At 41.7% G+C, this 213684-nt stretch overlaps 1 protein-coding gene and 2 long non-coding RNA genes across 8 annotated transcripts; all 3 read left to right on the forward strand.

The window, feature by feature from the left end:
* Nucleotides 1–980: 980 nt before the first annotated feature.
* HIVEP2 (HIVEP zinc finger 2) lies at nucleotides 981–137529 on the forward strand. 6 transcript variants are annotated; one of them, XM_064413492.1, is made up of 11 exons: nucleotides 981–1354; nucleotides 32868–32973; nucleotides 62055–62116; nucleotides 85210–85307; nucleotides 110956–111000; nucleotides 112267–117886; nucleotides 118636–118790; nucleotides 123928–124103; nucleotides 126693–126794; nucleotides 127315–128225; nucleotides 134986–137529. In XM_064413492.1, the coding sequence occupies exons 6-11, from the start codon at nucleotides 112478–112480 to the stop codon at nucleotides 135802–135804; spliced, it is 7572 nt and encodes a 2523-aa protein (XP_064269562.1). In that variant the 5' UTR covers nucleotides 981–1354; nucleotides 32868–32973; nucleotides 62055–62116; nucleotides 85210–85307; nucleotides 110956–111000; nucleotides 112267–112477; the 3' UTR covers nucleotides 135805–137529. The 6 variants fall into 6 exon arrangements, with proteins under 6 accessions (XP_064269562.1, XP_064269561.1, XP_064269565.1 ...); XM_064413491.1 differs by lacking the exon at nucleotides 62055–62116; XM_064413495.1 differs by lacking the exon at nucleotides 62055–62116 and having other exon boundaries at nucleotides 112271–117886.
* Nucleotides 137530–138684: 1155 nt separating this feature from the next.
* Nucleotides 138685–153560, forward strand: LOC135296754 (uncharacterized). The gene is made up of 3 exons (XR_010358761.1): nucleotides 138685–139549; nucleotides 145591–145772; nucleotides 147201–153560. It is a non-coding gene; the product is annotated as an uncharacterized LOC135296754 (long non-coding RNA).
* Nucleotides 153561–176202: 22642 nt separating this feature from the next.
* Nucleotides 176203–186418, forward strand: LOC135298116 (uncharacterized). Its single transcript, XR_010360095.1, has 3 exons — nucleotides 176203–176348; nucleotides 183740–183867; nucleotides 184341–186418. It is a non-coding gene; the product is annotated as an uncharacterized LOC135298116 (long non-coding RNA).
* Nucleotides 186419–213684: the final 27266 nt, after the last annotated feature.

Genomic DNA, 213684 nt, shown 5'->3' on the forward strand with positions numbered 1-213684 from the left:
GAGCGGCAGGACCCGGGGCGTGTGTCGGTGCTGGACCAAGGCCGGGTCCCGCTTCGGCGAAGGTTCCGAAAACCCGTGGTGTGTTCCCGACCACCGCGGAAGGGCGGTGGGATGTCTCAAGGAAGCACGGGCACCGCCTCGCCCGGCCGGGAGGGCATTTCCCCTGCAGCGCCGCCCTGCCCCGGGGCCGGGCGCTGCTGCGGGAGCGGGGCCCCGGCCCGGCCGATCCCCGGGCGCTGCGGGCAGCCCCGTGAGCGGCGGCGGGGGTGCGAGCCCCGTTACCCGGCGCGGGTCGCTCCCGGGGCCGGCGCTCCGCTCCGCTCGGCCGCGGCGCGGGCGGCGAGCGGGTGTTGCAATAAATGCGTCTGTCTGCGGCACAGCCCGGGGCGGCGCGGCGGGCTCCCTGCCCTCCGGGGCCCCGCGCTGAGGGGTGAGCGAGGGTCGGGGTGGTCCCCGCCCCGGGGAGACCCGGCTTCGGCTGCGAATCCGGGGCCGGCGGCCGGCACGGGGAGCCCCGGCGGTGTATTGTTCTCCTTGACAGATAACGTGATCTCGGCCAGGCGAGAGCGAGGGGGTGGAGGGGCCGGGGGAGGGAGAGAAAGGAAGCGGAGGGAGGGGAGGGGGCAGGAGGATCCCGCGTCCTCGGAGGAAATTCTCAGGCCGGGAGGACGCGCGGCTTGCGCACGGCAAGTCGGGACTGGCTCTCCTGGGAGTTCCCTCGGCGGGGAGGGGGAGGGGAGCGGCGATCTCCGCCGGCGGGGAGAGGCCGCGGCTTCGCCCTGCGAGGCCCTGCCTCCCCGGCGCGGAGCTCCCGCGGCTCCCGCCCCGCGCAGCTCCCAGGGCGGGCAGCGCCCAGCACCGCGCCCGGGAGCGCTCCCGCCGCCGCGCGGGGGGACCCGGTGACGTCACGGGCGGCGCGCTCCCCGCGCTCGCTGCGCGCTCGCCGCCCCGTAACTTCTGTTCTGGGAAGTGGTGCCAGGAATAGCCCGGCGGAGCCGCCTGCAGCGCGGAGCGCTCCCTCCCGCCGCGGCCAGGGCGGGCTGCGGCTCCCGGGCCTCCGCCTCTCCCCCGTGCAACACCAGCCCCTCCGCCACTGTCAGGGAGATGGTGATGAGCCTTTCCAAAAAGAGGGAGAGGAATGACCTGCCTTAAGATAAACGCGTGAAGCGGGCGCCCCTTGGCCGCTGGAATATCTCTGTCTGTCTTTATATATAAAGAAGCACCGCGAGCCGCCTCACTCCGGGCGAGCCCTTAGCAAAGGAGCAACACGAGCGCCCGGCGGGATCAGCAGCAGCAACAACAACAACAAGGGCACCGGGAGGGCTTCCCTCCTTCCTCCTCGGTGATTTCCCAGGTGAGCAGCACCGGCTGCTGCGGGCAGCCCCCTCCTCCCTGCCCGCCGCTCGTTCCCTGTCACCGGCACCAGCTGACAGCCGCGGCGGGGCTCGGGCTCGGGGCTGGGCTCGGGCCGCGGCGGGCAGGGCGCTCCGCGGAGCGCGGGGTCTGTGCCGGCGCTCCGAGCGCCGCCCGGGGCTGCGGGGGTAAATGGAGGGCAAGGCGGCGGGAGGGCGCCGGCGGGGGAAGCCGGCGGGGCTGTAAAACCGCCGGACCGGTAAGTCACCTCTGTGGCGGCGGCTCCGGGCGCTGGCAGGCACCGGCACCGTCCCCGGGGCACCACGGCCGGCGGCCCTTCCCGCTGAGCCGGCGCAGGAGGGGGACACGGCGGGGACAGGCCTTTGTCGGTGACACGCCGTTAGGAAATGTGGGGAATACCCGGCTTGTAAGTGTATGCAGATGAGGAGAAGGCTGCCTTGCGTAATCCCCTCCTGCGGCGGGGAATGGGCATGGTCACCGCCGGGGAGAGGCGCCCGCGGGGGGGCCGACCCGACGGGGCACTCATCGCGGCCTCCGGCGCCCCGGGAGCCGATGGGGGGGCACCGAGGCAGGGGGGGCGCCCGGGGCCACCCGGCGCGGCGGAGGGCAGGGCGCCGGAGTAGCGCAGGGAGGGGATGTGCCCCGGCTGCCAGCGCGGCCCCGCGGGGGTGCCGGACGCGGGGGAAGCGCGCGTGTGTGTGCGGGGACACCGCACCGCGCCGGGGTGCGTGTGCGGGAGTGCGTGTGCGCGCTGCGCCGCGGTGACTGTTCCCTGAAGTGGGTGGGACGTTGGCCCGTTCCGGGAATGTTCCATGACGTGTAAACGCCACAGGAAGGGGGTTAACGAGGGGCTCGGCCGGGGCCGCCGCCGGGTCCCTCCCTTTCTCCCTCCCTCGGTCCCCCCGCCCGCCGGCGGGGCTGCCGCGGGGGCCGGCGGGGGCACGATCCCTTATGTAATGCGGGGTACGTGTGCGGCCGGCGGGGATTATGTAAGCGGCACATCCGCGCCTGTCGCATAGGCTGTGGCATAGGATAGAGCACCGCACGCCGGGAGGCGGGCAGGGGCGGCGAGCTGCCCCGCCGCGTCCCCGCCGTGTCCCCGCCGCCGGGGTCAAGCGGCGCGGGGGAGGCGGGGGAAAGCCCCGGGTTATCCCGGGTCATGCCCCGCAGCCCGCCCCGACCTTCCTGCCCGGGGCTGGCGCGCCGCACGGCCTTCCCCTCGTGAGAGGGAGCCCGGGGCGGAGGGGACGGAGCCTGGCGGTGTCCCCAAGAACTCCGGCCGCGGGTGGGGAAGCCGATGGGAGGCCCCGCCGCCCCAGCACGCCTGGCCCGGGGTCCCGGCCGGCCGCCGGCCAGCACATCTTGTCTCCGTGGGCAGGCGGCCGGGGCTCGCCCCGGGACAACGATAAACCTCCTCAGAGCTTAATTTCCCGGAAAAGGGTTCTGTTTTTCGTATTAGTTGGCACTAATGGTCAAACTTTTATTTTTTTTAGGTTTTTTTTTTTTTAATATGATAGTTGCAGAAATGAAACTTCTGCTGAAACACTAAAGTGTTTCGGTTTTTAAAGCAATAATTCTTAAAAACCTTTTTGAACTAAAGTAATCGAAATACTAATGAGTTTCAGCAGAAATATTTAGCTAAATAGTTTCTCTTGAGTCTCATTTTAAAGCGAAGCCTACTTTAATATTGAATCTGTCTGGGTTTGTATTATTAAATAATAGAGGGGGCACTAAACGTTTTTTGCTGACTTAGTCAAGGGTGTCACTTTATTTTTTTTTCTTCTAATGAATTTATACTGAGAGCTATTACGAAAGAAGTAAACAAAGTGGTCAGGGTGGCAGAGGAGAAGCATTGCTGGCGAGGTCTGTATTCCTCTGCTTCCCGGAGCTGTGTTCGTGCAGCTCCCAGCGCAAGGGGGCTCCGGTCGTCATCGGCAGGAGTTCTGGGGACACCGGCTAATTGGAGTAATTACTAGATTAAAGAACTGCTGGTCTAACGAGGTACAAATTCAGTGGGCCCAGGTTTAAGTTCTGTTGTTGTTGTGGATTACCACTGACTACCAGAGGAATTTGATCCTCAGGTTATCAGGACACGGTGTGGAATCCTCAATATTTTGATAGTGAAGATGATATACAGACGTGCTGAAAAAGTGCATCTGTTTTTCAAAGATAGGAGAGTCTCTGCCTGTTGGATTTGCAGCACGTGGGCATATTTAGATAGATGCAGTGTATCCTGGGGTTTATATTTATTTATACTTAGATGTTAAATCTATCTTGATCCTTCCACTCAGGAGATGTTTCTGAAACTTCAGGTATGGATTATCTGAAACTTCTTTTTTTTTTTTTGCTTTGTCTCATTTCTCAAAAAATTAAGTGTTATAGAATAGGCTGAGAGGGTTTTTCATGTGATTTTTAAGAAGTCACTACTGTCATCTACAAAAGTATTGAAGATTCCAGTGGTTTTCAGCTGTGCAAAGGCAGCAGTGATACGGTACGAAATCAGTGTGTTATTACTTTTGTTGATTGAATAATCCGCATTTTTAATGTTTTGTATCTGTTGTGTTGATGTTATTTCCCAGTGGCTGTTGGGCATAGCAGTTCTATGTGTCCTGACTGAAGTGACTTCTTAAAACCTCACTGCTATGGGTTAGGATAGAATCGAGCAGCACTTGTCCCAAAGCACAAATGTAGAGGACTTTTAATTGTGTATCTAAGTCCAATTGTGTGGCAACAGTGCAGAATGCTTCTTTATAAAGGCAGATTATTAGATTCTCAAGTGACTAGATTGCCTCATATGTGAGATCTGTTTACAAACCTTCTTGTTACTATGAAGACAAAACAGAGAGCCATATGCATTCATGTGGTCCTTGCTGAATAATGGTACATGTGTCTACTTGAGTGTTTGGCAGTATATCATGTTTAGTTTATGTGGTGGCACCCTACAAGGCTATTCTTTTTTGACTTTTAACTATTTCTAATACCATTGGCTGTATTCAGTTGTGTGAGCAAATTTATGACCCTGGTCTGCATGTTTGTAACTAAGCTGGACGTTTCTAAAGCAGGACATTTCTCGTGGAGCATTTTACCAAATTTCTTTGCTTATTTATTTAGGAGCTTTTTAAAAAAGAATAAAGGTGAATTGGATTTAAACAGAAGTGAAAGTAGCGAGTACCATTTTGTATGTCCCTCTGCTCATCATTTTTGGTCAACAGCAGGGGCAGTTACTGTTACTGCTTTTGTAATTTAACCGTATTGGGTAAGGTAGTGGGAATATAGGAGCTGTGTGCCTGGCAGAAGTGGTTTACTTAGTGAAATACTGCAATACTTACCCATCAAAGAGAAGAATGCTTGCTATTTAAGAGTATTCCTGTATACAAGTCATAGTGATGTATAAGTCACAGTAATATGACTTGGGTTATGAAATATGGCTTGCCATCCTTCAAATTTGAGTGTGGTGGGGTTTATAATAAGCTGTGGTTGGTTATATTGATAGTTATCTGTACAGCTCAGCAAGTACTACCTGCTTGTAGTTGATTCTGCCTAAGGATTGCAGGTAAATCACCAGAGCTGAGTACTGACTTCCTCGGTCCCATCACAAATCAGGCCCATGAAAAGTTGGTTCTTCATGTCAGTGGTCTTCACACAGGGTAAAGAGAAAATGTTTTATCTGTTTTACCTCAGACTGTCAGTATGTGGTTTTAAATTATTGGTCCTCCAAGCAGGAGGAGTGCATAATTATTATTATTCTTACGGGTTAAAGGCTTCAGGAAGAGTTAATTGTTAATACTTTTGGGAGTTGAACAGGAGTGTTGAGTGCAGAGGCTGCATACCTTTGGTATTTGAAAAAGGTCTGATAAGTTACGAGGAAACTGCTTTAAAAATTCTTTTTTTTAAAGAGGCAGGTTATTTTTTCTCAAGATTTCTTAAACAGCATCTCTGAAGTAGTATGCTACAGATTACATATTTTTGAAGTTATTTGTCTTTCTTCTGTAGTTTAACCATTTGTTTGTTGGAATTTTTTTTGTTTGGTTGGGTATTTTTGTTTCCCTTCAATAGACTAGCTAGCAGTTGCTAAAGAAGTGAAGAAACAGCAAGGGGAAGTGTAAGCTAGATGGAAAATAGAGAATGGTATTTTTCACATATTCAGTCATCAATTTGGGATGCTACATTTAAATAAAGCAGCACAGAATTATGATAGAACAATGAAAGTTTCAAGCTGGTTGTGCGGCTTGAATGTGCCATTCTGATACGAAATAGCAGCTTTGTACAGCCTTCTTTCTCTACTGGGTGCTTAAAAATTTTTGTAAGACTTGTAATGACTCCCCTATTTCAGCAGAAAATATTAAAAAGCAGTTCATTGCAGCCATATTTTTAATTCTCAAGTGAAATTAGGACTTGTGAAAATGCTGGTCTGTCAGCCTGAGAGAAAAAATCCACTGTAAATAGAAATATTAGAAGATTTTCCATGACAACCAAGTAGCAAACCCCTGTTTAGACTTCAAGAAATCATTAGTGAAATTAAAGAATATGTTAATGTCTGGAAAAATCTGGGGTTTTTAAAACTTTTTTTCTTTTTACAGAAATAGCAAGTGGGAGGTACCATGGATGTTTTATTTCACCATTCTGCTTTGTTCACAGATTAAACAATTGGCTTTACCCTCCCTACTGATTTGTAGTAGGTTGTCCTCAGTAAGGTTTGTCCCTGAGAACTCTCTTTCCAAAGCTATGAGTGTGGAAAAGGTGGGGGAGGATGTAGGTAGGGGGAACAATCTTATACAGTGTTTCAAAATCCCCAGTGTAGAATAAGACATTCAAGTACCATATGCAATTTTATTTGTCAGGAATTGCTTGCCTTTTTTTATTGTCTTGTGATTAAATTCTTACCGTCATTGATATGGTCTAAACATAAAAGCTTCTTCTTGCTCCAAGGCAGTATTGTGGATTTTGGGTGCTTGTTTTCATTTGTCTTTCAGGGACATTCTGTGCATCTGCAGAATGGTCACTCTGTTTCCTGTGTGCCAGGGTAACAGCAGCGGGGTGTGGACCACCCTGGTTTGGTCACAGTGTTGCTTATGTTTCTGTATTTCCTTGTTCTGCCCTAGATGTGTCTCTTTTACTGTTTTTTGAACCTGGATATCGCCTTTTACTTGAATAAGCAAAAACCTGTGCATGCTTTTTCCCCCCCTTCACTTTCTCTGGATGGGAGTCTCAGGGCATACCTACCCAAAAGTGTACCTGCCACTTGAGTGGTTTTCTGGAAGTAATGCAGTGCATAAATATGGATTTAATTATCTGATGTAAATTCCCCTGGTACATGGTTATACTGATATGGCCAGTTTGTATAGTGATAATATCCCCTTTTTCTGGGTTTGTTTATGCACATTCTATTGCTGTCAGTTGGTCTCAGCAGAAAAGTTCCTTCTAAGTATGACATGGTAACCACAGGTAATGTAATAATGTAGTAGGTAGTGAGTTTATGGCCACTTCTTGTATACATGGGTTTGTTTTGTTGCATCTCAATTTGTCTTTTACAGAAAATTATTTTCTTGTTTTTTTTTTTTTCTTTTTCTGATAGTCGATAGTTCTGCCCTAATGCACTTAGAGTCTGAAAAATGCAACTCATGTACAAGAAATTTGATCCTGCACACTCAAAAAAAGAATAGTAAAGAATACATCTGTTTTTAAATTAGAAAGTTCACTTAATTGCAACTGAAGTAACTTGTAATAAACTGCTGTAGCTCTGGCTAAAATCTTTGATTTATGTAAGGTGCAAAAAAGGCGGGGAAAAGAATGTGCAGTCTTTTTTGAAAGGCTTAGCTAAACTCTTGTTGTGTCGTACAGGAGAAATTCAAGGTTTCACTGCTACAGAAAGTTTCTCTTTCAGGTAGTTATTGGAAATTCCTTACAAAGAAAAGCAGTTAGGTAATTTGCATGTATAGTTCAGTTTAATAGAACAGTGAAAACTAGAGGAGCGAATGGGAATTGATATTACAGTGTCAGGTGACATTTTAAAAGCAATAAAATAGGGTTTGACCCTCTTCATAAGAAAATACTCAAAAAATGAGCAGAAAAATTCCAAGTTGTTTTCTGTAATTTATGGTGAAGTTTAGACTTTTGTGGCTACGGAGAATAGTATTGCTAAAGAAGTGTCAAAAACAGAAAGAAAATTGTAACTGCACAGTGTATAATATGATACATCAGAGGATTTAGTTGAAATAATATTATTTATTGAGCAAGTTTTCCACAGACCAACATCTGTGCTTAGGCAGAAAGGAGCTCTAAGTTTAAAAAAATCTAATGGCACAGGATCAGGGTTATCAAAATTAGTCTTATTAGACAGTAGGGTTTTTTTACATGTTGGCATGGTTTTTTTGTCATTTTTGTTTTTTAAGTAAGATAAATGTCCCAGTTCTCTGTATTTATGTATTTTGTGTTTGTGGCTTGCATTAAAACAAAACATGTGTAGTGTCAAGAAAGAATAGTATGAAATAATAACCGAGGTTACCCTTCCTTGACAACAAGACTTGACGCTATTTAGTTAGAGCAGAAACTATTCAGTTGAGACTAAAGTCAGTATTCAACAGAGACGTAAGATGCTGGCATCTATTACCAGTCTTCACAGGTCAGTGTAGCTCATTTTGTGTGCAGTGTGCTTACAAAAGTTCTAGAAGTATATGGAGTTTTATGTTGCTTGTCTCTCAAAGACAGCTAAAATAAATAGTTCAGTTAGCTGAAAAATAATATTCTTATTTGCTCTTAACTGTTGTCAGTTTTTCTGAGGACTGGATGTGATTTTCTTTCTTTCTGCACAAGCCTGAGCAATGAAAGAGGTGCCCTAGAGCATCGTGCAGGCCCGTGGCTCACTGACACCTCTGCACGCTGACAGTGTTCAGCTGAGTCCTGTGTGACACCTGTGAAACACTGATTCATCTTGAGAGCTGAATTTCTGAAACTGCTTTGTTAGTGTTTTAGAAAAGAAAATCAAGTACAATGCATGGTCTTCTGTAACAATAGAAATGGACAACTTTTTACTTTTTCCCATTGAAAATCAGTTATGTTTATGAATGCAATTTCTGAAACTGTTTATGAAAAGCCTTTTAAGTGCATTTGTCTGAAGTAAAATAGTTCTTTAGTGAAAAAGGCATTTATCTTTGGCAGAACATTCATAGACTCCTACAGCCAAATTCCCCGTCCTGTGTAAGTCAATGAAAGTTTCTACAGTCTGGTAAAAATAGGATTAAACTGTCAACTATGAGACTATAAAGTTGGACATCTTCCTGCTGCCTTGATATGATAATCTGTTTTGATCACCAGGTGAGGCTGTAATACTAGGCTCTTTGAGTAAAGAGATTTTGCTTTAAAATCTCTTCAAAGCTATGTGAATTTAATTTCTTCCAACATTCATAGTAAATTTATGTCAAACAAAACTTGCAGTCTGTTCCATTATTTTATGCTTGGTCCTGCAATAGTAGCAAAATCCCTTTAAAAGTTAGTGAATATTTTCACAGAGCTGCTTGGCTAGAATATTTGATTTCTTAAGGTTTAAATAATGGATAAGCTACATGTATTTAATTTGTGAGGTACAGTTGAATTTTGATACAGGCTTAGCAAGATGTTACTGATACATCTGAAGAAATTTGTGGTAAGTGTAAGGGTAGGAGTCGTTTATATAATATGCTTAGGAGGAAATGATGTTAGTGAAATAAAAACTGACTGAAAGGTATTTGTTTTAGACTGATACCACATACAGTGTTGCTACCTCTGCAGTTGGTGGAAAATATTGGGATCAAGAGGACGGTGAAGTTGGTCCAGTCATGTTTGATATGTCATATTTTTAATCTCTGATTTACCTAATTACTAATTAAATACACAGATTGTGCTCATCTTTGACCCAATTTATTGTAGTGAGTAATGTTAATTATTGGTGAAGAACTTTATAGTCAGCCATGCATTAGTAAAACTACTACATGATTTGGAGTAATTAGTAGGGCAATTTTGAGTCAGCTATTTTTTTTCTAAACAAGTAAGGCTGTAAATTGGGGCTGATACACAGTAGTATGATAGCACCTTTCTTTGGTCTGACAGGACTTTGGTCTGTGAAATGTAGGGTGGCAAAAGGATGACATACATTCATTTTCTCTCCTTTGTTTTTTAGCTCAGCTCATATAGTTGTTCTTTGATTCTATTAAATTAGTGATCTCTTAATGGAAAAAAATTAACCACTCTGTTCATTACCTATGAGCAGGCTTGAAGGAGAGGTGAGAAATTAATAGAGAAGTGAATGGAAACATATCAGGTCTTCCAAATTTTTCTTTTGGAGCAAGGACAAGATTTACATGTCACCTTGGAAATGCTTGTTTTGCTTCTGGGTTGTGCAGATTTCCTTGTGCAAGGCTGATAGACCCAAACCCTCCATGACGGGAGGCTGGACTGGACACATTCACTTGTAAAAGATGAGTGTACAGGAAGAACCTTTGCTTCAGTTTTGGTGTATGTCTTCTGTGTGATGCTTTATGTGGTGTGTCTGGGGTCTTTGCTCATTCTTCTGTAGGAACAGTGAGGTAGCCCAGATCACCCTGTGCATGGCAGGAAATGGAAAGACACATGGAATGATGGAGTTCCTTTATGCACACCTCTTCAAAACTTCAGTGTAGCTTATTTTCCACAAATGGAGTGAATATGAGAGAAACCTTTTAATTTCATTTCTCTTTCTCACTTGCAACCTTGTTAATTATAGAAGAAACCAGGGATGCTAAATATGCAATTTTGGATGTATGCTGGTTAAGGATGAGGCTTTGAGGGGAAGATCAATAAAATGGGGATGGGAGGTTTGAATGTGATTGACAGTGGATTATAATTGTCTACTGGAAGTTATTTTTATCAGGTCAAGTTCCCTCTAACCTACAGAATTTTAGTAATGCAGTCTTTAGAATCCCTGTCCCATCTCAAGCCATACAAGCTTGTGTCGCTGAGTAACTAAGATCCTATGGAAGGCACATTCAAGGATGCGGTGGTAACATCCTCTAACTTCCAAATTTGACATCTCCACAGGTAGCTTGCACACATAATATGATGCTTCTTATCTTGCTCAGTGCTTGAAGGTATTTATTTTTGCATTTGTTTATGCATGGTTTTGATTTAATTTCTTTGCAATATCATTTAATCCCCATCAGTAGTTCAACCTACTTAACTAGCAAGCAGAGGAATAAATGAAACTAATTTTGACTTTCTTTTTTTCAGTCATGTGGGTTGTCTGATGAGCCAAGAGTGTAATAAATACATTTGATGGCTGTTTACAGATTCACACAGCCGTGTTTTAGTTTCCTTGCCTAATTCAGATGGTGTCACATGCAGGTGATGGGATTATACTTGTCTTTTTATCTCAGACAAAAAGGCATTTTTTTGGCTCCTGCTTTGATGCTTTCCCATAAAAATGAACATATTACAGCAGAAAATGGAGAGGGTTTGCCACATAGTGTGAAGAAATATTTAAGAATGCATGTCTAGGTATATACATCTAGACTCATGTACGTATATGTGATCATAGCTTTTACCTCTAGTCAAGTCCTGTCTCCTTCATAGAACACTATACTTGCAGTAATTTCATGAGAGCTCATGGTTGGAGGTCTGGCTTGTTTGTCACTGGGAGGAAGATTTGTCCTGGATTCCATGTAGGTTCAACTTCGGCTGTTGGTCGACTATCAAAGAAATTCTTTTAAATAAATACATTTATTTGAGTTATTTATGTATGACTGTTAGCATTTTTTTCACAAATGTCTATGCAGATGCATTTCTAAAATGTTATCCACTGTTCCCGGTGCTCTGCTGCTAGGAGGATGCAGCAGGGTCAGTGAGTGAGCATGGCCCATTTAGCTGCCTGTGACTGGCTCAAGGTCGTGTCTTCTTGGACCCCATAAAGATGTTTGCCTTTAAGCCAAAGCACTTTGAATTCCTTTTACATCCTGGTGTTTCTGAAGGACGTGGTCACATCCCTCTGTCTGCTCAGAAGGTGGAAGGGTCATTCCCAGGCCCTGTCATCGCTGCTGCCTGACGCTTGCCTTGAGCAGGGTGCGCCCTGAGCCTTGCTGCTCTGGTGGGACACCCAGCTCCACACTGCGCCTGAGCTGGAGCTGCCAGCTCTCACGGCTGTAGGAGGGTGACCAGAGTCAACCATGCAAATACATGATGGAAATCAAAGCTAGCCTAAAAAGCACTTGCATCGTGCCAACACGGATCTTGTTGCTGGAGCTTCACTTTCTCTGGAGCCAACACAAAACCGTCTTGCCCTCATCTCACGGTTTTCTAATCAGTGCCCCACATCTGAGAAGATGACACCAAACTGTGCCTGGCACAGCTTGTGACACCATGTGAACTACCTTGTCTCTTGTGAATGTAATGAAAATTCTGTCATTCGGGATTGTGTCCTGACCAATAAAAGTGCAGAATGGGAAGTTATTGATTTTGATTTTTTTTTTTCATGAGGTCAGGATTTTTCATCAGCTGTAGATAGGACTTGTTCTGCTGAAATAGTACTCCTCATGACTGTCCCAGCCTATAAATGGAAACCTTCAGCATGCAAGGTTTGCTTTTCATTTAATATAGTAACACTAGGTGAGACTGTGGAAAAACTGTCTACACGGAATCAGCCTCTGGATACTGCAGGCAGAGAAGACCTACAACAAAAGGCACTCTCAGCAGAAATGATCTTTACATTGCCAGATGGTATAAGGTATTTTAGAAAAAAAAATCATGCATTATGTACCCCAAGATGCTTTCACTGTGATTTGAATATAAAGTACATGAAGTTGGAGGTGAAAGTGCTGCAACTGACTGGCTTAGAGCTGTGGTTTTAGCTTTTTTTGGTTATTATTTGTAGTTATAACCCAGCTGAAAAAGAAACTTGCTTGGAGCCAGGGCCATATCTTGTCCTGTGTGCTTCTCTCCCCAGTGAAATCCCATTATTTGGTTTTGGAATGATTAAGACATGAGAAACTTGCATTTAATTTCAGTTTGTGTATGATGACCTGTTTTATTTTTATTTTTTTAATGAGGTCTCATGCCTGCTTATTTCAAGTGGCATAATTTCAAAGTTTTTTTTTTTTTTTTTTTTGTCTGTTTCTGGTATGGTTCAGCTTACAAAGAAAGATAAAGCAATACATACAAAAGGTTTGCATGGTTCTAGTGTCATATTTCATTTTGATGTATTTCACCTGCCCTATGTATCTGCTTCTCCATCTGTAGCCCAGTAGTGCCAAACTGAATTAGGTTATCCTTGATAATGGAGTTTTTCTTTGCAGTTCCCCATTTTTGGATGTAATTAAAAATAAAATCTTGCACCTCATCTGATGGGTGGATTAGAGGGGAGATGAGTTTGGTGTTTTTTTTAAACAGTACAAACAAAATAAAAAAGGAAGAGGAAAAAGCCTAGTTCAACGAAAGCTTATGACATGGCTCTAGAATGCATAACCCTGGGCAAAAAGGGCCAGTTATTGGAGTAGTTCTTGAGTAACCTAATTGTTTGATAAGGATCCTTGCCTTGATCTGTTTAAGTTGTTGTTGGTTGTTGGAAATATTCCATTTCTAAATTTGTGCCTTATTGCATACCCTAAGGTATGTGTACAACCCACTGTAATTGCACAGTTTATTATTTTATTAATGAGAGCTGTGATAATGTGTTGGCTCGCAAATTCCCTCCAGTCTGGGTACAGTCTCCTAATTGCCCAGGGTTCTGCCATTCCGTTTGTTCTGGGGCTGGTGACAGGGAACACAAGCAGATTTGCTGTAAGCACGGTTTACAAAACTCAGACCCTGCCCTAAAGCCTGGGTTTGGTGTGATAATGCAACCAAAGTCTGGAAAGGCCGGATGCGTTTTTTAACACACACATAATGAATAACAATAGAAGCGGCAGAAGGAAATTCTTACTACATAATCCTGAGTACCTGAGACTTTGCCAGCTGGAAGGAGAGGGCTGCACACCTTACTTGGCCTTCTTAACCATAACAGAGCACCCCTTAGCACTTCTTTGATCTGGGTCTCTCCTGCCTGCCTCTTTGCCCCAGCGGCTGGAAGACGCTCGCTGTATTTGCTGTAAGGCACACAACAGTGAGCAAGCACCTGGCGTGCAGCAGCAGCTCCTGCTTTTCGTGTGCCTCGGGGGCAGCAGGCGTGCTGGGGTGCCTGTTCCCATGTTCTGGAAGCTGTTTCTGTTTGCTGATCCTAGATCCACAGCACAAGAGAAGGGAGCAGCAGCAGTGGAGGTGTGGTCTGTGGAGCAGACGGGGAAATCCAGTTTACTGTGTCTGTAACTCTGGAGACAAAACTTTCCCGTAAAAGCCCATAGCAAAACACCACATCCTCAAACAGCTCCGCAGCACGGCCCAGCTTTCCTGGCACGCTGTGAACCTCTGACCCTGGCTTTGCAACATTTGGGGAGCTCTCTGAGGACCTTGTGGCAGCTGGGGTAACCCGCAGCGCGGGGGGATGGCGATTCCCACTGAGCGTATCGCAGGCTGCCTCCTTACTGTGGCGGCTGGGACAGTTTTCCACAGCTTCTGAAACTGCTCATTACAGAACTTGGCTCTTCTACAAGGGCTTTTCTTAGCTGTAGCCCCTGTGGCTTGATGCAGCATGCTTTTCTGGAGGAACAGATGGTATATTGCGTAGAAAGTTACTGTATTTTTGTATCACTGGTTTGTATTTATTTATATTGCTCTTCATCTTCCTCTCTTTTTTTTTAAGGTGTGCATATAGGCCAAGTGCAGAACTTGGAATCAGTACTGGGTTTGTCTTGGGTATACTCAACTTTATATTTGTGTAGGGTGTGCTCTCTGAAGTTTTAGGGAACAGATTTTCATCATTTGGATTGAAATTAGCTCGAAATACTGCAAGGGGAAAAAAGCATTTTCCCTTTAGAAGTAAGAAGACCTTTAAAAGAAAAAGTCAGTATCTTCTTAAACAAGCTTTGTACTCACTGAAGTACGGTTTACTTTTTTAAGTCAGTAGATGTGTTTTCTGTATCTAATCTTTGTTTTTTTAATTGATATCATCTGGTCAATTTGAGTGAAAATGCTATTCCCATAAGAAAAATATTTATTCTAAATATTATTGTTGCCTAGGATCTTGTTGAATTAATGGGATACAGAAGCAGTCAAGTTGATTTGATATTTGATTTTTAAAGTGTATTCTCTTTGTTTCCATGAAAGCAGTTTAAATAAGTATTTTAGCAATTGCTTTTGGTTTCTGGAAATTAGGTTACTTATTGTTGAAAACTTTGGGTTCTTAAACATGGGTTTCAGGTCTGCTTTGTCTTGATTAGACATTTGAAATAAAATATAAATACTTGGTACCACAAAATAAGGGCTTGCCTTTTCCCCCACTTAGCTTCCAGGACTTAATGTGTTTTTTCCCAAAGAATCTCCATAAGCCATTGCTTATCAAAGATAGTTACAATCACAGGGTTTTGGTACCACTTAGCCAAATCACTTTATGTATTAACTTCTAATGTGAATATATATATATATAAAATTATATATGTAGATGTCTACATATTGTTTTGTATCTAAACACGCAAATGTGCACAAATTTGTAGGTAAATGTATACAGACACACCACAGACAAAAATACATTCCCACACTTTGTCTCTGTGGACACACAAACACATCTGCACTATCTGGGATCATCCAATTTCAAGTTTAATATTTTCATCCTAAACCAAATCCTTACCATAGAATTGGAATGTTTGTCTTGGCAATGTAGCATTTTCCCAGTAGCTTTTGGATGGGGGAGAGGCTGTGCCTGAAGACCCCCTCAGGTACCTGGCATGAGGGACCAGTGCTGGTGGCAGTGTCCTGCTGGGGCAGGAGAGCATGGCATGGGGCAGCTGAGTGCAGTAAATGAGGAGACAAAATGCTGGGGAATACTCTGGGAATTTCTAGTTGCTGCCACTGCCGTGGTGGTTGGATCGTGCCCTTCAGCAATGGGCAGACTCTCCTGCATTCTGTACTGCTGTATTTAGGCTGAATACTGGGTTACAGTGAAAAACAAGCCCTCCCTGCCCCCACTTCTGTTTTTTGTCACACATATTTTGAAGACAAATAATGACCTGCTATCAGGTGTTTTGGCAGCTTGGACTTTGTCATCTTTGTTGCCTTGTTTTCATTATAAAATTTGTGTGCAGAATATTTTAATCATCTGCTTATAGGATCATTTGAGAGAATTCCCTTAGTGATGTGACAATTCAACAACAAAAAAATTCAAGATAATGGCTTTTCCACTTGCACTTCTCTTCAAATGGAAGTGAAAGAATTATAAAACCTTGTACATAATTTGAATTCCCAAGTGATACACGATAGTGGCTTTGTTAAAAGTATTTACTGGATGGGTTGCAAAGGGTAAAAGTGTAACTGAGTTGGTGGGGATCACTAAAGGTGTTAGATACTTTGTAAGTAGCCAACTTTAAGAGTTGTTTTCCCCCGTATTTGTACCGACCGCAACCAGTATCTGTTCTGAAGTGAAAAAGCAAGTGTTTTGTTTTCATCAGGGTAGCCAGGGCACTGTCAGTGAGACCAGGTTGCAGTTTGCATCTGTCTCTGTTTCTCACCTCAAACAATGGCAGAGATGGCTTAATACTCTTTGTCAGCTAATGGGACAGTGAGACGTAATTGCATGAAAATTAACTCTCAGGACATGGATGGGTGTGTGAATCCAGTGCTATTCCTTATGTTCTGTGTCTTTAGCAGACACTCTTGCAACAGGCAGCCGTAGGTGTGTGGCAAAGCCTGTTGTGATACGGCACGGCGGTGCCTGCTGGTTACTCAGCCTGGCCCTGTGGTGCTGCTGTGCCACGCGCCAGCTGTCTCAGTATGGTCAGAAGTACAAATCGTTGGTGCATTTCCTTCATTCTTGGATGTGGGTCTAAAAATAGTTGGCCAAGTTTGTTCTGAGTGAGCATGGTACCAAGTGGTTGGATTTCAGAAAGTCGAATGGCTCTTATATGTGTTGTTTAGGATGCTGTGCACAGTGGGAACTTTCTTATGGTACTTTTGAAGGTTCACCCCCTTTTTCCTTCTCTCAGGAGATTGTCACTACTTACACCCACTACTCTGTGTAATACAGGCTGGATTCTGTTCCAGCAACCACAGTTTTAAGGGTGACATTCTGATCACTTTTCTCTGACTGGGCTAATCCAAACTGTCTTCGCTGCAGTTGATGCCTGTGTACTGCAAATCACTGTCAACACCAAAGACTTATTTCTCTGCTCATTTTTTTTTTTTTATATTGAAAAGAGTCCTGATTATTAGTGCCAGATTGACAACCTTCGGGATTAGGTTTTCAAGCTAATGTTAGAACAAGAAGCAGTAGATATTTTTTCATGCTACCTGGCAATGAATCCTAGAGATAAGTTACCTTTGAAAAGTTTACCTTTAAAGGAAAGGGTAGAAAACAACCAAACCAGCTCGTGTCCTTGTAGAATAATGTGTTTGAAAATATACCCAAAATGTTTAGTTTATAAATTATGAAAGTACTATATCTGACCTTATTTTAGGAAAAATGATCAGGTTTGGTTAGCTAGTGACACTGCTTATGTCCCATGAAAGATACAGTATATCCAAGATGTACTGGTGATTCCCTAGTTTCAGCTCTATTATGCTGAATTACTAGGGCTGAAAACTGGCTTCAGTTCCCAGTGTGACCACATGGTGGTTATTGCAGAAATAAGGCAAAAATACTCTCTTCAGCTAGTGATGATGGTATGAGAATTCAGAAGAGCATTTTCCAAACATCTCGTAACCCTTTTCACTGAGGTTTGTTGAGTACCTCTATTTGAAAAAACAACTTCTATCAAGTGGAGCAGTGCTACCCAATCTGTCACATTTGATGTATGCTGGAATGGTGGAATGACTGCATTTATCACTGTGTTTTACGATGTTGTTCAGAGACTATCAAAAATGGGTTGAGAATGTGTCTCATGAGTGAGAGTGTACTGTAAGCCTGTGCATCCCTCTGCCCCAGGAGAGGATCAGCTATAACTGAAGTATTTCCTACAGGTAGTTGTTCAGACTGCACTTTAAAGCTTCCAGTGGCTGGTGGAGACTCTGAAACCTCCTGAAATTCTGACAAGAATTTCATTTAGATTCTTGTCAATGCTTTCCATTTAAAAAGTATTTCTAATATTTAGCTTAAGAAGGTAGTAATGGTGGGTAGGACTGCAATCCAGATTCCCTCTGTGCTTGCCAGCTATACTGATTTTCTTACATTTAGATGGACAGCCTGGCTGGCAATCAGTTACCAAATGTTGGACATCCACGTGCCACTATCCAACTCCTGCATCCTCACTGTTTTCCTTAAGGTGGGACCTTACCTGCTTCAGAAAGACAGAGGCAAATTTGAAAAGAAACCTCTGTATTCACTCTGCCAGGATGCTGGCCATGTCTGACAAGGGAATCTGGAGTTCTTCCCACTGGTTGTGCCTCTGATGCATTTACAAAACATACTTTACTTCATGGGATCCAAAGCAATGTAAGGCTTGATTTTCAGATGCTTGCAAAAGTATGGGCTGCAGAAAAAAGCTTAGTACATTTTGATATTGTAGTAATATTTCATTCTGCTTCTATATTGCAGTAATATTCTTACACAAGCTGTACAAGAAAAACAAGAGCAGCACGGCTCCTGAGCAAATATTGTTTCTAGTCACATACGATACTTTGCAGCTGACTGCTTAGCTGTTTTGCTATGCAAGTGCAGAGAACACTGTTAGCAATAAAGGCACTGCTGGTTTCTCCTCCCAAACCTCCCTCCTTGCGGTGCATTGGAAATGACTGAACTTTGGCCCTCAATCTGCTGACACCCTGAGGGAGAGTAAGTGTAATGACGTCTTTGCTTGTTTCAGCTGCACAACAGGAAACGCTCGTGGCCTCCCCTTCTTCCTGCTCTGAGAAAGTGCTGCTGCCTTTTTTTTTTTTTTTTTTTTTTTCCCCCTCCCTTCCCCTGCAGTCGAATGGGCTGAGACCTAGTTTCAGGTCTGGGCTTGGCAGCCAGCTGGTGCTCACACCGGCCCCCACTGCTGCTGCCTCCTCCCCAGGGCAGCCAGTCGCCTCCCTATTGCTCTGCTGGGGTGGTGATGCCAGAAACACGAGCTTTGTAACTTTCTTTTCATTTTTCCTTTTTTTTAACCTCCTGGAGGAGTGACTGAGAAGAGAATACAGTTATGTGGCAATGGCTTGCTCCACGGAGCGTGTCACTGGACACAGCTGAGCTGCAAAGACCAGGATGGTCAGGTGATGATTTGCCTTGGGGACACCATAGCACTGCCTTAATGCAGAGGACACATGCAGGTGGGCATTGAGGGATCCTGGAATATGGTCCCAATAGTGCTGAATAATGCTGAATATGCTGGGCCTGAACAGATTTCATTGCCTTGCTGCAGTACAGAGGCTGGCTTCATGCAGAGCATTGACAGGAAGCCTGTTTAACTCTCTCTGGCTGCTGCTTTTACACTTCATAACCAAAGCCGGGATATGAGTAAAAATGGTTATTTGCAAAACACAAGCATTTTGCTGCTAAATCAGGGAGGAGGATTTTATCTCAGCATAGTCATCCAGAACATTAAAGCAATACAGTACAGCGTTTAAGTGAGTGAAATTGACTGATTCAGTATCCAGCTGTTATTCTCTAATGACTGGGGAGGGGAGTGGGTCACTTTTGAAAAATAAAACACGCATGTACTAGGGAGTTTGCATATAGTGGCATGAGAAGTGGCACTGAGTAGTCCAGAGTACAGGATCCTGAATTTGAAAGATTTAATTAACTTTGAATGTAAACAGTGCTGCTGCAGTGGCTTATTCATTTGTTTAAAGTTGCATAGGTATATTATTTGAGGAGCAGCTTTTGTCTGGGTTCTGTAATAAATGACTTCTGGATTTACCTCATTAATCTTTCGTTCTATCTAGCTGCATAACTCATGTTGTTTTTAACAAACTGGAGTTATGTAACATGAATCATGCCTGGCAAGATGCTTGCTAGCAGGAAAAAGAAGATAGGCAAAGAAGTAACGGCACTCAACCTTTTGCAGAATAGGATATGCCTGAGTTTTGAGATGACATGCTGTGTGCTGGTACTCCCAGCTGTACAGACAAGGTCCAGCTATTCAGGAGGATGTGTCCTGAAACAAAGTCTTGGGATGGGAATGTTTAACAGACAGAAGAGTGAATTTGAACCCTCCAGTTCATGGAGGGTTCTGTATATGTATACACCAAATTCCTCCCACCCCAACCCCTGCCTTCTTTTTCCTCTGGGATAATAAATGGGAAAATTCCCTTAAATAGGCCCAATTTCACATGTAAAGGAAAATATCTTGATGAGCTGCGATTGCCCCGTAAAGTGTTATATAAATCTTTTTCCTTCCCTTTTTTAATATGCCCTTATAGTATCATTAGGGATGTGTGCAATGCAACAGTTCTCCGTCTCAAGAGATTTTACAACCAGTTTATAGAAAGGAGAGGCAAGTGATCATATGAATGCATTAAAATAAGAGCAATTGATTTTAAGCTAATTTTTCCTTTAATAATATTTCCTTGACAATTTTCTTTGCTGTTACTTAGGCTTGATGTTCAAAGTCATGCTGAGTTGTTAAGCGTGGGATGACTTCTTGCTTTAGTGGCATGTATACAGTTGTTAAATAATAATGTCAGGAGATAAAGGTGCAACAATATCAGGCCTTCAGGTAAGGATTAGGAATAGTAACTATTTTGGAATAGAATGGTTTAGTGCTCCTAAATTCCCCTTCAAACTGTCCTGCTCCCTCTCATTTTGACCAAATAACTATGTTTTTTCCTTTGTTTTATCTATGAATGAAACATCTGTAAACTGTAGCATAGGGTTATAAACTCCTGTACTTTTAAACTTTATGGTTATTAACAACAGATGGCCAAAAATGAGTGCTGATGTGGATGGTCTCCTTCACTGCCGTGTGTACAGGAACACAGCGGCTGATGGCGCCTTGGCACAGGTGGCAGCTGAGATGTTACAGTGACAAGCAGCCTCTGTAAGCTGCTGCTGTAGCCAGCCCGGGGCTGATAACCTCAGCACAGAGACAGGGGATGAACAAGCACAGACGGAAATGAGTGTTTTCTCACACTGGAGGCCATCCAGGTCATGGCCAAGGGATGTCGAACAGGCACTATAAGGAAGTGAACCATGTTGCTCTTGGTATGTCCTTGTTTTCCAAACAAATGAAGGATGTCTCGTGGACTGTCAGTGCAACATCCTTCAGAAGAAACTTGCTTTTTTATGAAAACTTAAAAAAATTTCAGTCTTCTGGAGAATTTTTGTTGGATTGACTTGATTTCATATAGTCGCATTGCTGTTAGAGCAGCAGAAGCTTAGAGCTGAGAATTTAAAGAGTGGCACATGAGGGCACCAAGACTTTGTAGGTGGAGAAAGACATTTTCCTGAACCTGCATGATGCAAACCGAAGTGAGAGTTCATCAAATGCTTTCTGTTTCTGTCAACTCCAATGTTTGTTACTTTTTGATTCTGTAGTGGGTTTTGTCTGACTAATGGTCATGTCCTTTCTGTGATTCCATGATTTACTTGATACAGATGAACATTGTGTGGGGACGTAGTATAAAATTGTTGAAATTTTTTTGGTGCACTTTGCTGTTATGGCTACTTGGGAGGGTTTGAGTGTCCTTTACTTGGGCGCACTTCACTTGAGCTTCCCTTACTCTTTTGGATGAGAAGTCCTTGTGGCTTTGTTAAGAGCCATGACTTGTGAAGCCAGGAGGTTCAGAGGGAGCATCACGGGACCCATGGGAGTTTCCACCTGTGTTTTGGCAGGACCCATGAGATGAGCATGGCTGCAGAGGAGGTTGTTGTGGCTCTCTGCTGCCTGATCTTGTCAGGTGAGAGCCTGTGCCTGCTGGCTTTTGCTGGGGGGCAGCCAGGGGTGGGCTGAGGGCTGATGGGGGGTGAGCTGGGGCATGAACTGGGGGTGAGCTGGGCTGTGCAGGCACAGGAGAGCGCCATGGCAGATGAGCACAGCTGGGATCAGTGCCTGTGAGGAGTGAGGGTTGTTCACCATGTGCTGTGGGAGGTGTGGGCTCTTTCTGCTGAAATGGGTGAGTGAGCAGAGCAGGGTAAGCATGTGGCTGCTGGATGGAAGAAAGTAAATTTCCACGAGTGGCACTGATGCACGGACAAGGAGGGGGTGTATCTCTGTGCATGAGCTGGCAGTGGCTTGCTCAGGGGTAAACTCTCACATCCTGGGGTCTTTGAATAGATCTTCAGAGGTTACTACTCCAGGTCATAAGGCTCTGCACAGGGGGATTTCTTGCCCTTCAAGCTGCTGTACACAGCTTCATTTTCCTTGCTTTTGTGCATCTTGTTCTTTCAAACCCTTAAGCGTTGTCAGATTATCAAGTTGTTTCCATGTTGTGGAAAAACTTGAAACAATTACCAACCCAGTTTCGCCATTTTTGCCTGTTAAAAAAGGTGAAATTTAATTTACACTAATTATTTAACCAAATGAGATGCTCAGCATGAAAATGACCAGGTGCAAATTAAGATGAAATAAGTAAAGGAAAAAATATGCTGTGCATTACATTTTTCATATTAAGCATTCTATTTGTATTTCATTACCAGTCCATCTGCAAGAAGATTTTTCTTAGCAGATTGAAGCATTTAAAAAAAATCTCGAACAAATTTACAGTAGTCTGATACAAATAAAGAATAGATTAAGAAGGGAGAGTTTTAAACAAATCTTCTGATTATTGCAGACTTATTTTCTTTTAACTCTGGTTGTACTGTGTGCCTTGGTATGGTGTCTGGAGCCATGCAAAGGCCACCCTTTTTCCACACTGTGTTGCTGCAACACAACCTCTGCAGAGCTGCTGTGTGTGTAAAATTGGACCCTAGGTAGTACTGAAATTTGTTGTAATATGTAATATGTAGCCTAAGTGGGTGTGTGGTCTTAGCTCCTTGTCACAGGAAGGGATGTGAGAGCGTTAGCCTGGTTCTTGTGATTGTGCTTGTTGCAGTCCTGCTGCCCCTCAGCCAGTCCCTTGTGAACCTGCCACTGCCTTGGGAGGGGCAGATCACAAGTCATGATGGTTTCACTGTTTGTGGGGATGAGAAGCAAAAGCTTTTGTTCAGTTGTAGCCGAGGCTGGCCATGAGATTGTGTTGATTACACCATCACTTTTACCAAGGCGAGTTCAACACCCTGGTGGTGTTGCCATGGTGCATGTTTCTTTGGAAGCACCAAACAACACCCTTCTCTAGAAGAGAACAGGTTTCACCCTGCAAAAATATGTGTGCTGTCTTTCTTTACCTCGGCAGGCCCTGGTTTTGAACCTTCCCAAACACTGGAGATGTTTGTTGCAAGGTTTACTTCAAGAGTGGAATTGTTTTTTTTGAATGCATCATGGAAGATTTGGTTTGCATGGAGCATGCTTCCTTGTGCAGTTGCTTTCCACAGTGCAATGCTTGTAGGTTAAAATCCTTTCTGTTGTGCTTGTGCCAGATCAATTCCTCCTGCAGCAAGTCTGTTTTCCTGGCATACTGCATGCAGCAAGGTGCCTGGTTGCAATAGTGAGAAAGAAATTTTTTTGTTTCTGCTGACATGTCATTCTTGCAGATTCAGAATGGTAATTACAGGGTTTTTTTTGTAACCATTTTGCAAAGAAACTCTGAAAACTAGAATAACACTCCCTGCTTCAATGTATACTTTATTCCATAGGAAAAACTGCTTTAAATGCATGTGTTTGCACTTGGAATTTGAATGCTTTGCATCAAAACTGGAAATGACAACGTCATATGCAGGGAGTAGACCTTTGAGTTTATGGTGGTGGCATGTTTTACTGTGTGTGACGTGTGATCACACAAGCTCAGCAGTACACAGCTGACTTGATGTATTTACTGTAATCCTCTACCCAAGGAAGTACGGTCTAGTGGCTGGCAGGCTGGGTGGGGACAGTACCCACAGCTTCAATTCCTGGTTCTGCTACACAGTTCACGAGTTTGGGGCAAGATTCACACCACCTCACAGTGATTTTCATATGAGTTATATTCATCCATGTGAGTGAGGCACAGCAGTGTCACTGTTGTGCAGTGTTCTCTTCATGTCAGTTCCACTTCCTTATCTTACAGACGTGTCCTGTAGGCAGATGCTGTGCTCTGCCATTGATCCAATAGGGTTTTGTGCTAAAATTGACTGCGGGGTTTGAACCTTAATTTTTGTTTTTGTCTGTTTTTAAGTGACCATTCTCAGAGTGACCCATAGTTGTGCCATTTACTGTGGGCACCTCTGCTCATACTATTTATGGTATTAAGCATAGAAGTCATTGCAAAAGTCAAGCTATATGTGGCTTTGGAGTCCAGTTCCATCTCCTTTACTTAAGAGGAAAAATAGCCTAACTAAGGTGCAGTCAGCAGCCAAGGCATGAGAGAAATGCAGCACAAATATCTGCCAGATGAATCTGGTGTTTCATTAGCAAAGCCGCTAAGAGAAACTTTAATTTCAGGCAGATTCCTAAGCTGTGGTGAAATCATTGGGCCCTACACACCCTCCTGAAGTTAAGTATATGGTTATATACTTTGTGAATAGGAATGGCTTATTGAGCTGGAGCCGGCATGGGGAATTTTGGGACTCCTGCTGTTCTGCTTACAGTATTTTGCAGGAGAATTTAAGGGTGTAGAATGACACCAACTGGATTCACAGAACAATCTGCTCCTGTTCCCGTGAACTCCAAATTATTTTCCTTCTCACATGCAAAGTTGTATCGAGAGCTGCATTTAAAAACCCATCTGTTGTCCATATTATATCAATACGAAGAAAAATTTTAGACTTCTAAAATATTCTGGTTTTGTGTTCCATCCTGCTGTCGTTTGTCTTTCAACTACAAGCCATTTCTTGTAGTTGCACTTACTCAAATCTTTTCCCTCACACCAGCAGATGAAACTCCGAGTTACTAAACTGCAGAGATGGAAGCAGGATGCTACAAACTGGTAGTGGAAAGAAATGACCACTTTCAGAACATGATGCTCTTGATAGCCTAAAATAAATAAAGAAGTATAATATTTGTTTTCTTATCAAGTATGGGAATGAGTAATAAATTACTTCAAAAGTTGTTTCATCATATTTTTCATTACACAGTATATTTGAAGTATCATCAACATCTAGATGTGTTTTGATATAATTCATGACACAAATACATATAGCAATATACAGCCTTTTAAGTTTGGGTTTTTTTGTTTAGTTTTTACAGCAAAACAAGATTACAATTTCAGTGCTACTGGTTATAATTTTGTAATTCACCTGCTGCTGATGTGACTTTCCTGTGTTGCAGTGGCAGTAGCATGAATGCAATGATTGACAGACACTGCTTTTTGAGAGGACAGCAGTGAAGTTCATCAGTGGTGTTTATTTTGGTTTTGTTGTTACATTTTGCTGAAACAGCCAATTGTGACAGAAGAGGAGAGACAATATTATATTTTTGCAGGTTTGGAATTTTGTCTTTGCAACTGTAATGCATACTCAGGGGTGTGTGTACGTATGTGTATTTTCTTCTGCAAAAGCTACCAGGCTTTCCTCTCACCATTTTAAAGCAGTATCTTCACACTGAGAGCTTCAGGATTTTTCAAATGCTGCAGTGTGTCCTCCCTGGAAATTCCATGGGAGACACTTGGGTCATGGGAGTTTTGTAGGCTTTTCCTAGTGAGATACAGACCACAGATACAAACTGTCTGTCTCACGATGGTTGCGTAGCTGGGCCAGTGTACTCCAGTGGGTGAATTTGCTTCCTTTCCCACTTTTATTTAGCCATATGGATGCACCTGTAGTTGTGAACTTCGGCTTTTGACACCATTTTGCATCTCAGTACATCTGTTTTATCTGCAAGCTCTGCTCTCTCTGACTCAACATGGAAGATTTTCCCCTTAGCATGAATGCTGACCATCTCTCTCCTATCTAAGCATAAGTTCAACTAAGTAATTTTGAGACTGCTACCTTTTTGTTGAATGTCTTTAGAGGAATTACTCAGAGGAGGCGGATAGACATAGGCATGACATCACACACAGTTTGTGATTGCAGGGCTTTTTTTAACATAGGAAACAAGGTTACAAAAGAGATGTTGGGAGGAAGGTTGAATTAATTCCTTTGCGAATACTTTCTGGATAGGAAGCTATATGGAAGTAGTAAAGTGTTAGAATTGTGTAATGTAAGTGATTTTTTTATTACCATGACTTCTGTTGTCCGTGTGGTAATATCTAAAGTCGTCTATGAAGATGTAGCCTTCCTTGTCTTTACATCTTCAAACTCTCTGAATTTCCAGCATAAATAGCTGACAGATGAGGAGAGGAAAGAAATGTTATCACAGGGATCAAAGATGGAGACAGATTGTGTGGTGCCCTCCATGGTCAGATAAGAAATCAGTGGTGGCTAAGAACTCAGTCTGTTTCTCAAGTCCTATGATTTGGTGGCACTCCCAGCACCATATATCACTTTGCATCACAGAGGTAAATCTGTGTCCTTTGTGCACTGTGTTAAACCATGTTAAACCATGTTAAACCTTCAGCAACCCTTTTGCTCCTGAAGCTTTTGACATACTTAGTTTATTACATGTATCTTTGCATTGCAATTCAGTCCTAAACTTGTTTTATTCTTAAGTTTAAAGGTCCCATCTGACATAAAGCACATTGATTTTGTGGATGATTTATGGAATAATGTCAGATGCCACTGTTTAAAAAAAAAATTACTGCCTTGCAAAAGTGAATGTCTTGTTTTCTTTGTTTAGTAACATATTCAAAACACTTGAAAGGAAGTTTTGGAATAAGGAGATTTCTACCCTGGGGGAGTAGTATCCTGTGCTTTCGTTAGGTCATGTCAGGCCATTGTTTTGCTTTTCTTATCATAAAGATCTTGTGTCTTTATTTGTGCTCAGCTGTGGACTTGAGTTTCCTGGAAGAGAGTGAAATAATTAAGAAATAATACTACAAAATCATATGTTCTCTGTAGCTATGCTTGTTTAGTTGAAGGGAGTTCTGGTCTGTAGCTATGCAGAATAATAGGTGGTGTAGATACTTCCCAGTAATAAGTGGTATCTTGTATTTGTGCTTCTCATTGTAGCTGAAAAGAAATAGGATTCTTCCATGTGAAAAAAAAACCAGAGAAATTCAGGGTCACCTGTCAAATGGCTAGTAAAACTGGGGTCTCTTGACTGGTGAAACTGGGGTCTCTTGACTGGTGAAACTGGGGTTTTCACCCATGACTGCCAGCTGAGACTCAGTGGCTTTTTCTCTACTGGTGGATGACACAGTGGCAGGGTTTGGGAAAGGGTGTGTTGAATTTATTGCTGTAGATGCAGGCACTGGGGAGGATGGCTGGGTGCACAGGGTGGTTTATCAGCAGAAGTCATTAAAGTAGGGTGATTAATGTGGTGCCAGAGAAGGGCATGCAGTGTGTTGTGCTTGCACTTAAAATCTGTGAGCTGCCACACAAGGTCACACAGCCTAAATGCAGTCCTGGTGAGAGGAGTCACGGGAGGAAGAAGGGCACTGCCAGCCTAAATTAAGATCTCATATTGCTGTGCACTTTTGTCAGGGGATGGAAGAACACCTCCTTAATGACTTGGTAATGGGATGGATGAAGCTTGTTTGGTACATCTGTCTTGCTTGGTAAATCTGGCTTGGTTCTGGTGTGACAGAGCTGAGATATACTAGAATAAGTGATGTGAGCAATAGCTTTCCTGGTCACACCCTGGGATGCATGTGCCTGCTTTGACAATAAGCAGAATTTCTAGCACTGACAGTGAGATGCCTATCTCCAGAACTAAATTTATCAATACAAGGAGGCATGAGAAGGCAAGGCTTGTTACGTCCCATATTCATGGGACTTTTCCTTTGAAATGTATTGTTCCATTTCCTCCAAGTGTTCCTTAGGGAAACAATTTGGATTTAGTATGCATTTTACCATTGATTCTTCATTCATCACTATGTGCTGCTAGATTTTTGCCATAGCTTGTGTTTACTTTTATTTGCTGTTAAACACCACCACTCTGCTTGCAGGCCACACTGTGATGTGCAGGTTCCAGTACATGTGGAGAAATCCTGGTAGAGCAGAGCAGGGGTGCTGTGGGTGACCCCATAAAACCCACACCAGCAGCCAGCAGATGTGTCAGTCTGCATGGTGAGCACAGAAACTACCCCCTGCACAGGCCTCGTTCTTCCAACCAGGGACCAACATGGTCTCTTATAAACAAAAATAAATAAATTGCACCTAGGGTATCGTAGTCTTTCCAGGGAGCAGCTCTGACTGAGAGAACTGGAGAAAAAGCTCCTGGCAGAGGTTACACACCCAGGTTCTCTTCTTTATGTAAGTGGCAACAGCAGAAGGAGGATGAGGCTGCACAGCCATGTGAATAAATGTGCAGAATCTGAAACTGGCACTTCTGGCTCGTCTATCACATACCATCCTTTTATAGTGTGAGATGAAATGTCCAGCACCAAGTTTCAGCTGCCCTCAGCAGACATGCCATTACCTTCTGTCTCAGTGCACAGCCATAATCTCATCCTGAAAAATAAGATTTTACCTTCCACTTACCCTTCTGGAGACAGCTTGTCAGAGCAACATGGTACTGCAAACTTATCCTGCTTAATGTCAGCTAATTAAATTCGTTTTTGAATATAGTACTAAGCCAATTTAATTCTGTCTTTCAGAGCCTGCAGAGACAGTTGTGACTTTCAGATGGGTTTCTGTCTCTGATTAGTGATCAAATCTCTTTGTGCTTTTCTAGACTGACTCTGTCTGTCTTTTTCTGCATGTCTCTCACCAGTACTTGGATGTTATATCTCAGTGGTATATGGGGTGGAATGGGGTGTTTTTCCCTGTGCTTTCATATCCCCAGCATCTTCTGTCTAATTTGTCAACATTCTCTGTTCAATGACTTTTGATCTCTGAAATGAGTTTCATTACTGTGGTTGGAATAGAAATAGGAATTCCTGTGAAATTCTCCTGGTGTTAGGTCTCCTTATTTTAGAGGTTGTTTTTCAAAAGTGTTGATCTTTGTAGGGATGATCATTGGAGTGACCTTCTAACTCTGAGGTCATACACCCGCCTCTGGATGATCATTCACATCACAGTCCAAGTCACAGTCCAAGTGCAACAGCCTCCAGTAATGTTTACTGTCTGTCACTCTCAATATATTTTGTTATCACAAACATTCATGAAAATAAGGGGCAGAATTTAAAAAATAAAAAAAAAAGATTAGTCTAAAAGAGAGAAAGGTCAAAGCAAGTCACAGAGTGACAAAGTGACAAAGAATAATGTACTTGATTAATTGAGTGGTGCTGGTGGAATATATCATGCCAGGGACAGTCCAACAAGTATTTTTTAATTTTAGAGGCTTTCTCTGCAGGTTTTCAAAGTCAAAGAAAAAGTAATTTGTCTGGAGATTTTCATGCTTTATTTTCTGTACAGCTCTGGCACACCCCTCACTCCTTTTGTGCAGCTTTGTGCCAGGGACCGCTTCCAATTTCCGGTTCCTGAATTCCCCAGTGCTGTTGGGCAGCAGATTGCTGTGCATCACCGTGGAACTCCCTACTGCAGTTTAGCCCCTGTCTGCAGCTGCATCTCCTTTCTCTCATTCCCTTCCTGCTTGCCCTCCCACTTGTTGATGTGACCCGTTTGTGTTCGCACAGACGTGACAAAGGCAGAAGGGAACAGTTGCTATCAGCAGTGTAATTCCCGGTTACTGAGAAACCACTGCTCCTGTTTTCCTGCCAGAGTGCAGCTGCAGTGTGTGTGGAGACATGGACTGGGGAAAAGCCTGTGTCATTGTCAAGCACTGTGCCTCTTCTGTATGCAGAAGAGGGCTTCAGTCTGCATGGATGTCAGTCTGATATATTTTACTGTCACTTCATCCATCCATCCATCCATCCATCCATCCATCCATCCATCCATCCATCCGTCCGTCCGTCCGTCCGTCCATCCATCCATCCAGTTTTTGCATTGCATAGTAAAGCAGACAGGTGCAGTTGTGTCTGTAATGCGGCTTCTGATGACAGAGAGAACAAAATACCAACTTTCTCACCTTTACTGAAATCATGCTGAAGTTGTAAAACAGAAAACAGGTGCCAGGAAAGTAATACCAGAGTCTTAGATTTATTGAGAGGAAAGGACAGAAAAATTTTTTTCAGATAATTAATTACATATTTTTATTTAACTTTAAACTAAATTTTTCTGAAAGGCTATTAAGAGGTGTATTTATTTGAAATTAGAAGCTATGGTTTTAAATTAAATTAATAATAAAATATATTCTATTATATGTATCCGGAAAGTTTTTGAGGCTTGATATCTCCTGACCTGGGTTTAGTAAAGAATTTGATGCTTCTATATAACCAATCTAAGCATTTGGTTTAGCTGCTTTGTCTATTTCTTAAGTCCTCATTCATTTTTGAAATTAACATGGGGAGAAAGAATTCCTAAAAACCTGGTAAGTCCTAGAGCACAACAGTGTGTTTATAGGGACTTTCTAAATACTTGTAGTTGTTAGACCTCTGTAGCTCTGTGTGACTTCAGTGTGTGCATTGATATGAATATTTGTAATACGAAAGATTGCATATTTGCTTCTTCAGTGCTGTACTTTGTTGTAAGAAAGGTGTCACTTTGGGGCAATGGAGTAACTTACGTAGTTTAGTAAGGATAAATGCAGTTTTAGGATAGTCTTAAGACCTGTAGACTCAGTTTTAAGAAGTGATGGCACATGTGTGGAATTAAATTGGAAGCAAAAATTTAATTTCAGCTTCCATTAATTTTTCTAACTGCACTATTACATTTTCTTAAAACATTGCTTGTGCAAATGAAGGTTTTAATTGATAGCACTAGAGATTATCAGTGTCTAGCTATAGAAAAGAAACAGTTTGGAGAAGAACTGTATTCATTTTCATACCAGTTTCTCTTTCTTTAGAGTCTGTATTGATTTGTATGTTTAGTTGCCAGTCTTTTTCCCATTGAGATTTTAAGCACTGGGTCCCCAATGTATTTCTGTCAACACTATTTCCATAAATCCTAGAACCACCTACTTAAATATCTCCCATATAATTTCAATTTCCATATCATTTTACAATGGCTTCCATGCTTCGCTTCACCTAGAAAGACTTTGCTTTTGCCTTAAAAAAGATCTTCTAAGACTTGCAATTTTTAGATGAATTTTTGGGACTTTGGTGCTTGTTTCTCACCACAGGTAAGGAATTAGGAGGCCTCTGACAGAAAGATCTTTGTAAAAGATCTTGAAAGTTGTCACGATCATTAGTAGTTACGTCAGTTCTTAGCTGTTGCTCATTAGTGCCTCTGGCTCCACTAGAAGTGGTTTGTTTTGAGCAGTTTTGGCTTTCTTCTATGCAGTCTCTGAGATCCCTCCCATCTCAACTATGAACAGAGAGACAGCAGCTCTGAAATGAAACATAACTGGTGGCCTTGAAAATATGGACCTGGCCGAGGAAGAGCATAAAGACTCAGTGAATAAATCTGAGCAAAAGGGATATGGATAATTACAAAATATGGATAATTACAAACTCATTTCCTACGGGACACTGGAGAGCAGAAAGCGAAAGGTAGCTGGTGACAGCTACCAACTTGAGTTAGGTTTGAACTGATTCACTAGAGATGATAGACTGTGTTTCACTTGGTTCCATGTGTGCTGTATATTTCTGTTCATGATGTAGCTATCTGGTGATCATTCTTTTCAATTCATATGGTGATTTAGAACTCTGAAATGAAAGTATTCGTGAGAGTTTTCACTTTCTAACGCTACTGTTAACAGACAAAGAAAAAGAAAGAAAAATGTTTAAATTATTCACCTGAAAAGTCCTGGTAGTTTCAAGGTAAATGACTAGGTGCATTCATTAGGGACAGATTATTAAATGACTCCAAATAAATCTGCAAGCAGAAGAAGAAAGTGTTGCATGTCTTACTGTGTTTTTCTGTTGAAGGCAGTTTGCTGTGTTTATCCTTCTGTGGGGGGTATGTCACGAATTACTTCTCTGGGAAGGAAGATTGTTTTTAAGGCTTCAACAGGTAGAGAAATTTTGCTTTTGTAGGTAATTATTGGGAGAATTCTTGGGAAAGAAAATTGCAGCAGTTCCATAGGACAGATCTGTCTGAGACTCAGATAGGTCTCTGCACCATCTGCCAGGCAGTGCTGCCTCGGGGCAGTCACTGCTCCCCTGTTTTCCTCACTGCTGCTGGGTCCATGCTGTGGCTCAGCATCTCACCTCAGCATCTGGCATTCAAGTGTGCCTGTGCCCACAAATAGGTGCACTGCTCTCTTGGTGTTAATACTGTTTCAGAGCAGGCAAACTTTAGATATTGCATTGTAGCATTGTACCCATGGGCAGTACACAGCCCTTCACCCATAATTTTTTGTTGTTGTTTTAGACCCATGGATTATGTTCTTTGCAACTTAGTCTTTACATGGTTTTACACTTGTTATTGAAAACCAAATGCAGGGTATAGGAGACACTGACTTGCTTAGGTGGCAGCAAATGAAGGTGCACATGATCCTAGTGAACTGTGAGGTGTTGAGGCTTCTCACTGAAGTGTAATAAAGGCAAGAGCCAAGCCACTTTGGAGGCATGAAGACTCAAAGAAGCATTAGAGTAATTTATAAAATATAAATTATGCCTAAAATCTAAATTCTTGAAAATTCTTTGTTATTTACCAGGCTTTCTTCTTGAAAACCACTTACTCTAGGATGAGATACAGCTTGTAGAGTAGGAGAAAGATCAGCCTCTGTTTGGGGAAGCTTGATTAAGTAATTGGGTAGTTTGTTTGTTGCAGAGTGTCTTGTCATTGCAGATAGCACTGCTAATGCAAGCTCATTTTCCATCTCTTCATTGGCTACCTACCAAAATATTTAAAAACAGACTCACCCATCAGGTGGTTTTAAATTATCAACTTATTATAAAGAAGGTGATTGTAGTGACCAGTGGGAAGTAAATGCTTTCTTAAGATCCCTTAAACTCAAGAAAACAGGTTACAAGAGAACTCCAGTGCTGCTTCTACTGCCAAACCACCAGTTTACAATGTTAGGGGGAAAAAAAAAAGGGAAGATAAAGCCAAACTGGCAATGCACTGGTGTACTGGTGGAAGGAATGGAAGGAATTACATGCTTTTCAAGGACCTGACAAATGGGAAATCTGAAGTTCTGTATCTGTCCACCCAACAGTAACAGCTTCTGCTTTAATATTGAAAACTAGTTTTCAGTGCTTTGATAGTATGCCTAAAATATGGTCTGGAGAAGTGGGCCAAAACAGTTTGGCTACAGCAGGGCACTTTTGCTTGCCACTGTGAATGGCAAAATGTTTTCTGTGAGGCTGGAAAAAGCACAGACCCTGTTAATGCACAGGATGAATGTGTGAAATGCACAAATGCATTGGCAGAGCTTGCTGGAAACCTGTGAATGTGATGAACTTAGTATCTGGATTTGTTATACTTTCAGGTGGGACCCTCTTCTGACATGTGATCTACCCTGAGCTACTTTGACTCCTACGATGACAATGTTATCACTGCCACATCTCTGGGAACCAGTTATTCACAAGTACACGGTATGTGAATGTCTGCATCTTACATTAACCACTGCTTGTTGGAACAGCACAGAAACAATAACAAGAAGGTGCTAAAAGTCATTGAATTGAATGTTAAGCCACATGTACAACCAGTTACACGGACCTGTTCCAGCAGATGTTTATCTGCTAGGCCTGGCCTGTATGCAGAGTAGTGAACTGTTTTAACTTGAACATGTATTTATTCACAGATATTGGTGGAAGCATTCTACCAATGTTTCCTTTGGACGAGATTATACTGGTACAGTGATGATGATTATTCTCTCTCTCAAAAAGGAGGGAGTGATAGCAGTAGCCTGAAGGGTTCTGTACTTTAACTGTATTGTTCTGTACTTTAACTGTATTGCTGCACTTTTTTAAATGCATTTAGGAAAGGTTTTTAATTGCTTTCTTTATTAATTCCATTTTCAATTTCTGGTCAGTCTAAATTAGATTAATTTCACACACCGGTGAGTCCCTAAAGAAGTGTAAATTAACTCCATTTTACCAAACCCAACCAGATGATGGCAGTTATTCCCTTGATGTTTGTCTTTACATCACCCACCATCTTTGACCAAGACTTCATAGGAAGTAAATTCATATTTTAGCCTGTTTTCCTCAGCCTGCATAAGGAAATGGAGACTGAGATCCACATCTAGTGAAGGGAGGCTATTCAATTTATGGCCTACAAGGCAAAAATTCTAAGGTCACTCATAGCTAACATGTTTTTCTTTTCTATGATTCTGGCTTGATATTTTTAACACACACTCAGGTCCTGTAAGACTATGGCAAAATGGTTTTCTGAGAGTGATTACATTGTTGTTTTAGGTTATAAAGCAGTTCAGAGCACACCACATAGCTCTTGGCATGGAATATCTTCATCTGACTTATGGCCCCAATGCAACTTCCATCAAAGCTGGCTGAAAAAATTTCTTTATGCTGATGGGAGTGGAATAGCACCACATTTAACACCTTCTGTTAAAGTAATGTTCCCTGCTTGGATTTTTTTTTTTTTACTTCTTAGCCATTTATTAGAGATTAAGTATTAAAGATACAAATGTAAAACCAAATTACAAGAAAATGGATGGACAAAATAATGAGAACTCAATTAGTGAAATGCTTGCTATATGTGATAAGGAGAGATGACTGTTTGCTCTAAAAGTATATATCTGGGTTTAATGCTCTGTGCTTTTATGTGTCATTTTGAAGACACTGTCAGAAACATGGATGGTTCACTGCTACAGCAGTGATGCAAAAGAGGGAAAGCAAGACACAAGTCTTACGGGGAGCAGGAAGAGAAAGATCGTTCTTCATGGATCAATGCAGGATGTTTTGGGAAAGCAGTTCACAACTTGGGTAGCCTGTGTGTTGGTTGGTGAAGGTTTCCACAACTGGCTGGACAGTTCAAAGAGAAGCTCTCAGAGGTGACATCTACCACTGAAGTGAGAGGGCCTTGCAGCTGGTTCTGCTGGCAGGGCTTCTAGCAACCCTCTTTAGCCACTCTCAGTAGTCTCTGCTGGCCAAACACCATTAACATGACCATTTGTAGACTGTATTTGTTCAGATGTCTCTTCTGTTGTCCACACCTAAGCACCTTTTCATGAGGGATACAGGATTAAGAATTTATGTTGCTTATGTTTCTTGTGAGTTGATTAATTTTCAAACATTCAGAATAATTTGTTGGTATGTGTTCTTGTAAATAAGTTTTGGTGCCTGTGTAAGAATTAGTAATGGAAAGCTGGTTTGAAGAAGATGAGTTTCATGTCCTGCAGGGGCAGAGGTCTGGAAAGGACCCAGCAGACCAGCTGGTCTGCTTTCCTGCCATCACAGCTATCTCATCACGAAAAGCATGAATGCGTCTTGGTTGACATTTTCACTTTTCTGGTGGAGTGTGGCTTTTTGGGGACCTCTCGGAGTGCCAAGGGCAGGTGGTGGGGAGAGGCAGCTGTTGGAGTGGAGACCGCTCGCAGATCCCTGTGTTCCCCAGCACAGAGGGCGAGCAGCCATCTCACAGCTGTACTTGTAATGAGCTGCAGGGCAAGGGAGACTGTGTCTCACACCTCGTGAAGCTTCTGGTACACGGCAATAACCTTCACGGATTTGCCATCTACACACATCAAAATGAAATTTCCTTTGACCGGTGAACCGGGGAGTCAGAAGGAAGTGAAGGTTTTCATGTTTATTTTTCCTTTTGGCTGTTATTTTGGTTCTCCTTTTTTGCCAGTTCTCATATAGCATTGCAAACATTTCAGGAAGCTAATCTGCAGGAGCACAGCTCATAAAAGACTGATCTGCCAGAGGACGAGGCTCTGCTTATTACAGAAAAGCTTCTGAGACAGTGACAGCTGAAAAGATTGCACACTTCCACAGGAAATTAAATTTGATGTAATATAGTGAAAGAATGACAAAATGGAAAGGGTATATATAACATATTTGTGATTATTAAGCAGTAGAAAAATGAAAACTTGAGATCCAATAAAGTGCATGTAATTTAGATATGGATAGAAAAATCCCAATAGTTTTTTTAAACTTTGGACCTCCACTTTGATTTGCCTTGTCTCAGTGTTGTTATTTCAATGTAGAAAATCATTAACTTCTTAGAATCAGAAATAACTTCAGTTGGAAAGGGCTTTTAAAGACCATCTAGTTCCAACACCCCTGCCATGGGCAGGGACACTTTCCACTAGACCAGGTTGCTCAGGCTTAGAGCCTGGTCTGGAACATTTCCAGGGATGGGACATCCACAGCTGCTTTGGGCAACCAGTGTCTTGTAAAATTATGTTAACTTTTAGGCACATTAGATTATAAAACATTTAAATCAAGTTTCAGAGCAGTCCTGTTGTATCCAGGTAGATTGCATTCTTCAGCAGAAGGTGAATATGTGACACCAGACTGGGAGAGGCAAGAGCTTCCTTCTTTGCTTTGTCCTTTTCCCTTGTGGATGTGAAGTGCCAGCAGAGGGAGAAGCTTTTCTTCCCTGTCTGCCAAGGCTTGTTGCTGAGGTGTGGTGTGGTGCTCCATGGTCTGTGGAAGCCCTAGCTCTGTCCCAGCTACTACCTGTGGAGTGGCAGGTGCCAGGGGGACCCACTGGGGCTGTTCAGGTGACATACATGCTTGGTACTGAGGTCCTTGGTGCTAACCCAGGGCACAGGGCAGGTGATGTATCTCCTTTTCCTCTCTTCCTTGGGGTCAGTGTAGGTGCTGCAGTGAGCCTGACTCTCTCCTGGCCAGGTGCTTCGCAGCAACACATAGGTTTTCTTTCAGGGGGGATGGTAATACCCTTAATAATTTTACACCTTAATAATTTTTCCTTTAAGATCTGATTACCTGCAGTTGGAAAGAATAAGCAGGACTCTGGCAGGTTTAACTTTATTAACCATCATAAATCCTTTCCTTTTTGACTCTAATCAGTCTCTGGAGTCCTTTTAATTCTCTTGACATTGCGCTGGCCTTTCATCACAGCTCAATATACATTTTCCTGTAACTGGAAAAGTGATGGTGAGAGCCTTGCGTAAGCTGGCGGTAATGGACGCAGCGATGGGGACACGACTGTCAGACGTGTGCTGACCATGGAAGGAGGAGAGGGAGCTTCTGCTGCCAGCCCAGCTCTGCCTCTGCGGAGGGCAGAAGGGGGTACCCGAAAACACAGGCACTCACAGGGTCTGGTGTGCGCCGCTAGCACCTGGGGACGGGGAATCAGCTGCCTTGACAGACACACACACAGAGACAGCAGTGCTTTTGTGCCTTATTTTGGCAAGTGGGCGCCAGGAGCCAAGCCTGGCTCAGAAAGCCCCTCTGTGAGCAGCCCCCAGCCCTTGTCCCTGGGGCAGTGAGTGGCCGGAGCCTGCCAGGGGCCGGCATGCTGGCCCAGCTGCCAGAAATGGGGAGCCGGGAGCGGCACAGGGACCGGTCAGACCTGCCCGGGTGGGGGTGCTGGGTGAATGGGGCTTTTCTGAGCTGGGCACAGTGCTAAAAGGAAGGAGTGTTACCAGGTGGTCGGGGGGCAGGCACCAAAGCAACAAATGGTGCCTTCATAAAGTCACTGCTTGGGTTATTGCCTCTCTGTCCAGCCTGTGCACAAAATCCTTCGGAAACCAAGAGGGGAATTCCCCGGTCGGTAGCCTGTCTGTCTCTCTGCTGTCCAGGAATTCATGGGAAGGAGAAGGCATCCCAAGAATCTGCCCCAGTGTGCAGGGACAGTAAATTCCCTCTTGTTTTTCCATATACACAAGTCAGCAAGTTTCTTCAGCAAATGCTTTAATTTTAAGCTTAATACTATGCAAATATTTAACTTGGGACAAAAAAAGCCTCAAGCTGGCTTCAGACCATGGACTGGCTTCCAGTTGTTTCTGCAGGTAAAGATCCAATGTTTACATACATGAATGGCTATTTGTTTGTTTGTTTATTTATTTACTATGGTAATCTTTTTTATAATCAAGTTGGATATTTTTGTACTCTGCTTTTGCTTTCAACATAAAAATCTGTGTATTTGCAATTCGTGGACAGGCATTTTCAGAAGCTTTGGCAAAAGGCTCAGATCTGCTGAAGATAATCACTGTAGGCTGAATCTTTACTATGACACAGAATTGTACTGACTTTGTTTTTTCTCTAACTGAAGTGTCCACAGCTGTGCTCACCACTGATATCCCACCAACCTAGGTTGTTAAAGAAAGGCATTGAAAGATTTGGTCCCTACTGCAGGATCTTTATACTGTAATTTGTTTACTCAGACAAATGGGTACAAAAGAATATTCAGGAGCATCAAGAGCATTAGCAACACATAGGTTTATTAGGTTTTAAATGTCTGCTTAAATGACACCTTGAAAGATAATACTTTTCTGTATCCATGCGTATTTCATACATTTGTGCTTTCTGCAGCCCTGCAGGCCTGACAGCAGCCTCCTGTTAAAGAGGGAAAGACCATAGTCTTGTGGCCCTTCTGTAATGTGCTCAGCCCGTGAGCTATTGAGTTCACGAAGACGAGAATAGCTATGTCAAATGTGTTTCATTTGCATGTGGCAAGATAGAAGAAGCAAACTCTGTGTGAAGACGAGCAGGCAAGGAAGACATTGAATGCCTTAAATACGAAGGGAGTTAATGCTATGCAGTGATTTTGCTTCTGTTATAGGAAGTGTAAGAACAGTATGCTTCCAAAGCATAAATACAGCATAAGTACATCGCCATCCAAACTGCAAGGGTTTCAGTTCCATGGCAACACGGAGGGCCCAACTGTGCTGAAGGTGGATGTATTAATGCATTCAGAGTGAGGGGCTGGGACTGAGCTGGGCAAAAATAAAATGCACCTACATTTTTCCCGTTAACTTATTTGTATATAAAGTAAAGCCTTTGTTCTTAGAAAATCAAAGTAATATGAATACACCTGCTCCCCCCCCGCCCCCCATTCTGTCTGATTCTTCTTTACAGACATTTTTCTCAGGAAAAAGGCAAATGAAGAGGCTGGGTTTTTTGAGGTGTTTTTGTCGTACTGTAAGTGCAGCAGCACTTGACTGTTGCAAGAAAATTATATTAATCCCTGAGGTGGTTGTATATCCCTAGAGAGAAAGACTTGGGATGGGGGTGGAGGGACATATTGTTTCCAAGATGTACTGCTTTACAGTGCAGAGTGAAGCAGTGAGTGGTTGGTTGGTTTTTGTTTGTTTGGTGGGTTTTTAATTATTAATATTATTTTCCTTGATCCTTTTGATCTGCCCTCTTTCTGCCTTTCTCTGCATCTACTTCCAGTTTCCCCTACCTCCCCTGGCTGAGGAGCAGGAAACAAGACTTAGCTCTGTTTCCTGACATCCAAAGAAATATAAAAGTACAAAGAAATTGTGTATTTTGTTTTCCCAGCTGACTTGGATTCACAGACCTGCACTAGAAAGGCACCTGCTCCCAGAGAGGGTCAGGAGTCACCCTCCAGAACAACTGGGCAATTGTCCAGGGAATAACTGAGAGCTGATTGTTATGTGAATTTTGTTTGATCTGCTTGGTTGACTGCAGGAATGTAGGATGGGAGATTGTGATAAATTGATTTTTCTCAGAGTGAAGAACTACCTCGGGCTGATCCTGCCAGCTGTGCTGATGGGTGGATGAATTGCAGATTTGCAAGGTTTAAAGTCAGACTGGGCAGTAGGAGAACCTCCAGATGTTGATATTTGTGAGGCTAACAGCAGTGCTAATCTGGCATGGAAAAGCTGACAGAAGTGGCAAGTTAAACTGGATTTACAGCTGCTCTGTATTGCTAAAACAGGCAAAGCAGCCCGAACATCCCAGTGCATCTAGCCTAGAGATTTCAGGAAGGTTTCTCTGTCTAACTGGGGGATGAATATAGCTCTGCAGCTGGAAGTTGCTGTGCAAGAAGAAAGCAGTTGACCGACTTCCAACTGTGGCTATACTGTGCAAAAGGAGAGGAGGAATAAAATTAATCTCTCTTTTAATCTGTATTCTTACTCTTTTTTTTTTTAGATTTTTTTGCTTTTGTTTTTGTTTTGTTTTTTTTTGGTTTGTTTGTTGTTAAATAGCAGCAGGAATATATTTTTTCTTAAAAACAAGCCTTGCTTGCATTGCAGTGGGAACCTTGAGTTTGAGATTCTGCTTGGAGGAAATTTCACCCTCTTCAGGAGACCAGTGCAATGTGGGTAAATCTTTCCTAAGGGAATAAATAGCACTGAAGTGATCCTGTCTCAGCATTCCACAAAGGGGTGGATTTCACCCTCCAGGCAGTAGAGCTGCAAAGTAAGAAGGTGTCATTTTAAAATGTTCTCTTTCTTAGGGAGAGCAGCACTGGTAAGACCAGGTCCCTTGCTAATGCTGAACTTGACATTTTTGACATCCTCACAATTTTGTTGTTGTTGTTGTGGCTTCTGATTTCTGTACAGCCCCCAAAACAAGGAAGCTCATTAAAACAAGATGTAGTTCATTAAATACTGGCATATGCTTCCCAATTTATGTCACACCTTCATTTTCCTGAGTTTTGACAAAGGAACTGTGTATGCAGCCCTAAAACGAAGAGGAGGAATCACTCCAGTCAACAAGGTAGCAAGAGAGCCGGAGGATTCCTTTGTAGGTGTCCCTACCTGATATAAGCCTGCAAACAGCCCAGCTGCTATTTGTCAGCACCTTCCCAGGGGAGTGCCTCAGTCAGCTTGGCAGGAAGGATGAGGAGAAAGCACCAAGAGGAACATCAAGGAAAGAGGAAAAGGAGGAGAGAAATCAAGGATGGGAAGAGTAAGGAAACAGAGCAAAGGCAGACGGGTGATCAGAGAAGAAACGGAGCTGGGAAGAGCACAGCAAAGGAAAGAGATGCTCCTCTGGTGCCTGTGAGGGAAAAACTGGTTTTCAGGTGTAATGTAGACAAAGCCAAACCAAACAAAAAACTGAGCAAGAAAATTAAAATGCACCAAGTGGGAGAAGGTACCAGAGGGAGGAGAATTCAGATTGACGTGAAGAGGAGAAAATGCATAAAATACATGTAGGAATTTCATACCATGGTCCAGCCTATTTTAAATGGTAGTTGCTAAGTTTGTAGCACCAGGAGCTTGTGACCTTCTTCTTATAGAGGTTTTGGGGGCTGGTGAGGAGCAGTAGGGCCATATTGGGAGGCTGCTGCAGGCACCAGAAAGGGTAGTTGGAGGCAGATCTCTTCTGTACACCATGTCTGGAAGCCTAAAGCCAGTATGAATATCCCCAAGGAAAACTGCTCATCCTGCATCTGAAGTCTCAAAGTCATAAAAGTGTGCCTGCTTCTCTCTGAAGGTATCTGAGGAATGGCTGTTGCCATGCAGGCAGGAGTAAGGGCTCCCTCTAGATCCCTTTTCCAGTTGTTCAAGCTATCTAGGCTACCAGAAATAAAGAGCTGAATGGAAATTTTAGTCCTGGCTGTGCAAAAGAAGCTTCTGAATGAATTCTGCATCAAATAATGAATGTCTTCTTTCCTCCTCCTCTCCACCTACCTTGTTCCTAAACATTAACATTTCATGTCAGTTGAGCTAAGTTCCGTGTCAGACTCAGAGGATCCTGCTGAAAAATACACCCCTGTTTTGTGGCAAGCCAGAGAAGATGAGAGGCTTGTGGTGTTTTTCCTTCTTAAGCTCAAGCTCTGCTGGGAAAAACAGCTAAGGCTGTGTGAAGCTGTCTTCTTCCCACTCTCCTAAACTTCGCTCCTAAAAATGCTGCTCTCTCAACAGCTTTGCTCTGAAGGAGGCATGGCTTGGCCCACTTCGTGCCATCGCTTGCCAGGAGATGTTTTCTGAGATTGTGGTGACTTCCATCTTGATAGGAGGCTGAAGAAGATTGCTGTGGAACCACTCATTGGCATCACTAGCTGTGTCATTTGAAAATGGTTACTTAAGCACAAAAGGGAGGAAAGAGATCAGAAATTATGAGATTTAAACCCTGTCCAAAGCTCCAAACCTCCAAATAATTTCTGCCATTTCTGCTTCTTTATTTTTAAAGACTAAGGTGGTATTTGCTTTATATTTTTAAACTTTTCTCCAGAACCACCAAGGTGAGAAACATCCTCTCTCTGAAATCGGTTGTTTTGTGGGCAGTGGTACCAGTGTGTGCCAGGCTGAGGCTCAAACCCTGGCTGACCACCACAGTGGCCATGCAACACCTGAGGGCTGAGCTTGGGGCTTCAGTCTAGAATTCCTCCTCAGAGCCAGCTACCAATTTTTTCCAGACTTTTTGGAATGTCAGTACTGAAATGCAAGAAGATAACAAATGTTTGCAGAGGTGGAGAAATATTCATTCAAAACAGTAGGTTTGTTGTACAGGAAGAGGAATGGTTCTCTGGGCACTCGTCTCTGAGATACTCTGCTGTATGTTGTAGTATTTCATGTTAAAAGCATGGGGACAGGAGAGACCTGGAGACCTTAGTAATTTTTCCTATTATAGAGAAAGCAAGTGGTGAAAGGTACAAGAAGGAGATGTTGGTGAAAACAGACCTTTTGACTGTTGTTGACAGGGAGTGCTGTCTTGCTGCTTTTGGTGGAGTGAGTGGGGAAGTTCCTGTATCTCACTGTAGTGATGCAGAGATGTGCTGATACTTGCTTGTTTTGATCAGGGCTGAAAAGCAGAGACAAAAAAAATCGCATGTGGCTTTGGAGTGCTGTAATACACCTGAAATCAAAGCTGGTGTGATGGGGAAATTATGATGGCTGAAGTTTGTGTAACCCCAAATCTCTCAACCTGTACCTGAATAAACTTCTCAGTTGTTAGAGGAACACCATCCTTCCCGCAGATGCCATGTGAACAGAACAACCATTTCTGCACAACATGAGGAGTTTTTTTCCCTTCTCTCACCTTGTTGTCCAGTCTAGCAATTAGGAATCAAATTTAACCCCCAGTGTTTGTTTCAGGCCCTCTGAATCTTTAATTCTTTGCCAGCAGCAAAACAATTATTTTTGATAGGCACGCTAGTTGTTTTTTAATTTGTTTATAATCAGTTTTCTAGGAGGTTGCTTTGATGTGGGAGGAACTGAATTCTTTGGGTGCAAATATTTGCTCTTGACTCTCTTAGTCATTAAAAGATGTTTTCCACATTAATGTGCCTTTACTTTTGAGGGCAAATGTCAATACCAGAAACATGAAATGTGTGGCTGCTTAAAGAGGAACTGTTTGCTAAGCTGCATCATATGAGGGTAGGAGGGATCAAGACCAGCCCAAACTTTCTCCAGCTTCCTGGGGAGAGGCCAAACAACCCCTGGGCCCCTCTGGCTGCCCACACCAGCCCCAGGACCTGAGACCCCACGGGTGCTGGTTTCAGCTATTGACCTACATCCCTGCCGAAATGGCTTCAAGCTAAAAGATGTCACTGTTCTTTTCCAAAAAGAGCGTGTCTCTTTTTTCTTGGACTTTTTTCTTTTAAATAAATTCCCTTGCCACCTTTTTGTATTTTCCAACTGCAGCTCTTTTAAGGCTCCCTGCCTCTGCAGTTTTTGCCTTTGTATAGGTTATTTTTGGAAACTGGGGAACCAGGAGGAGGGAAGAAATTTAGGGGAGTTAACTGCGGTAGAAGAAGAAAGCGCTTGCTCTTGGTGTGCTCTTTCTTCCCTGTCCTTTCTTCTCATGACCTCTGTGGTCTGACTCCCGTTGCATTGCTCATTCCAGGGCAAGTGTGGCTGACCCTCTTTGTGCCCAGCGAGCAGCTCCTTCCCACGCGCTGCTGCTTTGCAAGCTGTGCTTGTTTCTTCCTCCCTGCAGTGGCTGCTGCTTCTCTGCTGCTTTTCTGGGTCAGCCAGTTGGCCAAAAAGTGGGTAGGTGGTCGAGCAGAGTTCTGGGAGCTGTGAAACACTGGAGGCACTTGGGAAGTTATGTGCCTTAGGGTAAAGTGTATGCAGAGAAGAATGTGTTCCCTTCATTTTTTCCTCAGGGGAGCAGCCCCATCAAGGTGGTTGGCTTTTTCTTGAAATGCCAGTGGGTTTTTTATATTAGAAGTGTCACATGCTGACTGCCAAAATTTGCAAGAAAAAAACCCCCAAATTCTCTGAAAGGCTGGGGAATAGCAACTGAAACCTGACTTGGCAGAGAGACCAGGATCTCACCTTTTGTATCTGGTGCATGGGGCAGGCAGTGGTGAGCACAGGCCCCCCCAGAATGCCTGAACTCTTCTGAACAGGAACAATAAATTCTCCACAAAAATGTATGGAGAAATTTCCATTTTTTGAAGGAGCAACCAAGGACTCTTTTTCCTGTCTAGGTTTTCTGAAATTACTAATGCATAGAAAGTCATTGACCATACGGTAAGTCAGGCTGCCCTTTTGCTGAGACAGTATCTGGATAATTGAGATGCCTGTGATTACCCAGGAAAACTTGCTGATGTTTACACTACTGTCAGGTATTGAAGTCACACCATAATATTTGTTTTGGTATCTTGAAATAGGTTTTAAAATAGATTGACATCACAGCACAAAGTGGGAATTTTCTTAATTTTTTCTGTGGTTATGAAGATGCCTAAATAGCAGTGTAGCACAGTAAATGTTGAACATTAAAAGCAGGGTTTATGAGTTTATAATTAGAGGACATTGGTGGAGAAGGAAATAACTTGGGTTTGATAGGAGTATGGTAGAAATCAAAGCAGGGGATGGTGATAGACTCAGAGCATTAACATGATGACTTAAAGGGATGGATTTGGGTCAGCATCATACCAAGAGCTGGTATGGAGGAAGACTTTGATCCGAAATAAATAAATTTGAAAAAAGATTATTCTGTATAAGAAGCTGCACAACTGATGCAAAAAGCCAGCAAATGTGAAGAGAATGAAATCAAAAGAACATGAAGTACTGTCTTAAAATACATGGAAATGGAGGGGGTTTTACTATCATGCTATTGCAGAGATCAATTAAACTGTGCAGAATAGTTATGCAAAATGTTTGCTGTAGGGAAGTAGCCGTTTTCCACAGATTCTAGGAACGAGTACTGGCATGCTGCCGACAGTGATTTATTTTCACCCAGCCCTGGTGCTTGTGTCTGGCACTCAATGAAATCTTCCAGGGTAAATTATTTATTTAATTAGGAATGGCCACAGTTGCACTGAGAAACTGGCAGCACAGCGGCAGGAAGTCTGTTAGAGATTGCATCTAACTTCTTACAGATAGGCTGCTTATATATGCTTTCATTAATTAATATAATAAATAATTGTATGTTGGCATTTTTGTTAATTAGCAACAGTTCCTAGTCTGACTGTGGTGAGTGTGCTGCTATGCATTGTAGAAATCTAATTTCTTGATTAAATAACCCAGAGGCTTGTGTAGCAAGCTAAGACATCAGATTGTTGCTAACTGAACTTTTGAACTTTTCACAGGAAAAGGAGATGTCAGTAAGAGAAGAGTCATATTAATCAGTGCGTAAGCTGGAGCAACCCAAAAACTTTCATTTCAGTAGGCATTCCCATAAGAGCAAGGAGAGATATCTCCCCTCTTCTTGTGCCAAGTTGGCAAGATAATGCTTTTTTCATAGTTTAGCATATTCCAGAGATAAGAGATAAGAGCTGGTGGTTTGAGGGAGTCCAGGAAGAGAGGAATTTGGGTATAACTAACAAGCAAAACTGCCTTTTGAGGAGAAATCCCTGAAGAGTCTCTATGAGATGTCATACTTCTTTTCTGTGTTGTTTAAGAAATATAAAAGATGAAGCAATGTGATTTGGTAATTTTACTTTTTTCAATAAATCGGATTTTTAAAAATGCTTTATGAGTTTGGTCCTTGCATTCTTTCCTTGATTGTTGAGCAATACGAAAAAACCTCAGAAGAAGAAAAGGAACCACCTCTTTTAGAGGAAACTACATGTGGATTTAATCTGTACAGTTTGCCACAAAGGGGAAAAAATGGACAAAGGTTTTGAAAAATATCACAAATAGGCATTTCTGAAACATCAGGCATACTTGGGTTTCAAGGAGCCTAGTAAGCAGATCAGTGCAGAGCTCAATACACCTTCTGGGCTGATCTCCCCTTTTGGCAGGGACTGGTGGCAGGGACCAGCCAGGAGGCTGCAGCCATGCTGGGTCTCTCTCCTTTCCATAGAGTGCTTTGGACATTCTCCTTTCTTCCCCCTGCAGTTCCTTCAAGGCCCTACTGGCCCTCTGATGCTCCCTGCTGAAGTTGTCTGCATCAGTGTCTGAAGTGCCTCTCAGCTTGGAGAGGTCAGCTTTTCTTTTCCTCAGCCTGGATTCTCCAGTGCTGCCAAAGCTGGAAGCGAGTGGGCAGGTGGTTGGAGATTGAGGAAAGGTTTCCCACTGTCCTGGCTGTGGCATCATGTCCCAGAGGGGCTGCTCCTGCTACCTGCCCTCTGCAGCCCACCCTGGGCTGGTTTGGACGTGTTGGATAGCCAGGGATTTCTGATGGATGAGCACCTTGGATGGCTCCCCATGGGCACAGGCAAACTCTAGAGCTGGCAGGAGCACCCAGCTGGCATTGACAGGAAGAAGCAAAGTGGCATCCTCCCCTCTTAGGTGGCAGCTTACCACTGGACTGACCTCACTGAAGCGTGAAACTTCATCCTCAAGGGCAGGTCAGATCCTGTGCATGTGAGGTCGTTAACACTTGAATACGATCTTACGTTATCACAGTGCTCAGCGTGGAGAAAGTGAAGACAGTAGAGTTTCCTATGCTGCCCTTTTCCACTCCCCAGTTTTGGTGATCTCTAGTCACTCTCTCTGTGTTTCCCTTTCTGGATGGGGTAGGAAATGGGTGTACATTCTGAATTAATTTTTTATTGGGTATACATTCTGAATTAATTTTTTCTTTACCTGTGGATGAAGATTGTTTTTATTGATTTGCAATCAAACATCAAACTGAAATAAATGTAATTTCAGAATAGTCTCTTTGCAGTCACTGTCTTTATTTTCACTTTGCAGTATCTCTGAGGTACTCCTAATTCTGTGCACTGGAATTACAGAGTCACAGAATGGTTTGGATTGAAAGAGACCTATAAAGACCTAACCTTATCTAGTTTCAACCCCCCTGCCATGGGCAGGGGCACCTTCCACTAAACCAGATTGCACAGACCCCCATCCAGTCTGGCTTTGAACACTTCCAGGGATGGGGCATCCACATCTTCCCTGGGAAACCTATTCCTGTGCTTCATCTCCTCACAATAAAGAATTTCTTCTTTATATCTAATCTAAACCTACCCTCTTTCAGTTCAACACTGTTGCCCCTTGTCCTATCACCTCAGGCCCTGGTAAGAAATCCCTCTCTTACAGGTGCCCTGTAGGTACTGGTAGGCTGCTGTAAGGTCTCCCCAGAGCTTTCTCTTTCCTCTTCAGGCTGAATACCCCCAAGTCTCACAGACTGGCTTCACAGGAGAGGTGCTTCAGCTCTCTAATCATCTTTGTGGCGCTTTCTGGATCCACTCCAGCAGGTCTGTGTTTGACTTGTCATTGTCACCAAAGCTGCATATGCTATCCAGTTGGGGTATCACAGGAGCCCAGTAAAGGGACAGAATTATGTCCTTTGACCTGCTGGCCATGCTGCTTTTGCTGCTGCTCAGGATGCAGTTGCCTTTTTGCACTGCAAGTGCACATTGCTGGGTCATATCTGGTTTCTCATCTAACAGTGCATTGGGTTTGTGTAGCAAGGTTTTGGTAGCAGGGAACTGCAGCTGTGGCTTCTGCGAGAAGCTGCCAGAAGCTTCCCCTGTGTTTAATGGAGCCAATGGCAGCTGGCTCCTGGATGGACATGCCACTAGCCAAGGCTGGGCCCATCAGCAACAGAGGTGACACCTCTGGAATAACAGATTTAAGAAGGAAAAAATGTTGGTGCACAACACCAATTGCATCCAGAGAAGAGCAGGGTGAGAATATGTGAGAGCAACAGCCCTGCAGACACCAAGGCCTGTGAGGAAGGAGGGGCAGGAGGTGCTCCAGGCTCCAGAGCACAGATTCTTGGGGTGCACCATGGTGGGGCGGCTGTGTCCCTGCAGCCCATGGAGTCCACTGTGCATCAGGCACCCACCTGCAGCCCGTGGGGGACCCCACACTGGAGCATGGGGATGCCTGAAAGCGGCTGTGACCCCATGGGAAGCTTGTGCTCTCCCTCATGGGAGGGACCCCACATTGCAGCAGGGAAATGAGTGTGAGGAGTCCTCCTGAGGAGGAGGGAGTGGCAGTGAACACAACCTCATTCCCCATTCTCCTGCACTACTGGCAGAGAGGAGGTAGAGAGAGTCTGGAGTGAAGTTAAGCTTGGCAGGAAGGGAAGAGTGAGGGGAAATTTTCTAAGGTTTGGTTTTATTTCTCATTATTCTCCTCTGTTTTTTTTTTTTTGGCAAGAAATTAGACTTCTTTACCCACATTGAGTCTGTTTTGTTTGTAATGATAAGTGGTGAGTGATCTCCTCCATCCTTATCCCTTTTGTTGTGTTTTTGCTCCCCTGTCCATTTGAGGGAGTGACAGAGCAGCTGTGGTGGCCTGTTAAGTCAGCCCACCACACAGTACCTCCAAGTCCTCCACAGGGCTGCTCTCAAACCATTCATTCCCTGTCTGTCCCAATACTGAGGGTTGCCCCAGCCCATGTGCAGGTCCGTGGCCTTGGCTGTGTTGAATTTAATGAGGTTCACACTGGCCCTCTTCTCAAGCCTGTTAAGGTCCCTAGAGGTGGCATCCCTTCCACCAGGTGTATCAGTTGCACTGCAGAGCTTGGTGTCCCCTGCCAGCTTGCTAAGGGTGTACTCAATTCCACTGCTTCATTAATTAAGACATTGAACAGAATTAGTCCCAATAAGGTTCCACGAGGAACACTACTTGATGCAGCTCCATTTGGACATTGAGAGGTTGACTGCAACTCTCTGGGTATGGCCATCCAGCCAGTTCCCTTTCTACTGAGTGGTCCAGCCACCAAATCGTTATCTCCCCAATGTAGTGAGACAGAGATGTTGTGTGAGACTGTATCAGAGACCTTAAAGAAGGCAAGATAATGACATCAGTTTCTCTTTCCTTATCCACCACTGCAGTCAGTGTAGAATAGTAGACAGAATAAATCTGTCATGTTTTGATGATTAATGTTATCCCTTCAGCTCAAGTGCCATACATACGATGTGAATAAACCACTGAGACTAGTGTTGTTTTTCATCGCCATATTCTAGAAATACTTTAAAGGAATTTAGGTAAAGAATAGATCTTGAAGTATTTTTAGTTATTATCTTGAAATAGGGTTGTACACAGACAAGGCTATTGCTATCAAATGTTAGTTTCTTATTTCAAGAAAACTCAGTTTCAGGTGCTCAGGCAATAACTTTCTTTAGTTTTATGGCTTGATTTACTTTAAAACTTTGATATAAACTCTGTAATTTACTGTTAACTATGCTACCAATGTATCTAGCTTAGACTATATCAAAGGTGGTGTTAATTTGAAATTTAACTTCAAGTGTACTTATTTCCACAGATAAAAATGTTGGGTTTTTGTTAAGTATCTAAAATAAGCACAAGTCCCACCGCCATCATCCATTGTTACTCATCTTAGATTTTTTCAGGGGTACTTGAATGCAAGGAGAGGTAAGAGTGTCCTGCTTCCAAATACAGAAAAATCAATATGTAGTCTCAGAAGCCTGTGCTCCCATAATATTTTAATCTTTTTTTTTTCAATTATAATCAATATTACCTGTTTTACTAATGGTAGCAGTGAGAGAAAGGCCCTAAGACATTGATGGGAAGACCAACTGAGAATAGCATGGACTATATTTATGTTTCTGACATCAGTGTCCTGGTTTATCTAATGTTGTATGATATAGTGACTAAATGCACCATACTATCCCATCCTCAGTGAGCCAATATTTTCTAATACTGCCCTTTGTTTCAAAAATCATAGAAATTTCAAATAAAAATTTGCTAATGTGAGGTGTTCTCTTACCATGTTTGGAAATACCACAATCTCTTTACTTCTCATAAAGAATATTCCTACACTACATTAATGTATATTCAGAATTAGATGCTCCTGGGCCAGTAAGGGATAATTCATCGGCTTCCTATTTCGAACATAGGATTTTTAAAACTATAATGAAGTTTTGCGATAATAGGACATCTCTACACTCTTTAAGACTTACTTAAATGGGTATATTTAGTTACCATTGTAACTATGATTCCTGTTCTGTCCTTCACCTGTTTTCATTATATTTTCTCCGTATTGAAAAGTGACACATTTTTTACTATTAGAAAAAGCAAAAGCTGCTCCTACCAGATCCTAATTTTTCCACCATATCTCCTTTTATTCTGGAGATACCACCTTCACTGCCCATCTGTCACATTACCACAGCTGTACCTATTCTCTTCAAGGGTTTGCTGTATTCTTTTATGTTTCAAGAAATCAGGCTTCTGAAAAGTCTGTTGTCTTACAGAAAGGTCTAGTGCCTTGCAGTGCACAAACCAGCCTTGTTCTAGGTCTCCCAGAACTGGCAGAACCAACAGCTGGTTGAAAAAAAAAAAAGGCAACCCAAAAAAAAGAACCAACAAAAAAACCCCAAACCAGTCAAAAAATGAACTGTGCCAAAATTTTCACTTTTCAAATGGTGTAAAATGCCTCTTTTCTGTGAACAAAGGGTTTTGACTGTTCTGTGTTCAAATAAGCCCTTCATCTTTTAATTGATGTAGAGATTTGGATTACAACCGCTTAATGAGTATTGACTGAGTCTGCAGCATCCTTTTCCTAGAGGGGTATGTGAAAGGAACATTAGCTGGAATGTTGTAGTAAGGTGCTAGAGAAATGGAGCCCTAGGACTATTCCAAAATGCCTGGCCACTGTGATTAACCCATTCTGTCTTCCAACAGGCAGATGGCACATGGGAAGTTAACTTTCCAAAGATAGCTGGAAATTACAGGATCAGCCTGATGCTTCCCACACATGTAAGCAGTTTCTGCTTTACAATTGCTGTTCAAAGTCAGAAATACACAGTATATGCTGCAGCTTCTTTTTTCCCAATCAAGGTTTAAATGGACCTTTAGAGGATTATGAAGGCAACCCTAAAAGTTAGTCTGTCTCAGAGTATTTATTTAGAGCTTCAGATCCTGATCTCCCTTCTATGTTTAATTTGATTAATGGTTAATAGGGCCATCCAGAGTTCTCCACAGAGGTTTATGGCTTTAATTAAATGCACAGAGACAGCCAGCTCCAGCCAACCTCTGCCTCTTTCAGCTGGACGAGGAGGAAGAGGACACAGCTTTAGCCCTGCTTTCCACACAGCCTCCTGTTCTCTCGCATCCTTTGGGCAGCCGGTGGCCATGGTGTGGCTTAGAGCAGATGCACTCCCTCAAAGGTGCCAAAGAGCTGTTCCAGCAGCTGCCAGGCAGCTGCCTGCCTCCACAGCATTTCCTGAGACAGCTCTTCCTCAGCAGGGGCTTTCCTCCAGCCAGGAGAGATCTCCTCTTTGGGATTTGGACACTGTTTTGTTGACGTCATCTGTCACACTGGAGACGGTGTTCAAAGTATGTGTTAGCATCCCTGCCTCGTGGCTTTCCCAGCTTGGAGATGAGCTCCAGCTGTGTCCCTGCTGGACAGGGACATGCAGCTGTAAGGGGATGAGGCCCTGTGCCTCAGTGGTACCCGATGCAGCCTCCAGGAGAGGGGCTGGAGGCAGAGGGGATGGTCACAGGGAGGGTGGAATGCGGAGTCTGTCCCTTTGACAGACATCAGAGTGAAAGGAGAGGAAAGCTCCCCCTGCTCGCCAAGGCTTGTGTGATGGCAGAAGGGAGGAGATCCTGGGCTCTGAGCTGTGAAATTGTCTGATCCATCACCAACTAACTTAGAATGTGTGGCAGAACACAATGAAATACTTACGAGCTTTTTGAGGCTCCCGATGGAGGGGAATTGCACTGCTTCTGAAGGGGTGAGGGGCTTCCTGTGTTTCCTGCAGAATTGCAGGCTGTATTTTCCCACGGAATGTGCACACTTGCTACAAAGTATATTTAGGTGCTTCACCGGTGCTTGGTAAGGTGGCATTAAACACAGTTATACTTTATACCTCTCCTGTTTTTCATAGCATTTATGCTATTTAAAGAGCTCCTACAGTTGAGAGCACTAAGGGATTTGGGTGTTTTGATTCCTGTATCTTCTGTAGGAAGTGGCTTGTTTTATTCCAGGGTGCTGCATTTTGGGGTCACCAGTGAAAGACCCGGGAATGTCAGGAGAAAAGAGAGACTGCTGCTCAGTGTCTGCAGGAAATTGGTGAGGAAAATCAGCTAGAGGGCACCAATATTTCTTCTTAGTGCTGCTAAATTAGGACATGTGGACTGGCAGCATATGGATGCATGAGAGAAACATGAGGGCTTTACGAAACAGTTGTGCTAAAAATAATTTTTGGTGTTATTTTTAATAATGTTATCACAGATGAAGAAAGTGAGGTAGAAGTTCATAGCCTGAGACAATTCCTTCTCCTGCTTTACAGCATAAACACTATAAATCCTTGAGTGTTTGTTTGGCTAGGTAATGCTTTCCAAAAGTATGTCAATAAAATAGGCATCAGAGCCATAAAATATTTTCCTATATTTAGAGTCTAAATGTGCAATAAAAAGTCAGTAAACTTTAGACTCCTAAGCACCAAAATTGCTTTCAAAAAGGGGGGTTTGAATGTTAAAATCAAATATTAAAAAAAATAAAGATTTTAATATTGCCAAAAATGCACAAGTCAGTGTTTCGTGCTCAGCGGTGTTAGTAGGCTCAGCTATAGCCTAGGAAGTTTTATTGCAGTCTGGGCATGAGAAGGATCCTGAAACTGTTGAAGGGGGCAGGAGTATTGTAGGATTATCAGTTGATTGGTTAATTTAGAGGATTATGTTTTTAATGCCAAAAAATCCAGCTGCACAGAATTGCAGAATAATTTAGGCTCAAAGGGATTTCTGGGGATCCTCTTTCTAGCCCCTGCTCAAAGCGGGTGCACGGTACGTGGTTTTTGCATGTTGCAATAACTTACCTTTGCATGGTTTTGATTTGTGCAAGAAAGATTAACTGTTTGGGTATTTTTCTTTTTGTGTAGTACAGAGCCAAATACCAAAGAAGGATAAAAATTAAGGCAGGAGTTGATCCAGATAGCATTTAAGCAGCAGCAAAATAGCCCACACGATTTTGCATATATTGTTTTGGGGTTTTTTTTTGGTAAAGAAACATTGCTCTAGGCTAGCACGAAGGGCTTAGTTTAAACATTTGTGAATTAATTTTAAATTGTTCTTTTCATTGCTGGCTAATATGCAGGAGGAATTGGTAAATATTGAGAGCAAAGCCTATACAGCATTTTTTAGCCAGTGGTTCTGTTTAGACTTAATCGCTGTAATGCAGTGTTAAAATTTACAAAACAGCTTGTAATTGCAGTAGCTTATTTAAACCAGCTATTTGTGGTTATGTCTGCTGAGGAAACTTAAACTTCAACGTTCCCCAGCCATCTAATAGCAGCAAATTGACTGCGGGTCTCTTGAAGGAATATCTAAATGTAGGCTGTTGAATAATCCCTTTGGGGGCCCTGTAACTATTTTTGTGCCTGGATATGCGTCATCAGTGGGTATTTTCTCTGGTGACTAGCTTACATCAGTAGGTCTCCTACCATACGCTCTATCGGTGAGTGACTTATGATTGATGGGAGTCACGGCTGCTGTTTAGCTTTTATCTGTGACCTCAAATAATGGACAACAGGAATTTCCAGGCTGTTAAATTCCTTGAATGACTGAAGACACGGGATGGCTCTGCTGATAAACGCAGGTAGTGCCCAGATGCTGGGTGTTCACCGGGGGCTGGGGCGGGGAGGAAGGCGAGGGGGTTCCTCGGCTGCCGGGCGGTGGATCCGGCGCGGAGCCGCACGCCGGGAGCGCCGGGCGATGCTCCCGCTCTGCCGCTCTCCCGCCCGCCCTGGCGCTGGCCTTGCCATGTGTTTAGCCGGCTGATCCTTAGGGCAGTTTCCCCCCTTCCATTGAAACCGGGGAGACGCGCGGTTCGCAGCTCTGTGGAGGGAAACGCTGTGGAATTTTCAGCTGCAGTCTGGTTGGTTTTTAACCCTTTTTATTACCATCAGTGGGTTTATTGGCATGCTTCACCCAGGTGCTGCCTGGGCTAAGTCTGAAGGTGCAGTAGGCTACGTGGTCTTAAGGTTAAGTTGCACCTGCCACAGTGACCCACTGAGCACACTGCCGTAGTTCATTTCCTGGTGTTCAGTACTTCATTTTAAGGAAATAAGGACTGCAGATACTGAGTTATCTCCTCTTTCTATGTACTTCATTTTAAGGAAATAAGGACTGCAGATACTGAGTTATCTCCTCTTTCTATGTCCACTCTGCCTTTCTGTCTGACGTGCGAAATGGGGCTGCAAGACAGCTACAAGATTTTCTGTGTTACCTGTGATGAATTTAGCAGCTTGAGCCAGCCCTACGGCAAGGCACTTTGTCATTTCTTCTTCTTTCCCTCCTGTTCTTCTTGTCTCAATCCCTTTGATAAAGCTATGATAGGAAACAGGAGATTGGCTGTCTGTGAACTTGTGCACAGAAATCTCTCAAGTGCTTCTGGTAACCGGGGAGTAAAAATGACAGATATAGATGCTCCAAGTGTGATTGAGGATTAAAAAAAAATCCTTAGTGCTGTTTATCGTGTGGCATTGTTTGGCTGAGGGAGGATAGCAGCTGGATCCAAATTCCTTCTCACCGCTTCTTCCTGTTGGCAGGTGGCCTTCCGCACAGGCTGGGCTTGCAAACTCTCACGCGGGTCTTACTTATTGGAGTGCCTGCTATTGTTTTCCATTCAGGTGACAGCGGATTGGGTTTTGTGCGAGATTTTGAGACCTGAAAAGTTTCAGAGGAAAACAGGAGCTTTGTTTGAACTCGCCTGTGTGCTCCCTCCTCCGCATGTACTAGCCCAGAGGTCGCAGTTAATGAATGAAACCAGGCTTCCTGCAGAAGCCAGTTAAGCCCTGTCTGTGCCTTTGTTGACACAGTGCTTACAGGTGTGCGCTGCCCTGGCGTGGATGCCCTCGCTCTGAGCCACACGGGCTGTGTGTACCTCTCTGCTGCCTTCAGACAGGTCCAACACATCCTCTGGGTCTGAAGTAAATGTCCTCATCTGCTCTGGCTAGTTGAGTGCTGGTTAAGAATTGCATTCGGCAGAAACAGTAGGAAGAGAAGCTGCAATTAAAAAGAGGCTTGGAAAATCAAGAGGGGGAGAGGAGGGAATGGAAAGGTCTTCATTGAACTGTGATTTATGAGTATACTCTTATTGTTGGGTTTATTTTTTTTTCAGTTGCTTTAGTAACATTTTGGGATTCATGACAAACTGGTTATATAATTCAAAATCTGTAAAAGGTTGAGCACAAAAATGTTTGATGAATCTTGAGTCATTTGCATTAAAAATCAGTGGATTTTCCTAGGGTGTGCTTTGCAAATGTAAAGCTTGCTAACTGGTTGATGCTACTATATGTGTCATTTACCTCAGCTTTCTAGGAATCAAAATGCCTGGCTCCACAGTAATATCTTTTGGCTAATATTGACCTCATTTGCCCCCATTTTTAGGGGTATCATGTTTTAGGGTAGTGATAGTATTTTAGGGTAGCTTTCATTTACAATATTTGTGCAAAAGCTCAGCATTACCACCTTTCCAGAAAGACTCTTCAAACCTTCAGAACATTTCCAGAAAGGGTTGCCGTTTTCTAAGAAAAAGTGTTGGCAAGTTGCCTGCCGTTTCCTGATGCTTGGCGCTGAGGCCAAGGCAGAGGGATGAAATCCAAACTGGCATGTGGCAGGGTGTGTAGGTACCTCCCTGTGTGCTGTGACAGAGATGTCGCGCTGGGGACAAACTTAATTTAGGTGCTGACCCTGCAGCGAAGTCACACCCCGTGGATGCCTGGGTCTCTATGCCTACACCCTGTTGCCTTCAGTGACTAAGTGCAGGCACTGAGTTCTGCTGGCACAGCTTGAATTGAGGAATGATGACCGCAGTAGCTAAAGCCTTGTTTTTCCACAAGAGCCTTCATTTATTCAATGTCCGCCTTTAAAATCTTGAAAGTCTCCCTGCACAGTGGCTAACCAGATATTCATCTGTTTAGTTTAAATAATTAGGTGTTGTGAGCAAGGGATACTGCACACTCACTGAAAGTCAGAGTATTCACTGCTGCATCTTGTAATATCTCCATCGGCAAAGCTCTCCCTCCTCCAGCAAAGTGTGTTGGTGTTTCAGTGTGTTCCAGTTCCCAGTGGGCACAGGACTGTAATTACCATACCTGGGAGGCAAAAACGGAGACTGAATCTGACACAGGAATACTGGGGCTTCATTCTGAAATCTGTTTTAAGATTAAGTGCAATTCTTTTCTCTTCCACCTCTCCCACCTGTTAAATCTATGACTGTACACTCTGTACAGCTGCTCTAGTGCTGGGTATTTGTTGAAGGTCATGTATTGGTATTTAATAGTCTTGTATCAGTTTTACATAAAGTACTCTCAGAGCTTAAATACTCTTGAGTGTAAAGAGGTGCTCTGGGATAGAAAGAAGAGAAAGAAATTAGAAAGCTCACCTTGCCATGGCCCGCTGTTTTGACAGCACTATTTTGTTTGAAGAGTGACTGCATGGAGCAGGCAGTGCTGCTCATTCATTAGTGAAATCATAAACACAAGTAAATATACATTATTAGTGGGAGCTAGCTGTACTCTGTAAAAATACTCTGAAATATGAGGCAAAGTGTGATTTGCCATTTTCAGGGGACATGGTGTATTTTGTTTGTTTTCATTCAAAATCTTCTATTATAGTCACAAATACTTGATCTCTCAAGGTGATCTTTATGTTTCTGTAAAGTCCAGTTGAAATCAGTGAACCAGTTCCTAGATGCTTGGAAATGGCAGTTTTGGTCAGCTTTTGTGAGCAATAGTTTGTATTGTTTCATTGGTTTGTTTGGGGTGTTGCTCCTTTGGGTATCGTGGAAGAAATAAAGGTTAGCCATCACTTCATTTAGGCATTACTTTTCTGTGGGGAAAAATAAGGAGTTACTCATAAACATTGCTCATATTTGTAGTGATGGAATAACAAAAGCAAAGAGGAAGAAAAATAATGCAGTGAAATAATACAAGAAAAATGCAGTGTAAAGAAAAGCTGGAACAGTGAAAAAAGCTACTTCACTTTTGTGAATATAATTTTTTTAATCCACTTGGTCCAGTGAATGAAGAGCCTTCCATGTTTTTGATGTTACTGTATACAGTAATGTGGGTGAATGGAGTGAGAGCACTTTAGCTCTTCCTGTGGGTTCTGTGCTTGATAACTTCGCTCCTGAGACCTTTAGTCATCAGCTCAGTCTTCCCTGCAAGTGGCCAGCGACTTTAATAAGATTGTTGGAGATCTAGGACTAGGTTGTAAGTAATTTCATAGATTTATTAATGTTACCCTGGCATCAAACAGTTAATGTGAATGGAATCCACCTGTTTGTTGGCACGTGGGCAGAAGAGAGGATTATACTGCAGGTGGAGGCAGACAGGAAGGTACCTCCTTTATGTTGGTAGTTTGGCACCAACTCCTCTAAACTGTGGCAAAGTCTTTTCTTGGTCTCGTTTCCTATATCTACATGGAGCAGTAGTTCTTTGCTCTTGGAAGTATTTCTCTTTATTGTCTCAAAGTGAGCATTTTTCCTGCAGGACCTCAAACAGCTCAACAAGTGGTGAGCTGCCAGTGACTTAGCCCAGTGTCCCTGTCCATCTGCTTGCAGCCACCAGCACTCCCTACCAGCTGCCTATTCTCAGATGAAAAGCCAGGCAGGAATCCTGAGACAGGAGTGGCTAATGGACAGGGTTATCCTGGATAAAGAGGTCCCGTACTCCAAGGAGACAGTGAGGGAAGAAGCTTCATTCCAAGCCAAGTTACATTTTTTCTGAGTCACATCCTGGCCTTTTGCACATCCTGGCTTGGAAACTTGCTGTAAAGGAGGCAAGAAAGAGATACCACACACTGACATCCCCAGGAGCCTTGATAATGTCAGGACGCCTGACAGTACAGCGGCACTTCAAAAATGGCACTGTCATGAAGGATTTACATGATACTGCAATAGCTAATAACACAAGGGCAGTACAAGGTACTTACTCAAGATTGCTGAGGAGTTTGCCAAGTGTCTGTAGTTTCATGACATGACTTTATCCCTCTGCAGACAGGCTTTAGCATTGAGGACTTTTCCAAAAACTCAACCAGTCTTTCTCAAGTGCAATTTTCAGTTGCTACCCTGATAGTTAAAAATAATAACAACTAAGTTAAAAAATTAAATTCCTTACCAGGTAGTCATTTTCTTTTCACAAACGTATTCCAGCATCCTCAAGGAAGGACTCTCATTTCTTCTTGCACACTTATTTATCCTTTTGGGTTTTGAAGTGAATGAATGTTTGGGGATTGCTCTGTGTGCTGCTTGGGACCATCTTTGTTCAGGGAGAGAGAAGATATAAAGTCAGTCCATGGTCATGACATCTGTCCCTTGCTTGGGAGGTAGGATAACAATCTGCAGTGTGAAACTCCTTTCTCTCCTTCAAGGAATTCTATTTCTTTATACAAAGGCCAGCTAGACATCCTAATCTGGAAGTTTGCAATTTGGGAATAAAAAGGTGTTATTACAACTAAGAAACAGAAAACTCATTAAACCCCCTTTCACTAATATGCAGGGAAAAGTGATAGGAACCAAAGTAGTGGTTTTCTGCCCTCTTGACCCGGAGCTCAGGTCTCATGCAAGCAGGAGCTTGCCACTGGCTACAGAGGGAACAAGGCTGCATATCAGAAGATCAGTTGCTCTTTTTAGTTTAGCATTTTAAACCTTGATTTCTACTAAATTAGATATTGCAGAGACAAGATCACCTAGAAAGGAATGTCTCAAAGAGGTATGAAGCGGTAAAATGATACAAATAAGCAAAAGGAGCATTAGTTCATCTACTAGGAAAAAGTCATTGTGGTGGAAGTCTGTTCTCTTGATGGAAGATAGAGGACCTGATTAGTTTGAGCAACTAAAAAGTGAACTGGACAAAATGCTGAAAAATATACTTCATAGATTTTTCTTACTTAGATACAATATGATCTAATAGACTTTGGTAATTTCCTTTTGGATGTAATTTCTGGCATTCTAGGGTCACCTTTTAAAAATTGTCATTTTCTTGTCTATCTCATGCAAATCTTCTTTGTGAAATATTTTGTCAGCTTTACCACAGAGGGAGGCATTTGCAGTAATCCAGCATGGTGGTATTTTGAATACTCCAAACATTTCTCATGGCCATATCTTGCTCCATTATAAAATTCTCAGAATACTTGATGGGAGTTTTGCATTAAATTGTAAGGTATTTTTATCCAGCTGCTCTTTAGAGGCCCAAGTCATATCCATGCTCTATTCCCATGGCAGCCTTCTTCCAGTTCCTTAAAGATACAACTTGGCTTTACAGGAAATAATAGTCATGCCTACCACACTGTAACTAAAGTATCCAGACACATGAATCTTTTTCTTGACTTCCTATAAAAATGTCATTTGTAGCTGTATTTTGTTTGTTCTGGTTTGACTATAGTATAAACAAGAGTTTATTAAAACATTAGCTCTAAGTTACAGTTCTTTTTTGAGACTGCCAGATCTTACAAAAAATATTACTGAAACTGCAGGGCAAAGCCACATATTAACAGAAAAATGAATAATGAGTCTGTTTTCATATGGATTTTTTTAAAAGTACAGCTTGTAGTTGAACTAAATGTACTATTTCCTCCACTTCAGTCAGGAAGCTCTCATAGGCTTTTAACAGTGCCGCCAAAAAATTAATGCTTCAGCTGTTTAACAGATATCAAAAGCCAGTTTGACAATTGTAATCTCTTCCAGGAATTCCCTTTCCCATTTTCTCTCCCAATAAAAACAGATAACAAGATGCTTATATAGTAGAAATGGAAAGTCAGAGCTATTTTATGAAGCGTTGTGCATTTCTTCCAGCCTTAGGAGATGAGGCATGACATCTCCACGACAGGGTAGGAAATGCAGGCACTCTGTTGTGTAAGTAGCATTTGCTTCAAGGATTAGCTGCTTGCCAAGATAGCACAGATTTAAATATTTCCTAAGCCATTTCTGAGTTTTTACGTAACATGGCAGTGACGGGAGAGCCGTGGAGATGGCTGGGTAGGGACTCAAAGCAGTGACCAAGGAAAGAGAAAACCAAAGGAAGCAGAGAAATATGCTGCATGTGCCAGGATCAGCTGACATGGCAGAACTGGAGGCAAGGGACAGCAGCACCAGCCAGGCTTCTCTTGGATTTCTGTCCTCACTTTTAACATGCAACAAGATGAGACAAACTGAAAGGAGATGCCACTTGAACTTTTGTTCTGAAGCATCTCAAAAAGGCACTGAAACATAGACTCAAAGGTCAGAAGTGTTCTGTTTTCTGGAACAAATTCCCAGGACAGCTGTTAATACTACTCTGTCTTTTAAGGCTAATCTTTAATAGTATTCAGTGATACCTCTTAAGAAATATATAGTATTACTGTGGCTCTGGTGAGGAATGGTTTGTTCTTCTCTAACGACAGAAAGGAGATTCTGTGCTAGGAAGAGTGAAATAATTAAAGAGGTTGCCAATAAAAAAAGCCACTGTTTGCAGAGGGTGCCCTTGTGTTCAGCAAATGCCAATTAGAGAACTGTCACTTTATGTGTACCATGGGTTATTACTGCACAAACTGTTGTACAATTACGCACTGGGTCAGAAGGGCAAGTTACCTTCACCTCACAGCCATTATTTTAAAGCAAACACAAATATCAGGCACACAAACATCAGGTGCTGTGCCTGTAAAGTAATGACTCTTTGAAAATGCAGGTTAAAGAAAAAAGAGTGCATGTAACAAGCCTTGGCATTGTGGAAAGCAATTTTTACCATATCTGCATTACGTAGATTAGAAACATCGTCTTTATATAATGGAGAAGCACACACTTCCTTCCACCACTTGAAATACAGTTTATATGCTGTTATGTTGTTCTGAAGTTTAGAAATATAGAGACTATACAGAATATACATTTTTTTCAGTTATCTTCTTTAATACTGAAATGTTTGTAGTCCACATGCCCTTGTAAATGAGTTTGTGCACTTCCTTCTATTGTGCTACCAATGGTCTGATGTCACCATCATCAGATGTACTCTGCTTTCAGCTCTTGTGTGGCTGTGACTGACTTTCGTAAATGGAATATAAAGGACAGTTCTGCAAGCCACCTTGTGCAAGACATGTCCTTGGGTGTTTATTACTTGCACTTCTTTGTAGGTGTTTTACTTGGTATTTTATTTTGAATATTTTGCCTGAAGCTTCATTGGATTCAAATTTAAGTAGGCAGAATGAGCCGGGGATGCTGTGGCCATCCTGGGCATAGGATGTGCTGTGCTGTATGTGGATTCATAAGTTTTGCTCTAAGGCTATCAAGTTTGCCTTCTTTTCTAATGTGGTTGCCATCTGTGCTTGTTCTGGCTTCTCCCTGGGTCATAAGAAAGAACACAGTTCAGCAGGGATTGTGTTACCATCAGTGGCCTGAACCTTTGTGCTCGCTTGACCTCATACCTCTAGGAAGCTCAGCTGGCAAACATAGCACAGACCTTTGTGGCAACACCCTCTGGGAGCGTGGGCAGCCGCTAAGGTTACCCTGCTTCCATATATGCCGAGGTATTTTCATTGACATGCTCTTTTCACGGGTTGGAAATCACTGTGCCTTTAAAGTACCAGCTTTCCCTGCAGCGAAAGCACCGCGCTCACCCGAGGACCTGCTCGAACCCAGCATCTGCTGGGGCAGGACGGGGTGGCAGAAGTTAAATGGAGAGCGTTAGTTTGAAAAATGTTATGAGGTCACCATCCTTTTAAATTGGTTTACACAGATGGCTGTCTGGTTTGTTGCTTTGTCCTTGCTTAATAGTAACTGTTTATGGAAAAACGAATTGCTTTGCAGAAGGAGGTCCAAAAGCTCATGCTGTTGTTTCCCTCACTGGAGATCTTCGTGTTTTTATGGGCATACAAAGATTTGGCCTGAAATAGAGATTAATTAGGAAGCATAGTGAATAATTAACTGTTTGACTTATTGCTAAGCTCTGTAGTCACTGGGTTAGAAATGATTTCCCAAGCTGCAGGAGATAAGAGAAGGTTATTCCTGGTTTCACAATGTCCATATTGTTAGGGCTTTGTGCTGTGTGTACTCTGACATCAGCTGATACCTACGCAATCTGGGTCCAGCTTCTCATCCAAACCACTTCCTGGGGTTTTCTCGGGTAATGGCAGTGATTCAGAAGACACCACAGTGCCTCAGAAAGCCATTTTTTACACATTGCACCCAGACTGTGTGACCCTGAAGAAACGGAGTTCTTAGGAAAGAGTTTTGTTCTTAATAATACCCACTTCTTTGTTCTGCATTCAGATTTGGATGGGCGTTGCTTGGCTTGTGTCCTACTGGCCTGTTCACAGACTCACTTTCTGTTTTGTGGAAGATGTAGGGATATGATGTACACATATGCATGAGGCAGAAGCCTGAGGCCAGTCTCCAGGCAAAGATGCTGATTTTGCATCCAAAATTGTTCCTACTTGAAAAATACTTATAAAAAACCCCAACAAAGTAATAGACAGGATTATTTAAAAAAAAACCAAATCAAATCTAAATAATGGTGCTCTGCACTTTTGCAGGACTGTCTACTTAAGAAGCTGAGAGTGAGTTAGGAACATTGATGAAGCCTCTATTCTGTGAGGTGGGTATGTGTTTTTTATTATGATTTTGAAAAAGCATAAAAAATTCAAACCATTTGCTGGAGTCCAGCCACAGAACTATTTAAGAGCTGGGAATAGAGTCCAGAAATTTTCTGCCATGGCACGTGTTCAATCAACAATTGCAAATAAGGTCTTTTGCCCTTCTCTGAAGGAAGTGATGAGTTTTTGCATTCTGTTAGTGTTTCAAGTGGCTCTTTTGATTTTTGATTTCTGACTAATGGAATAAGTGACTCTCACAGATACTTTTGCTCCTCTGCTCTTGCAGTGGCCTTAGATCAAAGTTTGGGGAGATAACAGTCTGTAATAGGGAAGCCAGTGGATATCAGTCATGTCCACTGGATCCAGGCCAAACATAATCTGGGGCTCAGAAATGTTCTGTGTGTTTCATTACTTTTTTCATTTTTTAGCATTCTGTCATGGTCAGATGCACCAGCAGTCTTTTAATAAATCCCCTTCCGTATTCAGACTTGCAGCTCAGGTTTGCAGGCCCATGGGGGCTGGATTATTTGAATAAGTCTGAGAAGTGAAACTGAACATTTGTAGGTGCAGCAATTACAGGCAGCCAGTCTAGTGAATCTTGTAATTTTGATAACCTTTGCTATTACAAGATGCTGCATGCAAACCATCAGCTCTCCTTGACTTCTGCTTCAGCAGCTCAGATGTTGGCCCTCAATGCTTCCTTGTTCCAAAGCTGGTTGCCCACCCCTGCTCGAGCATCCCCATTCCTAGGGAGCTTGTCCTGGGCAGTGACCTGGAGAGTCTCTCTCTTGGGTTCTTGGTTATTTGTACCACTTTCCCTTCTGGCATCTTGAGGTAAGCCCTGTTGAGTGGGATTCTGCCTCCTGCTTCATGCCATTTGATCCTGGATTTGTGGCAAGAAATTAAGTCGGGATTGGAATTTCCTTTAAACTGCAGTTCGTTTTTAAAAGCCGATTTTGGAATAAATTACTCTTGACAATAAGTACCAAAATATGTATTGATAAAATATGAATTTATGCATGCCAGCATTTATCTTTTTTGTATCTATTCACAAATACATACCAAAAATTGAATGTAGCTCCATATGGCTCCCAATCTCTTCCCTCCCCCAGCTGTCAGCTTCTCCTCACCTGGATGACTAAATTGGAGCAGAGTGCTGGGCCATGAACTGAAGGTGGGTGTAGCAGAAAAGCTATATTGAATGTGTTTTCTCTGGGACATCACTGCGGCTCCTCAAGTGCCTCTCAGTTTGGATGGAAAATGCATTAAAAAAGTGATGCAGTTTGGTGCCAATCTTAGTTTCACACTCTGAAAAAGGAATGAAAATTATGTGAGATCTTTGGGAGGGAAAACACCCATTTCTTCTGCCCTAAGGCGTCTGGAGGCGAAAGGCTCAGGTTTCCTGTGCCGCTGCAGGATGGGTGGTGGGATGGCTCGCTGCCTCACCGCTCACATCGGCATTTTGGTGTCAACCAGCTCCTCAAAGCCTCCAAAATGGGAAAGTTATGATCCAGTACTAAGTGTTGTTGCCATTAAACAATGATCCCAAAGTTACAGGGTTCCCTCGGCTTCTGGTGCTGGGTGGGCAGGAGCCCAAGTGGGCTTCTTCTGTTGCTGATGTTTTTTGTAAGGGAGCTGAAATGATCACAGCTGATTTGGAGGTTTTTTCCAAGATTGCTTTCTGCCACGTCCTTTATAAACCAAACATGAGCCCACAGCTTTCTGTCCTCTTGGAACATTGAGTTTTGTTGTCAAATTCAGAGCAGTTAGATGAAATTTTAAAGATATCTAGAGGAATAAAAAAACAAAGAAACAGATAAGGAGAAAAAGAAGACAAAAGTGGTTGAAAGAAAATTTAGATGGCAGAAGGTTCTGAAATACTTTACCTCTCCTCTAAATGGGACAAAACCTTGACAACTCTTAAGCAGTAAGACATCTTACTTCAGAACATTTAAAATGTTGCTTCAGTTTTATTTTGCATATTTTTATGTTATGAAGGTATTCCAACTCATCAAGTAGCAAAATACCGTCAAACTTTAGTACTGAAGTATCTTGTTATATCACAAGGTCTATTATTTTTATCTTCTTTTAAATCAGGGATAAATTTTTTATATTTTATTGAACTTTTAATTTCTATCAAATCAGTATGTTTTTCTTTCAGGAAATGCCAGTATGAAAAGTTTGGATGAGTTACAGTTTTAGAATTTTTTTCAATTCTTACTATTCAGTTTCCCTTTCTAAAATAAGTAAAACGTGCCTTCTTTTATTGTCTGTAAGCCCCCCAAATCCCTAGAATTACGTATTTTTGAAATCATAGGATTTCAGCACAGATAGGACTGACTTTCCATTTCTGTGAGAATGTTTACAGTTGAATGGTCTCAGGAACAAAACTGAAGCTTTTTTACGTGTATGTTTTGTGAATGCAAAACTTGCACACACTCTGAGCTGTGAACCAAAAAGCTTCAGATTGAGCCAGCAGAGAGGAAGGAATTTGTCTGCTATACAGCAAAAGGAAGTATTTGCTGTGTTATTGAAGCACATGGCCTTTTGCCATCTTTGATAAAGTATTTAAGGGCTGTGCACCCAAAGTCTGCTGCCCTCTTGACCCATCATTCATCACTGGCTGTAGATGAGGTAGATGAGATGCAGCTCCATAGGAGAGCCATTGTTTCAGCCCCGCACAGTTCCTCAGAGAACGGAAGCTGCAGACAAAGCAGCTCCCTGTGATTCACCACGCTGCTCAGCCTCCTGGTGTTCTTTCTTTTACCTGTACCTTTTCAGGTCCTGCTCTGTGCTGGCCAAGGTGGACAGGCAGCCACACTGCTGGAGGAAGCTGTGGGATTGATCCGCTTTCCACTCAGCTTCTACTGGGTGCAAATGAGATGAGCGTCTGGGATTTTTTTTATGTATTGAAAAGGAGAACCAGATACAATTATCACATCATTTGCCTTGGCAATGCATTCAAATTTATTCCCCTTTTGACTATTCAACACTGTTGATAGATGATGCTTAAAATGTGGAATTGCCCATAATTTTTCTAGCATACTGTGAATTGCCCAGTCTTTTTTTTTTCCTCTCTGTAAGCAGTTCTGGTTACAGAGATGCCAGCATTCCCAGTAAGTATGCTAAGAATGTAGAGTTATACTTTGTACTGCTAAATTAACAGACAGGAATAGTCACACCAAACCAGATTCAGCTCCCAGATGGGAAAGCATCTCCTCTAGACCAAATTTTAATGACTTTTTTACATGAGAAATTTTCACCAATGTAGCATACTGCATTTTTTAAAACAAATGCTATCATCCCTCTCTGTTGCTGATAGGTAACTTGTAGAAAATACAGCTTTCTTTGTAATGAGCAACCAGGACTTAGGAATGTATGGATATTTAGGAAGGCTAACTAAGCAGGTTAACTGATCTTTTATTATCTTAAACTATTTAAATTAAAAAAGATAATTTTTAGTTTAGCAATTTTTTGGAGCACTAATTTGAAGGATCTGATTCTTACTTGGTTTGTTACATATGCAATCCTCCTGGCTTTTACGTTCCTGTAGGTGACAGGAGAATGAGTCCTAGATGGCATAACAACAATATCTGAAAAGTTAACTTGGTTTGTTGTAGGATGTGGTGCGAAATATTCTCAGACATTTCTGCCTCCTGACTAGGAAGGGTCTGTTCATGAGATGATGGAATCCATGCTCTTTGGCAGTTTGCCTATGTCAGCTGGAATATTGTAGGAGATTTTGGCCCCCTGCAAATTTTAACAATGACTGTTATGATGAAGTGATGCAGAAGTTTTATGATTTGTTTAAAAGAAGAGAAAGGGTCTTCCACTTCTTGTGAATGCTTGACCTAAGAGACACTGCAGTACACAGCCTGGCTTGTCCTTGGAACTCCTTTATGTTTCTGCCATGAAGTCAAGTGAGATGTGCAAATGCTGGAAGGAAAAGTTAAAAGCTGTGTACATGGGCATTTGGACAGAAATATACAGTTTTCTGTACTTGTACCAGACACTTTAAATACCCTACCTCCCAGTCACTGCAGCTGCTCAGCCACTGAGGAGATACTTTAGATGTCATTACCTTGTGCTGTTCTCCAGTTCATGGTATTTCTAATTTTGAGTGCACTGTACTACCCTATTTCTGTTTATAAATCTTTTAAGTGTGCACATTAAAAAAGTAATTAAATTGTCATTATAATTTATAGTATGCCTGAAGTCAATCACCTAATTAAATGGAAAAAGCAGAGAGGTAGTAGGTTCATAAGCATTTATTAAGTACTACAGTATTAATTATGCAGGACTTTTGAACCAAGCAAAAGAGGAAGGAATGGAAACACCAATCTAAAAAGGCTTTCCATTGCTGGCCTTCTCAATTTAATAATGTGAGATACCCCCCAACCCCCAGTTGGCAGGACAACACTAATGCTTTCTTTTTGTTAATTTTTAATGAAATTATGATGGGATTTTTTTATTGCAACCACTTGCAGCATTTTCCTGTAATATTTTTGAAAGCATAATTTGTCCCCATGCAAGGGCCAATAAATACATGAGTAGACTTGAGGATGCATTTAGAGTTATGGTTTGGGGTGGACTGTGCAGGAGCAGACTCTTGGTCATCACTCCTCAGCATCTCAGGCAGGGAGTGGCACCCGTGCTGGTCCCAGTGACTTGGGGTCCACTGGAAGTAGGGGCTGAGCCCAAAGGGGCAGGCTGTGAGTGCCACTGGGAGAGGGCAGGGATATGGAGGGACAGCATGGACTTGACAAGGTTTGCAATTTCTCTGCAGCCGTTCTCTCACCTCCAGCTGCAAATCTGTGTCACCTGTCTGACAGTGGAGGGCATGAAATGCTGGCTCACCCTGCGGGGCTGGGGTCAGGAGGAGGCTCTGTAAGGTGGCAGACTGTGGGCTGAGCCCTAGAAATGGAAGTGCATTTTATTAGCGAGCTTGTGAAACAGGGCTGTCTCACTGTGGCTGATTTGTACTTTGCTGCATTAGATTAACTGCCTGGAGCAGGCAGATGAACTAGATGGAGCAGAAGCCCTAAAGTCAGGATTTCTTCTCTTTGCTAGTTTGTTAAAAAATTAAAAACTCTGGTAACACACACAGCGAAATAAATTTGCCTGCATTCCATGTTGTTCCCAGGATTTTCATTTCATCCTCAGTGACATTTACACCTGAACATTAGTCATGGAAACCTCTCTTTTAGATAGCAGGGGGGTCTAATCCATCCGCCCAGGCCCTGAGCCCTGGCTGCACTGAAGCAGACTGCAGGCTTTAGGGGAGAGAGAGGCTGGTCAGGCAGAGGCAGCTGCTGTGAGCACTGCAGCAGTCCATGATCTCCTGCTGATCCATCGGCCCGCACCGAACAAAGCCCAGCTGGTTCTTGGGAACACCAACGCAGGCAAACGTCAGTAACAAACCAGGACAAGCCCCAGTAAGGGGTTTGACAAAATCCAAAGTATGCTTTGCAACTCAATTGGATGTTGATGGTAAGGGATACAGTGGAATCCTTGGAAAGGAACACCTATACTTTTTTACTGCAAGAACTTGTAAGCAACAAAAGCTGGCTCACTAGAGACGGGGCCTTTAAAAGACCTTTAGATCACAGGTCTTTAAAAGAAAAGATGACCAAAACACTCGCTACTGTACAAATGGACATGTAGAGACTTACCTACTTGCCCTGTCATTATCAAATTGATTTAACACATTTGGACCCTAAGTGCACAGTATCAGTTTGTCTTGCAGTATATTAAATAGGAAGTCGTTGGCAAAACCTAATCATAACATAAGGGCAGCATCTGAAAGTTGGGCTTCACTTACCTGAAAACTGAAGAACCAGGTCAATAGCTCTTTTTCTGAAAGAAATTGAGATTATGTGATTTGAATATAAATCCCTGCTGAAGACCATTTCTTTTCACAGTCTTTAATAGGCTGAACTGAATTGACAGCAAAAATTACCAAAAAAAGGGCTAGACTGAACTATCAGAAAATTTACTTTGTACAGGTATTATATGTTTTATACAAAAAAACATTGAGTCTGTTTGGCTATAAGCACTGCAGGATTGTGAACCATCTTCTTCAGTACAAAGATGAAGAGGATTGTACACTAAGGCCAGGTCCAGCAGCTGAGGTTGCAGCTTCCCTTCTCCTTGTCCCTCACACCCCCTGAGTTACAGGCTTGCATGTCTTGCTGGAGGGGGACCTGTGGTTATGGCTCTTAAACTGTTTATTTCTGGAATTAGTGTTTCAAACAGACATAACTGGGATTCCCTTTTCAACAAAGATAAATTGTTTTACCTTATATGGAGAAAATGAAATTATTGACAGCTCTTCATCTCAGAACTCATAATAACCCTATAATGAGCACAGTCATTATGCTTCAGGTTAGCACTGCAGCAGTGTTATATAAGGAATAACTTGACAGTTTTCTGGGGGAAATAATTATATATATGATATATATAATATATATATCAAAGATAGTGGCCTAACCAAGGTCTCAGATGACATAATAAAAGTTGGGTTATATAATTCATTTTATGGTCAATAAGCCTGTCTTCTGAGCTGCATGTTGGGAAATGTAATGCTTGTCTGTTTGTATCAGAGTTTACAGCCCTCTCTTTAATACAGAAATTGCTTGTGCCATGCTATTGTAATCTGTTTTCAGCTTCTCATGCTGGCACTAGGCAAAGGCAGTCCCAGCAGAGGTGTCCTCTCTTTGTTGAAACATTGAAAAACTAGGAAACCCAAACCTTCCATGTGTTGATTCTGAAAACAAGTTGGATGAGCCTTACATTGCAGTCCTTCAAAGTAACAGTGGAGCAGAGCCATTCAGATGCACTCTGATAATTTTTGTGTCTAAAAAGAGGAAAATAAGTCCCCTCTTCATGTGTTTTTAGCACTTTAGGCATGCATTTTCATTGGGAAAATGGACTTGTTTTATGATTGATTTATAATTGATTTTAAGTCCCAGATATATGATACAACGATACGCCAAATGAATGCTGATTTTTAAATCCACAGTAGTGGAAATTGCATTTTCTCGGGTATCAAAACCAGCATAGGTGTTCTGTCACAGATGGAGAGCTTGACCACCCCAGTCTGTCTTTATGGGATGCTCAGACATTATTCAGAGGCATCTGTGTTAGGCACTGGCAGAGGTGGGAGAGGTGGATGTTTGGTGACATGTGCCTTGCATACACAGGAGTGACTCCAGGCAGCTCAGCCAAAGACTCTCTCTGTAAGCACAAGGATGTCACCAGCTTCTCCTGTGCTCCTGCACCTCCTCTGTGTTGGGAGCACAAATGTGTCACATATATGAGGTGAAGGGTGTTACTGAAAAATCAAAGTTGCTCATGCTGCCACTGGAATTTAGTATGGCCTCAACAGCCTCCAGATGTTCTGTGCAAATGTTCAGGTAATCTTGGTGCTGATCTTGGCTTTACTCTGAGCAATCCCTAATGGAGGTGACACAAGTTTATGAAGAGAGGTAACACTCTTGGTTGGTGTTTGGGTGGAAGTTCTCTGGAATTACAGGACACATACTGAAGAAGAGCGGTATTAAATTCCAGCTATTTAATTAATATGAGTATTGATCTTGTATGTGGGATTTTCTTGAGGTATCTTTTTGGAGGACAATATTAAATTGGAAAGAACAAATGCCACTAGAAAGCAGGGAGTTGTGCAATGACATATTTTCAACTTCAAGCCTCATAAATTAAATTCCTAACTAGACTTGGTGCAAATATTTTAAATCCTCTTCAGTCACAAAATCAAAGAGCCAAAGGGCAACCTCAGTTCACAGGACTCTTCAGGAAGATGGAGAACCCAAAGTCAAGCTGAAAGTGTGTTTGAGAGAACAAATCTAGGTGCCTTGGTTCTGGAGAGAGCCTAAGTGAGAGCTTTGGGTACAAGGACTGGAATGAACAGGGCAAGATCTTTTCATATGTTGCTGAAAAGAAATTGGGGTGAAATACTGTGGTTAAACGACATCAGGGAGTACTTTGCTCTAGACTGTTCAGTACTGGAAAGGGATTACTACTGTACAGCATTTAGGTCAGTGGAACAAAGTGCCATGGGAGGGTGTGGGGTCAGTCACAGCTAGACTAGGTAAGTGACTATTATAGGTGACCTAGGATGACCCATTTAGAGGTGGCTTCCATCCCAAATGTTTCTGTGATTTTTGTTTTCTTCATATTCAACTCTTGTCAGACTGACTTGTTCTTCCAGCTGGTATGTAAATTGTTACAGCCCTATTGACAAAGATGCCCTCTGCATGTAAGATAAAAATATGACAAATATTCCTTTGCATTTATTGCAGATGTAAAATGCCAAATAATTATTACATAAATTATGTATTACAATACATAATACAGTGTGTTTGTGGATAATCTCTGGAAATTGGTATTAAAAATAAAATACCTTATAAATATTTAGGCTATACTTAAAATATTTGGCTTTCTTCCTTAGGATTATACTTTTTTTTTCACATGAATTTCTCCATATTTTAAAGATAGGCAATGTCTATCATTTTAGAGAATAATTTCACACAGGAGGTGAGACACAACCTGTGTCCCCATGACCACATGAGTTATATCTGTCCTGCTGCAAATGTCTGTGGTGGTGCAGGTTTCCAGGGAAGGGTTTAGAGGACTTACAGATCAGTAAGCTGCATGTGTTCGTATGTGTGTGCATACACTTGAGTAATGGTGTGACAGTCTTACCCAACAGTGACGGTACTTAGTGGAATTTTTAAATGAAGACATGGTTCCTCTATGCCAGATTATGTTTTCTTTAATGACACTACAGAGTTCAAAAGCAGGGTCTGGTGTTAGTTAAAATTGGTGCATGGGTAAAGATTGATTTTCATCCACAGGAGCAACATGATGTATAGTTAATCACACCTGGCACAGAAGAGCATTTCTCTCTGGTCTCAATCCAGATTCCATTGACTTTTATGATATTTGGATCAAGTTTTCTAATCATGTTGCTGTGATGATCTGCAAACCCACTGAGGACTTCATTGCTCATTGCCAGGACTAGTTGTAATGAAATGGTATGAAAAGCATTGGAACATAGGTGCCAAAACCTACATCGGCAGTTCAAGTTAAGAATTTCTTTGACTTGTCAGAATGAAAGAAATGAAGTAGCCTCAGCAAAGTTAATTCTGACTCCATTTACTTATCCTCTTTTAATCACATTTGAAACTGCTGTAGGATTGGTGTATTAGTAAGCAATCCTTAGAGAAGTGGTGAGCAGTGTCCTAAGGTCATGCAAGGTTCATCAAGCTCTGCCTGGAGCCTCTTCCTGGGATCTCGTTATTCTGCTTGTGTCCTGTGAAGAGTCCTGAGAGAAAAAAATAGCTTCTTTTCTTTGAGTGCATGCTCTTCTGTCAAGAAGCAGTAAGCAGTGTAAGCAGTTTATAGGGGTCACAAATGTTCTAGAACAGTGCAATAATGGTTTGAGACATAATTGAATTTTAATATATCTGTTGTAACTGCCTGAATCAAAAATGATGGTGGTAATCTCTGGAAATGCTCGAGTGGGAATTTGAATAATTCTTTTGAGATGTAAAATTCAGTAGGGATCTGTTTTGTCCTTTTCCCCACCTTATCACTTTTCTTAACCATTCATTGTATCTGAAATTCTGAGTGATCACTATGGTTTGTTGTGTCTTTTATTCTTCACGAGAACCCTTTAGCTTGATTTCTTATGTTTCTTAGCAGCGACATTATGTTTTCCTGGTAGAAGCATTTTTTGGGCCTTGATTTTGTGTTTATTCTGTTATCCAAAAGCATTTTTGAAGCCCCATGCACTTTTCTTGTCTCCTTTCCTAGGGCAGTTTTTCCTTGGTTGGAACTTCTACAGTCAGAGCGTCCTCTCACCATTTTTCTGGTTTTACTAATTTTTGAGCTGGAGCCCTTGCATAAAATCAGACCCTGAGGGTTTAAGGGTATGGGTCTTGGTGAAATTGCCACCTTACACTCCTTAGTCTTTGCTTGCAGCCACACCAAAGCTCAGCTGAATGCAGCAGAGAAAGCAAAGTAGCCTAAAAACCTGTTTTTCCATTTCTCTGTTTCCTGGGGCAACCAGGCCTTGAAGATATCATATGTTAATATGAAACATCCTCAGAAACCAGGTTTAGCTAATCCCTGCCAGTCTCTTTAAGCCAGGCAGTCTCTTTCTGCCATTTAGTGTTATGGTATCAGTTTGAGCTGGCACCTAGCTTTTGGAATACAGGCATCAAATTTAGTGGAGGCTCTGCTCACCTGCATTATCATTTGTGTTTCAAAGATCAGTAATTTTTTTCTTAAAACATATTGCTTTTTAATGAGTTTTCTGGGCATAGTAAAAATAAGCAATTTAGAGAGGGATGGGTCTAGTACACTATTCAGAGTCTGCATTTTATTCTTTCTTGTCTTGACTATCACAAAATGATATTCAAGGGGGGTACTTTGTCTACAACAACATTCATGAGCTCTGAAAATTCAGGATAAAATCTGTGTGTCTGCCCTGAAGAAATGAGTCTTCTGTCAAGTACCACATCATAGATAATTTTCATTTAGGGTTTTAAGTTCAGTAACATGTCTGGTAAACATATTTCTTCAGCTATTACTTAAGTGATGCAGCAAGTTAAACTTTCCATCTTGCCCTTTCCATAACTCTTCATCTATGCTTCAGATCTCAGACAGTGGACAGGAATTGCAAGGGACTGCAAGGTTAAGGATGACCCTCTGCCCATGGATCATCATTGCTTACAGGCTGGAGATTACTACCCCACCACCCTACTTGTCAGAAGAGCTGTGGAAGTGCTCTGCTTCTTACTCCAGGCGAAGCCATCTGGGTTGGCTTTGGTTGAAGGTCAGTGGAGGGCTCACAGTGAATGAGGTAGAAATGTGAGCCTTCAGCCAGCATGGAACAAGTAGGGACAGAAGGACCTTCAGCTTCCATAGCTAGAGCAAGACGTGCTGTCATAGCTCTTAGCCAACAACATTTTCCTTTAAATGACGTGCTGGGATCGCTTGGATAGCTACAAGCTTTTGTATCATGTTTTCCTACATGACGCTGAGGAAGAAGTCTTGAAACTTTTATGGAAAAGTATACCAGAACCTGCCTTGTAACTGTCCTTGCAGGAGCTTTCCACTGGCCTCCAAAACCTAGCCTTTTATCTGAGATTATTCTCCAGGCTGCTGATTACATTTTTCAGAGCTGCAGTGTTCTCAGTGATGATTGCGTCAGGACTATCACTTGTTATTTCCAGGTCCTCAATTTTCTTTTCAACCTCCTGCTGTTTTAATCCCAAACCTTCAAGCTTCCTGTCTATGGAAACCATAGTAGCCTGGAGTAAGTCCAGCCTTCCAGAAATAGGAAGTTTTGTATCTTTTATTTAAAAAAAATAGATAATACTGGGTGGCCAATGACTGCAGCTGTAGACATTGTCAAACCAAAGGCAGGTGAGCAGGTATGCCCTTTAACTGGCTGAAAACTGTGTATGAGTATGCTGCCAGATCCTTTGCTGGTCCTAATTTCTTCAAAGGCATGTTAAAGTCACTTATGAAAATCACAGACAACAGTCTTAAAATCTTAAATCACTTAAATGATTGTGACCAGTAGGTCATAGCATATAGCGCACCTGGGAAACAACTTTTCACATGGGTCCTGAAAGCCTTCTAATAAAATTATTTTAAAAACATATCTTAAATCAGTTGTTTTCATTATCTTGGTGAATTTGGTTGTTTTCTTAAACTGTCCACATAGTATCAGGCACTTGGTTTGGCATAATTTTCCCCCATGTCTCTGCATATCATGGTCTTCCCTTCTCCATCCTGGGAGAAGGCTGTGCCTACAGCAGGCAGCAGCTCCAAGCCCACTGTCTGCTTCCCCCTTCCCGTGGCTCTGGGAAAGAGTGCTTAGCCCAGGTTCAGCCTCATTGATGGGAGCAGGGCCAGGTGGGTGAGCCTTCTACAGAATGGGGGTGGAGCAGGAGCTGGGGTCAGTCATAGGAGTGCTGGAAACTTCTTTTGCTTGTGGAAATACCATAACCTTTCTGATAAGGGCACATGTGGTGAGACATTTTATCTCTGCATTTCTGCAGAAGTTCATGAGAAGGTAAGATTTCCAATGGAGGCAGAAGCCAGTATTGAAGCCTTTAAAAAGGACTTCTTACTTGAGTCAAATGAAGAACATGCCTGTTTTACAGATTTTTGCTGTCTCTGCTGTCTCGGCCAGAGGTATAAAGAGGCATGGTCCTTGACTTGATCTCTTAACACACACAAAAGCTCTCACTGTGGATACACTTAGAACAAACCTTTACTTTTACTGAAACACTTTCAGTGTGTTGGATGAGGGAAGATGGACCTCAGGAAAAAGCTGTGCCAGCAAATAACATAACTTTGCTGGTACGAACAAAGGCTGTGCTGGGAACACTGTCAGTACAGTGTGCTGGGACAGCTGCACCAGCAGAGTGATCCTATTCTGGATACAGCCTTGTCTTCTGTTCCAGTTTGTCATGCATGATTTATCTTTCTGTCACCTCTTCAGAACCCTAGGCACCTCTCGGCATAAAAAGAAATTAAAACACAATACAGATGAGTCTGCTCTGTATTGGAGTCTTGACCTTTAATATATCAGGTTTTCTTAGTGCGGCTTTCCCAGCAAATAGGTTGTTCTACAAGAACAGAGGTGCTTTAGTGGGCTGCAGAGGTCCTACCTTAGCCATGCTTCAGTTTTATTTGCTCCCACCTACCAGCTCTCAAGCTGCCTGAAATGCCTTTGAGAGGAGATAAGGTTTTCAGATTGCCTGCTAGATCATGACCATGAACTCCAGCAGTCCAGCAAGGCAAAAATATTATCATTAAAAATCAGAGAAAACAGCCTGGCAACCTGACTGTTAGAAGGATTGCTTAATGTTTCATCCTGTTTTGCCAGTTTAATTTTTATCAGCCTTTGGGGTTTATGTTTTTCCCCTTGGTGCTCTCATTACATTTTCCTTCCCTTATTAAAGAAAGTGTTTGCACCTTACTTTGTGTCTGCAGATTCCTCGTGAACAGACTGGTACATTGCTCCAATAGCAGCTTTGCAGTCAAATCCCTTAGATCAATAAACCATCTTAGTTGTTGAGTATACCAGATCTGAATTTTAAAGATTCACAGTCACACTTGAAATACCTGATGTAAATTTGAAGAGGCATCTGAAGAATTGCTGTACGTTGCAGTCATAAAGCTTTGCCAGTGTTACCTTTTTACCAGATCACTGTTTGATTGGGATTCGGTCTCATGTTTTTCTCTGCAACTATTCATGGTGGTGGTGTTCGTTTTTTTTGTTCAAGAGACAGACAACTATGTCTTTAGAGAAACAAAACAACTGTGTCAACAGATGGGAGAGAAAATACTGTGTCTGAAATAGTGCTAGGAATAAACCATGTTAAAAATAGGTAGTCTTGCCACAAGTGTTTCTTTGGCCAATGTGGAAATCCTTCTTTCCCATACTTGCATGTTATCAAAACTGTACTAAAAGCCTGCTAGAAAAGCTGCCAAATAAACCTACAAAAACATTGCTACAACAATAACTACCCTTTTCCTGCCTAATTGTAAGAGTCATGCTAGTAAAAGAGAAAGACTAAGGAAGTAGTGCTACCATGGGAGAGCTCTGAACAGTGCCAGGGACTGACCCCTGGCCAGCAGCAACTAAAACACAGCTCTTTCACTTGTGGCTATAGATTTTATTGATGTGACCTTCCTCTCCCCTCCCAACAGTCCTAGCACAACACCAGAGGGTTGTCAGAATTTTGCCCTTTCTTAGAAGTGTTTCTGCATTCCTAGGCTTGCAGAAAAATAATTTTCCTGTCCCACAAAATACCTGGGGAAAACCCACAGCAGTTCAGCTGACAAGCTGAGGTTTTTTAAAAGAAAACTCTTTTCCTCTCCAAAACTGGAAAGCAAACTGAACTACTCTTAAATGTGACTGTTACCAGCAGAATTACAGCTGCAGTTTAGACTTTGCATTTCTGCTTTCCATCCTTTGTCTCACTTATTTTTGCTGTTTGTCTCCCTGCTTTCAGTTGTCTCTTCTGTGTCTCAATTTACCTAATTTTTGTGGCCAACCAGCCAGTTCAGCATTATCACTGTCCTGATGGCTATAAGGAGGGCAGAGAAGCCCTTCACTAAATGAGTTTTTTTCCACAATGCTTCTGTGCTGTCTTTGGTCCATTTTTGTTCGTGCTTGGTGCTCCATGTTGTGTCATCTGGGAAGAGAGATGATGTTTGCATAATGTGTATTTTTCTGGAGTTAATTTCTGAAAACATTTGTACAGTTGGCAGCACCTTTGGGGCAGGGACAGATTGCAGTCTCAAACACAGAACAAGTCAGTGTGTTGACAGCAGCTGGAGGAGCGGAAGAACAGGTAGAGCCTGGCCCTCAGTGCTCCCTTCCCCACATTCCCCACAGCCTTTTTCTATGGGGACTCGCTTGGCAGAAAGCAGCCTCAGGCAGCAGAGCATAGTTTAGGGCAGCCCCATGGTATTTGTAATTGATTCTGATATCTGCAAAGGTAGATAAGGCTCCTTCAGCTGGAGAGAAGGGCAGAGGCAGGCAAATGGTGCAGCCTGCTGCTGGGCATAAATTCCCCATGACTGCTTCCAGCCCTGCTCTTTGCAGCAGGCTTTTCTTTTCCCACTTGTCTGCAGTCAAGGAATGCTCCTGGGGACCTCTGCTTGACTGGAAGTCGTCTCTGTTAATGATGCTTGCGAAGCCTGAAAGAAATTTAAAGGAAAAGAATAGGTTTCAGATGATGGTAGAGTCTGCCCTGTTACTTCAGTCGATCAAGGGAAGACCCACATTCCTTATCAAAGTAGTGTGTTTATTATCCTCACTCTTTCCTTGTTGCCACGTGAGGAAAATGTAAATGAAGAGATGAAATGCCCATTTTTTTCACTTTTTTTCCAGTAGATAATTTCCCAATTCACTCTGTGTAAAGACTCAGTGAGGCTTATCAACAATTTATGTAGAGAATTTCCTATGGTAGCTTCTTATTATTTTTTTTTTGTGTTGACTCCTGCCTCTGTGGTCCCTGCAATTCATGGGTCGTATGTATATGTATATATATCTATGTCCACTGCAAGGATATGTCCCATTGCCTTTTAAAAATTTGTTTTTGCTTAAGTGATCTATGGATGAGTTAAAAAGACTAGTACTCTACATGCATGAGTGACAGTTTGATTAACAGCTGAATTCTACCTTCTTACAGCCTGATGACCTCCAAAGGTAAATCAAGGGAAGTTTTGTGCCACATCCTCACTCTGTGAAAAACCAACGTTCAAAAAGATGCACTCCACCTATTCACTTTTGGCTTGAGCACATGCTTTGCTTTGCTGAATTAACAATACTGATTAGAGATGGAATTAAGTGACTTGCTTAAATGACTTGCTTAGCTGTGAATGAGGTTGCATAATTTCTCTGCTGGAGCTTTCCAAATCAGTGAGAGTAGGCTCAGGGCACAGTGACAGAGAGGTGATGCAGTTGTAACAGGCAGGATAAGTCAATTAAGAATCATGCCCTTTGTATTGTAAAATGATGTTTTGCTTTTTCATTACTCCTAGTTTCAAATTGTGGTTGTGAATTGTGGTCAAGTGAATATGGTTTCATGGGGCAAGTATAGCAAAATATTTTTGGGTCAGCTATAGGAATATAGCTAAGAGTTCTTGCGTAGCAGTGTCCAAGCTAACTGCTGTTGCACTGCCTTGTTTCTCAGACTCTTTCATTCTTGTGTTGGACACAAAAATCATTAGAAAATATTCACTGGCAGCATTTAATAGCATATATTTAGAATGTGAAATAAAGAAGCCAGACATTAGTGATGCACCATAATCTATTAGTAATTTGTTTAACTCCACTCCTCCACACATGCAAGAAAATAAAATACAAGTTATTCAAATAAAATTGATATAAAAAAAAATCTTCACATTTATGATTATGTGTGTTTTTTTTCCTTAAAACACCACCTATTTTTCTTTTTCTGAGAGTCAGTGGTGATCACAAAATGCAAAAAATTGCAAACAAAACTAAGGAGAAGTTCAAGTTAGCTGTGGAGCCAAAAGTGTGATTCAGTAGCTGAAAATATCTCTGCGCTTCATGCATCAAACTCAAACACTGTGCTTTGGCAACGCCCCCTGGATTAGAAGCGGAGTTTGAGGTCATTCCTCCTCCAGCCTGCCATGTATGGAGAGGGCCCACGCTCATGACAAATTACTGACTTACCGAGCACACCCCAAGAGCAGAGCGACATCAGTGCACAGGGATCTTGCCTCACTGAGGACAACCAAAGTCTTCACTGCTGCCTTTCTCTGGGTAGTCTTAACACCTGGAGGACCAGAGTGGAGAGAGAGAGGACACTTGAAACAGCCCCTCTCTAGATGCGGCAATAACAAGGGATAGTGAGGCAGTTTCCTTGTGAAGAGGTCACATGATGTCCAGCAGAAGTGCTATAAAAGTGTGTGCTCAGAGATGGTTTGGTGGCCCGTTCAGATTTTCAACACAAATTATCAGCTGCCAGTGATGGTGTTGCACTGGGGCTGCCAACCTGAAACAACAGTTGTGTAATCCTGTGCTTTACAAGCTGTCTCTGCAACGGTCCGAGACTGATCTCAGCTTATCTGGTCTGAATTCAGAGTGCCTTGAGTGAGGTCTATACTTTGAATTAACACTAGACTCACTGAGCTCTTAGTTTTATTTCACAGGGAGCCTCGGCTTAGATTTTGCAGGTAACAACCAAAACTCTGTAAACAGACCCTAAATCCCTAGATTATTTCCCTTGCTGACAAAACTCTCTTGCTCACAGACATCCCACTTCCCTCCTCTTATCCTGCATGGCTGACCCAGTTGCCAGTTTCTCAGGGACAAGTTAGCTTTCACCTGCTGCTGAGATGGTCCAGCACTATGGCCATTAGTCTGCCATGGGCTTGATGTTGGTCTTTCCATGGAGATGGAGATAGTTTTGACAGCTGAAGTGATTACCATGGTCTAGTGGGATGCTTGCCATATTGTAGCCTACCTGCTTAGTGGCCTTAATGTCTGCTTAGTGCCTCTGCCTCAGTTTCTTCACTGTGCACCTTGCTGCTTTGGACTTCCCCAATGCTTGGGCGTCGTAGCAGGGTAATCATTCAAAGAGAGAATGGAAGCCAAGGCCACTCAGTGTGGGAGGTTCCTCGTGATGATTTTGCCAAAGTCTGTTTTGCCAAAGAGCATGTTTGGATCCCATAGAGCATGAGCTTTACCTAGAATCCTATCTTGGGCTTGGCTGAGATGTGATGTTTTCATTTTCCCTGCCTACTCTCGGAGGATCGCCAGATGTACTCCCATCTTCCTGCCAGCTGCCTGCACAAACAGCCCTCTTGGCAGCAGCAGGCCAGGCAAATGGGTTGAGCAATGTGTGTTTGAGGACACTGTGTCAATTGTCAGCTTGACCATTGTCTAAAAGCATCAGGCCTGGTTAGTGAGGGTGCTGGTCTCAGCTGGCAGTGTTTAAACTGCTATTTGCAGTGAGGTTATGGACCTATACTTAGGGGGATGTGCTCTTGCTAATTTAGCTCCTGGCTGAAGTGAAAAAAAGTAACCCAAAATCATAATTTCAGAGGCAGCAGCTAAATAGGCTCCTGTGCAGACTGGGGTCTGAAGATAGAGATAACACAGGGAGGCTCTCAGAAGAAATTAGGTTCTTCTTTTTAATAAAGTGAATTACCTATGTGTAAAGTAAATAAAGTTCATAGATGTTCCTTTTAGTTAAATTTTGTTTGGATTGCTGAACCTGAGAGACAATAAAATCAGCTCCACTAACACACATGCATTAGTAAATATGTCTGGTTTTATTTAAATAATACGTAAAAATATGCACATATGTATATATACATATATTTATGTAGATAGACACATATATATGCACATAAATTTATGCATGTACAAATTTGAACAAACTGAAATTTTACAAAGATTTCTTGGTCATCTTTGCATTGAGATCTGTAATATGGTGTTATCAGGATACCAAAATGAAAAAAAGCTGTCTATAAAAAAAATTTAAATGGGCTATCATACTCCTATTGAGAAAATAGTGGAAAACAAAAGAAGCATATATCTGAAAAATAAAGCAGGCTTCAAATCTCTTGCTGTTTTAATAATGAAGACAAAAATGTTTACAGCATAGCAACATTTGATTCAAAAAATGAATTCTATACCTTTTACTTTGGAAGTAGTTCAAGATTTGATCCGTTAATTTTATCTACCTAGTTGTGTGCAGTATTGGGAGCTGCCAGAATGACCTGGAATTAAGAGGGCAAAGGTAGAGTTGCTTTAAGTATTTTAATTCATCTATTCAAAGATGATTTGTGTGAACACCTTAAGAACACCAGTAAACTAACAGGAATAATTTTCTTCCACTTTTTCCAAATTCAATTGCATATGGTGTGATTGCATTTGATCAAGGCATGAACATCATTTCACAGATGATTGTCTTCTGGCATTGATCATATGAAGTCAATTTAAAGTATGACATTGCTTTTACCTTCCTCACATCAGAAGACTTTTTTGCTTCTTGTCTTAGCTGCCATAGCTATCAAATTGGGTGTGTAATAAATTGTGTTTTGTTTAGAGAGCAATAACTTGGAGAAAAAGTGCTGTGATTGAGATTGATGCCTAGAACTTAATGTATCATAGCTGCAATCAAGGAAATTTTAGACTTATTTCTCCCATAACAAATGATAATTCACAGAGTTCTATGGACCTGTGTTTGAAAAGGAGCAAAAAGAGAAAAATGAGAAAATTAAAAAATTGAAAAATTAGAAAATCCACTCTGACTGGCTTCACACTCTACAGATTACAGAAGTTTTTGTGGTAATTTCATTGCATTAAGAAAACATCTATAAAGAGGGAACTCATGCAAGATGGTTTGGAGTGGGAGATTTGCATATAGCCCCACTGCTGTGAGTTACCTGCCATGAATCCAAGTTGTTTGTTGGTGCCATGCTGAAGTCTGCACATTTTTCTACCCATATTACCTAGCTCATCTTTAGTACACTTTATTCTGTATAAATCCTAGAACCTGTTTGCAACTTAATGGTACCTTTATAGACCTGATCAAAGTGAGGCTCTAGGTAAATTCCCAAACCATGGTAAGTTACACACTGTGCTGGAATGCTATCTGCTGCAAACCAGTTAAGGACTAACATGGGCATGGCTTTATTTGCCCTTTGTACTCTTGAAGCAATTTCACCTGTTAACTGTACTATTTCAGAATCTTTGAATAATTAGCAAGAAAATATTATCCAATTGCTTTCAAAAAAATTTTAGTTTCTGATTAAAATACACATGAGATTTCTGACTTTTTTTTGTTTTGCTTTGGAAGGTGCACAAGTATCTCCCTGTCAACCCCCTACCCTCAACTGACCTTACAGTGTCAGTTTAACAAATATATAAGAAGTGATATAAAGCAAAGATTTTGCTGTTGATCTATGACATTACTTAAGTCTTATGGTCAGATGATGTTGATGTCTCTGTTACATTTTTGTGTCACCACTGAAGGTGTGTTTTATGACAAGAAAATGGTTACAGAGGTTGCCAAGGCTGCTAGGAATCTTTCAAAAGCAGATGGTGTAAGAGTCATTATCAGGGCACTTCTGCCTGTGTTTCCAGGTCCTGTGTAAAAGGCTATTCCCAGAGTGTTTGAGAGGCAAAGTTCAAATTGAAAAAGCTCTTCCAAACAGTGAGACATGCTGTGATTTTCATACTCTCATTTCCCTTTTGATGAGCTTGTCTATTCATAGTCCCAACAGCTGTCAAACAACTGCAGAAGAGATTAGGAGAGTCATGACCAGGTGTGACCAAATAGAATCACAGAATCCTTTAGGCTGGAAGTCCAGCTGTTAACCCAGCACTGCCAAGTCCATGACTAAGCCTCGTCCCCAAATGCCACATCTGCATGTCTTTTAAATACCTCCTGGGATGGTGACTCACAACCGCTGCCCTGGGCAGCCTGTTCCAAAGCTTGACAACTCTTTCTGCAAAGTTTTTTCCTAATATCCAATCTAAACCTCCTCTGATGCAACTTGAAGTAATTTCCTTTTGCCCAATAATTTGTTAGTTCTAAGAAGAGACCTAGCAATTTATAAACACCAGAAAATGCTCAGCAGTGGTGACTGCATTGCTGTCTTTGGTGGGCAGGCATTGGAGGCATGCTTGTTTTCTTCTGCAGGAAGGGAACAAAGGATCACTCAAATTGTTACTAATGCAGTGATAAGAACAAAAGTTCCTGCTTTTACTATCCAAACAAGAACTCTCGAGCTTTAATTAGGCAGCAAAATCCTGTTTGATGACACATGCATTATCTGGGCTTGTTAGAGGCTCTGCAGATTGGTTCCTTCAGACCATGTCCTGTTTGCTAGAACCAGTGCTGCTATGAGATGTTAAGTTAGTAAGGAGATTCATTAGCACTGCCAGGACAAAATCCTGCTGTCCTTAAGCAGATCTTGGTTTGGAGAATATTTTGCCTCCTTGTAAGTAATGATTAAGTTTCTTAAATACTCAGAAACTGATCCAGCCTGAATTGAAGGGATCAGATGCCAGAGTATTCTTTGAGGAACCATGTTGAAAACAGAGAAGTTACCACAGCAAGAGGGAAGACATTGGATCCCACCAGTTTTGAGCTAAAATAAGTTAGGACAAAATGGAATATAGTGTTCCTCATGGATTTCAATTTAAATCCTCTCTATGAAGCTAGAGCAGCAGAAGTGTGATTTTGTTCTATAAATGACATCTTTCACTTACGGCTTTATTTTTTTTTCTTGAAAGTCTCCTCTGCTTCTGCCAGGGTGCTATAGAGAGGATTGAGTATAAATGAGAATAAAAACCCTTTTCTTTAGGTTGCAGATAGGATAAACAAGTTCATGATGTATATTAATTAGAAATAACTGCATATGTAGCCAGCATCACTAAAACCACTTCAGCCTGTGAAACTACAGGGGGATCTGCTTTAGGGCTGGAAGGTATCCATGCCACACTAGGAGGAGGAGGCCAGAGTACTCCTAGATCCTACTGAAGAATGGGAGAATAAGGACTCAGGACTTCTTTATTGTTTTGCTTTGTTTTTTTTTGCCTGGGACATTTTTCAGGTCAATTGTAAAAGTAGCGATTGAAATGCTGGCCCTGCTAAGTACAGAGTTTTGCCCTTGAGTAGAGCTGTGCCAAGGTTTCACCAACAGATTAAAACCATATTAGGCCCTTGTCTGTTCAAAGGTTCAAAAGTGGTTCCTGGCTTCACACCCAGATCATTTCCTAGAAAGCTGTAGATTGGTGTGATAAAGTGCCAGCGGCTGCAGCCAGAGCATGTGTTATTTTATATACTCACATGCCTGTATAGACTGCTGTTGATATTGCTGGTCAATAACACATTATCATTTACTATTTGTTTTTGTTGCTGGTAGCAAACATTGCAGGGAAAAGCAGCATAAGCGTGTCCATTTTATTGCCAGCCAGTTCCAGGCCTGCTTTACCTTTCAGCTTTTGGCACGCTGTTTCCACTACCTCACATGTGTGCTCTGCTAGCAGTGGAAGCACCCTGTGTTGCCCACCCCACGGAGGACAGGTTCCCTGCTGGAAACAGAGGGAAGTTTGCTTTGGCTTCAGGGTATGGTATGGTCAGGCCACAGGCACAAATTTGCAAGTTAGGTGGGCTAAGTTTGAGATTTTCCTGTCCAAGTCCTCTGACATGCTCCTCTACCATGATGTATAAGGCCTTGAGGAGAATGTACCATCTGCTGTGGTGATCTGATCACCTGAGACAGCAGCCAGCCAGAGCCCAGTGACACAGCCAGGGCAAAAGAGCAGGAGAAGGGGTGACATGAGCTGCACTTCTTGCTGGGACCCTGTGCACCCCTGGGCTGCTGCCCTGTGCAGGAGCACATCCACCTGGGATAATCACACTTGTTGCCTACCCATCACATCACCTGGGATCTCACATGTGGGTATTCAGGGATGCAGGGAAGCCTGAAAGAAAGAGCCCTGAGCAAAATGCATGCTGTGGTTGTCTGTGTGTTCACAGCAGCCTTTGCAAAATCAGAGCAGCCAGGCCCGTTGGAGTACATTGTTCACTGAACACAAGATCACTGAAGGTTTGTTGCCTGAGTAGTAACAAGGGGGCATTTCAGTCATCTCCTCTGTGTACAAATTAGATCTGAGTCTCCAGTTCCTGGTGCCTTGTCTGTATGCCCCAGTTAGGGGTATTCAATAACCCACTCCCTGCAAGGTGTAAGCAAAGCAGCCTGTGGCTGTCTGACGTGTCTAACACATTAATGAACCTATCTCCTGGTGCTCTGTGCCTTGGATGCACATGCACTCCTGCACACATGCAGGTCTTTTGTATGCAGAAAGTGCTTTCTTTGTGGTCTTTCTCAGAATTCCATCACATGTAAAAAAGAAATTTAAGGGTTATGACTGTTTTTCACAGTGTATGCTAATAACTTTACTTTCTAAAACATACTAGTATCATATGGAAAAGGGAATTCCTAGAGGTGATCTTGCTTTTAAAGCACAGTGCTAAATAGGAAAGAAGCAGAATGAAAGATAATCATATTGCTCTGGTTCAATAACAGGAAAGTGTTTGCATTTAATTAAAAATTATGTGCTCTTAAGTTCAGGATTTGGGCATGATGTTTTCAAAATTAGACATAAATTAGGCAGAACACTTGGAATGACAAGGCCTAAACATAAAGATACTACAAAGACAATTCATGGTTTGTGTTTACCCTGCTTTTTGTACATATCATGTATGAAAATACATCATTGTATGCACCTACTGGCCTATATGTCTATTGTTTTCACTTTGACATGCATTAGTTGATGTGTATTCTAGCCCACAGTAAGTTGGAAACCACAGGAGAGCTACTGATTGCTGGTGCCACATTGCTCTGAAGGCAGCCAGAAGGACTGTGACAATCTCTGAAGTTCTTACATGTATTAATGTAGCCAACACCATAAAGTCATTCAGGTTATAAAATCAAACACCAGGCTGAATTGATCACAGTCATTAAAATTTTTTAATATTTGTTTTCCAAATAGGTGGAAGAGAGAGTCAACAGCCATATTTGCTGGAGTAGTGAACCAAATTGCTTTGACTGGAACCATTACTCACTTGCACCTTTGATGGCAGCAGCCAGGTAGGAGAGCAAAGGAAGGGTGGTGGTTTTGCATGAGCTGAAGGAGCAGGTCTGTGAAAAGGCTTCATGTGGAAGTCACCCACATTTAAATCCTGATTATGTGTCTTTTTGTAACAACTGAGGCCAGCATTTGCCGAAATTAGAGACATTTTTGTTTTGGGGCAGGTTTTTGTTACTTTGGAAGTGATGTCTTTGCTTTGTCCACATATTTGGTTTTCCACTTTCCCTTCTCATATGCAATTCTTGTATCAAGTATCCAGGTCTCCACTTCTTGAACTAAACAAGCAGAAAAGTGTGCTTGTAAAAATACAAGAAGGTACGGTGGGTGAGGTTTTTATATCTGAAATAAAGTCTGGGGGGTTTTATTTACTTTGTCCTAATAAGTTGGTGATTTATGCTTGACAATCTTGCCATTTCAAGTGCACCATGGACAGTACTGTTCAATGTTTAAATTTCCTCTGGGTCTTGAACACTTGGGCATGTAGAAACTGCAGTTATGAAAGTGCTAATGTTGTTGTATGCAATAACACCCAAGCTTAAAGTTAGTGGATCCCCACCAGAGGTTTTACTGTGACAGATAGTTCAAAGAGAATTTATCTTGTCAAGAAAGGGGTCCATTTTCAGCTACTGATTGCAGCACCATGTTTATTAGTCCCAAGTTGGTCAGTTTTCATATTCACAGTCTCAAAAACTGTGCCTGTGTGCAGTACACAAAGTTACTTTTCTTGCTTTAGAGACCTGAAGTACTGAGAAGCTCCTCTTCTCTCATCTTCTCTGTACAGGCACATTCTTGATGGTCAAAGAATTGTTAGCCCTTAGAATTTAATAAGATAAGCTTGAAAGAGAGATGGGTTAAGGAAAGTTTGATCTCTCTCATTGAGGTTTTTTTTTTTAATTATCCAATATTTATTTTCAGCCATAGAAGCTAGGTGTATAAGGAAGACCCTGGAGATTGTCATGTGATATCATGAGCACAGGAGAAGGTGTTCAAAGAAAACACAGCACATATTTTGAAATAACCCCGCCAGATTTTTCAGAATTATGTAAATAGTGTTGGACCTATGTTTCATTCTATATATGAATTCAGTGAAAGAAGGGGTTAAATTGAGAAGGGCAATCCCTTGAACCTTTGCGCAACCCTGGAACTGATCCCAAATATTCTGCAGTCCAGGATGGTGCTATATGGGTTATCTCTTCTTATGGATCCCTCTCAAGGTCCCTGCAGTGGTAGTCGTGCGTATCTGCGTTGTTCTCTTGCCCCTCTGCAGTCTCTGAGAGCAGCAGAGATGTTTCTGCACAGCCTGGGATCAGAGTTGGGTGGGCGAGAGGGTGTGAACTGATGGCTGTCAGCAGGGCTGTTACCCCGCCAGAGGTCCTGTGGAATTTCTGTTTAAAGTTCAGCAGGAAAATAAACTGTCCTCATGCACCCCTGAGCTGTGTTGCCAGTTTGGAAAGCATTAACAGCGTGTGAAATTTATAAGGAGGAGTAATGGAACACTGCTGGAGTATGGAAACCTGGCCATGTCCTGACTCACCAGGCAGGATTTAAGTGGAAAACGGAGAACTTTGGCATACAAGGGTATGGCGGCCATCCTCTGAAATGGAGTTTTAGCATGCAGCTTTCAGGTTTTGTTAGCATGCAATTTAATGGCACTTGTGTGCATTGGGCCCTTTTTGCTGTGGCTCTTGTACACTGAGAACTCTCCCCGAGAATGTGTCAGCTGAATAAGAGCACACTTCACTTTTTTTTTTGGAACAATTAAATTTTAGAGTAGATGCTCTCAATTAATGTGGTTCAAACTGGTGTTATTGTAACTATGATGACATGTACCACTACCTCATGTGCTAAGGATATTGAGGCAAGCACTTAATACTGGTAGGGTAGTAAATACGCTGTGTGAGCTAATAAAAGGCTCCCGTGAAGAAACGGAACCCTATCGCTGCCTACTTTGCAGGTGAAAGCTTGCAGTCTGATTCCACCTCTAGGCACGGGGTGGTAGGAAGGCACATTTTCTCCAAGGACCAGAGCACGCAACACTGCCAAACCAGCAGTCGCAGGCGTCCTTCAGGGAATGTTTCCTGCAGCAAGATTGCAAGCTGTGGTGTGGAGGACTAGCTGCTTCATTTTGGCAAGGAATCCTTTGAAGATACTGGTCCTGATTCTCTACTGCCTAAAACCTTTTGCTATTTATACCTGGGTAAAGTGAATGCCGAGCGAGCATAAAATACCACTATGCTAGTGCTAAAGGAGCTGTTATCCACTTTGCCCAAATATAAATGACTATGCAAAGGGTGAAGCAAGTTCAAGGTCTCTCTTTTTGTTGTGACATTGCCCCTAGATCTTGCTGCTCATTGCTGACAGTGTGAATGGAACAAGACTGAATCTTCCTGTAGATTTGAGCTCGAGATGTGCAAATTGGGATAAGTGAGAGCACTTATCCCAGTAGCCACAAGTAGCCAGAGAGAGGCAGAGAGAGTAGCCAGAGACAGGCAAAACGTGTTTTCTCCTTTTCCGTCCGGGTGGTGGCTGGACAGCAAATCAGTTCCCTGGCAGCCTGTGCCGGGGTGGGGGGGATGAGGCACGACAAGGTCCAGAGGAGGCAGGAATGGGCACGGCGCTCTCCAGCCTCACAGCTGCCGGGCACCACAGGCTGCTCCGGCGCTGCGGCGGGGGCGGGCGGGATGGGGAAGGAAAAAAGGAAAAAAGGAAAAGGCGCGCCCGGCACAGCCTCGGCCCTCAGGCAGCTGCGGCACCTTCTGCCGGCGGCGGGCCGGCGTTTGTCCCCTCCTCGTTTCAGAGCGTCCCCACCCCCAAAAAACCGGAACCAGCCCCCAGAGCCACAAAAATCAGCGCCGGCTTAATGAAATCTAACAGCTCCTTTCCCCCTCCCCACACACAATGTGTGGCCCGTGCGCTGACATCCCGCCGGCTGGAAGGACACGGTCCTTGAAAGGCTCTGGCACGGCGAGCTGCTGCTTTCGAGCTAGGGCACAGACACATAAGGATATTGTGAAGGAGAAATTTGGCGTTGCAATATTACAAAACCGAATCCTTAAAGAACCTGCGTCCTTTTGGCAGTATTTCATGTGTCGTAAATAGAACCCATATATATTCATGTGTATTTTAAGCAGAATATAGTGTACTGCAATTTCTGCCGTCTAAGCAGGTATCTTGGTGAAGTAATTTAAAAACATAGCTGTTTGGTTTATTTTTTTCACAGCCAGCATTGCACCAATTAAATAACAAGGCCAGCATTCTGGGTTAGGCATCCGGGCCCAGGGGCTCCCAGGTGTCCATACCCCGGCTGAGGGCCATGCAGGAGTTCAGGAGCTGACCCAGCACGGGCTGAGGGCATCGGTGGCCGGCTGTCCCTGAGCAGAGCTCAGTGGGGATGGTGTGCTGCAATGCACACTGCTGTGCGAGAGGTACTTTTAAAAAGCAAGACACACAAATGGATTCTTTATAAGACCTAGATAAACCTCTGTATGTTTCATTTCTTTATAATCCTGCAAGTACCTTAATTTTTGCTAGGGATAGGGGGTCATAGCAGCATGAACGCTTGAATCACTGAACCCCCCCCCCCCACTTGATGGCATTAATTTTATTTAACTTCCGAGACACGTATATACCTATTTGCATCAATATTTCCCTCTGTCTAAAAATATCTTAAGGTTATAGATTCGAGGCCTGCAGCTTCAATTAAGACATGGAGTGAACAACTGCAATTTTAAATCTGCCAGTGACATATATGCAGAATTATTGTTACATACGATGCTATAGTAACCCTAAATAATTTCAAAATATAAGCAGGGTGCTATACTATGATGTCAGTCTTTAAAGGTAATCCTGGCTGTGTTCTAAACAAAATCTGAAGAACTTCCATTTTTGAAAAACTACAGTCCAGTGCCCTGTGCAGATCTGTGTGAGTGGAGTTACTTGCTCACTGACGCTTTGCTAAAAAGTTCTGAGACTGCAAAGTTTCAGAAGTTGGGAAGCTCAGATCCACACTAGCAGTTACCTCCAGATGGCTGCACTTTCATTTGGTACTAAGCCTTCTAGCATCTCAGCGTTTGCATGTTTGGGATGGTGATGTGTACTGTTCCACTTGTTTTTGCCAGAAAATGTACAGGGCATTGTATGGTAAGTTTTGACACATAGTATAGCTCAAGAGGTGGGAAAGAGAGCGTGGGGAGAGAGAAGGGACAAGGAAAAGAGGAAGACAGGAAAAGAAAGGAATAAAAAAATGCAGCAAAAGAAGTTTATGTCAGTGTGATGAATTCAGCCTGACTGGCAAATACAATCTGACTGCAAGTTGTGAATTTCATTGAATTTGATCCAAGAAAGACACAGCTGAGCAATCTGCAGGAAGCAATCTTTTCCTAGAAGTATGCAGCTCCAAACTGTACAAATTCTTCCACTGGTCGTAAAATGTCTGTCTGCCACTGAACCTGTGCAATCAGATACTTTTGAGGAGAAAGTGTTGTACTGAAACAGTCAACTGGAGAATAACAAAAAATATCAGTAAATGTAGAGTTTTGAAAGAAGAAAACCTATATAATTTGAAATTGGCCAATGAAGCCTTAGTGATAAGGACAGTTAATCATTCTGGTGCAGCTGTTTCCTGACATTTCTGCAAAATGTTGTGGAAAAATTAATGAAAGTTTGTTCAGTAATGGTTTCAAGCTTGGCTAGTGGAAAATATGACAGTATTTCCATCGTCAATTAAGAACAAGCAAGGCCTTTTTTTTTCCGTAGGGGAAGTGGTATGCAGTTTGTACTGCACAGGAAACTGTAGACTTGAGAGCAGCTGTGTGATAGTAACAGGTATGCAGAGAATATGGAGAAGGGCCCAGGCCCTCTTCTCTTATCACATGTGCTTCAGTGTAGTAGAAGTAGCTCTGTCATATACTGGAAATACGGGATACTTACGCTATCTACCATGTAGGGTATTCCTTCGAGTGTCTGGCTCTGAAAATAAATGCCCTCCTTGTCACTTCAGTAACAAAGCTTGCATTAATAAGGCTTTCATTGCAATTTTATTACTGTGACAGCAGAAAAGACTAATTCCTTCAGGTGGAGAGACACAGGATTTTTTTTGCCCAACTCTGAAATTCAAGTTACTTGCCGATCAGCCTCGGGGTGTCTGGTTGTCGTAGCCCTGCAGCGGGCCTTGGTGAGCACATCTGGGTGCTGTGCTGCTGGGTGAGGAGCAGCAGTGTGGCTGGAGGGGAACTCGCTGGCCTCGCGTGCAGCACAGACACGGGCTGTGCATGCCAACTCGGTGTCATGCCTGTGTGTGGGGTGTCGCAGATAGCCAAGAAAGCATGTGGAAACACGAGCATGGCCAGAGGGTGCATTCCTGATGCTGATCAGCATAGCTGAAGGTCACTGCAGCAGCTGAGCAGTGGCCTTTGTCCACTCCTTCACCTTGTAGCCTGCAGCTCCTGGCAGGCAGCCAGCTGCCAAAGCCTCCTCCAATGGCGCCTTGGGGTTCCCACTCCTGCCAAAGCTCAACTGTGCTTGAGCTCCTCCAGCCCAGCTCAGTTTGGAGTATGCTGGATCCTCTCTGCGCTTGAGTAGGCTGTATGGGGCAGAAGGTGACTGTGAAAGAGACAATTTCACTCCTGAGAATAAATTACGAAGAACAGTCCTGTACAGCCACTAGAATTAACTTTTTTATGCAAAGGGTTCTAAATTTTATTTTGTGTGGAAAGTTCATTCATGTGAAATGTCCAGGTCTGGTACAGAAACAGTGTAAATCACTGCAAATATTTAGGTGAATGATTTAGGTGCTCAGTACCTTTCTGGACTGTGAGGTTTTGTACATGCCTGCCTCCTGTAACAGCTTTTTTCTTCCTCTGACTTTCTGAGATACTTTGAGCCCTACCATAAATATGATTTCTAGCCTGTTTACACGGTATGATGATTCATGCTAAAGTGTTGGCTAGAAGATGCATTATAATGAATGGTTTATGCTTTGCTAATATCATTCTGTAAAGGTGACACTTACTCAATGCTCCACCCGCAAATTTAGAAGACCCTTTGCAAGCTTGCTAAAAATGTTTGTCTTGCTCTCTGTAATGGTAGCTGTAGGGTATATAGTTCTTATTGACAGGTTTAAGCCAGTGTAAACCAGTTAATAATGACAGATTTGTATCCATGATTTGTGACTGTTCACATAAGCACATGAAAGTCAGCACCAAGTTCTCTCTCCCTGATGCAGCCCACTGTGAGAAGCTTCATTTTAGATTCTCCCAAGCCTAGTGCAGGTAAACCTGTTGCTGGAGTCAGTGACAGCTTTAACCAGTATCAGACTTATCAGAGCATTGAAGACAGCTCATATAAGAGCCTCTGGTTAGTTTTGATTTGGGACATTAAAAGGTTAGTCCTGCAAGCACCCCCCATCAGTAACCACGTGCATGCTGCCCCTGCAGTCAGTTCACTCTCATGCAGTGAGACTGCTTGTGTGTGCTGCAGGGTGTGCTCGGGAGTAAAGGAAAAACGAGGGCTTTGCTTTTGCTGTTTATCTGATGTGGGAAATCTGAGGGTGCTGGGTCAAACATGAGCTGCTTTTAAACTTCTCAGCATGAGGGCTGTGCCTACAGCTGCTTAGGAATTTCCCATAAAAACAATTTGTCAATTGAAAGCGGAATTTCCACAAGAACAAGTTTTCCACTGGAAAATTTCCATATTGCTATTTTTATTTTTTTGTTTTCCCATGGAAATCTCCAAATTAAATACTTCCCTTTAAGTCACTTCACTCCATGAAGAAGATCTTTGTTTAGCTGATCTGAGCTAAAATGGTTTCAGTTGCCGTTAAGTTGCCTGTTATGTTTCTCATCTCATTATGAATGGCAGTACAAAAATTTTATGCTTAAGAAATTCCTGTGGGCAGATCACCTTGACAGTCTTCATGTCCCACACTGGGTTGTAGTCACTTGTGTGAAAAAGTCTACTCACTACTGAAAAAACAATGTCAAAGTGAAACAGATTCTAAAATAGAGGCCCCAAACCCTGGGATACCAGAGGAGCCTTGTTCATTTGTGAGCCTGTATCTTTGCTGTTTAAACTCAGTTTCCCAAAGTTTTGAGTATGTTATACTGGTTATTTAATATGTCTGTGGGGGTTGTAAAACTCTTGGGCTCCATTTGAGATTAATAGGGAATAAAAAGTATGTTTAAATGATTGTAAAATTGACTAAGATGACACAATCAAGATGAAGGACTTCCACTTGTCTTGTTTTAATTCCTTCCCTGGTAGCCCCTACTGAGGGCAGCTGGGTAGTGGCTGAGACATTACTGGAGGTGACTGGACACCTCGTGCTGAGCACACGGGAAGGGAGAAGAAAGCTGCTGACACCAAGGTGTTCATTGTATCACACAGTGACCTCTTATGGATGAGCATTAAAAAAGAATGAATACCACTTCTACTCTTTAAACTAACAGTTTGAATAGTACCAATATTTGTAGTAGGTACTGGGTTCTCCTTATGGTACTGTGTCTCCAGATATCTGTGAATCTTTTTCTGTGTCATGCTGTCTCTCATCCATTCTTCATTCCCATTGACACATGGAGCAAGTTCTCGTCACAGCACTACAACTTTGGTTATATTACATGGCGACCAGCTGGCAGTTTTGGTGATCATGACTGGTGGCACGCACAGAGTACTAGCCCCTGTTGTCCCCAAGGGAAATGTCCCCCAGGAGGAAATGGGCTGTGCCAGAAAGTGAGCTGTGTGACAGCCACTTCACTGGAGGAAGTTCTCTATCTACATGAGCCTGAAGGCAGGCGCAGATTTTTTCACCTGGTGCACACAGGAAACAGCATGGCCAATGTCTGACTTTCCTTTAGGCAGCCTCCCCTGTGCTTCTCAGAAGGGCATGGGAGTTGTGGTTAAATATTACAGTCTAACATTTTACTTGCTCACAGACTGAACAGGAGCTAAGTAACTTTAAGCCATTAGCTCTATTTTAGGTATCTCTTCCACTGGATGAAGGGCAGTTGACACTCAATCATATCTTCCAAATGAACTACTTGGAGTGAAATCCTGGGCTACCTTTACCTGCAGGAAAGCATGGTGCCTGCACACATCTAAAGCATCCTCCTCTGTCCCTTTTTCTGCCCCTCTCATGGGATTCTCTCGAGTTCCTATTCCTCCTTACTCTGTCACTGGTTTGTTTTGACCCTCATAAATTTTGCTGGGTAGCCTGAATTAGATTTCTGAATGCTGACTATTGGATCTGAACCTTCTTCCTTCTGGGAGGATAGGACTGACAGCTTATGGAGAACTTGTTTGACTGTGAAATCAGGAAGGGTTTTTGAGAGCTGCCTTAGTCATTTATCCTGCCAGCATCCCCATTCTTACCAGATGGTGCTGGGAACCCTCCCAGCCCCAAACCCTTCTGCTTCCCCACTGCTTAGCTTCTCCAGTGGTGCTGAAGACAAAGGTGACAGATCTGAATAGAAGGAAGAAGGGACACATAAGGACTGGTCATTAATTCTTTATTTAAATATGTCAGCGGTTGCCTTTAGGTGATACCAATGTAAGTTGCTGGCATTCAAGGAAACACAAAATAGGCCTTCTGTGCTAACAGCAAAGACCTAATTGTACTGAAAGCTGAACACAGTTTCAAAGAACACAATAGATCGCCATCATTTCCACCTGTGTGTTGTTCTTTGGGGAAAAAACAAAGCCCACCTCACTTGTAGTCCCCTATACTAAAAAGGAAGGTTTTCTTCCAGTATAATTGAACCTGGAGTTTTCATTCACCTGAAGAATTTGAAGACTAACTGAAGGAATGATCACAGCAATTATTCACACTGTTTGGCAAGGAAAAAAACAATTGGCAAAACCTACATTTGTGACAATCAGTTGTATTTCACAGTTGCATTGCAAAGGCCGTGGTTCTAAATATAAGATAAGCAGAAATTGTTCTGTTTAGTGTGTCCTAAAATTATCCAGCACAGAAATACTTTAAGGAAGTGTAAAAATGAATTCTCAATTTCTCAAAAGGCAGCTTAAAGGGGAAGGCATGCTGATGTGGAAGTATTGAATAAATGCCATCTCAGTAACAATTTTACCAATTGTAGGGAAGAGTCTTACACGTCATGTCCTTGTTATAAGATTCATGGAGAAAATACTCCCACTCAGATAGAAATTTGCTGTAAACAGCTCTCTTGCTGTTAGAGTAGATGTACTTTTGAAGATGCAGTGGCTCTTAGAAGGAAAAGAGCATGTTGTGCAATAATCTGACCTTACGTTGCATAGACACTTCCAGTTTTGGAATGTGAAATGTCTGAAACTGGGAGTGGGCGGACAAGAGGTGGAGCCAGTCAGGAGCCTGGGTGGCTGCGTTTCTGAAAAACTCTCTTCTGCTGGTGAGTACTGCTAATTCACCAAGCGCACGCCTAAAGCCCTGAATAGTTCTAAGTTGAACCACTAAACAATATCAAGTTTCAAATGGACATGGAGCTATAGGGTGATATTTTGGAAGTTAATTGTATGAAACCTCATTGAAAACAAGGCTGAATTCTTTCAGACCTGAAACCACAGCCTCCCAAAATGCGTCAGAGACTCTTGGTGCTGTAGCGAGGTCAGCTTCCCTCCCCCCCTACCTGTGAGTCAGGACAATTCTATTATAGGAAGTTTTTATTGGAGGTTCTCGATGGAGAGGTAGACAACATGCAGATGGTGAGGACACACTGGGACAGAGTTTGGATCCTGTGCCTGCATAAGTGGTGACCAACAGGCGACCAACAGGTCAGAAGAGCATTTTTTCTGGAGAACAGTGGGATACTAAGGAAAGAATAGTATTTGGGCAAGAGGTAGGTTTGACTGATTTCACCTTTTGTCTAATTAAAACCTGGATTCAGAGTTCACTCAAGCTGGCATTGTATCAATTTCTCAAGGGGGACAAAGGCAAGTCTCTTGTAGACTTAATGCCCTCAGTGCTTGTCCGCAGTTCCTTCCATATCTACTTTAGCTGAAAATCACAGAAAAATAATTCTAGAGCAGCTCAGTTCACTGTTGAAAGAAAAAAGAAACCAAGGAGGAAACAGAATGTATTTGACAGGTGGGAATTTCAGAGGTGTTATCTTGATTTTCAGTCAAGGCAGACACTTTTTAAAATAGAAACTTCCTGTGGGGTAGTCATCCACTTACTCTTTCTTTTCTATAAATCCAGACCTGCTTATGGGTGGATCAACACCATTGGGACTTAAAAATATCTGTGAGGAATGCTGTCCCATTTATATTAGCAGGCCCATAACTTTTTCTTTGTTGTTTGTCATTGCTGTTATTACCTGGACTGCTTTAGCAGAGTGTTAGCATAGATGAAATTCCTGCAACAAGCAGTATTTTGACAACTTGGAGCTGTGGTTTTAGATGTGCTCTTCTTTTAATGCTGGCAAATGCTCTGTGCTTCCCGGACTCACTGCTACTGGAGAAGAAGTATCTTACAGCAGTCTGTGATGAAAAGGATACCTCTAGAAATAATTTACTCAATGAGGACTTTTGTTATTTCTGTGTGAAATTGCTAGCAGCAGGTAAGAGATCCTGGAAACCAGCTGTAGTTATTTAATTCGTAATCTGTCAGAAAAGAAGGTTTTGGTTTCCAATCCTGATCAGCACCTTGAGTGAAAAGCAGAGCATGCAAAGGGCTGACCTACCTGAGCCCTCAGCACGATGGGTAGTTCTGCATTTGAGTGATGTTCCTGAGACCACCCCATGTGGAGTCTTCCGCTTTATTGAAGGTTTCTCTTGTCCTGGTGTGATCCACTTCTCAATTCATTGGTGGAATATTTCTGTTAACTTTCCCACAAGCTGATTCAGACTGCATAAAAAGGGGAAAAAAGAAAAGATTCAGATTTGAATCCATGGGTGGTGCATTTTATAAGCAACTTCATCAATTCTTTGTTCCTAGAGATGTAAACAACTTTTCCTTTAAAAAATGAAAAACAACTGGATGCACTTCTGGTGGCACTCTGCCAGGCATTCACTAATAAACACTCAGGCAAATGCACCTCTTCATGCAGATGTATGTGGACCTGTTCACATGTGGAGTTTGAGCTGGAGAAAATAAGGTGCTCTTGATAGACTTGCTGAGGTGGTTATCTGTCTGAGATTACGTTTGTGTTTCTCATCCAGCAAGTTTTAAGTCTAAAGATGGTTGTGATGGAAAAAGCATAAAGCAAGGCTTTATGGTTTATGGTTTATCTGAGCTTTATGATGAGGGGGGGATAGACAGGCAAACTTAAGCAGAGCAGTGTGGTCTTCCAAAAGGGGAGTAGAACTGCCCCAGGCAGAGAATGCTCCTGAACATTTTGATGGCACTAGCTGCCACATTCCCCTTTAGTGTGATTCAGCAAATTATTCCCCTATTGGATAAGATGGAAGTAAGCTTCCTTTGCTGTCTGCCTGATTGCCTGCTGTCCAAACCTGCTCTGACCAGTCAGCAAAAAATGTGAGTGCCTTTGACCTCCACTGGCCTTTTTCCTGGCCTTCCTCTGCCCTTTGCTCTTTCTGGCAAGGTCCTGTTACAGTTAGACCTCAGCATAGCAGCCTAAGTGCCAGCAACTTCCAGCTGTCATGTGAAACTGCAATTTGGTTCACATCAGTTCTGTTCTTTCTCTAAGCAGTATGTACAGAATATAAAAGTTCATATCCTATCTTATGATTAGATTTGACATCCTTGAACAGATCAAGGAGAAAAATGAATTGTTACCCTGAAGAAACTTGTGAAGAAAAATATCAGAGTGATGGCTTTTTGCTTTTAAGTTTTCCTGATCAGAACTCAGAGGCTGAATTTTGGATCAAACAGCAGTAGCGATTTTGCAATCAAATACTCCCAGCTTGTGAAGATGCAAACAGCCGCTCCTCCAGCTTGCTCTAATGAACCAGCAGCTCTTTGTTGATGCTAGGAAAGCAATTAGGCTCCCTGTTACGCAGTTGCATCTGAGCAATTTGGTTTATTTTGCTCAAGGAGACCTCACCAATCCACAATTAAAGTGGCATTTTCATCTATCACTTAGGGGTCGAGAAAACGCTTTTGAAGGTCTTTGTTTCTCTGATGAGCTTGGGAGAGGAACAAAATCAAGCAAGGTTTTTTTGTGGCAGGAGTTGGGTCGTGACTGAGACAGTTGTCTACTTCATTATGGCAAACACGTAGGTGGCCTTTCTCATGTTTTGAGATCCAAGAGAGGAGCTCTGACTTGACTGACATCTTTGAGGGGAGTGGAGTCAATCCTTTGCAGAAGGAGGGTCAGGTCAGCTGTGCCATATGCAGCACGCACTGACAGTGAGCCCTTTCCTCTTAGCTCCTTTGAAGTTACAGTCTCTTTTTGGCAGGATCAGATCCAAGTGGTGATGGACCTGAGTTCAGGCAACTTAAAATGTGTGTAATTTTTTTGCACTTGTTTGATTGTGGTATTTATAGCTCATTTTTACTGGTGCTTTCTTTTCAGTGTAACAGTTACCAGCAGACTTCCTTGCTGGTAACTGGTTCCACTCTGAAGGAAAGGCTGGATGTAATTTGGAGGATCATTAGGGTGAGATCAGTTCTTGAAACTTGAGTCAAGTTAATGATGAAACCTGAGTTTTGTTAATAATACATTGTAATTATTACTTCCAGCAGAGCAGATTCCTCATATTTCTCATCTTTTTAGCTTGAGGATCCTAGTTACTGTGATATTGCTTGGGTCTACAAGAGGAAGATACCTGTTCTCCACCACAAGATTTCCATTTGATCTTTCCCAAGTAGAGCAGTGTGTCTGCAGATGTTGGTGCATTACACAGGCTGGGGTGCAGAGGGGCCAAGAGGAGGATACATGATCAAGAGATGAAACAGCAGAACGTTAATAATAAAAGACACCTAATTGGATGTGCCCTTTTGCCCAGCAACAAGGGCATATGTCAGTGCACAAAAGGCACCAGGCTCGTGGCAACCTGCTCCCACCTCCTACAGGTTTTACTGAGGACAAAATTTCATTATGAGCCAAGCCACTTGCCTGCTGCAGTTGTCAATAAAGCATTAATCCTAACCCTTTTCAGACTGCATCTATGCTTGCACCTCCGAGATGCTGGGCCAGATTGGAGAGGTGACATAAATTATGGTGTGCCTTACATGTTGGTGAGTGGGAGGGGAGTGCACACTGGGGAAAATGACACCGTGCAGGGGTGGGAGGGAGAAGGCTGTGGCAGGAAAAGCAACCTGCAGCAGGATGTAGGATGATGTGCGATAGTGCAGACTCTACTTAATGCCGTATTTCCTTATTACCTCCCATAGCTCCCGTTGCAGCCTCCCCTGCTGTCCTTTGCTGGTGCCCACTGCCTCCATTTGCCCATGGTGTGCTTTAACCTACTGTAGGCTTTTATTTTGTGGGAAATGCCACTGTGGAACTACTGTCCCATCTGAAGTGCAGGACACCACTATATCCAGCCTGCCACCCCACCTGTGCTATCTGAAGGTTCACCACTTGGTGAAGGTGTGAGTAAGGGACTTACTTTAGAGCAAGGTGAAATGGCCTTAAGTTGCAACAGGGGAGGTTTTGGTTTGGGTGTTAGGAAAACTTTCTTCATAGCACTGGAACAGGCTGCTGGAACAGGGAATTGGTGGAGTCACCATTCCTGGAAGTATTTAAAGTCTTGTGGATGTGGCACTTAGGGACATGGTTTAGTGGTGGACTTAACAGTTAATGGTTGAGCTCAATGATATCAACAGTCTTTTCCAATCTAAATGATTCTGTGATTCTGCATTTGGGACAAGAAGGTTCCAGCACCCATAGTTTAAACACGGGCCAAAGGAGAAAGCCTATGGCAGGAACTTACAAAAAAAGAAGATTTCGTTCCCTGATTTTGGGATTTCAGTCTATTTTACAGAACTTTAGAAAATACAATGTAATAGTAAATGTTATGTTTTTTTAATACACTTTTCTGTGGTTTTCTTAGTTTAATATTCTCCTTTGTATGTTTATTTAAATAGGTGCAATCTTAAATATTAGGTAATATATTACTGTTTCTTAGACAGAATTCCTGTTCCAAATCTGAGTGGGGAGGTACACTGAGGCTGTGACCACTGTACTTTTAACTTTATAACTTAAGATCCCCAAAGTGGTTGAGAATATGTGGTCCTGTTTCCTATTAGCTTTATGAAAATATATTGCCAGAACATGGTCTTCAGTATTTAAACCTACTAATAATTATTTTTAAATCCATATTTCCTCTAATATAATAATATCTATTCTTCATTTCAGATGAAAATTAAATTGTCTGAAGAATAGTATCATCAACTGATTTGTCTTACATCATCATGTTTATCTATTCTAGTAGAAAAATCAGTGATTATTAAATTTACCGCTAAGGCAAAGAATGAAAAGACAAAACTATGATGCTGCGCAAAGAGTGTTCTTGCATCAGTGGGACTTAATCACAGCATATCAAGAAAAGAACATGGTCTCAATTTCCCACTGTAGTTAATGTTAAAAATTTAATCTTATTAACTTCAATTACTTTTTGTTTAATGTTAAAATCAGAGGAAAATAAAAATTCTAATTTCAGAATAATCATTTGGATTGAGTCTTGCATGTGAAGTTGGTAGTGTTACAGTGGGCTTTTTTTTTCCTGTCATAAATGAGAGAAAAAGTCTGGTAAAAACCTGTGTGTTTTTGTATAGCCCAGTAGACGCGATGGGCGGTATTTGGAGGCACACAGGAAGGCTGCATAATAATGAAACAAATCCCTGTTGTGTGTGTCAGCCAAACGAGTCATGATACCAAATAGAAAAAGCAAAATTGTGGGAGAGACCATTTCCTTGCACAGCTCATACAGAGCACTAGTCAGCACTAGGAATTTGGCATGGGTGTTGCTCCAGTAGTGGTATTCCAGTCACAGGCTTTAAATAGTTGCAGATGTTCTGAGGGGGACTGGGGGGACTGTCCCTGCTTTCCTTTTGGGAAGCAGGGAGCGAAGCACATGGCCTGCAGGAGCATGGAGCTTCCCTGGAAGGAGACTTGGCTGAACACCCCTGAACACCTCAGCTGAGTGTAGCTCTGGCTCGTCCTGTTGCAGTCAAACCCACGGGAGGCTCAGGGCTCCTGTCAGGAGGAGCAGTGGGATGGTTCCTGTGGCAGCTCAAGCAAGGCTGGCCGGCACCGGCAGTAGGCCAAGCTCTCCTGTTCTTGGCCAAGGGTGACCCTTTGGCTGCAGCCTGAAATGGCAGTAGCTGATGGCTCCCTTCCTGGCAGGTCCTTCGTGCCAGGGAGGGGCTGTGCAGCAGCCCAGGGCAGGTGTGGCATGCAGGACGTGGCTGTGAGAGAGCCGCTGTGTCCCACTGCCGCTGGCCGGGCACCGCCACGCTCCAGGGCGGGGGACCTGCCCCCTGCCTTCACCTCCTGCTGCTCCCCAGAGTTTGCTGGTACTGCTCTGGTTTTGCCTCAATCTATTCCCATAGTTCGATGGGTTGTTTAGTGGGATGTCTTAATAGAAAGCTTCCGACTATTTTTTATGGGATGTCAGGATGCAAAAGTCGCATGGAAGATTTGCCTGGTCTTCTCACCTTTACTCTTGTTAAAATGTCAATGGAAAGGGAATGATTTCAAAATCTGAATTTTACCCCCCTTGTGTTCTCAAGTTTCTCAAGTTAGAAACAGGAAGCTGTTTTGCATAAAGGTAAGATTGTGTTTTTAACAAGAAAAGTTGGTGTTAGACAGACTAAATATACCCACACAGTCATACTCAGTGGGTAGTCCTGGCTATTTTTAGGCTTTATTTGTGCCTCTCTTTATTTGTTGGGTTTTTTTTAGTGACATCTCCACTGTACCTTCAGCTCGTAGAGAGGCACCACTTCCTGCACTGGTATGAAACTGGCAATTACAGCCAGCCTTGTCAGGTGTCATTTATCAGGCGTTGCAGAGGGCTGGTTTCAGCAAAGGAAGAACAAAGCTTAATAAAAAGAGAGAGAGGCAGAAGCATTCTCTTAATAATTTGCCCTTTGCAACAGCAGACCCTTATCAGATCACCCACGCTCATCTGGCTGCTGACGCTGTACTTGCTTCATTAGTACGAGCTATTTTTACACCTTTTGTGACTTTTGAGGAACCGAGTGGGCCTGCTGGCTTGTAGTGATTCACCATCTCCAGGCGAACAGGGTGTCCTCAAACCCTGTCAGTGGGGGAGGAAGGGAAAAGTAGGGGGAAGAGTTCAATTGAATGAGCAAGTTGATTTAAGTGGATTATTTATCTTAGGTGGTCTGAGTGATAAAACATTGCAATGTGTCTTAAGGAAAATAGCCCTATATGTTTTTGGCTGGCAGTGCAACAATTTCAGATTGCTGGGAGCTATCCCACGGAACATTCAGTAATAATTAGTTCAAGTCTAGTTTAGCAAGCATGCATGCTTGCACATATACTCTACGTGATCATTTCTCTGTCTATAAAGGGAATGTTGAGGGCTAGACATGGAGATGTTTGAGAGTTGAACTTGATCTTTAAAGGTCTCTTCAAACTCAAAACACTGGGTTGCGTGTTGGTGATGCATTCTTTTGTTTGTTGTGTACAAGTGTTGCTGGTGTATCGCAAGCACCTAAGGTACTTTTGGGCCAGACTGTTAGGTGATTTCTCTTTCACTTCTGATAACAGAAAGAAAAACTAAATTTGGTGAAATGAGCCAGGCAGGATACAGGAGAAGGAGAACCCTGTATGAAGCTGTCTGGGTTTTTTTTTTAAAGCTGAGCAACAGTTGCTTTCCTTTATGATGGGTCTTCAAGAGAGAATGTCCTCTTAGAGCATGTTGAGCTCTTGCCTGGTGGCTGGAATTAGGATTGCTGCCCTTACTTCAGCTTCTCATGGACAGGAGTAATTTGGTGTTCAGTCATTTCATGTTGCAGGTTTCCTTGGAGTAGTTTCAAAAGTTAGTGGTTTGTGGGACACATATATGAACCTTTAAGGTGCTGTGGTAATGAACCCTGATCTGACCTTGTCTGGTAAAAAGTCATCATGAAATCTGAACAGTGTCTTTCCTGAAAAATGTTTTGGGTTTTATTATGTTGTGCTTGTTGAAATCTGTAACTTAGCTTTCAGCTTGGTCTGTGCCGTAAATAGCAACAGCTCTATAATAACAGAGGTTTTAAATGCAGTTTCGGGCATTTTGTTAGACATTTATCTCTTCAGAAGTGTTTGCTTGTGAGAATGATGGTAATGTTAATAAACACAGTTGATTTGTGTTTTGTAGAAGGAAACTTAAGTGCAGAGTGAAATTTCATGTATAACTACAAAACGCAGCAAAAAGCATATGCATATTTTGCTGAATTTTAAGTGGTGTTCTGATGCAATTGCATGTTATACATACAATGCTTAAAAAAGAACAAAGCACTGTGAAATATAACCAGAATAATTTTAAAGAGGTTTTTTATTATTCTTTTCCTCTTCAGGCCATCCTGAGGGTTGTAAAGAAAGCAGCATTCTTAAATATGCAGTCTAATTAATGTATCCTACATTACCTCTGTTGTGATCAGAATCTTCAGGCAATGCTTGGTGACTGGATTTGCTACACCAAAATGCCTGTATTGAGTCATTAGTCAAAATGAAACATTTTGGCTGCTGAGTAGTGACTGTTGTGACATCTATGCAATATTTAGGATTTGAGGCAAAGTATTCAGGATGGATTGAAATAAAACTGCTGTGAAGACCCATTCTACTTTGGGGGCAAAAAGTGGAAAAAAAATAGTAAGAACATACTGCTGATGTTTAGCATGTGTCTCTTTTTGTTTTGACATGTGATGACCACAGAGCTTAGTAAACAATGACAGGTTTTAAAATAAGCTTGTATAATAACTGGTGTTAATGAAAAAACAAATGCAAGCTTCAGGTACTATAAATGTCTTCATATGTAATTCTTCCCAGGGTGAGAGTTTCAGTCTGAGGCAATGCATTTGCTCATTCAAAAAGGTGTTTGAAAGTCACTGATATTTTAATGTGAAATGAAAGTGGTTTCTTCTGACATGTGTGAAAGGAGGCATGACTGTTCACAAAATCTGCCGCGGTTGCATAATTAGGGTTGTGTAACTTTTTAACTTGAAAAACCTCGCTTCTCAGAAAATTCAGTTATTTTTCCCTCTGAGGTGAAAATGCTAGGCTAAGGCCTGGTATTTGCCTTGTATTTCCTTTTGGCATGGGAAGAATAATTACTTTGTACCTAAAAATGTTGCAATATTTACTCAAATTTTGATTTTTTTTTTTCCTGTGAAAACTTGGGCGAAAGCTGTATGATATCTTAACAGAGATCTACCAGTACAGCTGCATTCTCCCCAGTGGCTGCCCGTTTGCAGTCCTTGTGTGAAAATGATGAGGCATTTCAGCCTTTGCATGTCTTTCACTTTGGAAAATTCTTATATCTGACAACTTTAATAGTTTGAACTCTCCAGTGAAAATGTTCTTACCCTTCCTACTGTAGATGATGTTTTATAAGTCTGTAAATGACTACAAACCACATCCGCATGGGAATATTGCTTTTTGCATACACTTTATCCTTACCAAGTGCTGCTAAATTCATAGTTTACTTAGTCTGTCCTTTATTGGGTGTGAAATTTCCCTTTCCGATTAACATGTTCCTTTGTGTTGAATTGAGAAAAAAAATCTTTAATCTCGATAATTTTCACCAGTTCTTGCAAATGCAAAACTTCCATTGCAATCCCAGTGGCATCACATAGCATCATTGGTTAGCATCCGAGCTTTTGCTTTGCAGAAGTTTTTAGCCCTTTTTGGGCAGGGCCAAGGCTCCATTTCATTTCTACATAGTCAAAAGTAATTCTACAAATGGTGATTTGACACTTCTATGGTTTGGCACAGTGTCCTTATATTTAGCTGCTGTGGCTCAGAAGGAAGTGAGATAAAGCTGAGTTTCTGCTGACAGACTAATCCAAGAATTAAGAGCTCATTTGTATCTCAGCACTGTTTTGGATACTCCTGTACATTGTTAATGTGTATTTAGTAAATACTGTTGCTTACTACTTAATTCACCCTTGAGAGACACTCATTCTTCTGCAGATAGCACCAATGGGATTAAGCATCACATAAACCTTGTTTCAGCCATCAAAATGGTGTTTAAAGAGGACCTTGGTGGGCATTGGTTTCTGACTGTTCTCTGCATGGGAGCTGTTCTCACTCTTATAAATCACTGTGTACTACAGTTCAAAAGAAAATGGGGAATGGGGGTGGGGGTATGGGCAGGGCAAAACAATTGTGGTATTTTTGTTGTCTTCTGAAATTTTAATAATCCTGGAAGTACTGCCTGTCAGATCTGCTGTTGCTCTGCCATTACATTTTAAGGTCCACATGGGAAATTATTGGTATTTTATTAAACTGTTTTCATTTTTAAACTTGTTCCCCAAGGAAATAAGTACCAGTGTGCAATGATTAGCAGTTTATGTAGTTCTCTTGTTTAGTTCATATCTGAATAATCCCAGTCCTTTGCTTTTGTATAGAGACAGATTCAGGATGTCCATGTCAGAAGGCTGTCAGACAGAACAGGTGGATTTTGTGTTATCTGACATGCTTTGTCAGACTCTTGAGGTTCACAGCAAGATTAAGCAACCAGAAACAAAATATTTACCTGATCCGTTAAAAGGAGTGGGATCAGAGGGATCAATTAACTGCTAATTGGTTGACAAGATTGTTTGACTTGTTGGCTATTTTGGCATCTCTTTGACAGCAGGGTTTGTTCAGTTCAAAGAGAAGAATAGAGATTTGTTTTCAAATTCCTACCTATAAAGGAAGCATTTAAGATAAATTTGGCTCCTGCATAGTTTATAGTTTTCTCCCTCTCTCTTTTTTTTCTTTTTTTTTTTCTTTTTTTTTTTTTTTTTTTTTAATACTCATCCTGTGGAAATAATTGTTCAGCTGGTCTTTGGCAACATTAGAGCTTTTTTAATACATTTTTTCCATCTGATAGTAATATGTACATTGTGTATAATGCTAAAAAAGGAAATAGTGATGTACTTTTAAGTGAGAAATCCTTGTCATTATAGTTAAAAGGTCAGTGTTAAAGCATTTCTACTCTAGACTTACTATATGGCTTCTTAAAATACAGTCAATTTGAAGTTAAGGTTTTTGGTTGGTGCTGTTTTTCTATAGAGACCAGCAGTTTAAAATTATATTTGAGATGCTTAACATAGCAAAAACTGAATGTTTTGCTTCAGCTTGTACTCAAAGCATTTATGATACAAACTAGCATCTCTTAATGAAAATCACCCACCTTTTCTTACTATTGTATAATTGAACATTTCTTGCAATATGTTACAATTCTCTCTGTAGACACCTTAGAGGTGTTGAATTAGTTTTTTTTCACCTTGTGGCAAATAACTTCAGGTATTTTGTATGTAGGATATAAAAGCCTAAACCTAAATGGTCTGATTCTTTTGTTTTTATGAGGAATAAATATGGAATGATGTCCTTGGATTTGCAGCTCATTGCTTCAGATTCATGCCAGGCTAATGTAGAGCAGAATTTTGCTCTCCTTCTTGTTGGGATAATTTGTCTCCTTTCAGTCTCTTTTGAGTCAAATCTTGTAATGAGAGGCTCTTGTTTCATAACTGATTTTTCTCTTAGTGTGTGCCTGACCTCTGACTCAGTAGGGTCACATTCAGAGTCTAGGTCTTCATCACAGCAAGTACACATAGACATTTCTATGAAATGTCTGAACAGGTCTAAGATCCTGCACTTCAGGTTATCAGGTGTTAGGGTACAGCAGATTTGATTACTTGATTGTTTTCTTAGTTGGTGTCAACTTGATTGTTTTCTTAGTTGTGCTTTTAAAGTATGTTCTTCAACATACTCTCATAATGGTCTCAGGTAATATTTTGAATTATATGAAATAATTAAGATTAAGGTGAATTTGGTAAAAGCATAAAATTAATTAAATACTCAATACTACTACAGTTGTCTAAAATGTGTTAGATGCCAGTTCTCAATGGCTGAGATTCTAGAACAGTTCTCAAAGTATAAGCACTGAAATAATAATTGCACAAATCAAAATGCCAGGTTTTACACCACTTCTAGTTTTACACACACAAATCTGTCCCTTGAAACCAGCAACTACCAGGGACACAAATGTGCCCTCATGAGGACAAAGACCTGAATTTGTTGTTTGGACACAGTGAGGTTGCAGTCTGCCCTTGATGTATCTGTAACTGGATCCCCTCAGTTCCTGGCTTCTTGGGGAATCCGTGTGAGCACAATATAGCAATGGAGAACAGATCCTGCCCTGTAGCTTGACCTCAGGTAAACTCAGTGCAGTTTGTTTGATCATTGTGTACTGTGTGCACTTGCTGAGCAGTGCTTGGGTTTGTATTGGATGGTACTTTTAAATGACATTTGAAAAAGTATATTGTAATAATTAGTTCAGCTGCCCAAATTTTAAAAAATAAAAAGCCATCAAAAAAACCTCCCAAAAAATCACCCAAAAAAACCTGAAAATCCAACCAAACCCATAAGTACTCATCTAAGTATTTCATGGTTTTTCCAAAACTCTGGCTGATTTTGGAGAGTGACAATGCATTCAATAAAGCACTGGAATCCAGAGGGCAGGCAGAACCTCTGAGGTGAAATTAAATTAACCAATTAGAGTAGTATCTTCAGACCTGAAGAGGTAACAACAGCAGTTATAACATAGAAAGTGGTAGATTAAAATAAATGCATCTAACCTGTTTTAAACCTGTTTGATTCGCATGTGCAAAATGATGTCTTACAACCCCTGCCAAACTGGAGCAAAAGAACAAGCATGCTTCCATTCCCCAGTAATTCAGACTTTGCCAAGTGTCAGTTGGTCATCTTTTTTTTTCATTTGTGTAAAATGCCAAACCTATACACCCCAAGGACTGCATTCTTTTTGTTCTGTTGCCACATAACATCCTCAGCCCATGAATGAGCATATAGCCTTGGAAAGAAGGAGGAACAAATGCTTTTCTATCTTCAGTTAAACCCTTCAGTTCAGAGGTGCACACTGGATGCTGGTTGAGAGGTCTTCTTCAGGCTTAGCCCACCTATGACTTTGCCTATGCAAAGAAACTATAAATCTGTGTTTTACTAGGGATCCCAATCTTTTTTAAATTTTTCACTGGGATATCAGCACCAAGCAGTTCTTTGGGGAATCTCATTAGTAAGACAGAGGGAAACATGTAGGACAGCAAGCTGAAAGTATGCTGCTTTTCTTCCTGAAAGGCCAAGGCAATTTTCTTCTCAGTTGCAGGTGGGGAAGAGTTCAGAGGTGGCCTCTCTAGTAAGGCTGCTGGGCTTATCCCAGACATAAACTAGACTTGCCTAATAAGGGTCTTGGCAGAGGTCTGCGCATGAATGTAAGGATTTCGTAGGAGCCTCTGCAGTTTTTCTGTGCTAACACTTGCCCTATAGAATACAAATTCTTCAGGGGCCAGTTACTGTGGTTTTAGGCCAGCTTTGTGCTGGCAGAGCTGGACAGAAAAGATTTAAAACAAGGCTGGATCTGACCCTTAGTCCTTATGCTAGAGTCAATATTTATTCTGTATGGTGCACTCAGGATTTAGCCTGGAAGACATAAGCTTCCAATTTGTTCACTTGCAAGAACTGTAATATGAGCTACAAATTGAGAAGCAGTAAAAGTAATATTTTGCCAAATTTTATTTTAAAGCTGTTGAGTGTAACCATTTTAATGGTCTGAAAAAAAGAGGAAGAAAAAAAGAAACGAAGGAATAATCTTGGAGCTCTGCAGTCAATCAGATATACGTCCCCTGCATACAGCTCACAAAGGCACTCTCATTAAAAAAGGAGCAAAAGGATAATGTTCCTTTCTAGAAAGTTTTGAAAGTCTTGATTTAGTAGGTGCATCTGACATAAATACAGCTCCTAGTTTCCAAGTAATCTTCTCATGTTCAAAGTTTTCATGGAAGTGAAATGTCCTGTTTTGAAGCAGGCAGATAGCACAGCTAATGTGACTAGGGGAGCTGGCTCTTGGGCCACATTCCTGTCAGGAAACCTGGCTTGGCCACCAGCCAGGAAGGACTTTGCAGCTCCTGTCAAACAATGTGCTCCGTGCAACTCCCATACGGCTTCTGATCTGGGTAGGTGGGCTACTCTTACTCACTCCAGCAGAGCTGAGCCGTGCCAAAGCATTAAAAAAATTGTGCCCTTTTATCATCCTTTGTTCCTTGGTTTTAAATAGGTAGTACTCTACATATAATGAGTTTCTGCCTATTGAATGGTATGTATTTGATGAAAAGCAATATTTCATTGTGTATTTATGATTTTTTCTAAAGGAGAAACATTAATCACTTGGAAAAATTGAAGTATTCTGTTGGTTTAAGCTAGGCTGTGGATGCAGTCAGATGAGATAGAGTTTTGACTGGATAAAACAGACACAATCCCAACTAGCTTTGCAGTGTCTTACATTTCTCCATTTAGGCCAGTCTCCCATTAGGAAGGGGAAAATGAACAAGAGAAGTAACATTAAAGCCATCTTTGACACAGGATGGATGGCAGCTCAAACCAAACCAGAAATTATTATGTTCATTCTGAAAAGGGATTTCTTTTTCCCAGGAGAGCAGCTCTTGCCATACTTAAACCATCAATAATCCTTGTAATTAGTCTCTACCTGTTTCATAGTGGAGGTTGAAAAATTGTACAGAAGGTTCTGAGGTTGAAGGCCTGAAGAAGGGCTTTAACTCTGTAACAGAGATCTCAGTCCAGAACAGAAAAGTTTTGGATGTATATTAGCATCATCTTTTGCTGAAATAAAGCCATTGCTGTCACATTGCTGTCACTGGCAGATTTCTTCTGTAAAGGTGCTCTCAGTAAAAGGAATATGGAAAGAAAGGATACTCCCATCTTCTAGAAATTTCTCCTTCACCATTTGCAAAATTACCTAATAAGGAGAAGAGTATTTTTCTTTGAAGATGGAAAATACCTTTTTGCTTTCTCAGTAAGGAATATTCACTCCTGCCCCTCTTTCTGCTTTCTCAAGCCACACATTTTCCTTTACATCTGTGCTCATATATTGGCATCATTAGCCGCCTGGGATTCAGTGTAGCTCAGCTGCTGGAACTGCTGGGCCATTTACCTGCCATTTCCTCATGAGCCCCTGCCGAGCTGCTCTGCAGTAACCACTTCTGGTATAATGTAACTTGTGCACAAGGATTTCTTTTTCCATTTGGACTGGCACTTTTTATTTGAGGAAGCAGATTGGGAAATTAAATATATATATATATATATATATATATATATATATATATATATATATATATACTTGGATTTCATTTTTCTTTTTTTTTTATTTTAGAGAATTAGACAACAGACTTATTTAAAGATGCCATTAGCACATCAAAGCTAAATGACATTATGATCTAAAACATTCTGGTTTGCATTTGATAACTTGCTGTTATTTTGTACTGCAGGGGATTTCTCTATAGTTAAAAGAAATAGTTGACTACACCAACATTCCATCAGTTATTGCTGGCCCAACTACTGACATATTATTTGTACTACTAATGATTAATTCATAACAGGTGGCATGGTACTGATTCTATTTGTGTCAAGTTATCAGGCTTTGCTAATGTCCATTTGTTCTTGGAAAGTGTTATTAATTACAAAAAACTAAAAAATATTTTTCAATTTTTTTGTTGTTTTTTTTTTCCTTTATTAGATTTTTTTTAATAATTTTTGGTGTAATTCAATGGAAAAAAAACATGAGCACTCTAGCTTCTTATGATAGTTGCTAATTGAGGATCATTAAAATAGTCTGTATCGCCTACTCTGAAGCTAGTGTTCCAGCTGTTAGTAAAGCTCTGTTCTTTAGAGATGCTCTGACTTTTGCCATAAATAAAAGCAATAGAGAAATGCTGTCATTATTGCTTTTGTTATCACAATTGAACATATATCCTTTTTAATGGAACAAAAGCAGAAATCTTTTTTAAGGGAGATTTGTTGAACACTGAAAGGGAGAGTCTTCCTTTTGTGGGTCTTAAGGCAATGAGATGATGCTCAGGCTCTCTCTTCTCTGAGCTGGTCTTTTCAACAATACAGAGTAGCCTGCAATGTGGTGACAGTCAGAGAGGTGGCAAATCATGGCAGTCAGAGAGGTCTTTTCTGTAAGTTTCTTCTCTGAGAAAGCAGCCATGTATTCTGTAGTACTATCATACAGGTACTAACTAATTTGGACACCTACTCCTGTTTCACTACATTTTCTTCTCTCTGAGTGGTGACACCCTGACCAGGAGTTTGTGCTGGTCCCTGAAACATTTAATGAGAGGCCTGGAGTCTAAAAGTATTAGCTGAAGAGAGGCATTGAAAGGGGATTTGACAAGGGGATTCAGGGATAATCCAGGCTTAACAAAGGCATAGGAATGAAGAGGTACATTGGCAGCTCTCTTTTCACTGATTCAGGAAGGTGAGACTTTATTAGTTTAGACTTGCTGTTATTCATCTACACATTAGAAACCTAAGTCCTTTAAAACTATTCATGCTTATAGTCTTCAAATGTAATTACTCAGACATCTAAGTCACGACATGAAATTTTCTAGTGGATGGGTAAATGAAATTTTCTCACCTCTATTGTAAAGAATAGAAGATTTTCATAATCATTGATACCTAATATAAAAAATTTCTTATAATTGTATTTTTTTCCCCACAGGGAATTTGAAGATAGTCATGCCTATTAGATGTTTAGAAGATGCAGGTAATTACTTTATACTGAAAAAAAAAATAAATCTGAAGTGCTATTACTTCTGTGTTTTCATGTACTTAGCTATTTGTAAGTTTCTGTAAGCCAAATTCATTTTCTCCACTGTAGGAATGAGAAGTATTCCAGTGTCTGTAACACTGATGTTTTTACTTTTTTCCTTGCTATAGTTAAATCATGGCTGTCTGTATAATTCTCACTATTTTATCCAGAAACTGTCTTGTGTTTGGGTAACATGAAAACAGTGAGAGAAAATTTTACTTCAAATTCAAATGCTGTACTTTTCTATGGAAGTCATACCTCTGAGCTTTTGGTCTTTTTAATGAAACTGTGGAAACCTATTGTGTTTAAGCATTAAAAATGCATGTATACCTGGATGGAATTGTTTCAACAGTGAAATCTAAAATGCTGAAGTCACATAAGCACAGTCTCTAATACATCCTTTACATCTAGCAGGATTTTCTCACTAGAATTTAGCATAGTGATTTGAAGATGGAGTTGGGGAAAGGTACTAGTAGTGCTGTGTTTGAAATGCTTCTTTGATTACTTTTTTTGACTGTTTAAAAGTAGTTTAGAATGGTGAGCAACACCTTCTTATAAAACCAGTTAGATGATCTGAGGTAAGAAGTACCTCACTTCAGCAGATTTTTAGCAATATTCAGTATATACCCCAAGATGACTAGTTAGAAACAAGCATTTCCATAGTGGAGGGCCTTATGCATGGACAGCCTCTCTGTCAGAAGCACCTGTCATGATATGGAAAGATTTCTTCACTGGCCAACCTACTTTGACTTGAGAGGAAGGCCAGGTGACTAAAGTGCATGTGTGAACCCTAAGTGAGTAATACTGGATAAGGTAATTCCCACTCACAGTGTTAGGCTTCTATTTTCAGCAGTGATTTGCTGAAAGAGCTTTGAAAGTATGTGGTGGACTTTCTGAGATCAAGCCTTTAAACTGTCCCCTGAAAGCCTTCCAAAACTACTGTTTGATTTGGAAAGTGTAGGTCTTTATTTTCCAGTCCTGGAGCTGCTATTGAGTAGTGATTGTGCTTGTGTGCAGTCCCTGGAGCCAGTCTTTACTGTGTCTGCTCACAAAAGGGAGTTTAGTGAAATGTAGTTACTTTTACTAAAGTCCCTCAGTAATTTCCATGTAAGGCTAAATAGAAGTGGAACTGACTGCACCAATGTTGTTTAGTATGGCTGTACTAACTGGTGTGTATGGGTTTTTTTTTTGTTTTTTAATTTATTTTATATTTCTGTACAGATAGCTGTGTCACCATGGAGGAGATGAAGAGAACTTTGCTCTAGGAGATCACAAGTATCTCTGGATCATTCTGCATCTCAGTATTTAATAACAATGGAACATGTCCAAATGCTATAACAAGTATTTGCAAATGTATAATAAACTGTTTAGGAAAGTTCATGCCATGAACAGAACTGTGTAATACTCTCATTAGTGTACAGACACAAATCTAATGCCTATAGACTACTGCGTGGAAAGTTCCAAAGAGAAAGAAAAGTCTGTGAACTTGCAACAGCCCTGGAAAAATGGGAGCAACAAGACTTTGAAAAGCACAGCTTTGGGCACACTCCATGTGTCTGCACAGCTTTCAAGTGAAATAGCACTTAAGACCTTGTGTAACAAAATGGACTCTGGGGACACAGCTATAGGGCAAAAAGCTACCTCAAGGTCTGGAGAAACTGCTAAAGTACCAAGTAGATGGAGGCAAGAACATCCAGCTGTTATTAAGATGAGCACTTTCGGCAGTCAAGAAGTACAGCGGCAACCACAAATAGATCACGAGCAAGTAGGAAACATGGCATCAGCACAACTTTTTAGTTCTGGGAAACTGGTATCATCAAATGAAGCTGCACAGCAAGTCACAGAGAAGCAATATCCACAGCATCGTCCAAGCCCTTACTCATGTCAACATTCACTTTCCTTTCCACAGCATTCGTTGCCACAAGGCTTCTTGCACAACATAAAGCCACATCAGAGCTTGGAAGGCCCTCCATGGCAGTTCCCTAGCCACTTGCAATCAGTTGCCTCAGAGGACTTGTTTCCTTTTCATATGCATAGCCATAGTGGAGGTTTCTCCAGGAAGAAGATTTCAAGTTTGAACCCTGCATACAGCCAATATTCACAGAAATCTTTAGAACAATCAGAAGATGCTCACAAAAAAGAGCACAAACCCAAAAAGCCTGGCAAGTACATTTGTCCTTACTGTAATCGGGCCTGTGCCAAACCTAGTGTACTTAAAAAGCATATTAGGTCTCATACTGGTGAGAGACCATACCCTTGTGTCCCTTGTGGTTTCTCCTTCAAGACGAAAAGCAACCTTTACAAACACAGGAAGTCACATGCCCATGCAATTAAGGCAGGGTTGGTACCTTTCACAGAGTCAGCAGTCTCTAAATTGGACCTGGATGCCAGTTACATCGACGTGGAAGCTGAAATACATTCAGATGGAGAGCAGAGCACAGACACGGATGAGGAGACCTCACTCCTGGTGGAAGGGTCTGACAAACTGAGCCCCGTCTCACAGCTCCCACTGGACATTGCTAGCAGGAGTGGTTTCCACTCCTCCATGGAGGAGTCCTTGGTGGGGCCAATGAAAGTCCCCATTTTGATTATCCCTAAAAGTGGGATTCAGTTACCCAGTGAGAGTTCACCATATATTAGCTCTGATATGTTGCAAACCCCATCCTTAAGTACCAAGTCTGATGACTCTCATACAGTCAAACAGCGACTTGCACTAAGACTGTCAGAGAAAAAAGGTCAAGATTCTGAGCAGTCATTAAACCTCCTGAGCCCACACAGTAAGGGAAGCACTGACTCTGGCTATTTTTCCCGCTCAGAAAGCGCTGAGCAGCAAATTAGCCCACCAAATACTAATGCAAAGTCTTACGAAGAAATAATTTTTGGGAAGTTCTATAGGATTAATCAAAGAACAGCACTAACTGTAGCCACAGCAAATCAGGAACACAGTTTAATGGGTAGAAAGGGCAAAACAGACCCATCACCTCTTTCAAATAACAGATTAGATATCAAGATGCTTGAGGAACATATTTCTCACCTGACTCCAAATAAAGAGGAACTCATTGACTCCAATAATTTGAGCACTATTAAATCTACACAAGTTTATCCAGGCAGCAATACAGAATGTAGACAATCCCAGACCACATCATCCATCAAAAGTGAATCCAACTTGTACCAAGTCAGTCAGCAGGGTGATGTACCTGTCCTTCTAGAGCCCCCAGTAGATTCTTCTCCTCTTATTAGAAGTAACTCCATGCCAACCTCTTCTGCAAACAGCCTAAGTATTCCCCCATCTCTGAGAGGAAGCCATTCATTTGATGAGAAGATGACTGGCTCTGATGATGTATTTTATCCCGGGACAGTGGGAATATCCCACCAAAGAATGTTGAGAAGGCAGGCTGCCTTTGAACTGCCATCTGTACAGGAGGGACACTCAGATTCAGATTATCATGGAAGACAAGGGAAAAATATTATTATTGCTTCGAGCAGACAGACAGCAGGTGACAAAGGACCACCCTTAAAAGAGAAGAAAGGAGACAAGACCTTTTATGACTATGATGCCAGTGGAAAGCACTACAGAAAGTGGGAAGAATTTGAAGCTCAGAAGCAGAACTACAGGGACTCACCATCCTTAAGTGGGATGAATAAAGGGGGAGAGTTTTTTATTGATGCACTTGGACAATCTCAGGCAGTGCCATCCATGCTTGGAACAACTTTTGAAAACAGAAAGCGCAGGAAAGAGGAGAGTGTTGGAGATGAGGAAGACAGTCCTATGATTTGCAGCAGTACAACTGGCACCCCTGGGGGAATTCAACCTTTGGACTTTGATCCCAAGTCCCAAATTCAGGAAGTGCCAAGAAGTGGGTTTACCCTTCAAGGTCTGGAAAATGCTCCCCATTGCCATACGGAACGTTTTGAAATGTGCAGGCCTTACTTGCAGTCTGGAAGTCCAGCAGCTTCTTTGGAAGACTCATCCCTTACTGCAGAGCAAGAAAAGACTGCAGAGTCACTGGTTAGAAAGCCCCCAGGAAATGTCATCTCTGTCATTCAGCACACAAATTCTTTGAGTAGGCCAAACTCATTTGAAAGGTCTGAATCTACAGAACATATTGCATGCCAGCAGGAAAAGATGTATTCACCATCTGAAACATGTGAGAGTGAGATTTGTGAGTCTCCGATGAGCCCAGACCGAGCTCCACAAATGGAAAATGTTGACACCAGTAAGCCATCCCCATCCCAGCAGCCTCAGCCGTGTCATATCCAGCCCAGGTTGGTTCGCCAGCACAACATACAGGTACCTGAAATTCGTGTCACGGAGGAGCCAGATAAGCCTGAAAAAGATAAAGAAGTGCAGAGTAAAGAGCAGGAGAGACCCACTGAAGAATTCCAGTGGCCCCAGAGAAGTGAAACCCTTTCTCAACTTCCAGCTGAAAAGCTACCACCCAAAAAGAAGCGTTTAAGACTGGCTGACATGGAGCACTCCTCTGGGGAATCCAGCTTTGAGTCTACAGGTACAAGTCTCTCTCGCAGCCCTAGCCAAGAAAGTAATTTGTCCCACAGTTCAAGTTTTTCAATGTCCTTTGAAAGAGAAGAGAATATGAAGTTCATCACACCTTCCAAACAAGATGAATTTGGAAAACAGCCTGAGTTTTTAACAGTTCCAGCAGGTGCTTACTCACTTTCCGTCCCTGGGCATCACCATCAGAGGGAAATGAGACGCTGCTCTTCTGAACAGATGCCCTGTCCTCATGCTGCTGAAATCCCAGAGATCCGAAGTAAATCCTTTGATTATGGGAACTTGTCTCATGCCTCTTCAGCTGGAACACCTACTGTGGCATTGTCTCCATCCCGAGAAAGGAAGAAATGCTTCTTGGTTCGCCAAGCTTCCTTCAGTGGTTTTCCAGAGATTTCTCAGACTGATCAGAGCACAGAACAAAGTATAAAGCAGGAGCAGATGGAACATTCACAGGTTGGTCTTCGCTCTTCCCAGCTTGTCTGGCATCACTCCCCTTCCTCTGTACTTCAGCCCATTCAGGTGGATGACTCTGGAAAACAAGCTATTGGCTCTTGTGCTCAGCTTAGTAATAGCTCATCCCACCTTGCCCAGCAACAGGTTCTTGTTGCAGACAGCCCGGAAATGTTAAGGACTCCCTTAATCCAACAAGCACCTTATATTCCTAACAAACATCCATCAGAGCAGCAGCAGCTATTTGCACATCAGGAAAAAGTCCCATTTCCCCCTATTCATAGCACCTTGTTTCAGTTCCCCTATCCAGCTGTCTGCATGGTTCATTTACCACCATCTCAGCAGCCTATCTTGTGGCAGTCCTGCACAGAACCTCTGCACTTCCAGCATCAATTTGTACAACAGCTGCAGAAATCTTATGTCAAGCAGGCTTTCCAAATAGATGTACCTCCAAGTTATCACCTGGAACATGCACCTGAGCTTATTGGAAAGAAAGCAGCTGACTATGTGCATGCTAAAGAGCAAGCATACCAGCATTACTCAGGAACATCTGGGTCATATTCAAAAAATACTCTTGCTAAGTACCAGTCAGACCATAGCATTAAGCCAACAGATACCTCTGAGCAGCATCTTCAGACAGATTTTGACTCCCCAAGTGATGGATCTGTGCAGTCTTTGCCAGGAACAGTTGTTCCCGTCAGGATACAAACCCACGTGCCATCATATGGTAGTGTCATGTACACAAGCATTTCCCAGATTCTTGGACAGAGCAACAGTCCTGCAATTGTAATATGTAAAGTTGATGAGACAGTTTCTCAAAGAACATTGGCAACTAATGCAACCATGCAAGGAATTGGATTTAACATAGCTCAGATGTTGGGTCATCATGGAGGACTAGAAAAATATCCCTTGTGGAAAGTGCCGCAGACACTTCCGCTTGGACTGGAGCCACCAATTCCCTTGTGTTTGCCTTCCACTTCTGACATGGCTTCTACCCTGGGAGGAAGCAAACGAATGCTTTCCCCTGCCAGCAGCTTGGACCTCTTCATGGAGACCAAGCAGCAGAAACGAGTCAAAGAAGAAAAAATGTATGGGCAGATAGTTGAGGAACTAAGTGCAGTTGAGTTGACTAACTCAGATATAAAGAAAGATTTTCCAAGAATGCAGAAGCCTCAACTAGTAAGGCAGAGCTGTGCTACTGAGCCAAAAGAAAGTCTACCATCCATGTCATCCTCTTCATCGCTGTCATCCTCAACATCTCAAGATTTCCCACCTGCCAGCATGGCGGGAGCTGATGCATTCCCACTGAGCAGAGAGAAACTTTCCAGTTTTGATTCTGCATCTCCGGGACAGAAGTCCAGTGGCCCATCTGAAGGAAGAGACTCACCAGAAGAGTTGGATGTGGATGAAACAGCCTCAGATATGAGCATGAGTCCACAGAGGTCTTCATTGCCACCGGGCGAAATTCAGGCAGAAGACCAACTGAAGCATCAAAAATTACCTCTTGGGATGTTAGTCCAGATGTCATCTAATACTGTTGGGAAAGTCACAGCCTCAACCATTCTCCTGACAGACGTAGCAGATTTTCAACAGATCCTTCAGTTCCCAAGTCTGCGTACTACGACTACTGTGAGCTGGTGTTTCTTAAACTATACGAAACCCAATTACACTCAGCAACCAACCCTCAAAGCTTCTGTTTATGCTTCATGGTGTATAAGTTCATGTAACCCAAACCCATCTGGGCTAAGTACAAAGACCACTTTAGCACTTTTAAGGTCCAAGCAAAAAAACACCACGGAAATCTACACCCTGGCTGCTATGCACAGACCTGGAGCTGGTAAACTGACATCATCAAGTGCATGGAAGCAGTTTGCTCAGGTAAATAAGAAATTTTAATAAAACTAAATTCATATATGTATATGTGAGAAATTTCTAGTAAACTATAAAATGTGAGTTAATTTTTTTTTTTAAGTTTCCCTATTGGGAAATCAGCCAGTGACATTTTCCCAAGACAACTTTGGAGCCTCAGTTTATACTTCTGCAAGCTCTGCTACTGCTGCTGTCTCTGTCTCTGTTTCTATTTTCAAAATCAGATGTAAAAAGTGAGGCTTTTAAAGCCCTCCATTCATGTGTGCCAGAGCCTGATACATTATCTCCTTTTATTTTTCCCTTTGTTTTTCCTGATAAACAGTGTCAGACAGAAACATCCACATGTGTTTGTAAAAAAAGATTAAGATAAAATTGAGTAAGGATCTTCAGATCCATTTAATGTCTTTTACATATTGACTCTTCCTCATGGATTAAGCATTTGCTAATGGTGCCAGGGAAAATTCTGTAATGGCAATAAATTACCTTCTGAGGCTTTTCCATATCTATTTTCCATGATTTTTTTTTCCTCTGAGGAAAGATACAGTATTGTCTTTTCTGTCAAGACTCTCATAAAAATTTGTCCATGTTGCCTCCTCTTCTATTCTCTGTCAAATTGAATGGGACAGATTAATTCATCATATGGAGTTGGACCAAAATGAGAGTTTGGCTTTGACCTGGTATGTTAAAAGTATTTGAAATGAAGTGTGCGTTTATTGTGTGCTCCAGAAGTAACACCCTTCCTTGACTTTGTTCTACAGATGAAACACGAGCCATTCTTCTTGTTTGGCAGCAAGCTTGAAAAGAAAGTAGTGGGGAATATTATAAAAGAAAGAGTAAAAGGAGACATTCATGGAGATAAAGACATTACATCCAAACAAACTGAGCCGATACGAATTAAAATCTTTGAAGGAGGGTAAGAAAATATAACTGGAAATTTCAAGCTCAGCCTGTCATTTTAAAGACATTTGAAAATGAATATGAATGAATTAGAATGTGAACAGTCTCCTGTATTCTTGCCATGTCCTGTAGCTCCCAAGTCTCTTCTTTTTTGTGTATTTGTCAGTCTTAAAATGCACCGCAGGGTACTTGTATACTCACTTTGGGCTCACTTTGCTATTAAGACAATTGTTTTCCATTTGTGTGAGAGCACTCACCCGAAATTGTTACTTTAATTCCTTAAGTCATTAGGAAGTGGATGAACTGTTAACATTTTGATATTTTCTGTGCCATTTCTTTGTATTTAATGACTTCCATGAGGACGCATTTCCATTTTTAGGCACTGTGTACTTCCACTCAGTTGAACGGGTTGATCAGGTGTGCTTAGTGTTATTCTTGTAATATTGTATTATTTACTGAGGTTGGATTTTGGAGATGAAATGTAAGATGCCAATGAAATCTATGGTATCTAAGGCTCATCCATAGATCTGTCTTGTATGGTTGATAAAACAATGTTTAATTTTACTCTGGCAATCTATCATTTAAGTGATAACAGAAACAAATAACAAAGACAGGAAAGCCAATTAAGATTGTTTTGAGGCTTAAGAAACTTGTTAAGAAAAGAAATGAAATAGACACTTGTTTGTCTCTGCAGTATTCCCTAATATGGAAGATATTGTTGGCTTCTTTTACAGAATTCTGACACAATGCAATTAGTTTGCTGGTTTTTAGTTGTGCATAGTCAGGTGGCTAAATAAGATGTGGTTTCCAGTCTTACCAAACTCAGCAGCACTGAGTTTGGTAAGACTGGAAAGCACTGGTTTGGTCCCACAGCACTATTTTATTGGGGTAACTAAATATGTCAGGAGGGATATGTGAGAAATTCATACATCCATTTCCTTCTCCTGTCAGTTTGTACCCTTTAAAATCTCAATTCTCCTTCATTGATGTTGTGTTTTTGTCTATGATTGAATAATCTTCATCCCATTTCTCTGTAGTGTGCAATAGTGAAGGACTGTAGCCTACATCTTGCCTGAAAGACTGAAAAGGTTATTTTGGAGGTTTTTATAGGTGTGCTGGCCCTCATCTTGACTGTTCTCTGTAGCTGTACCTTGTGCTAGTACCTAAGCCAGTAGACTGGCTTTACAAGAGTGACCCAAATTCAGTGGTTAAGCCTAAGTTTACAAGAAATTTAAAGAGCTGGTACTTCAACTCACTCGTACCTTGAAGTATAAAATCGCTTCCCACTAGGTACCATTTCTGAATTTGGATGACCCAGCTGAGGATAGTCTGCCTTGATGTAAGCTACACGGTGAGAGGTCAGAAAGGTAAAAGTGTGTTAAGGAAATCAACTTAGAGGAGTATTCAGATGAGTGTGAGCTGCAGCAGATCACTCTATAAAAGACTTCTATTATCTAATACTGACATCAATAAATTTTGTGTGTTACTTGCACTACCGTTAGTTTTCCTGTACACCAATAAGGTTTATGAAACTATTTGAGTAAAATCATGTAATTCACACTTCACTTGAAAATGTCTCCTAGAAATACTTGGCTATGTTTAGATACCCTTTGAGTAAAACAAAGCATGGGAAACCTTGATGTGCACATGAATTTCTGGAGTGGGAAGAACAAATAGTCTGTGCAATAGACTGGGACTTCCTCAATAGAAACATATAAACTGCAAAACTGCAGCAAATGAGGTGACGCAGTGTCAGTAGGTCCACTCTTTACTCACACATCATAACTTCATGGTACATTTCACAAGAATTATTTGTGGTAGAATAGATTCGTTCTTTCCATTTTAGACATTCATTTGGCAATTTTTTAAATTGCTGTAATATACCCTAAATATTATTGCCATCTCTTGCACTGCTTTCTGTCCTGGTTATTGAATTTTTCCTTCTCTTCAAGTTATTGTCTATCGCACTTAAGCTAACTATTGTCTATAACTTCTTAAAGCTAGTTTTTGACGTGGGTGGGTTTCTATGCTTGCTTCTTCTTGGCTGTTTGTTGAGCTATTTTTTTCTTCTCTCTTCAAGCACACCTTCATCTCCTCTCAGCACATAGTGCAATAAACTATATAGCAAATATAGTCTGTTGTCTTCATGTCACATTTTCTCCCCTGGACAGACAAGCATGGATGGTCAATCTATTTCAGCAGGATATTTGCATTTTGGTTTTTGGTTTTCATGGGGAATGGGTTTCCTTAGGCTTTGTGATTGGTTTTGTTTCATAGGTGTGAAGAAGGTAATTAGCTGAGAAAGATCTGTGGTTGTCCACTTTTGATTTGTGTGAAAGCCTGTCCACCTGGCAGGCAAGTGGAGCTTTGCAGCTGCTTTGTGCCAGTGGGGTGGAACATTCATGTGGCAGCTGGGCAAAAAGCAGATAGCTGGGGCTGGGGATGAGTAAGAAGCTGAAGGAGAAGAATCAGAATTGAGGCAAAAAATAGATCATGGAATCATTGATTGTTACAGTTGTAAGAGACCTCTAAGATCGAGTCCAAATGCCAGCCAGTACCACCAGATGTCACAACACATCACCACCTCACTGCAGAAAGCCCATCAAGAGCATTTTGTAAGCATCATAGCAGAGGGAGTTTGGAAGGAAGAAACTAAACACTGCATTGTTACCACTGGCAGGTGGCTTGATTCAAGTGAAATTATCAGAATCATAAAATATGCTTTCCATCATCTGACTGCAGATGTGACTGATGGGACATGAAGCAGTATTTCCCAAAGGAAAGCAGTAATTTCAAGTTCAGTCCTTGCTGTGGTACAATTAGTTACTAATGGTGTGCAAAGAAAGAAGGGACAGGACAAGCATGCCTGCTCATCTGACACCTAGCTTAATGATATTTTCAGCTGACAGCAAGAATTCACAGTTTGCTTATGTTTGTACTTTCATATATATCAGTAATAGACTGTAATTGAAGAACCCAAATAAAATAACATTTTGAATAGAAATTGCAGGACTCTGAGACTTGTTAATACTTTTTAACTCAAGAGTCCCATCCTAGTCAAACTCAGAGCAGCAGTGGCCAAAGTCCCTACATGGACGTTACATAGTAGGAAGGGGGAAATTACTCAAAGCTTTGAGAGAGGCACAAGTTTGCAGTAAGATCAAATATTCCTGAGGTCTAAAAGGTAATCACCATGACTCTGGCTTCTGGTCTTTTAGTTTTTGCACCAGCCCTTCTTTAAATGTCAAGTTTGTGTGTGTCATTTCTCTTGCAGTCATTGTTATGATGAAGCATACTTAAAGAGTCAAGGTCAGTTGTGGCCAAAAACCATCTATATGAATGATGAAGAGACACATGTTTTATCATTGTCTTTGTGTCCAGTGGGATCTGACAGGTGACAGAAGCCAGTGGAATGAGGTCAAGCAGAAGAAGAGCAGAGATGGCGCAACAGAAAAGCACATGTAATAGCACAGCATTTATCTTACCAGTATCAATCAGATGGTAGACTCCATCCCAGCAAAATCAGACTGTATGGAGAGATGAAGAGAAGATAAAATAGCAATATTTCACATAATAATGGGCTCTTTTTTTTTCTGTCTGTGGGAGAAAGCTTGGAGGAAGTTGATGAAGCAGTGGATAGAGAGATGACTAGCAGTCATTGGCATGTGCATATGAAGGAGAACCTGGGAAATGGGGCAGCCAAGATCCCAAAAATGTTGTACAGAAAACCTGCTAGAGAGATGACTAAATATTATATTACATTAGATTATTCCAGTTTTGTCCATGCTGCCAGGGACAATGAAGGATATGGGAGAGGTACAACTTTGTTGGAAATGAGATGAAAAAAGCCTGAATTTAGGCATCCGCATTTGAAAGAGGAGCTAATGTGTTTAAAAGATAAGAAGATGGACTTGAGAACAGGACACTGTTTTATGTTTTTCTAAAATACTAACTTCAGAATTTACCCACGATATAGCTAAACATATGGGAAAGTGTTCATCTAAGAACAGCACACTTGAAAAATGTTCCACCTCTGTAACCCAAAAATTGCCACTTTTTTCTTGTAGAGTTATCATCACATTAACAGAATCTTTCACACAGTCCCTTTTTTATTTAAAGTACTGAATGTCAGTACCAACGATATTTTTGGGTTGTGCATCCACAGAATGACTGAAAGTAGTTTGTGCTGCATAGGATGAGGGCAATGGAGGACAGAGGGCAGAAGAAATATTATTTCTCAGTTCTTGCACTTCCTGGATTTTACTTTGAATAAATGAGGATGGAATTCTTCCCCAAAGGAATGCAGCCTTCAAACCTCAGAACAGCCTAAGTAGATTCCCTAGACTCCTTTAGATTTCAGTATTAACAATTTAGCATGATAATAAAGGCAATGTACAGCTTTGCATAGATTTTCATATCTTATTTATTTTCTAACTGCAGACTATGTGATCACCAAAAAGAAAAAAAATTAGAAAGCTTATGTCTGTGTGTCGGCTCTACGCTGTGATAAGAAAAATTTCAGTAGTAGCTTTCTTCAAAGTATCTGTGTTTGACATATACCATTTTATTTCTAAGGCATCACATACCTGGGTGAAATCAACTCCCTGTCTCTTTGGGGAGCAGTTTATCTTCAGGAATGTCAGGCATGTGTAATGTGAAAGAATATATCCTTGCTTGTCATCCATGTTCCCTTTATGCTTAATGGGAAGAAACGGGCATTTCCAGGATGTGATTTATCTGATCCCCAGGGATAAATACACTAAAATAGTCAAATGAACCGTGCTGCAAAACAACTCTGTTTTCAGTGGTGGTAAATATCTGTGCTGTATAAGACTACAGTGAGCTGAAATCCAACCTGCAGGCTTATATTTGGTGTTGTGTCTATAGGAATGGTTGTTCATTGGTTTCCTGACAAGGTGCTTATACTGTTCTCATACTGCAGCCTGTTGGTCTCATATTGTTTAAATACATTGGGACCAGTACATTCTCTGAAAGCCAAATACTTTATGAGTTCCATACTGAAAATTCAGTAGTTCCTTTGGACTTCTCTCTGAGTTTACATTGATTATGAGGATCAGATGCATAGAAGTGATGTTTGTACATGTATCAGACCTAAAGTCTGTATGACTTAAATACTTACTCTCTTCCCACAGGTATAAATCAAATGAGGATTATGTCTATGTCAGAGGTCGTGGCCGAGGAAAGTACATTTGTGAAGAATGTGGTATTCGCTGTAAAAAGCCAAGCATGCTCAAAAAACATATCCGCACTCACACTGATGTCCGGCCTTATGTATGCAAGCTGTGCAATTTTGCCTTCAAAACTAAAGGTACTTGACCTTTTTTGCTGAATTCTTGCCACTTCTGGAGCTATTTTTCCCTCTGGAATCCAATCACCCATTGCAATCAAACAGAGTATTTTCTTCAGAATAAAATTGTTGTGTTTATACAGGACTGTATAAGATAGTTTGTTCTCTTCTGTTTAATTGATCCAGGGATTTTGTAAGACTCTGAGACTCCTTGGATAGTTTCATTAAGATCTAGAGGCTCTTGGCAGGTCCTTCTGTCTGCAGAGAAAATGTAGTAGCATAAGAACCACCCTGAAAAATAAGACTCTGCCAACATTGTTACATGGTGCAAATTTTAATTGCAGCAACACTTAAATGCTACCAGGAGACCATACTTCTTATGACATAATGTAGAAGCAGAGCATCAGCTGCTGAGGAATACATGCCTTTACAGGCTTTACAGTGGGTCAGTTTCAAGTTTATAAATAATATATGTCTCCTAGATGGGCCAGTCCATCCACTGTGGCATTAATTATGAATAGAGATCTGATAGCTTCTGTTCACATGTATTTATCAGCACAGAAAAAAGCTTCCATTTGTCACCCCGTGGCCACAGATAATGGTGTTCTTTGGAATTCAGATTCGTGATGCAACCATCTCCTTGAAAAAAAAATCCTTTCCTTGGTATCATTTCTTTGTAGCTCAGCCTAAATGAGCCTTACATTCTTAGTTTCTTAGCTTCCCTTTGGCAGACAAAAGAATGGATTCTAGTCTCAGTGCAGTGAAACAACTCAAAGGGGGAGAAAGGAAGCTGAAGGAAAATTCTCCCAAGATCCCTGTGCAGCTTCATGGCTGTTTTGAGGATTGAGAATTGTAATAGTTTCCATGACTCCAGCAGTTCTTCCTGTGCCAAAGATGGGAACAGCTGATGGATGGTAGTACACCCATCAGCCTAATTTAAGATGGGAACATTCATGGGCATGTAGAGACAAAGACAAGGAGCTGCTTGTTTGTAGTCCCAGTAGAACATCTGGTGAGCTGCTCTGATATCATTGCTTACATTGGACATTGCTGGAGGAATGGGTCTTGAGTGGGGACTTGAAGTACATGACAGTATTGTGGTTTTATAGCTGTGTTCAGAGAGGAAATTCCAGGAAGAAGAAGAGGTGTCATGGTAAAAAAAAAAAAAAAGAGAAATTGCTTGCTCTGGCTGGCATTTCTGACAAAGAAGAAGAAACATGGAGAAGGTGGTTTGCTATTGCACAGGAAGGTCACGAGTAGCAAGAGACTAGATTAGCCTTTGAAGTACGAGTGTTTAACTGGTGCATTACTGATTATAAGCAGTTGTCAGCCTCATAATACTGTTGCTACTTTGCTGAGAGTACTTTCAAAGGTACTTAGGTTTTCAGTTTTTCTGAGCATTTAGCCACCCAGAAGCATCAATGGCCAAGTTAGATTTTTTCACGCAGTGCACAGGCTCAAGAAACTCCTAGTGAGAAGGGAATTATTTAAACTAGCTGGAGCTGAAAGTCAGAGAAGAGTATTGTGAGTTTCTAAGCACACCTGCACTACCCAGCAGAAGAGTGCAGTGTTCCTGACCCAAGATGGCATGTGCCACAACACTCTCTGGAGATGCTTGTTGGGGTACTAGAAGCAGCATAAATGCATTTCCAGAAGGTTTTCCTGGAGCTAAGAAGCACCATGTCTTGGTAGTGGGTTGAGTTTGTTTGTGCCATGCTTTCCCTTTTGGGTGTTTAAAAGGAGGCTGAAGTGGCAAATGGATTAGAGCGATATTCTCCAGCTTTTGCTTTGTGCTCAAAATTCTTTGTCATGAAATGTCTCTTGGGGCCAATCTCAACCCATTTTTTTAATCTATGAAAAAACAGACCAAGACAAGCACTCCAGAAAGTCAATAGTCTAGTGTTAGATTGCTCCCTCAGGGGAATGGGAGATTTGCTTTCAAATCTCCGCTGTGTCTGGTTTAGATCCGTACTCTAAATCTGGGAGCTGAACCTGAATTTCCCACATCCCAGGTGGATGCTGTAAGCACAGCTCCTCTCAGTTTAGACACTGCATCTAGATGGTAAACTTGCATAGAGAAGTCTCCTATAACTGTCTTCTGTTTTTTTTTTTTTTGTGAGGAACTTTTGCTTCCAAATGCTTCAAATACATGGAGCATTTGGAAACCATGTGCAAAGTAAATGGGAGAGCCCTTACCTAGAAAGTGCCACTGTGTAAATAAGAGCATGAGCCCTGAATGGCTGCTGTGCTGTGAACTTACTTTGATGTCTAGGCAGTCTGTATGTGTCATAAACAGTGAGGCCAGGAACAGATAACATCCAAAAGTGAGTTTTGTAGGGGTGCCTAAATATCATGTGGAAAATTGGAGAGATGCCTATGTACCTCTCAGGCCTTTAGTTTATTTGAATATTTTATTTTCTAAAGATATGAAAACCTACTCTCATTAACATAGGCATTGAGGCCAGTGGTATTTATGAGTCAGCCCTGTCTGTTGTGCTGTTTTCTAAAGCTAAACCCTATTATCATAAATGGAGTTAAGATACACCAAAACCTTACTTTAATAATCATCTTTGTTGTTGTCCGTTAATTACATTAATCTCTGATCCATAGGAAATCTGACAAAACATATGAAGTCTAAAGCACACATGAAAAAATGCTTGGAGCTTGGAGTATCAATGACATCTGTAGATGATGCTGAAACTGAAGAAGCAGGTATGTCAAAATATGTCAAAATTATTTAATTTAGTTGGAATGGCCTCATTCCAACAAAAGTACGGAAAGTATGGAGTCTGCAAATGACTCACTGCACTTTAGCACAGTGATGGGCATGGAAAAATATATTACGGGTATTTGGGGCATTTTTTAATTGAGAGTTAATGTTTTAATAAACAGGAAGTAAAAAAAGAAAAATCCTATTTAGTTGTCTGGGTTATACTTTTTTACGTGAAGCTACTAGAAATAAAAATATGGCCTGCTGTGATCTGTCTCATATGAGGTTCCAATAGTGAAATTACAAGGTGGTACAGGATGAATTTGCTTTTATATGTCAAGTATAGAATTTTAGGTATTATTTTGAAAAAAAAGATGGTTTTAGTCAATGAGGAATGGCTTTATGCAGCCATCCCAGATGAAGAGCATCCAACGATGGCATTGAGTGTGCTGGGCGGGGAATGGTTGTGGCGTGAGAGGTGAGATATGTGCTAATCATTTGGACTTGCTGTGGTTGTTTCAGAAAATATGGAGGACATGCAGCAGGAAGCAGAGAAGAGCAGCAACCTGGCAGGGCTGTCAGCAGAGCACCAGTTTTCTGATGCCGAGGAATCGGATGGCGAGGATGGCGATGACAACGATGATGATGATGAAGATGAGGATGATTTTGATGATACTCAGGGAGACTCGACACCAAAAACCAGATCAAGAAGCACCAGCCCACAGCCCCCTCGATTCTCCTCCCTGTCAGTGAACTCGGCTGGGGCATCTCAGGGGGCTTCCCCAGAGGGCTCCCTTTCAGTGGGACACTCTTCCCTCATCAGTTACTTGGTCACCTTACCTAGCATTCAGGTTACTCAGCTTATAACACCAAGTGACTCCTGTGACGACACACAAATGACAGAATACCAGAGGTTTTTCCAGAGTAAGAGTACGGATTCAGAGCCAGATAAAGACAGATTGGACATACCCAGCAGCATGGATGAAGATTACACGCTTTCGTTAGATCCCAGTTCTTCTCCGAGGGACCTCTCACCTTCCAGCCAACAATCGTCACCTGGCTACGATTCTTCACCCTACAGAGATAACTCACCAAAGAGGTATTTAATGCCAAAAGGGGATTTGTCACCCAGAAGACATCTGTCACCCCGACGCGATATTTCACCCATGAGACACCTTTCCCCGCGCAAGGAGGCTGTGCTGAGGAGAGAGTTATCACCAAGACGGGACGTGTCACCAAGACGTCACCTATCGCCGAGGAGACCAATGTCACCAGGGAAAGATGTGTCTGTTCGAAGAGATTTGTCTCCCAGGCGAGAGAGGAGATATATGGCCTCCGTTAGAGCGGCATCTCCCCGGAGGGGCTTGTACCATAATCCAGCATTGTCCATGGGTCAATATTTACAGTCTGAATCTATTCCAGTGGGACATTCAGTAAGTATGAGAGAATATTTTCATTCCTCTTGTGCTCTTACTGAATTTGAGCATTTCAAAAATCTTTGCAGCTTTGTAGAAGAAAGCATAAACTTTGAGTCTTGGTGGGAAGTCCAGAAACAAATGCAAGAAATTTGGAATAGACAGAGAACAAGGATGCTGATTCATTTAGATGTACTAGAGTCAGCCTAAGGGGCAAGTGTTCACTTGGTAGAACCCTGAGTAGCTCCATGAACTTCAATGGAATTAGGTTGGTTTGCATTTTCTGCCTCCATATTCATTACATATATATATATATATATATATATATATATATATGTATGTATGTGTGTGTATATATATATACATATATAGAGATATAATTTAAAAATTTTTAAATTGTCCAGAAAGCTTACATGTTTAGTGAGGCTTCCTTCTGCACTGTAAAAAATCTCGTACTTTCTGGACTCTTAGGTGAGATCCAGCCAAAGTCAAGGCTTAAAGCCCTGTTCTTGTGGTATGGTGCCCATCACTGTTTAATGGAATAAAAATGCTGAGATAATGGAACCTCTTAGAAAAGCAAAGTGCACACTGAAATCATGATCTGTGGCTGGAATTTAAAGTATATTATTGTGTAAGAGGAGCAGGCAGCTGTATGCCCCACAGAAAGTGCCGCAACCGTTTGGGTGGAAATATGCAAAATTTGTGCAGCTGCTGTCTGTGCTCTTCCCTTTTAGTAAATCAGCTCTCAGAAACTGCCAGACTGGCACTTTGACCTGCCCTAACATTCACAAAGCACTCCCACCACAAATATATTACATCTTCAGAGTTAAGGAATGGCCTTGCTAGGTGTGAATTTACTTATTCATTTACTGTGCTTTCCTCACCATGATGCTGTTGTGGCTGCCCTCTCACTGTGTGCCTGTGTGTGGGTTCAACCTGGGCAAGCTGTGACAGTCTCAGGTTACCTCAGAGCTCCTTGCTCCCTGCTCTTCTCTTGGATGGCCTCTTCTACCTGCTTCCCCATTCCCAATCTTTTGGCTCTCCATGTAGTCTTTGCAGTGTTCCTCTGTGGAGGAGAAGAATTGAACCCTGAGCTCATACAGCCAGCATTTCTCAGCTCTGGTGTGATTTTCTCTGTAAAGTCAGGCTGATGTGTTATGTGCTTCCAGGAAAGGAGTGAAGGGTGCACCTGGACAAAGATGGTTGGAGCAGGGATGGACAAAAAGAGCTGAGATGCTGCCAGCCTGGCAGATCCAAAAGTGATTTCCCAGAATTTCAGGGGTATAAGGGAAAGCTGCAACTTGAGGGGATATATTTATAGGAGAGAGCAACACAGGTGCTTCTCCCACATCTTAGACATTGCCCCATGACCTAGAAAGTTGTTTAGGAGAGCATTGGAGAGGGTGACTGATTGATTAAATGGTTCTTGAGAAAGGGCATGCTGAAACCCTGCTGAACTCTCACAGAAATGATCACTGCACAGCTGAGAGAGGATACAAATCCCACCAGCAGTTCGACTGAGGAAGCACAAGTGGGTGAAGAGTCACCAGTATAAGTAGTCATGATGTCTTACTACCAAATGGATGGGATCATATGGGATTCTACATCTGGCATTGTGCAGGGTGCCCCAGTTCCTCATGTTCCACATGATACACCCTGGCATCCTGTAGTAAAGATTTTAGATGTGTAATGATGCTAGCAAAACCGTATTTTAACAGTAATCCTTGGCCATCTGACAGTTCTTGCTGTAATATCTTTCTTACGCATTATGCACACCTTCCAGCAAGGCATTAGCACATTGTAAGGACTCTCTTAGCACTTCTTACTCCTTCTTTTGAAAAGTCCACCGTGCCAGGTGGACTTCTAATGCTTACCTTGTTTTTGGGGTAGAGTCAGGCATGTGGTAGTGAAAAACACAATGTAAAAAACCAGTTGTCTTACAGAAAGCCTCAGTAACTTGATGGCATGTTGAGTGTTTGAGAGAGAGGGCCAGACCTCAGTAGAGTCACTACAACCTGAATAGAGGAGGCAGCACTGGAAGTGGAGCCCAGGCAAACTTAAATGAAAAAAAATGACAGGTGAGGATGATTGCCCATTGCAACAAATGACTGCAAGGGAGGAAAGATGCATTCCTTGTCTCTTGATGCCTTTCTGGAAAATGTACTTTAGCCAAACATTAGACAAGCTTAAGTGAAACACAAGTTATTATACTCAGCATGTGGGAAGACAAATAGCACCTAAGCCTGCTATAAATGAAAGCTGTCAGAGAAGAAAAAGGAATAAAGGTTGTTTTTCACTTTATAGTGTAGTGAAATCCAGCAAACCAGAACATCATTAGCAGCTGCATTGGTGATGCTCATGATGGCTTACAATCCTTAAAGTACTTTAAGAGCTGCACTGAGTTCCCAGTCCTTGCAGGAGTAAGGGCAGTTTTGTGCTTCTAGTGCCTGCAGTTCTCAGAAGAGGCCAGTTTTCTTTCTTCTCAGCTGAAACTGATGTATTTGCTCTAGTCTCCTTGACCAGTGCTGGTCTAGTTGCTCTTCATCTTGCTTTCTCTTGAATGTCCATGCACTTTGGTGGTCTCATACAAAAGGCTTGTAAAGTGGTCAGGCAGTGAAAGCACCACATAGAAAGCAATTAAAATTATTTGTTTAGGAAGTGGAAAAGAGCATGGTGAAAGTAAATATTTTTTTAGATTGTATAAAAATACAGGAAAATACACACTTTTTTTACATTTGGCAACCAATAGCAGGATACACTCTTGCAACAGAATACTCTCTCTAAAGTAGCCTAAGTCTCCAGTGTACGCTGGGTCACACTTGGCTTTGACTAGTTAAATTGATGTCTTTAAAATTAATGCCAGATATCTTCTGCTCTCTAAATACATAATAAATAAATAAATTTGGGATCTTCTGTTCTGTCAATGGCAGAAGTTTATTTCCTTATTGAGGAGGCTGATGCCATTTTCAAAGGGCTCAAATTCTTCTTCCCAGTCATCTTCTCCCAGTCCTGAATGAAAGAGAAGTAATAGGAAGGCTTAATTTGTTCACTCTGAGTGAATCTCTTTTAGCATTTTAGTTTGGATCAGGCATATTTCTCTGTTGTCACATATTTTGTGCTTTGACTCACAGTTTCAGATCAGTCTTGGAGTAAGGGACCTGGATTGTTGTCAGATGGAATTAAACTGAATATGTGCAGCAGGAGGGCAGCAGGTGTCCTTGAACTGTGAATGGCCATCCAAGTGACTGCAAAGAGGCCACATAGGGCTAATCTGAAGCAACCTTCCCTTCCAAACCCACAACACTTGCATTGTGAATATGGGATCCAGCACAAACAGTTTTCACTCCACTCCTGCTTGTCCCAACCCTTAGTACACCCTGCTACTTCCTAGTGCAGACCAGAACCTTTGCCTCTTCTTCCAGTCCCAGGATAGACACAATGAGATTGAGATGGTACCTTGCTGTGAGTGGTACACACTTGTCTCTCACAACTATTGTAGCTTCTAGGCAGTAGTGGATTTTGCTTCTGTTGCCGTCTTGTTGCTCATCTCATTCATTTTGAAGTCTGAAGCCTGTCTTGATATATTCAGAAGCGCTGAAGGGAATTAGGCACCTCTATGACCACTTGAAAATTGATAGGATTTAAGGTCCTTTGATCATCCTGAACATGGATATTAAATCACTTCCCAAATACTCACTACTTTATCATCTTGAGTGAAGTGCATTCTTGTACAGAGAGCCAGAAACTTCTGAATTCCAGGTAAACTGTAAACAGGTTCACTGATGCATCTGGGTTACTGTGGTGAATTCTGTGCTGGGTTGCAAATTGAGCTGATCCTGAAAGTGAGGGCCACACGGAGTTACAGTCACTTTATTGGGCATCATGTCTTTCAGGAGCACATTGGTAATGTGCTCTGTTACTGATTTTCACTATAGAGTTCAGTGTTTTCTGATTTTTAACTTTAAAAAACCTCAAGTACATTATGACATACTAATCAAAGAGACTGTTTTCCACCCAACATGTTTTTGCAAGCTGTGGTCTGAGGCTGCCCAGAGGATGTCTGTGAAGGGTGCTTGGCTTTGAAATGTGATCTTCCTCTTAATCTTGCACAGCCTGATTTGGGTGATGTACCAGATACAGGGTAAACCCCATCTCATCCCTGAGGCATTCTGGGGGACTTGTGAAGCTGGATATGGCTTTGCTCAGGGGTGTAATGTGGCAGTCTAGCTTTGTGACCAGGTCAGAGCATTTTAGTCAAGAGCTGCTACAGAATTCTGTTGCTTGGGAAATTGTATGTTACCTGGAGCTGAAGGGAAATATGCTAAACTGTAACAAATGAGAATTAATAGGAAATGAACTGGATTCCCATCACCTGACAAAGAGAAGAGCTCAGTTCACAGGACTAAGAGCAACCCATTCTGACTGCACTGCAAAAAGATGCCATGGCTTCCTGCTCTGTGCTGTGTAGTCAAATACTTACCCTGTCAACTGCAGAAAGTCTTTAGATTTTCTGGATGCTTGTTGAAAAGACACAGGCTTTCTCTGTGAATGTGTGTGTCTGCTTGAAGGAATGAAAATGCTAAATATTGGTAAAGGCAATAAAAACAGGGTTAGAGGTAGGAACGGTTAACTAGTAATTGTATCTTATGTAACAGTAATTTATGTTAACTGTTTCCAAACTCACCTGCCAGGGCTAGAAAAAAATAATCCAGTATGTGCCCAGCCAGGCTTGAAAAGTATCTAGTGACATGCACACACTGTCACTGTCTGTGTTAAAAATCAGGCATATGAAACATATATTGGATGATGGTGTAGATCTTGAAGCACACAGCAGTTTCTGTCATGTTAGCCACCTCTATTCAGCAAGGACAGACTATTGCTCTCTTCCCTTATGAAACTCTGGCAGGGTAAAACATGAAGCCAATGTCTTTCTCAATTAGAGATTTGTGTGTGACTAGGTTTATTCTTTGATGAGTTTTACTCATTTTTTTGCTCAATTTCCCTTAGCCCAAGTTCACATCAGATGTAATAGCAATAAATGTCATGGTGTAGGAAATGTCCAAAAGGACAATATGACTGAGAAACTGACAGACCAAAGATGGAAAAAAATAGAGGGCAAGCAGCTGTGCAGAGGTGAAGTTAGTGATAGGAAGGACTGACAGGGTAGGTGAACTGTCTTGTGGCTTGGCAGTTGCAGTGTATTTTGTATAGTTTTCCCCATTCAGCAATATAATGTGCTGTCACTGTGCTTTCTTATGGCAGTTTCTCTTTTATGAGACTCAAGCGTCTCACTTTCTGAATAGGAAAATTCCCAACATAGATTAGTCTCTGAATAATATCTCTGAAGTTTGACTCTGATGATTATGGGTCACCCTTTCCTGTCTCAACATTGATTTATATTAAACAGGACAAAGCATCTGAGCACAGTGAGATTGAGCCGTTGGGTAGCACAGAAACTGAATATTTAATTGCCCCCTAAACCAGCTCCCTAGGATGGGATCAAGAGGTTGCTTAATGCCTTGAGAGCTAGGATTTCCCAGCAGTGAAGTGCTGCCACTTCAGTGCATTGGCATTTAGCAGCACAGTCCTCAGGCTGCCACACCAAGGCTGTGGTAGCATTACAGCTCTGGGGCAATTGATCCATGTTTGGTCAATTTGCAGAGCAGAGATGAGCATTTTCATTCATTTAATTTCATATGAGAGTCCCTGAGAGATGTGTGGCCAAATCCCACATATAATTATGGAAATGTCATCCTGCACTTCTGTCATCATTACTCCTCTGGTCAGCAATAAATGATACTTAATCATCAGATAGCAAACAAACTTTAAAACTTAGGAATGAAAATAAAAAGGAACCCAAAAGTCCAGGGCATATTTAATACTGAGTGGAGATGGAGCTATTTATTCTTTCAAGGCAGGAAGCAATGGGAAGGCAGTGAAAATGTCAATATTGCGAGATTGGCTTTTATTAGCCGTCACAAAATCCCCCATTCTTCTCAATCCCATTATGAGTGGGTGAGTCTCCCTGGGACAGAATCATCACTTTTGCTCACAGCTGATGCCTGTGCTTTTGTTATTATTTATTGTTTACACTGCAGATAAGCCAGAGGGGTGCTCCATTGTCTCAGTGACTAAAAACATTTGTGTCTTCATCACACAGAGACACTTGAACTTGCATGGAAATACCCATCTGCTTTCACCAAGGATTGGGTAAAGCTCCCAGGGAGCAAGTGCCTTCTGTAGGGCTCAAGAGCAGATTTTTCAGAAGGCAGTAAACACATACATGCTGTCAGATATTCCCTGTTACGCCAAGCAGTGTGCTGAGCAGGGGATGTTCAGATGTGTACTTTTCTGCAATAAAGTTTAAATACCAGCATACTTTTCCAAAAGAGAGGGTAAGATGGATCTCCTGGCTAAATTTTTTCCTGAGGAATGAAAATCTATCTACCCCAAATTCTGTTCAAAGTTTCAGTTGAATATAATACCCTCCACTTCCTGACCTAAATTGCTGCATTGTGTTGCTGAACTCTCTTAACTAGCCACTGCCTTTCACCTCAGAGGCATGAGCCCTGTAGGGCTGAGCTAAGCAAAACCTCCTCTGTTGTTTGGATATGCAATTAGTGGAGTTTTCCAAATGCTTTGGGATCCATCTGGATGAAAGGTGCTTCGTGAATGGGAGGCTGTGTTAGACAGGAAAGCAGATAGGTGGTTTGGCAGCCAGACAAGAATTCTGATCGTAGCAGTGCTGACATCTCTTTTGTTTTTCTTCTGTTTACAGAGGAGGGGGTTGTCTCAGGCACCTTACTTCAACATATATGGAGAAAAAGGAGGCATGGAGCACCGCAGGTCTAGCCTGTTCCCTGAAGGTCCGAACGACTACGTCTTCAGTCACCTTCCACTACACTCCCAGCAGCAGATCCGAGCACCTATCCCCATGATGCCTATTGGGGGTATCCAGATGGTCCATTCAGTCCCCGTGGCCCTTTCAGGTTTACATTCTCCGTCCACTCTGGCCCTGCAGAGGGAGGTCTCTGAGGAGAAGCAAAGAGGACCTGCGGAAGCCCTCACAAAAGAGCCGTACAGCATTTCTAAGCACCATGAGAAACGTACCTCTCCGCACAGCTTGCACCCCGCTGCTCCCCCCAGCGCCCCCTCCTCGCCGCTGCTGTTGCTGGCTCAGAGCACATCCGAGGACAGTGTCGTGGCTACCGAGAGGGAGCAGGAGGAGAACATACAGACTTGTACAAAAGCCATAGCCTCTCTGCGAATCGCCACAGAAGAAGCCGTTCTGCACGGGGCGGAGCAGCTGCAGAGGCCTTCTGAGCCTCACCAGAAACCCTTAGAAAGTGCACATTTTAGCATTAAACACTTTAGTGGATCTGAGCCGGGCCAGCCCTGTGCCTCAGCCACCCATCCTGACTTGCACGGTGGTGAACAGGACAGTTTTGGTACATCACAGACTGCGCCAGCCCATCCCACCTTTTACAGCAAGAGCTTTGTGGATGTCCAGCAGCTGGGCTTTCACAGCAGGAGCGACCCCCCATCAAGCACACAGGAAAGGAAAGATCCGTCATCTGAGAAGAGCAAGCCGCATTGATCTGAGATGCATGGAGACTTTCACCCATACATTTACCCCACTTTTTTTTTTTTTCTAGAGATAGAAAAAGTATTCAAATTTACAGCATGCCTGTTCTAAGTTACAGTAGTTTGCTATTATATATACTTTTGTTATATCAAAAGAATTAGATAAAGTAACAAGTCATCATGAGCCTGACCAAAACTAAATTTGAAATTCTTATTGGGTCTGGTACTTTTAAATTGTACAGAATGTTTGTGCCTTTTCTTTACTTTGCTTATATTCTTATAAGCATTTTTTTAGCAGTAATTTGTACATATTTTAGAATTTGTGTATCTGCTTTGTAATAAATGTAATTTCTTTCCTTTTTTGGACACTTGGATCTAAATGATGTAAAACAGAACAGCATCAATATATGTGAGGTTGCACTAAAACATATTTTTATATGATTAAAACTGAACAGCTTTTATGTACAGCTCTGATTCTGTAATACTAATATTTATTTACTTTGTTTCATAAATTGTAAATTTTTTTCTTAATGTTGTGGATTGCTTTTCTATGTGAAGCATGGGATTTACTGTTGCGTAATTAGAACAAAATGTATATTGTAAAACAAGATATTTAAACTAGAGTATCTTATATTATTCTGCACTTATGCATTAGTTAAAAAAAAAAAGATAAAAGATGTATCAGTCAGTTCTTAACTCTTGTAATTTTTTTTGTCTCTTGTTTGCCGGATTGACTATAACTTAAGTGCTGATTGTGATTTTAAACTGATAGTACCGTAAAGCATTAAAGTAAAACAATGTGCTATTGTGAGTTTTTTCAAAGCTTTATAAAACAGTTATAAATATATTAAAAGTATTTGGTCTTATGTGAACATGTTGATCTATATACTCCTTAAAAAGCTATGGGAAAACATTCCACCCCATGTAAATACGTGCATCACTGGTGCCATCTGTGTAGCTCACCGGGCCCAGCAGGGTTTGCTGCGCTGGTGCTTCCAGGAGCGGTCCGGGGCACTGCTGGCTGCCAGAGGGCAGAGACCAGCAGAGTCCTGGCCCACTGCCTGGCCTCCAGCAGCAGGGTGGCAAGGCCCCTACGGCTGCCTGGGGCTGGGCGAGGAGCTGGCCTGCTGGCTGGACACACGGCGCCCTGCAGTCCCCTGCTCCTGAGGGCTGACCGAGGGGCGTAGGTGTCATGAAGAAGTGCCCTGGAGTGTCAGAGAGGGCTTTGGAGAGGAGAAAAAGGTGTTTCCTTGCACTTGAACTCCACAGCTGGCCACTCCCTACTGCAATACCTGTGCCAGCTTCGGGGGAGGCTCCCGTTCTGTCCTGTTCCGTCCTGTCCTGTGGATGGAAGTGTGTGGCCCTGCCGGCAAGGCAGAGAGCACTGCCACCCTGGCCTCTTCTGAAATGGGTTTCATGGGCAAGAAAGTCACAGTCTTCCAGTGTAGGGTCTCCACCTGGGCAAGGTTTGCTCCAGAGGGAAGGGAGGAGGAGCCCGGGCTTGTGTTTGAACACGTGTGGTGGGTTACCACTACCACCAGCAGCATGCGTGCCTGCACGCACGCACACACACACACACTCAAACACACGCATGCATACGCACAGATGAAAGAAACCAACGACCTGGATTATATTTTGTGCTATTTAGTGGATTATAAATCTGTGAAAACAAGTTTGTATATTGAAAATACATCTAAGGAGTGTTCTTTAAAAAGAAATAAATATACAGTTACATGCATGAGGTGTCTAGTTTTCATGTGTTCTTTGAATTTTCCAAGTTTATTGGTGTTCCAGCATTCTGCACAAGAAGAACCCTTAAAAATGTGAGTGGTAGTGAAAAATGTGGACCATCTATTGGCTTTCTCACCTATTATCAAACTGAGCCAGTTTATTTCTCCGCTACTACTGTGTGGGGGCAGAGCCACAGGTGGCATGTTGTCATAGTTCTAGCATGATGGCATATGATTAGTGTAATACCATAATGGACAGTGACCACTTCTAAACATTAAAGCTTAGCTTCTCGTACCCATTGCAATGTTCTGCCTTTATTCCAGATCATTGCGGCAACCTTGCCAAGAAAAGCATGTGTCAGAAAACTGGCTCATCTCAGACTGGAGAGAGGAGAAACAGTATATGTAGTTGGAGATGAGCAGCCTGTTGGATCATGCTTCCATAAAAAAAGGAGAACTCAATTATACATTTTAAATAAACAAGCTCCATCTGATAAAAGCCTCTCTCCTCCTGGGCTTCATGGCTGCATTGAGAACAAAATGCTCTGCACAATGATCAGCTAACCAGGTAATCATAGATATTTTATTAAAAGGGAACCAAGCAACCCCTGATGGTAAATGCTTTATTAACATTGCCTTTGTAAGCAACCCTCTTACTGTGGGAGTTACCTCTGACTTGTTTGATTATTTTAATTAATTTGCAGCTGCAATTTGCCATCCACCTTCTCAGCCCTGGGGCATTTTGTTTTTTATAATCCATGAGCAAGTATCACTGAAATTACATGTGATATTTTTGGGTTACAATGGAGCAATGCTGAAGAGGTTTCAGGTACTTACAATCTTAATTGTATTTTCTTAATGAGATAATGTGTATACAGTGCTTTGAGAAAAAAACATATCCTCATACAAGGCATAGGCATCAATGATGACTTTTCATGCTTTGTAAAGGGTGTGGAGGAGAAATGGCAAACATGTCTGACAAAATTTTCCCAGGCATGAGCAATTTTCACAATCAACTGTGCAAGCACAGCAACGGGGACTGGGGGGGCAAATAATTCCGTGAGCGCTCTGCCTGCACTTCCCAGTGCAGCCCCTCCAGGCTGCCTGTGGAGATGATGCTGTGGGGCTGCTTGTGCCCTGCTGTGATGAGCCTACAGCTTCAGCCTCCGTGCTGGGAGAATGCAGCTGCACGGCTCCCTGCCGGGAATGTCGCTCTCCGGGCAGGACTGGAGTTGCCTGTGTGAGGCAGCCCCTCTGAGGGTGATGGGGAGGGGGTTCCTCCACAATACTCGGTGCAGTGGATGCAGGGAGGGCTCTTCGGACCAAAAAGTGTAACCCTGAGCTCTCTGATGTAAACATTCCGTGTTTTTAAAATGGGGGAAAAGAAGAGATTTAACAGGGCACCCTAGAAGAAACTGCAGAACCGAACAAGGATCCTTACATGCAATGTGCTAAAAAAATTCTACGTCAGGAATATAATTACCTATTATATTGTTCAAGGAGGTTATAATTTTCTGTGAAGATCCATATGTCTTTTCTGTAAAGCGCAAGGGAAATACAGATGCTCTGGCAAGCTCTCTTCATTTTCTTCTCACGGAATACTGTCACTAGAGTTACTTCAGGACTTACTCGCGTCAGCAAGACAGAGGGTGTATCGGTCTCATATAACTGCCTGCACAATCCTCTCACAAAGCTTTAGATTCTGACTCAGGGTAGTAACTCCATCGCATGTTAAATACTTCTATGTGGACTTCACTGCAGGACACGCTGCCAGCAGTGGATAATAATTAGCACCAATAAAGGGCATCATTAACTATAGCAGACCCAAATGGAATCAAGGGACTTAAGTACAAAAAGTTAAATTCAAGGAATCTGCACTTAACTCCCATTTAACCCTAGAGGCATCTCAATTTACAAGGTGCCCTGCCTTGTTTGAAGTTGTTTCCTGCTTTTGGACATGAGGTGAACTCCTCTTCTTGGAACTGCTTCACACCTCTTCCCCTCCCACGTTGACCTGGACACCAGAAGGTATGTATTTCTTACTGAGATCCTCCAAGGGACCTGCCCTACTGAGTGGGTCTTTGAAAATACCTGACATATGATGAAATATGCTTCCCTCTTGAATTATACTTTTGGCAAGTGCTGTCACCGCCTCTTACAGATTAGTTTAATGATTTGGTCCCTATTTATGGGTATCTAAAAAAGGCCCAAACCACCCCAAATCTGCGCTGAAACTGGCTAGATCAGCACCTCCAGTCTCCTAGGAGAGTGCCCTAAAATGCCCCACAAGAAGTTTTTTGTTTTCTGCTGAAGTTCTCTTACTGTGAAACAAAATATTCAGGATTCACTAGATCATCATTACTGTAGGCTACTCTCCCCAAGAGGAAGAGCTGTTGGATGTGCCCTGCTCAGTCAGAAGAGAGCTGCCTGGAAAGCTGGTGAGTAGAGTGGTAGAGAGACTTAGAACGACAAGGACTGAGTTCAAGCAGCTCCCTGCCTGAAGTCTTCTAGACAGCTTGGAGAGCACATTTTCCAAACATGCTTTCTACTTAGCATCCAGCTCCTGTCTGAGGTGGCTGACTCTCCTATGTCCAATGGAGGTGGGCCAAAACTTAAAATTCTGGGCTTCAGAAAAAGGAACAAATCCCAAACGTTAGGTGTTACGGTGTCTGAATCCTTTATTAGTTTTTGCCCTAAATAGCTCAGGGAGAACAAGCCTTATTGATTTATTTCATTGTCCAGTGGAACAAGTCAATGGAAGTTATCTTTTTAAGTCATTCAGCCACCCCTGAAAATCTCAATCGATATTCTCTAAAGAATATCCTTAAAGTAAATCCAGGATATTCAATGCAAAACCTGCACAGCACATCATATATTTTAGTCTAATCACTATTTTGGTGGGGGTTTTTTTCAGTTAAGATGCCTGCATGAAAAAATCAGCAGTCTGTATACTAATTGAGTTTATTACAGTGACAATGTTCCTGTGCCCTTTTCTCAAACACAGATTACAAGCACTAAACACAGACCCTGAACATATGCTTGCTGTAAGGTCAATTTAAGATGAAAATACTGGATAGCTTGACCTGTTCTGCAATTATTCTTGGGGTCTTTACATATGCTACATCTGTCGTGTGTGTTTGCAACTATCTTTAATATGCCTGCTTTTAACTGGCTTTGGAACCACTGAGAGCACCAGAAATGTGGGAGACAGCTTTCATTGCAAAATGTTTGGCTTTTGCCCCTGTGATGGTGCCTACATGAGATATAATAAGCTGATTTGTTGTGTGTACATAAGTCTTTTCCAAGTGATTGTGCTTGGTGACAGAAACTCTTTCTAAGAGTTTCTTTAATTTGTGGGTATAGAGGTGGCCTGTACATATGTGTAGGGCTTTAGTAGGCATATGATAGAATTTAAGGAAATATCTCTTTTCATACAAGATAATCTTAAGTGGAGGCAGAACTGAATGAAACTCATTCTTGGGAGCAAAGACCATGAACCACAAGAATCCCCATAAAGGACGAACTGTCATTCAGGACTGTTGTCTCTCCATGTTGGCAAGTGTCTGCACAAGGTGTCTTGGTGCCATTTTCCCTGAGCTTTAAGAAATATTGATGGTCTTCTACTGCACTGTGCATTGCATATGTTGCAAAATCATGTCCTACAGGCGAGGCTCTCACCCATGGCACATCAGGCACCAGTGCACCTCTGCTGTAGGGCAGCCAAGGGACTCTGGGAGCCTAACACCTCCAAGGTCTGTTCAAGCATGCAAATAGCCTACAAGATCTGCTTTCAGGCTGGACTGCAGGCTGGTGGGAGCAGTGGTAGAAGAAAACAACAGCTTTCTGAAAACCAGAAAAATTTTCTGCTCTAGTGAGTTTCCTTGCTTTTCTGCATTGTATGAATATTCATTCTGAAGCTGACATGTCGAGGGGAGCTTGGTCAGCAGGAGGCTTAATAAAAAAAAAGCCAAACAATATTGCTTTATAAACTGCCTTTTCGGATACCTTCCTGATGAGTGACATCTCTGAACTGACAGGAGTGCTGCAAAGCGAAACAGCCGGGATGAATATGCATGGCAGCACACAGCCCCATGAGCACCCAGTGAGCTGGAGAAAGCCAGTGGAGGCAGATCCAGCTCTGTACTGAAGAAAAGCATTTCTTTTTCCCCATCTCCTGCCAGAATATAAGAAGAGGCTGACACCCTGCTATAGAAACTAATGGAGTTTCCACATTCATTTTAACAGCAGGAGGTGTAGTCTCTGAAGGCTTGTTTCCATGAGGTGATGAGAAATCTTGCTGCTAAAGTTGCAGAGGAATGTCAGAGTACTTGGCATTTTGCCGTTTCAACCTCTTTCGTTCCCATCTGTTCCTAGAGAGGCAAAGGTCTTTGCCTGGTTCAGCTGTGCTCTGCCAGGGCTTTGGGGGGCAGCTCTGGGCTGCTGGGAGGAGGTGATCCCTGAATGTTTCTGATATAAACACCCTGAATCCTCTGAGCACGTTAGCCCATTAGCAGTAGTCTGCAAGGCAAAGGAAGGCTTGGGAAGAACCTGTGTGCTTCTTCTTCCTAAACAGATATACACTTACAATCCCTAAGGGGTTACTTTGAAGGAGCAACTCTTAGAAAAGCCAGGCTTTCTGAAGAGCTGGACTTTGACTGAGGCACTTAGATGAAGTGGTCAGAGTTTTCAGAAGTGCTGAGCATTTGTTATCAGCACAAACGGCTGGTTTCTGGCCACATGTGAAAATCTGGCCCTTAAAAACTTAATGACTAACTTAATGATGCCTGGCACTTCACCTCCATTTGTTATTTTCCACAATTTTTCTTTCCACCACAACATCTTTATTTAGCCAGAAAAAAAAGAGGAAAAAACAAATTAATTAATGAAACAATGAACCAATATTCATGGCTGAAATACCCTGTACCTTTTTACTGCCAAGAAAAATGTAAATGATAAAGCAGACCAGTTTTGTGACAAAATTTTTCCCCTCCATTTCATATTTCTTGATGACATTTTAACACAGGGGACTGGCACAATGCGACATCTTGGACCAATTTTTAATATTTCAGAAACTTTCCTTAGACATACAGAAGAGAGAGGGTCTTTTAACTCTGGGGAAAAAAGGTAAAAATCAGAAAGTCAAAGAGATGGAGTACTGCAGGGAGCAGTCGTCCTCTGGCAGAGGATGAGCTAAATAGTCTAATAGTTTTTTCCATCTGCATTTCCTCTGGCCCTGTTGTGAGCAAAAGATTCAGATCCAGCTGATCTGTCAGGGTGGGGGGTGAAGGGAACTGGGTGATATTATAAGTTGAGTCCTGCTGCCTGGTCCATCAATTAACACAGGCATCAGGAAGAAGCTGAGGGGGATAACCCCCCTGTGGTGTTGCCCCTGCTCTGCAGGATCCTGTGAAACGTTTTTGCTGGCTCTCTGCAGAGCTGGATTCCTGCCAGACCACGGGAGCAAAGGATCAGCCACTGTCTAGAGCATTGCCTTGCACTAACCTGCTGCATTTCCATGCAGAAATCCAAGAGAGAGTTAATGCTGTGTTGGGCAGACTAAACTTTGGCTTGGTTTGCTCTCTGGCTGCTACTGCACAGCTGTGGGCTGCCTTGGCCACTGCTATGAAAGCCACTGGTGGGGCACTGCTGGCTGGGGGCCTCAGCTGAGTGGTGGTGGCTCCAGAGATGCTGGCCTTTGAGGCCAGTGCTCTGCTTGAGGCTGCTCTGGCTGGTCAGTGTCCCAGGAGCTCCCGAAAAGCACATGGAAATTCTGTATCCTGGAGCTTGCAAAGTTTCCTGGCTCCTGCAGTCTTTATTTTCCAGGAAAGGGGACAAGCTAAACCCTCTGATGGTTTGGTTTCTGTTTTTTCAAATTTAACGTATTCAAAATAATGCTGATGGTGTCAAACATTGTTCCTCCCTGGGGGAATATGAGACAGGAACCAAAAATATGTTGTCATAATGCATACTACCTGAGAATTTCATCAAATTAAAAAGAGCAGTGAATAAGAAATTCCCTGACTGTTTTAAATAGACAGGATAGAGTATCTTTCCTTCTCTAACTTAAGTCTGTTTGCTCCAGAAACTTCAGCCGTGACGACAATTTAGTCATATGTATTCTGCATGTTTAAAGGGATGCCAGCTCCTGATTTTGCACACAAGTTTTGTGATAGACCGTCTATTTCAGCAGAAATTACTGCTTTCAGCTTGGTGCTTGGGGTGCTAAAATTATCAGAGTCTGAGGTGGGTTGACCCTGGCTGGACACCAGGTGCCCACCAATGCCACTTTGTCACTCCCCTCCTTAGCTGGGCAGGGGAGAGAAGTTATGATGGAAGGTTGTGGGTTGAGATAAGGACAGGGAGAGATCACTCACCAGCTATGGGCAAAACAGACTCAACTTGGGGAAATAGTTTTTATTATCAATAAAATCAGAGTAAGGTACTGAGAAATAAAATTGGATCCTGAAAACACCTCTCCCCACCCCTCCTTTTTTGCCAGGCTTGATTTACTCCCCATCTACTCCCCATTTAATCTCCCCCAGTGGTACAGGGGGATGGGAAATGAGGGCTGTGGTCAGTTCATCACACACTACCTCTGCTGCTCCTTGCTCCTCATGGGGAGCACTCCTCACACTCTTCCTCAGCTCCAGTGTGGGTGCACAGGGTGCAGTCCCCCAGGAATAAGCTTCTTCAGTGCTCATGCTCTGTGGGATCACAGGTCTGGGCAGTAAACCTGCTCCAGCACGGGCTCCTCTCTCCATGGGTCCACAGGTCCTCCCAGGAGCCTGCTCCACAGCGTGCCTCCCAAAGGATCACAGCCACCTTCAGGCATTCCTCTGCTCCGGCATGGGATCCTCCATGGGCTGCAGGTGGATCTCTGCTCCACCATGGACCTCCATGGGCTGCAGAGGCACAGCTGCTTCCCCATGGTCTGCAGCCTGTGCTGCAGGGGAATTTGTGTTCAGGCACCTGGAGCACCTCCTGCCCCTCCTTCCTCACTGGCCTTGGTGTCTGCAGAGCTGTTTCTCTCACGTATTCTACCTCTGCCCTTCTCCAGCTTCAGCTGGGCAGGGTTTTTCCCCTTTCTTAAATCCATTATCCCAGAGGCAGTACCACTGTTGCTGATGGGTTCAGCCTTGACCAGCAGCACTCTGTCTTGGAGCCCACTGGCATTGGCTCCATTGGACACAGGGGAAGCTTCCAGCAGCTTCCTTCAGAAGGCAGCCTTGTTGCCCCTCCTGCTACCAAAATCTTGCCTTGTGGATCCAATTCCTGTCCCAGTGTTCTAAATAGATGATGCACAATGTGACATCTGAAGAGAAGAGCTCAGAGGGTGCCACATTTTCCAAAAAATTGCCACCATTCAAATGCTATAGCATCTGCAGTTGGAATGAAGGCTGAGCTAGGGGAAGAGGAAACCTTTTTGCATTATAACAAATAAAATGCTACCATGGAGTTTGAAGGTGCAAATCAGGCTATAACAAAACATGAGTGTGCATGCTTTCAACACCAAAATGACTTACTGGCTGCTAATTAAATCTCAGTGCAAATAGGATTTCATTTTTATTTTTTTGATGGAAAAAGTGGTTTTGTTACATTTACTTGGCTGACAGCCAGGAATACAGCTCAATACGAATCAAGCAAATTTAAAGGCCTTCTGCAGCAACATATGGCTTGTTTGGGAAGTATGAGTCATAAATGGAACCAGATGCAAAAAAAAAAACAACCCAAAGTTATAAGAAGGTAGGAACTGTCCTCAGACAGATGCTACTATTGTTATTTCTGATGTTTCCACCTCATTGTGAAAAATGTTCACATGCATATTGGTGAGCAATTTTTTTTTTCACTATGGATTGCTGCCTTCAGTGGCACAGTCCACTCAGTCTGCTCATGCAGCTACTTCATACCTTACCCAAGCTGTTTTCTTGTGAGTAATTAAAACACAGTTCCCAGTACTGTTTGTTTCTTCCCTGGTTTCAGGGTGTTTCTTAACATATGCAGGGTTGGCCTTTAGTTTGTTCTCCAAATCCTGTGTAAATACAGGCTAATAGAAGTATGTCCTTGCCTAGGAAGGAACCCTACGGATGCTTTGTAACCACACCCTGTGCATATCTGCGGGGAGGGCGTGTGTGCATATGCCTGTACACACACAGCCAGCCCAAGTGCCAAGAAAATGACAACCAGCAGGGGAGGGGAGCCATCAGGGGCTGTCTTCTGCCAAGAGCTTCGACTGCCAGCAGTGAGGCAGCAGGTAAACATGGGGACAACCAGAGTGATGGGGGGTGAGCAGCCTGGGTGCATTTTGGCACCATTAGTAGGCTTCCCAGCTTTGCCTGGTGGCTGCTGCTGTAGGACTGCTGTCAAGGGCTTTCTAAACCACAAAAAGAGCTACCTGCCTGTACACCCATTGCTGTGTTGAGTACCCAGCTTGAAGGTGTGCCTCTAGCACAGGGGCCCATAGGGTTCTAAGAGTTTGACTCTTGAGCCCTAAATACCATTTTCTTTTTGCCAGTCACATTGCACGTATTCCTGTTGTTTTTCTCCTAATTTCCCCGGCCCTTTACTACCCTTTTCTCATTAAGTATGTAAAGAACTTTGTCCAAATTTAACTCATCAAGATCCCCTTCCTTCCCACATAAAATCCTCTCATACTACAGGTAAAACAGATTCTCTGTGTCTCTCAGCTGGGCAAAGCCTAACTAGCCCTAGTTTAAAAGGAAGTAATGTCTTGGTCATGCTCAAGTCCTGTAGAAGAAAATGGCCACACACCCTTGAACAGTGACACAATTCACAAGGTGCAGGCAGTGCAGGTGCAAACACCAGGTGGTGAGGTGGCTGTAAATCAATCTCCTTCACTCAGTGGTGGACACCAGATGATAACTAAACAGTGAACACCTCAGTGGAACTTGTTGTCCTGCTGCATGTGTTCTCCCAGCCTCGGCTCTTCCTGCATCCCAGTGCCAATGCTCCTCCAGCGTGGGCCTGTTTGCACAGCTCCTACAACAACGGGGCAACACAGGGATGTCCTGTGGTGAGCCCTGATGTATCTCTTCAGAGGTGTAGTCCTGTGTAGTAGTGAACAAGGCCCTTGAAGAACTTGCAAGCCACCTGCTTTGTGCTGTGTCTTCTTCCAGCAGGATTTACAACAGCTGCTCAGAGCCTTGTTCATGTCCCCCACCTGGAAAATCAGCACTTAAACCACAGCTTGAACCACTGCCCTTTTCTTGGCAGGCATTCTTTGTCCTTAGAGAAAAGGCTATTGTATTGACTAAGTGGCTATCTGATACCACAGCATCTCACCTTATTTGATCTGCAAGGTGGGTGAGTCACCTGCTTCTCTGAGTGGAAATGTGTTCGGTGTCAGTGGCTATAGCCTGCCCAAAATGTCCAGTCACAGTCATGCCAGCTCCAGTTTCTCTCACTGCAGCTCAAGCTACTGCCCAGCTACAGCATAATCTGACATATGAGCAGGATGACTGAGTTGAAGAGGGGGAACTGGCTCAACTCATAACTCAGGTGTGTGCTTGCTCCCTCTTATCTTAGTAAAAAGTCAAACTACAGGCAAACATTACCTCCCAGGGTTTGCATTTCAACATATGCACTACCCTTTGCACTTTAGGAATTCAGATTGCATTTCTGAGTTGGAAATATTATTTCCTTCTTTTGCACCTTGTTTCAGATGATGTCTGGGATCATGACAGAGAAGAATTGGGTGTCAATAATTTTTAAAGTGATATCAAGGAGTGAAGCTGAGGAGAAAATTACTTGTAAGGCTGCTGCTTTCTATTCAAAGAAATCATCTGGGAAGGTACAGGGAATTTCAGAAGACTGCATTGGCCTCTGGGAAGAACAAGAACCTGTCACCTTGGCTGGGGACACAATGAAACAGGCTGTGTAAGCTGAATGGACAAAAATTTATACCCATGCTAAAACCAACCTCATGACACACAATACTACTTAAAAGCAGATAGATTTTGCAACTCTTCTCATGCTGATGACATCAATGGGATTACTTAAGTGAACGGGTGTTTATTAAACGTGAACAAGAGCTGTGCTATGTAGCATTAAATGCACCCCAGTTGGGCTGGAGGTTTCGGAGTTCATGTTCATGACTAATTCTTGGTGCTTGCTAAGAAGAGCTGGGAGTGCCAGCAAAGGAGCTTCCAGCTCTTGGGGGGAAAGGCTTAACTTTCTGTGCTTTAATTGTATTAGTCTTGCTCATTGTGAAGGAAAAACTGAGCTCTCCATCATACCCTCCAAAGGCTTCCTACCTCAGGAAGAACTGTGGGAGGTTTTGTGTGCAAATGCTCCATAAGAAGAAAAGACCAAGAGAATGGAAAAAAGTCTGTCTCTATAGCAAACTCCCACAGAGAGAAATTTCAAGGGGGTTGGTCCTACCAAGAGAGAAGTATGTGCTTAACACACCCAGAGAGGCCCCATTGATTAAATATGTTTAAAATCATCACATGGTCTGTGCCTTAACTTTTAAGCTCTTTTAGTCACAGATTTTGTCTGCCTCTTTGGCCAAGATTTTGTTTCAGACAGAGCATCCTTCCAAGCACAACACTTGTGGCAGTGTAATGGGTAACCCTATTTCTTAAGCACAGGAAACCCAGCAGTTTTTCCATGCTTGAGGGTTAGATAACCCTTTAGCATGCACTGGAGTCCAAATATCCTCATGGAGAATGTGTCCTGGCCCCTTGGGAGACTGAGCCTGTCCCTAGTATACAAGCAGCTCCCTAGAGTGCCTCATCTCTGCTGGTGTAGATCCAATAACAGAGATACCCTGATTTAATTCTACAGAGGATTTGGCTTTTAATTTTGCATGATTTTCATGAGCAGCTGGATGGAAAAAGAAATGCCTGAAGCTGAGTTTTGCTTTGACTTTCTGAGGTTTCCAGGTGAGTACAAAATGTATTAAGAGCAATCAAAACCAGATTGCACTTTTGCAGACCAAATATATATGTCCTTAGACTATATGTGGCTACAATAAACCGTAGACAGTTGTATTTAGAAATCTATTTGTTCCACCTCACTGCCTATGCACTCGTGATGACGAGTTGCTATCATAACCCTCAGTGCTGCACACTCACAGTGCCACATCAAGCTTAAGCTTTTTAAATAGTTTAAATAGTTTCCTGTTGTCTTGGCGGTACAATTTTTCACGGTTGCCCCTCATCACCAGTCTAGCAACAGCTTACTGACAGCTGACAACAACATGGAAGGAATGTCTTGGTCCTACCAAGCAGCTTTGGCCTGCTTGTTCCCATCAGCACAGAAATCTGGAAGCTGTTCCAAGTGGCCTGGGGGACAAAGCCCCAGGCAACAAACTCCTAGGCCAGAGGAAGGCTTGAGAAAAGGACAAAGTTCACAGTTTCCCAAGAGTCAGGGGTAGGTCCCTTGTTTTCTTAAAGTGCAAATTAATAACCTAAAGAGGGAGAGACAATAGTAAAGGAAACAGCAAACAGCCCTAAAAAGGCTGGAAGTATCTTTTCTTACAGCAGGTTACACTTCCTATTACATGATCAATTTGTGATGTTTGCATTCAGATATCTGTCCCTCCCAGGAACAATGAAATTACAGCAGGTCTATGTGGAGACCAAGTTCAAATAGTCAAACTTTAAAAGAGGTATTTTAATAAAAAGCTGTATGTGAGCACCTGGCTGCTGCTGAGAATGAGGCCAGGTAGAACATATGAAAGCAACTTCTAACTTGTAATGAATTGCTTTTTGGAATCTTTGGGTATATTGACTGTTCCTGAAGGAACTCAACTGCATAAAAGCAAGAAAACATCCAAGTCTTTGTTTAGAATGTTTAATTTAAGACTCTTACTCACTAGTGGAAGAATTAAAATTTCAAAGATAAAATGAGATCTGTGCAACAGGAGCAAACTAGAAAATTCAGCCTTTAGTTTTCTGTATTCTGAGTGAGAAGATTAATTAATTTAAAAGAATATCCTAAAGTATCCATGTCATGGGTAACAGGTGTAAGTCTTTGCTCTCCCATGGAATTCTTGACATCATGGGAGGATAGGTTGCTTCCACGGTACAGAATATTTATTTTGCTGGATTCTTCTCTTCATTGTACTTGTGGCACATTAATATCCAGTGCACTCTAATGAACCAAGTGAGGTATATTAGTCAGGACAGACAAGAGATTAAGTACTGTAATATTTTGTTATGCTGGAGGCAGCTGGTGTCTTGTGGCTGTTGTGATGATTTGGGGGGTTTGTCTAAGAAAAACTTACAGGTTATGGATTTTGTAAATTTTTGTGATATGGAAAACTCTGCTGCATCAGAAGGCTGATCCTTGTGTCGCTTCTACCTTTCACCCTCTGACTCAGAGTGGCTAGCGTTCCTAGGAGGCGCTGGCACAGGGCTGGCACTGGTCATTAGTGATGCCCTGCAATGCACACACGCTGAGCAATGGCCAGTCAGACTGGTTCATAAATCAGTTTGGCAATGCTGTCACCTGGCAAGGGACTGTTGTCATCAAACAACTGAATCAGAAACCACTCTGAGAAAGGAGGGAGAATTTGCCCTCTTTGAATCATGTTAAGGCTTGATCAGCTCCTACAGCTGAGGAACAGCCTGCAGGAGGACATCTTTAAGACAGGGAAATGCCAGCACTGTTAAGTGCACATGAATTACCAAGGACATTCAAGAGAGTGGATGGGACAAGAGGCTAGAGACAAAAGCTGTTTAGTGAAGATGTTTATCCTTGGAATTTAATTGAAGCTTAAAATAAAAGGTAAACAAAAGCTCAGGAAATCTATGTGTAGGTATCTGCTAGTTTTTGCATGTTTGGTTACACACCATATCTGTGTTCATTCTGAGTTAATACATAAACCAGAATGTTTGTTCCTCCTCTAAAACTCTGGGAAAGTGAAACTCTGTGAGGTCTGTCTGGACCCCAGGAAAACATAGTTTTCCTGTGGGTCTCACTTCTCATGAAACAGTGCTGGGTGGAATGTGATCCATTTTAGCGTGGATTTGAAGGATAAACAGACTCTGGACAGCTATTAGGTGTGGAGCTAGATTTTGCCTTTCAGAGCAAAGGCAGTAGGAATGGGATGAGTGGAGTTGCCATGCATGTGTGCAATGCACCAGTGGATCCCTGCAGTGGAAAAAGCCCCTGCTCAGACAGCAGCTCATCATTGCAAACTTGGCAAGAGCAACTTTCAATCAAATAAACATGAGGGAAAGAAGGACCAAAAATTAGGATGTCATATCGTGAAGACTTTATTTTTGAATCTAGATCTGCTCAGTAAATGGAAATTGGCAATACTTCAGAAACTTGAAGCAAGTGGATCGATTGGGTGTAATGAGGAAAAGAAAGATCATAAAAGGACTTCCATAAGGTTGAGGATGTTTGCAACAGAACATCCCAAAAGTTTAGTGAAGGCTACTTGAGGGACTTGTACCCCAATACAATGGGCAATGAAGGAAGATGTGAGATACTCTGAGAATGAGAGTTTGAGGACTGAAATGCAATAGTAACACCTGGGAATTGCACAGGAATATGAGTACTGGCTTACCTATAACATAACTACAGTGACAAGTGTCATACAGAGCAATACTGGAAGATAAAAGACGCAGAAAAGTTAGTCTTAGGTGCAGAATGTCACATGGAGTTGTGCAGCTGTTCAGATCTGGTAAAGTGAAGTTTTGAAGTTAGAAAAATAATGCCTAAATAACAGGGACAGCAGATTCCTTTGCTGTTGATTCATGTCCCAAATGCCAGAAAAGAGGACTTCTATGTGAAAACATTAAGCAAATAGTTTGTAGGCAAATGGTCTGCTGTGGTAAAATGGCTTTGCCTTAGAAAACAGAAGATATGATATATTGAAATAGTATTCTAGCAAAGAGTGGAAAAAGAAAAGAAACAGTTGTCAACTGAATCTGATTTTGAAGTCTAGGCTAGGATGAATTTTAAATTTGAAATATCAGAGGGTCTCACTGGTTATGGATTCCTACTTGTTTCTGCAATATCTTGGATCCACACAAACATTTTATGTGTTTTATAAAAGAAAATTATGATAAACCCAAAAGAAAAAGTGAGTCAGTAGATTTGATGGATCACCATTTATAAGACAGCCACAAAGTTCAAAGAGATAAAAATGTCTCCCTTTGAAATAGGAAGTGGCCTAACTTCACCCTGTCCCTCAGCTTCCCTCAGCATTCCGGTTAAAATGTCCCCAGTGACCACGACCTCGATGCAGTCACTTAATGATTTGCCTTTACATAAAGAACTGTGTAAAATGCAGGCAGGGTAAAGAGCATTTGCACAGCAGAGGTGATGTTTGTGTTACGGAAAAGGATCCATGTAAGACAAGAGTGGCCCTTATGCAGCCGTATCTCATGGGATCATCAATGGATCATGGTTTTGCTTTGTTTTGTTTTGGTTTTGATCTGTGTAAACCTTTGCTTGAGGCAGAAGCAGGCAATCAATACTTGCTGTCAGCAGCCAATTACTTAAAAAGTGGTTGGAAGTTTTTCCACGAAGGAGACAAGACACTCAGAGGGTAATAAAATTTTTGACCAGATCTGATAAAGGCATTTGCAGAGATGGTTTTGAACCTACAGTTATTCCATGAGTTTACAAGGAATTGGCAGCCTACCCACTGCAGCATCTCACCAGATGGGGGAAGAGTTCATTGAGACTTATCTGACTTCAGGGTGAACCACTGTGGTTTTGGGACTAGGTACATCCCACTTCTTCTCATAAGTTACAAGGCTTTCCGGATTGCTCCCTCCCCATTCAGTGAAACAGATCTTTGCACCTTTATTGTGAAGGAAACAGTCAATGCTCAGGAAACACTTGGCTTTTGCCAGCCAGTCATCCTAGCCCGAGCTCCCTGCGTGGCTCCAGGCACGGACTGCTCAGGGCAAAGCAGAGCCCCTACAGGGTGCTCGGGTTAGGCTGGCTTGCTAAAGCCTGTTTAATAAGTGTGCTACTCCAAGGAATGCATTTCCTTGAATGCACTCCCAAGGTCTCTACCCTAGGAGGAAAAGATTTTCCCCAGCCACAAAAATACCCCTGAGATACAATTACCCGGTGTTGCCAGGCCAACAGTGCAGCCTACTGGCCATTTCACTCTAATTAGCTCCTTGAGTTTCCAGCAAAATTCGGTCTCCAGCGGGAACCTTAAAAGATCCATGCAGACATGCTTGGTTTCAATACAACATGTTTTTACCAGCAGAGCCATAATACTCACTGAGGGTGGCTTAAATACCTTTGACTTGTGGCAGATCCCATATATCTTCATAGACAATTTGCAGTTACTATAGCAAAATATGTCACTTAAGCTGCTTTAAGTTATTTCTTGGAATTTCCTTTGATTTATTCATGGCTGGAGGATTTGCAATTCAGAGTTTTGGCCGCTTGTCAACAGTTTCTCTAAGGGAGAGATGCATTCCACAACCTTTAAATAGGCTGGGACCATCTTGTCAGATGTGTTTCCTACATCAGACCACATTCCTTATGCCTACAGTTAAGCAAATTTTCTTGCAATTATTTCCACTTTCTAGGCTATTTAATTTTTTTTCTTAGAGCTTGGGTTAAAAAAATTATTTATCTTGTAGTTGATATAAGTACAGGACCATATGGGACAGGTTTTAGAAAAAAAGATAATTTACAACCAAGGAAAATAATTATTCTCTGACATAATAATTCATTGTCTCTGTTGTGGCTTAGGGTCAACACTCCTTCTCTAGGTAAAAAAATTTTATTTCTGGTAGTCCTTTGACAGTGTGTTTATCAAAATATGACATAATAATGAAAAAAAAAAGTGAAACACGATGTTATTTTCAATGGAAATTATTGCATTCCTGAAATTTGGCTTGAGTTAAATGTAACTGTTCATACTGATCAGAAAACATACATTAAAAAATGTTTCAGCAGTGCTTATATTCATAATGGTGTCCTCTTCCATTAACCTAGCATTTCATTATGTTGCTCTCATTAACTGTTGTGTAAATAAGAATATAAATATATCTCAGTTCCTGTGCTTGTTGCTTGAGACATAATTTCAACTCGATTTGTTTTTAGAAATAGTAATAAAAAAAGAACCAAATTTCATTTTCAGAGATTCTGTCTGTGCTCAGGAATTGTGAAGGAACTTGGTGAGGACATAATCCTAAATCTCTTAGAACACCTCCAGCAAAAGCATGTTTATCCAAACAAAGAGGTTCCTGACCCAGCCAAGCACTTAGCTGCTTATTTAGCTTTAAGCCTCTGCCTAAGTGGCTCACTGAGCTGTCTTCCCCTTCCTCTGAAGAATGCTGGATGGAGCCGGGGGAGTAGCAGGCATAATTTTTTGAGTCAAGAAATTTTAACACACTGTGGAGGAGGAGAAATGTGGGAGGAATATGAACTGATTTCAACTTATCAGCCCCAAAGAAATAAGAAATGAAGTGCTGCTCCTTTCCCCTCCTAACGAAAGGGAGAGCATCCCTCTGCTCAAGAGATCTCCTTGCCTGTCAAGAGCACTCTGGGCCCATCTCAGCCCCCATTTCTTCCTCTGCATTGAGTACACACACAGGCCATCCAGTTTATTTATTATTCAAAATTTATTATTTTATTTCCATTAATTTATCTGTTTATTAGATTTTTTTCCCCCTGTGCAGACATACAGGAATTGAAATAGTGAAGTAACCTTTGGACTTGAAAATGTATGGAGGCAAAATAGGCAGTTGCTACCATTGGAAATCACCCTGTAATTACAACCTGAAACACTTGTTGTGATTGGGCTTTGGCTTGCAGGAGCTAGCATAACCCCCTAGGCTGAAAGATAAAGGTCTGCTGACGTTAAATGAGGGTTGCAAATTAATGTAATGAATGACTTTTAATAATAACCTTTTGGAGGTGGTTCAGTGTTGTTAGCAATAACTCATAGAATCACAGAGTCATTAAGGATGGAAAAGACCTTCAAGATCATCAAGTCCTACCTTTGACCAAACACCACCATGTCAACTAAACCATAGCACTCAGTGCCATGTCCAATTGCTTCTTGAACACCTCCAGGGATGGTGTCTCCATGACCTTCCTGGGCAGCCCATTCCAATACCTCACCACTCTTTCAGTGGAGGATCTTCCTGATGTCCAACCTGAACCTCCCCTAGAGCATCTTGAGGCCATTACATCCTGTCCTGTCTCTGGTCACCTGGGAGAAGTGACCGATCCCCACCTGGCTACAGCTTCCTTTCAGGTGGCTGTAGAGAGTGATAAGGTCTCCCCTGAGCTTCCTTTCACCCAGGCTAAACACCCCCAGCTCCCTCAGCCACTTCTCATAGGACTGACTCTCCAGGCCTTTCACTGGTCCTGAGGAGGGTTTGCTGTGCCAGCCTGAAGGACGGGGACAGGTATCATCAGGGAAAGTAAGTGGGAGTGTCCTCAGTTTTTCAGAAAATCTCCATATTCTGTGTGTGGTTGCTGTCAGTCCTTTCATGACTCATAATTTCAAGGTCAGAGCTTCCTAACTTTATCTCCAGAGATGCCAATAGAGTGACTTTAGCCAGTGTCATATTGTTAGGTCAGACCTTATTAAGGCATATCCTGAATCCTGAGGGTGATCCTATCTCATCCCTTTAACAGCCAGGGGAAAAGATGTGATGGTCGGCAGCTGTGACTATGTTTCAAGGCCAAATGTATCTCTTTTAAGGTTCTTCAGGAGAGGCATCTTCCTCTGCTGAGACCCCAAAAAGCTGCAAAGGAAAATGACGACAGGAACCAGAGAAAGCAATAACAGAGAGCAGTAAAGAGGGAAGAGTATGGAAAAGCAGAAAATAGTCTCTTCTGGGTGTGCTCAGGGCCTCTTTTAATTATTTGGCACTTGGCTTAAATTTAAATATACCCCAGGCATTGTATGCAAGAAGAGACTGGATGCCTTACTCGGCAAGGCGAGCACAGTGTTTGTGGCTACAGCAAAGGGGGAAGGAAAAATATAGCCCAGACTGAAGCAGTAGATAGAAAAACCCTCAGACATCCTCGTTGCACTGATTAGTATCTTGAGTCATTGCCTTTGAGGGAGGTGAGAGTTTCCTCAGTATGGTGGAATTAGATGAGCTCCTTTAATGAGGTTAGATACCAGAGGCATTGCGCAGTACTGTGAAGTTCCCTGAGGGGAAAAAAATAGAAGGATACCTTTTCCCTGCTGAGAGCTGAGGTCTAACCGGGGGTAATCAGTGTTAAAACAGTAGGCTTTGGGAGCTACTAAAGCTACCCTACCTATGGCAACTGGAAGTGGCAGCTAGAGATGGGAAGAGCTGCGATGCTGTGTGGCTGCTCCGCTGCCCATCAGTTCTGCCTCCAGACGCTTTGGCACCCCTCAGGCTCCGGGTCTGTCACTGAAGGGTCTGTCCCTGTCCTGCCTGTCGGGGGCTGGCCCTGCACCAGCTGCCAGGCGGCCAGCGGCTGTGGCTTGGCAGCGAAGCCTCTGCGACGGGCGGCCAAGGCAAGGGAGGTAACGCTAATGCAATCTGAAACCTCCCCCAGACAGCAAGGCGGGCAGGCGGAGGGGAATGAGGACACAGGCAAACAGAAAAAAAAAAAAAAAAGGAAAGAAATCAGGCTGTCTCTTTATCTCCTTTCAACAGACATCTGTTACACAATGTGTGTCTTTCTGCTGCTTTATATAGCATGCGTTAAGTTTTCCTGCTTCCTGCAAGCGCTGGCTGGGACAAGGCGTTGAGATGAAGCAAGCGTCGGCTGTGCTTCAGGAGTTAAACCCACCGAAGGAAAGGTGAAGGTGTAACCTACACAAACCCCATGACTGCTGATCTCTGTCCTGTGACTAATGGAAAAACCCCCAGTCTGGCTGGTCCGGCTTAGAAGCCACTTGTGCCCAGGCTGGGTCCCAGGGGACTTGGTGAGTTTCAACACCAGAGGCAGGGCTGGTTGCTCTGAATAGCACTCTCAGAGCTAAGAAAGCAGAGCTGTCCACTTTGCAGCTAAACCTGTTGAGCACCCTCAACTACCAGCTGGACAAACAGGTTGTTGCCAGCTTCAGGTGGCCACTGTGGAGGGCTGACCCCTAAACCAAAGCATCATTTGTCAGCCTTCTTCACTGAAAATCTTTTTAAAGTATTCAACAACAGCAATAGAGGAGGGTAAGATTGGAGATTTCACTTTGCCTAGAGTGACCTGACAACACTCAGGTTGAGTTTTGCTTTTTCATTTTTTAAATTTAATTCTGTCTCAAGAATTTGCAGCTCTTAATGTCATTTTTGTAATAGTTTGGAGTGTGTTTAGAAGCTTAAGATTCTCTTCATTACCACCTTTCCCTTTTTGAAAGTGCCAGACTCTTTTTTGCACAAAATACATATTAATAGACTCAGGGCTGCTGTAGTGATAATAAACCAAAAATGCAGTGCAGCTAGCACCGTGCTGCAGAGGAGCAGTGAATCCTGTCAGCAAACCTGTCTAACCAAACCAAAGGGGCTCTCAGGAGTCCTCTGCTGCTCCTGCCTGCAACAGAGCTCAAACCAGCAGCAGATGCCCCAACCAGTCCAGCTGAAGCTTCAAAGAAATTTAGCTACAACACTGTAGCCAAAGAGCTGAGATCCAAATTTAGTTTTGGACCTTTTGAAAGCACAGAATGAAGTGTTTAGGTTCTGAGTTCTTGGTAGCTGCAAATCGGAAGAAGTTCAAAGCTCAATGAAGTTCTTGGCAATGGGAGGGAAAGTTAGTCCTGGGATAGCAAATGTGGAGGCACCACAACTTCCAGTGCAAACACCCCTAAGCTTTTCTTTGGTGAAGTGAACATTTCTCCGGTTCCTTTAATGCATTCATCGCCCCTACTACCTTTCAAGATAATAGCTATGAATGCCTCCTTTGTTACAAGGCACATGCTGCCCTGTGTGTGTGGGAGGTGGGTGTTACGATAGGCATCATACAGCAGTATTCTGGTATTCTAATAAATGAGCTTCTGCTGGAAGTGACATTACTTGAGTGTAAAACCAGGCATATCTGTCTCCTTAGTAAGATACAGGGTATTTTGTGGGGGTGTGAAGTAATTTTCTTTGAATAATTGAATTAATTAATTACAAGTTACATAAATGTATAAAGCTCCAATTGCCCATAGTATCTGTGTACCATTCACAGAACTCTGTGCAATATTTTCTTCTGATTACATGAACACGCTATTCTGAATATGCCAAACAACCTTCCTTTCTCCTTTTTTATAGTTCCATGAGAACTACTTCTGTAACACCCATGAGATGTGAAGAACAACCAGAGACCTCCTACAGGGAACAATCTGCCACCAGAAGAGCTGTGCATTTCACTGATTTTTTTGGCTCAGATGCCAAATCACACCCTCATTCTAAGACAAAAAAAAACCTCTTAAAAATGTAAAAACTTCATTTCTTGGTGAAGCAAAATCTCAGAACATCTAAAGTGTTCAGAAGATTTTGATTGAGGTCCTTGCAGACCAAAAAAAGAAATGCTAGATTCACAAAAGCTGCTATGGGAGGATATATTACCCAGTGGCCTCCATCATCAAGCTTTAGGAGAACTAGTCCAGTTTCATCTCTGAAGAAATCTGAGAGCAATAGGACAGTCTTTTCACTAGCAGCCTGCAAGCTGATTGTGCATGTGCAAGGCTTGAAGCATTGCTCCTTGGTCTCTCCTGATGAGACAGCCACTCTGTGTGCAGCATTTTACATTCACTGCCACATGCTCTAGAAGCCAGACAGCCACTTCCCAGAAGCGTGAATCATTTTCGCATTTGTTTTCTGCTTCAGCTCCTGTCAAGTGCTTTATTCCAAGTAGAATGACTTTAAATGGAATACCTAAGGAGATTCAGCAACTGCATAGGGATTTGCAGGACATTCATCTGCAAGGTTCATCTGCCTCTAAAGGATGCACCAGAGCTTTGAGTGCTCCCCAGCACAGTGTCCAAGCCATTAGGAAGTCCTGTGCCCCAGGTAGCACCTTGGGAGCACCTCCAGGTTCTGAGATCAAGAGTGAGAATAATGTCCAGGGGACTGGGACACTCACCTGGGATGTGCAGCCACACTGCAGAGTGTGCAGGGCTGAAACTTGACATCTTGTATTGTCCAAGGTTTGCATCTGAACAGAACAATCCATGCTTGTGGACAGATGTGGCTGAGGCGGAGCTGGGGTGCAACTACTCCTTTTCCATTCCCAAGGCTCTTTCTTCCTAGAGCTTACAAAACAGGACCATTAAGCAAAGGTAGCTACCTTTGTTTGAGAGGTCTTCAGATGAACTCTAGAAACCCAAACAAGAATCTTGGTCAGGTTTATTGAGGAAAGTGAGAAATTGCCAGGAACAATGAAGCCCCACACTCTTCCTTTATTCTGCTCTTAGCTGTGTAGAATAAGAGCAGTATGAAAGAATTGCAAGCGTGCAATACCAAGCTGTGTATCAATAATTTTTTTCTGCTCTCTGGGCTGTAGAAATAGTAATGATTTAGCTTTAACCACTCAATATTTTTCTCAAGTTCTTTTTTTGACATTCTTTTCATTTTTTTCTCTTTGTTTAAAAGCACAGAATTTTTCCAAGATCCTCTGGAAATTTCCAAGATGTAGTGTTTTGCTTTGGGCTTCAGTGGTGCCACTTGTGACAATGTTTAGATTTTTATTTCAATTGCACCTCTGAGTCACAGAGCCACATTTCTTCCTTCTTTTCTTTCCCTTTAGAAAAATGTTTCAAATCCCTCCCTGTGAAAGTGCTTTGGCAGTAATAATAACTAGAATCTTAACAATTAATGGAGCTGTTTCAGTGTCCCTACTAGCAAACTTATATTCACTGGTTTTGATTATCATTTGGAAATAAGCAGGTAAGAATGTGCGATGCTGTTTACTTGTGACTTTGTCTTCTGGCATATTTTAAAATCATGACGTCCCTGGTGCTGGCTGTCCAAAACCAGTGCAATTTCATCCCTTCAGGTGGTTCTGATGATACCAAAGGTCACTCAGCTGCCTAATAAAGTCAGTGAAATGTGGAATAAACCAGTCAGTAGCCTGGGGAAGTACCCCTTTCTGTGTGGCTTCGCCTTCCTTGGCAATTTTATATGCCTGCATACATTATCCTTGTAAGTGTGATCTGATGTGTAGGTGGTCTCTATTTCTGACACATTGCATTTATCTGCATCTCTGGAGAAGCTTAAAAAGTCAAGTCTTTTTTACAGTCAGAATATTACCATGAATATGATGTATTCTGGGGACTGCATTCTGCATCCCAAGCATTCAGCTAATCAGAGCTGCAGCTCCAGCTGGCCTTATTTTGCCAGTGAAACAAAGTGGAGCTATATAGGGAGAACACGTGAAGGCGTGCAGTAAATTTTTATGAGCCTGAGAATGGAATGACCACATTGCTCAAGACTCACCAGTAGAGAGCTATGAAAGGCTTAACCAAAATAAGTGGCAATTAAAACTTTATAGTGTTTCACACTGTCATGTGTGCCTGTGTGTAATTTTTATCTCTTGTTTACACCTGCACTGGTGAAACTGAGGACAGTACATGTTACTGTACAGTCACCCAAAAGGCATGGTTTCATTTAGTTTGTTCATGGGTCTTCCTTGAAGCTACTTGGAGGTTTTATGTGTTATTTTGAAACACAGGGAGGTATGCAGCCAGGAAGGAGCTGTGTGGTGGTATTGCCTTCTTCCTTCTGTGCTGCACAGTGAGCTGCTCTGTGCCAAGTATTGACAGTGCTGTAGTCTATAGCTCTTCATAGGAACTCTTATCCTCCAGGAAGTATACTTTGTAGATGCCATGGAAACTGAAATATATCAGTGGTAGTTAACACTGTATAACAAGAGATGAAATACAGATGCTTGCAGTGGCCAGAGGGTGTATTTGTTGGACATGTCCTTGAACCAAAACTAGATTTAAACATACTTTTGAGCTTTGTGTCTGACTCTAACCTTTCTTGGTTTCAACCAGCTTCCAAGTTTGGGTTTTTTTTTTCTTTTTGTTGTTTTGTTTTGGTTTGGTTTTTTTGTTTGTTTGTTTGTTTTTTGTTTTCTTTTGGATATCTTTTTTGTATTTTCTTTTCCCCCTCCTAATACAGGTGGCCTCTCTGGTTCTCCTGGCAATGCCTCTCTGGTATCCTGGCAGAGGCCAGGGAAGGTCAGGACAGGCAGAGAGGAAGGGGGAAGGTGCCAGCTCAGTACATCCTCGAGGAAGAGGGTAGAAAAATCACCTCAGTAGGGACATGAGAGCAGAAAGCAGGGCAAGACAGAGTTAAATAGCTGGGACTGCAGAATCAGATTTAAAAAATACAGCAAATAGTCTTGAGACCTAAATTCTGAATCCCAAGCTGAAAAAACACCGAGTTACTCAGCCTCATTCACATAATGGGAAAATCTCCCACTTTGAAAAGCCATGTCTCTGCCATTAATACCAGGCATCTCCCTCCCCGTTTCTGGCCTTAACATGTTCACCGGTGTTACCCTGGAATCCTGCAAGATGTTACTTTAGAGATAAGCCTGTCCTCAGGGAATCATAGAAAACACAGATGGAAAACACCTCAAGAGATAATCTACCCCCTGTTGTTGCCCCAGGCAATGGAAGGCAAATTACATGTATGGGCTGGGGCGTGGGGAGATGGGTGCATGGGCAGGGTTTATTTGTTGGAAAGCTCTGAAGAAACACGCTGGGAGAACAGTGAGGTAATGGGAATGGCGTTGCATCCAGGTGATATTGGAAACTGCCAGGTACAAATGAGGTACTTTGTAGTGACAATGGAGAGGCAACAATACAGGTTAATGACTATGCTCATTAAGTGTTCTCATCCACATGATTTAGGGCCATGCAGGTATCCTGAACTGACTGGGACATTCTTCATTGCACACCTGTATCCGTGGTGGGATAGGAGTAAGGATTAGGAGGGCTGCAGCAGGACTGTAGCTGCACATGCTGTGCTGTTAGTGCAATCAGTGTGGAGCAATGCTGCCCTTCCCAGTGGCAGCACTGATGGATCCAGCTTGGTTGCTTTATAGGGTCAATAATTTGCAGTAATCAGCTCAGTAGTTGAGCAAGGTAAGAATCAAACTGACCTCTTCAAGAATCCTGATTATTTCACGCATCAAAAGACATTCTGCAGCACTAAAAATGTGTTTTCAGACATTGGGTGCCAGGTTCCCACCCTGTGAATTGCAAAATTTCAAAGTGCTGTTTTTTATCCATCTAGAGTAATGGGGAAATGAGGACAACTAATGGGAAACCCGAGACTTAACTGAGTAAGGTACAGAGTTAGGGTCTATAAAAACGCCAAAAGCCAATAAGGGTAAGTTGAGAGGGAAAGGTCACCAAGGACATTGAAGAGCTCCCCCTCTGTTGGAATGGAAAAGTCACAAGCGAACCCCTCCAAGAAGAACTTCAGCATTTACCCAGACACAATTCTGCCAGGTGATTAAATAAACAAATAGATATTTCTGCAGAGCCCAAGGAAAAGAGATTGCAAGACAGGTAACAGCGCCATTCTTGATCGGGCAGTGCTGGGGGTGGCGAATCTTGGTCCTTCCATGCCACCTAGTGTAGGAAGCAGAGCAGCTCCCTGCTCTTGGCAGCAGCTCCTGGACCTGTGCATCCAGCCAGGCTGGGCTCCGCAAGCAAGGGTGATTAGCAGGAAATTAAGTGAGGATCAGAAATCTGCCACCGTATAAACCATCCCAGCAATGCGGGTGAAAACCTGCTCCCAGTGCGCCATGTCACTGAGTGATGCTGGTTGCTTGGCTGGTTTGTGTTGTGGCACACTCAAAGGTTTTAGAGAGAATGGTGTATCTTGTGTTTTCACATGTGTTAAGTGAAAGAGAGTAAGGTTACCCAACTTGCAGCTCTCGACACACTAGGAAGAAAAAGCATAGGATATTTTCGTTCTGACTCTTAGTAAGGTGGTTTGAGTCTTCATTTCTGTGACTAAAACTGTACACTGGGTAAGTGGATATTAGGTAAAGTTGGATGTTTGGTTTTGTTTTTTGATTTGTTTTGTTATGTTTGTTTGTTTTCAACAGGATAGAGAAATTTCTGGGTTTTGGCTGGTTTGTGTAAGGAGAAAAAACATTTTGTTTCCATTAATTGTTGCTCCAAAACATGCCAATGGATAAAAGAGGGTCCAAAGTTGTGGTGAGCTAATTTCTAAACATAGATATGCTTCAGCTGAGTGGTTAGGAATAGTTTTCTCTAGTGCCAGTTACTGGTGTAACTAAAAGACTAAAGGCTAAACCAAGGACTCTTGACCTTACTTTGAAACATTCAGCGCTGGTTTGTCTTTGACACAGAAGAGCAGATTAGGTGGGAGAAAATTTTGATAGCCTTTGATGCTCCCAGAAAATCTATACCATCTCATTAGACTTGTTCAAAACTACTCCTTAACAGATTGCAGTGTCAGTCCAGGATGTTACCAATCCAAGAATAACCAGATAGCTATATATATATATATGTATGTATGTATTTCACCCAACACCCATGGACAAGGGCACCTGCGTGCTGGCAGACTGTCCTACGTGTAAGATGTGAAGTGTGTTTATAAGCAAGTTTTGAGAGTCATAGTTGCTAGCCTTGATATATAAAGAATGAATGATCTCAGCAGGATTTAAAAAAAGACAGTTACCTTGAATAACTGTGCTGGAGCCAGCATCAACCATAGGAGGAAGTAGTTAATATTTAGTTTTGGACCTAATAAATATATAGGTTTTTTTTTCCTCAGCTTTCTAGTTTTTATTTTGTATTCCCTCTAGAAAAATAGGTTTGACTCATCCAGTTGCTATATTGCTGGAGTTGATAAACACTTGCCTCCAGACAGAAACGATCCAGGCTTAAGAGGAGATCTGTGCCCTTCTTCCACCCTGACTTCTGCTAGATTCCCTCACCTGTGTACAGGCTTCCGTGTTCCCACACGCCTTTACTGTGGAGCAAGTAAGGTTTTATGTGGTGTGTAAACACGGAAATCCCTAGAAGCAAAAGAGCACTTCAGAAGTTCGGCTTGCATGATGGCAAAATGATGACATGTAAGCACAGCACTGATAAGGGCTGCATGTCTGTTGTGTGTTGAGATATGGGTGAAACACAGCACAGGGGAGGAAGAGATGGAATGTCATCATATGCTTTCCATTTGCGCCAACATAAAAAAAAAAGGATAGTGTTTCTACTCTTTCCAAGGCAATGTGATGTATGTGTCTGGTTCCATTATTAAAAAAAAGATTAAAATGATTTGAAATATGTTTCAGGGTTAAAAAAAAAGAAGTGGATGTTGGACATTTTGAGTAATCAGCCAATCTCTTGGCCTTCCTGTTTTTTCCTTTGCTTGGAACTCCCACATATTTCTAGTTAACAGAACCCCCAAAGATGAGTGATGTTTAAATATTTAAAATCCTTCTTTTTCAACATTTTTCTAGTCTAATTATTGATCCCACAATGTTTAGTATCCAGGAAGCAATCCTAAGTTCCTGAAATGAAAACCACCTTCCATAAGCCAGGCTTTTAAAAGATGAGTCATTGGCTGGCACTTGAGCATTTTTTGGCACTTAGCTTAAAAGTAAGAGGTTTTGAGGACAGTTTCTGCGTGTGAGAAAGTAAAACAAAGATAAAAATCAAATAAAAAAGTGCTTGGCATGCAGCCTGCCAACTTTCACAGAAGAGTGTAATAAAATCACTCTGTCCAGGCTGAAAATGGGGGCACTCTTGTATTTGGTACTTAACTCTTTCCTGAGTGGCCTGTAATTACCATCCTGTACTTGTCTGAAGCCAGGGCTACATTTCTCTCTTTCTCAGAGTGTGTCTTTGTGCTGCTGAAGCTCTGGGGTTTACAAGGGCTGTGCTCAGGGAGTTGGGGAAGGGGGAGGGGGCTTGGAGACCGAGTTCTCAGCATCCTCATTAGCTCCCTGCAGAAGCTGCTAAACCATACCAGGACTGCTGTCCTTGAGGCAAATGCTGGATTGGTGGAAGATATTTCATAACTGCTGCACCTGAGGCTTGCCCTGCTCTTTGTTCCCTTAGGCAAAACCTGGAGCAAGGAAAGAAAGGGTAGGCAAACTGGTATGATTGTCAGCTAAAATGGTCTAAACATCTGCCTGTAAATAAAAATCCTTTCCCTATTGTTTTCAACATCTTCCTCCAGAGAACTGTAGTCTACTTTGAGGAAGGACTGCAGGTTCAGGTCAGCAAAGATTAATATTAAATAGAGGGAGAATGGAGAAGACAAGAGTTGGGATATATACCTCCCTATACTGAATGAAATGCCAGTAGAAATGAATGTTTTATCAGCATGGTGAGTGGAATCTATTAACCCTTGGAGATGGAAGGTGCATTTGTCTCAGGCATAGAGGGCCTGTAGCACAGAGGGCAGTGCTGCAAATTCATGGGTCTCTTGCCAAGCCAATAGCAAAGTTGTGTGCTCCATTGTTCCTGCCATGAGTAAACGGGGAGTAATTTCAGTGAAGCAAGAGAACTGAGGGTTGATAATTCTAAGGTGTTTTTTAGATTTCTGACACTTTTTCTCATGCTACCTTAACTTTGCAGCTTCCCATTTTCAGCTTGCCCCTCCACAATGTTCTGCAATGGCTATGCTTTATTTGGTTTGTTTCAGGCTTTATAATTGAATCTATAAAGCCTCTGTTGCTGTGTTTGTGGAATCTCTTTGACAAACTGCAGAATGACGAGGACTGGGGCTGTGTACCTATGTGAACACTATGAAACCATGTGGCAGGAGACAGTTTGATAGAGTTCCCTTAGACTCAGGAAATATTTTTCAAGCAGGAAGTATAACCAGCCAGCCTGGAATAGCCATGGGTTAGCAGCAGCATCTCCTGCATGATGACATGACTCATGTCTGTGGTGGGTAACCTGTCACAATGTGCTCATTCCCAATGCCAAGTAAAACCCGCACGCAATCCAATGGAGTTACAGGTTTGGGGAAAGAAATGTTCTGTACACCTGATCATTACAGACTTCCACAATCCAAGGAAGTGCTTTGAAAACCGCAGCTGCAGGAAGCAGATGGGAGCCTCAGTGCCTGTGGCTGTTCACGTCGTGGCTGAAAGGCCTGGCCTGCAGCTGAGCAGAGAAACTGGGCTTTCCTCTGGAAGGCAGCTTCCCACGGCTCCCTGCCAAGGAGGCTGCACCGAGTCACCCTGAGCACTGGCCCTTTGCCCCTGTATTCCCCTGCTGCGGCCAGTCCGGGCAGCGGGATAGGAGGGAGCCGTGTGATTTAAGTTGAGAGGAAGGGAGCAGATAAGGACACAGAGTAATGAAATGAGTAGCTGGAGTCAGGGGAAGTGGGAAGCTGACCTAAGGACTGAGGAATGTCATTGGGGACGGAGGGGTGGGGTCATGTGGACTTGGCAAAGAAACTGGGAGGGGAAGCCAGGAAGAGAGGGTGTGGAGAGGCTGAGATTAGATGGGGACCAGAGAGAAAGTCTTATTCTGGGGTTGGGCTTGTCTCAGATTTGGGAAGAGGACAAGGATCCAGAAACCTGGCAAATGGATCATGGCACTGGTCAGGAAAGGGGTCAGGAAACAGAGCAGGAGGAAAAAGATGAAGCGCGTTGTACTGGGACGGAACAGAGACAGAAAACTCTGCACCTACCCAAGTGTGCTCCAGCCTCCAGAGCTGGAATGGGACCCAAAAGGAATGTGTGCATCCCCCACCACTGTGTGCAAATACCTTTCAGCCCTATTCTTTGAGCCAAGATTCAAGAGCATGCTTTCAGCTTCTTTTATGGAACTTCTTTGAGAATTTGGCTGAAATGGTGTAGAATAACTTTACTAGGGAGGGTGAAAAGTGAAGTCAGGAAGGTGAGCCATGATAGATGCAAACAAATTTGTAGGTTTTTTTCTGCTTTGTCATGATGTATTTTAAACTAAAAATCACATTTTATGTCCAAATATTTGTCATAAATTCCTTAATTTGCCATGTAATTAATCCATTAGTCTATACATCTCAGCAAATATTTGAGTAGATTAATTTTAGAAAGATATAAAATAGAAATAGCACATTATTAAATAAACTTAAATGTGTTCTCTTGCTTTATCTTATCAATTTTTACTATTCTTAAATAATTTAAAAATTGTAGCAGATTTTTTTTCTTATTGAAATTTCTAGGGGCTGGCACAGATGAAAACAGTCGATCAATATATACTTCAATATTTCCATGCATTTCACGATGATAAAATGTGGTAGTCCCTGTGATTTTTAAATCCTTTTGTCAGGTAATGAAAGGAAACGTGATCTAAAGTTGTCTTATCACAAGTGTATTTAGCAGCGTAATGTAGTGCATCAACTTGGTCCTATGGAAGCAAATATAGCTCCTCAGTTTCCAGTTAATTTATAGCAAGAAAGAGCTCAGGCAGAGGAATACTCTGCCACAATTAACATTGCTATGACAAAGTTTGCATCTAATTTCAAAATGAAAACCATTTTACTACAAAACAGTTTTTACATTTTTCAAATATTCCTGATGAAGCTTCAGTGCAGTCAAAAATAATCACGAGCCAAGTAATTATTTTTCTTCAGTTTTATTTAAGGAGTGAATTAAGTGCAGTCTTTGGGCAAGATAAGGACAAAATTTCATTTTGATTTACGGTTAGGTTTTTTTTTCAGCTTGTTGTTAGTGTAGGTTCTGCACTGGAGCAAGTATGATCAGCCTGCTGAGGATGCATTCAGCCTCCCTTACATTTATGTGATAAATGAAAAAAGGTATCTCTGTACAATGAGACTCTGCTTCTGTCACTTGCAGTGACGGCCTTCACTGTCACCCCCTACACTTCACTGTCTGCACTGGCAGCAAAGGAAGGTTGTTGGTCCCGTGCAATTCCACACTAATCTGAGATCCTTGAACTGCCTTCAAAACTGGAAGCCACACAGATGTGCCTACACTGTACTAACACAACTGTGTGGATTGGCTGGACTCCAGCGAGATTTTTTGGTATTGTACTTTGCTGGGTGCTTCTACTGACTAACCTAGAATTTGCTGCAGTATTTCTAACACTGCCTAGTATAGAGAAATGGAAAATGTGTTGGCTTCTGTTAATTAATTCCACATTGAAATGCAAGACCATAGGAGGACTTAAAATTCTCAGCCTCTGGTGAGAGAGCACAGGATACTGATACACTTGCTCCTTTCTGATTGCCCATTATGGATGGCCTTTGTAATATAGCCTTTTAGAGACTTTTTCTTTTTTTCTTTTTTTTTAAAAATACAAGGTGATGTTGCTAAAAGCTATTTAATGAAAAAACCTTTTCCAGGACAGGTACTATATGAACAGTCCCTTTTCCTTTCTGTTCTTCATATTTTTACCACATGTATTAGCTGTGCAGTTTTTAAGGTTCTCATCCAGAAAAGTACTTGAGCAGGTGCTTAATTTTAAGCATATGCTTAAACGCTTTTCTCTCTTAAACCCTTATTCTTGGCTTCCACTAGGACTGCTGAAAAGGGTGATAAATGCATGGAAGTTTCTGTGATGTAGAAAGCTGTCTATTAGTAACTCCAGAGAAACCACCAAGTGATTCCACATGGACCACCAAACCGTCTTCAGAGTCTAATGATTTTCATTTGCTCTGTCAGTCCAGAGTAGCCTCAAGATGAAAAGTTATGTATTATTTTTCCAGCTCCCCGAGCTATTCAATCCTTCTTCCATCATTTGTTTAATACATTCCTCATATGCTACTCTGGTCTCCTGACACCCAAGCTGTTCCTGGGAACAGCTGAATTCCCACATGAGGGGAAACACATTTTCATATGTTTTTGGGTATTTCAAAAGTGTTATTTTATTTAATAGATTTAAAATATTTAAGCCCCCACCCTTCCAACACCCCTTTGGCATGCTTTTAGTGGGTGTCCCAAGAGACTGTAAAGCAGAAATGAGAAAAACTAAAATGGCACAGAAATGCATGCTTTTCATAGGAGTTCAAGGTGACATACAGTCAAGAAATACATTGCAAATAAACTGAACTTAGTTTCCTCTCAGGAGGAGATTGACTCTTCACCTCTCTGTCTGTTTTCAAAACTACTTTTACTGTTTTACTTTTAAGAGCTAATAAAAAAATACAGAACCTGACTCTCCTCTTGCATCAATTTTAGATTGGCAATGTCAGGGTTATTGTACTCCATTTCCTACAGAGCTCCATTAAAATGTCAGCACTACATCAAGGAGAACCATGTCCATGTTCCCCGAAGAATTCTGTCCTGCTGGCATTTTGGGAACCCCTTCAAGGTGCAGGTTAGAGGTATCCCTTTAACACAGAAGTGTCAGTCCTGCATGAAATTGAAATGGGATCAGAAGATGATGGGCTAAGTTTTAAAACTGCATGAACAATATATGAGAAGAAAAGAAAGTAAACTCAGGAAGTCAGTTTGTGTTCCTAGTCACACCCCTTTATCTTGCTGAAGGCTCTGAAGTTGCAGGGAACAGATGCCAGTTGCTCTATGAAGCTCTAAAGAAACAGCATTTTTGGAGTGAAACACTGGCACAGATGAATGCAGTGGGGGTTGTCTCTTGCTTCCTGTGTGAGAGGATTTAAGTGAAGTGTAGATGCTGTGGGTGCAACAGTCATGTTTCATTTGAAGACCAATGTTGTTCTTGCCCATCCCAATCAGGTGAAGCCATCACAGTCTAGTAACCAATAGATCCCTGGAAGAGCAGTGTTACTTAGCAGCCATAGTGTTCCCTTCTGTGAAGCTTCAGGAGAGAGTGAAGTAACCCAACATGCACTGTGAAGAACAAAAGTAGCACAGAGCACTGAAATAAATGCTCTTTTTAATAGGAACAGCATGGAATAATGTGGTGTTCACTAAGTTATGCTCCTTGGGATTTCAGCATTCTGCAAATCCAGGGAATGCAGTGTAGTGACCCCCAGCATCCAACTTCCAAAAAGAGTGGAAAACTCTGCAAATTAGAGAAAACATGACAGAGCCAGAACTCTGCTTTGCATATTTCCTCCCCTTCCCCTCCTATCTATGTCACCAAGCGTTTCCTATTAACACTTCTCCTTTATCCTACGCAGTGCCAGAACTGGAATGAGTCACTGCTGGAGAAGGGCTTGTTTGATGGCAAAGGCAAAGCAGCAGCATTACTAACAGTTTCAAAACAATAGGGAATACTCGAATGTACAAAAAAGGAAGCACTAAACTTTTGCTGTGTGAGACTGGCACTGGCTTACTGTCAACTCATTAGGCAGCATCCTGAGCAATGACGAAGGAATATATTTGAAAATACATTTGGGACTGTTTTGCAAGCATCAGATTGTTTACACTGCATGTGAGCTTTCCCCTTCTTTCCTACTGGGTTATTGTGCTAAGACTATTTGTAGTTAAGACTGCTGATTACCACAGCAAGAAAACAGCTTTTTTTTTTTGGTGAGTACTTCTGAGGTTTTGAAATTTGATTTTGGTCCACATGTGGTGGAATAAAAATTGTAATTTCAGAGTATTTTTGGGAATAACAAATCGCTAAGAGAAGAATCAGGAGAGAGAAAACAGCAAAAAGATGAATCAGGCATTCATCTGACATATGGAAAAACAACAGCTGGGACATCTCCTGCTAAGGTGAGGACCTTATAAATTACACTTTCAGCTATTCTGCATTCTTCTCTGATAGCCTCTAGGAAATCTTTCTGATTCACAAAACATTCTGTGTTTGGCAGAATGTCAATTCTGGAAATAAAAACATCACTGCATGTACTTGGATGAGCAGTATTGAGAGCCCAAGAGCCAACTTTAAGAAATTAGACCTGGAGGAATGGAAAGTTAAAAGACCTTCAAATCCTAACCTTATGCTCCCTTTGGAGGAATCTGCCTCTAAATAACATTGATTGGACAATAAATAGTTTAATGAGAAAGTGTTAGCAGTGTTACACTTTACTCTAGGAAGCACGAATGATATCCCAAGACTCTGCAATAAAAAATGTGAGCCTGGTCTCCACTCAGCATCTCTCATTAACAAATTGGTATTTTTCTGTCTGACCAGTCATGTGGCTATGTGGCTTTAGGAAAAGCCACAGGCCCATAATAGAAGATAGCTATTGCAAAAAGTTTCATATCTTGGAGAACAAAAGTGAGGCAGGTCAAACTGACAATACTAATTTGGGGTTCTGTCAAATCCTGCTTTCCCTTTTCAGGTGAGACTTCCACTACTGTGGCAACACCCAAATCTTATAAATTGACTCAAAAATGCGAGAAATTTAAAAAAATTGAATTGAAATTTGAAATAAATTGCCAAGAAAGGAAATTGAAGCAAGAAGCATAAATAATCTTAGTAGTTTCCTTGGCTTATTTATGAACAAAATATGAGGCGAGGAATACGATGAAAAGCAAGAAAGAATAAGAGAAATTCAGCAAAAGAAGGATAGACATACCAAGATAGCTGGACTTTTTTCCTGTTGTTTAACAGTTCTGTCCTTTAATCACAACCTAGAAACAGCATAGGCCTCTCTCAAGATCATAAACACCTTCCCTACATGGTCTAATTCTATAAAAACTGTAGTTTTGCACAATATCTTCTAATCGCAAACAGATGCAGCATCAATTCCAGGCGTAGCAAGATAGAGTATCAATCTGTTCAGAAACATTTAGGAACATTTCAGGTATAAGTGATCCAAAAGTAGCCTAAACAGTGGGCTTCATCCTGCACATTTTGCACCTTTGCATCCTGATGCTGGCTCAAAGTGGCGAGTTGTTGCCAGGTTGGGTCTAGAAGCTGCTGTGCAAGCGCAGCACTGTGCTGCCAGAGGGGAGCTGGGTCTGCTCTCCACAGGTGCCCTGCTTGCTTCTGTTGTGGACTCAGTTGGCATCAATTCAGGGCTCTATATATTGTGTGTATTATTGTGCTGTGTAGACTTGAGCAGTCCTACAGGACCATGTCTGCTGGTTTAATTTAATGCAGAATTTGAATTGTGAATGTACCCCAGAAGTGCAACTTTTAGTGTCTTCTGGCATCCACTTCTGGTCCTGGAAGACAAAAGTATTTCTGGCCCCAGTTAAAGAGAACAGTATTAAAAATTGGCTTTTCTGCACACAAAGATGCTTAGACGTTGAAACAGGCTTTTGAAAAAGCCTCTTTGTGCTTGTGTTTAAGTATGGAGTTTCCAGGGCAGGAAAAGACCAGAAGGGTAATCCTGTGGATCTCATCTTCAGGCTTCTCATGTCTGAGGCATGTAAGAAGGAGGTGGTGGCTGTCACCATGGCTCTGCAGTGTTTGGAACAGAAAGCCTGGTACAGGTGGGCTGCTGCTTCACTGACAGAGGTTATAAAGTCCCCTTTCTTTCCCAACCAGACATCTTATTTGGTGAGGTCTAACAAGAGAATGAAGACCTTTTCTCCTTTGTTCTCCTTGATTCTGTGCGACACACAGAAATGTACCACATCATCTCTTTTACTTCAGATAATTTTACAGGCTTATATAATTTATTAGTAGAATTTTTATGTCAGAGCTTCAAAGGTCATAATACCTATCAGAGAGTTTCTTGCTGTTATAACCTGTGCATTGATATCATTGCAAATCCCTTCTGCACACAAGGCCCTTAATGCGAGCAAAGTGTCATTTTTAACTCAAATTAGTGGGCTCACAGGGGAGCATTAGCTACAGTTTATTAGCTCAGCTCCCCAGTTGCTAATCCAATCTCCATGCATGGCAGGGCAGTCACTGGGTAGCAGAGGTGGGACTGCACAGAGTGCTCTCCCTTCAACCTGGCAGAAGCATTAACTGCAAGGCAGGAGTCTGGTTCTGCAAAGGAGCTATGGTCATGGCAACAGAGTCAACCAGCACACCAGCAGGAGTTCAGATGTTAGTTCTGTGTGAAGGATTCAACCAAAATTACCCTTTTGTGTACAGGAGGTGCTCAGCAGGTGGCCTTCTCCAACGTTTTGAGATACTTAGTTTGAAACAGCTATGATTCTTCCATTTTTGATTTATACATTTGTGTTAAAAAGTCTCTTTAACACCTCCTCAACCTATCTGCATTTTTGTTGCCTCTGAAAAGCATGTGCAGTGCACCAGCAGTAGTCCCAGTGGGGACAGACCCATCATCAGCTCCAGAGCAAATGTGGCAGACTGGAGTTGAGAGTGACTGTGTGGGTAACAGAGCTTTCACTAGTCCCAGCTCTCAAAGACTGAGGGCCTGTTTCTGTCACAAAATTCAAATCAACAAGCTGATCTGTGAATCAGAGTCTAGGTGTCTCTTGTTTACTCCCTTTGAAAGCCAAGTAGGCAACTTCTAGCTTAGGCCAGATTCAGATATTCTAAATTCCTCCAGCAGGCTTGCCTGGTGCTTCCTACTGACTGAACCTAGGTAAGTCCCTCTGTGGTGTCTGGGCAGTTTCTTTGACACATCCTTCTGGCGTTCTTGGCTTTCTCAACAGACTGGAGATTTGTGATTAGGTGGTATCTAATTCTTTCTAGGTCAGGTTTGAGAGTGGTGACATTGGGAAGCAGAGTCTTTATTGTAGTGTAAATTCCCCTTAGTTCACTCTATAATTTTCTGCCCTGAATTTTAAAGGCACAGTACTGAAAATCAGGATAAAAATCTCCAATAAGAGCAAAAAGAAGGACTTGTTGACTGATGTCTTTATGGAAGCTGAGATAATAGGTAATTTTCTGGCTACACTGACAGGGAAGACCGGCTTAGGTTGCAGGACCACAATTTCACCTGTTTTCTCCAAGTTGCTTGTTCAAGGGCTTTCAACTCAAGTTCTGGTCTGGAGAAATGAACAACAGAGTGTTTTATACCTGGAAAACTGAATGGGTTGATGGTCATAACCTAATGAGTTTCCCATGTTTTTCATCCGGAATGTTTCTACCCAGTTATGCGTTTTAACTAAGCACCAGAAAAATACTTGGAATGGAGTAATGTTTCAATACTGATAGCTTTTCAAGATTGAGTAAAACTAGTTTTTCATCAGAATGTGGAAGGGAGTGCAAAGGGGCATTGCTGGGCCAGAGGGCTATCAGCTGAGCAGCAAGATGTGAGATGTTAAACTGAACAAGTCGTGTGTCCACCTCCTGGGGAACTTGTATTTTCTCCCTTGAGGAAAAGAAACCACAAGTTTGTGTTTAAAAATGCATTGAATAGAGTTCTACCATCACCATAAGTAGATCTACAAGGAATCTGCAAAGATGCATCACCAGCCAGTACCTTATATACACTTGCACCAGCACCAGTCCTGCCAGCAGGAAGTTTTCCCTCCACCTGTTTTTAATAAGACCATTCGAATCCCAGCACAAGAAACCTGACAGAGATCATTTACATATAATTGTTAGAGAAATTTTCCAAGTCAGTCAGCAGGTGATTCATCTTGTGAAGCACTAGAGAATGTCAGCTGACACTTTTGCATGCAAGTTGTAGGTGAAAAAGAATCAAAAGGGAAGTACATGAACACTACGGAGTTCCAATGTATTTTATTTTCCCTCCTAGCAATTACTGAGAAATGCAGGTTAAGTTATTTTCCTTTGGCCCACATCTTCCTGAATATCTGAGCATACCTTCTTAAGATCAGCTATATTCCGAGCACTGCCCAGATTGGGTTAAATGAGCCTCAAGACAAGTCCCTAGAAACTAATTCAAGGAATGCAATCTCAGCCAGCTTTTCAGAAATGCCAATATGTTTAACAGATGTATAGTCTTTCAGAGTTAAGCTCTTCTGAGCTACAGTCTAATGCTGATGTATCAGAGGCTGATAGCTGGTTTTTGCCACTGCAAATCTCTGGCTCAGATGGATTTCATTGGAAAAAGTCAGTCATATGCACTAGAAAATCAAGATCTTGGACACTGCTTAGTCCACCTCCTGCAAAAGCATCACCTCCATGCTCACAGAAAAGTAGATTCCAAAATTCAGTTTCAGAGGCATTTGAATGCCAAATGATATTTTCCAAAAGATCTTTTGATCTGTAAATACCCAAAAGTAGCTTAAAAGTCTCATCCCTAGTGACTATGTAATTCTATTAGAGAATATAAATTTGGCAATGACCTAAGTTAAATATTTTAAAGACATACTTCCCCTCTAGATGAGTTTTCCATGTTGAACTTTATTTCAGTTAATTGTAGATGTAGACAGAAATATTGGAGTTGTTCCTATGAAGAAGGAAAATATGCTGAATATGGGAATGTATTTCAGACTGAAAGAGCCTGACTATAGGATTTCAAGTCCTGGATCGGGGTTTTCAGTTATCTGAGTTGATACTAAATGACATGTGAATCTTCCTGCGAGAGGATTACATAACAAGCCGTTTTAAATAGAGAAGATTTTTGTTGAATTGAGAGTTACTTTTGACTTAATTTCCCAGATACAGCAACCATGCCACATAACTGGAAGCAGTTACTAGGAAGGTACAGGAGATAAATCTGGCAAGTTTTCTCTACATATGTCAGATCTGTTCTAATGTTAATTGTTTGACTAGAGAGTGGGAGTTCTGTGTCTTTTAGAAGCACTGATTTTTTTTTCTCTAAGTGAAAAACAAGGTCAGAAAGAAGAAACTGCCTCTTTTCCTTGTCTTGCACTCTTCCTGCACTGATTTGGGAATTTGGATGCTGTTGCCTGGCTACATTTATAAATCTGTCCTAAACTAAGGCATTCATGTTTGGATTTTTTGTCCAATGAATCATTTCACTAGCTCTCCCCAAAATCTTGAATTAGCTCTGTGTGAGGAAAGATTTGAAAGCATTTGCACTGGTGGGGGCAGGGAGAATAAGAAGAGGTGAAAATGTGCTTTATATGCCTGCTCAAAAATGTTAAAGCTGCTCATAGGGTCAGAAAGTTCAGTTAAGCTCCTTCCTAAATTCTGCTGGATATCAGATAGCAGGATTTAGCCCTTATTCTAGTAAAGCTTCACAGTGGTGGTCTTCCACTGTTTGAATGCAACATAAATACAGTTTTTTGCTTCAAGCTTTATCTCTGTGTCCCTGTGAAGCTGATTTATGGGAGTAAGAACCAAAGAAATATAGAAACTGTTGATGTGGGTTTATCAAGGTGTGCTGAAATCCTTGTATCTAAAATTAACTATCCTGAGCAATTCAATTGTTTTCCATTGAGTGTTTCATGATGTCACAATATAAATCAAATGCTCATTGTAAGGAGTAACTGGTTGCCAGATGACAAATAACATTGAAAATCTTAGGTTTTGTTTCTCCACAAAACATTTTGAAACCTTAAATGATCTTGTTACTAGCAAGGGTAACAAAATTCTTGAGAAAGAAAGACGATCATTATGATTTGCGAGTGTTGGTCTCACTATTTTTCTGCAGACAAGCTCTGACCTTGGAAAGAGGCAGAATACCTTCCTCTTTGCTGGCTGCTCACAACCCCAGAGACTGTGAAACTGCTTTTTTGTTCCAGGCTCCTCTGCAGCGCTGCGGGGATGTTGCTTGGAGCCACTGCCTGAGCTCTGCTGCTTGCACGGGCTCTGGGGGCAGCACACTCCCACAGCAAGCTGCAGGGTGAGAATGGTCTCCACCCTGGCAGACCCTGCACTTTCAGGGTCTCCTGCATGCTTCTGTGTCTCCTTTCTGCCTTCAGTGAAGTGATGTGGAGGACACTTCCATGGAGGGACCTAGCCTCCTGACAGGCTAGAGCTGGCATATCCCTGCTCTGCTACATCACCCTGGGCTCTAGTTTCACTGCTAGTGGTGCCTCGTTGGTCTTCAAATGTGCCAGTAAAATTCATACTAATTCATACTTCAGCATTGGCACAGTTCTGATTTCATGTCTAAAAAGTCTTTTTTTTTCAGCATTTCTCCCATCGATGAAGACAGATTCCTTCATATCTCCTGTAGGTATAACATATGCTCATAAAACCAGCTGGAAGTGGGACACATAAACAGCAGTCACTCAGCAGTGGCTGCTCATGCCAGTTTCAGTGGAACACAGTGTAAGTATTACATTTATATTGTCCTGCTTCCATACATAAAACCATTCTTTGCTTCTGGCATCAGCCTCTTATGTAAAGTCAGAGAAGCTGCACCAGTTTGCACTTAGCTGAAGGTCCTTATCTATCTATGAATCTTCAAAAATCTCTCCTTCCTGCGGGGAAGGAGATGAGGGGAAAGAAAGAGCACTTGGCTATACCAAGTGAAAGGCTGTTTTGGTCTGGTCAGAATGCCAAGAGGCAGCGTTAGTGGTTATGTTACTTTTCCTAGCACAGGTGTTAATCTTGGCATTGGAGAGAGCTAGCAGAGCAGAATGAATCCCAGGCTCCTGCAATGCAATGACATTTCTTTAAATGACCTGTTTACTTAGGTTGAAAAATTACAAACTGACAAAACTGGAAACAAGTTTTCCATTGATCCACAAAACAGTTATAGCAAGGAAGAAGGAAGAACAGAGGTCCCTGCTAATCCTCTTTCCCCAGTTCCCTCCAGCCAGCAACTCACCTCTAAAAGACTGTCTCTTGTGGGTCATTAAAGTGGCTTTTGATCTGACAATGCCTCTCATGCTACAATTGCATAGGCTGTGTCCACAATAATGTACATTACTTATTTTAAATCCACCAAGAACTTGTCACTTGGTCCATCGCCACTTGCCTGGCTTGGATTGGACTCTTGATTTTTAATGAAAAATCATTCATCTTTCTTTTTCTTCAGTGAGAGAACCATCATGGAAATGTCTTAGCAGAGAATCATCAGCTTGTATATCAGATCTGCTTACTCCTAGCAAAAGAAATCTTTCCCTCACCATCCTGAACATACCGACAAACTAGCAGAAAAGACCAAAAGCAACTTCTTTTGGAATGTGGCCACTTTAGAAATTGCACCACATGTAATTTGGATCACTTCATTGTCCAAGCTGGCCTTGTGGAGGAGAACATCACTTTGAATCATCTTCACAGTGATTTTCTGCAAAAAGAAACAAAATGAACTTGTTTACATGTTTGCCAACTTTAGGCACTTTTCTGGCAGTTTTCTGAAGTACTGAGGTGAATTGCACACTTTTAATGTAGTTGTGTTTCTTGGTCCCAACCAGGACATGGTTAACTTTTGCACTAGCCAGGAGGGGTCATGGCTAGCACTTGGAGGTCATTCTATCCCCCTTCACAATAGTTTTGGAGGATGGGGGAAAGGAAGTCTCTTCCTGGGAGAAGGGGTCCCTTCCTGGACACATAGGATGGTGAAGGGAGTGGTCAGGTATTGCCAGGGATGAAAACTCATGTGTGAATAATTTGTTTCTTTTACACTCTTTTATCAGTATTTTTGCTGTTACTGTTTGGGATTTTTAAAATCCTATTGCTCTTTCCAGTAATTGTTCTTATTTCAACCTGTGATCCTTAGCTTTTGTGAGTCCAGTCCCCCTTTCCCTCCTACTTCAGGGGGACAGGGAGGGCAGAGGGGGCTGTGAGTGAGTGGCACATGGTTTGGAGTACCTCTGTGGGAACACTAAACTGGGGAGTACTATTCCTAAATCACAAGAATATGCTAGTAAAATATTCAGCATCAAGGACCAGGGATTTATTACCTCTGTGTACTGCATGCAGCACTTTGGCGCACTGAAGACAAAAGAGACATTTGAATTCTAGTATATTTATTGGTATTTGTATATCTTTTTTAGTATGGCAACACAAGTCTGCATGTAAGACTGTAGATGCAGTTATATCCATTGAACTTCAGCTTTTAGTTTACATCACAGTTCTTGTATCCTGATCTGTCCTTTTAGATGACCTGATGTGAACATTGCTGAAGTCTGTGCCTTTGAGTTATGCTCACATAAGACAAACAAGAAATCTCCTTAGATATTCTAACTGCAAAGAAAGAGAGAAAATACCTTACATGCTTTTAAAACAAGCAGTTGGAATTAGCAACAGCAATAATAATAGATTTTAGCTCTGTTTGAGAAAGTATTGGTTTTAGCTAATCAGATGAGATGTATCAATTTAGATAAGAAACACCAAGACTACTTTAATCATCCAAAAATTATTTCAGATCTATACAGTGAAATTAACTTAGAGCAAGAGATTTTCCTTTGTTCACCTTCAATAAAACCAACTCTTTTCTTATTCTTCAGGCAGTTCAATTTATATATGGAGTATTGTGGTGATTTTGGCTGGGTTAGGGTTAATTTTCTTCCCAGTGGCAGGTACAGGGCTGTGTTTTGGATTTGTGCTGAATGCACGGTTGACAATATAGAGTTGTTTTCGTTACTGCTGAGCAGGGTTTAAACAGTGCCAAGGCCTTTTCTTTTTTTAGTACTGCCACACTGGTGAGGAGGCTGGAAGTGCATGGGAAGTTGAAAGCAGACACAGCTGGGACATCTGACCCCAACTGACCAATATTCCATACCATATTACATCATGTTCAGTAGATAAAGTGTGGGGAAGAAGGAGGAAGGGGAAGAAATTTGGACTGATGGCATTTCTCTTCCCAAATTCTTAATGTTATTTCTTTTTCAAGTCTTCCTGGAGACTTGCTATGTCTTCCACAAAGCTTTCACTTTTGGTGACAGAAGAGAGTGAAGACATTATCCAGATTGTTGGGTTGTCTTATTTTCTTTAGAAGTATTGGTAGAAAAGGAAAATGTGATGGTTTATATTTGTGCTGAACAAATTCTTTGCCTTCTGTCATAAAGAGTTCACTGACACCAGGACTAAGGTGAGGGCTTTGCAGTTCAAAGCATCATTGGTAAGTGAATATAATTTTAAGTTCTGCAGCAATCACCTCCTGTCCATAAACTGCACAACATATGTGGATTCAGTGTAGCTGAGATTTTCTTGATTTGCTACTTCTTTCCTGTCTTTGCCCTTTTCATTCACTCTGCAAGCTATTCATGCTTTCAGAAGCAAAAAATAATTCCCCCTCACCGGCACTGAAAATTACTATTTTTTTTGTTTAATGAATCTTTTTAGAGATGTTTCTGTAGACCCTTACTAGGACCCTGGATGTTATCTAGTATATCTGTGAATCTTTCACATAAACAACACATTAAAGGGATCTGATTAATGCAATGAAGTTTTCTTCTCTAATCAATGCAAAGAAGATTTCTTCATCTCTTTCATCCACTTCCTATGAACAGAATGGATTTTTTAAAATTTGAAAATATGAAATCCAGTCCCAGGAAAAAGCTACTTAGGCTACTCTACCTATTAGAACAAGAATGGAATAATTGGAGAGCAGATTCAACACGTAGTTGACTGTCCTGTATTTGATGATGGGGGTGGATTACAGAGGAGTAGGTGTCAGGATCATTTGATTTTCATGTTCTCTTACAGTTCAATGGCATCTGCATCTGCTCATCTGTGAGAAAAGCTGAAATCAAAGACTTTTAAATAAATAACTGCCCCAACACATTATAAAACACATGCAACATGGATTATTCACAAATATATCATCCTGCAGAATTAAAACACTGACAGCAAAGTCCAGGAACCTCACTCCGTAGCAGAACTGAACACAGAAAATACCAAAAATATTTTTTTTTATATGGAATGATGACAGTTTATACAAACGCAAAATTATATAATCAAGTTTTAGCATATACTTTGGTGGGAGTCAAAGGATTGTGCTCCTCAAAAAATGGATGGCAAACTGTTTCATTGGGAAGTGTTCCAGGGACTGGTCTGGCAGAGACACAGGCATCTTCCGAGGCTTGATAGTGAAATTTGTATGGCACTTTCTGCTCCTTGCCCCCGCTTCCACCCACCCTGCACCTGTAGTCTTTGCCAAAGGATGTAACTTGTCTTCTTTAGCTGTTTCACTTGCCTTTATGATCTGAGAACACTCTCCCAGCCTGGAGCAGGTGTGAAAACTTAGAACAGCAGCTGTGGGACTTCATGCTTCAAAAGGAATTGGCATTGATGCAATGATCATGTTTTGTACTCACTTGTCCTTTTAAAATCACCTAGCCTTTTTATCCAAATGAAATCATGCCATCCTTGGGAACTGTAAACACCTCAAAGAAAATTTTCTGTTCAGGATCCTCACCTAGGTCCATTTATTCCTCTGCTTATCATCAAGCTTTTTCTTCAAGCTTTTTCCTCATTGTCTTACATAGGTATCAGTTGTTGTCTCGACTTTGTTTTCAAGCAGGCCTTTTGAATGAATGTTGCCAACTTTCCCTTGGTGTCCAGAGTATTTATGAAGTGTTTTAGAAGTCCAGCAGAGAAAAGCAGTGAGACACTCCAAGTTAAATGAGAAAAGGATTATGCCAAACTTGTTTTGAATACAGCCCAAGGCACAAAAAGCAAAAGGATTTGTTCAGGTACCAACAGCTCACACTGTGGTGTTTTGTGTGGGTTGGCTTTTGGACTGTGTGCTACTGTTAGACAAGTACTGTAACAAATTAGGAAACCATTTTCTGCCAGAACAGTGTGAAGTCTAAAGCCATGCATTGACTTCTTCCAACATAAGATTTCTTTTTTATTATGTTTTTGTGTGAGAGTGAAAGAGAAGGTAGATGAGCAGGTGCTCTGTGGTTTAATGTTAGGGTTTGGGAAGAATATATGTGATGCATACAGTGGGGCTGGAGAGTGTAAATAAAGGAGATGAGAGAAAGTGGATTCAAAGCACAAGGCTGGAAACTCAATTAAAATTATACAAGTGAGGGTGAGTAAAATGGAATCAGTAAGTTATAGAACAATATTGTGTTTGTTGTTCCTGCACAGAGTGTGTCTATGTGAAACATATCTGGCACAAAAACACGCAGAAAGGGCACTTGAAGCTCCTTGCACCATTCAAGGAGCAAATGAGAGCCACAGGCAGTGCCCCAGCTGTGGCTGTCACATCACTGTCAGGGTGCAAACACTGCCCTTGCAGGGGAAGCAGCTGGGGGTCAAGGAATGGTGTGCAGGACCTTACACCTGATATTCTAGTGTTGTCTAAATATGCCTAGTGAGACATGGAGCAAAATGCAAAATTATTTTCATGCATGAAGTCTAAACTGCTGTATGTACCTCTTCCCCAGCTTTCTCCCCACTAGCACCCAGAGGAACTCAGGTCTGGAGCTGTGGAGCTGCCTTGTGGGGCAGTGCTCAAGACATCTCCTGGGAAAAGGAAGAGGTCCTGATGGCCATCAGATGCTCTTTGAAGGAGCTGGTGCTTTAAATGAGTTTATTCATAGTTAAACATTTCACATCAATTACTCAAGAGAACTTGTTTGTTAGAGGCAGGTGGTGACTAATCATCTCTTAGCCCACCTTTACCACATTCAAGAGTTGTCAGAAAGCTGACAAGCAGAAAAATGTCTTAGTAACTCATCATCATAACAAGCTGACATGGGAGGCACCGACCCCCGCTGCAGCTGGATTTAAATGGGAAAAATAGGGCTTCCAAGTTCCTTTTCCTTGTCCTTGAAGCTTCATTACTGAGGTAATGGCAAAAATATGTTCCTCACATGGTGAAACTAATACATATCTAATTCTCCTTCCCCACTCAGAGTTAATCATAACTTACAAATTCAGAACTTTTTAAAAAATCTCTTGTTTTGCTGTTGCAGCTGAGTTTAGAGATCTAGAGAGTCTTCCTTCAAGGTCCCCTGAAGTGCCTTATGTACTGCCTGCCAGCAGAACAAACAAGCCAGACTCCAGTGTTACATGTCAAAATTGCAAGTAGAAAGAAATGGCTAAGTGTTAGAGTGTTCTCCAGCCTGGAGCAGATGCTGGGGTGCCCTATATTCCATAGCATCCAGGCAGTCAGTAGAGAAGCTCACAGCTGGCTGGGATATAACCTGAGGAATGATAAAGCCATTTTTTTCATCCTCAAAATGAAGAGAGGCCAAAAGGCAGAATAAAGCTGCTTTTATGTCCATTCTGCTGAGATAGGGATGACAGCAGCTTGGGTGAGCAGAACTAGCTTAAAATGTAGCAGATGCTGGTTTTAAGCCTTAAAAAGATGAAAAAAAAGAGGAAAATTAGTTGTGCAATGAGGAAAATATACTGCAGCTGGAACAGAGAACACTGCAGGGATGAAAGGAAGCTAGGTATCCTTTGAGATGGCAGATGAACTACCAAATATTTATTTCTTTTAAATATTTTCTTAAGTCTTTAAAGTAAGGTAGTAGCTTCTATTGTTTCCTTTGGCAGCTTATTCTAGCCATGAGCTTCTCTGTGTAATGAAATTCCACCTACAGTAAATCTTCTGAGTGCCTGGCTGTTCCTGAGGTTTAACTCTTCCAAGTCTAGTTCCCTGCTTATCTGCCTGCTCTGTACTGTGTTAATTCCAAAGTACTGTGAGATTGACATCAACAGTCTTGTCCCAAATGTCCGGGGCTGTCAACAGGATGAACTAAGTGACCCACTTTCTATGATTCTCTTATTTATCCACTTGGTTTGATCACTGAAAATCTCAGTCTTTATTTCTGCCTAAAAACTCATTATTTGGACTTGGAGAACCTCTCCTTGTAAATTCAGTGTATTTGTCGCGGCTCGAATCTGTGCAGTTTGAGCCCTGGATGATCCCAATGGTCTGGAATCCCACCAGCTGGCCTAATGTCCTGGTCAGTGGTCTTTGGGCTGGGCTGGACTGGCTGTGGGTCCCTGTGAAGGGACTAGAACACATGTCTGAGGGAGGTGGGTTTGTTTAATCCCTAGATTAAGCATCACTCATCACTCCCTAAGAGACAACAGATCAGGATTGGTCTCTCCTGCTGTGCCTGCAGTGAGAGAACTGGAGGAAATGGCCTTAACCTGAGGCAGGGGAGATTCAGATTAGATATTAGAGAAAGTTTTTCGACTGTTGAGGTGGTCACGTACTGGAATAGGTTGGTCAGGGAGGTGGTAGAGACAGCATCCCTGGTCGTGTGTGAGAGGTGTCTGCATCTGGCACAGGGTGACATGGTTTGGTGGTTTAGGGGCTACAATGGCAGTGCTGGGTGGACGTTTGGACTAGATCTTAAAGTTCCCTTCCAACCCTGATGATTCTATGATTCATTCAGTGAGATGCTAAGAAATCTAGCATCACTGTAGTGCCTGGATATATGGAAAATATCTAACATAACTAGGAAAAGGGAGACAGGGGCTGTCGTCCTTTCCAGGGTGACTTCTCTGATTCCTAGCTATCAGAGGCCAGCTGAACCTTGGTGACTTATTTTGCAGGTCAGCCACCATTTCTGAGCAGTCCTGCCCCATTTCATGTTGACCATATGCTTGTAGCCAAAGCTGCAACAGCAAACTGAGCTCTAGCTATTCCTCCTGACAGCAGTCAGTGATCCAATGCCCATGCTGAAGTGAGAAATGGGAAACAAACTGGAGCTTAAGGAAAACATTTGATTGTATATGGAAAGCATTTTTTTGGGGGCAGAATGTTTCAATCTATTCATTCTTAACTTGCTTTTCTCCAGCAGGAGCTGCTGATCTTGTTTTAACCAACATCCCTCTTTGATTCAGCCTAACTGTTCTTTGGAATTCCTCTACTCTCTTGCCATTGACTAAAACATTAAAAAGCAAGATGTTGTGAGGAAACAAAAAGGTATGTGTGGATTCTGGCACCAAAGCTTTGGTCTGTGTATGTAGATAGTGGAAGACAGTTCACTGGGACTTAGATGCTTAAATGCTTTTCAGAATCAGAGCTCTATTGGGAAATTATGTAAGTTTACCTATTTTTTTTCCCTTATTCTTTCCTTTTACAATCCATTTAATTCAGATGGTAAACATGTTGTGAAAAGAAGCAATATTGCCATTTAAACATTCTGACTGCTTAATATATGAACAATTGTGATAAATAAATGATTAGTCCAGGTCACTGCATATGGTAACGGTTTGCTGACTGGCTGGAAAGAAGGGGCTAGAAATGACAGAGAAGAGGCTTCTTGTGGGCATAATCTTTCTTTCCTACAACAGAATAAGAAACAGACTTGTTTATATTGACAGAATGTGAATATAGGCTTATTTTATGTGTAGAAAAACTTTTCCTTCTGTGTGATATTCTAGTTTTTCCCTTAGGAGCTGTGAGCATTACATAACCATCAAACAACATTCTACGCACTGTGTTAAATTTCCTAAACCTGCAAGGAGGAATGTGTCACCAGCCAGAGAGACGTCACTTCGGCTGACTGCTGAGTCCTTTGGAATAGATGCTACTCCCCTTTGTGCATATTCACGGTGAAATGTTTTAACAGGACAAAGTGATTTATTTCAGTAGACATAGCTTCTTGGGTAAATGAAAAAAAATTGTTCTCTCCACTAGATTTATTAAGCTATAAACAAACTATGGCTATTCAAATGAGTTCTGAGCTATATGTACCTGGGAGCATCTAGCACTGTGTATCCAGGTACCCAATCTGTCATAGCTGCATTAGCTAGGGGATGATATGGGTCTGCCTTACTGCAGAGCTGCCCAACATGTTTGGTTTGTGTCCAGTATCTTGGTTTGCATGATTATACAAATCTCTGTGCCAGAACAATGCACCCTCAGTAAACATAACTATTCTACTGCTTTTCTCCTTTTATTTTCTGAATTTAAATTACTGCTTATACTGTGGTACTGAACAACTAATGCTCTGCAGTGGATCTCACCTTACAGATTGTTACCAATTGTAAAATCCTTTCTCTATATTACAGGCAGATAAATGAAACACTGAAGAGGGTGACTGAGTTTCAGACTCTGAATCTGTGTTTGCATGTCACCATCCTGTTCTTGTCTTAATTTAATCAGGAAGCTGAAGCCATGGGTGACATTATACTTCTTTACATGGAAACTGAAAAAGAAGTTTTGGAACTTAATTCACAGAAAACAGCTCTGAGTTTGGGAGATGGATGAGTTTCCCTTGGGTCCACTGTCACCATAAACTGTTAGTGACATAAAAATATCATCATCCAAAAATATATTTGGTCTTGAAATAAGATGTGTGTCCTGTCAGTGGAGATAATGAAACTGTTAGATGGCTTAACAAGGCAGTTGATACATTTGTCTTCTATTATAATAGTATTTAAAATAAGTTTTAAAGTTTTTTAAATAATTACTTTCGGGAAGATATCTCTGTCCAGCAGCTGGACAACCTCTTACAACCTGGGTATGCAATGGTCAGATGATCACTGTAACATGGGATGTCATTTCTAGTATGAGAAAAAAATCCCAGAAAATTAACCTAAATTAACCTAATTCAATTGCATTATTCATTGTTCCTGAAGTCCATAACCCATTAAGTATATATTGGCAAGTCTTTCTCTGGACTTACAGATTGTTAATAACTAAAACTGAGCAAGTTTAGCATATATATGTGTATGTTTATATTCATACTTGTTTATAGCACATAATAAATAGGAGCTAATTTCATTTGCTCATCTTACATGAAGAAGTACTGAAATATCAGACACACAGTCATGGCTTAAGCCCAGCTGTCAAATAAGAGCCACACAGCCTCAATGCTTCCCTCTCCTCGCTCTCTCCCCTGGAGGAGGTGTAGAATCTAAAGTAAAACTTTTATGTTGAGATGGGAAAAGTTTAATAATTGAAAACAAAGTAAAAAAAAAAAAGTATTGGAAAGGAAAAAGCATACAATTGCTCACCATCCACTGACCGATGCCATGTCCCATTCCAAAACCCAGATCATACCCTCTTCCAGGTAACTCCCCCAGTTTATGTAATGGGTATGACATTCTGTGATGTGCAATATCCCTTGGGCCAGTTTTGGTCACCTGTCCATGGCTATGGCCTCTCCCACTTTTTTGATTTGTTGTACCTCCTCACTGTCATGAGCATGAGACATAAAAAAAATATTCCTTGACTTAGGATAAACACAACTTAGACAAAACCAAAACTTCAGTGTGTTATCAACATCATTCTCATTCTAAATCCAAAACACAGCACTGTACCATCTACTATAAGAAGGAATTAAATCTATCCCAGCTGAAACCAGGACACACAGAGACCTTCATAATCAGTATTTGCCTGGAAAATTTTAAAAGCAGATGTGTGAAAGTGCAAAATGTATAAATCATCTCTGACAAATCCTAAGAAAGACTGCTAATTTTTTTTTAAATACCTTATAAGCTCAGAGGTGACATAAAGTCTAAGTTAAGCCAATTAATGCAAGTGCTTTGTTTTTAATTTGAATGGGAGCTTTGTTCAGAAATTAATGTGACACAGAAAAAATCTCTAATCAGATAAAAATGGTAGCTAGAAGAAATACATACATGATCTTTAATGTGATACAAACTGAAGAAGAAAAATTTTAGCTAACGATATATTTTCTGACCTGAATCAGTGAATCAATAAGCACTATAAAGCATGGGAAGTGCAAACCAATTTTTAAACTATATGGATCAGGTTATGTTTCAATAAACAGTTTCCTTAGTTCTCCCTCTTGCACTCCTGCTGGTTTTATTTTCCAGATGCATTCCCTTAGTAATAATTTTGGTCTGTATTTACTGCATTTTGCTCAGTGAGACAGGCCCTGGCTGTATGTCTACCAGATAATGTGGTAAGTTCTATTACATGGCAGAGGTTTTGAATTTGCAGTGTGTATATACATATACATATACATATACATACACACACACACATATATATACACATACATATACATATATATATATATATATATATATATATATGGACATGTTTTGTTCTCCCTTGAACAGGAAAGATGCAGTAATCATTGACTCACTCAATACTGATTATTACCATATTGACTTTGCTGTTGTTACACATTATACAGACAGTCTTTTACTGAACTGAGTTCTGTGAATCTTATTATTGTACCAGAATCATCAGAAATTTTTGATTTGGGTAGAACTGGAAGCACCTTGAGCCATCTGCCTTTGAAGGTGATATTTGATTATACTTAATATTTCTTATGTCCTGTAGATTTGAAGGACTTGTAACTTAAAAAATTCTTCCAAAAATCAGCAAGAAATTTCTGCATTATTTGCTGCCCGGAATTTGCAATTAGGCCATAGGCTCCTAAGTCCCAGATAGCTCCTTTTGAAAGAATAGTAAAATACCAAAAGCACAATAGCTGAAGTATTATCTCTTTGGATTATAGCATCCATTTCCCTGAATCACACACAGATGGTTCAATGAAAAAGAAAGTCCACGTTTATTCTGGCAGGAATCCTGGTCACTGTCAAGGAAACACTATCTTCAAAAGGAAAAAAGATGTTTTAGATGAAAATTCCCAAAAGACTGACTCTTAGTTTTGACATCACCATAGATTCAGAAATGAAATAATTAAAAAACTACTTCATGTATCTTACAGACCCATACTGTAATATGGGTCTGTAAGATATTTTTAGTACTCCATAAGGATTCTTGCCTCGTGCTGAGTTGTACTGCATCTTTGTGTTCAGAGACAAGAGCAGAGGAAAGGGCACATGATTTCATAAGAAGATGCAGAGTACAGAGTGACAGAAGGTGAGGTGCAGACTCTTTGTTCACCCCATTCTTTGTTTCCATGGGCTTTGCAGGAACTCACTGAAGGGATACATGGTTAATACCCTGTGGGGCATTACAGAGCAGCTCAGGAAAAATGCTTCTTATAGATAAACATCCAAAGATTTTTTTCATCCCAGTCACAGACATAAAAAAAAGGATATCACACAAAGATTTTTTAAAGAATAAATGCCTGTAGATGATAGGTTATAGAGAGGCTGGACAGAAAGAAAGGAGATCAGCAGGATACCTGGATGTCAGCATTATGACGTCCAAAGGCCCATCTGGTATCTATGCAATGGAGTAAAAGGAGATATCTGGTACTGGGGGTTTTGAGGTATATTTAGAAAGCAATATATATATATTCAGAAAGCAGAGAGGAGACTCTGAGTAGGGATAGGGAACACAGAAGAATCACTCATGGAGGGAGAAGGAGGGGAAGGGGTGGCCAGAGACTTCTCTATCAGGAAATGGTTTAGCAGAGCTGTCTTTGAGGCAGAGCTTCTTTGCTGTCAGTGGGGGAAAAACAGCAAAAAGCCCAGCCTCATTCTTACAGTTGTTTTTTTTTCTATTTCATCTGCTCATGTCTTCAATACTGAAAATGAGTTCACTCATTTGAATTAATTACAGAAAAAGTAAAGAAACAAACTTTTATATATTTCTGATGTGTTTGACATGAATGTTTCTTCCTCCAGTTTTTCATTTGAGAGTAGAATCAGAAGTGGTAAAAATCTCAGCAAAGGGTTGTCTTTGTTAAATTTCTAATGTCTTTTTCTCTTTTTCAAGAAATGAAATGTGCAGGAAAATTGGATAATCTTTCAGCTGTTTGGATGGTTGCTTGAAGCAAATCCAGCCCCCAAACCTTTCAAGACTTCTTTGCTGCAAATGCATATTGACAAACAGACAGCCAAATGCCACAGAAACAGGCTCTGGTAATGCACGTAATTGAATTAAAATACCAGAAGAGTGCTGAAAAAGAGGGCCAAAATAAATAATATAATCAGTCTGAAACATGTAATCTGTTTTTTAATAAAAATTACTCTACAAAAAAAGCCTATTCCTTCATCCTTGTGTGAACCCCTACTAGTATGTTACTCGTCCTCTTCCATATTCTTGGACAGAAACTTTGTAAGTCAGAGTCAGATTTGTGGACTCATATTCTTATTTGATCTACTTAGACTTGTCTGGCTAATTGAGTAATGCTCTTGAGATGGACAAACTTCCAAAAGAAAAAGGAGGAAAGTTTAATACAGGAGATAATATTGACTTTCTATTAACAAAACCTACAGTACTCATAACACACCCACAGGACATGACAAAATGACATTTTATTCCTTCTTTTCACCCTGTCGCATCAAAACCCATTTTAAGAGAGACCAGCCAAGAAAATGTATAATTCCAAATCCCAGCACATGAAAGCACTTTCACCTTGGCAGTGGAAGGGTTCCTTAATGCCTTATTCTTACCAAACCATCCTCTGCCATGTCAGGTGGTTGAGAAGTACTGCTTCCTGAATTCCAAAAAAAATATTCTTTGCTTTGAGACAAAAAGGTGGACTTTTATCTGACAGTGAGTATTGTCAAAAGAGGGGGTTATTTTGCACTTCTGTGGCCAGACCTGAGTATTTAGATGACTCTCTGCAAGTGGACATCCAAGTAAGTGTGTTTAATAAAACTGGTTTCAGGACACTGTTTTCACTTTGTGTGATAAGAATCTGCCTACTGATTCTTATCACACAAAGGCAGGAAATAGAAAAGACTGAGATATCATATTTTCTCTACATCCTTAAAATAAACTTTTGTTTGTTTGTTTGTTTTTTTTTGTTTACTGGAGACATTTTTTATAAGTGTATCCTTCTTATGAATATTTCGGGGGAAGCGTGAAATCTGTGAGATGAGATTAATTCCTCAAAATTAGAAAAGTCCACAAGACCAGATTATCAACCTTTTGTACTGAATATCAGCTCATTAAAGGATTAATAATCTCTAGATACATTTCTACAACATATAGACCCAATTTTTTTTCTGCTCCAATCTCTTTTAGGAGGGGGATGGATGAGGATGTTCTGATAACTGGCAATTATCAGTGCAATTAAATAAGCTTCCAAAATATCATGAGCTTTCTGTGCTGGGGATAAGGCAAGATTCTTTAAGTGAAATGAAAGAAATCTGAAATTACACACTGAAAAATCAATATATTGTTATGGTTTGCTTGAAAAAACATCTTGCAAAAAGGTCTTCATTTTTCAAGTCCCGTGACCACAGCTGAAACACATAAACTGAAAAGAAGAGCTAGAAAGATATAAATCTTCATAGAAATCAAACTTCATCCTGCCATTATTGCTGCTCCTTAGCAAAACCATGCAGTCATTTTCTATTCATTTAGAATTCAGTCAAGTAGGATCAATTCAGGCTTTGCTTGTCTGTATCCTGTGATGTCATTCCAGCTAATGAAGCTGCAAAGTATAAAATCTGGCTTCAGCCAGCAAGGCCATTACAATGCTCTTCCTTCTGTTCTGACCTTTCAGTGTCTAAGGCAGTGAGGGTTGCCTGTTACCAGCACTTGTGGCAACATGTTGAGTGCTAGTACGGTTATGGCTCTGCTGCTATGAATCATCTAGATAACATTATCTAAGCAAATAATTTATTTCAAATGAGAAAACTTCATTAGAAACAGTAAGACTGCCATGCCAAGCATTCAAAATTTAGGAAATGGTAGAACTAAGATGAACCATGCAGCTTCAATTCAAGTCTCTAATATGTGACATGTTATGGTTGTTTTAGAAGGTTGTCAGAAGCTCATATAGGATTTTCCCATTGATGTGCTCTGCAATGGAATCCTCATAAGTATGTAAGATTGTTCTCCCTCTGCTAAAGTGTGTGCAAAGCTCATGAAGACACAATCTTAATGTCAGACTGTACATTTCCTGGCAGATTTCTGCTATATGTGCTTAGGAAAATCATTGCCTCAGAAAGACTGATGGATCTCTCTCTTGCCATACATGCACACAGTCAGACATGCAGCCAGGTAAGATTTGTAAGATTTGTAAGATTTGTAAGATTTGTAAGATTTGTAAGGTTTGTAAGATGTGTGTTGTGACCATCACGTCTTTATAAGGCTTGTTCAAGGCAGAGGCCCCAATCTCCTCGTGCAGTTCCCATGGCATTCTCCTAGCCACAGAAATTGGGGCACCCTGGGAGAAGTGGCCCGTTCACTTTGTCCAGCTTTACAGTGCAATGTGATCTGTCCCCTTCAGGCTGCCTCCCACGTAGCGCAGTCGGTTCTTGAGAGCTGATGTTATGACCAACTTTGGGCCAGATTCTGGGGTCTGCCTCATGTCTTCTCTATGTATTTTGTGTTACAGCAAAAAGGTGCTCAAAAATTCTAGACTGCACAGTGTGGCTGAGCACAAGATTTATTAGAAAAAGAAAAGGACGAAGAAAACAAGTATGCCTCCCAAGTGTGATACAAGCATCAAGCATTCCTTGGGACAAGCAGGGGAATAGAATATGTGAAAATTGTTTCCTCTGCATTGCAAATAGAAAAGTCAAGGCCTGGAATGAAGAAATCTCCCAAAAATTATACAGAAATCCAAGTCCAAATGGGAATTAGGAGTTTTCATCTCTTATTTCTGTGTTTATTCTTCTTAACCAAACCTCTTGTTATTCACATATTGTCCTTTATTTTTCAGCACCAGTGCTCAGCCTTGACAGAGAGCTTGACAGAGGCACTTTGCAGTCAGCTGGAATCAGTTGGGCACAAATAATTGCCTTGTGAACATGTGGCATTTTCTTGCCCCATTCATTTCAGCACTGTAAATCAGAGCATCTGCACAGTGACCTGCTGTGTATATTACCGTGGGCCAGGTCAAAATTCTGCATTGGTAGCTTGGCTTTATGCAGCTCTGTTTGCTAGTGCTCTTTTTCAACTGGCTATGCAAAGACAGTAAAATCTACTTTAGCAAGCAATAATGCAGGATGCACTTTCAGTAAAAATGAAAGAATTTTAAAATGGTAATATTTCCCCTGGGCATAAAAAAAGAAGGAGCAGCCATCTCAAATCAACAAAAAAAAAAAATTGCAAACTTCAGCAGTAATCCAAACATCACTTCCAGGAGAAAATCACAATTACCTTGAAGTGAAGGTTATAACTTTGGTTGCATTTGATAGACAGAATTCTACCACTAGTATCTACATTTATGCAAGGAATTTACTGGGAAGCTTGCCTGGAGTAGAGAAAAGAGAACAGAAAATTGTGGTAGGTGAACACGAAAAATTGCTGGAGAACAGTTTGTTTTGTTCCAGCTCAAAACATGTGACTTGGTGCAGTGACTGTTCAAGACCCACATCAACTGCCCATTGCATAAATTCTCATCATGTTGAATTATTTAATGATTTAGCCTGCCAGTCTAACTTATTACAGATGAGGCAGCAGAAAATACATTTTTTTTTCTTTTCTCTGACTCAACACTCCACATTTATAGCTGCTGAAGACCAAAGAATCACCTGTTACTTAGATTTCACTTGGTTTTGACAGATATTATAACCCAGCTGTATTTTCTAATAATCTCTGAGTCTGCATTATGTTTTTTCAGGGTAATTTCCACTTCCTTCTGGTGTTGTTTTTTTGTTTGTTTGTTCGTTTTTTTACAATGCTCACTGAGACACAGCAATCAATAATCTCATGGAAATTGCTCAGAAGATTAAAATGCTAAACAATTTTTCATACACATTCCCCTTCTGGAGCAAACATCTTAAACCACAAAATTATCTCTCTGAAGCACCATGCCAGGAGGCTCAGATGGCTTCTCCTAGCATTTACACTTTTTAAAATCGGCAGTAACTCCAGGGAAATCAGAAGAGGCGCTTTGCAGTGAGTGGGATGTTACACAGTGAAGTTAGACAGGAAGCTCTGGTATCCAGAGATACTCTTCGGTAGAGTAGACCCAGAGAGGTTCAGCCAGGGGAAGTTCCCACCATCCAGGCTTTCCATTGGCAGTGGCAAGTGTTTTTTGGAAACCTGTGCTCAGTTTTTTGCGTTCCCTTCCAGTGAGCCAGCTCACTCAGAAAGTTGTTTGAAGGGAAATTTTTGCAGTGGTACATGGTTGTTAAATATTATTTTATCACATTTATATGTCCCATATGGCTTCTATGACTGTGTCATTTGATTCTGCTATTGCTGGCTAATCAATAATTTCCATATCACTCCTCATCAGTCTCTTAATTTCTGGGAAGAAAAGAGCGACATGTGGATCCATTATCTTGGAAGTCTTAAATTTACTAAAGAATTTTCAAAACACTTCCTTCAAATAGGCATTGATGTCTTGACAACAATCACTTCAACAGTAATCACTTCAAAAAACCCCAAACAAACCAAGACCACCCCAAAACCACTGAATCACACACTTTGTTATTTATCAAATCAATTTTCCTCAAACCACAGATCAGGAATCACATGGCAGATTGTGATATACATGGACAGGTAAAGATGTAATGTCATCTTTTTTAAGTTTCAGGGGATGGATCAAGTTTGTTTTTTCTGGGTCTTTAGGCCTGGTCCTTTTCACTCATTCAGCTAAAAATTTCTCTAGGGAGAAATTTTCTCTAGAAAACTTTCTCTTGTGGCTCATCATTATTTTAAGTAGCTAGCCAAAAGGAGAGGGTTGTTTTTTTTCAAATGTGGACTTTGCAGCTAGTGGGAAACTCTGTGAGCCTGCAAGCATCTATCTCCATGGCAGAGCACCTAAGGGCCCTGGTACTGCTGGTTATCCTAGTGCCACAGGCCCTGGAAATTCTCTTTGTTTTCCCATCAGTTCCAGCTGGGGGGTACTTGTATAATATAATGACTTTCATTAGTGTCTTCCTAGAAGGAGATCTTCGGAAGCCAGGTCAAATAAATGTTCTGTGCACAAACACACAAGTGGCTTTTGGTACTGGTAAATTGATCCGTGTAGTAAAGTGACCATTGAAACTGATAATAACTAAAATTATTCCAAACAGAAAAAAATCAATTTACGTTATGTGTGAGCTTGCAAACTAGAAAAGGTCCAAGATTTTATTATTTGGCAACTTTACATCCAATTTTTCAATCTGTCTACAGTCTTTTTAGCAGAGTGGGCATTTTCCTTTTTTTTAACATACTTATGTAACCATAACCCTGAACCTGTCCAGAATTGTAATGTCAATGTTCAAAATGTGATAGACATCTGCTCTTGAAGAAGAAAATTACTTACAACTCTTTCTCTCAATTTTTGCAATCAGATATTTCACTCCAGTTCAGACAGTGAGATTCTGTATTGTTTACTCTTTAAATATTGATTAATATATTTCTAGCAGTTTGAAATTTTCAAGTGAAAAGAATGATAGGAAGCTAATATGATGTGAAAATATGATGCAAAAGCAAATATTTATTAGTAGCATTTTCCTATTTTAATATTTTAAAAAACCCAGCAGAACCAAATTATTGTAGGCTTTTAAATCCTCAGTCTGTTATTTTTCAGTTGAAAGAAATTTTAGCTCTGAGGACCTCTATGACACTCTTAAAAGCTGATCCAATCTCCTATGCAGTCAGTGGAAGACCATCAAATGCCTTCACCAATTCTGGATCAGTTTCCAAAAACTTTTACTTGGAAAAATATTGAATGCTAAATTACTCTCCTGCACTTTGGACCCTTTATGTCAGTAGGACATATCAGAAGAAACCTTTTTTACTTTCCAACAGAGTTGGGAATCTATCATGGCCTATACTATAAAGCAGCACCTATGGTAATATTGGACTAAGCAGAAGCTGAAATGATCAAGAAAGTTAATCATCTTCCTTGACTTTAGTTTAAGGATTATGTGATTTTAAGGATTTTATCTTTAAATAATGCTTGTTTGAAGATTACTTTAAAGGATTTCTTTGGTGAAGATTTGTGAGATTTTTTACTGCATATTAGACCTATTGAATCAGCCATCTTCCATGGCAATTATAATTTCTAGAAACACCCCCGCTCCTTGCTTTTACTATCCAATTAATGTTAATTAATCAGTAGAATATGAGGGATGATGCAGACAAAACAACACTGTTTGCCAGATAAAATTTAATACACAAGTCGCTGGAAGATTTCTCTGTTTAGTGGTGGTACATATGACAACTAATAATTTAAAAAGCCAATATTCTAAAATAGAAGATTTTCTTATCAAAACTAGCATGGATTCCTGTGACTATTGATTTTTTTGACATTTACATGGAAATGAATACATTGAGATAAACCAAGTCTAATTATGATATGACATTTTGTGACACTGTGATACCTCACAGTCATCTAAGACTGTGACTCAGAAACTAATGTTTCTGTGTACCTCTAAGTCTGGCACTCAGGAATTCCAGAGCTGTGCAATCATACATGGAAATTTAGTTTATGACTGGGGGTACAAATTCCTTTGGTTTAGAATAATTTTTCAATGTTTAATGCCTGGAACTCACAAGTCCACTCTAGATTAGAGATGTTTTCATTTTAGAGCGATTATTTATTGAATAAGTAGGTGCTGTAATTTCTTTACCTGAAATACTTATATTTATTAAAAATATGAAAACCTGCCATTTTATAAAAGCATCATCAAATAAAACAAACTTCAAGTTGTTATTTTCATAAATACTTTTGGTTTCTTACTATGCACTGCTCATCATATAACTTATGGCTGGCTAAAGTGGTCCAGATTCTCCAGGCCTAAATAGCATCCAAACAGTTTAAACTTTGGCACATCATGACTGTCTGATTTTAAAGCTTATCCTATGTAAGGGATTGCATGGGATGTTTGTGTAAATGTCTGCGTCTTATCTATGGAAGCTCACCAAAAATTTTGTTTCTGCTTTGCTGGAGAAGGCAAGCTGCAAGCTGTGAGCACTCCAGGTCAAGAGATATCCCTGCCCTTCATACTTCCATATTTCCAAACCCTAACAGCACTGTGCAGGGTCTGTCTCATCTATCCATATTGTGCTATGGTGCGGTGAAGGATTGTTTCTCTCTTTAGCTAAAATCATAGCATTTATTTCTTACTTTTGTTTTTGTAATGTTTTCTTTTGTAATTCCTTTAAGAAGGAAAGAGATGACTCTCTTTGTGCTAAACCTAGCAATAAAAGTTATAACCCAAAATTTCTAACAAGTACCTATCATTATAATGATTATTAGAGTTGCCTAGCTATGCATTGCTAGCAATAAGTATTTTTGTGGCTTTCCAGGAACTTGCTCCTCATGCAAGTTTTTTGCCATATGTTAGTGCACCATGCTTAATGATGTCTGGAACAATGAATCATAGTGCATACAATAATAATGCTAAGTTCTCTTACAGAGCAACCTCACATTAATTTTAAAAGAAACCTTAGGCATTTAGGGACTCCAGAGTTAGGCTAACAATATCTAATGAGCTTTGTTCCAAAGTCTGTCCTGATATCATCAGCAATTCTGGTTTATGGTTGAGGATGCAAATAAATAGAAGGGAAATATTTTCCAGAGCCATTAAAAATGGTAGGTAAGAATAAAAATACAGCTGTGGCGAAATAAAGTGATTTTTTATCAAAGTATATTTTATCACATTTTCTCAGCTTTCATGCTGCTGCAATGAGCATGAAGTTATATCAATTGCTTAAAAATGTCATTTTGAAAGCTGACTTTTAACTTCAGTAGTACATTGCTTACCAAATTTTTTCCTCATTATAAGGCATTACATGTGGTTAATTTGCTGCTGTCCATTGCAATGGTGATCATCACTGCTTGTGATTAAATATGTATTGTAAGTAATTAATTGAAAAATAAGCATTAGATAAGACATTCTGGAATACTGTAAATATTGTATTAATTTAAAATAGTGTATGAATTCACTATCCAATGCCTTGGTGGACAATTTGAGAAGTGAGGTGGGGAATTGCATTTCATTTATAAAAGTACAAACAATGTGCAAGAAATCGTCATTGTGTTCTCAAGTGGTGCTTACATTTTTGTGGGGGATGCAGAAGGAATTAATCAAATTGTACAACCAGCCAGGATATGAATGTTGGATAAATATAGACCATGGACGTGGTGGTATGACATCATTGCTAGTGACGTCTGGCATCACGAAAACCAAAGTCTAAATAGGAACAGCAATTTCTCATCTTGCTTTCAGATGACATCAAAGGTCCATGGGAAGTTTGTTTTCATTAGCATGTTCTTCACTGATGGCAGTAAGAAAAACATTTATTTGTCTAGAAAAGACAAATAAACTTTTCTTTTTAAGTACTGACTACACTTGACTTTTTTAAAATTCAAAACTTCTTCAACATATGCTTTGCATTCTGATGCATTAGAGACTTCAAAATCATTACATCACATCTTTTCATGCTTTCATTACAGTCCTGTCACACAGCCTTCCCTCCCAGCCCTTTGAGAAGGTTTTTCTTGCATCTAACTGCACTGAGACCTTGATTCCAACATCAAGCATGAGGTAAAGCCTTCACAGGGACTCTATGGCCATCACAGAGTGTGAAAGATGTTCATGGGACCCTCAACCCAATAAGTGAAAGCCTGAGTATTATCTCAGCTCCCTGACAGTCATTCTATTGGAGTGGATTTCCAGGAGAAGGCCTAGGGGAATAGACGTGGCAACTGTAAGGCAGAGTGAGAAGAAAGCACAGACCAGACTGCTGACAGCAGCAGCAGAGAACATCTCTGTCCCTCCTCATTCCCTGTCAATCCTCAGCTCCCTGTGCTGAAACTAAACCAGTGGTCATGAGCGGAGCTGCAACCCATGACAGTAGCCAGACTGACAGAAGGCAAATGAAACAAGGGAACAGATTTGAGAAAAAGAAAAAAGGAGAGAGGCAGTGACACATGAACCACTTTGATAGGTTGCATGGGGAGGGTGAAGGATCAGATATGGAACCCTCAAACTTCCCAGTCCGGGCCAACAGGAGGATAGCTCACGTGGAAGCTGAAGTCAGATGAAGAAAAATTGTTTTCACTTTGTCCAAGCCAAGAGAACCTTGAAGCACAGCCCCACATCTCCCATGTGCTTAACTGCCAAAATGAATTTGCTTGCAGGATACCCATGGCCAGAATTAGCCTTTTGTGGGCCCTAGGAGACCTGGGGATGGGTTGGGTGCTGGGAAGCTCAATATGACCAAGGATTTGGGAGCACTGGATTGCCCAGGGGCAGATATTTAGAGGCTGTGGTAGTAATTGGCAAAAGCTAAGGAAGTGGAACTTGACAGGCTGAGCCTCTGCTTTTTCCCTCTGTGTCTCACTTGTGCTCAGTGCTACCTGCAAATACATCTTATCTTTTCTCAGAGGCAACTGAAAAAGATTTTTAATGGACTGTTTAGCATTTTCCTGCACAAAAATGGAGGTATCCCTGATTTGTTTGTATCTAAATGTTTTACTTTATATTTTTTTATTGACTCTAAAAACACGCTGTAGAAGAATACAGTAACATATAGGATTCTAAGTCACAAAGCAGGGTTTGGTACTTCAAATCAGCTAAATGCAGTTATATTGTCTATCCTAAGCCTTCCCTTCCCTTCTCCAATGGAGTTTACTTCCCTTTTATGTGCAATGGGTAACAAAAATGGCACAAATATGTCTCCTTCTTGTCTATTTTTCTCATTTTCTTCAAGTTGGGTCCCTCAGTATTTGAAAATTCTTTTCTGGGATGGAATTTTTCATCATGTATGTTGAACATGTTGCAAATATATCTATAGCCCTAGATTGAACTGTGGGGCATCAAAAAGAATGATTTACTATCAAAGGGCCTAAAGTTATTATTATTATTGCCATTTTGGAGAAAAATAAGTTCTACTTATGCAAGTGTTTAAATTGATGAAGCAATTACTTTTAATGCCTCTATTCCTATTCCTCTCTCAAAAATATTTGCTGGAAACTGGTAGTTTCATTTCACTCAAATAAACACCAGATTCCTTCAGGGAAAAGATTGGCTCTAGGCAGATGCTCTGCTTAGCCAATTTCGTTTCTTTGGAGGGAAAAGAAAAAGATGTCAACACAAACACAAGTCTGTGATTGATGAGATATTTTAGGGCATGGGGGAATATTTCCAAATTTAATATGTTTTTCCTTTTAATGATGAAGAAAATAGGTGGACTCTGAAAGCTTATTTAACTTACATAAACTTACTTATTTCCTGGCCTGTTAAAGGCTAGACCTTGGCTGAGGATAAAGCAAATTAAAAGAAAATATTTCTTCTGTTGAGTAAGCGATATTTTACTTTTAACTTAGTTTTCAAAAGGCATTATTTGCATTAGTATAGAGATGGCCTTATAAATATGAAAAAGTGTGTGGGTAATGAGTCCTTGAACATAGTGTGTTTGGGTTTTTTTGACCAGTTAGTCTAGCACAAAACTGACAATTCCTGTGGGCAATGTCAGCTTGGAGACTGGTGGTCACCACGACTCAGTGGTGTCAGTGCCCAACATCTTGTGTATTTTCTTGGAAAAACAGGATTAATTTTCTAAGAACAACTGAGCACTTTAACCAATTGTAATGGATTGTTTTAGAGGATAGGTCTCTCCTGTTACACTTGTTTCCTTGTGATTAGTAAGGTTCATTAGAAAAATGGATTTGAGCCTTGACAGCTGTCACTCATGTCAGTTCATATTTGTACAGATGAATTTATAACACTGTCATAGAAGAAATCCATTTTCCCTTCGAATTTACATGTGTACAGAAGGAAAAAATAAAGGATTTTATGCATCCCAGTACTGTCCCTTCTCATCTAGACAATTCTGTGAAGTCTTTCTCAGAGGACTTTCTCAATACTTAGTAATCTACCTCCTTTTCCCCATGTATTTGACTGTTTAATCAATCATCTGTTAGGAAGATATTATTTTTAGGAGTTTTTTTCCATTTGATTTGCTAAAAAATTACACCTGTAAAATTATTGAGGTTTTGCCTACCCTTTTGTATTTAAAACCTCATTCAAAGTGAAATCTTTTGAAAAGATCAAAAATTATTCCTCTACTGTATTTCCTATCTGGGTTTCGATTTTATCTATGTTCTCTTTAATGTTGCAATAACTCTTATAGTACATTAGATTTCATTGGGAAGAAGAAAAAGAATAAAAAAAATGTTTTCTTTGCTCTGCATGTCTAGTGAATGATGTTGATTTTTGACTTTCTCATTTCTATCTCACTTATAGACCTATCTGTAAGGTTTCTTCTATTTCATGACAGGAAAACATCCTCAGAGGGCACATAAGGGATGCTGCCTTGGCTCATGGCAGTTACAGGATGGAGGAGGAATGAGGAGGCACCATGCTACCAGGAGCACCTGTGACAAGTAGAGCTAGTTTGTACTATAACTCTGGGCAAGTGATCTTGCAGCTGCTGAGTCTGTGCTCCAAACACAGTTTCTTTGAGAACAGGCAAGGTTCAGCTCAAGCCTGAAGATCCCAAAGAGGATGGATTGTCTAAGTCTGCAAGTGCTTGATGTGTGCGACATGATAGGTCACACGCTACTTCCAGTCAAGCCCTGGAACATTGTGTTTGACTTCTAGCTTGTTATCCAGAGTCTCTTTGACTAACAGGACAACAATTTCCTCATAACCACATGTGGTATCATTGGCTTACCTGTTCTGCCAGTAACACCTTGCAGTCCCACCTTAGAAAGGATTGGTTTTATCTTTTAGTGTCTCTTGAAAGGCAGAGTTCCCCTTTCTTTTACAGAAGGGTGTTCAGCAAAGGTGTCAGCAAACTGCAAAAGTCCTGTCTGTGGGCGTGGTTTCAGTAAAACCCCTTGTTAAATATGGAGCACTCCCTAGGCACTTCTCTGCAGCCAAAGACTTAAATATTCAAATAAATATATTTAATGACTTGATGGTTCTCTTCTTCACTGGTGTGAATTTTTCTTTACATGCCAGAGAGCTAACAGGAGAGCCAAGTGGTTTGAATCATGATAACCATGTTGCCAGTAAAAGGCAAGCTCTATGTTTTGATTGGCAAAATCACTAAGGAACATACCAGCTGTGAATTATTTCTTGTCCCCAAGTAAGGGGGTTTTCAGGGCAGTAAAAAATAAATCAAATTTGTCGTGGACTGGGGATGACAAGGAAGTTGAGGAAAATACCGAAAAGAGCTAAGGAAAGTCTGGAACGGGCTCCCCTGTGTTCAAAATTATGCATTTTTGTCATTTATAGTCAAGCTACAGAGTGCTCTACACACACCTCTGAGGAAGAGGGAGGGGATGAACCTGAATGAGGACAAAGGAAAACCTCCATCCATTCTCCCGACACAGCCAATATTAGATTTTCTAAAGAAGAGTGTGCATGTGGGAGAAAGTAGTGAATTAGCACTCTTAACAAACTATGCAAAATCTTAGTTAAAGCATGGAAGCTGGAGCTAGAAAGATCCTGTTAATCCATTCATAATTCAGACTTTTCACTCCAGGAGGGCTCTCTCATGATATTTCTAGTGACTCATCTAGTCTCACTTAAATTCATATCTATGAGGCTATTACTTCCTCTTGCTTTTTAGGAATCATAATCATGGAAAGTGAAAATCCAGGCTTAATTGCTAAGAAATGGAAATTTATTGCATCAGAATGCATAGTTCAGCTCTAGCAGAATACTCCCTTTCCCTTTGTCATTTAAAAATGAAGTTTGTTTTTTTTTTTTCTCCTGCTCCTCAAATGGCTACATTTTTCAATATCTCTTACCTTAAATATTCCTTAAAACATGCCTAGATCATGTTATTTTTTGGATAGGCTGTTGCAAGACTCCTTCAGTACCCAATCAGCTGTGGGACACCTATGGGGCAGCACAGATCTTGATAGGCACAGACTTAATTGACATTACAGATAATGCTGAGGCTGGAGTGGCAGCATGTATAGATTATATGTAGATTTTTAGGGGTGTGATGCTAAATGGCTGGCTCTGCCTGGTGTACTTTGTAGCCACAAACAAAAAGCAATTAGAGTAGACTAAATAAGGTCATTAAACAATTTTTCTCCTGATTTTTCTCCTTCTCTCCATGAGGTAACAGCCATGGAGAGAAGGCTGGCCAGACATGGTGAGGAGCCCAGAGATGAACAGCTGCTATGCATCCATTGCAGCCAGCTGCTGGCTGAGTGATGCTGTCTGTGCATCGAGGCACAGCCTGAAGGAAGGGAGGATCCCAGAAAAAGACATGATGCCTTTTCCTTTCATTGGCTGGAGAATGCCTTAGACATAAACAATAAGAAAGACTGTCAAAGAAGAAAACCCCACATATTTTTCAGCTCAGGCTACTATGCAAATCATAACAGAATTTCTTGGAGGCATTTCCATTTCAGGATTTTGAGTGAAGAAGGACAGACTTTACAGATCACCAGGACTAGATACGCTTGGTGCCACGAATTCTGAAGAATCTCAAACATAACATTACTAAACTATTGCACATGGGAACATTGTGGAGTTTAAATCTTCCACAATACCAAAGAAAGAAAAGCTGACAAAGATAACTACAGTCACTGAAGAGTGGTCTTGGACTGTGTAGACAAGTGGGTCTAATTTTTCATTGTGGAAAATCAGTAAAAAAGCTTGAAACAGATATTTGATAATAAATACATTATTTTGATAATACATTACAAAAAGGAACAGGCAGTATGCATATTATCAAGGCAGTTATGCCTCACAGAGCTGTAGAGTCCTTAATAAGCAATATATGTGGATCCATGTAGTATACATGGACTTTCTACAAGGTTTCAGCAAGATCATTAGCCAAGTTAAAACCCCTAAAAACTCTTAAAACTCCCTCCAACTAGGAAAGAAGCCCCTTTGGGGGAAATAACTGCTAAAAGATAGAGAATGAAAACTTTTAGCAATGGAATGAGGTTACTAATGCAGCCCCATGACAGACACATTACTGCAGGCTGTACTGTTAAATATACCCATACAAGATTTGTGAGCACAACAGAGGTGGTGAAGCCTGAAGGTGATTTGGGATGCTCAGGGGAAAGATGACAGTAAGAAACTGGAGTGTGATATCACAGTATGGGGCAACAGAGGAATGAAATTATAGATTAAATATAATGTAGAGTACTGCACAGAGGGTATGGGAAAGAGGGACACTCCCTTCTGATATGGCTTGTTTTATATTCTTTTTCCCAAAATACCTGTACATATCTTCCATTGCCCAGACAAGAGATGGATGAATAGTTAGTCTGGCATTTTGTTGTGATTAGAAATTTTAATGGAAAAATTGGGAAGAGATGCAGAATTCATGAAGCCACTTTAAATGTTTTCTGCTTTCTTAATCCCTCTGCACTGGTGAATTTAATCTTAAAATGTCTGAACCATGGCTACAGCAATACTGAAAATACACGTAAATACAGGCCAGTACATATAAATTGTATCTTTCTCACCATGCAATCAAAAAAGCAGAGGAAACTCAGATATGTTGCAAAGGTAATAAGATTGGAATAAAAGCATATATAAATACCTTAATGCTTCTGTTTTATATAAGACAAAAGAATCATGGTTTAAGTCTCTTGAGACTTCACCTCTGAACTGGTGAAACACAGGGAAAATATGTTTTGGACAAGAAATGAATTTTAATACTGGCATGGCTAAATCTAGCATAAATGATTATATTTTATTTATGCAAATATGAAGCTTTAACCTTTTCTCTTAGTCTTTTTGTTTTTCCCCTCACAGTACTCTTATGTGTTTCTCTACAGATGCTGTATTGCAGATGTATTTAGTATATTCCCTTGCTACTTTAGGAAGTTCCTTTCTGCACTATTTGAGAAAGATCGAGGTTCTCTGGAGGGCAAGAATGAAACACATAACCATCAGTGCCCTTTCAGGGCCTTCCAGTCAGATGCTGTCATTCTGTCTTACACCAAACCTCATCTGGTTGTGGCCTTTATGCACCAGCACTGATGGTGAAAGGAGAAGGGGTGGGGGAGCACCTCAGTCCTCACTCAGGGCTGTCTTCTAGAAAAATCCTAGCTTCCCCCTTCCCTGTGTTGTAGCCCATGCACAGGGTTTGGTGGAAAGGTGACATCAAAGAGTCGTATCTACCCTCAGAGACAGAATTTCTAGCTTCTCCCTTGGACCACACTCTGCACATGAAAAGCCACAGTAGGAGAGATACTCTTTCCTCTGGCTGGCAGCACTATGAAGTGACGGTCACCTTCTCTCCTGTTTCTTTTCCTTTTAGAGGAGATTTTTATTTCTCCTCCATACTCTTCCCCTAAATAACATCAGTTCTATACTGGAATGTGCTGCACATGTTTGAAAAGCATTACCAGGAGCTGAAATGTTGCCAGCATTTTGCAATCCTTGGGTGGCAGTGAGGGGAACCTGGTCTATTGCTGAAACAGAACCTCTGGAAAGGGATGGAGAATAAACCAGAAAATTGTTTCTGTCTGGTGGACTAGAAGAAAAAAAATCTATGGAAAGAATTCCACTTAATAAACTGTAAATTTTACTTGTAGTCTATTGAGCCCAGATATGCATGTTCTTTCTATTACAGCTCATGAACTCACAACTGGAATTTGCTTTTTATAAAAGAATAAAAGAAGAAGAAAAGAAAATTTGCAGTGAGCCAGCCCATAAAGCAGTATTGGACTCTAAAATTATATTAAAATTGGAATTTTTAAACTTATGTAGAAGCATTACTGTGTTAAATTATCTGAAATGAGGTATTTTCAACACAGAAGTTAAACAAAAAGAAACACCAGTAGTTTAGGGCAGGAAATTACAAATTGAAGCACTAAGTTTAAGAGGGATTATGGCTAATGCAAAGTGGGCCTTTCACTTAGCACTTTGTTTCTTAGCACTATTCTGGCAACCAGGCAGCAGGAGACAGTTACATTATTTGTGGCTATAAAATGCTGTGAGCAGTAAAGTCATGTTACAGGACTATCAAGTTAAGAAATCAAACCTTGTGAGGAGCCTGTTTATATCACTTAGACTTGCTCCTGCCCCAACAAATGTGATAGAGAAATGAAAACAAGAAAAGTGGGGGAAAAGCAGAATGTCAAGGCCACAAATTATCTTCAGTTCTTCCAGTTGTGGGTCTGAGCTGGTTTGTTTTCTGAGAAAAGAAGAATCAGGTCTGGACTCCAGAAAGAAAAGAGCACAGGGTCCTCAAAATCTGTTGAGAACCGTTGGGTCCAAACAGGTAAACATAAAAGGAACCACAGCTTTCCCAGGCTGGGATCCAGCACTGACCCCCACACCTTGACCTCCCAAGTGACCCATAAAAGAGAAGTAGCAAGTAGAGAGAGACAACCAGAACCAAGGCAGAATTAGCAGAGAGGTAGAAATGGGTGTGTTTGCACTCCTACAGCTGGTAGCCTCACGTTGGTAGCCCCACGTAGGTGCATATCAGTTCACTGGAGTCTGTGGGGCTAATTTTGACCTAATCTGAGGTCTTATGGCACTGCTGTTGCACTGCAATCAGTTTGGTGTGTTGCAAGACCACAGTGAGACCCTAAATTAACTGTTTAAGGGCTTAAGGTTTTGAGCATATTTGCTACAAGTAGTTATAGACACTAGGAGAAGACCTCTTGCAGGGACAGACATTTTAGCCTGCAGCTGCATCAGTTATCGTTCAAGGCAAAGGGTTCAGGCTCTCCGAGGGAAAATGTGTTTCTTTGCAACAATTCATACCTTCAATCTTTAGAATTCATTACAGGACTGGGAAAGAAGCAGCACGTGAGATAAATAAAGTGGCAAAAAGATGTATGGGAAGAACCTTTGATTATTAGCTGAAACAGTTCAGCACAAACTAAATCCACCAGTATGACTATGTTGATTTATGCCAACTGAAGCTGAGATTGTTTGTTTGCTTGTCTTAATTGCATTTAAAAACTAAAGCATTCTAATCCTCATGTTTGCAGAGAAGTGCTTGAAAATGTAAGTGCATCTAATTGTTCAAAGAAGCAGAATGCAATTAGAAGACAACCTAGTGGCATTATTATTTAATCTTGTGGTACTTAGAGAAAATTATTCCTATTTTTGATCAGACTATTTTGAGAATTTGATTGGAGTTTTGTATAATGGTAATTTCCCCTCATTTTTTTGATGTGCCTCTCAAACAGTGTCAAAAAGCAGTAAACATTACTTAAGGTAAGCAATCTTTAGCTTAAAGATTAGGCAAGTTTGACAGAATCAGATCTAATGCATGTAGTAAGTTAATTATGCTCTGCTTATCTGGAGAAATTGATTGGTTGGATCTTGTACAAGTTCCTAGGAATTTTTTGACCCTAGAGTTTGCAAACATATTTCTCAGAATTTCACACCAAAATATCTGAAATCTCTTTTGACCTAATGACCAGAAAGAAAATAACTGAAATGCATAACCACATTGATATTTATTGCAAACTTTTAATTTTTTTCAGGAGGATGTTTATCCAAGCAATTTAACATTGTAGAACGTGCTAGTTTGGCCATACTAGAGACTGAATTCTCCATTCACCAGCCAGATACAGGGCAAGAAGAAGCACGTACAGTCAACTAAACCTTTTCTTACTTTTATGGCTTGTCTTAAGTGGTATTCTGCCAATGTTCAGTGAGTTACTGCTTTTGCTGCTGAGTCAGACTGTACCAAATGGCTGTTTCCTATGGATGTTTTTTCTGGGCTCCTGTCCTGGTTTCAGCTTGGGTAGAGTTAATTTCTTCTCAGTAGCTGTTGCAGTAGCTGTGTTTTGAATTTAGAATGAGGATAGTGTTGATTACCACTATTAAGAAGTAGAAGCAATTATTTGCTGATCCTGCTCAAAGAATGTGAACCTGAAAATGGGTGAACAGAGCTTGGATGCAAAGTGGGGAGCACAGCAGCTTTGCTCTGCACCTCTGTGTATCACACTGTCATGAGAAGCCTGTCTTCTGCACAGAGCACTCTACCTGGTATGCTAAAAAGCCCCAGACACCATGCAAATATAGAAGAACAGTCAGTGAAGTGGCAAAAATTGTTACAGATGAGCAATAACTTCACAAAGACATCTAAAACTTATTTGCCTATTATTCTTAGAGAAAAAGAAAAAGAAAAAGAAAAAGAAAAAGAAAAAGAAAAAGAAAAAGAAAAAGAAAAAGAAAAAGAAAAAGAAAAAGAAAAAAAGAAAAGGCTAAACCCGACTCTGAGGTAGTTATAGGCCCCTTCAAATCACAGCCAGGTGCTCAGGAACTGGGGGACCTTGCAGTTGCAACTAATCAGGCATTTCTGCTGCAGCTATTTATTATTCAGTTCCTCCGTATGGATTTCTTTTTCCCCTGCTTTTTCTTGAGGATGTTCCAATTTTTCTGAGCCTAAGATACTCAACAGGAGGAAGCAGCTAGAGGGTTGACTCACCCCCTCAACACCAAGCAGCAGTGCGCCAAGGAATGGCCTACAAGTCAAAAGGTGTTTTGGGGTGACAAGTTTGAAGAGTGACTTGTAGGTCACCCTGCTACAGGAGCTAGGTGCCTTCCCTGCAGCCCTGGTGCTATGTGGAAATCAGATGCAGGCAGTGGTTTTGCAGATGTGCTAGGAATCAAGTTTTGCATGTACAACACGTAAACTCAGTAACTCTGCAGATACTAGGTGAGACAAAATTCATACAAGCAAAGAGCCATATGAAACACTATAAAATAGATAAGATTGCTCAGGAAGCTGCCTGAGGGCATGGCAGGAGGCAGAGGTAGCTCTGAGATTCACTACTGCAGCCTTACTTGTCCACTCAAAGGACAGTAAAATTATTATTTTGGATTCAGCCATACACTCCAGCCTGCAATGTCCTCAGTTGTTGGATCTCTGCACTGAGTGAGTTCAGAAAAAACTTCTGCTAGTGCCTTAAATTATTAGATCCGCTGGTGGAAATACACATTTAAATGGATTTTCCCTCTATTAAGCAGGAAAAATTTCCAGAACAGGAAAAATGTGTTATCCTCAGCACTACTTGCTGTCCAGTGGCACTGCTCAGGCACAGAAGGGCTTCTCTGAACTCAGGAAAGCACAGACTTGAAATCAATGTGGAACAAATAGTAATTTCTGACAAAAAATGAAATATTGTTTTGATCACTATTTCCCATAGTGTTTTTCTTTTCAGAAGCATAAATACATAAAAGGAAAACATCTGTCAGTGTCTGTGGGTTTTTGTATATACAGTTTTTGTTTGACATTGAAAAGAGATGCTGAAGAATAAAAAAATATATAATTTGTTAACATATTCCAGTAAAAATTTTTGAGACCTTTCCAGCATTTTCCCTTGCTTCTTTTTAACGTCTTGTTTGCTCTACAGCTTATGCACCAATTTATTTGAGTCTTTACCTGGATTTGAAGCCAATTATACCAGACAGAAATTTCACATTTGGCATGTGACAGATTTCCTAGGAAAAGCTTTGGTCACGGATTGGGATCTCTTTAGAGTCATGGGTGAATCTTAGTGGCTTTTGCCTCTCTTTCGCTCTAATGTGTTTTCATGAGCTGCTGCATACAGAAGTTGAACTGGGTTTATTGAGCCAAGCATGTGGCAGCCCTTTTCACAGGGAGGGAAGAAAGGAAAGAAAGATAGAACTTCCACTTTTTCATTTCTGACACTTCTGTGGCTACAGAAGGAAAACGAGCACAGGCAGAGCTACAGCTGCAACCAGCAGCACGGCTTCTGGTGGCAAAGGCTTCCCACATGGCTTATCACCACTTACTCCCTGGCTGCTTATCGCTGACTATCCCTCTACACTTCCAGACAGGATTTTTCTCTAACTGTTTCAGTCCCCCGGGCCTGAGGTGGCTTATTTTTAATCATTTGCTCACGCCTGAGCAGCCAGCTCCCCGCAGGCCCGGGGCTGCTCGGCGGGACGCGATGGCCGCGCCAGGCCGCCTGCCTGCCCACGGGCGGCTTCGTGCCCACGGCCGCAGCTGCCGTGGTGCCGGCTAAGAATAGAGCCCTGCTCCCGAGCCGGCTCCGAGCTGCTGCCCGAGCAGCACGGGGAGCGAGGGACGTGCTGAGGGTCACGGAGGGAGCCTGGGGCTGGGATAAAGAGCAGGAGGATCTGAGGGTGCCGGCGGGGCGCTCGGAGAGCAGCGTCTCCTTTCTGCTTTCCGTCTGCCTCCAAGCGCCCGTGTGCTCGGAGTGCCGGCGCTCGCCGGGAGATCCACGAGAAGTTTGAGGACAAGATGAGAGTTGGAATAATGATCTTGCAGAAACTCAGCTTTGCTTAGCGCCGCTGTCAGGAGGAACATTTTGTTTCAGCGGCATAGCAACGGCAAGATGAAAAGGGCCAGGAATGAGAGGGAAAGGAGAGATGGTGTCCCGCTCTGTAATGCAGTTTCCTGGCGGGGGAAATCCTGTGCTGCTCTGGGAAGGCTCCCACTGAGCAGGTTGAGCTGGGCTCATGGGACTCTGGATTTATCAGTGCTCTATTGCCTTGGTAATGCCGTGGCACCTGTCCCTTGTCAGGCTCCATTTGGTCCCAGAGTGCAGCAGCTCTCCCAAATCTCCAGTAAGGATTTACACAAATCAGGCTACACATGAAGTAGCTCCCTTCTCCCTCACTTCCCGTTTTACAGGAGAAAGGTGGCTCAGAGGAGTGCACTGACAGGTCCCTTCCTCAGAGGCCAGGCCAATACAGATTGTCCTCACCAATACAGATTGTCCCAGCAGGTCCATGCTCAGGCCTGGACATCTCATTGTAAGTCTGAGGAGTGACCCAGTCTGACTGCTGTAGTGTCACAGGAGGCACCTGCCGCCTGTCACAGGACCTGCTGTCCCGGGACAGCCTTTGGGACGGCTTTTACATCAGAGTTTCAAATTTTCAAGAGATAAATGATGCAACTTACGGCTGCTCTTTGCCTTGATTTTTTCAGTTTTGGCTCATTCCTGAGTCTTTGCTATAAATTTGATATTGGTTTAAGGTATCTGACAGTTTCTTGAAATTGATGCATTAATCAGGACAAGTGGAGATCGTTGATTTAGCTTTCAGTAAGCATACTTGCAGATGTTTCCATATCTCAGACAAGAGGAGTGCAAGATGTGCTGTTCATTCTCTCTCATGCTGTAACTGATCAGATGCAATTCCCTTTTCTTTACTGAGGAATTTAATCTAAAACTCCACTGCCATAAAGTTGGATGCAGCATTCCTTCTGCAGATAAAAGTATGATAAATCCACTATGATAAAGGATTTCTTTTTTTTTTTTGTCCTCCCACAAAAAAGTTCAGGTATTTTTAAACAATACATATGTGTTATCCAATGGTCTTGAAAGTTGATGTTCTGCCTTTTAAAAATGATAATTTAATTTAAATTCAGAGATCTTTCAGCTATAAAGGGTACAAATAGCAAATACTATTTCCTCATTCATCTACCCTGAAATAATTTATTCTTATGAGCAAAATTATCACAAAGACAAGCAATACTTTTTTGTTTTTTATACCACAAGTACACTCAAATTCACAGGCACAAGAAAAAGGCATCAGTAGCATGTCACACTTGATAAATCAGTGCATTCAGGTCCTGCGCACAATACTCTGCTGCAGCAATTCAGTGAACATCAGCTGAGTGAGGTCTGGCAGCAGGGAGCTGAATTCTTAACTTGTCACAACTGAAAGGTGAAACATTTCTGAGAAAAAGAGGTGGATGAAGAATGTTCACCTTGGCAGCCTTAATGACTCAGGAGGATAGGGTGAATTTCCTAAATGACAATAACTTCATTGTGAATCTGAGCCCCAAGATTTATGGAGAGGGCAATCTGAGTGCTTGAGAAAAGATCCAACTTTGTGGATATGAGAGGCCAGCCAAGGAGAATACACCTTGTGAAGCATCCACCCATGGCTTTAAGCTTCTGCTACCTCTGCAGTGAAAACACCTGCCATGGAACTACTCCAACTTAAAAATTATCACTGTGCAGCTGAATGGATCCTGATAAAATGTTAAAGTGGATAATCAATAGTAATTATTTGTGCATTTTTGTTGCAATAGATGGGCAAGTTCTGGGGAACCACAGCACTAATGCCCCACCCATGGTAGAAACCCCAAAACCGTACAGTGAGGCTGTGCATAATACTGGGCTCTGGCTGTATCAGTACCTGGGGAAGGTAAGAGGGCTCTGATCAACCTGAGTGAAGCTGATGTTCCTCATCCTCTTACACGGTGTGGTTTAACAAATAAATCTTAAGTGTAGGGCAGAAGAGTTAAAGCATACTGGTCCTGATTTAGCTGATATGAGGAAAACTATTTCTGTGAGTTTCCTACCGTACGTGTGGGTGTTGGTTTAGTGGATACTATCCATCCCAAACCAGACAAATGAAACTGTACAAGACAAACAACCTTTGTTTCCTGAACTCAGGCACTTAGTCATCAGTAATTAATTACTGCAGGTAAATGAGCCAAAACACTTCATAAAGCAATATTTTTTTTGTTTCTCAGCTGCTGCGTCTGCTGCTTTTCCACAACCACCTTAATATTAAAATGCTTCTCTTGGCATTGTGCCAGCCATGGGAAAAAACAAGCTGGTTGAAGTATCCACATGCCAATCACAGTCGCAGGGTTGCTCTACACACATTGAAATGTCTGGTTTATGGGAATAAGCTACTGCAGCTCCTATCATCAGGCAGCCAAATTTGTCGTGATTTGTGTGCGCCAAGACAATTCAAGGTTTGTGTGCATAAAAATCCTGTTAGGCAGAGATTGAGATCTAAGGAGGAAGGACTCTCTGCCAAAGGGAGATTTATTTTCCTGTGGTATGAAAAATAAAAAAAAATAAAGTAATTTAATTAAATATCTCAGTGTGTGGAGCTGGGTTGATACATTTATTTGCAAATATCCTGGAAAACTATCTCTTAGTTTCTGTGGCTTGACTTTGGGACAATTCAAGCTAGTGTTTTGCTTTTGTGATGGATTGTGTACACAGTGCTTCAGAAAAAAAAAAAAAAAAAAAGCAGAGAACAGATACACAGCCCATTTTTCAGACCTGTCTGGGATGTGTGTATGTGCTGTATGTGTAGTTTGTGTTGTTCCTTATATCTTTCCCATCCCATTGCCTGCTGACTACCTGCTGAAATGGCTGTTTAAACAGGAAGCACTGCAGCAGACTCTGCGACTGTATGCTCAAGCGTTTGAGAAGTTAATTCTTGCCATCCCTGGCAAAGTCAACTTTTGAGTCAACTCAGTAGTTTAAGTCAAACTTCTTCATGTGAATATGATCCCTGAAGCTTCTTTCTCACCTTCTTTTATCAACCTGACCAAAGGAAAACACTGAAGTGTCTTTTGCAGCATCTTCAGTAATAGAATTATTTCTTTTAACTGGGAAGAAAAGGTCTCTTGATTTTCCTGGCAGAGTCAAAAAAGGTGACAGCTGCCATGCTCACAGAGGCAACTGCATGAATTCGTTGCAAAGGTTAAAAAGTAAAACAAATACCTAAAGCCCTGGCACAGATTTAACCTGGTACATAAAAGTGTCAGAGAGAAGCCCTAGTTTCTAGTGAAAACAGCCCACAGAAGCCTGTACTGGACATTAATATGAAGGAAAATGGAGCCAGAAAGGTTCTCAGGGGGGTGTCTATTATTCCTCCCTGTTTAAAATCTCTGCCAGAATCAACCCTGAGATACATATATCCAAAAACTTAACCCAGAGGTGTGTCAACCCACCTCTAAAAGGGACCAGGGCTCAGGGGTAATGTGGCAATAGTGCCTGCAGCTGCTCCTCCAGCACATGTGCCAGTGCCAGGCTGCTCGGGAGCTGGGAGATGTTGCTGTGTGGCCATCTCTGCTTTACCCTACAGAGGGTGTTTCTGCAAGCAAAGGGACAGGGGCTGTTGCTGCAGTGGGCATAGTCTGGCAACTGGAATGGTTATTGGCAGTATGGGAGTGTGATGGCTGTGGAGTCCTTGATCAGAGGGGTGAAGCTATTTGGTGGATGTTGATATGGGCAAAGGGTTTGTGGCTGAAAAATGGAGGGGGGTGAATAAGACAGGAGAGAGGGTAGTGATGAGTTTATTGTGGGAGCACCTTCCTCCTCAAATGGTGTGCTGTGTTATTAAAAATAGCTCCATGTAACTAAAGAGGACCATCACAGGGCAGGAGGTTGTCTCTGTGTCACCTGATACTGCTGTCAGTGTTGATGGTGGCATCCACATGCGTGGGTATAGGAAGCCCAGGTTCAGCCTGTTCTTAGACATCTCCAGTGACAGGGGGTCTGCTCCTGAAAGTCTTCCGGTGCTTCACTAGCACATATCCTGCACCTGTGCCTTGTTCAGGAGGCAATTCATAGACTGTCTTTGGATTAGTCTCCAAGAGATGTCCAGTCTGATTGCAGAGAGAGGGTCTCCTTGCATGAATGTAGGAAACTTCATATATTACATGTGGTAGGATAAAATATGATTGGGGGATTGCCTATTTGCCTTGAACTATAGCATGCTTCAGTTCAGGGAAAGCAAGAGACAAAGTGAAAAAGACCCAACTTTGAAAGACACTGAAAAATCAATGAAAATAAAAGAGCAGGATGTGTTAAAATCAGCTGGCTGTAACCCAGCAGCAGTATCCAACAGTCACAGTTGCAGGGACAGGCTGCTTCTGCCTGTGCTGATCTTTTTCTAGTTGATCTTTTCTGCAATGAAATGTGCATTTGGCTTTTCTGTCAGTTCTGCCCAGCCACATCAGGAGTACCATGACAGAGTCACATCGCCATACCTCCATCTGAAACTGGTGCACAGATCTGGAGGATCTAATCTAGCTAAAAAAAAAATTAAGTTTCTCACCTCTGGTAAAAGCTGCCACCTAACCATAGCAAAGGGTAGGGGCTGCTTTGGATAGCAATTTTAAGCCCCAGTCTGCCTGAAGCAATTTTAAGCCTGCTAACGTGAGAAGTATTAGCTGCACTGCTTCAAATCTTGCTCCACAGTTACCACCATCTCTAGGTACACCAAAGAAAGGATGAAGAAGATACTCATGGGTGGAAGTCCAGCAAGGCTGCTGGAAGTCCATCCC

The sequence above is a fragment of the Passer domesticus genome, chromosome 3 (assembly GCF_036417665.1).
Source record: "Passer domesticus isolate bPasDom1 chromosome 3, bPasDom1.hap1, whole genome shotgun sequence".
Lineage (NCBI taxonomy): Eukaryota > Metazoa > Chordata > Aves > Passeriformes > Passeridae > Passer > Passer domesticus.

What these genes read in the sequence shown, in the direction of transcription:
- HIVEP2 (XM_064413492.1), top strand. Translation starts at nt 112,478, where the DNA reads ATGCCTATAGACTACTGCGTGGAAAGTTCCAAAGAGAAAGAAAAGTCT. An exon ending in TGCTGAAACTGAAGAAGCAG is followed by an intron (nt 126,795 to 127,314) that starts GTATGTCAAAAT and finishes TGGTTGTTTCAG; the next exon opens with AAAATATGGAGGACATGCAG. An exon ending in CTATTCCAGTGGGACATTCA is followed by an intron (nt 128,226 to 134,985) that starts GTAAGTATGAGA and finishes TTCTGTTTACAG; the next exon opens with AGGAGGGGGTTGTCTCAGGC.